We start from the raw sequence: 253,847 nt of genomic DNA on the forward strand, positions 1-253,847 counted from the left end.
GGAGACTGGTGGTGCTCCAGATGTGGAGAGCGTGTGTCCTGCTGGCAGCAGTTCGGGTGCTGCCAGGGCTGGAGGAGCTGCTTGGCAATGAGAGCAAAACTCCCTCAGCAGCCCCAGTCGGCGCGCGTGTCAAGGCAAGTGCCTTGGGTGCAGCAGAATGCTCAGAGTCGGGGCCAAACCTCTGTAGCAGAAGGCTTTGCATTGGCCTTGAACAGCCTCTGGCCGTGGAGAGGGGGAGGGGGATCTGTCGGGGTGGCGGGAGAGGAACAGTCAATGCCTGCTACACCACCAAGCACTGTGGAAACACCCCAAAAGAAGAGGTGTTTCATCTCAAGTGCAACCAGGTCTGCTGCCTTAGACAAAGGGAAGGCCAGCACATAGCAGAGACTGCCAAAGAGCAGCTTTCCCTTGCTGGGTCTGCTTACTTCCCCGGATCATTGAAACTCCATGCCTGAAGGTGATCCTGGAGAACCTCTTCTTTGTCAAGTTCTGCCTGGAGCGCTGAAGGGCGCAGACAGAAACCGTGCTCCTTTTGGAAGGGGCTGCTCTGTCCGCTTTCTGCCAGCAGCTAACCCGCAGAATTGGTGCTTCTGCGCTTGCAAGTGAAAATGCCCTCATACAGGAATCTGCCCCTGTCCCTGAGCACTGGTAACAGCAGGACTCCCTCTTTTTCAGCAAAGAGACCACCCGGAAGAGGAGCAGGCTCTTTACGACGCTGTGCCTCGTCTTTCTAGCCATGTTCGGTGAGTGTATTGAGAGTCCGTGCTGGGGACAGGCCCAGCTCCTGCGCTGCTGTGCAACAGCTGCTCTGGTAGCCCCGTGATCAGAGGTGCACTGGAGGAAGCAGAGCCGCTTAGAGCCAGGGAGAGACAGTGTGACTACAGGTGGCATTAGAAACGCTAGTCAAATACCTCTCTCTCGGTGATGTGACTTACAGCTGCTGCCTACTGCGGGACCTCACTGTCCACATGGATGCTGAGGGCAAAAGAGGTGCCACAGGTCAGTGACTGTTGTTGTGGGACAGGAAAGTCCTGCAGAGGAGCACTGTCCTGGCAGCTCTGGGACTCAGACGGAGAGTTTTTCCCTTTCAGGTGCATCTGGAGCAGCCCGTGGGCAAGCTGAATTTCCTGTGGTAAGAGCCCTCTCCTGGCCCTCAGCTCATTTGGTGGAGTATTGGGAGCCGGCCTGGTGCTCTTTGCACTCCTGTGCTTAGCAGCCAGGGCTCGTGCCTTTCCCTCTCTCTTTGCCTTTTGCTAAAGCTGGAGGTGAAGGGGAGCACTCACAAAGCGGGGAAAGAAAAGGCAGCTCGAGCACGTGTGTCTCTGCTTGTCTCTGAGCTTGGAGGCTCTGGGAGAGGCTAAGCAGGTCCCTGACAAGATGTGCTTTCCCGGCATCTGCAGGAACTTGGTCGCTCTCCAGGAAGAACAAGCCCCAGAGGTCCAACAGCTGAGGAAGCTGGTGGCGTACCTGGCTGCAGAGGCGAGCCGTGTGAAGAAGGTAGTGCTGTGCTTTTGGGAAAAAGGGCTGGGATAAGCAGGGCCCCGCAGAGGGTGTTTTCCTGGGCCTGCTACTGGGGCCTTTCTGCTCACTCCACCCACTCATCCCTTACCAGACAGAGGTTGCTGGCTTCTCTACTCTAAAGCCCCTTCCTCTGGCCAAGTTTAACTGGGCCATGTCTGGCGGTGGAGGACTGCTGAAGTGCTTGCCCCGGTGCCCTGGGGAGGCTGGTAGATCTGGCCTGGCCCCAGAGAGCAGCGAGACACAAGCGGCCTCCCAGGAGCATCTGGCCCTGGCAGGGCTGAGCCTGTCTCTGGGCTGAGCTGGGGGTGGGGGTGTAGATGAGGCTGTGGGCCGCAGAGCCACACCTGTGGCACTATGGCTGTGGACACAAATGCCCTTGCCAAGCCCTTGCTCTTCTCATCAAAAGGCATTTAGCCTGGCAGCTGTCTGGACAAGGTTTGTCTTGCACTCCCGTGTCCATTTCTGTCTTTCCCAGGAACTCGAGGACCTGCGAATGGCAGCGTCTGCAATGCCTTTGGACGAGGATGTCCGGATGTCTGCCTGGGTTTTGAAAAGCTCAGGTATGGATGCGGGCAGGCAGGTCTCATTGTGCTGGGCTCCTGCTTAGCACTCCCAAAAGGAGCCCACACTGCAAACTCGTCTCTCCGAGGCTGGGGAAGGTCAGATGAAATCACGGGTCCCAACAGTGTGCCTGCGGCAGAGCAGCTCCCTTGGGCTCACGCCTGTCCTGCCCTCAGGCCACTCTCAGGTGCCCCTGGCATACCCCTGCCAGCATTTCTACGCTCTTCCTCTCTGCTGAGCTTTCCTGGGGAGGGAAAAGCGAGTGGTCATGTCGTCCTTCGCTCTCCGTGCAGCGGGGCCTCAGCTTGGGCCCCCTGCCCTTCCCACGGGGGCTTACAGCCTCCCAGTGCCCAGAGACCTCTCTTTGTGCGGCTGTGAGAGAGACGCCGTCTGGGAACAGGGATCCCCTCCTTGCCTGCGTCGCCTCTGAGGGCACGGGGCTTGGCGCGGGACTGGCAGGCAGCCACAGAAAAGCCCTACGGCCACCAGGCCTTCCGAGCCTGGGGCCTCTGACAGTCAGCTATTCTCTTCTCCTATCAGGGGTCGCCATTGACCTGGAGATGTCACCCAGGAGCTATGCATGGCCCTGCAGCGTGTTCTGGTTCCTTTGTGATCTGAACCGTCTGGATACCTTTGTGCAGGTATGGTAGCAGAAATCACCAGTGCTGGTTTTGTTCCCCCTTGTAAGGTTGAGGGCAAGCCCTGGGGCGTCTACCCTCAGGCCAGTGGTATTGCTGAAGCCCATGGCACTGGGCGGGTGCCAGATACCTTAGGTCTCCCATGGGGCCTGGCTCGCTAGAAACTAGTGGCTTCCCCCAGGAAGCAGTTGAGCTGAGCTGAGCTGAGCTGCTGCATCCTGCCCACTATCCCTGGTGACTGCTGGATGAAGGAGCTTCTCTGATCTGGGTGTTCTGGATGAGGGGACCAAGTGCACCCTCAGTAAGTTTGCTGATGACACCAAGATGCACAGGAGTGTTGATCTGCTGGAGGGTCAGTAGGCTCTCCAGAGGCATCTGGACAGGCTGGATGGACGGGCCGAGGCCGATTGTATGAGATTCAACAAGGCAAAATGCCGTGTCGTGCCCTTGGGTCCAACAGCATCCTGGCTTGTATGAGAAAGAGTGCTGCCAGCGGGACTAGGGAAGCGATCGTTCCTTTGTACTCGGCACTGGTGAGACCCCACCTTGAATAGTGTGTGCAGTTTTGGACCCCTCACTCTGAGACAGAAAAGGAGGTGCTGGAGGGCACGCAAAGAAGAGCAGTGAAGCTGGTGCAGGGTCAAAAGAACAAGTCCTGTGAGGAGCAGCTGAGAGAACTGGGGTTGTTTAGCCTGGAGAAAAGAGGCTGAGGGGAGACCTTACTGCTCTCTGTAACTGCCTGAAAGGAGGTTGTGGCGAGGTGGGGGGTAGGACGAGAGGAAACCGTCCTGTCAAGCTGCACCAGGGGAGGTTTCGATTGGATATTAGGAAAACTTTCTTCACCGGAAGGGTTGTCAAGCGTTGGAACAGGCGGTCGAGGGAAGTGGTTGAGTGAGAATGCCCGGAGGTATTTAAAAGATGTGTAGATGTGGCACTTAGGGGCACGGTTTGGTGGTGGACTTGGCAGTGTTAGATTTGCGGTTGGAGTCGATGATCTGAAGGGTCTTCTCCAACCTAAATGATTCTCTGATTCTGTCGTTCTCCTTAGCAAGCCCAGTGGCCTCCCCCAGCTGTGATCATGCCTTTTGAGATGGGGCAAGGCAGGGGTAGGGGAAGATGCCGAGCTGCTGGGCAAAGGGAGAGCTTTCTTCATAGGCCTGACTGAGTTGCGGGGTATCAGATCTTTCATGATGGATATTTTCCTCCCCTGGGGAATTCTGCGAGCCCTCTTTCCCTGGCTGGCGAGACATCTGGACACTTCTGTCCGTTTCCCAGCAAACCACTCATTGCGAGCACAAATCCAGCCCACAGGCACTGTGCCGCCAGTGCTTCTGGCTGCACTGGCAGCAGCACGGGCCATGTTGCAGCCTCACCAACCATGGCATTGCCCTCTGCTTTCAGATGGACATTTCCCCAGGATACTGCTGGCCTTTCCAAGCATCTTGCAGCCAGGTAGACATTCGGTTGCCTGCACAAGTCCGACCAACAGCGATCACTGTGCAGCACCCCTTGAAGAAGTCCTCTGCGCTCGGGGACATCAGCAGCGCCCCCCGAAATTTCACTGTCTGTGTAAGTCTCTGGCGGGCACTTGGGGCTGGGAGCTGGTGCCGGGGAAAAGCCGTAACGGGGACTTGCTAGTCTCTGCACATCTACTGAGATTCATGTGCTGGTCTGCCCCGAGCACTGCTCTGCCCTGAGGGGACATTCCCCCCCTGAGGGGAATGCGTAAGGTGGTATCATCCCACCTGAAGACTTGCTCAGTGCCTTTTGGCCCAACGGCTCAGCTCCACTGCATCCTGCGCCAGAATGCACTGGAGCTGTGGGAGAGGGGGCAGATCGCGGGCACGGATCTGTATCCGGCATGCGTGTTTTCTCGTGGCTGAGTCGAGCCTGAGCTGCTCCTCTGTGCTTTATCTCCAAGGGAGTGGATGAGGAAGGAAAAGAAACTCTGCTTGGGACGTTCACCTTTGACATTGAGAAAGAGCCGACGCAGACCTTCCCTCTGCAGGTACGAGACGCGTATGTGGGCAAGAGGCCAGGGTAGAAACGCAGGTTTGCCAGCAAGTCAGTGGCAGAAGGAGTGTGGACGGTCCTTCCCGAGGTCGGGGCCCACCCCTGGTCGAGTGAGATGTGGCAGGAATTGGAAGGCTGAGCAGCTCCCTGCAAGGGCAGCAGCAGGAGAGCGAGTCAAAATAAAAAATGAAAAAACAAAAAACACTCCCGAGAGCCCGCCACAGCCTTGTCACCTCACGTGTGCTGCGCGCTGCCCTAAAACACACGTGTTGGGTGGCAACAGCCAAGAGGCAGCACCACAGGGGTACCCCACACCCAGTTGCATTGTGGCCGCCTCCCCGGGCCCGGGCTCTGCTGGGGAGGCAGGTGGAGGAGCTGCTGGGTGCTGCCACAGCCCATGCGCAGGAGCGCTCCCCTGCCACTCTGCCAGCACAGAGGCCACAGCAAAGGGAAGGGGTGGCGGAACAGGGACCGAGCCCCAGAGGGGGAGGGGGTGGCAAGGAGGACACTCAACATATTTCCCCAGCAGCGGGACTTTCCCTGGGCTCCGTTTCCTCACTGGGCCAGCCAGCCTCAGGTTTCCACAGTGGCCCAGATGCTCTCTGAGGCTGGGTGTTGGCTCTGCAGAGGGACAGGGGTCCTGGGTGGGAGAAGGCAAGGAGACAGAAGCTGTCCCCTCGGCTGGGGCAGGAGCTGCACCTCCCGGAGCCAGGGCCAGGCTGGCAGAGGAGGATGTGCGGGGCCTCCTGCCGCTCCTTACGCTCAGGGGTGATGTGTCTTTTTGCACGTTTTCTTTGCAGAACAAGCTTCCCAGAGCCTTTCAGTTTCTCCGCATTGTCATAGAGAGCAACTGGGGGAACTCTGGCTACAGCTGCATTTATCGAGTGCAGGTTCATGGGAGGATAACAGGAAGAATGCCATCGGCCAGGCACAAGGAGAGCTTCATCTCTCTTACGCGGAAAGGCTGAGAGACCTGGGTCTCTTTAGGCTGGAGAAGAGAAGGCTGAGAGGGGATGTCATCAATGCTTATAAACGTCTGAAGGGTGATTGTCAAGAGGATGGGCCCAGACTCTTCTCAGTGGTGCTCAGCAACAGGACAAGAAGCACTGGGCACAAACTGGAACCAAGGAAGTTTTGTCTGAGCATGAGGAAAAACTTCTTTACTTTGAGGGTGGCAGAGCACTGCAACAGGCTGCCGGAGAGGTTGTCGGGTCTCCTTCTCTGGAGAGAGTCAAAACCCGCCTGGACCATTCCTGTCCAACCTGCTCTAGGTGAACCTGCAGGAGGGTTGGACTAGATGATCTCCAAAGGTCCCTTCCAGCCCCTACCATTCTGTGAGTGTGTTATTCTACCGTCTAAATAAAAAATGAAAAAAAAAAAAAAAAACAAACAGAAAAAACCCCGAGCAAAAGAATATGGCTGTTAGTGTGGAGCAGAGCGCTGTCGTTTCACAGGCCCTCGCCAAGGCCACATGACGTCCAGGCATAGCAGGGAACCTGTGTGGGCCTGAGAGGTGTGTGGAGTCCTGGGTGGGGGGGCATGTCCAACCTAGATCCAAGCCCGTGCTGCACTCCTGGATTATGGTTTCCCAGGTGCAAGACCTTACACTTGTCCTCGTTGAACTTCACAACGTTCTTTTTAGCCCACTCTTCCAGCCTATGCAGGTCTTCCTGTGGGGTGGCTGTCCCTTCCAAAGTGTGCACTTCCGCAATCAGCAAACTTATCGGGGTACAACACTTGATGCCCTCATCCAGTTCCCTTATGAAGTTATTAAACAGCCTGGGGCCCAGTATCGGTCCCTGGTGGACCCCACTTGTGATAGGTTGCCTGTGTTTGAAAAGGAGCTTTTTACCACCCCGCTCTGGGTGGTACTGTCAGCCAGTTCCCAACCCACAGGACAGACCACTTGTCTGGACCGTAACGCATCAGTTTGCCTAGGAGGAGGCTGTGGGGAACTGTGTGAAAAGCCTTTCAGAAATCCAGGTAGGCGGTGTCCACCCCTCACCCCTCATCAACCGAGCAGGTTCCTTTGTTGTAGAAGGCAACCAGGTTTGAGGTCAAACAGGATTTGCCCTTGGTGAGTCTGTGCTGGCTTTTCCCAATCATGTGCTTCATTTGACTTGTGAGAGCCCCCAGGAGGATTTGTTCCGTAACTTTCCCAGGGACCGAAGTAAGACTTATGGGCCTATAATTTCCTAGATCCTCCTTTAAGCCCTTCTTGTAGATAGGGGTGACATTAGCCTTCTTCCGGTCTTCTGGGACCTCCCCCGATCTCCACGACTTCTCAAAAACTATGGGGAGCAGCCTCGCCACAACATCAGCAGCTCTTTCGACTCCACAACGTTTCAATCACTGCAGCCAAGGCTATCACTAAGCGAGACACTACAAAGCAGGTTTTCTTGGTTTGTGATGTGTAGCAAGTGCAGCGGTGCCTCGTTCCTGGTTGGTACCTCTCCCGTTTGTATGAGGGAGCAGTCGTCTACTCATTCCAGGAGCTTGCGGGATGACCTGTGAGTATCTGTATTGCTCTTCCAACGAACGTCTGGGTAGTTGGAGTCATCCATAAGAAGCAGGTTCTGTTGACCCAAAGCTTGCTTAAGTGACCCGCGTAGTACTTTGTTGGCCTTATCGTCGTGGTTTGGAGGTTGGTAGCAGACGCCTGCTCTAAGATCCGCCTCGGAGAAGACCCCTCTGATCTTGACCCAGAGGCATTTGACGGGGCTTCCACAACCACCGTAGCTGACTTCTATACATTCAAGGTTCTCCTTAACACAGGGTGCGACTCCTCCTCCTCTTCTTCCCTGCCTGTCTTTACAAAACAGCCTAGAGCCATCCATCACGATCCTCCAGTCACGTGAGCTGTCCCACCGTCTTTCAGTTATTCCTATCATATCCTAACCTTTCCTCCAGTTTGTTGCCCAGTCTGTGTGCATTGGTATAGATACGCTTGAGGTGTCCGGTCTTCTGGTTCTCATCCTGAGAGGCAGCTAAGGGACATTTGTTGCTGCTCTGGTTGACCTGGCTTATTCCCCAGTTGGTTGCAGTGGTGGGAGCATTGCCACTTTGGACCCTGCCGCTCAAGTCGTTCAGTTTGAGGCCTGACTCACCAAGTTGGCCAGCCTGCTGCCTCTTTGAGGCACGTGGATCCCATCCCTCCCTAGCAGGCTACAGTCATCGAAGGATGGCCCATTGTCATAAAAGCCAAACCCCTCAGGACAGCCCCAGCCACAAAGCCAGAAGTTGATTTGCATTATACCTCGATTTCTGGCTGCACCCTTTCCTCTGACCGATAAAATGGAAGAAAAGATCACTTGGGCACCAGTACTTTTTGCTCGCGCCCTCAGAGCTTTGTAGTCTTCCTTGATTCTGCCCAGGTTCCGGCTTGCGGTGTCCTTCATGCCCCTGTGAAAGAGAAGCAATGGATAGTACTCTGTGCTCTTGACAAGTTGTGGCACCCTCTCGGCAATGCCTCAGGCCTTAGCTCCCGGAAGACAGCATAACTCTCATGACTCCCTGTCAGGCCTGCAGATGGGCACCTCAGTGCCCCATAACAGAGTCACCCACTATGAGCGCTCGTTGTTTCTTTTTGCGATACCCACTGTGAGCTACCGGTACAGTTTCTCCCTGCAGACCTTGCTCGTGGGTGTCTACAGCTCTTAAGGCTTTATATCTGGTTTTGATTGTCAAACTGGAGGGTGGGGACTGAGGCAGAGATCTGCTCTTGTGGTTCACCAGTGTCCAAGGTGCCTCATTCTCTGTGACGTCCGCCACAGCAGCATCTACCACGCAGCCTTTTTAACTGTTTCCTGCAGCTCAGCCACCTGACGCAACAAATCATCAACACGTGCACAGTGTTTGCAGGCGCTTTCCTTTCTCCCAGAGAAGGGTCTGGGCACTCGTTGCAGCCTACCATCTGTACCGAAGTCTCCTTCCTTACCAGTTTCGTCTGGGTAGAAGTGTCAGGCATCTCAGGGGCTTTTGCTGTAGATACGCTGATTTTAGCTCTGAGACAAGTACCTACCATGCTGGCAGAGGACCCTGGCCAGTCGGGTCAGTCCCAGAGAAGCTCTCCTTGGTGACTGAGAGCTCGTTTTTGTTACCCTGTGTTTAAGTCCCGTCCCATGTGTGTCCCCCTCCCCGTTGCTCTGGCAATGCCCAGGCCTCCTAAGTGTTTCCTGCAAGAGCTGCCAGCTCCTTGCGGCTCTCACCGCTGCCCTGGTGAAATGCTCCCTACCTCAGGAAAACCCCCTGTCTGCTGAGATCTGCTGCTCTGTTGCGGGTCGGGCCAGCTCTGTGGCACAGCCACACCAGGTGGCCTGTGGACCCAGACATGTAGGTATGCCGGGCAGCCGGCACCAGACCTGTCCATCACTTGGGAAGTAGAGCCGAGCTGAAGCGGAGCATCCCAGGGGCAACGTGCAGGGGGGCGTGTGGAGGGATCTTCCCCCAGCCCGGGGAGCCTGGTGCTGGTGTTTGCCACAGCAGGGAGGGGAAACGGGGAGTAGCTGTGGGGCTTTGCAGAACAAGCTTCCCAGAGCCTTTCAGTTTGTCCGCATTGTCATAGAGAGCAACTGGGGGAACTCTGGCTACAGCTGCATTTATCGAGTGCGGGTTCATGGGAGGATAACAGGAAGAATGGCATTGGCCAGGCACGAGGACACATTCTGACTTCAAAATAAAAAATGAAAACCAAAAGAGTCCCCCTCGAGCAGAGGACTGTGGCTGTTAGTGTGGAGCAGAGCGCTGTTTTTTCACAGGCCCTTACAAAGGCCATGTGGCATTCAGGCATAACGGAGAACCTGGGCGGGCCTGAGAGGAGTCTCCTCTCTGGCCAGCTCCACCAGAAGCTCTCTGGACCTGTTAGGGGGTGTCTAACCCATGTCCCAGGAGGAATTCCTTGCACAACCGGGGAGAAGGTGCTCTGATGGGTTCAGAGGCGCAAGATGCTGCCGGGATTGGCTGTGTCTGGTGTGGTGGGCCAGCTCCATAACAGAGTCACCCACTATGAGCGCTCGTTGTTTCTTTTTGCGATACCCACTGTGAGCTACTGGTACAGTTTCTCCCTGCAGACCTTGCTCGTGGGTGTCTACATGGAGGTATGCCGGGCAGCCGGCACCAGACCTGTCCATCACTTGGGAAGTAGAGCCGAGCTGAAGCGGAGCATCCCAGGGGCAACGTGTAGGGGGGCGTGTGGAGGGATCTTCCCCCAGCCCGGGGAGCCTGGTGCTGGTGTTTGCCACAGCGGGGAGGGGAAACGGGGAGTAGCTGTGGGGCCCTGAGCACCAGGGCAGGAAATGTCACTTGGACTTCCCTGGTCAGGCTGGTAGATCTGGCCTGGCCCCAGAGAGCAGTGAGACACAAGTGGCCTCCCAGGAGCACCTGGCCCTGGCAGGGCTCAAAACAGCCCGGGGGCTGGGATGCACGGGATCCCGGAGGAGCTGCCAGGGGAGCCAGTGCTGCCCCTCAGCTGCACCTCAGCACTCCCCGGTGCATGGCCCGGGTGTCTGCGGGAGGGCTGCACCAGGAAACTGCAGGGGTACTCCCCACCTGCCGCCCACTCGTGGCCCCACCTGCGATGTCACAGGGATCACCTCACACCATGCGCGACCAGGCTTTGTGAGGTCAGTGTGTTGCTCAGCCACACAGCACTCTGCGCCACGACTGCCTGGCTGGCAGCGGCTCGTGCTGTCCTCGTAGCTGCGTGCGTGTGGCAGAAGCGCTTCTACCAGAGATTGGTTTGGGGTTTTCTCCGATCATCCGTGCCCCGGGCAGGCAAAACCCCTGCACCTGAAGAAGGGGCCGTAAGATAGAGGGAGAGCTTGCTGTCTCCACAACATGAGGCAGAGAAGGGCTCCCCAAAAATCACAGCGGGCACCAAGATCCCCCTCACGGCGGAGAGCGGCCAGGACCAGGGAGAATGGGTATGTACATGCGGGTTTTCTCCTTCTGGAGGACTCAGCCAGGGGGCAGCACAGGCAGAGCCTAACGCGGGGCTGGCAAGGGCTGTATGCAGAGCAGCAGCCGTGGGGCTTGGGAAACTCGCTGAAAGGCCCTGTGGCCCCCTGGGGCCAACCCCTGCACTGCTGCTGCTGGCACTGGATCAAGGTCCTGGCCAGGAGACTTGGGGAGGGCTGTGGCCCTCATGCTGCAGGGGCCTCGGGAAGAGATGGGGGGCTTTGGAGGAGGGCAGCCTGTGCCCTGTCTCCGAAGGACACGTGGCCGCTGGGATTCCCGCCCCAGGGCAGGCTGGTGCAGCAGGGCCTGCTGGGCAGCGGAGGATAGGGTGGAAGCGGCTGAGCCGCCTTGCTGCTGCTTCCCCGTCTCCTGGGAGCCTTCCCAAGGCCTGTCTTCTGGCCAAAGCCTCTGTGCTGGCAGCTCCCGCCCGCCTCGCGTGACATGGCGTGGAGACGGTGCACAAGCGGGCTCTGTCTTTTTCCTCCCACAGGCTCACCCCTGCTCAGGCGGCCCAGGGTGCCACCCAGCAAGGGCCTGCATGCAACAGGGACAGCTCTCCAGAAAATGAGAGTAAGTTCAACGCTGCTTTGCTCTGCAAAAGCCTCTGGGATGCCCCCACAGAGCTCCTCTGCACCAGAGCTGGAGGAGATGGTGCTGGCGGGCCTGTGCTGGAGAGGGCTGCATGCTGCCCAGCTCTGGGCACGGCTCTGCCCGACCAGTGCCCACCTCCCTGCAGGGCCTGACGTGCATCCCAACAGGTGTCCTCAAGAAGGGTCCTCAGGCTTTTCTCTGCTTTCTTTGCCAGGCTTGCTCTTGATTGTTTCCAGCAGTCAGGAGCTGGCTGTGGTGCCCCTTCAGGGACACGTCTACACCTGTTTCTCCACCATGTGAGTACAGCAAGTGTCCAGTGTGGACAAGGCGGGGGTTGCTGTTGGGTCATGGGGAGACTGGTGGTGCTCCAGATGTGGAGAGCGTGTGTCCTGCTGGCAGCAGTTCGGGTGCTGCCAGGACTGGAGGAGCTGCTTGGCAATGAGAGCAAAACTCCCTCAGCAGCCCCAGTCGGCGCGCGTGTCAAGGCAAGTGCCTTGGGTGCAGCAGAATGCTCAGAGTCGGGGCCAAACCTCTGTAGCAGAAGGCTTTGCATTGGCCTTGAACAGCCTCTGGCCGTGGAGAGGGGGAGGGGGATCTGTCGGGGTGGCGGGAGAGGAACAGTCAATGCCTGCTACACCACCAAGCACTGTGGAAACACCCCAAAAGAAGAGGTGTTTCATCTCAAGTGCAACCAGGTCTGCTGCCTTAGACAAAGGGAAGGCCAGCACATAGCAGAGACTGCCAAAGAGCAGCTTTCCCTTGCTGGGTCTGCTTACTTCCCCGGATCATTGAAACTCCATGCCTGAAGGTGATCCTGGAGAACCTCTTCTTTGTCAAGTTCTGCCTGGAGCGCTGAAGGGCGCAGACAGAAACCGTGCTCCTTTTGGAAGGGGCTGCTCTGTCCGCTTTCTGCCAGCAGCTAACCCGCAGAATTGGTGCTTCTCCGCTTGCAAGTGAAAATGCCCTCGTACAGGAATCTGCCCCTGTCCCTGAGCACTGGTAACAGCAGGACTCCCTCTTTTTCAGCAAAGAGACCACCCGGAAGAGGAGCAGGCTCTTTACGACGCTGTGCCTCGTCTTTCTAGCCATGTTCGGTGAGTGTATTGAGAGTCCGTGCTGGGGACAGGCCCAGCTCCTGCGCTGCTGTGCAACAGCTGCTCTGGTAGCCCCGTGATCAGAGGTGCACTGGAGGAAGCAGAGCCGCTTAGAGCCAGGGAGAGACAGTGTGACTACAGGTGGCATTAGAAACGCTAGTCAAATACCTCTCTCTCGGTGATGTGACTTACAGCTGCTGCCTACTGCGGGACCTCACTGTCCACATGGATGCTGAGGGCAAAAGAGGTGCCACAGGTCAGTGACTGTTGTTGTGGGACAGGAAAGTCCTGCAGAGGAGCACTGTCCTGGCAGCTCTGGGACTCAGACGGAGAGTTTTTCCCTTTCAGGTGCATCTGGAGCAGCCCGTGGGCAAGCTGAATTTCCTGTGGTAAGAGCCCTCTCCTGGCCCTCAGCTCATTTGGTGGAGTATTGGGAGCCGGCCCGGTGCTCTTTGCACTCCTGTGCTTAGCAGCCAGGGCTCGTGCCTTTCCCTCTCTCTTTGCCTTTTGCTAAAGCTGGAGGTGAAGGGGAGCACTCACAAAGCGGGGAAAGAAAAGGCAGCTCGAGCACGTGTGTCTCTGCTTGTCTCTGAGCTTGGAGGCTCTGGGAGAGGCTAAGCAGGTCCCTGACAAGATGTGCTTTCCCGGCATCTGCAGGAACTTGGTCGCTCTCCAGGAAGAACAAGCCCCAGAGGTCCAACAGCTGAGGAAGCTGGTGGCGTACCTGGCTGCAGAGGCGAGCCGTGTGAAGAAGGTAGTGCTGTGCTTTTGGGAAAAAGGGCTGGGATAAGCAGGGCCCCGCAGAGGGTGTTTTCCTGGGCCTGCTACTGGGGCCTTTCTGCTCACTCCACCCACTCATCCCTTACCAGACAGAGGTTGCTGGCTTCTCTACTCTAAAGCCCCTTCCTCTGGCCAAGTTTAACTGGGCCATGTCTGGCGGTGGAGGACTGCTGAAGTGCTTGCCCCGGTGCCCTGGGGAGGCTGGTAGATCTGGCCTGGCCCCAGAGAGCAGCGAGACACAAGCGGCCTCCCAGGAGCATCTGGCCCTGGCAGGGCTGAGCCTGTCTCTGGGCTGAGCTGGGGGTGGGGGTGTAGATGAGGCTGTGGGCCGCAGAGCCACACCTGTGGCACTATGGCTGTGGACACAAATGCCCTTGCCAAGCCCTTGCTCTTCTCATCAAAAGGCATTTAGCCTGGCAGCTGTCTGGACAAGGTTTGTCTTGCACTCCCGTGTCCATTTCTGTCTTTCCCAGGAACTCGAGGACCTGCGAATGGCAGCGTCTGCAATGCCTTTGGACGAGGATGTCCGGATGTCTGCCTGGGTTTTGAAAAGCTCAGGTATGGATGCGGGCAGGCAGGTCTCATTGTGCTGGGCTCCTGCTTAGCACTCCCAAAAGGAGCCCACACTGCAAACTCGTCTCTCCGAGGCTGGGGAAGGTCAGATGAAATCACGGGTCCCAACAGTGTGCCTGCGGCAGAGCAGCTCCCTTGGGCTCACGCCTGTCCTGCCCTCAGGCCACTCTCAGGTGCCCCTGGCATACCCCTGCCAGCATTTCTACGCTCTTCCTCTCTGCTGAGCTTTCCTGGGGAGGGAAAAGCGAGTGGTCATGTCGTCCTTCGCTCTCCGTGCAGCGGGGCCTCAGCTTGGGCCCCCTGCCCTTCCCACGGGGGCTTACAGCCTCCCAGTGCCCAGAGACCTCTCTTTGTGCGGCTGTGAGAGAGACGCCGTCTGGGAACAGGGATCCCCTCCTTGCCTGCGTCGCCTCTGAGGGCACGGGGCTTGGCGCGGGACTGGCAGGCAGCCACAGAAAAGCCCTACGGCCACCAGGCCTTCCGAGCCTGGGGCCTCTGACAGTCAGCTATTCTCTTCTCCTATCAGGGGTCGCCATTGACCTGGAGATGTCACCCAGGAGCTATGCATGGCCCTGCAGCGTGTTCTGGTTCCTTTGTGATCTGAACCGTCTGGATACCTTTGTGCAGGTATGGTAGCAGAAATCACCAGTGCTGGTTTTGTTCCCCCTTGTAAGGTTGAGGGCAAGCCCTGGGGCGTCTACCCTCAGGCCAGTGGTATTGCTGAAGCCCATGGCACTGGGCGGGTGCCAGATACCTTAGGTCTCCCATGGGGCCTGGCTCGCTAGAAACTAGTGGCTTCCCCCAGGAAGCAGTTGAGCTGAGCTGAGCTGAGCTGCTGCATCCTGCCCACTATCCCTGGTGACTGCTGGATGAAGGAGCTTCTCTGATCTGGGTGTTCTGGATGAGGGGACCAAGTGCACCCTCAGTAAGTTTGCTGATGACACCAAGATGCACAGGAGTGTTGATCTGCTGGAGGGTCAGTAGGCTCTCCAGAGGCATCTGGACAGGCTGGATGGACGGGCCGAGGCCGATTGTATGAGATTCAACAAGGCAAAATGCCGTGTCGTGCCCTTGGGTCCAACAGCATCCTGGCTTGTATGAGAAAGAGTGCTGCCAGCGGGACTAGGGAAGCGATCGTTCCTTTGTACTCGGCACTGGTGAGACCCCACCTTGAATAGTGTGTGCAGTTTTGGACCCCTCACTCTGAGACAGAAAAGGAGGTGCTGGAGGGCACGCAAAGAAGAGCAGTGAAGCTGGTGCAGGGTCAAAAGAACAAGTCCTGTGAGGAGCAGCTGAGAGAACTGGGGTTGTTTAGCCTGGAGAAAAGAGGCTGAGGGGAGACCTTACTGCTCTCTGTAACTGCCTGAAAGGAGGTTGTGGCGAGGTGGGGGGTAGGACGAGAGGAAACCGTCCTGTCAAGCTGCACCAGGGGAGGTTTCGATTGGATATTAGGAAAACTTTCTTCACCGGAAGGGTTGTCAAGCGTTGGAACAGGCGGTCGAGGGAAGTGGTTGAGTGAGAATGCCCGGAGGTATTTAAAAGATGTGTAGATGTGGCACTTAGGGGCACGGTTTGGTGGTGGACTTGGCAGTGTTAGATTTGCGGTTGGAGTCGATGATCTGAAGGGTCTTCTCCAACCTAAATGATTCTCTGATTCTGTCGTTCTCCTTAGCAAGCCCCGTGGCCTCCCCCAGCTGTGATCATGCCTTTTGAGATGGGGCAAGGCAGGGGTAGGGGAAGATGCCGAGCTGCTGGGCAAAGGGAGAGCTTTCTTCATAGGCCTGACTGAGTTGCGGGGTATCAGATCTTTCATGATGGATATTTTCCTCCCCTGGGGAATTCTGCGAGCCCTCTTTCCCTGGCTGGCGAGACATCTGGACACTTCTGTCCGTTTCCCAGCAAACCACTCATTGCGAGCACAAATCCAGCCCACAGGCACTGTGCCGCCAGTGCTTCTGGCTGCACTGGCAGCAGCACGGGCCATGTTGCAGCCTCACCAACCATGGCATTGCCCTCTGCTTTCAGATGGACATTTCCCCAGGATACTGCTGGCCTTTCCAAGCATCTTGCAGCCAGGTAGACATTCGGTTGCCTGCACAAGTCCGACCAACAGCGATCACTGTGCAGCACCCCTTGAAGAAGTCCTCTGCGCTCGGGGACATCAGCAGCGCCCCCCGAAATTTCACTGTCTGTGTAAGTCTCTGGCGGGCACTTGGGGCTGGGAGCTGGTGCCGGGGAAAAGCCGTAACGGGGACTTGCTAGTCTCTGCACATCTACTGAGATTCATGTGCTGGTCTGCCCCGAGCACTGCTCTGCCCTGAGGGGACATTCCCCCCCTGAGGGGAATGCGTAAGGTGGTATCATCCCACCTGAAGACTTGCTCAGTGCCTTTTGGCCCAACGGCTCAGCTCCACTGCATCCTGCGCCAGAATGCACTGGAGCTGTGGGAGAGGGGGCAGATCGCGGGCACGGATCTGTATCCGGCATGCGTGTTTTCTCGTGGCTGAGTCGAGCCTGAGCTGCTCCTCTGTGCTTTATCTCCAAGGGAGTGGATGAGGAAGGAAAAGAAACTCTGCTTGGGACGTTCACCTTTGACATTGAGAAAGAGCCGACGCAGACCTTCCCTCTGCAGGTACGAGACGCGTATGTGGGCAAGAGGCCAGGGTAGAAACGCAGGTTTGCCAGCAAGTCAGTGGCAGAAGGAGTGTGGACGGTCCTTCCCGAGGTCGGGGCCCACCCCTGGTCGAGTGAGATGTGGCAGGAATTGGAAGGCTGAGCAGCTCCCTGCAAGGGCAGCAGCAGGAGAGCGAGTCAAAATAAAAAATGAAAAAACAAAAAACACTCCCGAGAGCCCGCCACAGCCTTGTCACCTCACGTGTGCTGCGCGCTGCCCTAAAACACACGTGTTGGGTGGCAACAGCCAAGAGGCAGCACCACAGGGGTACCCCACACCCAGTTGCATTGTGGCCGCCTCCCCGGGCCCGGGCTCTGCTGGGGAGGCAGGTGGAGGAGCTGCTGGGTGCTGCCACAGCCCATGCGCAGGAGCGCTCCCCTGCCACTCTGCCAGCACAGAGGCCACAGCAAAGGGAAGGGGTGGCGGAACAGGGACCGAGCCCCAGAGGGGGAGGGGGTGGCAAGGAGGACACTCAACATATTTCCCCAGCAGCGGGACTTTCCCTGGGCTCCGTTTCCTCACTGGGCCAGCCAGCCTCAGGTTTCCACAGTGGCCCAGATGCTCTCTGAGGCTGGGTGTTGGCTCTGCAGAGGGACAGGGGTCCTGGGTGGGAGAAGGCAAGGAGACAGAAGCTGTCCCCTCGGCTGGGGCAGGAGCTGCACCTCCCGGAGCCAGGGCCAGGCTGGCAGAGGAGGATGTGCGGGGCCTCCTGCCGCTCCTTACGCTCAGGGGTGATGTGTCTTTTTGCACGTTTTCTTTGCAGAACAAGCTTCCCAGAGCCTTTCAGTTTCTCCGCATTGTCATAGAGAGCAACTGGGGGAACTCTGGCTACAGCTGCATTTATCGAGTGCAGGTTCATGGGAGGATAACAGGAAGAATGCCATCGGCCAGGCACAAGGAGAGCTTCATCTCTCTTACGCGGAAAGGCTGAGAGACCTGGGTCTCTTTAGGCTGGAGAAGAGAAGGCTGAGAGGGGATGTCATCAATGCTTATAAACGTCTGAAGGGTGATTGTCAAGAGGATGGGCCCAGACTCTTCTCAGTGGTGCTCAGCAACAGGACAAGAAGCACTGGGCACAAACTGGAACCAAGGAAGTTTTGTCTGAGCATGAGGAAAAACTTCTTTACTTTGAGGGTGGCAGAGCACTGCAACAGGCTGCCGGAGAGGTTGTCGGGTCTCCTTCTCTGGAGAGAGTCAAAACCCGCCTGGACCATTCCTGTCCAACCTGCTCTAGGTGAACCTGCAGGAGGGTTGGACTAGATGATCTCCAAAGGTCCCTTCCAGCCCCTACCATTCTGTGAGTGTGTTATTCTACCGTCTAAATAAAAAATGAAAAAAAAAAAAAAAAACAAACAGAAAAAACCCCGAGCAAAAGAATATGGCTGTTAGTGTGGAGCAGAGCGCTGTCGTTTCACAGGCCCTCGCCAAGGCCACATGACGTCCAGGCATAGCAGGGAACCTGTGTGGGCCTGAGAGGTGTGTGGAGTCCTGGGTGGGGGGGCATGTCCAACCTAGATCCAAGCCCGTGCTGCACTCCTGGATTATGGTTTCCCAGGTGCAAGACCTTACACTTGTCCTCGTTGAACTTCACAACGTTCTTTTTAGCCCACTCTTCCAGCCTATGCAGGTCTTCCTGTGGGGTGGCTGTCCCTTCCAAAGTGTGCACTTCCGCAATCAGCAAACTTATCGGGGTACAACACTTGATGCCCTCATCCAGTTCCCTTATGAAGTTATTAAACAGCCTGGGGCCCAGTATCGGTCCCTGGTGGACCCCACTTGTGATAGGTTGCCTGTGTTTGAAAAGGAGCTTTTTACCACCCCGCTCTGGGTGGTACTGTCAGCCAGTTCCCAACCCACAGGACAGACCACTTGTCTGGACCGTAACGCATCAGTTTGCCTAGGAGGAGGCTGTGGGGAACTGTGTGAAAAGCCTTTCAGAAATCCAGGTAGGCGGTGTCCACCCCTCACCCCTCATCAACCGAGCAGGTTCCTTTGTTGTAGAAGGCAACCAGGTTTGAGGTCAAACAGGATTTGCCCTTGGTGAGTCTGTGCTGGCTTTTCCCAATCATGTGCTTCATTTGACTTGTGAGAGCCCCCAGGAGGATTTGTTCCGTAACTTTCCCAGGGACCGAAGTAAGACTTATGGGCCTATAATTTCCTAGATCCTCCTTTAAGCCCTTCTTGTAGATAGGGGTGACATTAGCCTTCTTCCGGTCTTCTGGGACCTCCCCCGATCTCCACGACTTCTCAAAAACTATGGGGAGCAGCCTCGCCACAACATCAGCAGCTCTTTCGACTCCACAACGTTTCAATCACTGCAGCCAAGGCTATCACTAAGCGAGACACTACAAAGCAGGTTTTCTTGGTTTGTGATGTGTAGCAAGTGCAGCGGTGCCTCGTTCCTGGTTGGTACCTCTCCCGTTTGTATGAGGGAGCAGTCGTCTACTCATTCCAGGAGCTTGCGGGATGACCTGTGAGTATCTGTATTGCTCTTCCAACGAACGTCTGGGTAGTTGGAGTCATCCATAAGAAGCAGGTTCTGTTGACCCAAAGCTTGCTTAAGTGACCCGCGTAGTACTTTGTTGGCCTTATCGTCGTGGTTTGGAGGTTGGTAGCAGACGCCTGCTCTAAGATCCGCCTCGGAGAAGACCCCTCTGATCTTGACCCAGAGGCATTTGACGGGGCTTCCACAACCACCGTAGCTGACTTCTATACATTCAAGGTTCTCCTTAACACAGGGTGCGACTCCTCCTCCTCTTCTTCCCTGCCTGTCTTTACAAAACAGCCTAGAGCCATCCATCACGATCCTCCAGTCACGTGAGCTGTCCCACCGTCTTTCAGTTATTCCTATCATATCCTAACCTTTCCTCCAGTTTGTTGCCCAGTCTGTGTGCATTGGTATAGATACGCTTGAGGTGTCCGGTCTTCTGGTTCTCATCCTGAGAGGCAGCTAAGGGACATTTGTTGCTGCTCTGGTTGACCTGGCTTATTCCCCAGTTGGTTGCAGTGGTGGGAGCATTGCCACTTTGGACCCTGCCGCTCAAGTCGTTCAGTTTGAGGCCTGACTCACCAAGTTGGCCAGCCTGCTGCCTCTTTGAGGCACGTGGATCCCATCCCTCCCTAGCAGGCTACAGTCATCGAAGGATGGCCCATTGTCATAAAAGCCAAACCCCTCAGGACAGCCCCAGCCACAAAGCCAGAAGTTGATTTGCATTATACCTCGATTTCTGGCTGCACCCTTTCCTCTGACCGATAAAATGGAAGAAAAGATCACTTGGGCACCAGTACTTTTTGCTCGCGCCCTCAGAGCTTTGTAGTCTTCCTTGATTCTGCCCAGGTTCCGGCTTGCGGTGTCCTTCATGCCCCTGTGAAAGAGAAGCAATGGATAGTACTCTGTGCTCTTGACAAGTTGTGGCACCCTCTCGGCAATGCCTCAGGCCTTAGCTCCCGGAAGACAGCATAACTCTCATGACTCCCTGTCAGGCCTGCAGATGGGCACCTCAGTGCCCCATAACAGAGTCACCCACTATGAGCGCTCGTTGTTTCTTTTTGCGATACCCACTGTGAGCTACTGGTACAGTTTCTCCCTGCAGACCTTGCTCGTGGGTGTCTACAGCTCTTAAGGCTTTATATCTGGTTTTGATTGTCAAACTGGAGGGTGGGGACTGAGGCAGAGATCTGCTCTTGTGGTTCACCAGTGTCCAAGGTGCCTCATTCTCTGTGACGTCCGCCACAGCAGCATCTACCACGCAGCCTTTTTAACTGTTTCCTGCAGCTCAGCCACCTGACGCAACAAATCATCAACACGTGCACAGTGTTTGCAGGCGCTTTCCTTTCTCCCAGAGAAGGGTCTGGGCACTCGTTGCAGCCTACCATCTGTACCGAAGTCTCCTTCCTTACCAGTTTCGTCTGGGTAGAAGTGTCAGGCATCTCAGGGGCTTTTGCTGTAGATACGCTGATTTTAGCTCTGAGACAAGTACCTACCATGCTGGCAGAGGACCCTGGCCAGTCGGGTCAGTCCCAGAGAAGCTCTCCTTGGTGACTGAGAGCTCGTTTTTGTTACCCTGTGTTTAAGTCCCGTCCCATGTGTGTCCCCCTCCCCGTTGCTCTGGCAATGCCCAGGCCTCCTAAGTGTTTCCTGCAAGAGCTGCCAGCTCCTTGCGGCTCTCACCGCTGCCCTGGTGAAATGCTCCCTACCTCAGGAAAACCCCCTGTCTGCTGAGATCTGCTGCTCTGTTGCGGGTCGGGCCAGCTCTGTGGCACAGCCACACCAGGTGGCCTGTGGACCCAGACATGTAGGTATGCCGGGCAGCCGGCACCAGACCTGTCCATCACTTGGGAAGTAGAGCCGAGCTGAAGCGGAGCATCCCAGGGGCAACGTGCAGGGGGGCGTGTGGAGGGATCTTCCCCCAGCCCGGGGAGCCTGGTGCTGGTGTTTGCCACAGCAGGGAGGGGAAACGGGGAGTAGCTGTGGGGCTTTGCAGAACAAGCTTCCCAGAGCCTTTCAGTTTGTCCGCATTGTCATAGAGAGCAACTGGGGGAACTCTGGCTACAGCTGCATTTATCGAGTGCGGGTTCATGGGAGGATAACAGGAAGAATGGCATTGGCCAGGCACGAGGACACATTCTGACTTCAAAATAAAAAATGAAAACCAAAAGAGTCCCCCTCGAGCAGAGGACTGTGGCTGTTAGTGTGGAGCAGAGCGCTGTTTTTTCACAGGCCCTTACAAAGGCCATGTGGCATTCAGGCATAACGGAGAACCTGGGCGGGCCTGAGAGGAGTCTCCTCTCTGGCCAGCTCCACCAGAAGCTCTCTGGACCTGTTAGGGGGTGTCTAACCCATGTCCCAGGAGGAATTCCTTGCACAACCGGGGAGAAGGTGCTCTGATGGGTTCAGAGGCGCAAGATGCTGCCGGGATTGGCTGTGTCTGGTGTGGTGGGCCAGCTCCATAACAGAGTCACCCACTATGAGCGCTCGTTGTTTCTTTTTGCGATACCCACTGTGAGCTACTGGTACAGTTTCTCCCTGCAGACCTTGCTCGTGGGTGTCTACATGGAGGTATGCCGGGCAGCCGGCACCAGACCTGTCCATCACTTGGGAAGTAGAGCCGAGCTGAAGCGGAGCATCCCAGGGGCAATGTGTAGGGGGGCGTGTGGAGGGATCTTCCCCCAGCCCGGGGAGCCTGGTGCTGGTGTTTGCCACAGCGGGGAGGGGAAACGGGGAGTAGCTGTGGGGCCCTGAGCACCAGGGCAGGAAATGTCACTTGGACTTCCCTGGTCAGGCTGGTAGATCTGGCCTGGCCCCAGAGAGCAGTGAGACACAAGTGGCCTCCCAGGAGCACCTGGCCCTGGCAGGGCTCAAAACAGCCCGGGGGCTGGGATGCACGGGATCCCGGAGGAGCTGCCAGGGGAGCCAGTGCTGCCCCTCAGCTGCACCTCAGCACTCCCCGGTGCATGGCCCGGGTGTCTGCGGGAGGGCTGCACCAGGAAACTGCAGGGGTACTCCCCACCTGCCGCCCACTCGTGGCCCCACCTGCGATGTCACAGGGATCACCTCACACCATGCGCGACCAGGCTTTGTGAGGTCAGTGTGTTGCTCAGCCACACAGCACTCTGCGCCACGACTGCCTGGCTGGCAGCGGCTCGTGCTGTCCTCGTAGCTGCGTGCGTGTGGCAGAAGCGCTTCTACCAGAGATTGGTTTGGGGTTTTCTCCGATCATCCGTGCCCCGGGCAGGCAAAACCCCTGCACCTGAAGAAGGGGCCGTAAGATAGAGGGAGAGCTTGCTGTCTCCACAACATGAGGCAGAGAAGGGCTCCCCAAAAATCACAGCGGGCACCAAGATCCCCCTCACGGCGGAGAGCGGCCAGGACCAGGGAGAATGGGTATGTACATGCGGGTTTTCTCCTTCTGGAGGACTCAGCCAGGGGGCAGCACAGGCAGAGCCTAACGCGGGGCTGGCAAGGGCTGTATGCAGAGCAGCAGCCGTGGGGCTTGGGAAACTCGCTGAAAGGCCCTGTGGCCCCCTGGGGCCAACCCCTGCACTGCTGCTGCTGGCACTGGATCAAGGTCCTGGCCAGGAGACTTGGGGAGGGCTGTGGCCCTCATGCTGCAGGGGCCTCGGGAAGAGATGGGGGGCTTTGGAGGAGGGCAGCCTGTGCCCTGTCTCCGAAGGACACGTGGCCGCTGGGATTCCCGCCCCAGGGCAGGCTGGTGCAGCAGGGCCTGCTGGGCAGCGGAGGATAGGGTGGAAGCGGCTGAGCCGCCTTGCTGCTGCTTCCCCGTCTCCTGGGAGCCTTCCCAAGGCCTGTCTTCTGGCCAAAGCCTCTGTGCTGGCAGCTCCCGCCCGCCTCGCGTGACATGGCGTGGAGACGGTGCACAAGCGGGCTCTGTCTTTTTCCTCCCACAGGCTCACCCCTGCTCAGGCGGCCCAGGGTGCCACCCAGCAAGGGCCTGCATGCAACAGGGACAGCTCTCCAGAAAATGAGAGTAAGTTCAACGCTGCTTTGCTCTGCAAAAGCCTCTGGGATGCCCCCACAGAGCTCCTCTGCACCAGAGCTGGAGGAGATGGTGCTGGCGGGCCTGTGCTGGAGAGGGCTGCATGCTGCCCAGCTCTGGGCACGGCTCTGCCCGACCAGTGCCCACCTCCCTGCAGGGCCTGACGTGCATCCCAACAGGTGTCCTCAAGAAGGGTCCTCAGGCTTTTCTCTGCTTTCTTTGCCAGGCTTGCTCTTGATTGTTTCCAGCAGTCAGGAGCTGGCTGTGGTGCCCCTTCAGGGACACGTCTACACCTGTTTCTCCACCATGTGAGTACAGCAAGTGTCCAGTGTGGACAAGGCGGGGGTTGCTGTTGGGTCATGGGGAGACTGGTGGTGCTCCAGATGTGGAGAGCGTGTGTCCTGCTGGCAGCAGTTCGGGTGCTGCCAGGGCTGGAGGAGCTGCTTGGCAATGAGAGCAAAACTCCCTCAGCAGCCCCAGTCGGCGCGCGTGTCAAGGCACGTGCCTTGGGTGCAGCAGAATGCTCAGAGTCGGGGCCAAACCTCTGTAGCAGAAGGCTTTGCATTGGCCTTGAACAGCCTCTGGCCGTGGAGAGGGGGAGGGGGATCTGTCGGGGTGGCGGGAGAGGAACAGTCAATGCCTGCTACACCACCAAGCACTGTGGAAACACCCCAAAAGAAGAGGTGTTTCATCTCAAGTGCAACCAGGTCTGCTGCCTTAGACAAAGGGAAGGCCAGCACATAGCAGAGACTGCCAAAGAGCAGCTTTCCCTTGCTGGGTCTGCTTACTTCCCCGGATCATTGAAACTCCATGCCTGAAGGTGAACCTGGAGAACCTCTTCTTTGTCAAGTTCTGCCTGGAGCGCTGAAGGGCGCAGACAGAAACCGTGCTCCTTTTGGAAGGGGCTGCTCTGTCCGCTTTCTGCCAGCAGCTAACCCGCAGAATTGGTGCTTCTCCGCTTGCAAGTGAAAATGCCCTCGTACAGGAATCTGCCCCTGTCCCTGAGCACTGGTAACAGCAGGACTCCCTCTTTTTCAGCAAAGAGACCACCCGGAAGAGGAGCAGGCTCTTTACGACGCTGTGCCTCGTCTTTCTAGCCATGTTCGGTGAGTGTATTGAGAGTCCGTGCTGGGGACAGGCCCAGCTCCTGCGCTGCTGTGCAACAGCTGCTCTGGTAGCCCCGTGATCAGAGGTGCACTGGAGGAAGCAGAGCCGCTTAGAGCCAGGGAGAGACAGTGTGACTACAGGTGGCATTAGAAACGCTAGTCAAATACCTCTCTCTCGGTGATGTGACTTACAGCTGCTGCCTACTGCGGGACCTCACTGTCCACATGGATGCTGAGGGCAAAAGAGGTGCCACAGGTCAGTGACTGTTGTTGTGGGACAGGAAAGTCCTGCAGAGGAGCACTGTCCTGGCAGCTCTGGGACTCAGACGGAGAGTTTTTCCCTTTCAGGTGCATCTGGAGCAGCCCGTGGGCAAGCTGAATTTCCTGTGGTAAGAGCCCTCTCCTGGCCCTCAGCTCATTTGGTGGAGTATTGGGAGCCGGCCCGGTGCTCTTTGCACTCCTGTGCTTAGCAGCCAGGGCTCGTGCCTTTCCCTCTCTCTTTGCCTTTTGCTAAAGCTGGAGGTGAAGGGGAGCACTCACAAAGCGGGGAAAGAAAAGGCAGCTCGAGCACGTGTGTCTCTGCTTGTCTCTGAGCTTGGAGGCTCTGGGAGAGGCTAAGCAGGTCCCTGACAAGATGTGCTTTCCCGGCATCTGCAGGAACTTGGTCGCTCTCCAGGAAGAACAAGCCCCAGAGGTCCAACAGCTGAGGAAGCTGGTGGCGTACCTGGCTGCAGAGGCGAGCCGTGTGAAGAAGGTAGTGCTGTGCTTTTGGGAAAAAGGGCTGGGATAAGCAGGGCCCCGCAGAGGGTGTTTTCCTGGGCCTGCTACTGGGGCCTTTCTGCTCACTCCACCCACTCATCCCTTACCAGACAGAGGTTGCTGGCTTCTCTACTCTAAAGCCCCTTCCTCTGGCCAAGTTTAACTGGGCCATGTCTGGCGGTGGAGGACTGCTGAAGTGCTTGCCCCGGTGCCCTGGGGAGGCTGGTAGATCTGGCCTGGCCCCAGAGAGCAGCGAGACACAAGCGGCCTCCCAGGAGCATCTGGCCCTGGCAGGGCTGAGCCTGTCTCTGGGCTGAGCTGGGGGTGGGGGTGTAGATGAGGCTGTGGGCTGCAGAGCCACACCTGTGGCACTATGGCTGTGGACACAAATGCCCTTGCCAAGCCCTTGCTCTTCTCATCAAAAGGCATTTAGCCTGGCAGCTGTCTGGACAAGGTTTGTCTTGCACTCCCGTGTCCATTTCTGTCTTTCCCAGGAACTCGAGGACCTGCGAATGGCAGCGTCTGCAATGCCTTTGGACGAGGATGTCCGGATGTCTGCCTGGGTTTTGAAAAGCTCAGGTATGGATGCGGGCAGGCAGGTCTCATTGTGCTGGGCTCCTGCTTAGCACTCCCAAAAGGAGCCCACACTGCAAACTCGTCTCTCCGAGGCTGGGGAAGGTCAGATGAAATCACGGGTCCCAACAGTGTGCCTGCGGCAGAGCAGCTCCCTTGGGCTCACGCCTGTCCTGCCCTCAGGCCACTCTCAGGTGCCCCTGGCATACCCCTGCCAGCATTTCTACGCTCTTCCTCTCTGCTGAGCTTTCCTGGGGAGGGAAAAGCGAGTGGTCATGTCGTCCTTCGCTCTCCGTGCAGCGGGGCCTCAGCTTGGGCCCCCTGCCCTTCCCACGGGGGCTTACAGCCTCCCAGTGCCCAGAGACCTCTCTTTGTGCGGCTGTGAGAGAGACGCCGTCTGGGAACAGGGATCCCCTCCTTGCCTGCGTCGCCTCTGAGGGCACGGGGCTTGGCGCGGGACTGGCAGGCAGCCACAGAAAAGCCCTACGGCCACCAGGCCTTCCGAGCCTGGGGCCTCTGACAGTCAGCTATTCTCTTCTCCTATCAGGGGTCGCCATTGACCTGGAGATGTCACCCAGGAGCTATGCATGGCCCTGCAGCGTGTTCTGGTTCCTTTGTGATCTGAACCGTCTGGATACCTTTGTGCAGGTATGGTAGCAGAAATCACCAGTGCTGGTTTTGTTCCCCCTTGTAAGGTTGAGGGCAAGCCCTGGGGCGTCTACCCTCAGGCCAGTGGTATTGCTGAAGCCCATGGCACTGGGCGGGTGCCAGATACCTTAGGTCTCCCATGGGGCCTGGCTCGCTAGAAACTAGTGGCTTCCCCCAGGAAGCAGTTGAGCTGAGCTGAGCTGAGCTGCTGCATCCTGCCCACTATCCCTGGTGACTGCTGGATGAAGGAGCTTCTCTGATCTGGGTGTTCTGGATGAGGGGACCAAGTGCACCCTCAGTAAGTTTGCTGATGACACCAAGATGCACAGGAGTGTTGATCTGCTGGAGGGTCAGTAGGCTCTCCAGAGGCATCTGGACAGGCTGGATGGACGGGCCGAGGCCGATTGTATGAGATTCAACAAGGCAAAATGCCGTGTCGTGCCCTTGGGTCCAACAGCATCCTGGCTTGTATGAGAAAGAGTGCTGCCAGCGGGAACTAGGGAAGCGATCGTTCCTTTGTACTCGGCACTGGTGAGACCCCACCTTGAATAGTGTGTGCAGTTTTGGACCCCTCACTCTGAGACAGAAAAGGAGGTGCTGGAGGGCACGCAAAGAAGAGCAGTGAAGCTGGTGCAGGGTCAAAAGAACAAGTCCTGTGAGGAGCAGCTGAGAGAACTGGGGTTGTTTAGCCTGGAGAAAAGAGGCTGAGGGGAGACCTTACTGCTCTCTGTAACTGCCTGAAAGGAGGTTGTGGCGAGGTGGGGGGTAGGACGAGAGGAAACCGTCCTGTCAAGCTGCACCAGGGGAGGTTTCGATTGGATATTAGGAAAACTTTCTTCACCGGAAGGGTTGTCAAGCGTTGGAACAGGCGGTCGAGGGAAGTGGTTGAGTGAGAATGCCCGGAGGTATTTAAAAGATGTGTAGATGTGGCACTTAGGGGCACGGTTTGGTGGTGGACTTGGCAGTGTTAGATTTGCGGTTGGAGTCGATGATCTGAAGGGTCTTCTCCAACCTAAATGATTCTCTGATTCTGTCGTTCTCCTTAGCAAGCCCCGTGGCCTCCCCCAGCTGTGATCATGCCTTTTGAGATGGGGCAAGGCAGGGGTAGGGGAAGATGCCGAGCTGCTGGGCAAAGGGAGAGCTTTCTTCATAGGCCTGACTGAGTTGCGGGGTATCAGATCTTTCATGATGGATATTTTCCTCCCCTGGGGAATTCTGCGAGCCCTCTTTCCCTGGCTGGCGAGACATCTGGACACTTCTGTCCGTTTCCCAGCAAACCACTCATTGCGAGCACAAATCCAGCCCACAGGCACTGTGCCGCCAGTGCTTCTGGCTGCACTGGCAGCAGCACGGGCCATGTTGCAGCCTCACCAACCATGGCATTGCCCTCTGCTTTCAGATGGACATTTCCCCAGGATACTGCTGGCCTTTCCAAGCATCTTGCAGCCAGGTAGACATTCGGTTGCCTGCACAAGTCCGACCAACAGCGATCACTGTGCAGCACCCCTTGAAGAAGTCCTCTGCGCTCGGGGACATCAGCAGCGCCCCCCGAAATTTCACTGTCTGTGTAAGTCTCTGGCGGGCACTTGGGGCTGGGAGCTGGTGCCGGGGAAAAGCCGTAACGGGGACTTGCTAGTCTCTGCACATCTACTGAGATTCATGTGCTGGTCTGCCCCGAGCACTGCTCTGCCCTGAGGGGACATTCCCCCCCTGAGGGGAATGCGTAAGGTGGTATCATCCCACCTGAAGACTTGCTCAGTGCCTTTTGGCCCAACGGCTCAGCTCCACTGCATCCTGCGCCAGAATGCACTGGAGCTGTGGGAGAGGGGGCAGATCGCGGGCACGGATCTGTATCCGGCATGCGTGTTTTCTCGTGGCTGAGTCGAGCCTGAGCTGCTCCTCTGTGCTTTATCTCCAAGGGAGTGGATGAGGAAGGAAAAGAAACTCTGCTTGGGACGTTCACCTTTGACATTGAGAAAGAGCCGACGCAGACCTTCCCTCTGCAGGTACGAGACGCGTATGTGGGCAAGAGGCCAGGGTAGAAACGCAGGTTTGCCAGCAAGTCAGTGGCAGAAGGAGTGTGGACGGTCCTTCCCGAGGTCGGGGCCCACCCCTGGTCGAGTGAGATGTGGCAGGAATTGGAAGGCTGAGCAGCTCCCTGCAAGGGCAGCAGCAGGAGAGCGAGTCAAAATAAAAAATGAAAAAACAAAAAACACTCCCGAGAGCCCGCCACAGCCTTGTCACCTCACGTGTGCTGCGCGCTGCCCTAAAACACACGTGTTGGGTGGCAACAGCCAAGAGGCAGCACCACAGGGGTACCCCACACCCAGTTGCATTGTGGCCGCCTCCCCGGGCCCGGGCTCTGCTGGGGAGGCAGGTGGAGGAGCTGCTGGGTGCTGCCACAGCCCATGCGCAGGAGCGCTCCCCTGCCACTCTGCCAGCACAGAGGCCACAGCAAAGGGAAGGGGTGGCGGAACAGGGACCGAGCCCCAGAGGGGGAGGGGGTGGCAAGGAGGACACTCAACATATTTCCCCAGCAGCGGGACTTTCCCTGGGCTCCGTTTCCTCACTGGGCCAGCCAGCCTCAGGTTTCCACAGTGGCCCAGATGCTCTCTGAGGCTGGGTGTTGGCTCTGCAGAGGGACAGGGGTCCTGGGTGGGAGAAGGCAAGGAGACAGAAGCTGTCCCCTCGGCTGGGGCAGGAGCTGCACCTCCCGGAGCCAGGGCCAGGCTGGCAGAGGAGGATGTGCGGGGCCTCCTGCCGCTCCTTACGCTCAGGGGTGATGTGTCTTTTTGCACGTTTTCTTTGCAGAACAAGCTTCCCAGAGCCTTTCAGTTTCTCCGCATTGTCATAGAGAGCAACTGGGGGAACTCTGGCTACAGCTGCATTTATCGAGTGCAGGTTCATGGGAGGATAACAGGAAGAATGCCATCGGCCAGGCACAAGGAGAGCTTCATCTCTCTTACGCGGAAAGGCTGAGAGACCTGGGTCTCTTTAGGCTGGAGAAGAGAAGGCTGAGAGGGGATGTCATCAATGCTTATAAACGTCTGAAGGGTGATTGTCAAGAGGATGGGCCCAGACTCTTCTCAGTGGTGCTCGGCAACAGGACAAGAAGCACTGGGCACAAACTGGAACCCAGGAAGTTTTGTCTGAGCATGAGGAAAAACTTCTTTACTTTGAGGGTGGCAGAGCACTGCAACAGGCTGCCGGAGAGGTTGTCGGGTCTCCTTCTCTGGAGAGAGTCAAAACCCGCCTGGACCATTCCTGTCCAACCTGCTCTAGGTGAACCTGCAGGAGGGTTGGACTAGATGATCTCCAAAGGTCCCTTCCAGCCCCTACCATTCTGTGAGTGTGTTATTCTACCGTCTAAATAAAAAATGAAAAAAAAAAAAAAAAAACAAACAGAAAAAACCCCGAGCAAAAGAATATGGCTGTTAGTGTGGAGCAGAGCGCTGTCGTTTCACAGGCCCTCGCCAAGGCCACATGACGTCCAGGCATAGCAGGGAACCTGTGTGGGCCTGAGAGGTGTGTGGAGTCCTGGGTGGGGGGGCATGTCCAACCTAGATCCAAGCCCGTGCTGCACTCCTGGATTATGGTTTCCCAGGTGCAAGACCTTACACTTGTCCTCGTTGAACCTCACAACGTTCTTTTTAGCCCACTCTTCCAGCCTATGCAGGTCTTCCTGTGGGGTGGCTATCCCTTCCAAAGTGTGCACTTCCGCAATCAGCAAACTTATCGGGGTACAACACTTGATGCCCTCATCCAGTTCCCTTATGAAGTTATTAAACAGCCTGGGGCCCAGTATCGGTCCCTGGTGGACCCCACTTGTGATAGGTTGCCTGTGTTTGAAAAGGAGCTTTTTACCACCCCGCTCTGGGTGGTACTGTCAGCCAGTTCCCAACCCACAGGACAGACCACTTGTCTGGACCGTAACGCATCAGTTTGCCTAGGAGGAGGCTGTGGGGAACTGTGTGAAAAGCCTTTCAGAAATCCAGGTAGGCGGTGTCCACCCCTCACCCCTCATCAACCGAGCAGGTTCCTTTGTTGTAGAAGGCAACCAGGTTTGAGGTCAAACAGGATTTGCCCTTGGTGAGTCTGTGCTGGCTTTTCCCAATCATGTGCTTCATTTGACTTGTGAGAGCCCCCAGGAGGATTTGTTCCGTAACTTTCCCAGGGACCGAAGTAAGACTTATGGGCCTATAATTTCCTAGATCCTCCTTTAAGCCCTTCTTGTAGATAGGGGTGACATTAGCCTTCTTCCAGTCTTCTGGGACCTCCCCCGATCTCCACGACTTCTCAAAAACTATGGGGAGCAGCCTTGCCACAACATCAGCAGCTCTTTCGACTCCACAACGTTTCAATCACTGCAGCCAAGGCTATCACTAAGCGAGACACTACAAAGCAGGTTTTCTTGGTTTGTGATGTGTAGCAAGTGCAGCGGTGCCTCGTTCCTGGTTGGTACCTCTCCCGTTTGTATGAGGGAGCAGTCGTCTACTCATTCCAGGAGCTTGCGGGATGACCTGTGAGTATCTGTATTGCTCTTCCAACGAACGTCTGGGTAGTTGGAGTCATCCATAAGAAGCAGGTTCTGTTGACCCAAAGCTTGCTTAAGTGACCCGCGTAGTACTTTGTTGGCCTTATCGTCGTGGTTTGGAGGTTGGTAGCAGACGCCTGCTCTAAGATCCGCCTCGGAGAAGACCCCTCTGATCTTGACCCAGAGGCATTTGACGGGGCTTCCACAACCACCGTAGCTGACTTCTATACATTCAAGGTTCTCCTTAACACAGGGTGCGACTCCTCCTCCTCTTCTTCCCTGCCTGTCTTTACAAAACAGCCTAGAGCCATCCATCACGATCCTCCAGTCACGTGAGCTGTCCCACCGTCTTTCAGTTATTCCTATCATATCCTAACCTTTCCTCCAGTTTGTTGCCCAGTCTGTGTGCATTGGTATAGATACGCTTGAGGTGTCCGGTCTTCTGGTTCTCATCCTGAGAGGCAGCTAAGGGACATTTGTTGCTGCTCTGGTTGACCTGGCTTATTCCCCAGTTGGTTGCAGTGGTGGGAGCATTGCCACTTTGGACCCTGCCGCTCAAGTCGTTCAGTTTGAGGCCTGACTCACCAAGTTGGCCAGCCTGCTGCCTCTTTGAGGCACGTGGATCCCATCCCTCCCTAGCAGGCTACAGTCATCGAAGGATGGCCCATTGTCATAAAAGCCAAACCCCTCAGGACAGCCCCAGCCACAAAGCCAGAAGTTGATTTGCATTATACCTCGATTTCTGGCTGCACCCTTTCCTCTGACCGATAAAATGGAAGAAAAGATCACTTGGGCACCAGTACTTTTTGCTCGCGCCCTCAGAGCTTTGTAGTCTTCCTTGATTCTGCCCAGGTTCCGGCTTGCGGTGTCCTTCATGCCCCTGTGAAAGAGAAGCAATGGATAGTACTCTGTGCTCTTGACAAGTTGTGGCACCCTCTCGGCAATGCCTCAGGCCTTAGCTCCCGGAAGACAGCATAACTCTCATGACTCCCTGTCAGGCCTGCAGATGGGCACCTCAGTGCCCCATAACAGAGTCACCCACTATGAGCGCTCGTTGTTTCTTTTTGCGATACCCACTGTGAGCTACTGGTACAGTTTCTCCCTGCAGACCTTGCTCGTGGGTGTCTACAGCTCTTAAGGCTTTATATCTGGTTTTGATTGTCAAACTGGAGGGTGGGGACTGAGGCAGAGATCTGCTCTTGTGGTTCACCAGTGTCCAAGGTGCCTCATTCTCTGTGACGTCCGCCACAGCAGCATCTACCACGCAGCCTTTTTAACTGTTTCCTGCAGCTCAGCCACCTGACGCAACAAATCATCAACACGTGCACAGTGTTTGCAGGTGCTTTCCTTTCTCCCAGAGAAGGGTCTGGGCACTCGTTGCAGCCTACCATCTGTACCGAAGTCTCCTTCCTTACCAGTTTCGTTTGGGTAGAAGTGTCAGGCATCTCAGGGGCTTTTGCTGTAGATACGCTGATTTTAGCTCTGAGACAAGTACCTACCATGCTGGCAGAGGACCCTGGCCGGTCGGGTCAGTCCCAGAGAAGCTCTCCTTGGTGACTGAGAGCTCGTTTTTGTTACCCTGTGTTTAAGTCCCGTCCCATGTGTGTCCCCCTCCCCGTTGCTCTGGCAATGCCCAGGCCTCCTAAGTGTTTCCTGCAAGAGCTGCCAGCTCCTTGCGGCTCTCACCGCTGCCCTGGTGAAATGCTCCCTACCTCAGGAAAACCCCCTGTCTGCTGAGATCTGCTGCTCTGTTGCGGGTCGGGCCAGCTCTGTGGCACAGCCACACCAGGTGGCCTGTGGACCCAGACATGTAGGTATGCCGGGCAGCCGGCACCAGACCTGTCCATCACTTGGGAAGTAGAGCCGAGCTGAAGCGGAGCATCCCAGGGGCAACGTGCAGGGGGGCGTGTGGAGGGATCTTCCCCCAGCCCGGGGAGCCTGGTGCTGGTGTTTGCCACAGCAGGGAGGGGAAACGGGGAGTAGCTGTGGGGCTTTGCAGAACAAGCTTCCCAGAGCCTTTCAGTTTGTCCGCATTGTCATAGAGAGCAACTGGGGGAACTCTGGCTACAGCTGCATTTATCGAGTGCGGGTTCATGGGAGGATAACAGGAAGAATGGCATTGGCCAGGCACGAGGACACATTCTGACTTCAAAATAAAAAATGAAAACCAAAAGAGTCCCCCTCGAGCAGAGGACTGTGGCTGTTAGTGTGGAGCAGAGCGCTGTTTTTTCACAGGCCCTTACAAAGGCCATGTGGCATTCAGGCATAACGGAGAACCTGGGCGGGCCTGAGAGGAGTCTCCTCTCTGGCCAGCTCCACCAGAAGCTCTCTGGACCTGTTAGGGGGTGTCTAACCCATGTCCCAGGAGGAATTCCTTGCACAACCGGGGAGAAGGTGCTCTGATGGGTTCAGAGGCGCAAGATGCTGCCGGGATTGGCTGTGTCTGGTGTGGTGGGCCAGCTCCATAACAGAGTCACCCACTATGAGCGCTCGTTGTTTCTTTTTGCGATACCCACTGTGAGCTACTGGTACAGTTTCTCCCTGCAGACCTTGCTCGTGGGTGTCTACATGGAGGTATGCTGGGCAGCCGGCACCAGACCTGTCCATCACTTGGGAAGTAGAGCCGAGCTGAAGCGGAGCATCCCAGGGGCAACGTGCAGGGGGGCGTGTGGAGGGATCTTCCCCCAGCCCGGGGAGCCTGGTGCTGGTGTTTGCCACAGCGGGGAGGGGAAACGGGGAGTAGCTGTGGGGCCCTGAGCACCAGGGCAGGAAATGTCACTTGGACTTCCCTGGTCAGGCTGGTAGATCTGGCCTGGCCCCAGAGAGCAGTGAGACACAAGTGGCCTCCCAGGAGCACCTGGCCCTGGCAGGGCTCAAAACAGCCCGGGGGCTGGGATGCACGGGATCCCGGAGGAGCTGCCAGGGGAGCCAGTGCTGCCCCTCAGCTGCACCTCAGCACTCCCCGGTGCATGGCCCGGGTGTCTGCGGGAGGGCTGCACCAGGAAACTGCAGGGGTACTCCCCACCTGCCGCCCACTCGTGGCCCCACCTGCGATGTCACAGGGATCACCTCACACCATGCGCGACCAGGCTTTGTGAGGTCAGTGTGTTGCTCAGCCACACAGCACTCTGCGCCACGACTGCCTGGCTGGCAGCGGCTCGTGCTGTCCTCGTAGCTGCGTGCGTGTGGCAGAAGCGCTTCTACCAGAGATTGGTTTGGGGTTTTCTCCGATCATCCGTGCCCCGGGCAGGCAAAACCCCTGCACCTGAAGAAGGGGCCGTAAGATAGAGGGAGAGCTTGCTGTCTCCACAACATGAGGCAGAGAAGGGCTCCCCAAAAATCACAGCGGGCACCAAGATCCCCCTCACGGCGGAGAGCGGCCAGGACCAGGGAGAATGGGTATGTACATGCGGGTTTTCTCCTTCTGGAGGACTCAGCCAGGGGGCAGCACAGGCAGAGCCTAACGCGGGGCTGGCAAGGGCTGTATGCAGAGCAGCAGCCGTGGGGCTTGGGAAACTCGCTGAAAGGCCCTGTGGCCCCCTGGGGCCAACCCCTGCACTGCTGCTGCTGGCACTGGATCAAGGTCCTGGCCAGGAGACTTGGGGAGGGCTGTGGCCCTCATGCTGCAGGGGCCTCGGGAAGAGATGGGGGGCTTTGGAGGAGGGCAGCCTGTGCCCTGTCTCCGAAGGACACGTGGCCGCTGGGATTCCCGCCCCAGGGCAGGCTGGTGCAGCAGGGCCTGCTGGGCAGCGGAGGATAGGGTGGAAGCGGCTGAGCCGCCTTGCTGCTGCTTCCCCGTCTCCTGGGAGCCTTCCCAAGGCCTGTCTTCTGGCCAAAGCCTCTGTGCTGGCAGCTCCCGCCCGCCTCGCGTGACATGGCGTGGAGACGGTGCACAAGCGGGCTCTGTCTTTTTCCTCCCACAGGCTCACCCCTGCTCAGGCGGCCCAGGGTGCCACCCAGCAAGGGCCTGCATGCAACAGGGACAGCTCTCCAGAAAATGAGAGTAAGTTCAACGCTGCTTTGCTCTGCAAAAGCCTCTGGGATGCCCCCACAGAGCTCCTCTGCACCAGAGCTGGAGGAGATGGTGCTGGCGGGCCTGTGCTGGAGAGGGCTGCATGCTGCCCAGCTCTGGGCACGGCTCTGCCCGACCAGTGCCCACCTCCCTGCAGGGCCTGACGTGCATCCCAACAGATGTCCTCAAGAAGGGTCCTCAGGCTTTTCTCTGCTTTCTTTGCCAGGCTTGCTCTTGATTGTTTCCAGCAGTCAGGAGCTGGCTGTGGTGCCCCTTCAGGGACACGTCTACACCTGTTTCTCCACCATGTGAGTACAGCAAGTGTCCAGTGTGGACAAGGCGGGGGTTGCTGTTGGGTCATGGGGAGACTGGTGGTGCTCCAGATGTGGAGAGCGTGTGTCCTGCTGGCAGCAGTTCGGGTGCTGCCAGGGCTGGAGGAGCTGCTTGGCAATGAGAGCAAAACTCCCTCAGCAGCCCCAGTCGGCGCGCGTGTCAAGGCACGTGCCTTGGGTGCAGCAGAATGCTCAGAGTCGGGGCCAAACCTCTGTAGCAGAAGGCTTTGCATTGGCCTTGAACAGCCTCTGGCCGTGGAGAGGGGGAGGGGGATCTGTCGGGGTGGCGGGAGAGGAACAGTCAATGCCTGCTACACCACCAAGCACTGTGGAAACACCCCAAAAGAAGAGGTGTTTCATCTCAAGTGCAACCAGGTCTGCTGCCTTAGACAAAGGGAAGGCCAGCACATAGCAGAGACTGCCAAAGAGCAGCTTTCCCTTGCTGGGTCTGCTTACTTCCCCGGATCATTGAAACTCCATGCCTGAAGGTGATCCTGGAGAACCTCTTCTTTGTCAAGTTCTGCCTGGAGCGCTGAAGGGCGCAGACAGAAACCGTGCTCCTTTTGGAAGGGGCTGCTCTGTCCGCTTTCTGCCAGCAGCTAACCCGCAGAATTGGTGCTTCTCCGCTTGCAAGTGAAAATGCCCTCGTACAGGAATCTGCCCCTGTCCCTGAGCACTGGTAACAGCAGGACTCCCTCTTTTTCAGCAAAGAGACCACCCGGAAGAGGAGCAGGCTCTTTACGACGCTGTGCCTCGTCTTTCTAGCCATGTTCGGTGAGTGTATTGAGAGTCCGTGCTGGGGACAGGCCCAGCTCCTGCGCTGCTGTGCAACAGCTGCTCTGGTAGCCCCGTGATCAGAGGTGCACTGGAGGAAGCAGAGCCGCTTAGAGCCAGGGAGAGACAGTGTGACTACAGGTGGCATTAGAAACGCTAGTCAAATACCTCTCTCTCGGTGATGTGACTTACAGCTGCTGCCTACTGCGGGACCTCACTGTCCACATGGATGCTGAGGGCAAAAGAGGTGCCACAGGTCAGTGACTGTTGTTGTGGGACAGGAAAGTCCTGCAGAGGAGCACTGTCCTGGCAGCTCTGGGACTCAGACGGAGAGTTTTTCCCTTTCAGGTGCATCTGGAGCAGCCCGTGGGCAAGCTGAATTTCCTGTGGTAAGAGCCCTCTCCTGGCCCTCAGCTCATTTGGTGGAGTATTGGGAGCCGGCCCGGTGCTCTTTGCACTCCTGTGCTTAGCAGCCAGGGCTCGTGCCTTTCCCTCTCTCTTTGCCTTTTGCTAAAGCTGGAGGTGAAGGGGAGCACTCACAAAGCGGGGAAAGAAAAGGCAGCTCGAGCACGTGTGTCTCTGCTTGTCTCTGAGCTTGGAGGCTCTGGGAGAGGCTAAGCAGGTCCCTGACAAGATGTGCTTTTCCGGCATCTGCAGGAACTTGGTCGCTCTCCAGGAAGAACAAGCCCCAGAGGTCCAACAGCTGAGGAAGCTGGTGGCGTACCTGGCTGCAGAGGCGAGCCGTGTGAAGAAGGTAGTGCTGTGCTTTTGGGAAAAAGGGCTGGGATAAGCAGGGCCCCGCAGAGGGTGTTTTCCTGGGCCTGCTACTGGGGCCTTTCTGCTCACTCCACCCACTCATCCCTTACCAGACAGAGGTTGCTGGCTTCTCTACTCTAAAGCCCCTTCCTCTGGCCAAGTTTAACTGGGCCATGTCTGGCGGTGGAGGACTGCTGAAGTGCTTGCCCCGGTGCCCTGGGGAGGCTGGTAGATCTGGCCTGGCCCCAGAGAGCAGCGAGACACAAGCGGCCTCCCAGGAGCATCTGGCCCTGGCAGGGCTAAGCCTGTCTCTGGGCTGAGCTGGGGGTGGGGGTGTAGATGAGGCTGTGGGCCGCAGAGCCACACCTGTGGCACTATGGCTGTGGACACAAATGCCCTTGCCAAGCCCTTGCTCTTCTCATCAAAAGGCATTTAGCCTGGCAGCTGTCTGGACAAGGTTTGTCTTGCACTCCCGTGTCCATTTCTGTCTTTCCCAGGAACTCGAGGACCTGCGAATGGCAGCGTCTGCAATGCCTTTGGACGAGGATGTCCGGATGTCTGCCTGGGTTTTGAAAAGCTCAGGTATGGATGCGGGCAGGCAGGTCTCATTGTGCTGGGCTCCTGCTTAGCACTCCCAAAAGGAGCCCACACTGCAAACTCGTCTCTCCGAGGCTGGGGAAGGTCAGATGAAATCACGGGTCCCAACAGTGTGCCTGCGGCAGAGCAGCTCCCTTGGGCTCACGCCTGTCCTGCCCTCAGGCCACTCTCAGGTGCCCCTGGCATACCCCTGCCAGCATTTCTACGCTCTTCCTCTCTGCTGAGCTTTCCTGGGGAGGGAAAAGCGAGTGGTCATGTCGTCCTTCGCTCTCCGTGCAGCGGGGCCTCAGCTTGGGCCCCCTGCCCTTCCCACGGGGGCTTACAGCCTCCCAGTGCCCAGAGACCTCTCTTTGTGCGGCTGTGAGAGAGACGCCGTCTGGGAACAGGGATCCCCTCCTTGCCTGCGTCGCCTCTGAGGGCACGGGGCTTGGCGCGGGACTGGCAGGCAGCCACAGAAAAGCCCTACGGCCACCAGGCCTTCCGAGCCTGGGGCCTCTGACAGTCAGCTATTCTCTTCTCCTATCAGGGGTCGCCATTGACCTGGAGATGTCACCCAGGAGCTATGCATGGCCCTGCAGCGTGTTCTGGTTCCTTTGTGATCTGAACCGTCTGGATACCTTTGTGCAGGTATGGTAGCAGAAATCACCAGTGCTGGTTTTGTTCCCCCTTGTAAGGTTGAGGGCAAGCCCTGGGGCGTCTACCCTCAGGCCAGTGGTATTGCTGAAGCCCATGGCACTGGGCGGGTGCCAGATACCTTAGGTCTCCCATGGGGCCTGGCTCGCTAGAAACTAGTGGCTTCCCCCAGGAAGCAGTTGAGCTGAGCTGAGCTGAGCTGCTGCATCCTGCCCACTATCCCTGGTGACTGCTGGATGAAGGAGCTTCTCTGATCTGGGTGTTCTGGATGAGGGGACCAAGTGCACCCTCAGTAAGTTTGCTGATGACACCAAGATGCACAGGAGTGTTGATCTGCTGGAGGGTCAGTAGGCTCTCCAGAGGCATCTGGACAGGCTGGATGGACGGGCCGAGGCCGATTGTATGAGATTCAACAAGGCAAAATGCCGTGTCGTGCCCTTGGGTCCAACAGCATCCTGGCTTGTATGAGAAAGAGTGCTGCCAGCGGGACTAGGGAAGCGATCGTTCCTTTGTACTCGGCACTGGTGAGACCCCACCTTGAATAGTGTGTGCAGTTTTGGACCCCTCACTCTGAGACAGAAAAGGAGGTGCTGGAGGGCACGCAAAGAAGAGCAGTGAAGCTGGTGCAGGGTCAAAAGAACAAGTCCTGTGAGGAGCAGCTGAGAGAACTGGGGTTGTTTAGCCTGGAGAAAAGAGGCTGAGGGGAGACCTTACTGCTCTCTGTAACTGCCTGAAAGGAGGTTGTGGCGAGGTGGGGGGTAGGACGAGAGGAAACCGTCCTGTCAAGCTGCACCAGGGGAGGTTTCGATTGGATATTAGGAAAACTTTCTTCACCGGAAGGGTTGTCAAGCGTTGGAACAGGCGGTCGAGGGAAGTGGTTGAGTGAGAATGCCCGGAGGTATTTAAAAGATGTGTAGATGTGGCACTTAGGGGCACGGTTTGGTGGTGGACTTGGCAGTGTTAGATTTGCGGTTGGAGTCGATGATCTGAAGGGTCTTCTCCAACCTAAATGATTCTCTGATTCTGTCGTTCTCCTTAGCAAGCCCCGTGGCCTCCCCCAGCTGTGATCATGCCTTTTGAGATGGGGCAAGGCAGGGGTAGGGGAAGATGCCGAGCTGCTGGGCAAAGGGAGAGCTTTCTTCATAGGCCTGACTGAGTTGCGGGGTATCAGATCTTTCATGATGGATATTTTCCTCCCCTGGGGAATCCTGCGAGCCCTCTTTCCCTGGCTGGCGAGACATCTGGACACTTCTGTCCGTTTCCCAGCAAACCACTCATTGCGAGCACAAATCCAGCCCACAGGCACTGTGCCGCCAGTGCTTCTGGCTGCACTGGCAGCAGCACGGGCCATGTTGCAGCCTCACCAACCATGGCATTGCCCTCTGCTTTCAGATGGACATTTCCCCAGGATACTGCTGGCCTTTCCAAGCATCTTGCAGCCAGGTAGACATTCGGTTGCCTGCACAAGTCCGACCAACAGCGATCACTGTGCAGCACCCCTTGAAGAAGTCCTCTGCGCTCGGGGACATCAGCAGCGCCCCCCGAAATTTCACTGTCTGTGTAAGTCTCTGGCGGGCACTTGGGGCTGGGAGCTGGTGCCGGGGAAAAGCCGTAACGGGGACTTGCTAGTCTCTGCACATCTACTGAGATTCATGTGCTGGTCTGCCCCGAGCACTGCTCTGCCCTGAGGGGACATTCCCCCCCTGAGGGGAATGCGTAAGGTGGTATCATCCCACCTGAAGACTTGCTCAGTGCCTTTTGGCCCAACGGCTCAGCTCCACTGCATCCTGCGCCAGAATGCACTGGAGCTGTGGGAGAGGGGGCAGATCGCGGGCACGGATCTGTATCCGGCATGCGTGTTTTCTCGTGGCTGAGTCGAGCCTGAGCTGCTCCTCTGTGCTTTATCTCCAAGGGAGTGGATGAGGAAGGAAAAGAAACTCTGCTTGGGACGTTCACCTTTGACATTGAGAAAGAGCCGACGCAGACCTTCCCTCTGCAGGTACGAGACGCGTATGTGGGCAAGAGGCCAGGGTAGAAACGCAGGTTTGCCAGCAAGTCAGTGGCAGAAGGAGTGTGGACGGTCCTTCCCGAGGTCGGGGCCCACCCCTGGTCGAGTGAGATGTGGCAGGAATTGGAAGGCTGAGCAGCTCCCTGCAAGGGCAGCAGCAGGAGAGCGAGTCAAAATAAAAAATGAAAAAACAAAAAACACTCCCGAGAGCCCGCCACAGCCTTGTCACCTCACGTGTGCTGCGCGCTGCCCTAAAACACACGTGTTGGGTGGCAACAGCCAAGAGGCAGCACCACAGGGGTACCCCACACCCAGTTGCATTGTGGCCGCCTCCCCGGGCCCGGGCTCTGCTGGGGAGGCAGGTGGAGGAGCTGCTGGGTGCTGCCACAGCCCATGCGCAGGAGCGCTCCCCTGCCACTCTGCCAGCACAGAGGCCACAGCAAAGGGAAGGGGTGGCGGAACAGGGACCGAGCCCCAGAGGGGGAGGGGGTGGCAAGGAGGACACTCAACATATTTCCCCAGCAGCGGGACTTTCCCTGGGCTCCGTTTCCTCACTGGGCCAGCCAGCCTCAGGTTTCCACAGTGGCCCAGATGCTCTCTGAGGCTGGGTGTTGGCTCTGCAGAGGGACAGGGGTCCTGGGTGGGAGAAGGCAAGGAGACAGAAGCTGTCCCCTCGGCTGGGGCAGGAGCTGCACCTCCCGGAGCCAGGGCCAGGCTGGCAGAGGAGGATGTGCGGGGCCTCCTGCCGCTCCTTACGCTCAGGGGTGATGTGTCTTTTTGCACGTTTTCTTTGCAGAACAAGCTTCCCAGAGCCTTTCAGTTTCTCCGCATTGTCATAGAGAGCAACTGGGGGAACTCTGGCTACAGCTGCATTTATCGAGTGCAGGTTCATGGGAGGATAACAGGAAGAATGCCATCGGCCAGGCACAAGGAGAGCTTCATCTCTCTTACGCGGAAAGGCTGAGAGACCTGGGTCTCTTTAGGCTGGAGAAGAGAAGGCTGAGAGGGGATGTCATCAATGCTTATAAACGTCTGAAGGGTGATTGTCAAGAGGATGGGCCCAGACTCTTCTCAGTGGTGCTCGGCAACAGGACAAGAAGCACTGGGCACAAACTGGAACCCAGGAAGTTTTGTCTGAGCATGAGGAAAAACTTCTTTACTTTGAGGGTGGCAGAGCACTGCAACAGGCTGCCGGAGAGGTTGTCGGGTCTCCTTCTCTGGAGAGAGTCAAAACCCGCCTGGACCATTCCTGTCCAACCTGCTCTAGGTGAACCTGCAGGAGGGTTGGACTAGATGATCTCCAAAGGTCCCTTCCAGCCCCTACCATTCTGTGAGTGTGTTATTCTACCGTCTAAATAAAAAATGAAAAAAAAAAAAAAAAAACAAACAGAAAAAACCCCGAGCAAAAGAATATGGCTGTTAGTGTGGAGCAGAGCGCTGTCGTTTCACAGGCCCTCGCCAAGGCCACATGACGTCCAGGCATAGCAGGGAACCTGTGTGGGCCTGAGAGGTGTGTGGAGTCCTGGGTGGGGGGGCATGTCCAACCTAGATCCAAGCCCGTGCTGCACTCCTGGATTATGGTTTCCCAGGTGCAAGACCTTACACTTGTCCTCGTTGAACCTCACAACGTTCTTTTTAGCCCACTCTTCCAGCCTATGCAGGTCTTCCTGTGGGGTGGCTATCCCTTCCAAAGTGTGCACTTCCGCAATCAGCAAACTTATCGGGGTACAACACTTGATGCCCTCATCCAGTTCCCTTATGAAGTTATTAAACAGCCTGGGGCCCAGTATCGGTCCCTGGTGGACCCCACTTGTGATAGGTTGCCTGTGTTTGAAAAGGAGCTTTTTACCACCCCGCTCTGGGTGGTACTGTCAGCCAGTTCCCAACCCACAGGACAGACCACTTGTCTGGACCGTAACGCATCAGTTTGCCTAGGAGGAGGCTGTGGGGAACTGTGTGAAAAGCCTTTCAGAAATCCAGGTAGGCGGTGTCCACCCCTCACCCCTCATCAACCGAGCAGGTTCCTTTGTTGTAGAAGGCAACCAGGTTTGAGGTCAAACAGGATTTGCCCTTGGTGAGTCTGTGCTGGCTTTTCCCAATCATGTGCTTCATTTGACTTGTGAGAGCCCCCAGGAGGATTTGTTCCGTAACTTTCCCAGGGACCGAAGTAAGACTTATGGGCCTATAATTTCCTAGATCCTCCTTTAAGCCCTTCTTGTAGATAGGGGTGACATTAGCCTTCTTCCAGTCTTCTGGGACCTCCCCCGATCTCCACGACTTCTCAAAAACTATGGGGAGCAGCCTTGCCACAACATCAGCAGCTCTTTCGACTCCACAACGTTTCAATCACTGCAGCCAAGGCTATCACTAAGCGAGACACTACAAAGCAGGTTTTCTTGGTTTGTGATGTGTAGCAAGTGCAGCGGTGCCTCGTTCCTGGTTGGTACCTCTCCCGTTTGTATGAGGGAGCAGTCGTCTACTCATTCCAGGAGCTTGCGGGATGACCTGTGAGTATCTGTATTGCTCTTCCAACGAACGTCTGGGTAGTTGGAGTCATCCATAAGAAGCAGGTTCTGTTGACCCAAAGCTTGCTTAAGTGACCCGCGTAGTACTTTGTTGGCCTTATCGTCGTGGTTTGGAGGTTGGTAGCAGACGCCTGCTCTAAGATCCGCCTCGGAGAAGACCCCTCTGATCTTGACCCAGAGGCATTTGACGGGGCTTCCACAACCACCGTAGCTGACTTCTATACATTCAAGGTTCTCCTTAACACAGGGTGCGACTCCTCCTCCTCTTCTTCCCTGCCTGTCTTTACAAAACAGCCTAGAGCCATCCATCACGATCCTCCAGTCACGTGAGCTGTCCCACCGTCTTTCAGTTATTCCTATCATATCCTAACCTTTCCTCCAGTTTGTTGCCCAGTCTGTGTGCATTGGTATAGATACGCTTGAGGTGTCCGGTCTTCTGGTTCTCATCCTGAGAGGCAGCTAAGGGACATTTGTTGCTGCTCTGGTTGACCTGGCTTATTCCCCAGTTGGTTGCAGTGGTGGGAGCATTGCCACTTTGGACCCTGCCGCTCAAGTCGTTCAGTTTGAGGCCTGACTCACCAAGTTGGCCAGCCTGCTGCCTCTTTGAGGCACGTGGATCCCATCCCTCCCTAGCAGGCTACAGTCATCGAAGGATGGCCCATTGTCATAAAAGCCAAACCCCTCAGGACAGCCCCAGCCACAAAGCCAGAAGTTGATTTGCATTATACCTCGATTTCTGGCTGCACCCTTTCCTCTGACCGATAAAATGGAAGAAAAGATCACTTGGGCACCAGTACTTTTTGCTCGCGCCCTCAGAGCTTTGTAGTCTTCCTTGATTCTGCCCAGGTTCCGGCTTGCGGTGTCCTTCATGCCCCTGTGAAAGAGAAGCAATGGATAGTACTCTGTGCTCTTGACAAGTTGTGGCACCCTCTCGGCAATGCCTCAGGCCTTAGCTCCCGGAAGACAGCATAACTCTCATGACTCCCTGTCAGGCCTGCAGATGGGCACCTCAGTGCCCCATAACAGAGTCACCCACTATGAGCGCTCGTTGTTTCTTTTTGCGATACCCACTGTGAGCTACTGGTACAGTTTCTCCCTGCAGACCTTGCTCGTGGGTGTCTACAGCTCTTAAGGCTTTATATCTGGTTTTGATTGTCAAACTGGAGGGTGGGGACTGAGGCAGAGATCTGCTCTTGTGGTTCACCAGTGTCCAAGGTGCCTCATTCTCTGTGACGTCCGCCACAGCAGCATCTACCACGCAGCCTTTTTAACTGTTTCCTGCAGCTCAGCCACCTGACGCAACAAATCATCAACACGTGCACAGTGTTTGCAGGTGCTTTCCTTTCTCCCAGAGAAGGGTCTGGGCACTCGTTGCAGCCTACCATCTGTACCGAAGTCTCCTTCCTTACCAGTTTCGTTTGGGTAGAAGTGTCAGGCATCTCAGGGGCTTTTGCTGTAGATACGCTGATTTTAGCTCTGAGACAAGTACCTACCATGCTGGCAGAGGACCCTGGCCGGTCGGGTCAGTCCCAGAGAAGCTCTCCTTGGTGACTGAGAGCTCGTTTTTGTTACCCTGTGTTTAAGTCCCGTCCCATGTGTGTCCCCCTCCCCGTTGCTCTGGCAATGCCCAGGCCTCCTAAGTGTTTCCTGCAAGAGCTGCCAGCTCCTTGCGGCTCTCACCGCTGCCCTGGTGAAATGCTCCCTACCTCAGGAAAACCCCCTGTCTGCTGAGATCTGCTGCTCTGTTGCGGGTCGGGCCAGCTCTGTGGCACAGCCACACCAGGTGGCCTGTGGACCCAGACATGTAGGTATGCCGGGCAGCCGGCACCAGACCTGTCCATCACTTGGGAAGTAGAGCCGAGCTGAAGCGGAGCATCCCAGGGGCAACGTGCAGGGGGGCGTGTGGAGGGATCTTCCCCCAGCCCGGGGAGCCTGGTGCTGGTGTTTGCCACAGCAGGGAGGGGAAACGGGGAGTAGCTGTGGGGCTTTGCAGAACAAGCTTCCCAGAGCCTTTCAGTTTGTCCGCATTGTCATAGAGAGCAACTGGGGGAACTCTGGCTACAGCTGCATTTATCGAGTGCGGGTTCATGGGAGGATAACAGGAAGAATGGCATTGGCCAGGCACGAGGACACATTCTGACTTCAAAATAAAAAATGAAAACCAAAAGAGTCCCCCTCGAGCAGAGGACTGTGGCTGTTAGTGTGGAGCAGAGCGCTGTTTTTTCACAGGCCCTTACAAAGGCCATGTGGCATTCAGGCATAACGGAGAACCTGGGCGGGCCTGAGAGGAGTCTCCTCTCTGGCCAGCTCCACCAGAAGCTCTCTGGACCTGTTAGGGGGTGTCTAACCCATGTCCCAGGAGGAATTCCTTGCACAACCGGGGAGAAGGTGCTCTGATGGGTTCAGAGGCGCAAGATGCTGCCGGGATTGGCTGTGTCTGGTGTGGTGGGCCAGCTCCATAACAGAGTCACCCACTATGAGCGCTCGTTGTTTCTTTTTGCGATACCCACTGTGAGCTACTGGTACAGTTTCTCCCTGCAGACCTTGCTCGTGGGTGTCTACATGGAGGTATGCTGGGCAGCCGGCACCAGACCTGTCCATCACTTGGGAAGTAGAGCCGAGCTGAAGCGGAGCATCCCAGGGGCAACGTGCAGGGGGGCGTGTGGAGGGATCTTCCCCCAGCCCAGGGAGCCTGGTGCTGGTGTTTGCCACAGCGGGGAGGGGAAACGGGGAGTAGCTGTGGGGCCCTGAGCACCAGGGCAGGAAATGTCACTTGGACTTCCCTGGTCAGGCTGGTAGATCTGGCCTGGCCCCAGAGAGCAGTGAGACACAAGTGGCCTCCCAGGAGCACCTGGCCCTGGCAGGGCTCAAAACAGCCCGGGGGCTGGGATGCACGGGATCCCGGAGGAGCTGCCAGGGGAGCCAGTGCTGCCCCTCAGCTGCACCTCAGCACTCCCCGGTGCATGGCCCGGGTGTCTGCGGGAGGGCTGCACCAGGAAACTGCAGGGGTACTCCCCACCTGCCGCCCACTCGTGGCCCCACCTGCGATGTCACAGGGATCACCTCACACCATGCGCGACCAGGCTTTGTGAGGTCAGTGTGTTGCTCAGCCACACAGCACTCTGCGCCACGACTGCCTGGCTGGCAGCGGCTCGTGCTGTCCTCGTAGCTGCGTGCATGTGGCAGAAGCGCTTCTACCAGAGATTGGTTTGGGGTTTTCTCCGATCATCCGTGCCCCGGGCAGGCAAAACCCCTGCACCTGAAGAAGGGGCCGTAAGATAGAGGGAGAGCTTGCTGTCTCCACAACATGAGGCAGAGAAGGGCTCCCCAAAAATCACAGCGGGCACCAAGATCCCCCTCACGGCGGAGAGCGGCCAGGACCAGGGAGAATGGGTATGTACATGCGGGTTTTCTCCTTCTGGAGGACTCAGCCAGGGGGCAGCACAGGCAGAGCCTAACGCGGGGCTGGCAAGGGCTGTATGCAGAGCAGCAGCCGTGGGGCTTGGGAAACTCGCTGAAAGGCCCTGTGGCCCCCTGGGGCCAACCCCTGCACTGCTGCTGCTGGCACTGGATCAAGGTCCTGGCCAGGAGACTTGGGGAGGGCTGTGGCCCTCATGCTGCAGGGGCCTCGGGAAGAGATGGGGGGCTTTGGAGGAGGGCAGCCTGTGCCCTGTCTCCGAAGGACACGTGGCCGCTGGGATTCCCGCCCCAGGGCAGGCTGGTGCAGCAGGGCCTGCTGGGCAGCGGAGGATAGGGTGGAAGCGGCTGAGCCGCCTTGCTGCTGCTTCCCCGTCTCCTGGGAGCCTTCCCAAGGCCTGTCTTCTGGCCAAAGCCTCTGTGCTGGCAGCTCCCGCCCGCCTCGCGTGACATGGCGTGGAGACGGTGCACAAGCGGGCTCTGTCTTTTTCCTCCCACAGGCTCACCCCTGCTCAGGCGGCCCAGGGTGCCACCCAGCAAGGGCCTGCATGCAACAGGGACAGCTCTCCAGAAAATGAGAGTAAGTTCAACGCTGCTTTGCTCTGCAAAAGCCTCTGGGATGCCCCCACAGAGCTCCTCTGCACCAGAGCTGGAGGAGATGGTGCTGGCGGGCCTGTGCTGGAGAGGGCTGCATGCTGCCCAGCTCTGGGCACGGCTCTGCCCGACCAGTGCCCACCTCCCTGCAGGGCCTGACGTGCATCCCAACAGATGTCCTCAAGAAGGGTCCTCAGGCTTTTCTCTGCTTTCTTTGCCAGGCTTGCTCTTGATTGTTTCCAGCAGTCAGGAGCTGGCTGTGGTGCCCCTTCAGGGACACGTCTACACCTGTTTCTCCACCATGTGAGTACAGCAAGTGTCCAGTGTGGACAAGGCGGGGGTTGCTGTTGGGTCATGGGGAGACTGGTGGTGCTCCAGATGTGGAGAGCGTGTGTCCTGCTGGCAGCAGTTCGGGTGCTGCCAGGGCTGGAGGAGCTGCTTGGCAATGAGAGCAAAACTCCCTCAGCAGCCCCAGTCGGCGCGCGTGTCAAGGCACGTGCCTTGGGTGCAGCAGAATGCTCAGAGTCGGGGCCAAACCTCTGTAGCAGAAGGCTTTGCATTGGCCTTGAACAGCCTCTGGCCGTGGAGAGGGGGAGGGGGATCTGTCGGGGTGGCGGGAGAGGAACAGTCAATGCCTGCTACACCACCAAGCACTGTGGAAACACCCCAAAAGAAGAGGTGTTTCATCTCAAGTGCAACCAGGTCTGCTGCCTTAGACAAAGGGAAGGCCAGCACATAGCAGAGACTGCCAAAGAGCAGCTTTCCCTTGCTGGGTCTGCTTACTTCCCCGGATCATTGAAACTCCATGCCTGAAGGTGATCCTGGAGAACCTCTTCTTTGTCAAGTTCTGCCTGGAGCGCTGAAGGGCGCAGACAGAAACCGTGCTCCTTTTGGAAGGGGCTGCTCTGTCCGCTTTCTGCCAGCAGCTAACCCGCAGAATTGGTGCTTCTCCGCTTGCAAGTGAAAATGCCCTCGTACAGGAATCTGCCCCTGTCCCTGAGCACTGGTAACAGCAGGACTCCCTCTTTTTCAGCAAAGAGACCACCCGGAAGAGGAGCAGGCTCTTTACGACGCTGTGCCTCGTCTTTCTAGCCATGTTCGGTGAGTGTATTGAGAGTCCGTGCTGGGGACAGGCCCAGCTCCTGCGCTGCTGTGCAACAGCTGCTCTGGTAGCCCCGTGATCAGAGGTGCACTGGAGGAAGCAGAGCCGCTTAGAGCCAGGGAGAGACAGTGTGACTACAGGTGGCATTAGAAACGCTAGTCAAATACCTCTCTCTCGGTGATGTGACTTACAGCTGCTGCCTACTGCGGGACCTCACTGTCCACATGGATGCTGAGGGCAAAAGAGGTGCCACAGGTCAGTGACTGTTGTTGTGGGACAGGAAAGTCCTGCAGAGGAGCACTGTCCTGGCAGCTCTGGGACTCAGACGGAGAGTTTTTCCCTTTCAGGTGCATCTGGAGCAGCCCGTGGGCAAGCTGAATTTCCTGTGGTAAGAGCCCTCTCCTGGCCCTCAGCTCATTTGGTGGAGTATTGGGAGCCGGCCCGGTGCTCTTTGCACTCCTGTGCTTAGCAGCCAGGGCTCGTGCCTTTCCCTCTCTCTTTGCCTTTTGCTAAAGCTGGAGGTGAAGGGGAGCACTCACAAAGCGGGGAAAGAAAAGGCAGCTCGAGCACGTGTGTCTCTGCTTGTCTCTGAGCTTGGAGGCTCTGGGAGAGGCTAAGCAGGTCCCTGACAAGATGTGCTTTTCCGGCATCTGCAGGAACTTGGTCGCTCTCCAGGAAGAACAAGCCCCAGAGGTCCAACAGCTGAGGAAGCTGGTGGCGTACCTGGCTGCAGAGGCGAGCCGTGTGAAGAAGGTAGTGCTGTGCTTTTGGGAAAAAGGGCTGGGATAAGCAGGGCCCCGCAGAGGGTGTTTTCCTGGGCCTGCTACTGGGGCCTTTCTGCTCACTCCACCCACTCATCCCTTACCAGACAGAGGTTGCTGGCTTCTCTACTCTAAAGCCCCTTCCTCTGGCCAAGTTTAACTGGGCCATGTCTGGCGGTGGAGGACTGCTGAAGTGCTTGCCCCGGTGCCCTGGGGAGGCTGGTAGATCTGGCCTGGCCCCAGAGAGCAGCGAGACACAAGCGGCCTCCCAGGAGCATCTGGCCCTGGCAGGGCTAAGCCTGTCTCTGGGCTGAGCTGGGGGTGGGGGTGTAGATGAGGCTGTGGGCCGCAGAGCCACACCTGTGGCACTATGGCTGTGGACACAAATGCCCTTGCCAAGCCCTTGCTCTTCTCATCAAAAGGCATTTAGCCTGGCAGCTGTCTGGACAAGGTTTGTCTTGCACTCCCGTGTCCATTTCTGTCTTTCCCAGGAACTCGAGGACCTGCGAATGGCAGCGTCTGCAATGCCTTTGGACGAGGATGTCCGGATGTCTGCCTGGGTTTTGAAAAGCTCAGGTATGGATGCGGGCAGGCAGGTCTCATTGTGCTGGGCTCCTGCTTAGCACTCCCAAAAGGAGCCCACACTGCAAACTCGTCTCTCCGAGGCTGGGGAAGGTCAGATGAAATCACGGGTCCCAACAGTGTGCCTGCGGCAGAGCAGCTCCCTTGGGCTCACGCCTGTCCTGCCCTCAGGCCACTCTCAGGTGCCCCTGGCATACCCCTGCCAGCATTTCTACGCTCTTCCTCTCTGCTGAGCTTTCCTGGGGAGGGAAAAGCGAGTGGTCATGTCGTCCTTCGCTCTCCGTGCAGCGGGGCCTCAGCTTGGGCCCCCTGCCCTTCCCACGGGGGCTTACAGCCTCCCAGTGCCCAGAGACCTCTCTTTGTGCGGCTGTGAGAGAGACGCCGTCTGGGAACAGGGATCCCCTCCTTGCCTGCGTCGCCTCTGAGGGCACGGGGCTTGGCGCGGGACTGGCAGGCAGCCACAGAAAAGCCCTACGGCCACCAGGCCTTCCGAGCCTGGGGCCTCTGACAGTCAGCTATTCTCTTCTCCTATCAGGGGTCGCCATTGACCTGGAGATGTCACCCAGGAGCTATGCATGGCCCTGCAGCGTGTTCTGGTTCCTTTGTGATCTGAACCGTCTGGATACCTTTGTGCAGGTATGGTAGCAGAAATCACCAGTGCTGGTTTTGTTCCCCCTTGTAAGGTTGAGGGCAAGCCCTGGGGCGTCTACCCTCAGGCCAGTGGTATTGCTGAAGCCCATGGCACTGGGCGGGTGCCAGATACCTTAGGTCTCCCATGGGGCCTGGCTCGCTAGAAACTAGTGGCTTCCCCCAGGAAGCAGTTGAGCTGAGCTGAGCTGAGCTGCTGCATCCTGCCCACTATCCCTGGTGACTGCTGGATGAAGGAGCTTCTCTGATCTGGGTGTTCTGGATGAGGGGACCAAGTGCACCCTCAGTAAGTTTGCTGATGACACCAAGATGCACAGGAGTGTTGATCTGCTGGAGGGTCAGTAGGCTCTCCAGAGGCATCTGGACAGGCTGGATGGACGGGCCGAGGCCGATTGTATGAGATTCAACAAGGCAAAATGCCGTGTCGTGCCCTTGGGTCCAACAGCATCCTGGCTTGTATGAGAAAGAGTGCTGCCAGCGGGACTAGGGAAGCGATCGTTCCTTTGTACTCGGCACTGGTGAGACCCCACCTTGAATAGTGTGTGCAGTTTTGGACCCCTCACTCTGAGACAGAAAAGGAGGTGCTGGAGGGCACGCAAAGAAGAGCAGTGAAGCTGGTGCAGGGTCAAAAGAACAAGTCCTGTGAGGAGCAGCTGAGAGAACTGGGGTTGTTTAGCCTGGAGAAAAGAGGCTGAGGGGAGACCTTACTGCTCTCTGTAACTGCCTGAAAGGAGGTTGTGGCGAGGTGGGGGGTAGGACGAGAGGAAACCGTCCTGTCAAGCTGCACCAGGGGAGGTTTCGATTGGATATTAGGAAAACTTTCTTCACCGGAAGGGTTGTCAAGCGTTGGAACAGGCGGTCGAGGGAAGTGGTTGAGTGAGAATGCCCGGAGGTATTTAAAAGATGTGTAGATGTGGCACTTAGGGGCACGGTTTGGTGGTGGACTTGGCAGTGTTAGATTTGCGGTTGGAGTCGATGATCTGAAGGGTCTTCTCCAACCTAAATGATTCTCTGATTCTGTCGTTCTCCTTAGCAAGCCCCGTGGCCTCCCCCAGCTGTGATCATGCCTTTTGAGATGGGGCAAGGCAGGGGTAGGGGAAGATGCCGAGCTGCTGGGCAAAGGGAGAGCTTTCTTCATAGGCCTGACTGAGTTGCGGGGTATCAGATCTTTCATGATGGATATTTTCCTCCCCTGGGGAATCCTGCGAGCCCTCTTTCCCTGGCTGGCGAGACATCTGGACACTTCTGTCCGTTTCCCAGCAAACCACTCATTGCGAGCACAAATCCAGCCCACAGGCACTGTGCCGCCAGTGCTTCTGGCTGCACTGGCAGCAGCACGGGCCATGTTGCAGCCTCACCAACCATGGCATTGCCCTCTGCTTTCAGATGGACATTTCCCCAGGATACTGCTGGCCTTTCCAAGCATCTTGCAGCCAGGTAGACATTCGGTTGCCTGCACAAGTCCGACCAACAGCGATCACTGTGCAGCACCCCTTGAAGAAGTCCTCTGCGCTCGGGGACATCAGCAGCGCCCCCCGAAATTTCACTGTCTGTGTAAGTCTCTGGCGGGCACTTGGGGCTGGGAGCTGGTGCCGGGGAAAAGCCGTAACGGGGACTTGCTAGTCTCTGCACATCTACTGAGATTCATGTGCTGGTCTGCCCCGAGCACTGCTCTGCCCTGAGGGGACATTCCCCCCCTGAGGGGAATGCGTAAGGTGGTATCATCCCACCTGAAGACTTGCTCAGTGCCTTTTGGCCCAACGGCTCAGCTCCACTGCATCCTGCGCCAGAATGCACTGGAGCTGTGGGAGAGGGGGCAGATCGCGGGCACGGATCTGTATCCGGCATGCGTGTTTTCTCGTGGCTGAGTCGAGCCTGAGCTGCTCCTCTGTGCTTTATCTCCAAGGGAGTGGATGAGGAAGGAAAAGAAACTCTGCTTGGGACGTTCACCTTTGACATTGAGAAAGAGCCGACGCAGACCTTCCCTCTGCAGGTACGAGACGCGTATGTGGGCAAGAGGCCAGGGTAGAAACGCAGGTTTGCCAGCAAGTCAGTGGCAGAAGGAGTGTGGACGGTCCTTCCCGAGGTCGGGGCCCACCCCTGGTCGAGTGAGATGTGGCAGGAATTGGAAGGCTGAGCAGCTCCCTGCAAGGGCAGCAGCAGGAGAGCGAGTCAAAATAAAAAATGAAAAAACAAAAAACACTCCCGAGAGCCCGCCACAGCCTTGTCACCTCACGTGTGCTGCGCGCTGCCCTAAAACACACGTGTTGGGTGGCAACAGCCAAGAGGCAGCACCACAGGGGTACCCCACACCCAGTTGCATTGTGGCCGCCTCCCCGGGCCCGGGCTCTGCTGGGGAGGCAGGTGGAGGAGCTGCTGGGTGCTGCCACAGCCCATGCGCAGGAGCGCTCCCCTGCCACTCTGCCAGCACAGAGGCCACAGCAAAGGGAAGGGGTGGCGGAACAGGGACCGAGCCCCAGAGGGGGAGGGGGTGGCAAGGAGGACACTCAACATATTTCCCCAGCAGCGGGACTTTCCCTGGGCTCCGTTTCCTCACTGGGCCAGCCAGCCTCAGGTTTCCACAGTGGCCCAGATGCTCTCTGAGGCTGGGTGTTGGCTCTGCAGAGGGACAGGGGTCCTGGGTGGGAGAAGGCAAGGAGACAGAAGCTGTCCCCTCGGCTGGGGCAGGAGCTGCACCTCCCGGAGCCAGGGCCAGGCTGGCAGAGGAGGATGTGCGGGGCCTCCTGCCGCTCCTTACGCTCAGGGGTGATGTGTCTTTTTGCACGTTTTCTTTGCAGAACAAGCTTCCCAGAGCCTTTCAGTTTCTCCGCATTGTCATAGAGAGCAACTGGGGGAACTCTGGCTACAGCTGCATTTATCGAGTGCAGGTTCATGGGAGGATAACAGGAAGAATGCCATCGGCCAGGCACAAGGAGAGCTTCATCTCTCTTACGCGGAAAGGCTGAGAGACCTGGGTCTCTTTAGGCTGGAGAAGAGAAGGCTGAGAGGGGATGTCATCAATGCTTATAAACGTCTGAAGGGTGATTGTCAAGAGGATGGGCCCAGACTCTTCTCAGTGGTGCTCGGCAACAGGACAAGAAGCACTGGGCACAAACTGGAACCCAGGAAGTTTTGTCTGAGCATGAGGAAAAACTTCTTTACTTTGAGGGTGGCAGAGCACTGCAACAGGCTGCCGGAGAGGTTGTCGGGTCTCCTTCTCTGGAGAGAGTCAAAACCCGCCTGGACCATTCCTGTCCAACCTGCTCTAGGTGAACCTGCAGGAGGGTTGGACTAGATGATCTCCAAAGGTCCCTTCCAGCCCCTACCATTCTGTGAGTGTGTTATTCTACCGTCTAAATAAAAAATGAAAAAAAAAAAAAAAACAAACAGAAAAAACCCCGAGCAAAAGAATATGGCTGTTAGTGTGGAGCAGAGCGCTGTCGTTTCACAGGCCCTCGCCAAGGCCACATGACGTCCAGGCATAGCAGGGAACCTGTGTGGGCCTGAGAGGTGTGTGGAGTCCTGGGTGGGGGGGCATGTCCAACGTAGATCTAAGCCCATGCTGCACTCCTGGATTATGGTTTCCCAGGTGCAAGACCTTACACTTGTCCTCGTTGAACCTCACAACGTTCTTTTTAGCCCACTCTTCCAGCCTATGCAGGTCTTCCTGTGGGGTGGCTGTCCCTTCCAAAGTGTGCACTTCCGCAATCAGCAAACTTATCGGGGTACAACACTTGATGCCCTCATCCAGTTCCCTTATGAAGTTATTAAACAGCCTGGGGCCCAGTATCGGTCCCTGGCGGACCCCACTTGTGATAGGTTGCCTGTGTTTGAAAAGGAGCTTTTTACCACCCCGCTCTGGGTGGTACTGTCAGCCAGTTCCCAACCCACAGGACAGACCACTTGTCTGGACCGTAACGCATCAGTTTGCCTAGGAGGAGGCTGTGGGGAACTGTGTGAAAAGCCTTTCAGAAATCCAGGTAGGCGGTGTCCACCCCTCACCCCTCATCAACCGAGCAGGTTCCTTTGTTGTAGAAGGCAACCAGGTTTGAGGTCAAACAGGATTTGCCCTTGGTGAGTCTGTGCTGGCTTTTCCAATCATGTGCTTCATTTGACTTGTGAGAGCCCCCAGGAGGATTTGTTCCGTAACTTTCCCAGGGACCGAAGTAAGACTTATGGGCCTATAATTTCCTAGATCCTCCTTTAAGCCCTTCTTGTAGATAGGGGTGACATTAGCCTTCTTCCAGTCTTCTGGGACCTCCCCCGATCTCCACGACTTCTCAAAAACTATGGGGAGCAGCCTCGCCACAACATCAGCAGCTCTCTCGACTCCACAACGTTTCAATCACTGCAGCCAAGGTTATCACTAAGCGAGACACTACAAAGCAGGTTTTCTTGGTTTGTGATGTGTAGCAAGTGCAGCAGTGCCTCGTTCCTGGTTGGTACCTCTCCCGTTTGTATGAGGGAGCAGTCGTCTACTCATTCCAGGAGCTTGCGGGATGACCTGTGAGTATCTGTATTGCTCTTCCAACGAACGTCTGGGTAGTTGGAGTCATCCATAAGAAGCAGGTTCTGCTGACCCAAAGCTTGCTTAAGTGACCCGCGTAGTACTTTGTTGGCCTTATCGTCGTGGTTTGGAGGTTGGTAGCAGACGCCTGCTCTAAGATCCGCCTCGGAGAAGACCCCTCTGATCTTGACCCAGAGGCATTTGACGGGGCTTCCACAACCACCGTAGCTGATTTCTATACATTCAAGGTTCTCCTTAACACAGGGTGCGACTCCTCCTCCTCTTCTTCCCTGCCTGTCTTTACAAAACAGCCTAGAGCCATCCATCACGATCCTCCAGTCACGTGAGCTGTCCCACCGTCTTTCAGTTATTCCTATCATATCCTAACCTTTCCTCCAGTTTGTTGCCCAGTCTGTGTGCATTGGTATAGATACGCTTGAGGTGTCCGGTCTTCTGGTTCTCATCCTGAGAGGCAGCTAAGGGACATTTGTTGCTGCTCTGGTTGACCTGGCTTATTCCCCAGTTGGTTGCAGTGGTGGGAGCATTGCCACTTTGGACCCTGCCGCTCAAGTCGTTCAGTTTGAGGCCTGACTCACCAAGTTGGCCAGCCTGCTGCCTCTTTGAGGCACGTGGATCCCATCCCTCCCTAGCAGGCTACAGTCATCGAAGGATGGCCCATTGTCATAAAAGCCAAACCCCTCAGGACAGCCCCAGCCACAAAGCCAGAAGTTGATTTGCATTATACCTCGATTTCTGGCTGCACCCTTTCCTCTGACCGATAAAATGGAAGAAAAGATAACTTGGGCACCAGCACTTTTTGCTCGCGCCCTCAGAGCTTTGTAGTCTTCCTTGATTCTGCCCAGGTTCCGGCTTGCGGTGTCCTTCATGCCCCTGTGAAAGAGAAGCAATGGATAGTACTCTGTGCTCTTGACAAGTTGTGGCACCCTCTCGGCAATGCCTCAGGCCTTAGCTCCTGGAAGACAGCATAACTCTCATGACTCCCTGTCAGGCCTGCAGATGGGCACCTCAGTGCCCCATAACAGAGTCACCCACTATGAGCGCTCGTTGTTTCTTTTTGCGATACCCACTGTGAGCTACTGGTACAGTTTCTCCCTGCAGTCCTTGCTCGTGGGTGTCTACAGCTCTTAAAGCTTTGTATCTGGTTTTGATTGTCAAACTGGAGGGTGGAGCAGAGCGCTGCTTTTTCACAGGCCCTTACAAAGGCCATGTGGCATTCAGGCAAAACGGAGAACCTGGGCGGGCCTGAGAGGAGTCTCCTCTTTGGCCAGCTCCACCAGAAGCTCTCTGGACCTGTTAGGGGGTATGTAACCCATGTCCCAGGAGGAATTCCTTGCACAACCGGGGAGAAGGTGCTCTGATGGGTTCAGAGGCGCAAGATGCTGCCAGGATTGGCTGTGTCTGGTGTGGTGGGCCAGCTCTTCCTTCTGCTGAGGCAGCTGGATGAGGCTGTGACTGGCTCGGGGCAGTGTCTGCCAGGCAGCCAGTGGATGCGCACTGGTGTGGTACTCCCACATGGGATGCTCCCCCAAGGAGCAGCCAGAGCCCTGGGGAGGTCCTGGCTCAGCTCTCACCCCCCCAGATCCCCATGGCCATGGTGCCTCTGCCGGCACAGCCCTCTGGCCTGCCAGGAAGATGGCAACTGTGAGGCTCAGGGCCAGTCATTGGTTGCCTGTGGAAGGGCACAGGCGTGTGAAGGCCTGTGCAATGTGTGATGGGCTGGGAGGAGCCATCAGGACAGTGCACATGCCTGGGAACCGCAGCAGTGGTATCTCATGGCAGCTGGAAGCAGCCAGGGAAGCCAGGACAGGAGGGCCCTGGAGGTTTCAGGGGTCCCCAGGGCTCCCCAGGGGCAGGGGGGGCTGGTGCGGTGGGAGTCCCAGGTACAGGGAGCTGGGAAGCTTGTGGCAGCTCCTGGGAACCTGTGGGATGAAGAGAAGGAAGCGGGGCCAAGACAGCCATATCACAGAATCACAGAATTATCAGAGTTGGAAGGGACCTCTAGAGATCATCTAGTCCAACTCCCCTGCTAAAGCAGGATTGCCTAGAGCACATTACTCAGGACTGCATCCAGGCGGGTCTTGAAAATCTCCAGAGAAGGGGACTCCACAACCTCCCTGGGCAGCCTGTGCCAGTGCTCTGTCACCCTCACCGTAAAGAAGTGTTTCCGTGTATTTGAACGGTACTTCCTGTGTTCTAACTTGTGCCCATTGCCCCTCGTCCTGTTACTTGGAACCATTGAAAAGAGCCTGGCTCCATCCTCCTTCAACCCACCCTTTAGATACTTGTAAGCATTAATAAGGTTTCCCCTCAGCCTTCTCTTGTCCAGGCTAAAGAGTCCCAGCTCTCTCAGCCTTTCCTCATAAGGCAGATGCTCCAGCCCCTTAATCATCTTAGTTGCCCTAATCCATGTTGACCACTTCCAATAACTTCCTGTTCCTCAATGTATTTGGAGATGACATCCAGAATGAGTTGCTCCATTACCTTCCCAGGGACAGAGGTGAGACTAACTGGCCTGTAGTTCCCTGGGTCCTCCTTCTTGCCTTTTTTGAAGATCAGAGTGATGTCAGCCTTCCTCCAGTCCTCAGGCACCTCTCCTGTTCTCCATGACCGTTCAAAGATGATGGAGAGTGGTCTAGCAATGACATCCGCCAGCTCTCTCAGCACTCGCGGATGCATGCCATCAGGGCCCATGGACTTATGAATGTCCAGCTTGGCCAAGTGGTCTCTGACACGGTCCTCCTCAACTCAGGGAAAATCTTCCTCTCTCCAGACCTTCCCCTTTGCCTTCAGAGTGTGGGATTCATGAGGGACAGCTTTAGCAGTGAAGACCGAAGAAAAGAAGGCATTCAGTAACTCTGCCTTCTCTGCGTCCTCCACCACTAGGGCACCTGTCTCATTCATCAGTGGGCCCACGTTTTCCCTAGTCTTCCTTTTTCTATTGATATACTCAAAGAATCTCTTCTTATTGCCTTTAACTGCAGTGGCCAAGCTGAGTTCTGATTGAGCTTTGGCCCTTCTCATTTTCCCCCTACATAGCTTTGTTATATCTTGATAGTCCTCATAAGTTGCCAACCCCCTTTTCCAGAGAATGTAAACTTTCCTTTTTTTCCTGAGGTCCATCCAAAGTTCTCCATTTAGCCAGGCTGGTCGTCTTCCCTGTCTGCTCGTTTTTTGAGACAAGGGGATGGCCTTCTCCTGCGCTTTTAAGAGCACCTGCTTGAAGTATGCCCAGCCTTCCTGGGCACCTTTGCTCTTCAAAACTGCCTCCCAAAGGACACTCTCGACCATGCTCCTAAACAGGCTAAAGTCTGCCCTTCGGAAATCCAAGGTGGCAGTTCTGCTGGCTCCCCGTCTTACGTGATCAAGAATTGAAAATTCTATCATTTCGTGATCACTCTGCCCAAGGCGACCTCCAACCTTTACATCCCCCACAAGACCTTCTCTGTTAACAAACAGTAGGTCCAGTAGTGCACTTCCCCTAGTTGGTTCCTTCACCAGCTGTGTTGGGAAGTTGTCTTCCACACACTCCAGGAACCTCCATGACTGTTCCCTCTCTGCTGTGTAGTATTTCCAGCAGACGTCTGGGAAGTTGAAGTCCCCCACAAGAATAAGGGCAGATGATCGTGAGACCTCTGCCAGCTGCCTATAGAATACTTCATCGGCTTCTACATCCTGATTAGGAGGTCTATAACAAACTCCCATCACGATGTCTGCCTTATTGGCCTTCCTCTTAATTCTTATCCATACACACTCAGTGTTGTCATCCACACTGTTAAGTTCCAGACATTCAAAACTGCCCCTAACATAGAGGGCCACCCCACCACCTCTCCTTCCTTGCCCATCCTTTTTGAAGAGTTGGTAGCCATCAATTACAGCACTCCACCTGTGTAAGTCCTCCCACTACGTTTCTGTGATGGCAACTATATCATAGTTTCCTTGCTGTACAATGGCCTCCAGCTCCTCCTGTTTATTTCCCATGCTGCGTGCATTAGTATAGATGCACTTCAGCTGGGCTAATTGTCCTGCCACTTTCTTGGGGGACACGCCCTAATTCGCACCTGATCATACTCAGACACTACTGTAGCTACCAAATTATCACTACCCCTCATGTCTTTGCTGTCACACAATTCACCATCCCCCCACCATCACTGGGACAGGCTGCAAGACCTTGCTAACACTTTTACCCAGAAGCACTGGTACGCTTCTCCCACTTTTGTAATCCTGGTTTCATCCCCATCCCCCTTCAAATATAGTTTAAAGCCCTATAGATGAGCCCTGCTAGCTCTTGTCCCAGGATCTTTCTTCCCCTTCGGGTTAGGCTTCCCCCACCTGTTGCCAGCATGCCTGGTTTCCTGTAGATGAGCCCATGATCAAAAAAACCATAGTTCTGCCGGATACACCAGTCTCAGGGCCAGGAGTTAATTTCCTGACTCCTCCTATTTATCCCCTTGTCAACCCCTGCAAATGGTGGGATAGAGGAGAACACTATTTGTGCTCCCGATCCCTTAACCAGCCATCCCAGGGCCCTAAAGTCATTCTTCATTGCCCTTAGACTTCTGGTACCTACCTCATCACCACCTACCTGAAATATCAGTAGTGGGTAGTAATCTGATGTCTTAACCAGGGAAGGGAGTTTTCTCCTTATGTCCTTAATTCTGGCCCCAGGGAGGCAGCTGACTTCCCTGTGGGATGGGTCCGGTCTACAGATAGGGCCCTCTGTTCCCCTGTTCTGAACCTACCACAATTACCTTCCTTTCTTTCTTGGTTGAGGAAGTCCTGAGGCGGCAGGGTGAGTGCCCAGCACTGAGCGCCTCACTGGATGGATCATCCTTTCCATCCTCAATCGCCTGGTCTTCGAATTCCAAAGCCCCATACCTATTCTGCAAGGGCAATTGGGATGGTGAGGGGGGCTGTGAGAGGTTCCGCTTGCCTCTCCAGGGAGGGATCTGACTCCACTCCTCCTTATCCCTTAAGTTCTCTCCTTCCGCCTGGTGACAGGAGGGAAGGGGATCATCCACTTCCAATGGAGCCTCTTCCTGCTGCCTTGGCCTCAGGGTATGGCTCCACCAGTCTATTTCGTTTTCACAGTCTCTGATAGTTCTTAACCTTTCTACCTCTTCCTTCAGTTCGACCACCTGCCTGAGCAGATAATTTACTTGATCACACCGTACGCAGGCGGTGTCACTGGCTCCCTGTGAGAGCAGTGCCAGGCTCCGGCATTCGTTGCAGCCCGAAACCTGCACAGCCACATGCTTTTGTGGGAGCTCGGTCTGAGTTCCCACATTCTTTCTCGCAGCAGCTCTTGACCGTTTGGGGGGCATGTTCTTCTCTTGCGGCGGGAGGTGCTGAATCTCTGCCGTCAGCTTCCCGCAAGCCCTGAGCCCGTGCCCCTGCACACCGATGTTCCTCTGCTTGCGCTTGCCCAGCTTGTGCTCAGCTCAGACGCAGGGCTCTCAGTGACCTACCTGCGAAAAGTTGCGCCCTGTTCGCCCCCTGCCACTGCGGTACCGCAGTGAGGGCCTGGGTGACGCCCACTGGCTGCCCGCGTGCTGGGTGCGCAGCAGCCGGCCGTTGCGCTCCGGGGCAGCCCGTTTAGAACTGCCGCGCCTGACGTTGTCTCCGCCCCTGCCGCGTCAGCAGCCCGCCCCCGAGCTGCCGGTTCCGACACGAGCTAGCCGCTTTTCCCGGCTACGAGAGCCCTCACAAGAGCCCTTTACCGGCCTTGTCCGCCGCGATCCCTTTCCCCAGTGAGGCCTTACCTTCACTGAAGCTGGTCTCCTCGGCGACTCGGCCATGGGGGGCTGGTGGCAATACAGGGGCACCTGGCGGGCACAAGGGGTGTTGGGTGGTGCTGGTGGAATCAACCAAGGGACAAAGTACCTTGGCATAGATGGCACAGCCCCCTACATGGCCTGCGCACCCAGATATATAGGTATGGGGGGCAGCCAGCACCAGACCTGTCCATCACTCAGGAAGCAGAGCTGAGCTGCAGTGGGGGTTCTCAGGGGCACCATGCAGGGGGGCATGTGGAGGGGTCTTCCCCACCCCGGGGGAGCCTGGTGCTGGTGCTTGCCACAGCAGGGAGGGGAAACGGGGAGTAGCTGTGGGGCCCTGAGCACCAGGGCATGATCACCTGGTGATGTGAATTACAGCTGGTGCTCACCAGCTGACTACTCAGACTTCTCCTCTCTGGCCAGCTCCACCAGAAGTTCTCTGCAGGGCCACATCAGCACTACCAGCTGCGCGCCTCTGGTGAGGGGCCTCCCTTTTGTGCTGAGCACTGGCTGATATCCCTCTTGGCAGCCCAGCGCACCACCAGAAAACGTCACTTGGACTTCCCAGGCTGTCCGGGTCTCCAGGGGCTCTGCTGGCAGCCCATAGCAAGAAGAGAAGAGGAGAAAACTTGTGTGTCAGTACAGAGAGACTTCAAAAATTGAAGGCAATAGGAGAAAAAAAACTAAAGTCTGCAGCAGCAGTCACTCACCCCCTTCTGCAGACAGTCTGACACCAAACCCAGCAGGCCCAAGTAGGGCTGAGAAGTGGGGTCCTGGTGCAGGTGCAGTGCTCTTCAGCCAGACCATGCCTCTCCTCAACAGCTCTCTGTGCCAGCAGAGTTCCATCCCTGCTGACACTGAGTCCATGGCCAGCGCAGGGTCCCACAGTGGCATGCTGTGGCACTGAGGGAGGGGGTGGACACTGGGGAGCTGTGGGAGAAAAGGAGAAGCCTCCCTGGCACTCAGCTTCCCCCAGTGCTGCCAGAAGTCTGTTTTTGCTCTCTGTAAGAAGCAGGGGCTCTCTGTGCACTGCTGCTCTTTGCTCTATGTGCCCAGCACCTTTTTCTGCAATTTAAATGTTTGAAGAAGCTAATTAGAGCTGAGGCATCTGCCATTTAATTTCTGGCCAGTGGCTAATTCTGTTTGAACACTTTCTGAGAAAAGAGGGGAGAAGCAATCAGTGTGGGAGGGTGTAACACATTCAGTTGTTGGGGCCGGTTTCAATAACGCCCCGCCCAGCCTTCCCAAAGATTCACATTATCCCAGCAACCTCTGTTCACTAAATTGTAATATAAACACTGGCTTTGGAACATGAAAACAAAAGTAACTTACCGGCCAGGGAGAACACCTTGACACTGTGGCAAATGGTGTGGATGTCCATGACTGCAGCTGTATTGCAGCATGCTGTGAGCACACTTTGGCATGCTTGGTGCTCACTGGGGTTTTAGGCCAGGCAGAAATGGTGACTGTCCCAGGCTGTTACTGAGATCCCAAGCTGCTGGGCTATGGGCACCTGAGACAATCACCTCAGTGGAAGCAAGACGCCATGGGTTTGCGTTGACCCTTGCTCAGTTCACAAGAACGCCTTCACCCTGTGTCGGGGCCAGGGCTCTCCTGTTGCCTCTTGGTCAGGAAGCTTCTTGGGTTTATTGAGGCCCTTTTCAGCCCCCGATAGCAGGATGTTATCTGTGTGTGAATGCTGGGGAAATACTTCCTGGTCTCTGACAGGCTGGGTGGTAATGGCCCCAAATAGTAGAGGTACTGTGTTTTCTTTTGGTCTGAGCTTCGTGGATCTCCTCTTCTCCCAAAGACTTCTGTCCTGAGCTTGCAGAAAGACAAAGCAGCTGCTGGTCCCCTACTGGAAAAAGTGCTCTCTCCTTCCTCTCCAGAGTTACCTGGAGCTGGGATGATCTCCTACTAGCACAGGCTGTCCTGCCCTGAGCTCACAGGGAGATGTGGAGTTTGCTGGACCTGCCTGGGGTCAGTGTGTCTTGTCCTGGGCTTGCAGAAGCCCAGCTGATGAGGGTGATGGCAAACACAAGCCTTCCCGAATCACCTGGGGGAGGAAGCAGTCCACATCCTGAAGTGTGGATGTCCTTGGAAGAGTAACCTCCCTGAAAAGTGCTGGAAGGCACGGCAAAGCATCAAGATGCCTCAAGTGGAGGGGTCAGGGCTGACATCTTAGCACTGGTGCTGCTTAGGCAACTCAGAGGTTGTGCAGGGCTAGACCTGCTGCTTCCCCTGAGGCAGAAGTGACTGGGGAGGTGATAGTCAAAGGCCACCCAAGCTGTAGTAACCAGGCTTTCTTCTGGAGTTCATGATATTTCAGGGGGTGAGGAAGGGAAGTAGCAGGTACCCAACACCCTCTATGTCTCCAAATATGCCCTGCATCCCCCTGCCAATCACAGTTACCCTCCACTGGACTCACTCCCATGTGTCAGTGTGTGTCCTGTGCTGGGAGCCCAAACTAGGATATGGCGTTCCTGGAGTGCCAAACCACAGGGCAGGATCCCTTCCCTGAGCTTCTGACTGCACCCTTGCTCGTGCAGTCCAGCGTGTGGGGACCTTCTTTGCTGCCCAGGCACACTGCTGCCTCATGACCATGTTGTTCACAGGACTCAGGATCTTTTCTCCAGAACTTCTCCCAGCTGTTCAGCCAGAGCCTGTCCTGCTGCACAGGTTTATATGTCCCAGGGGCAGGACTTTGCATTGGCTTTTGTCACATCAGTGCCCTGAGGTTCCTGTCAGCTCATTTCTCCAGCCTGTTGAGGGAAGAAAATTGGACCCCACACAGTGTTCACCTCTGTTTAAGCAGAAAAGGTGTAGTGGGACGCTGCCTACAAAGGTGAGGACATTAAAGAGTATTTGTTCCTGTACTAATCCCCAAGGGATGCCATTACTTTCTCTCTGCGAGCTGGACTTTGCAGCGCTCCTTGCAGCTCTCTGAGCTGACTCGAACCCCAAAATTTTCCACTCACCTTCTCGCCCTCTTGTCCCGCATGTGGAAGAATGCAATGGCACTGTGAAGGAGCAATGTCCTGCAAAACATAACCCGTAGAATTTGGTTGTTATTAGGTCAATACCGACAAGACGAGGATTTCCCTGTTGGATAACATAATTATGTTATTATAACAACATTATACGGGACCCGCTATCTTTCTCCCCATGCAGAGTAGGAGTGGGGCTGCTTCCTCAGGGACAGGGAGCCAGGAGACACGAGTAGCCACAGCACAGGCTAAGCAATTCCTACACGAAAAGGTGCAACTTCACAAAACTAGGAGCAGGAAAAACAGGTTTCCTGGTGAAGCTGGAGCATCCTTGCTGTGAAAGTCCCATGGAGAAGCATCCCTGGAGATCTCCCCTCCTTCACCCAGGTTCTCAACAACAAACAGTTCTCTGAGCAGCCTAAATGACTCCACAAGACTGCTCTCAGCTCATGGAAACTACGCCGGACACTCTCCAGATGACTTTCCCCACCTTAGCTGCAAGGAAAATGACAAGAAACACCACAAAAAGGAAAGAGATCACCCACAGAACTGCATGAAGACTTTAAAAAGGCCCTTTGTTCCTGCACCTCTTGCATTCATTCCATCTCAAGGCGAGACTTCACTAAGAAAGGAAGAGGAACCCTCACGGTCCCCCTTTCATCTTTCCTCACGCATCTGTACCCGTTGCTACTAGCAGGCAAAATCCTGCTACCTCCTGGTTGGAAGAAAACTCTCCTCCTCCTCCTCCCTCACCACTTTTCCTATGATTATTCTGCCAAAAGGAGGACACTGGCAAAAGCCAGGGCCAGTTTGCAAAACTGCATCCCTTCTGCTCACAGCTGACAGATCTGCACAACATCCTGCATGGCATCGGACAGGAGGGCATAGAAATCAGAAAAGGAAGATGCCCCCATACCAAACTGCTGGAGTGGGCAGGAGGAGCACCCTCAGTGCCATAGGTCCCCCCTGGTGCCCTCACCCTCCCTGCTCAACCCTGCAACTGCTGGAGGCAGCAGCATGGCCCCTTGCTCCAGCCCTGCCCTTTTCCACAGCCGCCTTGTGGCACTGTTCTGCCTTTGCTCCAGCAGAGCAAAGTCAACAAGGACAGCCTGAAGCTTCCCGCCCACCTGGGCAAGACCTCCCTGCCCATGTCAGGTGCTGAGGGCCAGCTAGAGAAGGGGCAGTGGGGCAGCCAGGAGAGAATGGGACAAGAGTGCCCAAAGAGAGCTCACATCCTCTTCTCCTGAACATGGCCCCTTTAAAATGGCTGTGAGGCTGCAGGTCCTTCCCTTTCCTCTCCCAGCTGTTTCTGTTCAGCAGCCTGTCTCTGCACTGAGATATTCTTACTCCTCCAGCCCAGGCCTCCACCTTCAGGAGCAGGCTACCCTGCTTGGCTGCCTCGGACCTTTTTCCTCAGGGGTCACTGTCCTGTGTTGGTCACCCTTGTGATGCCAGAGAAGGGGGAAATCCAACTCAGCCTTTTAGTGCATGCTACAACCCCTGCGTGTTGGTAGCACGCACCGGCTCTTGCTGCTTGTCTCTGTAAAATTACAAATTTCTCACATATTTGCCCATTTCCTCATGTATTTGCTTCATATTCTATGTTTATTTTCGGGGTTATATTTATATGCATTTAATATTTCCCATTTCTATATTATATGCTCAAGTATTTTTTACGACCTTTGTCACGGTATTCTTCAAGGCTGCCCTTACGGTGTTTAGATTTCATAAAAATCACTATTCCCACGCAAACCTACCTCTGAAAACGTCTGGCTTTTTGAGATAAACAGAAGTGTTTGAAAAGCATTTTTAGCTTGGGCACCTGTGTTTTTTCTCACTGAAAATGAATGTGAGAGATCCTCCATTTTAAGAAGTCAGCTGTCTCTCAGAATAGCTTGGTAATTCTTTAGGAATTCGCTTACTAAAAAAATGAATGCCATGTACATTCAAGAGTTTAAAGTCTCATCACTCTTCCAGAGTAAATGCCCATTCAATATGATAAATCACGTGACATTACCAGCGAAGCATCCAAAGAACCTGTCTATGCCCAGGGGTTTTGACAGTTCACACGATCAGATGTAACAGCCTTGGTGAGGCCAAGAAGACAGCCGCGGTGTGTGTTGATCTCCAAATTGTCAATACAAGAAGGTAAATATACTCCCAGATAAGTTAGTTGCCTATAAAAAGAGCTGCAGTTCCTGCTTCTTTTTAAGCAGAAAAAAAGTCCTGACAATGTTTTTAAATGTTTTTATAATTAAGGTAATAAACCTTTAGTAACATAAATAGCAATAGTATTTTTTTTTACTTCTGTGTATCTAATAAGTAGGTTATGATAATACCCCTTTGCTGCTACTTCATTGAGGACTGCTCTGTTAAAGTTCTTTTCCAGTAAACCGAATTTGTAGCACCAAGGGAGTTTTTAATTATTAGTTAATACCCTTATCTGTAAAATTGTACTTCCTGAAATAATACTTTGCAAAAGTATTGTTTTGCAAGCACATACTGCACAAATGGTTACAGTGAATTACTCAGCACAAGATAAAACAGTTACTTGGATTGGGACAGGTCAACAAGAGGCCAAGAAATGGTGTGCTGAGATGGGAAGGTCACATGGCTAAGTTAGATCTTAACTTCTTAATGCAGACCATAATATTGGTTGTGAATGAAATTTTAGTATATAAGCTAAATTATCTGGGTTTTAATTATTTAAAACTGAATAAGGTATTAATCTTTATGGAAGATTTTGTAGTCAAAGAACTATATAAATTTCTTAGCTTTATCCACCTGTGTGGATTGGTTCCATCGGTAGTATTAAACCTGTACTATCCTGTTTTTGACCTGCACATAGGCACTTTTGGCTGCTTCTGCCTTTGTCCGTCACAGCATTAGGCTTGCACCTGACCAGGCACGTGGTCTTAGGATAAGAGTAAAGAATCCAATCTTGCCTGTGTTTGAAGTTTTTGCTTAAAAGAAGTAGTAACACAGAAAGAATTTAGATGTATAAGGGAGAAGACTGGCAAGTTATAGCTGGTGTGGAAAGCATAATGGAGAAAAACTATTTTCTTTTAACATGGGCAGTGTCAAGCTATCTGGGGAGGAAGTTGTCTTATGCAGTGACAAGCTGAACCTATTTGGACTCCTTTGTGGCATGTTGACTTGTTAAAATCTGTTAGCTTTGAACGAGTTAAGGGAGAAAAGAAACTGATAGCTAGAGCAAATGAAATATTGAGAGGAACTGGTTATTTTGATTTGAGAAAGCTGGTGTATGAAGTGATTTAACATGGGGTAGTTATCAGAGGCCAAAATCACACTATTTTGCAGGAATGTTTCCTCACACTACTCCATTTGCCAGCATATATGTAGTCTGAACTGAGACTTACCACTTGCTTTGGTGCCTGAGGTAAAGAACCCGTGTCATAAGGGACAGTGAACATTCATTTAATTCCTCTATTGCATTATAAAATAAAATTAAAAACTTCCATTAGGGAAGCAATTTGTGGTATTTTAAGGGTGTTAGAAAGACATAAAATCGTGCATATGTTTAACTCGAGTCTTGCACTCCTGTAGTGAATACGTATATAGCTAGATGACCTTTTAAGGGCAGGTCTTTCTTGCATGGAATCAAAGGTAGATCTTTCTAGAATAATGATCTGTTAGGTCTACTTGGAAATACAGCTGTGCTTTGTAAACTTATTTCCTCTTTTCATTCTAGGTTAGAGTGGTCTGTGATTCAACCACAGGCAGAGAAATAAAGAGCAATCTGTGCTGCAGCTTTGTGTCACTCAGTTACCTCTTCCAGTCGTTACTTTAATGAACTGTTTGTTTCTGAATTTAGCAATAAAGATAGATGATTAGGGGAGACTCTGTCCTGAATCATGCAATGTTACTGTTATGCTTTGCTCAGTGGAATAATCAAGAAACTGGCTGAGTGGGGAAGAAAAATTTATTAAAACCAACCAAGCAACAACAACAACAACAACAACAAAACCCATAACCCAAAACCAACAACAACAAAAAACCCCAAACCCAGTGGACTAAGTCAAGTATAACTGTTCTGTGAGGAAAAGTGGACAAGTGACTGTTAACATAAGTAAGAGGATAAAACACCTGGACCAGTTCTGTCTTTGTAAGAATCTGGAAGAGACCATCCTCCGTAATGTTTGTGACACCCAGGATGGCATCTCCAGCTCTTCATGGAGAGGGAAACATGTAAAAAAAGTATTTTGCGAGAGGAAAGAAAAACTTGAGAGTGTCGGGGGGATACAATGAATGTGAAGAAGTTTACCTGTTTAAATCAGTGGAAGGATTAAGTTCATATAATGATTACAATTTGTAAAATGCTTGTGTATAATTTATGGAAATAGCTGTAGTAGTATTTAATATTTTTCTTGAACTAAATACATTTTTTATTTATTTCATGATGATTGTAATACATTATGTGTTTACCTTCTACAGCTGTATTTTTGCAGAAGTGATGCATCTCCATGGCCATTTTGTATCTAAAACAATAATGCACTTCAGGCCAGTTTTTCCAAAGTAATAGACATTCCCACTAAGTGAAAAGATTTTGCTCTGATTGTTCTTACTCTTTTTATTTAATACTGTCATAGGTGATTAGGGATTCTTTTTTTCCTCACACTGGCAGTACATCCAATCCAAGGTTGCTTAAGCAACATCAGGGCATCCAAGGAGTTTGCTCATGTGAATAATTGTGCTCAGCTTAATTTATGACTTTTTAAAGCCTCCCAAATACCTGTGTGCTGAGCACAAAGGAAGCCCTAAGATAGTACCATAAATCTGCTCAGAGTGACTAAGAGACTGGGAATGAACCCAACCACACAGCAATGGGTTCAACAACAGAACAACAATACAGAGCCCCAGGCCTCAGACTAAAAAAGCAGTTTATCTGACCTCTTCATCAAAACGTAATCATCTGCAGAGAACTGCCTTTGCAGTGACATATGTTTGCACAGGAGGCTGGGAAGACAGCAAAATGGTAGTTTAAGACTATCTGTCATCAAAACAAAGTCAAAAGCAGGAGCCAGATTTCCCAGTGTGCTATGGTAGTCCTAACCTCCTCTGTTATATGGCTAGGGAAAGGAAAATGGCTGAATTTTAGAGTATTTTTTGTCTTCTCTATTCATACTCTTCCCATTTTACATCAGAATTCAGACCTGTGCTCTACTGGCATTAATATTAATTATTGCTCAGTTACTCAAGGGATGGGGGGGGAGAGGTGAGTATTTTGCCCAAGTATCCAACCTGTTCCCATGTAAGCATTTGTATTCGCATGGCACTTACAGTCTCTAAGTGAGATGAAGGCCTCATTTAACTAACAGTGTGTATGTATTAAAATACACATAAGTATTAATGCATATACACATTTATATATATATACACACTCATATTTTAATGATAGGATATCTGTCCTTTGAGTATAAATGGTCAAGAGAAATACAGGTGAGGAGAAAGAAAATATTTTCCCTGAATGAAAACAGGTAGAGAAAGCTTAACAGAATTTTGGAAGTATAAATCATGCAGTGGAGACAGGATGGCAGGAGTATTCAGCAGGTCCCTGGCCCATCGCTGAAAGTGTTATTTTATTTCAATGTGTTCTTCCACTGCTAAAATATTAAGAAACTAAGGATATCTCTGTAACTTTTTCTTTTAAATTCTCATCATATCATACTTCCTGTAGAATTTTTGGGGGAGAGGGAATAGATAATCTAAGAGATATATAACATTCTAATATTCAGCTGAAATAAAAAGAAAGTTGCCAAAAAAAAAAAAAAAAAGACAATGAAGTCATAAAGCAGAAAATGAAAGTGGTAAGTGTCAAAAGCATACACAAGGGGGAAAACCTTAAAAACCAAAAAATGATGAAAGAAAACTTCTCCTACAGAATAATTATATTTCAAGATTTTGAAGAAACAGGAGCCTACAAATGATCTTCAAGCATCCCAGCCAGTCTCTCAGAATTTATACACAGGAAAAGAAGAACGTGAGAACTTCTCTTTATCATGAATGCTTTTGGCTTGATGCAAGTTGGCCTCATACTGTTGTGCACCACCACCACCTCCAGTCTTCGATGTAATCACCTTCCTTTACAGCAAAGAAAAGTTATTGAGAACAGCCTGCAACTTTTGGACAGAATGGGCAAAAAGTTTCCTCAACAATGTCTAAGAGAGAAAAAGTCCTTCAGATTTCCTGAGCAGGTGCTAAAGCCCAGACAGAAAGAGACTGTCAAAATGGCCATTGAAGAGATCTTCCAACACATCTTCTATATCTTTAACAAAAATTTAACTCTAGCTGCTTGGGATGGGACAGCTTTAGAACAATTCCAAAATGGACTTTATCAGCAAATTGAGCAATTGGAAGCATGTGTAATCAAGAAGCAAACCCACTATTTTCAGAGTAAAGAAGTCAACAGGCTGAAACTGAAAAAGTACTTCCAAAAAATAGACTGTTTTCTTAAAGACAAACAACACAACTTGTGCTCCTGGGAGATCAGCCGTGCAGAAATGAGGAGATGTCTTCAATTGATTGATAAAGTCATAAGGAAGCTTAATAACTAAGGTACAAAGATTTTGACCTGACATAACTTAGCTTTAAAAATATTTATATTTATTATTTGTTCTATAATCTATTTTGTGGCTGTGCTTCTAGTTCATTTTGATCATATTTAAATAATGATGTTGCTGAAATTTATTTTTGCAAATGTAATGCATTATTCAATATAAGTACACTTTTTCCCTTGCAAAGTGCCTACACTAGCTATAAATTAATCTAGATGACTTTTCAGTGAGGGTTACTCCATTGGAAGGGATTGTAATCTTATGATAAATAGTGTCAACCTGTGGTGTTTTCTGCTGAGAAAATGTGCTGTTACTTTCCATCTCTATTTCACCTGCATACAGAGAATCATATATTTGTGAATGGACTATACATCTCTCACCTTACAGGAATTGCTAGATTTGTACTGATTGAGTCTGCATCAAAAATGTAGTACTATATTGTTTATTTAAGTGGTCCTGGCTTAGGTTGAAACCATTCATTATTCTTTCAAAGCTTGTATGCTCTTTTCCAATAATGTATTTTTTATATATACATTTGAGCCCTTCTAACATTTGCTTTGTTCAAAGAGGTAATTCTAGAAGTATTTTTCTACATAGGATATTGTTTGCATTAGCTATGGCTTCTGCAGTAACTTCTCAGTTGGACATTATTATTTTCAATTGAAGGGTCTTTGCCTCCTCTAACTATCTGTGGTAAAGGCTTTATTTCCTTCCTGCTGTGTTTAACTACTTTCACAAGCTAAAGCTAATAATATAGTTTACTATATATTTCAATATATTGAAATAACTTCTCTATATAAGAGTACCCTAAAGCCACATCTGCCTGTGGCACATCCTAATTGCTTATGGACATATTCATCCAGGCTACTGCCATCTCAAACATTACCATTCGGTGCTGTGTTTTATTATTGCATGGAATTTTCTGCCTCTTTCCCTTTGCTCACAAATTGACCCCCAGAAACATATAGCCCTTGGTATTCCAATGAATTTCCCCTCCAAACCACATAGCCTTGAGTAATAATGCCAATATAATAAAATTCTTTAAAACAACTTGTAACAAACTGGGCAAAAATCCACTAATTTGAGATTTTACCCTTGGGAAATTGCCCCTGTGCAACCCTATTTCAAATGGCTGTGTTTTCCCTAGTCACTTGCTGTATGTTAGTAAGGGGGAAGAGTTATACTCAGGCTCTGTTACCTAATGAATATTGATAAAAAACCCAACAACTTCAAAAAAACCCTATTTCCTGTGGCCAAGGCTGATGTACATTCAGCCCAGGCTTCTGGGTCTGGCATAAAGAAGCAGAGGAGAGAGCGAGCATGGCTGTGGCTCCCACGAGAGGGTGATGTTAGTGCCAGAGGTCTGAAATTGCTAGAGGTTTGTTTAAGCATCAGATGAGGAACCGCGTTCAGGCTTTCCCTGATCTCCAGCCATTTGGAAGAGTATCATTCAAATGAGTGACAATACAAAAGGTACATTAAAAAAAAAATTGACTGGTAAGAACAATAGAAATGACACACCAGATCTCAGGTACTATATCTGTGACACTGGTCTCTTTTGCAGGGTGTACATATTCTGTTCTCTACCACTCGTGGATGCAAGCTAAAGAAGTGATGAGAGACATGGGTATCAGGTCTGAAGCTGAAATACCAAAAATAAAACCAGCTAACAACTTCACCATGGTCCAGAACAACAGAAAAGACCAAAGAAACAGAGCAAAGTATCAGAGCCATTTTTCTGCCTGGTGACACCCTGCCACAAATGTTACAGCAAAATGTGCATTTTTTGGTCTTTGTAAGTAATAGCACTTGAAATGGCGTGCTAGAGTGTTTCAAATCTTATTTCTGCTCATCGTTTTTTTTTGTGCACTTCTTCAAGCCTGTACAATAAAAGGACATTCAGCCTACTTACCTTTCTGGTTCTGATATCCTAGGTGGCTTCTGCAATGCAATCAACTGTTATTGCAATGGCCACATTTTTACTGAAACTTGGAAATATTCTCAGCTGCTGTGTCATGAAGGATCCCGGTTATTATTGCCTCACTTGCCTCCAGTAGGAATATGTTAATTTACGGCCCACTGATTTTTCAGAAACTCTCATACCATTAGGCTTTCTTTTTAGTTCATAATTATCCTTAAAAATCTCACTGCTGAATACAAATATGTTTTGACATTTCAGTCAACAGTTTACTTTGCTGTGCAGGAAAAAAAAACAGAATGGGCACTAGAGGGCAAAATGAGATTATAGACAAGTGTAAGTATTGTAGGTGAACCTATGTGTATTTTGGCAAGATGGTGTTTCAGCTGTTTATGAGCATGCCGCTTATCAATAAACTGCTATTGGGTTCACTGAAGGGAATTGAAAGAATAACGAGTTATTCTTGAAAGAAAGAAGAAGATCTCAGAGATGATGAACAGCAGCTCATAAACCAGCATTTGATTTCAATTACTTCTTGGTCAACTGTGAGGTAACAGAAATTATTTGTACTGAGACAATGTCTAGAAGACCTATTTAAAGATGGGGACCCTGGTACAGACATAGCTGCTGAACAAATAAAAAGGAAAAATAAAATAACAAACCAATATTTCTGTGTTTTATTCTTACTTTTTAAAGAAAGGTAAAGTGTGTTTAAGGTAAAGGAAGAAAGCTGAAGAGCCAGAAGATCCTCTTCTCCTTGCCATTGTAACATTTTGGAGCAATCTGTATTTTACTACCATTGTGTTACCAGGTCAGCTGTATCATAGAAGATGTATATTATGCCCCTGGTTAACTGAAACCTCTGGTATTTCTTCCAGTTAGTATTTTTCTAGCAGTTAAACAAATATAGCAAAATAAAGTTTTTAACATACATTACATTCAAATGGAAATCAATAAAATAATGAATGTGAAATCTCAAATGCCCGCAGAAAATTTAACATAGATGAAACAAAATCCTTCCAAGATGGGACTGCTTGTATGCCAAAAAGTTTCATAAATTTTCTCATAGGACTCAGGCACCAGTGCTGTGCAGCACAGGCCCCAGTCACCGTTATGGCTGTGCTCAGGGCTAGTCTCACAGCACCTTGTTTGCATGTGCTGTGCTGCGCTTTTTGGGAAACCGCACTAAAAGTGATAGGGTTTCATCTATGCATAGGCTGTTTTCTGGAGTGGGTTTACGGGACTAGAGTCAAACGCCTTGTATCCCACATGAACCTTCAGAGTAGCTACAGCAGAACTGAAGAATGCTTATTCTGGATTCTACTCTGGAAAAAAGTTATTCACAAGTCACAGTCAACTACAGCTGTCCAAAGTAATTCTTACATGAGTTTGGCCTGTTCTGTCAGCTCTGGCTTCACTTCATTTTTAAGTTGGAAAAAAAACAGAACAAGAACTCATTCTGAATGTCATCTCCAAACAGGTTAAGGAACAGGAAGTTATTGGAAGTGATCAACAGTATTTACCAAGGGTAAATCAAGCTTGATCAATCTGATAGCTTTCTATGACATTATAACTGTTTGGCTGGTTGAGGGGAGAGTTGTAGATGTCATCTACCTTGACTTTAGCAAGGCTTTTGACACTGTCTCCTGTAACATCCTCATTAGGAAGCTGAGGCAGCGTGGGCTAGATGAGGTGACAGTGAGGTGGATTGAGAACTGGCTGTGTGACAGAACTCAGAGGGTTGTGATTAATGGAGCGGTGTCAAGTTGGAGGCCTGTAACCATCGGTGACCCCCAGGGGTCAATACTCGGTCCAATCTTGTTCAGTATATTCATCAGTGACCTGGATGAGGGGACAGAGTGTATCCTCAGCAAGTTCTCTGATGATACCAAACTGGGACGTGTGGCTGACACCCCAGAGGGCCGTGCTGCCATCCAGCGTGACCTGGACAGGCTGGAGAGCTGGGCAGAGAAGAACCTAATGAGGTTCAACAAGAGCAAGTGTAAGGTCCTGCACCTGGGGAGGAAGAACGCAAAGCACCAGTATAGGTTAGGGGTAGACCTGCTGGGAAGTAGTTCTGAGGAGAATGCTCGAGGGGTCCTGGTAGGCAGTAAGTTATCCATGAGCCAGCAATGTGCCCTTGTTGCCAAAAAGGCCAATGCCATCCTGGGCTGCACAGGGAAGAGTGTTGCCAGTAGGTCAAAGGAGGTCATTCTCCCCCTCTACTCTGCACTGGTGAGGCCACAGCTGGAATACTGTGTCCAGTTTTGGGCTCCCCAGTTCAAGAGGGACAGGGAACTGCTGGAGCGAGTCCAGCGAAGGGCAACTAAGACAATTGAGGGCTTGGAGCATCTGCCTTATGAGGAAAGGCTGAGAGAGCTGGGACTCTTTAGCCTGGAGAAGAGAAGGCTGAGGGGAAACCTTATTAATGCTTACAAGTATCTAAAGGGTGGGTTGAAGGAGGGTGGAGCCAGGCTCTTTTCGATGGTTCCCAGTGACAGGATGAGGGGTAATGGGCACAAGTTAGAACATAGGAATTTCCGTTCAAATACATGGAAAAACTTCTTTACGGTGAGGGTGACAGAGCACTGGCACAGGCTGCCCAGGGAGGTTGTGGAGTCCCCTTCCCTGGAGATTTTCAAGACCCGCCTGGATGCAGTCCTGAGTAATGTGCTCTAGGCAATCCTGCTTTAGCAGGGGAGTTGGACTAGATGATCTCTAGAGGTCCCTTCCAACTCTGAAAATTCTGTGATTCCATGAAAATAAAACCCTGAACCCAAAGCAGAGAAAAAAAAAAAACAAAGCAAAACAGGACAAAAGCCTGTGGAAATAACTCTCCAATAATCATTCAGGATTAGCCCTTGTTGCTAGGAAGGACATCTGTGAAGTCCTTCAGAGCAGCTGTAGGTGGCTGAAGACAGGGTCAGGAACTGCTCCTTGAGGAGACAATGCCCGTGGACTGCTGCATCCTGCCAGTCCTCACCCCTTCCAACTCAGCCTGACCGTTGTCAGGGATAGCCCTAATGTGTTTCCCCCGTCACGGTTGTGGAAGAGCACTGGATCCTTCGAGGGAGTGACCAGAGGGGAGACTGTGAAATGAGGGTGACAAAGACAGAATAAATCCTAAAAGAAAGTGTCAGTCCTCACTTTTGACTGGCAGAATGAATCTACTTTGCTTCAGAAATTTCATGCAAAGCAAAAAAAGGTGAACAAAGAAAGTAAGATTCTATTTGATACTTTCCGATAAGGTGGCTGTGATTTTTTATGTCCAAAAATCTTCCTAGTAATCCTCATACAGGCAAGGATAAGTCATTTATATCAGTGTTTCCCACACTTCTACTGACATCAAGAAATCTTAGTAAAGTGCAAGGGTTTTCTTCAGTGCTGAGTGTTCCTAGAGGAGCAAACTCTTTTGACAGAGAAAGTGAGGACAATCTTTCTTCTCAGCTTGCAGATGTGCCAGTGCCACAGCCCATTCCGCAAATTGGAGGGCAGCAATGCACTTCCAAGCCCACCTTACTTCCAAACACAATTGAGGCTCTTCATTAGTTGTGTCCTGGACGAATTTCTTTTCTCTCTGTACAACATTAAAATTCAAATCCATGGCTCCTGTGAACAGGGAACCCTCTGTTTTAATTTCAGGGGGGCTGAGGGTGAAGCAGTGGTACATGGTAATCATAGAACAGAATCATAGAATCATCTAGGTTGGAAGGGACCTTTAAGATCATCAAGTCCAACCATCAACCTAACCCTGCCAAAACTACCACTAAACATGTCTCTAAGCACCACATCTTCCTAAATTTTAAATACCTCCAGGGATGGTGATTCCACCACTTCCCTGGGCAGCCTGTTCCAATGCTTGACAACCCTTTCGGTTGAAATTTTTCCTAATATCGAATCTAAACCTCCCCTGGTGCAACTTGATAGTATGGTTTCCTCTCATCCAATCACTTGTAACTTGGGAGGAGAGATCTACCCCCACCTTGTTACAACCTCCTTTCAGGCAGTTGTAGAGAGTGATAAGGTCTACCTTCAGCCTCCTTTTCTCCAGGCTAAACAACCCCAGTTCCCTCAGCCGCTCCTCACAAGACTTGTGCTCCAGACCCCTCACCATCTTCATTGCCCTTCTCTGGACACACTCCAGAATCTCAGTGTCTTTCCTGTAGTGAGGGACCCAAAACTGAACACAGTATTTGAGGTGGGGCCTCACCAGTGCTGATGAGTAGATGAGCACAGAGACATGCATGTCCTGCCTCAGTTCTCTCCACAAGAGGCTGCAAGGTTGATTCATTTCTAAGACAAACCTTCTTGAACCCAAGTGTTTGCAATTAGCATCCTAAAACCATGTTACCTTTGACAATGAAGAATCCAATCTTCTAAGTGAATAATATAATCTGCTTTTGAAAGTGTGGAAGTAAACACAGTTAACAGTTAAAACATTGTAATGCATTTTCAAAGTAAAAATCCACACTAAGGAGCTTAAATATTGAGATTTCAAATAGTGATTCTGCCCCTTGCACACCAGTTACCACTATGTCTACTCACTGTAACTCTTATTGTCAGCTGTACTCCTGAAGTTTCTTATCTTGGTAGGCCAGAACCTACACAACTTCCTCTGGACTTAGCTGGAGTACTGTGTGTTTCTGTTCATTTTCACAGAAAGGAAATGTCTTGACAGACATATTTATATAAACCAGAAAGCTTTTCCTCTACCAGAAAAAAAAAAAAAAGCTTGTTTGACTTCAAACATTTTTAAAAAGATTGCTCTCTCTAAGCAATTAATATAATTTCTCTTCAAGTCTCTTTGGCTTTAAGGTGGACTCAGTTCTGGCCTCCACCTTTTGGGAAAAGCTCACATTGGCTGTAACAGATCTTTTCTTGCAATTACAATTTTTTAATAGTTAAAAATAAGCTCCTGCTGCTCATGCTGTTGTCCTTGGGACCAGTGTTAAATCATGTCACAGCTACTCACATGTATTTCAAAAGGATTTGTGCTGAATGTGATTACTAGTCACTACAATTATTTCCAGATAATAAACCCTTCATAGGGCATGTCTCCCTCTCCTTCCTGGTCTGTGATAGCAGGGTAATGGTCATTATTTGTACAAACCATTAAACTCCTAGAAAATGTTAGAAGCTATTATCACAACTTCCATTATGAGTGAGTTGGTAATGGCCGACACTTAAAAAAGGGGAATCTCCCACCCTATCAAGCAGTAATTACTCCTTATTATTGTAGCGGCATATTTGATGGGCCTGTGGGTCTCGTCCAGCAATGAAACTGAGTGCAGGGAACTGGGAAGCACAGAGACTGTAGAACCATGACTCATTTCAGAACTGGGTATGTCTTTGATATTTATTTAATCCTTTCACAGCCTCCCTAGCAAAATCAGTGAATTTCCCACTCTGCTGAAAAAAGGCTGGTTGGGAATGAGAAGGGAGGTCAGGAACTTCTACTTAACGATAAAGGATATTTTTTAAAAAATATAAAATGAGTGATGCTATTTACAACACTCCATGTATGAAAATTAAATTGTAAAAAAAATTGTAACCCTAAAAAAATAAATTATATTGTCCCTGAATATGCAGATTCAGATTCTTTAAAAACAGTAGAATCAGGTTCTAGTAATTGGACCAAAAAGAAGTCATCCTTTGCATCATAAAGATAAGTTGCTTCCATGTAGAAATAGTTTTATGAAAAACAGGATTAAGGTATATTACAGAAGCACAACGCTTTGCGTTTTTATCCTATGCTGAGAGCACAGCCAGCAGTTTTCTATTGATTACCTCCACCTGTAACGACTCCCCAGAATCAACATATTCCTGCAGAGTTGTAGGGCTGGTTGCGAGTACAAAGGTCAATCTAGAGACCAGATGACCTGCTCCCTCAGAGACTCCAAGCAAGTGACAAGTAAGGAGGGTAAGGCTGTCACATCTCCTCCGAGTGACATTTTGGGAGGTCTAGACAGCCACTGGCAGGAGGCTCTTGTCTGGCTTCCCTTCCCTCATCGTTCCTCCTGCTCTGCTCCAGCTGCAGATCAATGGCCAGGAAACGCCACCAGTCTGCTTTTTCTGAAATACCCATGCATGCACTGGAGCCGAACTGCCCTGAAACACAGTAAATGCAAAAGATCACTCAGAGGTGGCCAAAGCCATGCTGACTGTGTGGTTTTTTTTTTGTTTTGTTTTGGGTTGTTTCTTTTTTGTTTTATTGGTTTTGGTTTTGTTTGTTTGGTTTTTGTGTTTGTTTTTTGTTTTTTTTTTTTTTTTTCTCCAAAAGCATGTCCAAACTTCATCTGTTTTTCACCTGATGAAATTGTAAAGCTAAAACTCCTGCCAGCTCCGTATCTGTTTGGTGGACCCTTGTGGGTGCAATGCTTGCTCACCCAGTACATATTTGCTCACCCTAAAGCAGGCAAGAACTTTGTCTGGTGTGACTTATTCTGTGAGATGACACCAGCCAGTCAGCCCCGGTGAGGCAGGACCTCTTTTCAAGCTGGGGTCTCCGCTGGATTTACAAAATCGCCAGAGTGTGAGAGACGTGAAGCTGGCACGGCTGCTGCCTCCTCTTTTGCCCAGTTTGAGAGTACAGACAAAAACATTGACACTTTTCCCCGTTACTTGCTTGTGGTCCAGAGATGACTTTGCTTCCTCTGCTGCCTCTGCACAGCCTTCCTTTTCTCACTGGCGGTCTTGGTCACATGACATAAACACCAAACAGCACTGGGCAAATACTCTGCCTGCTAGTGAGAGTGTCCAGTACTGCACTGCATCAGCCCCATGGCCCCCAGGCAGCCCAGGATTTACTCTTTAACTGAAGTCAACAATGCCGTAGCATGTGCTTCCAGTTACACATGTGTTTAAGAGCTGTGATTTACCAGTAGTTAAACTAGTCTAATCCACTGGCCAAAACATGGGCTTGAATTCAGGTAGCCAAAAAATCTAGTCATGGAGAAAACGAGACATAAATTTAACAGCTAGGAACATTGAAAATTGATGTTAAGACACATCTGCATATTGCTTTTAGAGCAGATTTGGAAACAAAATCTATGCATAAAAAGAGCAGATGTTTTATCCTAGTGATGTTTCCTACTTGAAGAGAATGACGTTCTTTCCGTATCACATGAAACATTTCAGGGCTGCTAACTTTACACAGAAAGCACCCCGTGACACAAGCAACATGCCTAGACAGAATGTGTTTTTCCCACCTTATGATGCAGAGAAACCAAACACAGTTACAATCCATTTAGATTTTGAGAAATCCAGGAGTCTCAGACTTAACACATGCTCAACAGTCATGAAGTTTGTTTTAAGAGATGCCAGCAGTTACATAAAAGGTTTGGGGTTTATTTTGGCTAGTTACGTAGTTTATAGACAGAAGTTTGTCTGCAAGAGAAGTAGCTGGAGTGGAGAATAAAATTTATTTTCCAAAAATAAAAGCTAGATCTTTTTCCAGGTCTTATTCTAGTCTTCCCGTACCCAGCTAACGTGTTCCAATAGTGTCATTTAACATATGCTGTTACCTGAGTGCCTTTGCAGCTTACAAAATTGTCAAATGTTTTAAGCATAAAAGCCTTTCTCCAAGCCCTCTGTGCCTGGAAGTGTTTCCTCTTCCATCTAGTCTAGCAAAAGCTGTTAGCTCTTGTTACTGATCTTTCTTTCTCATGCCCTTAGGCCACCACACTACAAAAACACCACTGCACATCGCACAACTAAAAAGACCTTAAATATGTTTTCAACTGCAACTTGTACACAGAAAAAACCCTTGTATTTCAGAGAAGGAGTTTTCTCGTGAAAAACAGATCCTAAGGGCTAGCATCAGGTCTGATTGGCCAAATCTACTTCAACCCACTGGCTGAATTGTATTCTGCATGTCCCAAAGAAGAATCTGAATATCTATGTAACAGTGGATTTATGATCCCTGATTTATGATTTATGATTGTAATAGTGGATTTATGATCCATGTAATAGTGGATTTATGATCCATGTAATAGTGGATTATGATCTACTACAACCCACTGGCTGAATTGTATTCTGCATGTCCCAAAGAAGAATCTGAATATCCATGTAATAGTGGATTTATGATGCCTGTACCTAGGTTCCACCACTGCGGTGCATTGCCATATAATAGCACTATAGCTCAGCTCGGAAGTACACCTCTGAAGGAAATTTTCTAGCTGTTTCCCTTTGCGATGCCTCGTTCCTCATCACAGGGGAGGCTTGGAGTGCACCAACATCGTTCCTTTTAGACGACAACATCACTCCTCTCACATGCCATCACACCAGGAGATTTTTTTTCCCAGCAAGCAATGAGCATCCAGTCCACAGGGCCAAGCTGCCATCACAGGGAAGCCCTCAAGATGCTCCAGAGGTGGGCACCACCTCCTCAGCACCGGTTGTTTTGCCCTAAAACCCTGCCCGGGGCAGGGTAGCATCAGCTGGTGCAGGTGTCCCGGCATCTACCCCACTGTGCAGGGGGCTGTGGGCTGCCAGGGAAGCCCTAGCTGCCCCCCTGCCTCCTGCCAGGATGTGCCACGGGGGTGGCCAGCAACACGCAAGGGCATCGGTATCCAGCTTGCCAGGTCTTGCAGGTGCCCTTGTCATCTGCGGGAGCTTTAACTTGGCAGCTGCCCACAAGAGGGGTTTTCCACATCACAAAGCTAGGTGGGATTTTGTTGCTTTTATGTATTTGCCCGATGTTTGAAAAGAGCTGTTCTTCCTATGGCTGGATCTTGTTACCATCCTGAGCTTAACTCCTGGCAGTGTTAGTCACACCAGTTGTCCTCCCAGAGGCAAGTGGTGTGGGAGCTGTTTTGCAAGAGCTGTGGGCCGAGCCATTTGTTTGATTGTTTAACCCTTTATTTAACACTGATTTTTTATTTCCTCCTGAGAAAGAAATACATTCTTTAGCCTGGAAAAAGGTGATGATTCTTGAGCAGTGAAAGTGGGCTGCCACACCAGCAGGAAAGCCAGGCATAACTGCAACACCTTTCTGCTGAGGTCCCAGATGGGAGATGTGACCGGGAAAAACACAGTGTCCCGCTGTGTTTGCCAGGAAATCACCTGCTTGCCACAGAGGCATTTCTCACCTCTCCATGACACCACAGGGAGTGGAGATGGTCTTGCCAGGAGCTCAATGCCACTCACAGTAGGGATGAGACCCGGTAAGGCACATTTTTTTCCCCAGAATTTTTGTACTTAGACATAACATCCTATGCTTATTATGTCCTTGGTGACTTCTTCAGTCATAACATCAAATTTCAAATTTCACTGTAGGATGGGATGTGTTTTCACCGTGAGTGTCAGTGGGAAAAATAATTTATTGGCAGAAGGGAGTTTATAAACATGTTATGACGTTTCTCTTCACCTGATTTAGGCTGAGATATCCCAGACGCTTAAGGGCAGAAGTAAACTAGGATGCACACATACATTTTCTCTGCCAGCAGTGCCCATATTTCGCAGGGGCATAAATAAATAGACATTTCTAAATAAGAAGTGGAAAATCCTTTCCTCTATCTGAAGCAATTTAAAATGCTCTTTTTATGCTATGTTCCCAGCCTTCCTTATCATTTGATGGTGTTGTTATCATTGTTTTAGTGCATGGTTGAAACAGAAGAGAAAACCAAATTTTTAATTTTTCATTTCTTCCCTCCAGTTAAAAGACAAAGTTAGTGGGATTTATAGGCTAACTTGCTGGTACAACAGCAAGAAACCAATTTAGGCTAGGCTAGGTTAGGTTAAGGCTAAGGTAGGTTAGGTTGGGCAAGGCCAGGCTGGGTGAGGAGCTGGGCAAATGGAGACGAGATATTTGGGGTCAGAAACTCCTTTCTCAGGAAGTGCAGTGTTGTTCCTGCTTAGTGCTACAAGCAGTGACGTGGTGGGGTGGAGGAAGAGGAAAGAGGAGGGGTGATCTCCTAACAAACAGCTATTGCAGCTGTGGAGAGGAAAAAGGAGAAAGATCAGGCACAGCGGCAGCAGCAGCAACCCGACCTCTGCAACAGGTAAAGTCTCTTGAGTGCAGGTGACCTAGACTGTTCAAATGCAAAAAGGAAGGGGGGGGGGAAAAGTGGGGTGGGATGTGCACGTGAGAGAAGAGTACATCTTTTGTGCTGGTCCTCAGCAGCTTTCTTCTTCCCCAGCTATAGCGCTTGCAGCTTGTCTCAGGAGTGGGAGGGGGAAGGGGTAGAAGTTCAGACCAACATGACTTAAAAGGAAACTGTCATCAGAGGGGCTTTTCTAGCAGACCTTTCCTTCAGGGAAAAAAAAAAAAGGAACCTCGCTGTCTGGTTTCAGCGTGAGGGCTGCTTCCTCATGTGCGTGGGGGATCGCAGTGGCATGTAATAGCTCTGAAGGCAGGGAAGTGCTCAGTTCACACAGGCCTGGGTGGGATGGGGACAGCCCCCCTCCGTCTGCAACAGACCGGAGTGTGGTCTTCACCCTGGCACCTTGCAAAGGACACACAGCTGGGCCAAGTGCTGCCCTGAGCTGTGTGCCCCTGCTGCCCTACTTGTCGTCTTAGCTCAAGGGGGACGTGGTCCTGACCGCCCTTCAGTCACTGAGGGCACCTACCTCCATACTCACCTCAGATGACAGCTACCGCAGAGACACACTGAAGACCTTAATGCTAACAATAATCAAATGCAACAATTAAAACATGATTTTTCTGCCTGTGGAAATATGTCAGGCTGTGCAAGCTAAAACTGTATCACTGGTAAAATCTCTGCTGGTGAATGAAAGGGAAAAGAGGATGTTTGGGACCATGCTGCTGTGTCTGCTAGTTCAGAGTGGTCTTATGTTTCATCTAGTTTCCTTGGTTTTGAGCCCAGAGAGAAAGTAAATCAAGTTTTCCACTAAACAAGGTTGATTGTAAATGCGATAAATGCATCCCGAGCATTTCAATGTATTTGGTATAAAATCAGCCACAGTAAGTAAAGTGGACCGGAGAACTAAGACAACAGACAGCAAGTCCAGCCTTCTGGGTCTCTCTACAGCGAGACCTATGTCTATTTCTTTCTCCTGCCATCAATGCAGGCAGAGTACTGAAATGTGCAGCGATCCCCCAATGCCTTCGAATGAAAGCAACTCGAAAGTGTTAAAGCACATCACACTACAAGGAATAAATGCAGCAGCACATCCTTTTTCCAAAGCAGGCAGCAGAGAGGCTACATGAGGTTTGTAAGGTCAGCCTGCAGGTCTGGGGCAGGATCAGGAATGGAACACCTCTGACCTGGTGGATTGCTAGTCAGTGTTTTGTCTGCAAGGGTGCTGCAGAAGCAAGCTCTGTGAGGTAAAAGTGGGACAATGCCTACTGTGAACTGAGGGGAGCAGGACATCTAAGTAAAGCCCATCTCTTCTGCCAGTGACCTTCCAAATAGAAGCAGACCGCTGAGTTTTGTGTTGTGACACAAAACTCTTAGGACAGTGAAACAGATTATCCTTATTCTGCTTCTGGCTCTCTAGGTAAAGAGATCAGCCTTTGGATGAGAAAGACCTTAAAGAACAGTGACATTTCAGTTTCCTTTGATTACACTGAAATCACCTTTTATTCTCTGCAGATTTCTTCACTTCTGCCAAAGGCTTCTCTCTGGTTTTAGGCACCTTTTGTGCTGGGATTAACACAGTAGGATGAAACCTCATTTTGAGATCAGGGCTGTTCTTTCACACAGAGAGAGCATCACCAAGTGAGGCAGCTGTGCTGCTGACAGCTCTGTGGCCAGGATTGGTCCTCCGGGTAACACCGGCATGCTGCGTGCTGGCACATCTCTACGCTCCACTGGCACTATGGGGCCCTCCATAAATGCCAACAGTGTGTATACATTTCAGTAGCTGCCAGTACATTTTAAAGATGATGAGTTCTAACATGCAATGGCTGCCATATTGCCAAAACACTAGCGTGAAGCTGCCTTTACAAATGTCCTCGTGGTTACGCCCTGGTTTAACCAAGATTAAGCGGCTTAAGAATTGTAAAGACAACAATTTTCTGGTCAGCCAATGGATTAAGAGTTCAGAAAATAGGCCCAAATCACTGAAAAACAAGTTCTGAGGATGAGAAACAGATGTAGCAAACTAAACTTCAGAGGAAGAGAGAAACTATACACTCAGCTTGCATCCCATGCAAAGCCCATGTGGCAATATCAGACCAAAGGGACCGGTGGAGCTGCTGACTGGAGAGCCACAAGAATTTTATAACTGTTCCTGTAATGTTCCTACCCATTACAGTAAATCTTATCCATCCAGTAATAAGGCTGTTTCTTAAATCACAACAATGTTTTTAATTTTTTGCCTTTTTGTAATGTACAGTGTCCCATCTTTTTTTTTCTTATCACAAGAGAGAATAAAGTGTCATTCAGTAATAAGGCAGATGGGATTTGGGGTCAGTATTTATGGAGCTTGCTAGACTTTAGTCCAACACAGTTGTATCATACTTTTCCCAAAAGGAGTGTTTGTGGAATACATTCTTTGTCTGGGTCCTCATATGCCTTATTTCCATAGTATCATAGACTGGTGTCTCTTAGGAGGTAAATTATACCAACAAATCTTTCTGTGCTTACAGAAGTGCTGATATGAATAGCAGCCATCCTGCATAACAGGGAGAGAGGAAAAAAGGCATTTTATATGACCACTCTGGGATATACTTAGCTTAAAAATTTACAAGATCAGTTTATCTAGATCAATTTAAAGAAGTGTGTATTGTTATTTATGGTCTTGGTCCAATGCTGGGAATGTCATATGTGCATTTATCATAATGTAAAGATATAAACGAAATGAAGTTTGATGGCAGAAACATACTACATGAACACACTGGATCAAGGGGCAGCTTAAAGTGATCTTATTACTTATTGGGGCAGGAAATTAAGTGGTCAAACATAGGAGATAAATTCTAGTAGAAAATTAACAAATTCATTTTCCAGAAGGGTAGACAGTCCTTTTCATAGCTGGAGGACAGACAAGTCTCTCTCTCTGGAATAAGTCAGAAGAAAATACATTCATGGGAAAGGGAAATTAAGCATCTCCAGAGCCTATAAAGTTCTGCAAAAAGTCAGACTACCTATGAAAATTAGTTCAGAATAGCTACAAAAGTTAGTCTGCTCCAATAGGAGAAGATTCACTTTATTAAATGCAACTTGAAACACAGGCTGTGTAGAAAGACGAAGACCCTAATTTAATGTTTGTCTGAAAAACATGTAGAGCGAGTTGGTTAAAAAGGAGAAAGACGGATATCCTTCAGATTGCATCAAATAAAAGCAGATTGAAATGTGCCTTTCTTTTCCATTTCTTCACCTATAATTTTATAAATACTTACAAATATGTTGTCTGCTGGAGACACTGCAAGTTATCTGCATTGTACTTCAGGCTGTCTTGAGCGCGTGCTAGAGGCATGTCTCCTGGGAAGAACAGGATAAACCTCACCCAGATGTGGAAATTCCAAGGCCAGAGTCTGCGGGAGTCCCAGTCCCTCAGCAGGGTTGCAGAAGGTGGGACCCCAGCAGTCCCTGGCATCTGGCCACACCATCAGGGCAGCGCCAAGCCAAGGGGCTCAGGCGTGAATCCTGCACTTGGTGCAGTGTCTTTGTTTAGTTGCTTTTTCCTGTGGAGGCACAAGTTTCACTGGATGGCCACAGATCACCCTAATTGCTAGTGGAAACTCAGAAATTTTTTCTGGGCATATCCTAGGTCCACCAACAAAGAGAGCCTTTGGTCCCTTAGGGAGAGAACAGTTCTGTGGCCACTGACAGACACGGACAGTTTTCACTGATCTGTTTACATTTCAGCAGTTTTCCTTTGATTTACTGACAAGTCCAAAGAGGATGCAATTCCTAGAGGTCAAAAAGTTTGAATGTTGTAGTAAGTCATACAGTTCGCTTTATCATTTTCACCTCCACAGCTTTACGATGAACACCTACCTCTTTGTGTATGACTTAATGCAATTCTGTGGACATTCCTGGATATTTACAAATATGATCATCAGGTTCATGTCATTTGGAAAAGGTAGGATTCTTTCTGTATTTTTCTTAAACATTTTAAAAGACAGTGATGCACAGAGATGTCAAATTAGAGGTGAAGTTAGGCTTCTGAATAGGTGTACATCCAATACCAGGGGCTGTAATTTCAATTAGAAAAACATTGTTTCTTCTGTTAAAAAGGATGAACAAACTACCGGTACCAGTTCTGCATGTATCACATCAAGAATGAAGCTTTTGTTTTGCTAATGTGCTTTAATATTCAGCAGCATGCTAGTAGCATTTGAGTTAGAGACAGACCTAAATGTGACCAGGTACAATCATTATAGTGAATATTAATCTCATTGAAGTGACTAGGAGGGAATATATTTGTGGTTATTACACATGACTTTCTACGTCCAAAAACGTTACAATGTATTTCTCTTTCCATTGTGCCTGGGGTTAAGGCACAAAAATAGAAAACTCATGACTGGGAATTTAAAGTGATTTGTAATGGTGGGCAGTTGTAGGCACATAATGCAACTACTTTATGGTCTACTTGTTTTAGGAAGTGCCATGGGTACAGATATAGGCAGGAACTCAGCATCTCCTCATGTTTAGACATTCCTCATACATTTCCTAAACATTTCCTCACATTTAGAAATATCAAAAAATGATATCTCTAAACCAACACATCCTGCAAAGTGTTTGCCAGAACATGAAGTACAGGAGATTCCCATTCTTTCCTCAGCTTCCTGCCTCTGTGTCAGAGCCACCTACGCAGTCTGCCTCCTCTCCTCCCTAAGCTTTGCTTCTGCTACCCAGAAGTTTGGTACTGTGTGAACTTTATTTCTTGTCCTTGCCAGTGGTGATAGGGCAAGAGCAAACCCAGTAGTTGGTCCAGACTTTTACTATACAACCACCCTCTAATTTTGCTCTTCACTTTGTAGATTCGTTGGCCGACACATTTTACTCCATAGGACTTGTAATGCGCCTTTGCCAGTTGTTATCTGTATTGGAGATCCTACACATCCTCATTGGCATTGATAAAAGCCGTCTCTTCCCCAGGTTTTTGCAGGTAAGTCCATTTCTCAAGAGCCTCCTTCCACAACCTACACACTTCAGCCATGGCTGCCCCTGGGCACAAGCCCAAGCTGAACTCTCTTTAGGGAGCTTGGTCTGCCAATGGTTTGCTAATGGCAGGGATGGAGCCCTCAGAAATGGGTTGGCAAAGAGCTGCTCTCTCAAATTATTCTTTTGGAGTGAAACTGGACAGTGAGTGCCCCACACCCAGCCCACAACACCAGTGACATGGACGATACCCAGAGGAGCAGCCACCTGCAGGAATGTGGCAGCCACCATTTCTAGGGTGCCATAGGTGGCTGAGGATACTACCTCCCCAGCCAACGTGTTTACAGCCAGAAGACAACACTTCAGAGCCTAAGTTTCAGTAGGTAATTCTTTCCCATGACATTTGGTAAATAAGCACAAGACAAGATTTTGTGGGCTCGCAATGGGATGGCAGTGAGACAACGACCAGCACATCAAGGCTCCTGAAACGGGGTTTGCTGGCAGCCATGGAATGTGGAAGGAAAAGAATTGATTGAGAAAGAGAAATTAAGGGACTGAAGAAGAATTAACAGTGGGAGTGGAAAGAAAGGAGAATTGTCATATTCTTGCTGTAAGGGTCTCTGCCCTCTCAAACCCAGACATGGGCAAATTGTGGTGGCATCCAGAGGTTCTGACACTCTTAAGGGGTTTACAGAGCATACGTTCAGCTTTAGGCAGAAAACCAGCCAAAAGATCACAAGCTATAGCAGAAAACAAGACGATTCTCTGTCATTTTCCTTACCACGCTCTTGTTTTCTGTTGGGAGTTATTCTCAGGTTTTGGTAGTTTTCTTAATGCATTGGAAAAAGTAAAAAATGTTAATGTGAGTTTACCTTCAAATTTTTCCAATCTTTAGTATTTGAATAATGGTGAAACTGGTATTGCTCTCAGCAGTCAGAAGGTAGAAGACTAAGAGTAGTTAGTTATGTTTTTAGTTTTCTGGATAGCCCATTTTTGTCAAATGACATATTGCATGGGTAAAGATGTTCCTCTTTTTAAATCTCCATTGGAAATTGATTGACTAATACAGATGCCTCTTATTTATGCTGCTCGCTAAGTATGGTAGCAATTTGTCAAAATGCAATTAACTTTTTCCCTGCGTAAATCTACATGCTTTTACACTAATTGGGGGTAGGTGGGAATATCCTATGTAATGTGTTCTGTAACAAATCTCACGTCATCTCTTGGAGAGAAGAGCAGTCTGCTAATGCCAGTAGTCATTAAAGCAAGGCTTATCCTGGCAAGAGTTTACACATTCCCCAGCCCTGACGTAGTTCGTTCCTTTCCTACCCAGCCCTACAGAAGCAGGGATCAGGGAGGGCTGCCCAAATACTGCTGTGCACCGCCACAGAAGACACTAGATATGAAATGGATATTCTGATCAAGAAAACTTTGACCTTTCTTGGGCAGTGCAGTTACTGCAGTGCTCTCCAGGGCAGCATGGAGAAGGTGGGTCATGGAACGATACAGCACTGTGACTCCAAACATTTGCCTCACAACAACGGATCACAGCTTTGGATCCTTACTTGGTTCTTTCCCCAGGTGTTGTCTCACCACAAACAGAATTGTCTTGCTTTGAAGTTAGCAGTAGTCTCATGCCGTCCAAGCAAGGTGTACAAGCTCTTTGGTGTAGGCTCTGCTTTCACTTGGATGGCCCTGTTTTTGCTGTGAGAGTGCAGGTTAAGCATTTCTGTGCCAATGGTACTGCCATGTCTCTTGCCACACTTTCCTCTCTGCCTCTTAGGGGAAAATAAAAAATCCATTTTCCACAAAGAACTGGGGAAGGACAGCTAGAGCTCACCTCACTGTATCCTATTGGACTATGGCACATAGTCAGGGCTGCAAGAATTGGATAGTGGTTGCCCTGTTCTGCGTTCCCACCACCTGTTCTGACTCTAAGCTTAAAACACATCCCTAGATGCATCCTTCAGGCCATGCACACACATGAACATCCACAGTGAAGTTCATCTCATAGGTGATCTCTAGGATGAGAGAACAGGAGACACTGGTAATGTCAGGGAAGTGCACATTACAGATAGTGCAAAAGCAAATTCAGAGATGTTTTCTGGGAAAACTAATTCAGGATGGCCTCATTGAGGGACAAAGTCTCAGGCCTCCAGGCACCCGAGAAGGGTTAGGTAGGCCAAGGCCAAGTTACACCACGAAAGACAGATGAGTCCTGTGTGATGGATGCTCTGGAGGAAGGGAAGACAAGGGAGGGTCACAAAGTTGGTGCAAAGGAATGTATCTCAGGGCACTTGCAGCTTGAATGACTGAGAGGAGGACAGGAGAACGTGTCAGGTGTCATTGCTGTTTTCAAAACAGGATAATGAAATTTAGTAGTCTGGCCAAGGAGTAAAGGCTGATGGGACTGGTACTTTAGCAAGGGAAAGAGTAGGAAAGATATAAGAAAAGACTGGTGTTTTTTTGTGAACAAAACACCAGTTCTTCATTCTGTGCAAACAGGATGGAATTTACCTCACCAAAAGCAATGTAATATTTTGTGATAAAATCATTAATTTTAAATGTAATCTAAACATTTAGTAGCACTTTTCTCCCTTTTCTTACCTTTTAAAAACATTCACTAAATCAAAGAGCTACATAAGGGTTTCAGGTACCAAGTATGATACTGCACAGTCATGGTTATTAAAAAATGGAAGTGAATGTGCTGCCTGCTCCTGCCCTAACCTTAGCTAGTGTAATTTGCTCTGTTTCACTTACTCACTTCAAATGCCCAGGCTGCCTTTTGGAAATTTATGCCATTCTACAGAACTTGCTATGAGAGACCAGTGCTGGGAGGGGAAGGAAATTCCAGTTTGATCTTAACACAAAGAAGAAGAAGGAATGAAAAATGAAACCATTGTATTTATGCTTTGTGAGGTGTCAGCACATACTTCCTTTTTATGAGCATGAAAACATAGGACTTCTAGTTTTGCTTTTTTTTTTGAGTAAGAGAGTAGCAACAGAGAATCCCATATTTTCATTTGTGTGAGGACAGATAATCCATAGAAGAAATGAGCTGTGGCTGATCTGCAGCCCATACTTTATATATATATGTGTATATATGTATGTGTGTATACACACATGTATACATACGCATACCTGTATGTGTGTATATTGATATATGCACATGATTCCATGTATATATGTGTACAGATGTGTGTGTATAGGGCCACAGTATCAACAGACATTTACTGGAATCTCCTCTTCAAGAATCACCCTGCCTTGTCAGTTGCTGAAAAGGTCCCCAGCCTCTGACTAACCCCTGCACATACCTTCCATTTGTGTGGGTTACCTAAAGGTATGAGTGCTATGAAAGAAGAGAGCACAATGTCTTGAAGACGCAGGCAGGCAGGCATCCTCCGCATTGACACAGAAGAAAGGTAGGTAGGATGCCACTGTCTGTCCTCGTGAGGACATCACAATTGTCCTCAGCAGCCAGGCCCGTGTGCTGCCCTGCAGATGTACTCCAGAGCAAGGCCACAGGTGGTTCTTCACTTTCAGCCTCTGATGGCTGCTTTGCACATCCATTGTTTGGTGGCTGAGGCTGCAGTCTAACAGGAACAGAAGACCTACAGGGGACCTGCTTTGTGTCAGGTCCAGTTCCTTGCTCTTGCAGGTGCTTAACCTACTTTATACCATCTCATCACTGACTTCCGTCATCTGCAAATACACAGTGTCTCCTTACTGACTTCCATCATCTGCAACTGGTGAGGCTGAGTGCCTCCACTGCTCCCCTTCCCAAACTTGAATACTGATGGAGGAAACCTCTTGAGCCCCAGCTAGGTGATACTCACTGCCTCTTGGGCATCTGCTTGTGCCCTGGAGAGAGAAGGAAATCCACAGCCTATTTCACTCCCAAACCATAAGGCTGAATTTTGGATCTCCATGGCCTCTCTGTCTCACTGGCCAGTGCTTATACGTTTGAAACTGGGAGTGGTAGCTACCTGTCTACTGCTTATCCATAAAGAGCCAACTGAGAGCCTATGGGTCAGGATTACAGGGAAATCGGGAACAGGGGACATTACAGTGGGGGTCTGCTACAGGCCACCTGACCAAGACCAAGTGGATGAAGCTCTCTATAGACAGATAGGGGCAGCATCACGTTCACAGACCGTGGTTCTCATGGGTGACTTCAACCACCCTGACATCTGTTGGAAGGGGAACACAGCCAGGCATAGGCAACCCAGGAGGTTCTTGGATTGCATTGAGGACTACTTCCTTCTCCAAGTGGTTGAGGAGCCAACGAAGAGAGGAGCTATGCTGGACCTTGTTCTTACCAACAAGGAGGGGCTGGTAGACAGTGTCAAACTCAAGGGCAGCCTGGGTTGTAGTGACCATGAAATAGTCGAGTTTGAGATCCTCAAGGCAGCGAGGAAGGCGCTCAGCAGGCTGACCACCCTGGACTTTGGGACAGCTGATTTTGGCCTCTTGAAGAATCTGCTTGGTATGATGACATGGGATGAAGTGCAGGAGGGAAGAGGGATCCAAGAAAGTTGCCCACGATGCAGAATGCAAAGATGAGGATTGGGAAAATGAAGAACCGCCCAATGTAGGTGAAGATCAAATGCGAGACCACCTGAGGAATCTGAAGGTGCACAAGTCCATGGGACCTGATGAGATATATCCGCAGGTCCTGAGGGAGCCAGCAGATGAGGTCGCTTAGCTGTTATCCATCATATTTAAGAAGTCGTGGCGGTCTGGCAAGGTTCCTGCCGACTGGAAAAGGAGAAACATAACCCCTATTTTCAAAAAGGGAAACAAGGAAGACCCAGGGAACTACAGGCCAGTCAGTCTCACCTCTGTGCCTGGCAAGATCATGGAGCAGATCCTCCTGGAAACTCTGCTGAGGCACGTAGAAAACAAGGAGGTGATTGGTGACAGCCAGCATAGCTTCACCAAGTGCAAGTCATGCCTGACAAATTTGGTGGCCTTCTACAAAGGGGTTACAGCGGCAGCGGAGAAAGGATGACCAACTGATGTCATCTACTTGAATTTGTGCAAACCGTTTGACACTGTCCCACGTGATATCCTGGTCTCTAAATTGAAGAGACGTGGATTCGACAAATGGACCACTTGGTGGATAAAGAACTGGCTGGACGGTCGCACTCAAAGAGTTGCGGTCAACGGCTCAATGTCCAAATGGAGAGCAGTGACGAGTGGTGTTTGTTGGGGGTCAGTACTGGGGCCTGTACTGTCCAACATCTTTGTCGGCAACATGGACAGTGGGGTTGAGTGGACCCTCAGCAAGTTTGCCGATAATACCAAGCTGTTTGGCGAGGTAGACACGCTGGAAGGGAGGGATGCCATCCAGAGGGACCTGGACAGGCTGGAGAGGTGGGCCCAAACCAATCTCATGCAGTTCAGCAAGGCCAAGTGCAAGGTCCTACATCTGGGTTGGGGCAATCCCAAGTACAAATATAGGCTTGGCGGGGAATGGCTGAAGAGCAGCCCTGAGGAGAAGGACCTGGGGGTGCTGTTTGACAAGAAGCTCAACACGAGCCAGCAGTGTGCTATCGCAGCCCAGAAGGCCAACCGTATCCTGGGCTGCATCAGAAGTTTGGCCAGCAGGACAAGGGAGGTGATTCAGCCCCTCTGCTCCACTCTTGTGAGACCCCACCTGGAATATTGCATCCAGCTCTGGAGTCCCCAACATAAGAAGGACATGGACCTGCTGGAGCCACGAGGATGATCCAACGGCTGCAGCATGTCTCCTATGAGGAGAGGCTGAAAGAGTTGGGGCTGTTCAGCCTGGAGAAGAGAAAGCTCCAAGGAGATCTTATTGCGGCCTTCCAGTACCTAAAGGGGGCCTACAGGAGAGCTGGGGAAGGACTTTTTACTGGGGCATGTAGTGATAGGACGAGGAGGAATGGCTTTGAACTAGAAGAGGGCAGGTTCAGATTAAACATTAGGAAGAAGTTTTTCACTTTGAAGGTGGTAAGGCACTGGAACAGGTTGCCCAGAGAGGTTGTTGAGGTCCCATCCTTGGAGGTGTTTAAGGCCAGGCTGGATGTGGCCTTGGGCAACCTGGTCTAGTGAGAGGTGTCCTTGCCTATGGCAGGGGGGTTGGAACTCGATGATCTTCAAGGTCCTTTCCAACTTAAACCATTCTATGATTCTATGATCTGACTGAAATGGGATCAGCTCCTGATCACTGGACCCATGTTGTTTTCTAGTAATTTTCCACCCAGCCACCTCTTGAGCAGCAAGTGATGGTTTGGAAAATCTGCCATCTCTGGCATCTAAAAACATGTCCACCTTTTCATTATCATGATAAAGCTTTAGTTTCTAGGTGAGAAAACTCCCTGAAATATCTCTCATATTAACAGTGTTGCAGAACTCTCTTTCCCCATCCCAGTCTGTTTCTAGGGTCGGTAACAAAATGCCCACACCACCAAAGCTGCACTCCTTTACCACCCTTCACCAAAATGATTTTAACTCAGGTTCTATTTTATTTATTCTCTCCAGCACAGCATCCCATTCAATACTTACACAGCTTTTACCTTTGTTTTGATTTCCCTGTTGTGATGATTGTCCCTCTATGCTTTTTCTATCATCTGTGTTGTATCTGGTTTCAGATCCCACATCAATACTCCCAGTTCCCCCATTTTCTTGCCAGGTTCCTCAGCATTGCATACAAACCCAGGACTTACTACCTCTCACTCTCTGTTTTCTGGCCCGTCTCCACAAAAGTCTGTCAACATCTGACCTTCTTAGAAATCAGTTCCTCAGTTAGGGACCAATGGGATAAGCGGCACAAGGTGACAGTCAGGGCAGGGTGACAGGCAGAAAAAACATTTTTATCTGTGGCTTCTCAGTGCTTTTCAAGATGAGGAACCAGATCCCTAGGGGATGGACATGCTCTCTTTCTGTATGAAAAATTGCTCTCACGTAATTTTGCTGAATAGTGAAGTGATGGCTGCATTATCTGACAGATGCGGTTTTCAAAAAAAGTCTGTAGCCAAAACATTCCATGCAGGAACCCATAAACATTATGTACCAAAACTACTATGCAAACTTGCTGAGAGGCCAATTTCTTACTTCGTTTAAGGTGGGAGTAAGGGGAAGGGGGAAACCAGTGAAGAAGAATGACGGTGCTTATAAAAACCACCTTTTAAATCCATTTTCATTTCATGACTTTTCAAAGACTTAACATCTTAACCCACAAAATCATTAAACCTACAGTACCTTATGGAAGGGATCACAGTGGGTATAAAAACACCCCAATGAAGCTATAGTGATTCATACCAACTGAATGATGCATGTTTTCTCCTTCAACATTTTTCAACAGAGAGTAATTCAGAGTGAACTGGTACCGTTCTGGCAGAGTTTCACAAGCAACTGTGGGCAGAGCTGAATACTACAGATATATATATATATGAAGTGCAGGAGGGAAGAGGGATCCAAGAAAGTTGGTTAATATTCAAGGACCGCCTCCTGCAAGCTCAGGAGTGATGCATCCCTACAAAGAGGAAGGCAGGCAGAAAAGCCAGGAGGCCTGCATGGATGAACAAGGAGCTCCTGGACATGATCAAAAGGAAAAAGGAGGCCTATAGGGAGTGGAAACAGGGGCAGGTACCCTGGGAGGAATACAGAGGAATAGTTCGAGCAGCCAGGGATTGGGTTAGACAAGCTAGAGCCCAGAGAGAATTAAATTTGGCCAGGAACATCAGGACAAACAAAAAATCCTTCTTTAAGTATGTCCACGAGAGAAGAAAGACTAGGGAAACTGTGGACCATCTCCAGAAGGAGACGCAAGAACTGCTTACCCAGGACAGAGACAGAGCTGAGGTACTCAATGACTTTTTTGCCTCAGTCTTCACTGGCAAGGACTGCAGCCGCACTGCCCACAATGCAGAATGCAAAGATGAGGATTGGGAAAATGGAGAACCACCCAATGTAGGTGAAGATCAAATGCGAGACCACCTGAGGAATCTGAAGGTGCACAAGTCCATGGGACCTGATGAGATATATCCGCAGGTCCTGAGGGAGCCAGCAGATGAGGTCGCTTAGCCATTATCCATCATATTTAAGAAGTCGTGGCGGTCTGGCAAGGTTCCTGCCGACTGGAAAAGGAGAAACATAACCCCTATTTTCAAAAAGGGAAACAAGGAAGACCCAGGGAACTACAGGCCAGTCAGTCTCACCTCTGTGCCTGGCAAGATCATGGAGCAGATCCTCCTGGAAACTCTGCTGAGGCACGTAGAAAACAAGGAGGTGATTGGTGACAGCCAGCATAGCTTCACCAAGTGCAAGTCATGCCTGACAAATTTGGTGGCCTTCTACAAAGGGGTTACAGCGGCAGCGGAGAAAGGATGACCAACTGATGTCATCTACTTGAATTTGTGCAAACCGTTTGATACTGTCCCACGTGATATCCTGGTCTCTAAATTGAAGAGACGTGGATTCGACAAATGGACCACTTGGTGGATAAAGAACTGGCTGGACAGTCGCACTCAAAGAGTTGCGGTCAACGGCTCAATGTCCAAATGGAGAGCAGTGATGAGTGGTGTTTGTTGGGGGTCAGTACTGGGGCCTGTACTGTCCAACATCTTTGTCAGCAACATGGACAGTGGGGTTGAGTGGACCCTCAGCAAGTTTGCCGATAATACCAAGCTGTTTGGCGAGGTAGACACGCTGGAAGGGAGGGATGCCATCCAGAGGGACCTGGACAGGCTGGAGAGGTGGGCCCAAACCAATCTCATGCAGTTCAGCAAGGCCAAGTGCAAGGTCCTACATCTGGGTTGGGGCAATCCCAAGTACAAATATAGGCTTGGCGGGGAATGGCTGAAGAGCAGCCCTGAGGAGAAGGACCTGGGGGTGCTGTTTGACAAGAAGCTCAACACGAGCCAGCAGTGTGCTATCGCAGCCCAGAAGGCCAACCGTATCCTGGGCTGCATCAGAAGTTTGGCCAGCAGGACAAGGGAGGTGATTCAGCCCCTCTGCTCCACTCTTGTGAGACCCCACCTGGAATATTGCATCCAGCTCTGGAGTCCCCAACATAAGAAGGACATGGACCTGCTGGAGCCACGAGGATGACCCAATGGCTGGAGCACGTCTCCTATGAGGAGAGGCTGAAAGAGTTGGGGCTGTTCAGCCTGGAGAAGAGAAAGCTCCAAGGTGATCTTATTGCGGCCTTCCAGTACCTAAAGGGGGCCTACAGGAGAGCTGGGGAAGGACTTTTTACTGGAGCATGTAGTGATACGACGAGGGGGAATGGCTTTGAACTAGAAGAGGGCAGGTTCAGATTAAACATTAGGAAGAAGTTTTTCACTTTGAGGGTGGTAAGGCACTGGAACAGGCTGCCCAGAAAGGTTGTTGAGGTCCCATCCCTGGAGGTGTTCAAGGCCAGGCTGGATGTGGCCTTGGGCAACCTGGTCTAGTGAGAGGTGTCCTTGCCTATGGCAGGGGGGTTGGAACTCGATGATCTTCAAGGTCCTTTCCAACCCAAACCATTGTATAATTCTATGATATGTATTTTACAGGGTAAAACATAGATACAAATCCAAGTCACCCCAAGTCATCACACAAACATCCACCCTTACCACAGCAGATCTGTGATGCTGCAGCCAACAGTTTCCAGTTCCCTGATCTGGGCAAAAGCAGGCCAAGAAGTTAAACATTCAATGGAGCATTTGTGTAAAGCAAATCAGATTCACCTGTGGCCTCCTATTTTGCCAAAATGGCACAGAAATGAGAGCTACAGAAGGTGTTACCTGAACTCACAATTCTCTTTTCTTTTCAGATCACTGAAAGAATAATTGTTTTATTTGTCGTGATCAACAGTCAGGAAGAAGTTCAAGGGAAATACGTCGTGTGTGTTTTATTTTTCCTTTGGAATTTATTAGACATGGTCAGGTAAGGACTTACCCATGAAATTGCAAGGGGAAAATGGGTCATTCTTGCAAGCAGAACCCCACCCACACTGTGCTGCAGGTTCATTTTATTATTTCAAAATTGGTAGAAAAGCATATTACCCATTTTAAATAAAATCTTGAAGCTTATAAGCTACTTAGTGATTTTTACAAAAATCCGCATAGTTGAGAGGCCGAGTGACTTCCAAAAGTAAACTGTTATATTAACATTTGTATTTCAAAGGATTTGACATTTTTAACGAAATTTTAGAAGGAAATCACAACTGCGTCCCAGGGAACAGCAATTTCTGAAACTGATTCACAATTCTAGTGCTTTCACGGAATCACAGAGTTTCAGAGTTGGAAGGGACCTCTAGAGATCATCTAGTCCAACTCCCCTGCTAAAGCAGCATTGCCTAGAGCACATTACTCAGGACTGCATCCAGGCGGGTCTTGGAAATCTCCAGGGAAGGGGACTCCACAACCTCCCTGGGCAGCCTGTGCCAGTGCTCTGTCACCCTCACCGTAAAGAAGTTTTTCCATGTATTTGAACGGAAATTCCTATGTTCTAACTTGTGCCCATTACCCCTCATCCTGTCACTGGGAACCATCGAAAAGAGCCTGGCTCCACCCTCCTTCAACCCACCCTTTAGATACTTGTAAGCATTAATAAGGTTTCCCCTCAGCCTTCTCTTCTCCAGGCTAAAGAGTCCCAGCTCTCTCAGCCTTTCCTCATAAGGCAGATGCTCCAAGCCCTCAATTGTCTTAGTTGCCCTTCGCTGGACTCACTCCTGCAGTTCCCTGTCCCTCTTGAACTGGGGAGCCCAAAACTGGACACAGTATTCCAGTTGTGGCCTCACCAGTGCAGAGTAGAGGGGGAGAATGACCTCCTTTGACCTACTGGCAACACTCTTCCCTGTGCAGCCCAAGATTCCATTGGCCTTTTTGGCAACAAGGGCACATTGCTGGCTCATGGATAATTTACTGTCTACCACGACCCCCAGATCCTTCTCCTCAGAGCTACTTCCCAGCAGGTCTACCCCTAACCTATACTGGTGCTTTGCGTTCTTCCTCCCCAGGTGCAGGACCTTGCACTTGCTCTTGTTGAACCTCATTAGGTTCTTCTCTGCCCAGCTCTCCAGCCTGTCCAGGTCACGCTGGATGGCAGCACGGCCCTCTGGGGTGTCAGCCACACGTCCCAGTTTGGTATCATCAGAGAACTTGCTGAGGATACACTCTGTCCCCTCATCCAGGTCACTGATGAATATACTGAACAAGATTGGACCGAGTATTGACCCCTGGGGGTCACCAATGGTTACAGGCCTCCAACTAGACTCTGTGCTGCTGATCACAACCCTCTGAGTTCTGTCCCGCAGCCAGCTCTCAATCCACCTCTCTGTCACCTCATCTAGCCCATACTTCCTCAGCTTCCTAATGAGGATGTTATGGGAGACAGTGTCAAAAGCCTTGCTAAAGTCAAGGTAGATGACATCCACGACTTTCCCCTCATCCAGCCAACCAGTTATAACATCATAGAAAGCTATCAGATTGGTCAAGCATGATTTACCCTTGGTAAATCCATGTTGACCGCTTCCAATAACTTCCTCTTCTTCAACGTGTTTGGAGATTACATCTAGAATGAGTCGCTCCATTACCTTCCCAGGGACAAAGGTGAGACTAACTGGTCTGTAGTTCCCTGGGTCCTCCTTCTTGCCTTTTTTGAAGATCAGAGTGATGTCAGCCTTCCTCCAGTCCTCAGGCACCTCTCCTGTTCTCCATGACCTTTCAAAGACAATGGAGAATGGTCTAGCAATAACATCTGCCATCTCTCTCAGCACTCGCGGGTGCATCCCGTCAGGGCCCATGGACTTATGAATGTCCAGCTTATCCAAGTGGTCTCTGACATGGTCCTCCTCAACTCAGGGAAAATCTTCCTCTCTCCAGACCTTCGCCCTTGCCTCCAGGGTATGGGATTTGTGAAGGTCAGCTTTAGCAGTGAAGACTGAAGAAAAGAAGGCATTCGGTAACTCTGCCTTCTCTGTGTCTTCCACCACAAGGGCACCTGTCTCATTCATCAGTGGGCCCACATTTTCCCTAGCCTTCCTTTTTCTATTGATATACTGAAAGAATCTCTTCTTATTGTCTTTAACTGCATTGGCCAAGCTGAGTTCTAATTGAGCTTTGGCCCTTCTCATTTTCCCCCTACATAGCTCTGTTATATCTTGATAGTCCTCAAAAGTTGCCAACCCCCTTTTCCAAACAATGTAAGCTTTCCTTTTTTTCCTGAGGTCCAGCCAAAGCTCTCTATTTAGCCAGGCTGGTCTTCTTCCCCATCTGCTTGTTTTTCGAGACACGGGGATGGCCTTCTCCTGTGCTTCTAAGAGCACCTGCTTGAAGTTTGCCCAGGCTTCCTGGGCACCTTTGCTCTTCAAAACTGCCTCCCAAAGGACACTCTCGACCATGCTCCTAAACAGGCTAAAGTCTGCCCTTCGGAAATCCAAGGTGGCAGTTCTGCTGGCTCCCCGTCTTACGTGATCAAGAATTGAAAATTCTATCATTTCGTGATTACTCTGCCCAAGGCGACCTCCAACCTTTACATCCCCCACAAGACCTTCTCTGTTAACAAACAGTAGGTCCAGTAGTGCACTTCCCCTAGTTGGTTCCTTCACCAGCTGTGTTAGGAAGTTGTCTTCCACACACTCCAGGAACCTCCGGGACTGTTCCCTCTCTGCTGTGTAGTATTTCCAGCAGACATCTGGGAAGTTGACGTCCCCCACAAGAACAAGGGCAGATGATGAGGGCTTTAATTTATTACTATTTTTGTTAAGATCTCACTTCGATCCAAGATTGACAGCACAGTAAGGCAGCACCGGCCACACTTCTTACTAAGTCAGAAAGACTATTCTGGGTTAATTGCACTGTGCTTTCCAAACAACCAAGAGCTTCCCTGCAGAGACTGAGAATTTTGGTGTACTAGGACATATATCACATGACAGGGACAACATGCACGAGGCAAAATGGATAGGAATACAATTCAGGATTTTTATCTCAAAAATTTTTTATGGTGGGAGGTTATCAGTACCTCCCTGTGGTAGAAGTATAATGGTGAAAATTCCATATTACTGACTTTTGTTTTGATATCTGAAGTCACTAACATTTCTCAAGTGTAACTTAAGCCTCTATGAACCTCAGTTTGTAGACTTACGGCAGGGAAGACATGGAATTAAGAAGCATTTTAACAAGACACAGCAACCTCTTCATGGGAGCAAGATTTTTTACTTTAACTTTTTTCTTCATGCTAAAATAGCTTTCTGCTATTTTAAATATATTGCTTTGAGGACTGACTGGGGAAATATGGACTTAGGCAGCAAAGGAAATATACGTTATAAAAGAGATCTGAAAAAGGAAAGTGTCAGGTAGGATTGAGAAGAAAGATTTTAAGTCAGCTTCAGAGTATTTGTACCACGTGTTAATAAACTACTACTTCTATTAATTATTTGGATTATTGCTCCATCCCATTTCTTTTTGAAGTTTGTAAAGCTAAAATAGTAGAACCTAATCTCAAATGAAAGGGTTCTGTGCAGCTGGAGAGAGCCCGAAAGTGTGAACACAATATTGGCTGTAAAGTCCTGTCAGTGCATAATAGTCCTATCAATGCATCATTATTTTCTATGAATGCTCAAGAACACAGTCCAACATCATAGCAATAACAGCGGCCATTTAATAGACAAGATACTGTGGTTTATAGCAGCAAATGACCAATTCAAATAATAATGTGTAGTGCAACACATACAGATTTTGAATTCTTAACCTGATTTATTTTGCAGCATCTGTGTCATGTCCTAGCATCTCAAAGAAGTGGCCACGTCTAAAAGTGTACAGAAATCTATCCTATGCCTTCGTCAACTAGTCTGGAAGTATTACAAGTTCTTCCCCATAGTTCTTCAGGGACATAAATATCCTGTGCATTATGGCTAATGATATACTGAGAGCAAATTCTGCAAGTTTTTCTATATCTGATCTTTCCTGTTTATGCCATAAAAAGCCCAAGAAAGTGTACAGAGAGGGAGTAGCTGTTTCCTTTTTGTATTGGGTTGTGATTATGGCTTATTACTAATAATTATTATGGCTCCATAATAAAATATGGAGACAATCTGGAAGTTGAGAGGGCAAACTTCAGACAAGATAGTACATTTATAGCCTAACAAACTCTTCTACAGTCCAGGAATGATTACTCAAATCAATTATTAAGAAGAGAATACAGAAACTTTGTTTAATGCTGGTTCCATCAGCCAGAAACACTCCTGGCTAACAGTGGCTTAAAAATCCTTATTTTCATATCTCTAGCTAGACCACAGAGCAAAAAGCCTTTCAGCTGACCAAAAACGCAATCAGACCTGTTTCTCCAGTGTTTGGAAAGCTGATGTACTTTTAGATCAAACTAGACAGGATTACCTCACCTTTGGAGACTGAAGTCCTAGGCATTCTGGTCTCCCAGTAACAGCCACAGTAAGAATAAACTGCTGCAATACATGGGAGCACAACTGGTACTTTTGCACCAACTACCCCTTCTGAGGTCCATGGGAGGGGCAGCCATACTACAGAAGATTAAGTACCTGCGATTACCTTGCTGTTTAGCCTCCTCCAGCAGTGGTTTAACTGGCTCAGCAGTCATAAATTGGCATTTTCTCAGTGCAAAGCAATAGTCATATTCTGCCTGCCCCTCTCAGTTGCAACATCCCTATCTGAAATCCATTTTCTGGTGGACCAATATGAAACCATGCTGGTTTCTGATAGAGGCTTTGGGCTGGAGGGCTGTATTGCTGTCTGTCTGCTCTAGGGTAGCACCACAGAAAACCCTTCCGAAACAATGAACCATCTACTTTCAGACATCAGTTAGAGCCTAAACAAGACTGTTGCAGTATTGCTCTGACATTTTCTCAGATAGGCAGCTCCAGGTTCTTCTGCAATTCACTCGGATTTTTCAATAATATACCTTTATTTTAAAGACTTGATCATTCCCTCTGAGCTCATCTGCTGTTCCTCTTGCTGCAGGTACACTTATAACATGTTAGCAAGGACAGGAATATACTACCCACCACTGACATGGCTCAACTTCTCACTGTGCATCCCACTCTATCCCCTTTCAGTTCTGGCTAAAGGTAAGGAGATAGGATATGTAACAACGACTTGCTTCCTTAATCCTCTTCAGTAAAATTTGATCGGTTCAATTGTCATTTGTGTTTAAGATATTTCTTTTTGTGTTGCTAAGGTAGTCATAAATGTTTATGTACTCTCACATTAACATGTACATCACCTATCTTTCTTCTTTTCTGTGTCTTTTTTCCTTAACAGTTCTCTGGGGTTTGTGTGTCTGGGGTCTTTTTGTTGTTTGTTTGTTTGTTTTCTTCTCCCTGTTGTTGCTTTGTTTTTTTTAACAGTATGGGAAAATGTTCCTTTTTGTGGATAAAGCAGGAAAATACCCCCCCAAAAGACACATGGATTCCCCCATTCCAGACTGACCACATTAGACAGCAAGTCCCAAAGCTGCCTTTCCCCCCCACCCAGTGAGGCTGACCTTAGTGGCTTAGGCCATACTTAGCAGCTTACCATACTTACATCAGGAAATGTGCCCACTACCTGTGCACTAAATGTGCAACTACAGGAGGGACAGAAGTTGTTATTGAGTAGGAAATACTTGATAATTCTAGTATTGAGAGCAATTTGCACCTCAGACCTACAAAACTGAACTCAAGAAGAAAACAACATGTGCAGGTGCATACGAATGACATGGTAAATTCAGCATATAATACAGCTGTCTGTGCCTTAAAGGTAATTGACTTTTACATGAAGCTTTTTGATGATCTTCCACCTACTTCTGACTAAAGATTTACCATGTTATTTTACAGCATTTGCAATTTGTGTATCACTGCCTTATTTTGAATCCTTTGGCACATACTCCATCAAGCTACCACTTCCATTTGCCTTCTCAATCTACTTCCCCTATGTTCTGAAAATGTACCTGCTAGTGCTGTTTATAGGTAAGTATCTCATCTTCCAGAAAGCTGGGTCTCAGTGCAACTGGGATGCCTATGGCAACAAAAAAATCAAATCAGTATAGCTCCTTTCGCAAACTCTCTCTGCCACATCTCCTGCAGACCACTGCAGGGAAGTTCATCACCAGCTGTTTTGATTTCTGATGTTTTTCAAATAAAAATAATTGAATTTTGAAGAGACACTGTGTATGTGAGGCATAAAAATACAAAACAAAAACATAAAAATTGCTTCAATGATCCTGGCCTTACAGCTACTTACTAAAGTTTGTTTTTGGTTTTTTTTTTTTTTTTTGGTTTTTAAATCAACTCCCATTTGATTATACTATTATTCTGTGCAACCCCACCTCACTCATTCCTCCCAGCTGGTATGAGAAGTTATATCTAAATTAAGATGTTTACAGTTTGATTTTCCAAAGGTATATAAAAAAAGACCCCACTCCAAAACCTGCATGTAAAAAAACCCTGCTTCTCCCTTTCAACAAAATACTTTTGAAAAATTTGAACTGAAGTTGGCTGCATTACAGCCAAGTCTTCGTTCTGCCATTGGCTTTAACACTAATTTGAAGGATCTCATCTTCGTGATACAGTTTTCTGTTCCTAAGTTCATGGAAGGAACTGTGCTGGTTGTCAGATGAAGGCTCATACTATTCATGTTAAATGAACTGAAGACACTGTGGACACTACTCCCTTGTTCTTATACCATTTTGTGTTTTGATTCAGGTATGTGCTTTATCCTCCAGAACCTCCTCTCTGAAAGGAAGGCACACCTAGGGACAGGCAACATCAAAAAGAAAAGAAGCTAAGTTGATATTTTGTTTGGAAATAAGAAATATATTCCCAGTGGCCTGCCGCATATCCTAGGTTAAAAAGAAATCAGAAAAAGATTTTCAGTGCAAAACTGAAATGTACATGTTTGCATGTACATGATCTGGCTGTAGAATTTTCAGAAAAGGCATGTCTCCTTAATGCACTTCAAAAAATGAAGCAGTAACTAGTTACTTTTGAACATTTTGACTTCAAATAGCAGGAGTTTTAAAAATGAATACATTTTTTCTAACATATGTTAGAGAACCCTGAAAAGAGTGCCTCCACTCACAATCACACTAACAACCCTTATTCTGGTGTTAATTCTTGCCTCATCAGCAACATTCTGTAATGACAATACCATTTAATCTACAAGATTATTTTATATTAGGCCAACATGTATGTCCCTCATATATATAAATGCTAAATTGGCTAGAACTGGAATCTCTCAAGGAGCAGAAGCTGGAAACTTTGCAACCTGTGAGATTCACATGGTGATAAGCCCCAGGCATTCACAAAGGATCCCTCACATTCTGGTCCAACCTTCACTTCTCCAAACAAAATTCCAGAAAATGCAGCTAAACCACAAAGGCAAGTGATCAGGTACTCATCTACTACATATTCAAGGGGATATTTAAGGAGCAGAAATAAAAACTCATAATCATGTGTCTGGCAGACATTAAGAATCTCTTTCACCACAATGATTTTCCTCCATGCTGAACAGCAGACAGATAAACAAAAAGTGTGTGATGTAGTCAGGCCACATATACGTTGTTCTTTAAAGGGAAGTGAATGACTACCAAAAGCCATGTGCAAAATTCCTCTCAAGTGTGTTGCTCCTCATACTTCTGTAGCACTATCTGTGAAAATGCAACTAGAATATAGTCTCTTCAAAGGTGGGAATGAAGAATACGGACAGCAACCCAGTGACCTGTACAAGCAAAAATGGACAAATAACTGCTTAGAGGCTGGAAGAGGCTTTTCTGATGTTTCATTCATATTGATTATCACCTACATTTGAATACAAACTGGTGGAGGAGAAAAGTGAGGCTATTTTTTTTGAGCTTGACTGAAAACTGGGGGAAGGGAGAACAGAGAATAGTTGGAGGAAGGAAAGATAGTAATTGGAAGATAATATTTCAACAAACATTATCACCACATGAAGAGGCTTTTGCCTGTATGACTTTCTAACCCATGCAGCCTAATAGAGTATATAAGGAAAGAGTGAAGCTGGCCTCGAACTTATTTGTTAAGAAAGGTGACCTACAATCATTTTTAATTATTTAATATATGTGGCAGACAATACCTGAAAACTATTGTGACTGCCGGAGTATTTGCAAACCATAAGCAACAAGGTCATGCATGCAATAGTATAGGGTCAACCCTGGTATATTGTTTTTGAAAGCACTGCAAACAGAGGTAGGAATTTGGAACTTATTAGAGAAACAGAAGTACTCCTACTTTGGACTTCTGTCTGACCCAAACTGATTAAAGTGTGGACAACGTGAAGAAATTTATAGAGCAGCTGAATAGGGTGACAGCTTTGAAGAAGAGAATAAGAACACTTCACATCAAACCACTATATAACACACTAAAGGTGAAACATGGACATTTTTCCCCTTGAACATTCAATCTAAAGTGTTTGTCATCAAACTGCCTGGAATTAACATAACCTGTAGGAAGAAACATGATGTATGACATTGTATTGAGTCTATGTGACAAGGCTTTGGCAGTGGGTAAGCTACAGGAATGGCCTCCGTGAGAAGAAGCTAGAGGCTTCCCCCATGCCAGACTCAGTTGGTTCCAGTCAGCTCCAAAACAGAGTCACCACAGGACACTGCTGAGCCAAACAGCAAACCTGATGGCACCTCTGTGAAAACATACTTAAGAAAAGGTAAAAAACACTATGTTGCAGCTGTGAGAGAGAAGACTAAGAAAAATGTGAAACAGCTCTGCAGACACCAAGGTCCGTGGGGAAGGAGAGGAGGAGAAGCTCCAGACACTGCAGCGATGCCCCTGCAGCCCATGGAGAAAACCATGGTGGAGCAGGTTGTCCCTCTGCAGCCCATGGAGGACCACACCAGACAAGATATCCGTGCTGCAGCAGGTGGATGTGCCCTGAAGGAAGCTGCAGCCCACACAGGATCAGCCTTTTCCAGACGGACTGTACCCCATGGAAAGGACCCATGGTAGACCAGTTCTTGAAGAGCTGCAGTCTGTGAGAAGGAATCATGTCAGTTCATGAAGGACTACATCCCATGGGAGTGACCCCATCGCGGAGCAGGGGAACAGTGTGAAGAACAACACGCAGCAGAGATGAAGGGTTATGAAGTGGCTGCAAGCCCCATTCCCTACCTACCCTGCACCACTTGGGGAGGGAGGAGGTAGAAGATTCAGGAATGAAGGAATGAAGTTGAGCCTAGGAAGAAGGGAGAGGTGGAGGGAAGGTGGACTTGTTTTGTTTTGTTTTGTTTCTTACCATCCTACTCTATTTTTTAATTGGCAATAAATTACTCTTCCCCAAATCGAGTCTGTTTTTGTGACAGTAAATGGTAAATGACCTCCGTGTCTTTTATCTTCATCCACGAGCTTCCTCACTGTACTTTCTCCCTGTCCTGTTGTGGAGGTAGAGTGAGAGGAGCAGCTGAATGGGCATCTGGCAGCCAGCCAAGGTCAAATCTACCACAGTACCACAGATATTCATATTAAGCCATATTGTTTCATGTTAAAAAAAAAAAGGGTGTGTGTGTGTGTGTGTGATGCTTTCCCTTTGCATTGATTCTTACATCTGGCTAAAAGGCTGGAATAGGAGAAGGATTCTTTAAAATTCACTATGGGGAGGAGCCCCAAACCTAAACTGCAGGAAAAAGGCACAAAGTTAATGACAGAAGGTGCAGAGGTAACTTGGGGCAGGCAATTCTGAGATTCAGGGAATCAGCTTTCCATGTGTGACCACAGCAGGCTGCTGTAACTTCAGCTTCAACTCCTTACCTTAGCTTCCAGAAAAGCTCAGGATTAGGCAGGCAAAAACATGCTTAAAAAGCTGCCCAAGTCTTTCCACCTCTGGGAACTTACATCTTTGTTCAAAACTTGTGTCAGTCTTGAGATCCCAGCTCATCTGTATGTCCACTTAGGTCATCTGATATTGAAATCTGAATAAGCGTTGTTCTTAAATGTCTACATAAACACGGGCAAAATAACATACTGTATAGACAAGGGTGAAGAAATACCACTAGGGAAGCGATATATAATTAAAAGTGGTTAAAAAAAATCTCTTTAGGAAAAGAAGGGTATTTGACTACTACATTTGTCCGACATTTGAAAAAACAGTAGTTTTAATAACAGCTTATGTACTGAGATTGAATTCATAAATATGCATATGACACACATAAAGCGTGGAAAAGAAATTATACTTAAGTGCTAAAGTTAGAAAAAAAATATCCCTTCTGATTGTCCATGGAACAGCTACACTGGAGTCACAAGAACTTGTCCCACCAATAACTCCACCACCAGCTTCCTTTGCTGCCTTCCTACACATCTAAAATGCAGTAGCAACTAACTTGCCAACCTCAGTCCTTGTAAGTCATTGTCTCCAGAGCAACACACTATTTTGAAGGAGATCACCTAGAAATAAAAGTCATATCAATTTCTCCAGGACTAGCACAAAACAGGAGGAATGGTCTCTCCATCATAGGCTATGCGTATACTTGCAGGTACAGCAGCCCAATAGGAATGGAACTGTAGAGTGAAAGGATTCGCAATAAGAACCCAACAGCTGACTTATCTGCCTTTCCAAGGGTTTTACTGGAAACTAGCTCTAGTTTAGTCCTGTGCACTGAACACAGAGTTGTACAGTACACGGGAGTATTTAGAATAGAATAGTTCCAGTTGGAAGGGACCTACAACGATCATCTAGTCCAACTGCCCGGACAATTCAGGGCTGACCAAGTTAAAGCATATTATAAAGGGCATTGTCCAACCGTCCCTTAAACAGTGACAGGCATGGGTTATCAACCACCTCTCTAGGAAGCCTGTTCCAGTGTTTGACCACCGTCTTGGAGAAGAAATGGTTCCTAACGTCCAGTCTAAACCTCCCCTGGCACCGCTTTGAGCCATTCCCACGCATTCTGGCGCTGGATCCCAGGGAGAAGAGATCAGCATCTCCCTCTCCACCTCCCCTCCTCAGGAAGCTGTAGAGAGCACAGGGGTCACCCCTCAGACTCCTTTTCTACAAACTAGGCAAGCCCAAAATCTTCAGCCGCTCCTCATAGGAACCCTGTCATCAGCTTTGTTGCTCTCCTCTGGATGCATTCAGGGACCTTCACACCCTTCTTAAACTGTGGGGCCCAGAACTGCACACAATATTCGCGGTGAGGCTGCACCAATGCTGAATAAAGCTGGATAATCCCCTCTTTTGACCGGCTGGTGATGCTGTGTTTGAGGCACCCCAGGATGCGGGTTGCCCTCTTGGCTGCCAGGGCACACTGCTGACTCCTGTTGAGCTTAGTGTCAATTGGCACCCCCAGATCCCTTTCTGCAGGGCTGCTCTCCAGCCACTCCTCTCCTAATTTAGACTTGTGTCCAGAGTTACTCCGTCCCAGGCGCAGAATCCAGAATTCGCTCATTAATTTCATTCCATTAACCATGGTCGAATGCTCCAATCTATATAGATCCCCCTAGAAGGGCTCCTGTCCCTTGAGAGAGTCAGCAGCACCTTCCAGTTTAGTATAATCAGCAAACTTACTAATGGCACATCCAACTCCTGCCTCCAGGTCATTGATAAATATATTGAACAGAACTGGGCCTAGAACAGAGCCCTGAGGAACACTGCTGGTGACTGGCCACCAGCCAGATGTAGCCCCATTCACCACAACTTCTTGAGCCCTGCCCTTCAGCCAGTTCTTCACCCAGCACACCATGAACCTGCTCATCTCACAGCTGGACAACTTGTCCAGAAGGATGCTCTGAGGGACAGTATCCAAAGCCTTATTAAAATCCAGAAAATCTACATTCACCACCTTCCCTTCCTCCACTAGGTGGGTGATCTTGTCATAGAATCAGATTAGACAGGATTTTCCCTTTGTGAACCCATTTTGACTGTGCCTGATGATTGCATTGTTCTTTAAATGCCTTTCAATAGCACCCAGTGTAATCTTCCCCATAATTTTTCACAGGTACTGAGGTTAGACTAACAGGTCTGTAGTTCCCTGGGTCTTCCATAATGCCCTTCTGGTAAATTAGAATAATGCTGGCTAGCTTCCAGTCTGCAAGGACCTACCCAGAGTCCCAAGACCTTCGGTAGATGATCAAGACAGGTCCTGCTGTGACATCTGCTAGCTCCTCCAGTACTCTGGGATTAATCCCATCAGGCCTTATTGACTTACAAAGATTCAGCTAATGCAACTGGTCATTTGCAATTTCAGTGTCCTCAAATGGAAAAATCACTGCTCCTACATGTCTTCCAATTCAGAGGACTGGGCACCCCAAGATCTATCAGTATTATTAAAGACTGAGGCAAGAAAAAGCAGTAAATGCCTTTGCCTTTTCTTCATCCTTATTTGCAGGTGAGTATCTTCAAGTGTTGGTGCAATATTTTCCTTAGATCTCCCCTTGCTCTTAACATACTAAAAAAGGAATTTTTTGTTATCTGACCGAACAGTTTCAACTCTAGTTGACCTTTGGCCTTTTGTGTTTTCTCCCTACACATGCAAACCATAGCTCTGTAATCTTCTTGAGAAGCCTGACCTCACTTCTAGAGACCATACAATTTCTTTTCTGCCTGATTCCCAGAAGGAACTTCCCTGCTTGCTTGACTTTTGGCACAATGAGATTGGCTGCTCCTGCGCTTCTAAAAGGTCATTCTTACAAACTGACCAGCTCTCAGGGATTCTTAAGCCCTCATAAGCAGATTTCCAGGGACACTGCTAACTAGCTCCCCAAGTAGCTTAAGGTTTGCTCTCTTGAAACCCAGGGTAGCAACTCTGCTGACCTTTTTTCTCATTACACCAAAAGATTTAAACTTAACCACTTCACCAGCACTGTGGCCAAGACAGCCACCTACCATCACATCTCCCATGAGTCCTTCTCTATTCACAAACAAGTCTAGGACAGCATCTTTCATAGTTGGGTCACTGAGCACTTGTGACAAGAAATAATCTTCCACATACTTCTGGAATTTCCCAGACTTACCTGACACAGTGGTCTGGTATTCCCAGCTAATGTCTGGGAAGTCCCATAAGGACAAGGGCTACCAATCCAGAGATTTCTCCTAGTTGCCTATAGAATAAATCATCAGTGCTATCATCTTGGCTGCATGAACAATAGGAGACACACACAACGACATCTGCTTTGTTTTCCATCCCCCTAATCCTCACCCAGAGGCTCTCAACCACATCATCATTAACTATAAGGGCTGTACAGTGAAACCTCTTCCTTACATGCAGTGCAACTCCACCTCGCCTGCCCTGCCTATTCTCCTGAACAGCCTATAGCCCTACATCCCAGCACTCCAGTTGTGGGACTCATTCCATCAAGTCTCACCAATACAGATGATAGAGTAGCTCTGGGAACTGACCAATGCTTCCAGTTTATCTTGTCTGTTTCTCATACTGTGTGCGTTGGTGTACAAGCATTTCAGATATGCTCCTAAATGCTCAGTGCTCCCTGGAGCTGCATGAGCATTGCCACTCTCAGGTGGTGCTATGCCATCCCTTGGCTTATCCGTTCTACTGTATATCACTATAGTTTAATCGAGATGTTTATATACTGCTCCACTATGCAAACTAAAACACAGCTTGTAGGCATTACCCACAGATTCCCTTTAAAAAAAAGGCAAACTTTTAATCTGAATTGAAATGCTAATACACATGCAAACTCAGATAAGTAAAGGTGTAAGTTAGTTTGAAACTATGCTAGAGATGGCACCATTAAAATGTGACATATTTGGCTTCGTCAGAGGTTACTTAGAAGTGCACACAAATGGAAGTGTCATGCACTGAGATACTGACTTGTTGACATCTGCTTTCAGTGAGTCCTTCTGTACATTCATCTTTAGACTGTCTTCTCAGTATACAGCTGCCTACAGAGCAGGAAATTACCATTATTATTCACTATTTCAGAAATACAAATGAGTATTGTGTTAATCCTCCACACACCTAATAGCTGAAGAAACGTCTAATCGCTGTGGGAAGCTCACTGCCTTCCTACAGTAACCTTGTTAAGTGAGAAAAGCCCATAAAGAAGTCAGAGGAGAGTTTCTTTGCCAGAGGAATTGTTCAGTCCTGAAATGAAGAGAATTCTTGCAATGTGGTGTGGCTTCTAGATGTAAGGCAGTAACATTTGATGTAAGCTGGTCAAAGTCAACAATGCTCTCACTAGTACTGCTTTGGAAGCCTTTAGGTACCAGTGCTCAACCAACTACATTCAGTTAATTTTTGTCTGCTCTAGTGAGGAGGATGGCTAAATATAAAATCTCTTTTAAAGTCTGTCTTAGCAAGGCTGCAAGTGGAAAAGTTTTCTATTCCTTCAGAAAGAAAAGAGTATTAAATAAGGAAAATGGCAGGGGCTAATTTATTTAAGATGGCAAAGGTGGAAAAGAGTTGCTGTATTGTCCCTTTTGCCTGGAGGCAGAGAAAATCTCTCCTTCTGTGCAAAGGAGGGTAAAGGAGACAAGAACAGTTGTAAGTAGAAAAAAAACAGCAACCATCCTGGAGCTGGGGACATAGCAGCCATTAGGATCATTGACTTATTTCAATGATCTTGATAAAGCTGTTGCAAAATTGACAAATATACCACCCCTTTCAGAAACTCTGCTCACCTTATATACCTTCAATGTGTTGTCACTACTGCACCAGATCATTGTGTTATTACTATAAAAGGGTTATCAATTCAAAAATAATACTTATTCAGAAGTCTGTTACACTAAAACATACTTTAGTAAATAGGCTACATCCAAACAAATTTTACAATTTTTTTTTTCCACCCATTCCTACAAAACTTCCATGAGTTAAAGTAATATTCCACTCCAGGTTTTGAGGCTCCCAAGTGTCACTTGAAACAACTCAACTGAAACAATTGGATGTGTATTTCTCATTTAGATTCAGCACAGCTCAAACCATGCTAGGTAGTTTGTAAAAGAACATCATATTGAAAAATAAAATATTGTTTTTATCTTATGAGTCTTTGGGAGGGGGTAAAAGGATTAAAAAAAATCCAACACCTTCTGATAAGAAACCTCTTTGAAATTGGTGGTCTTGATGCTGAATAGTAATAGTATGCTTTCAAGTATGAACAGTTTTATTGATTGGATAAGATACAACATTCAGCTACCACCCATAAGCTTTAGTCCACACTGCTTTCTTCTTGAACTCTGCAAGAGATCTCAAGGCCAGAAGAGTAACTGTGAAGACAAAGACAAATAACATTAATTTGTGCAGTCCAGACTGGAAAGAATGTGAGACTATTCTCCCTAGTCATTTTACTAACATAGGTATAGATTCAATTCTCCTTTTGTTGACTTTTCATGGCTTTTTCCTCTTCCTAGACTGACAGGTTTTGATGCTACTTGTGCTGTTCACAAGATACACTCATCTCTGAAATGTGACGTTGTTTTAGGCCTTTCATCTGCTTTACGGCATGTGTCCTACTGAAACCACGTTACATCATCTGCTAATTAGACTATCACTTTGAAGCGACATGGAGATCAACCAACACTGCAGAAGGTTTGAATTTAATGAGCAATGATGCAAGACGGCAGATAGGAGACACTGGCAAGGACAGAAGCACAAAGTACAGCGCGTAAGTCCTCTGTGCAATTCATTGATTGGAAATGCAATTCACTGATTCCTCAATTCAGTTTGAAAGCATCATGTATATAGGCAAAATCCAGCAACCAAATCAGACACATTCTAGTCATCCACAAGGAAGTTTCATGTTCTTGTACTTAAAAGCAAAAAAAAAAAAAAGAGTGAAAAGCTCAATGGAAACAATAACTCATCTCAATCAGGGCTACTGAGAATATACTGTGTATATCAGAATCCTCTGATTGTACAGAGGAGATTCTCCAATGACCCTTAGCATTGTCTCTGGTGGAGATTAGCAGAAACAACAGGGGAATTTTGGAATTTATCAGAGAGTGATTAAAGATTGCAGACACTCAAAACAAGGCTAACTATCCTGGTAACGCAAAGAACTTATAACCGGATTTCAAGAAGCCAGTTTAGGTCCAACGAATTAGGTGATTCAAAGGAGGTGCGTTGTGTTAATGAAAAGAAGCACAATGAACTTACTTCACTTAAAAGTTTTTGTGGTGTCTTCTTAAAATGACTTGTACAGATTATATTCACAATCCTAGATCTCTAGGTGGGCAATGGGGTGCCTGCTAGGGCCAGAGGTCATTTCTGTAATTCAAAATACCATGTACTTCCCACCTTTCTTTTCATACATCTTTTCAGCAACCCTCATTCCTCTATCCTTTCTTGTCAGACTATTCTACTAGGCTGTCATTGCCTGTCTCCTATCCCTTCCTCACACTTCAGTCCTCAGTTGCACCTGAATAAAAAGTTATGTGATTTCTACTCTAGTACTGGGGGGTTTCCAAATAGTATGTTGCATTTTATTTTTAAGGGTAACTTCAAAAACCATTGACAGATCTATCACTGAAATATGCTTGTAGGACCAGATGTACCTTTAGATCCTTTCAATCTTTAGTGGTACATCGTAAGCGTCAGCAGATAAGAGAGCAAGTATAAGAAGGTGTTACAGACAGGAACGTTATCTTACCTGTGAAGGTTTCCTTAAAGACAAAATATAGCCGTCCTACATCTGCTAATAGTATAGATTCATCTCACTCCTTTTAACAACTGGATTTTGATCTGTACTGATAGTTATGGAAAAATAAGTACCCGATTAAAAATATCCTACCTTTCAGCAGGTCTGTCGAAGATTTTGATAATGATTCCTTAGGACTTTCCATCATATTGATCAGCCAGTCAATGAACTAAAGATTGAAACAAAAGGAAAACCTGAATTAAAAGAGCCTCTGTATCAGAACACCATAAATTCTTTTCAGTTTGATAGGCAACATCTGATTGCTGCTAAATTCATAGTTATTTAATCAGAGGCAGTGGCTTATTAAGCTTCTGCCCAAACTATCCATATGCCCTAAAGTACATCTCATTGTCAGTGGAATTTCTCCCACAGCTAGATCTGAAACTCTCTTTGTTCCTTCTCATTACCTCAGCAATAATTATTTGTAATGAAGAAGGTACAGTAAATAGTTTCCCCCCTTCTTGCCTGTTCATGTCTTTAACCTACTAATACAATCCTTTCTTACCAGTCTCTTGTCCAAACGTTTGACTGCAAATCCTGCAGAACTCTTACTGCCTTTGTCCCTCTTTTGACCTCTCTCATTTTCCATTGTTTTTCTGGCAGTCCAGGGTGCTTGGAGGACAATGTGATATTTCAAACTTATCAGAACGATTTTCAGGGCATAGTCTCAAATTCTCCCCTAGAGCCTAATTAGGCAGTTGCATATTAACAGCCCACACCTGCTTTCCTCACAAATGCTGAATTCCAACTTCAGTGGTAACTCTGAGCACAGGAGTGTACAGGAGCCAGTCCTTAATGGATTCGGGTTTGCACAGAACAGCTAACTATTAATCTATAGCTTTATAACAATATTTTCACATCTCAACCACAAGCAACCTACAAGCTTGCCAAATTAGGCAAAATTTTCCACGCTTATTTTCAACTTATACTTGTAAATAAATGACACACACTACAAACCACACAGAAGATCTTTGATTGCCCTAGATTGCCACTGTGGTGATGTCCAACTGCAGAGGATCTGTCTTTCAGTGTTTAAATGACTGACTTGCTACCAGCACATGCCAACTCTCCTCTCCTAGCTGTACTCTCAAGAGCTTGACTCCCAACATTGAAATGTTTTTTGTTCTTTGCAGCTCTCACATTTTACTTGAGAAACTACATTCAGTCTTCTGAAATGAGTCATATCTGATTGCAAATAAAGAAAAACAAGATCACAAGTCAGATGCAATGGATATAGAAGAAATAACTGCTCCACCTAAGACTTCAGCTGACTGCTAAAAACAAGGTGCTGTGCTGGCTAATTATTGGAAAATGCTTACCATAACACGCAATTTTACCTTCTGTGTTTGTTCTTTCCAAGGCTCTTTAGCCAGCAAAAGGGAAATGCTGTTTGGAAGGAGAGTGAGAGTTTCTTGCACAGCAAGCTTGTCAGTGGGGTGCTTGCCAATGTGATCCTCAGACAATTCTGGTAGTATCATTTGGTGCTTCCACGGTGACCAGTTAGCACTGAGGCCAAGCAGTAATGGTGCACCATGGTCAGCCCAGGCCACCACAGAAGCTGCAAACAGCCACAGGAGGAAATCTATGCACTAAATAGGAAAAAGGCAAAAATACACTGTATTAAATGAATAATACAGAAGGAAAAAAAAAAAACAATTGAAAAAAAACCCAACCAAAATTCCTGGTGGTAGCTTGCTCTTCAAAACAATCATCTGAAAATTCAGCTAAAATTCAAAATGCAAGAACTAAAACGTTCTTAATATTCTCTCATGCTTTGAAGAAGCAGAAGTCTTTTTCTAAACACCAGCTCAAATTAAAATGTCTACAGGGAAAAAAGGCAAAACAGTACTCTTCTAAAATCATCCTCTAGTTTAAGGCTGATCTGCATTTCATTTAAAATGTGGAAATAACTTCTTTACAGCAATCGGACTGTTAAGGGAAATTAGAGGTGGTCACCACCGTGATGTTACAAATGGTTGGGAAATATTGCAGCAATGTAATGAATGCCCTTCTGATCTAAGCAGCATCTTATTTTATGTCCTCAAACAGAAGACTTAAACAGCTGAAAAGATTGAACAATGTTAGTTTCCTAAAACTGTCAAAAGCCCTCTTAGAAACAGTAGCTGAACAGTTTTGACCTGTTTAGACAGTTCTATTGGTGAATTCAACTTTTTCCTTTAAGTGCTGTAAATACAGTAAATTTGAAGACATTATTTCCTTTAGTTGCCTTTAGCTTCTATCATAATTTAAATGTCATCATTATTTTAAAGTAAGAATTTTAAATACACATACATTCACAAAAATTGAGAAGAACTTCTCTATGGAGGTAAGATGACAATCTTCTAAAATATAAAAGCATGGGGAATAATACTTATTACTGAGGAATAATGTGGAATATATCAAAACCTCCTTCTTCATGAAAGCTGCAAATTATTTTCACAGCATTTACCTCTTTAAGATCAACATTTTGTAAAGGTGTTGACTTGTATGCTAAATTTCTGATGTAGCCCATCAGGTCTAGCAGCCAGTTCATTCTTTTCAACACTCCTAGAAGAAGAACAAGAACATTGACTCACATAAAACACTAGAATTCACCATTTTTCATTAAAAAGCAAGCATAGGGAATCACTATAGCAATAAAGCACTGACTGTGGAAGGTAAAGATCACCAATACCATTGTCACATTTGATTCATGGTTGCCACTGACAGAAGGCATACAGGCACTTAAACAGTACAAAAACTTTGCTTATAACACAGGCAATACACTGAACACACAGAAAAAGGAATTCTGAGTGAGAGTTATTTCACATAATGGCAGCCTGCAGGTCCCAGTAACCTAGTCTGCATATATGACTGCTACAGAATCCTAAAGCCTCCCGGAAGTTTTTGCCCCAGTACTCTATTTAAGTCTAGCACTGGTGTCACTGTACACTGGGCAAGAATGTGGGGAGTGCTGTGTAAATCCTCTTGATGTGCAGAGGATCAGTACAATACACTCAAGGCATGCAAATAAAATCAGCCCTCAACTCAAGGATGGAACATATTTCACCGATTCAGATTCTGCTACCCAAAATCCATTCTACCTCCTACAAACTAAAAACCACCTTCATCTTCGAGACCATGTCACTTCATACACTAACTTTTCCTTGTACTCTTCATGTGTCCTTTTTTATCTTGCCTCACTCATTCAAAACTCACCACTGTTTGCAGTTCTTCAAACACAGCTGGCAGCAAAGGCATCTAGCAGTATAACGCTTTGAAGTTATTCTGTGAACACAGGTAGCCAAAGATCCTTCTGCCATGAAAATGGGGAGACCTCATTCTTGCCTCCCTCTGTTCTTGTTTCTTCCTCCTTTATCTTCCTGTGTGATTCGGCTACTTCTCCTGCATCAGCTGCAGCACTTTATCAGACTCTTAGCTGAGACAGCCCAACTCATTAACCCACCAGATAACTATCCGGTATGGTTTTGAAGAGGCGGAAGGGCAACTTGTTTTCTGTGTTAACTCAGTACGGGGAGTTCAGAGAAGCCAGCTATCCCCTCGGTTCAACCAGTTTCATGGGAAGACAGCCCCACCTACTGTGTCGCACAACGGGAAGTCAGGTATTAGATCTGAAAGTTAGCAGAGTTGCACTACTACTGGTCTCTGATGTGCTATTAGATTTCTCACACTATGTTACTCTGAAAGTCTAAAAAGACTAAGAGACATGGATCTAGTGAAAACTCTGGTCGCAAACCATCTGGTTGAGATAAATGACTTGTAGCTGATCCACAAAAACAAAGAATTGGAGAAAAACATAAAAGCAATGTTTGATATAAATATGAATTCTGAAGATTGAGTAGTTTCTAATACAGAGAAATATGGAAACACTTGGGTTAATCCTTCTTAAAATTACTTAAAAAGAATCACTGTAGATCCACCAGTACCTGTTGATTTTGTCATTGATCCTTCGTTAAGCCTGACCTTACCTGTGTTTTCATGGCTCACAATACGAGTATGATAGAAACTATTCAAGAGCATCCATAAAATATTCTCTTTCTGGTGATATTCTGCCACAGTATCAATCACGGCACTCAAGTTCATCAGAGGCAGTCTGCCTTGAGAAATTAAATACACTTTCACGAATGTGGCCTTCTCTATATTGTTCTGCAAATGCAATTAGAAACACGTTAAATTAAAACACACCTTTCTCATGGGAACAGCAGGTGCTGCATTCCTCCTTATAAAAAAAAAAGGGAGAAATTCTTTGATTGCCTATCAGGCTCATTTTTCTTCAAGACAAATTATGGCACAGAAGACCGTACATATTAATTTAATCTTACATGCTTCTAAACAGTCCAGCAAATCAGTACAGTTTCATTGTTTTCATACTGCTTTAAATTTTACATTCCCCTTTAAATTGAAATGAGCCAGCCTGACAGTTCTGGAGACTCAAGTCTTCTTGCAAGACAGATTCACTGAAGTGACAAAAAAGGTTTTTTTAAATGGCATTTTTCAGTGTGGAAATAAGAACTCAAAGACATAAGGAAATGACAGTTCAGCCTCCCTAACCTATTTAAATGCATGATTCTCTAGTGAATCTGCCAGTAAACAGAACAACATGATTTTATGTCACAGATGCTAGTTTATCTGATCTGAAACCATCAAGTCCTTCCACACAGGTCATTTCCTTAGCTGCTAAGAACTCCGCTGCTAATTGATTCCACTGGTGAGCTGGAAGCTGAAAGCTTTTCTATTCCACTGTCATCCTTACCCAACTTGTCCACCAGGAAATGCTCTTGAGTGTGAATGCAAATACAGCACATTAAGTCAAGAATGAAAGTTTGTTCTGTCAAAGTATTTCACATTTTTAACAGAAGCAAGGATCCGCCAGTTCTAGCACAGCTAATCACCAGGATGCATTTACAGTCCATTTCAAGCAGTTAGTTATGTTAACCAAAGAGGACTATGGTCTGCTGTTTGCATCATTGGTCTGGGATTCAGAAGATCTAACACCATTCCTGTTCTGCTTAGAGAGTCCTGCCTGAACTTGACGAAGTTACTTAGACTCTCCAGTTCAAAGCTCCCAGGAAAAGAATTAGTAGTATTTCAGTTGCCTTGAGAAAGTTTTGGATATGGGTTCTTATTACTTTTGCTTCTCTGCAGCCTGCAAATTAGAGCCAGAACACTCTTACTTGCATGGCAGATAAAACAATCAATGCTCCCAATGAGCTAAAAACACTCTGGTGCCAAGACAAATGGTAAGGCATGCTTGTTTCACATGGTTTGGTGATAGAAGACCAGGAGCAAAACATCATTACCTTAGAGATCTGGACAATGCGATCAATCTCTGAATCTGCCATTTCTGACATACATTTTGCTACATCGACATACGTGTCCAGTTCACCTCTCTAGAAACAGAAAAGTAAATGCATGTTTAGATGTAGCCTTCTAGGTTTCTTCATCACTAAAATTGGCAAGTCCAGGAACTTTGTTAATGATCTTGATGAATATTTAGATCATAATGAATATTTAATCTAGTGTCTACCCTTGTTTTATTTATTCTATTTTAGAAATTCTGTATTTGCTGGAATATTCTGTAATGTACGTAATTATTAAGGAAAAATGCTATCTGAAAACTTTCAGAGAGTTTGTTTGTTTGTGTGTTTTAATGGAAAAACGCCCTTCTTGGAGATATTTTCTGTAGGTAGATAGTTTCTTTAAACCACTGTGAGAAGTTGAATCTTCAGTAGGGAAAAAAAGCCCCTTCTGATTGTTCTCTGCTTCTGTTTCAGTAACATTTATTTCAGTATTAATGCTGTATTTTTCCATTACCGAATCATTTGTGAGGGAAAAGTGTACATTAAATTAGTTTCATAACTTACTCATATTCTAAAGAATATCCAAAAATACCTTAAATCAAAATTATGCAGGCATCTTAACTATTATCGCTAAGAATTTTTCATCTACTTCATGTTTCAAACCTGATGGATCAGTGTAAAAAGATGGGACTTATCATCATTAAAAACATACAGTCCAGAAAAACGTTAATACACCTCACACTTATTCCTTACCTGAACTTCATCTGGTAGAAGCTCAAATATTTTCTCCACAGCCTGGCACAGAACACTCCAGCAGTATTGAGCAGGGCTTGGAAGTTTCATTGCCTGTGTGAGCCCCTGTAAAACGCACTGGCAGACTTCTGGGTTTTTTTTGCGGTTCTTCACTTCAAACTGTTGTATCAGAAACACTTCTGTAAAAGACTGTAGTTTGTCTTCTGCAACATGTTTCATCCACAGAGGTAGGGACACGAAAAGGTATTTCTGGGTTTTCATCTGAAAAGCAAAAGCTTTTGCTTAGTTTCAGGTTCCAGCTCTTTGCTGACCTTCAACTGTTGCTATAAAGGATGAAAAAAAAGTGGCTCAACAACCACTTAAAAAAGCGCTTGAGGTCATAAATCTCCATTCTTCTTCCCTCTTTTGATGAACTGCTTGAATTAAAGAGTTCAAACATGCCAATATTCTATTTTCCTTAAGAACTGAGCAACTTTCTTTCAACAAACCCTAGATATCGTGTCTCTGTACTGGCAGGACAATTATGATTTCCCTATATGGTGCCCACTGCATTCCTACATAAAGCATACAGACTAACTAGACAGCCAAGGACAGAAGTATAATACACCTACCACCATTAATATTGCTAGCTACTGAGTAAGAATGAATAAATACCCTGAAGAAACTCAAAGCATACACACTCTGTGGCTGAACTCATTTTGTGACCTCAAATATCCACTGCCATGAAAAACTGGTGCTCAGAAATAAAACCTTTTTTTTTTTTTTGGTACCTTACCAATTACGTATCCTAAAATTGCCAAGTGTTTATATATCACAGAATGGTCAGGGGTTGGAAGGGACCTCTGGAGATCATCTAACCCATGTCCGAGAAGGGTTACCTACAGCAGGATGCACAGGACAATGTCCTGGCGGGTTTTGAATGTTTCCAGAGTGGGAGACTCCACAACCTCTCTGGGCAGCCTGTGCCAGTGCTCTGCCACCCTCAAAGTAAAGAAGTTCCTCCTCATGTTAAGATGGAATCTCCTATATTCAAGTTTGTGCCCGTTACATCTTGTCCCATCACTGGGCACCACTGAAAAAAGACTGTTCTCATCCCCCTGGCACCCTCCCTTTAAGTATTTATAAACATTGATAAGATCCCCCCTCAGTCTTCGCTTCTCTAAACTAAAAAGACCCAATTCCCTCAGTCTTTCCTCATAAGAGAGATGTTCTAATCCCCTAATCGTCTTTGTAGCCCTTTGCTGGAACCTTTCCAGCAGTTCCCCGTCCTTCTTGAACCGGGGAACCCAGAACTGGACACAATACTCCAGATGTGGCCTCACCAGGGCAGAGTAGAGGGGGAGGATGACCTCCCTCAACCTGCTGGCCACACTCCTCTTGATGCACCCCAGAATGCCATTGGTCTTCTTGACTACCAGGGCACATTGCTGGCTCATGGTCATCCTGCTGCCCACCAGGACTCCCAGGTCCCTTTCCACAGAGCTGCTCTCCAGGAGGTCAGCCCCTAACCTGTACTGATGCATGGGGTTATTCCTCCCCAGATGCAGTATCCTACACTTGCCCTTGTTGAATTTCATAAGGTTTCTCTCTGCCCGATTCTCCAGCCTGTCCAGGTCACGCTGAATGCGGCACAGCCTTCTGGTGTGTTAGGCACCCCTCCCAGTTTTCTGTCATCAGCAAACTTGCTGATAGTATGCTCTATCCCTTCATCCAGGTGACTGATGAATATATTGAACAGGACTGGACCCAGTATTGACCCCTGAGGGACACCACTCATTACTGATCTCCAACTAGACTCTGCACCACTAACCACAACCCTCTGAGCTCTATCGGTCAGCCACTGTTCAATCCACCGCACTGTCCGTTAATCTAACCCACGTTTCCTAAGCTATATCTCTGAAGACTAATGAATTAAAAATTACAAGAAAAAATAACCCTTGAAGAACCGGAAAAGATCACAGAAATCCTTAATGCATTTTCTGTCAATTGTCATGAACCTGCTCCCCAACTTGTACAAACTGACAGAACCGCACATTCAAGTGCGCTGTGGGATTCAGGGAGTTTTACATATTGTGTCATGGAATCCACGTTGAACCTCTGCAAGAAGAGCTACACTGTAGTAGAGTATAAGTCTGAATTTGATTACACTGTAGGTTAGTCTGTTGACTACCTACACAATTAAGGTAAGGTTTTCAAGAAGCAACATGTTTTACTAGATCAAGAGACATTGCTGGAAGAAGAAGGATGGATAGGTGTGACTTTTTTCTAAGACTATTGGCTGGTCTACTAAGATACACTTTTTCTCCCTGCTTGCCATGCCTTCTTACATCTCTAGGTCATGCTATAACATTAAATAAGAGAGAGGAAAAAGGTCTTAAGCAATTTAAGTAAAACCAATGTAGCAGTTCTTAAGTTTGCCTTCAATTTTAAGGCCCCAGAATAGCCTTTCTCTCACTATAGATATTTGCTAAACAGTATTTCTGCAGAATTCTGAACCTAGTAATCCTTTTCTGGTGAGATATCCTAAACGCCATCACTGAGGAATCTTATAGGAAAGAGATGCTGAGGTCCCACAGATTTTCTGACATACATACACTGAGACTGTAGACAAGGGGAGGTGCCACCCACATCCCCAAAAGCATTGCTGCATTTTGAGATGACTGGGCCTGTGTCACAGCCAGTTGAAGGCAGAGATGTTTTACCTCATCACCTAAAGCAGAAGAAAACAAACAGAAGTTATGCAGAAATTATTTTTACTTTAAATTTGTTTGCAATTCATAAAATAAAGGAGGGTTATTGTTCTACTGAAGCATGACATTAAAATTTGCTTTTCTAGACATGCTGCTTAAAGCTTTTAACACATATCTGTTGGAAGTCTCCTCTTTCCATTCACTCACTTTCAGCAAGAAATCTCAGGATTTGTCTAAGTTCATTTCAATCCACTCAACAATAAAAATGTGGGAATGGTAAAAAAAGTAAGAATTAAAAAACTCCTTGCCAAATAAAGAGAAGATTTAATCTAGAGAAGGAGAAATGAATCAATAGTCTTTCCTGCTAAACATAGGAGTAATTAGCATTTGTTCATGTTTCTACTCTTCCACATACCCCATGTTCATATAATATGTCACAGACAAGAGGTTAGTTACTGTTACTGCTGTGGGTGCTTGGGTGCAGCATTCTCCAGGTTAGCACGTGGGAAGACCTTACTGTGGATAGAGGTTATATTGGTTATGGAATCCTTATTGGTTTCTCTTCAAAGTCCCTTAAATGACTGGTGCAGCCTGTTTCTTAATGGAATAACTAGTCATAAATATGTCAGAGGTACTCTGAGCAATGGCATGACTTCCATCCTGTTCGTGATTGCTACAGCAACATAAGGACAAACAAGTATTATACTGGCATTTGACCCATTAGATAGAAGATACCTTAAACGTCAGCATAAAACTTAAATAGGTGCTTTGCAAGTTAAAATGTTCTTTCAGTATCAAAAATGGCACTCTATATAGCATGACTTTAAAGTTCACTAACAGCGCACAAACAAAGCAAAGATTTAAAGATCCAGTATCAGGCTCTTCAAAATAAAATATCTTGTATGAGAAGTTAAGTCATTTGCAGAACTCAGAAAGGGTGAAATTGTAACAAAATGCTTTGGTAACCAATTAAAAAATTCTCTCTCACTAGCTTGGACTGCTAAGATACACATTATGATTTGCCTATGACTGTTCACTTCAGAGCACTACTGAATAACAAACAGGTACTACTTCAATCATGTTGTATGGTTTCTGCTTAGCAACAACTGCAATAAACCTTGTAAGATGGGAAAGCAATCTGCTGTCTTCAATATATTTAAAGATTAACAAATCTTCACAGTAGAATTTGTGAAATGTGTAAGGTTCATAAAGACAGTCATGAATTCTCAGACATGAGTAACAGTGACCTAGAGAATCTGAGAGAACTGAGCATATAGTCCAACTTTCATAAAAATATTAATGATATAGCTGTTCCAGAAAAACTGAGTTAGTGCCACATTTCTAGGTGGATTGTTAGATCACAATACAACTGTTCTGCGGGTTCTAGAACAACATGAATATTGCTGATTAACACACAGCAAGACCTATTTCTCCATGTATATATAATCTGGAGAAGGGTGTGCAACTTCCACAACACTACAGAGGGACAGTCAAGAGAAAATATGTATAAAAATGTAGACTATGATTCTGTGTGAAGTCAATAAAAACACAGCCACAAAACCAATGTACTGTTTCCTCTGGAATTCCCCTGATTTACAAAAGTAAGACTCCTAAGTGAAAAACAGGAATAAAAAATTCCCCCATACATTTAACAAGTTTCAGCTATTCATAAGGTCGCACACAAATTTGCATCAGCATGGACTGCAGAGGTCAGTATAGGAAGTTCTTTCACTTATTTTTACAAAAGACTTTACAATCAATTGCAAGAATACCAAGTAAAACAGAAGCTGCAGCTCAAGCATAAGCAAAAAATTTTTATTATGTAGCCAAATCTTTCTGTATCAAGCAAGCAGTTGTTTCTCATACGACAGTTCAATGGTTTCTACTGCTTACACAAGCACTTTGTGTAAGTAAAATAAACACCAGAAAGAAATGAAAACAGCCTTCCATATTCTGGGCTCTACAGCACATGAATTTATACACAACAGCACTTGCCCAACCCAGTTGTAAAAAAATCTGCAAGGCAACTAATAACAGTTACATAAATCAGAAGAAACAAAACTCAGTGGAATCAAACAGGGAATAAGGAACTTTGCACAGTAGTTTGTTATTGTTTTTTGGTTGGTTTTTTTTTTTTTTTTTTTTTAAGGTAATTAGTTTTAAACTCAGATGCTTATATCAACCAAAACAGGCACCAAAAGATATTCTGAGTAGAAAAATATGATACAAGCTGTCCAACACAATGCTTCAGGATCAAAGATACTCTCGATCATGAAGAAAAAAATGCTATTAGAAGCACTGAAAAATCAGAATCATGATGGAAAAAGGGATATGCTTTCCTCTGTCCCCCAGTGTAATTTAGTAGTAAGTGTATTTCAGACTAGTGATAGCTAAATGAACTACAGAGCAGCTCAAACTTGTGATAAAGCTGCCTTCAGCCTCTGACACAGGCACTGGACCAGCATTTAGTGGGTACTGAAAATAAGACACAATTAGTTGAGTTTCATGATGGCCTCTTCTTACTGTAAATAGTTCAAATGAAAAATTTAGTCCAATTTCACCAGCGTTTTAGGGAACTTCCAAACTTCTCAGCTCTGATCTTCTCTAGTCTTTTCTTGAGTTAAAAAAAACCTGTGTCCACAAGGTGATCGCAAATATATGCTTGCAAACATTGAAAAGTTGGTCTTGAAAGCATACTAACCCCTTCATTCCCTGCTTCAAGCCCTGAAGTGGGCTCTAAAATTTTTGAAAGCTGTATTAGTAAAGAAGCCTTGTGACAAGTACAAAAAACTTAAAAGAAAACTATTAATCTTACCAAAGTTTAGCCTCATCAGAGGAGAAAGAATGGATGCCCAGTTTACAGGTGGATACTGATGGCTTTCTCCAACTAATGCAATGGGTGCCAGTGCTGCTTTCACCAGCTCAGTTGGGACAGATTCAGGGCCTACAACAGAAGATTCAATCACAATTTGAATTTTATACACACAAGCTTGGCTAAACAGTTCAGGAAAAAAATGTGAACACTGCACTAAAGACCAATCTGTAGTGAAATGATAAAAGCATTGTAAAATTACTGTTACTTCTTTTTGTATCTGAGAATTAGCTATCTCTTGTTTGTAATCAACAGTTGCGTTTTTAACATTAATGTCCTATCAAAAAAGGCTTTTTGTTACTGATAAATAGAAAATTTCTGGTTCCTCCCCCTTGAACCGATTTATGGGTTAACTACAGATATTCCTCATCTAGTAGGGTAGTATTTTTGCATTTGTTAGTAAGAGAACAGCTAAGTTTTCTGACACTGCTTTCGTTCCACATCCTGTAGGTGCAAGCTACGAAAATTGTCAGAGAGGTGATAACCTTTGCTACAGACTACATTACTTAAACACAGGGAGTTAACTCAGTGAAAGTCCTCCTGGAGGCAGGCATTGGCAATTTTTACCTCCATTTGAAAGCAAAGCCCACTTCATAGGACAGCAGTGAGCTCACTGAGCTCCACACAGGAATAATCTCCTCTGCTTTATCTCCCTTAAGAGTGCACACTAAGTTATCTCTCTTTCACTAGCACTCCTCATGTAAGAGCATACTTTCTTCAGGTCCTTTGCATTTATCACACATAGCAGTAACCCATTTGAATAACATTCTGTTACAGAGAACCTTAACCTAGGATCTCTGAAATAAGGGACAGCATGAAGTTTGCCCGGTGATGTAGTATTCCTGAGGATACTTGCTAACACTTTAAGTGATTTGACTTTCATTCCCCCAGGGAAGATACATCATCTCACAGACACAGAGCGAAGGGGAAAGGGAAGGGTTTAAAAAGTCATAAAAATTCACTGGAGAAAACTAAAGCACTAACTACACGATCCTACTTTATCTTTTCGAGTGTCATTCAATTTTTTGTTTAGAGATTAAATATCCCACATTAGTGAATTTCAGATTAGTATTTAGAAAAGTTTTCTAAGCAAATAAAAGTGGATTATTAGGATCACCTTTTATAGTCATAACAAATTTCCCAGAGGGATACTGTAGTTTGATCCCTTCTTACCTTTCTTTCCACTTTCAATGGCAAAGTCAATGGCTGCCCTGATAAAGCTGTTTTCAGGCAGGTAGCTAAAATCTGGAGGAACTGTAAAGACAAAAAGACTGTTTAGGTACCAAAACATGTTGCTAGAAACATCTTTCAGCTCCCACGTAAATTCAAAGGCCAAACTGAGCTATGTTTGAACTAAATAATTCTGTAGGTTACTAAAAATATTTAGACCACAAGATTATTGATAAATGCATTGGCCTTTTCACCCTTAAGGCAAGCTATACGATTGTGTTGGTGAGAGGTGCCAGGTCTGAAAAAAAACAAATTAATTGACCAAGTGAAAAGCTAGCGATAAGAACTTCCTTAAAATGTATCAGCCACTGCAAGTCAGGCTTTAAAAGGGAGAGCTTCAAAAGCTTAGTAAGTTTAATACAACAGAGACATTTCTAAGTTTAATACAACAGAGACATTTCATATCTATTTAACCTCAGGCACATGTGCCAAGATTACACAAAATTAGGAAGTCCACGAATCTTTTTTCTGTGATGAGGAAGTTTATCTATACTTCATATTATTGGTTCCCAAATTGGTTCACACTGAAGTGAACAGCTTCCACTTCATTAGTTCCCTCCTATTACTGGTATATCATCCATGGTGTAATCCTGCCTTTATTTTACCAAGAGATATTGAAACAACAGCAGAAGGTAATGATCTATCAACAGAATATGAATTTCTGTGCTAATTGCTAGAATACTAGTTTTTTACTTCAGCTAATCAGAGAAGATCTCTTCCAGAAAAATGCTTTTGAAAAGTCATCTTCCTCTTGTTATGGACCAGTTTTTAAGTGTTGTTTTTTTTTATACAGCAGGAACTGCTAAAACAAAGAGTAGACTAATCAATTCTCAGGGCACAGAGTGGATAACGTACATGTCAAATGTATGCCACATGCAGTGTCAAACTTGTTTACAATTTATTCTATACAAGAATAAAGACAGAAGCAATATGTAAGTTTGACCAGAACAACTCAAAACCTTACTTTGATACTGCAAGTCAAAGCAGATGGGGGGGAGCCTATTCAGCACATGGATTCCTGCTTCATATTCCAGCCTTTATGTCTGGCACACAGGACCATGGGGTCTCCATTTCAAAGGCTGTCATGTCATTTAACAGGGCTGCAACGTCTAGCCTGTGTTGTCTAATGTGTCCCTTGGTGCCTTTTTAGCTTGGTGCTACTTTTATATGTTCTTTAAGCAGCAATAATAAAGCATCTTACCGGATGCCCTATTCTGGGTAGAAGACAAACAGGACATATGAAGGTGTCCTAAAAGCCCTGCTGCATTTGTCTGAAGGCCAATCTGCCCCGAAAAACTGATTATCTGTTAAGACAATAAAACACTAGGTTAGACAAATTTTTCTACGTTGCTTCATTCAAGAAACACAGACATTAGCAGTTTCTTTAAACAGATTTGGCCTGTTTGTGCAGGTGTCCCAGAGGCTACCTTCTTACCTGTGTAAGGGTTCTGATGACTTCATTCAGCTTACTTTGAAACTGGGAGGACTGAATGCTCTCAGATTTCAGCTGCCAGAGAAAAAGGAAAAAAATTGTTGTGAATTTTATAGGCGAAAAAAGAAACAACAAAACAGAGAACAGGTACTGAAGAAACATTACAGTTGCACACATGCCTTTTTGTGGAGGAGTGGAGGAGAAAAGGAGAATGTCTACATGGCTGTGAACTTTTCCCCAGTGGCACTGCACATGGGCCATATGATGGAAAAATACAACAGACCCTATTTTAGACATGTAATTCTATCCTGCTTGGTTCATACCCAACAGGCAGAAATGGGATGCCCTGGTATATAACCACTGCTATAAGGACACAGAGGATATCATTCCATCTTGCCTTCTAGCCAAATTTCTAAAAGAGGTTAAAGTACCATTTGCTTGCATGTTCTCACCTGTATCATGCCTCCTTCAGAGCCCACCAGTGCAACCAGCCCATTGACAGCAGCCAGACGGTGCATTGTTGGAGAACCCTGGAAGCATAATTCAGGATCAGTGAGTCAATGGGGCCACACAATGCTACTGTAGGACAAAATACTTGTTTCTTCCAACTTAAAAACCATGACTACTATCACTTGTACACTTGTTATCCCAAAAACCTTGTTAGGTCAGACTTCAGCACACTGCATATTTACTCATCCCTCTCTTGCTGAATGAAAGACTTTATATGGAGCTTCCCCCCTGCGCCCATCTGAAACCATCCTACGTTTCTCCCTGACAAATTACCTTCTTCTAGCACAGTCTGTATTCCACAAAATATGCCATTACAATTCAACACTGAAACACTGTTTCTTTACTGACGCTTACCTTCAACTGCAATCTTAATATGTAAGTTTAGAGTTTGATTTCAAACACAATTTATGTTACAATGGGATATATCAAAATTATTATAACAACTGAGGCACTATAATCACCATTCTGTTAGTGTAATTTTGATATGTAGCACCTAATTTCACAAGGCATCTTCATTTAATAACCCAGATTTTATCTTTGGATATTGTTCCAAATTAGTAAAGATGTCCAAATTAAGATCTCATTGAGACAAGCCTTTCCCATAAATCACCCAAGCAGAAGAGCAAGTTTCTTTTTCCTTTAGCAAACAACCCAAAGATATATTTTTGCTTCCAAATATCAATCAAACAGCATGTTTAGATAATCCTAACTTTTCCTAGCATCACTCCTGCAGAAGCAAGGAAGATTATGTTGCTACTGTTCATTTAAAATCACACTCCCCCACCTGCAAAAAGAAAACCAAACAAACAACCCAAGATATGAATTCAAACTCCTTTACCTCTGCAAGCACAATTTTTACCCAGGCTTGCATTAGTCTGTTAGTCAGGTCTTCGGCTTTTCCATGACCACAAGCTGACAAGCCATGTACTATGGCACCTAAAGCTAAAGCAAAACTGTGGGTCTGTAAGGTGAAAAATACATATTAAAAACCAGATCTTCCAAAGGATTCTGTATTCTTTTTAATATTTGTTATTAAAATATTACATAAATATTTATTATTTCCCAATAATTAGAAGAAATGTCTTTGTCTAAAATACTGGATCCTTTCTTATTTCAAGTATCTTCTCATGTCAAGCGACACAGGATTTTCTGATATTAAATACTGATCTTTGGCACACAGATTGCTAACCCTAGAGCACTAGGGATGAAACAGACACTTGGAGGAAGCAGTGGCTGTGGTTATAATGTCTGGTGGCTAAGGGAAAGCAAAAATTCAGAAGAGCACAGTAGAACTATTTTCCTACCAAGAAAAATAATCTAAAGAAACATGTTATAAAAGAGACAAAAATCGGCAGGATGCAGGGAATAAAGACATGAAGAACTCAAAAGTACCAATTTCCCTTCTAAGTGCAGTCAAACTTATAAAATGTGTTTTTATTTCACTGCCTGGTAATTGCTGTACACCTGCAGACAATGAATCAATGGATCAAGTGGTAGTCTTGGTAATTGCATGGTATGCACAACACGCTCAATTTTGGTTAATACTGAAAGCAGATCAATCTAATTTTCTTGAAGTTACAGTCTGGGTAAAGCAGTATCCAATATTAAATAGATAAAAGAAAAACAGAACTGAAGGAAAGCCCAAACAGTGCATTATGACCTGCTGATTGTTTTCCACTAAGTTCCGTAGCTTGTTCATGGCCTCCTCAGCCTCAGCTGCTTCTATGATTCCAACACTGAAAGCAGAGACACAGGAACAGGCCACGGAATAGGCAAGTACCTGAAAAAAAAAAATTATTTAATTCTGTTAACCAGTGACTGATCAAATTCACTGTAGCAATGTGCACATGGACCAATGTGCCAGCATCACAAAAAAGCCATGACATTTTCTATTTGTACTTTCAGATGTTTATTCCCTCTCTGAAAGATTCTTCATTGATACTAACATTACTTCTGGTTTTATGTAGGTCAAAGTCCTGATCCTTCACACACATATAGTTACTCTTCTCAACACAAGTATCTGATAATTATTAATGTGAGCATAGACAGCATGCTGTGATCCCATCAGGGTTACAAGCAGGTCAGAAGAGAGGCATGTAGAACAGTCTCCCACAGACAGTGCATGACACTACCCTCATGTCCTTGCAGAAGGATTCACAAGTGACACTCCTTTTCTGTTCTTCAGCCTCAGACGTAGAGAATAAGGAAATGAAGTCTGAACTTTCAACAAGGCAACTGTGCCAACTGTTTAACCTCCACTGTACCAAACCTAAGCAACAGAACAATGCATGACTAAAAGGGAAGTAGAGAGCACCCACCTACTGTGCAGGACCGGCAACAGTTTGACCTGGAGCAAGTAATGCTCATATCGTACCTCTTGCTGCAGCAGGCCAAAGTTACCTCTCAAGTACAGGATTATATCCCAGCCATTTATACCTCCAAAAGAGCCTCTTGTGCATCCTATAAATATGGTAGTATTCATCCTAGGGTGCCAGCCAAATTTTACCCATGTAATAATCTGTACAATTCCTTACAGAGATTTTAATTCAAAATGGTAAGTTTGGGATGAGAAGCAAAACCATCCCATAATGTTAAGCAGCTGCTGCCTTTCATCTCAGTAGTTGCTGTATTGAACCTAGTTTAAGCTCAGTAAAGCACTTTGAGATCTCTGGGGAGAGATAAATGTAAATCATTCTAATGCATGAACCATAAACTGCAAAAGGCTAATCCCCAACACATACGTACTGCCAAAAAAATTAAACTCCATAAACAAAGACCTTTATTAAAGACCTCTCAGAGCAGCACCAATAGGGGGAAGAGAATACTACTACCAAGCTCTCTGTACATCAGGTACAGCATTGCTGGTTCTGTGCAAAACACCTGCTTATTCTGATTCTTGTTTTCTGTTGTAAACTCCTCCAATCTGATCAGTTTTCCTTCTCAGCTTTCATCTCAACAAGGTTACAGAATTAGGGCATGGACCACGTCAAAACTTACTGGGCATATCTTGGCAAAATAAATTGAAATCAGCAGAGCTCAGTTTAAGTGTTCAAAACACAGTCATAAAGAGAATATCAAATGGAGCTATATCAGCATTCACAAGTGCAAGATTCACATTAGCTAGTGACAGCAGCTTTCAAAGAAGGAAACAGAAGGCATATTGAAGGAGGAAGTATTAGCCTTAAGGTTCTCTGAGAGCAACTTGCTATCTGCTTTCTAGTAGATCAGATGAGCAGTCAACAACTCTATACAAGACACCCATATCCACAGTTACTGAAGACTTTCAACAATTTAATTTGAGGTTAAGGAATTAAAGAAGCACTTTAAAGAATTATGTGTTATCTAAACCATTCTATGATTCTGGAAACTTTTCAGGCAGTTTCTTAATATTTGTACAGCATTACAGGTTATTTTATTCTTATTGTTGTTGTTGTTTTCTTCAGCATGTATAAAACGATGTATTGTGAAAGAAATAATAGAATCCAAGCATTCCAGTACTACAGATGTAAAGCTACAGTAAAAAGTCTACTGTTATTAAAGAGAGGCAACAAAGTAAAAGGAAGATTTAAAATTTGCAATAGAATAGGTCATACCTCCTGGATGCATCTGCTTTGGTCCTCAGTGCTGTCCAGGTATTTGCAGAGTTTTCGCAATGAAGCAGCAACATGCACTCGTGATTCTGTTTGGCTACTGTGACTCATAAGTGAAAGAACAAGTCCTACTCCCAAAATGCATCCAGTGCTAGAGAGAAGACAAAAGAAAAAGGATTAAGTATGCGTTGGCTGCTCTGAACTCTCTTTTCACCCCAACATGTAAATTGCTAAGCAATTGCTTAGGGCAACTAAGATGATTATGGGCTTGGAGCATCTGCCTTATGAGGAAAGGCTGAGAGAGCTGGGACTCCTTAGCCTGGACAAGAGAAGGCTGAGGGGAAACCTTATTATGGTGTACAAGTATCTAAAGGGTGGGTTGAAGGAGGATGGAGCCAGGCTCTTTTCAATGGTTCCAAGTAACAGGACGAGGGGTGATGGGCACAAGTTAGAACACAGGAAGTTCCGTTCAAATACACGGAAACACTTCTTTACGGTGAGGGTGACAGAGCACTGGCACAGGCTGCCCAGGGAGGTTGTGGAGTCCCCTTCCCTGGAGATTTTCAAGACCCGCCTGGATGCAGTCCTGAGTAATGTGCTCTAGGCAATCCTGCTTTGGCAGAGGAGTTGGACTAGATGATCTCTAGAGGTCCCTTCCAACTCTGAAAATTCTGTGATTCTGTGAAAAAGACCTCTCGGCCTTGCCTGATAACTAGTCCTGTAGATAATTACTTACCACAGCCAATTTTACAAGTGGTTTTTATTTCACACATAGTTGATGCTTTTCTGGAGACTCAGGATGAAAGAAGAGCATAAGAAGAGAATGTGTGTTTGAAATAATAAATCCTACACATACAGCCTTATTATTCCTTCTGCCCCTAAAGAACCAATAGCCCCATCAACAAGCACATCAACTAGTATGAGGGAAGTATGGATCCAAACTTCTATATCTTATTTACACTGATATCCCAAACTCTGATATCCCAGTTAAATACACTAATTGCAGCTCTGCTGGCTGTATTAGGGCCTGTTGTTCTCAGACTCCTGCATGACATGTTTCAGTTCACAATAATAGTGAAATTAGTGATTGAGCCAGAGGGTGGCTAAGATGGCTATACAGATTAAGATATTCACCTGCATTTCAGAACATGAGTGTCAGGTATACATTCTAACCCATATGTATTAAAATATGCATACGCAACAGTGGACCAGCTTCAACAGGGCAGGCATATCCAGCACAACTAACAGTTTGATGCTGGGAATACTTAAAATGGCAACAAGGAGAACTCAAAGTACATAATTTAATAGGGCAGCTGGCACGAACAGCCTTCATGATCTCTGCCTTTTTCAGATTTCACTAGAAATCTCATTCTGAACCAGAGAACTCTTACTAAATATGCAGCATCTGTGCTCCCACAAGTTTCAGTTTCCACAGGTCATCAGTCGTAATACTGAAAAGTTTTGTCAGAAAATTCCCAAACGCTTCTGGCTGCCATCATGAGATACTAAAAGCATAGCAGATACTCACTGCTCTGAAGGTGATGTCTCACTGGCACACACACGCAATAGCTTAAAGAAGCAGCTCTTATCTGAAGATGAAGATGTTTTTCCCCTTGTGCATCTCCCTGAGCGCGCCAATGACAGACACTGCATGTATCAAGCACCCAAATGAATGTGGCTAGGATCTTGGGCATTCTTCTAAGCTTCTGCTATCCAATTTCAAAATGGGAAGAGCTACTGCTTTTACTCAGAGAAGTAAAAAAGAAACTTCTGAGAATAACTTCAGTCATATTTATAAGCTAATGTTTTTCATGGAAAAACAGGAATGAAGATGATGAGCGTGGCTAGAAGACTTGGAGTGGTGTCTTGGCAGTGGTGTCTTCTTTTTCCCACAAATTAGATGAAACAACCCTTTGTAATCAACTTTTTTAAGTAACTGGCATATCTGAATTCATAAACAACCAACAAAGGACATAGCTTATACACAGGAGTTCTACACAGAATTTTACCCTATTGCTTGTTAACAAATATATACAGAGAAAACAAAGATCCTAATTAGAGCTACAATTTTTTATGTTGTTGACTCTTTGTAAAGACCCAAACAAAACATATGTGCAGAATGAGGTAAGAGTAAAACTTCACCCCCTTTGCCCCCCTTTTTGTTACTGGCAATTGTTTCACTTGGGCATATTGTATGTGACTGACATAAAATTAATATTTCAGTGCACTTCATCCACATGATATCTCAGATTTCCTAGCATGTTTTAAGTGTTTTACTGCCAGTGCTTCAGACATACTGCACTATTGTTGTAACTCACCTTTGAATCTACTGCCATTTATCTCAATAATGTAGTGTCCAGGGCAGTACAGTCCATCATACCACAGAATGATGCACTTGATGAACAACTCATGAAACAAAATAAGAGGTTTGCATTTTAGGATTAAGGAAAACTGATTTTTTTTAAGGGCCCAATTCCAATAATACTGAGGTCAGTGGAGTTTCACAGGGGTCTGTAAGAACAATATAAAAGTTTGATGACAGTTTTGATTGAAAATGCCTTAAAGACAAATCAAACAGCTGCTAACCTTGCGAAAAACTCCACAAATAGCAAGTCAGTTTAATGTTCCACACAGCATTTTAAAGGAAGGCTACTGTGTATTTCACGTTTCATAACAATTTGCTCTTTACCACATCTTTATTCAACATTATCATTTGCCCAATATTTATTCTTACAGATGCAAGCTAGTTCTGCCGTGCAACTTTATACAAAAAGCCACAGCTGTAAGGGTCTTGTAGAATTCATCCTCAATATGGGAAATGTAACAATGCAAGCCAGAAAACTCTACTGCCCCTTGGTATTCTCAAAAACTTTTTACATGCTAACCTTTCAAAAGGTCAGAGTTAACGCAATCCTCAACACATGTTTTTTGCCGTTTGCAGGAAAGAGGGGTGGGGGGTGGGCAGAAGGGAGGAGGGAAGCAATACCTTCCAATACATAGACCATACGTACTGCTATGTTTGTTACCCATATGCTGTACTGTTACAACTGAAACCCTGCCTTGGATTTTATTATTTATTATTTTTTCCCAGTACACTGAGGTTGATCTTGCAAAAATCTATTGAATATAATCTGCATGAATAACTGGAAAAGTTAACAGCCATTAATGTACATGCTTGCTGAACCTATACTCTATGTAAGCTAGGCTTGGGGAAAAAAAAATTACCTGTTACACAGCTTATCTAATCAATAAGCCTGACAAAAATCGGTAGCATAAAGAACCGTCTAAATCATCTGTCATGCATATTTTCCATACATGTGTATACTGAAAAGTGGTATATCAGTCTATTTTAAATGTATACTTCTTTCATTTTCTGTCTAACATAAAGGTAGATTTAAGGTCCATTCACAGATCTCTTTATAACGTCTGAGTGCATTCCACTTAAAATCAGGAGCAACTGCAAAGCTTTTAAGGCTCTGCAATCTAGGAAACTGTTTCAGTTAAAAACTGAAGAAGCATCACATTAACATGCTTAACTATCTGAAATGTTTTTCCTCCCATTAAAAGACTGAGTTTTACTTTTGTCTTCTTCCTGTGTGGTTATGATTTACGAGCATTATTATCACTGTGACCTTTTCTGAGAGGAAATGTTAAGTTTAAAGTATTTTATGCAACTTATGTTCCATAAGAATCTCTATGTCTGTGTAAGTGGACTCCCACCAAACTAAAGCACTGGTTCAGGGAAAGATTCTTGTTGCCTATTGAAAACAACTCCGTCTTCTTCATTCCTCTTACTTCTTCTGCCCCTCCGCTAATTTCAAAAATTCTCCTAATCAAATGAAGAAAATTCTATATAAAACCACCATTCCTATCAAGGCTGACATGATCAGCGAAGCATGGTTGTGTGAGCTCCAGTCTGCACAGCACAAGCGTTGATAAACCACTTTCTTATCTAGACACTCATGGCAGAAACACAAAACACCACACAAAAATTCAGCAAAACAACTCTTTCTCGATAACGTCCTTCAGTATGTGAGATGTCTCACAACACTGTGCAGAAGCATGTTACTGAGCAGAGGCACATTTTCTGTAAGAATCAGGAGGCATGCCACAACACATGAACTCTGTCCCTTCCACATCTATATCGCGTGATATACCTGCTCTCAAATAACTCACAACCCGTTTTAATAGAAAAAGAGAATCGCTAGTTTAGCAGGGGTGAAACACTGATGAAAAGGTCAGTGAAACACTTACATCCCACAGTTAGCTGTGCCTATCATACTGTATGGAAAGGCTTGAAAGGCCCTTGCTTTGGAAGTGCAGTTTAAAAGTGGACAAATGCCAAACTTGTCCAACTTCACAACATTTACAGCTCTACATTACTTCTCTGCTCACAAAAAGTGCTTACATTAGACACCAACTTACCATTAAGCTTTAAAAAATGTAGTCATTATGCCCAGCATAAAAAAACACCCACCCTTCATTCTTCCCTCTCGTGCTTGCCATAGTCTTGTATTCTTTAGGCAACCTCTCACTGCCAGAGAAGTCTAGTTTGGCTTTTCTCTTCTCCAGCTAATAGGTTTCACAAACAAACAGCAATAGGTATAACAAAGCTGTAGCTGTAGCTTTTAGATGTAGCTGATACAGCCCCCTGTCCCAGCAGCTGCTCCCAGGGCTCACACTGTATTGTATGCACATGCACATTCCAGTAACAGGCTACAGTGCAGCAGCAGCTAGACTTGATTGAACACCTTGGTAACCACCCAAGAACACCAAGCAAGGACTTCCAAAAACATCTTTCACTAACAAACATGTGCAGGTAAGATGAGCAACCCTGCTCATAGAATTGCTGGAGTCTTCCCACTGCCTGTAAGCAAGACTGTGGGGTTCACTATACAACTTGCAGGCTGGCAGGGATTAGCAGTGGTGGACATTGCTTCTTTTCACCTTGCAGTAGTTACTGTATGGAAAGAAATGTGTGTGTTGTGTTAGATGTACAGAATCATAGAGTCGTATAGGTTGGAAAAGACCCTTAAGATCATAGAGTCCAACCATAAACCAAACACTGCCAAGTCCACCATTAAACCATGTCCCTAAGTGCCACGTCTACATGTCTTTTAAATAACTCCAGGGACAGTGACTCAACCACTTCCCTGGGCAGCCCATTCCAACGCTCAATAACCCTTTCGGTGAAGGAATTTTTTCTACTATCCAATCTAAACCTCCCGTGGTGCAACTTGTAGCTGTTTCCTCTCGTCCTACCACCCACCTCACTACAATTTCCTTTCAGGTAGTTGTAGAGAGCAATAAGGTCTCCCTGCAGCCTCCTTTTCTCCAAGTTGAACAACCCCAGTTCCCTCAGCCACTCCTCACAAGACTTGTGCTCTAGACCCTTCTACGCTCACATGGATATACTTATGTATGTTAATATATAATATATTTTATATATATATATTTTTTATGGATGCACTCATTTAGAAGAGATGGTACACAGAAGAATAAACCAGCAGGAACATCTTGAAATTCAACAAGCACTATCTCACAGTCCTGCACATGGCAACAGACAGGCTGGGACCAGAGGCTGGGCATCAACTCTTGCACCGGTGGGCAGCAAGCTGAGCTGGAGCCAGACATGCACCCAGGCAGCGATGACAGCCAGCAGTGCATAGGCAGCATGAGCAAGACACAGCCATGAGAGCCAGGAGAAAGCCCACCCCTCTACTCTGTGCTCACCAACACAACTGGAAAACTGCTCTGAATGCAGGAAAGACACCAGCAAAACTGGAACAAGCCCACGGGAGGCTACTGAGGCAGCGACTCTGTCCTAAGAGGAAAACCTGTGGGATCACAGCTGGTTCACCTGGGAGAAGGGATGGCTTTGGGGATATCCAATAGAATCTCTGACACTGACAGAAAAGGACTGAAGAGATGTAGCTGGGCTTTTGCATGGTGGGAGGCTGAGAGGCAGCGGGCAGAAGCTGAAACATCACATTCACATGGAGGTAAGAACAGCCCAAAAGTGGAGCCAGGGCCCAGAGATGTTGTGCTGTCTCCAGTCTTGGGGGTTTCAAACCCTGACCATAAAGTCCTTGGCAATGTAGTCCGAGTCCATGGCTGAGTCTGTTTTGGGGAGGGATGTGGACCTCTGAAGAAGGTCTTGCCCGCCTGCACAGGTTAGTGATTCTATGGAAGTACTCAGAACAGGCTATGTCCTTATCCTATCCTTATACTCTTCTGTGTAGAATTAAGGAATAAAAGCATGAATTAAAAAGGTAGAGCTCAAAATAAAACAGAGTATCATAAGTAATGAAGGAAACTCACTTGTACTCCAGACTGGTGTCAAAGCAGCAGTCTTCCAGTGCATCCAGGGACTTCATTAGAACTAAGTTCATCTGTTGACCAGGTACATCACTACAAAACCAACACAAAACAGAAACCAAAAAAATCCCTAACACAGCTCTGCTCTTTAGATCATATAGGATATTAAACCTCCTTGCTAAGACCAAATGTGCCAGTAATTACAGCTTTTTTTCTTGCTGCAACAGTTTCTTATACTAGTTTGTAAGCAATAACTATATGACTGGTCATTTGTGTCACATTCATATAAACATACTCATATACAAATAATAAAAACATATTCAGACCTTAACTGGCAATCATTATTTCTATAACACCGAGAAAGAAACCCAGCACCCTGGATTTGTAAAACATGCCTGACAGTAGGAGGAAGACACTGATAGAACATGATCTCAGCTAGACCTGTAACTATTAATAAGCTGAAAATTCATGACAATTTAAGATACTACCTCAGTAAACCTCTTTCTCCATCTTTTTGCCTAATTTACTGATAAAAAAAAAACATTTTCATCTCAATCCAAAGATGTCATAGTGAATCCCCTCTTACAAAACACATACACAGTTTTCCTAGTGAACAGGACAACTTTAATGCAAACTAACTCTATGATTTGATATTAGCTATAGCTACATCCCTACTAGTTTTGCTGTTGTTGCAAGTCAATGCTTAGAAGAATGTGTGAGATTAACTTTGAAATTATGCAGGGAAGTGGAAGAATAAAAACTTATTTAGTCCATAAGAAATTTTTAGATACATGTATTCATTTCAACACTCTTCATCAACCAACAAAAAACCCTCAAACCCGAAATAAAAGATCACATACTCCAAAATACCAAGCTGATCTAACATCATTTTCTTTAAGAGCCTTTCAATGCTTGTGTGTAGCTCAGTTGTCACCACTGACTGTCCAGAGTCTATTCCCAAATTATGTGGCCAAGTCAGAGGAAGTAAGGCATCAAGACACCCAAGCACGAAGATTAGAACAGAGCATTGCTGCACAGTATTTTAAACAAAGGCAGGTGCATCAGAAATATCAGCTTCACTGAGCAAACTAACAACTGACAGCCTGCGCACCAATTAAGCATTTATTATAGGTATATAGGCAGACAGATTCCCTAGTAGTCAAGAAGGTGGAGAAGTACAAAGCCAAACCTACTTAATTTTTCTGGAATCGTCGGAAATTTGCAACTGAGGCCAGCTCTTATGTAAAGGAGGCATTTTCTACCAACTTCAGAATATCTCTTTTCTGTCAACATAGCTGTAACACCATGCCTTAAAGACAGCCCATTACACTAATTCTGTTGTAGCTCTATCTCCATATGTGTAACTCACACAATTTAAGTGGCTACTATCCGGTGTCTGGAGCACCACTTAGAAAGGAACCAATGAGAACTGTGAATTATTTTACCATTAAGTCTTCTAGGGTAGCTAGTCCTCTTTAAAAGCATACGTGTGGCTCTTCTAGCTGACTGCTTTGCACATGTACCTTAGGATATTAAGAAAATTAATCATTCCCCCTGAAAGAATGGCAAAATATCCAGGATAGCTACTGGGGTTCTGGGTGGGTGAAGACTGATAATAAAAGACACCTTTTAAGAAACTACTCAAGAATCATTTGCCTATGACTTGTAAATACTTTAATTCCTCAGAATTTAAGGCCACATGCAGGAAAAAGGAGGAAGTTATTTGTATACCTACATTACATATGGTAATCCTTACCTGACTTTTTCTTCATACAAACGTGAGATAAACATCCCCAAACCAAGGCCCATGTGGATTTGAACAGCTTGAGACTCATCAGCATTTGGTTTCCCAGGTAATCTGTCAGTCAGCATATTCAGGACCTCCTCAACCTTCTCCTTGCATGATACAATGAAAACTGGCACCAGGAGAGACAAAGCAGTGGCTGCACAGGAGCGAGCTATAATACTAGCAGTATTTTCACCCGAATAAGATTTCTAGAAAAACATAAAAGAGGTGTTTGGGTTTTTTTATTTTCCTCTTCGGGGAGGGAAATAAAATTTCTTTCCAGGTAGTAACACTCAGCACATAAGGAATTTAAAATAAATACCTATACAGCAAACAGCAGCACTGATGTATTGCAATCTGGCAATAAAGAATATTTCATGGAATTGTCTATGGTAACATTTCCATTTGCGTTACCTTGTGAGCAACTTAAAACTAGGGTAATTCAGAATATAATTTCTAAGTGTAAATAAGGTTGTTAAGTATGAAACTGTAAACAAAGGATAACACAGGATGCAAGTAGAATTTAACAACTAGTCTCCACATAAATACATTGATTTATTTCAGTTTTTAATTTCTTTCCATTTTGAAAGGTACAGCTACCTCTGCTTATAAAGCAATGGATCCATTGTAAGTAATAGCCTAATGTATATTTATCCACACTCAACTCTGAAAAGAAAAAGCAAAATATTCCACCAGGATGCAAGGTATTCTGCAAGACAGTGATTTCTGTTCTGTGCCTTAGAATTTTACAAGCATAAGATTTTTAATTTTTTTGTTTGTTTGTTTGTTTGTTTTTTTAACAGAGTGGATTTTGGATATGTAACGTCATCACATTGTTCTATCTCAAAACCCCCCTTTTTTAACAGCCTAATTTTCAAGGCCAGGATTCACAGAGCAATTCAGCAAGAACTGCTCGTGCCAACCAAGTAGCTGAATTTCCTTCTATCCAACCAGTCTAGCATTTATTTAACACTACATTTGATTTGATGATCTATGTTCCCTATCAGTGATGACAGGGGTCACACACCAGACCTGACTCAGGTCCATCAGTAAGTTTCAGATTTGTCATGCTAACATCTCATCTACTAGAAGAAACGCAGTTCATGAACGCAGTTAATGAAGTTCCAAGTTAGAAAACATTGCCATACATTATCAGCCTGGTATTTAGCCTTGTAGGACCCAAGTTCCCTTCTGCATCCATGACACAAAGAATCTCCAACCTGGTTGTTATGACCACAGACAGTCAAGAGTTAGAAATACACGTTCCTTAAGGCCTACACTGAGCTTTCAGTCCTTCTCCAGATCCTCCTTAAGAACTGCCTGATACTCATACAGCTTGAGAATTTCAGGCTGGTTATCACACTGCAAGCACATATGATAAAACTTGTACTGGCCCTCAGGGATTCAAGAAGTACTGTAAAATAAGAATCACTGGCTCCGTAACTATTAGATTTTGAAAAAGTATGCATTTCAGAGTCCTAAGGAATTGTGTCAGAATCAAGAGTTTGATAGTGTGGTCTGAAGAGAATCTGTTCATGTTAGAAGGTTTTGTTTTGTACATACATGCCAAATATTCTAGGTTTTGAAGGTTTTTTTTGTTTTTAAAATCTCCTTCATTCATGTATCCTCACATGTGTTTTTTACTATTTTGGCAATAAAGACAAAAACTCAAGGCAAACCCAAATATAAGCAGAAAACACAATGAAACAAAAAGAACAAAAGCAAGAAAAGTTTTGATTCTCCTGTGTTACAACTACTACAGGGCAAAGAGAATCAGGAAACTACACACTAAGAACTCCAGGTATGAAATACAGATATATTCTCTTGCCTTTAACACCACAACACGTACCTGGTAGAACCATGGGAAGACTTGACCTTTAGGGTGATAGCGGCTATTCACAATACTAAAGAGGGTCTCTGTGACCATAGAAATCCAGTGTTTTGTGGGAAGAAAATCAGGTTCAGTCTGCAAAAAATCAAACCCAAATATTCATCATTGTTTTTTGTAAACCAGGTCCTATCTGAACAGCAGCTGATGTTCCAGCAATGATCCATCAGCAATCAGACTATTTTGTCACTCTTACGTATAGTAAGTAGCATGATTTACTTGCCAATGCTGACCCTCCAAACACTACTTTTGATCGGGTACTATTCAGTGAAAGCAAAAATGATAGCTGTAAGGCAGCCTCTCAACAACAGCAGTGAAAAAGCCAAAACAAATTCACAACTCTGAACTCTTGCAGCTCAGTGTAAGTTACAGCCTTCATGAATCCTTTCAGCCTGAGGCATAAATTAAATGCAGCCACAAAAAATAAGCATGACTATTTGAGTAGTTATACTATTTTGGCTTGGTTATAAAGCACAAAACCCTCCAAGGATACCTAGGCTAAGCATTTTAGTCTCTTGAATTATGTCAGGAACACCTAAATTCAACTGAGGTAGCTACCACATACGGGCAGACCAAAGGCATTTAAAAATCAAGATCCTGCCTCCCCACACGTTCGTTTAAAGGTTTGCCCAAAAATAAAAGCTATTAGGAAAATGTATCATACACAGCTCCTCACACACATGAAACCAACCAGCAATCTCAACTTGCTCTCTGACAAAAAGTATCCATGTTATAAATAATCCATGTCATAAATAATATATAGTTCAACTGCTGCTACTTAGAATTGGTACCTTGAACTGTGACCCACTCTGTTGCTAAAAAGTTGTGGGTTCCCTATTACATATGTGGCTAAACAGCCTTTTCACTCTAGGTAGAATTCAAATAAATGTGGGGGCAAGGATGGCAAGACAATGCATTTCCTTCTGCGAGCAGCTGTTCTCATAGTTGCTCATATCTCAACATATCTCATGTGTTTTTTCACACTCTGATGCTCTTCTACCATTAATCAGGTCAAAGAAGTTTCATTCAAAATGCTCTTTAAAGACTGTAGATAAAAAAAACTGAGCAAGCTAGTACAGTCCTACCCCCCCCCCCCCCAAAAAAAAAAAAAAAAAAGATTTTCAGGCCACTAGAAAACACCACAATGAAACAAATAAAAGGGCTCTCAGAGCATTATTTTCCTTTCCTTGCAAGACTTATGTACCCTAAGCCTTCTGGGTCCATTAGCAAAAGTTGTGCATATCAGTGTACGCGTTTAATCCAGCCTACAATAGATACCCATTGATCTCAGCTTTTCTTTGGTTGATTGGTCAGTTTTAAGGTTTTTCTTATCCCTGCATATAAAACTTGGACCATCAGAGTTGGTGAACGATTATGAGATGCTGTGCTGATGCCAAAATAAGAACTGTGTCAAGTATGCCACTTTAAAACACTTTGTTGTAACTGATTAAGAGATGAGAAAAGAGATTGGCTGGGTTTCAGTGTCCACTAGACCTCTATCTCATCTGTGAAAACCAAGAAATAAATGTTAGCCATTATCTTTCTTGTGAGAAGGCGCCTGCACATTCTGACTGCTTTTGTATAGGTCACACAGCAGCTACTAGATGGCATTCACTGAGCAGGGTGAAATTTGAACTTCAAAATACTAAGTACTTTGCATCCACTTAACAGCCCCTCAAACACCTGGTCATACCGCTTCATATATTCCACTAAGAGTAGAGAATCTCTTTCCCAGATTGACTCACCTCAGGCATCCCTTCAGTATCTGAGGAAAGGCTGCTTTCGTATTTGGCTACAGCAACTGCAAGACCAGTTAAAGCAAAAATAGAGTTTCCTTTCACCACTGAGCTGTCTCTGGACAAAAAAAGTTAAGAGAAATATTATCTTACATCTTCTGCCACAAAAGAGAACTCATTCTCATCTGTAATAAATTAGCAGTTCTTACTTGGAAGCACCTTTGATGACATCAGTCAGCATATCTCTGACCCTGCAACAGAAACAGAAAGAATTTACACCACATTCATTATACTACAGCACAAACTCAGCTAATTTGCCCTTATGCCTTACATGTGTCCATTCTAGGTTAACACTTATGTCATCTATCAGAAGACTTAGCACAAATTAATCTGTAAAAAACTGTAAAAGTGCTTATGTACCACCCAACATTTCTTCATGCTCATGTGCACTACCAGTATTTCATAAAAGACTCTCATTTGACTCCATACCACTTTTTGTAAAACACAAGTTCATGCAATAGCCATAAATCTGTTCTTTGAGCTGTTACACATGAGTTTTCATATCACTGTGCTATGTCTCAGTATAATAAAATGAAGATGTTTTACAATGGACAACCGTAACAATTTATCTAACACTTACCATACTCCTGGTAACCACTATGGGCAGTTATGTTATTAGGAAGTACAGTAACCTGAATGCACTTAAATGAAAGCCATAAGAGTAGTTACAATTCCTTATACCTTACTGTAGTTGATTAATAATAGGCTACTTGTCTGCATTTGTTTAGTTTTGCATTCCTCTCAAGACAGAAGCAGAGATGCCGTGAATCTTCTATATTGCCAGGTTTGGGTGAAGAAAGATATCCTCTATACTACAACATACAATACCATCCTGGCCATGACTGTTGTCCTACAGAAAAAGATATACTCCAATCACAGTTTCACAACATGCGATTAGAAGACTAAAAATGCATGACTCACAAAATAGGGCCATACGTTTTAAGACTGAATTATACTCAGGGTTTAAGAGAAACCTGTTCAGGATTTCATTCACAACCACACTGTTTTTGCATATAGTTTCAAACTCACCTGTGCTAGAAACACACCAACTTGGCAAATACCAATGCAAAATTGAACAGTACTTCAATAAAGCATTAACACTAAAGTTTATATCAAACTGTCCCCAATCAGGTTAAACACTGTGGCCAACACAAATGCTTAATGGGTACTGAAGTCAGAGCCTTGAAGAACCAAGCAATTAAGAGGGAACAGGAAAAGACATGAAGGCTAATACTGGGCTCTCAGTTCACTTACTGCTTTGCTTTCTCTATTATTAAAGGGAATTCTGTTAATTTTTGACATAGCTTACATTAACACTGTTTAGGAAATACAGAGCAGAAATCAGTTCAGGAAAATCTACACAAGCAGAATTGCCATAGGCATTCCTCTCACCTGGGAAATGTTTTCTCTTTATACCTTATCAAGAAAAGGATTGGGTAGAACAACAACAGAAAATTGTGCCACTACTACATAAAGCATCTCTTCCACAATACCATATCATTCTGGATCTTACTATGAAACCCTCAAATCTAGACTTAGCTGGAATACAACAAAAGACACAGACTTTGTATTCCTGTTCAGTGGGACTTAGTAACACTCTTTTGACTGAATGGGCAAAGGGCGTTTTGGTTTTGTGTGTACGTACTTTGTTCCCAGTGCACTTATTCATAAGTACAGAAACAGTATTGATACTGTCCATGGATTCATAGTTCTTTTTCTCCATGAAGCCTCCCACTTCCCACCATGTTCCCCTGGCCATGCAAATACGTGGCTAAATCCTGACAGACTGAGAGACTCCTCACCTGACTGAGAGAAGGAGTTGAGGACATGGATCAGGGTGTGCATCATATCCTTGGTTTTAAACAACATCCTCAGTGTTAACACTGCCAAGCTAGCATATGAACTGAGGTGTGTCTCAGTTCACTATGACATACATTATACCATGGCTTACACTTCTTTTATTAAGACATTTTCAGTGAGACAGCTCACTTAGTCTCTACAAGTTTTGCTCTTTGCATAATCCTTCTATTTTAACGTGACACAACCCAAATATAGTTTTCCATTCCTCCCAGTTGCTTACCCTAAAAAGTTCCAGATACTGTAGAGGGGGAGGTACATGTGAACCCACACATACTGGAATCCTTGCAGGTGCTTACCTAGTAGTCTCTTTCTTCCTGCCTCCCCCCTGCCCTTGGTCATTGTATCATCTTTTTTTTTTTTTTCATTACTGCTCATACAGTCTTTCAGCTTGCAAAACTAAAGGCTCTGAAGTCTTGCCCTCCTCTGCCCGCTTATTTCCCATTACAAGTGATCAGGAGCAGAGAGGCACTTCCTTACCAGAGCCAGGCTGTAAATTGTTTGTACTGCACCTCTTCAGGATCCTCTTTTCCATGTTTTAACTGCATCTCCAGCTCTGCCTGCCTCCCCTGCAGAATTACAGAATAAGTCAGAAGTGCATCTTACATGACCAATCATCATAAGAGTTCTTCAGAGAGCATTTAGATGATGGATGTAGCCTTCCACTCAAGGCCTACTTCATAAGTGAACTTAACTGGTTTTGATATAGGATCCCATTGTAATACACAATATATTAAGAATTTATAATTTTTTATTCTGAGTGAGGAAAACAAGCTGCAGTTGGCCAAACAGCCACAGATACCGAGACATCTCTTTGAGTCCATGCAAACAGACAAGTTCCCTTGGGAAGGAGTACAAGCAAGGAGTAAGATTTAGAAGCCTGCTTGCTAAAACGGATTCTAACAGCAAACATCACTTTCTTGATTCATTACTTAAAGCAGAATTCCTTGTCCTTTTCCTTTCTATGACCCCAACCTCCATGTCATCTCCTGCAAGAGTTCTTTCTGTACCTTAAAGAACATGATATGGATTCTTGTCTCTAACAATCGTTATCTAAACATATTAAGCATCTTTGCTTTATGTTCAGTCTCCAACCACGAGACAACTACATCTCAACTTGTTTAGGTTGTCAGTTACTTCTCCTTAGTAGGTTATTAAGCTTTAAGTGAAAAATCTAGGCACACAAGATGTGTTTTTCAGGTATTGAAGACTTGCAGATTGGGTGTGCATAAAAGCCTGAAAATACAAGAGTCAACCTGTAAATCCAGATGTCACTCAAAAAGTGATTCTCAACAGAGATTAAAGGAGCAGATAGATACAACATCCTGAGTAAAGAGAAGGTTGCATAAAAACTATGCATAAACTATTGCAATTTCCCCAAACACAAAAACATTGGCTTAAGTTCTGTACTAAATCAAGACCTATAGGATCATCATGACAATGCTGATTTCAGTCTCAAAAAGATGCTGAATGCAAAAATTGGCAGAAGTGCTTAATCATACGAGTAGATATAATAAAAGACAAGAGGACTTTCAGGTGTCCAAAGGGAAAAAAAATCCTCACGCAAATATTTTGGCAATCTGGACTCCTGATGTCTTGAGAAGATATAGGAAGGAGTATGTCACCTGTCATATGTGTTGGTCACCAGACACAATCCTACAGAAGGACACCAGATTATATTTCTTGCAGTGTGAGACCTATCAGCCTCCAAACTGTAGAAATTATTACTATCTGTCCAGACATACTGAATTATGGACTATATAGACTACTCATATTACACTGCAGACTCTTTTGGTCATCTCAGATGAAATATAGTATCAGAAGCACAAGGAGTAAGTAAAGATACTAGGAAGCAGTTTAAAAAAAAAAAAAAAAAAGTGTCCAGTGAGGGACTCCAGAAGAAACAAAAATAGGCTCTATTGCCCTGTAAAATGGCACAAAATCCTAGAGAGGTTTTCAGAAACAAGTCTGTTAAATGCCAAGCTTCTTGTGAAATCTTGCCTCAGAGGGGAAGCAAAATAGGAAAGTAATTAAATACAAGCAACAATGTCCCCCTCTGTAGTTGCGACCTAAAATTACAATTTCAATAGCAGCTGCCTGCTTTGTAATGGGGCCGGCTCTGCTTAGAATCTGATATTTTGCTGATGACCAAGATAAAATTTGTTTCGAAAATGTTAGAGGAGCATACGTTTGGCTGCACAGCAAAACAAGGAGCAGTCAAAGCTTCCAGAATCCACTCAGCAACCTGATCTGCTCACACTGAAAACAGCTGATGTGGCTTGGAAATACAAACAAATAAACCCTTCTAGTAGCACAAACAGAGCTTTCTAGAAGGCAGCTATTTGTTAAAAGGTTTTTAGATCACTTCCCTGTTGAAAAAACAAATGACACTACATTGCTTTAGATGTCAGGTCAGCTAACCTAATAAAAGACAGGTTTTAAGATATTTCCTAATCATTAGATAGGGTAGAAAAATCAAAAGACAAGTCCCTCACAGTGTGACACAATTACATGCTGGTTAAGAGAAGCTGTATTTAATTAATCATTCCTCGATAGCTTCCGTCTCCTTTGTGATACTATTATTACAAAATTCCTACCCAAAAGAACAGGTTAGAGCTCTAGCTAAAATTTCACATTCTAAAATTCCTAACAATTGACAAATTCTGCAACTTCACAAAGGAACACGACTGCAAGAGCTTACAGAGCAGAAGTTAAACTTCTAGAAAGTATCCCAGACTGTGCTCCCATTAAATGAAGAGTCATTTTTATTTCCTTTTAATAAATTTTATTATGAAACACCTCAAGCTTTATTTTTAAATTATTCTAACTTTCATGGATGCTCTTGCTGGTAGAAACAAAACTCATACCACTTGAATAAGCATTAATGTGCACAATATTATATACCTCGAAATTACCTGCAGGACTGCATTGTACGTTCGACTCATAAATCCTAACCAAGACTGTGGCAGCAGTATGGAGCGGTGCCATTCAGAAGGCTGAATGTTAACCTGTGCAACACATCAGAAAATGTAGAAGTGGTTACATTAATTCTAACATATGCAGAATGTATGTTCTCCAACCTGTTATTTACAGGCAATCATTTGCTTGCACCCATAGGACATTACACATGGTTGTAGGAAAGTAAAATTATAATGTACTTTGTTCTGCTTTCTGATTTTACCCACACCAAGTTACTCTCAACTTTGTTACCCAGGCCAGACAAAACCAGTTGCTTCAGGTAGTTCAACAGATAATTGATCCCAGAGAGAGCAGTGGAATTATATGTGGCAATAAGCACAACACTTAGTAGGACTGGTAGACAAAAATACATACAAAGATGTCAGTGCAGTTTATGTTTGTCATAGTTTTAGTAAATCTTAGGTGTTTCTAAAAGCTTTAAAAGCTTTAAACAGAGGCTTAAAATAAATATAAGTAGACTACCTAAATACAGGGAAGATTATTCAAAAGGAGTTAGTATCCATGACTGGGGTATAAGTAACTATGTTCAAGTACACAGTTCAAACTTCCTTTAAGGAAAGGAATTTTTTAAAAAAAGAAAGGAATTACAAAGTTTCTTTCTAGAAAGTGCCAGTATAGAACTAACAGGAGGAAAACAACACTGCCTCAAAGATAGTTTCAAGAAATACGCAACAGCTCTCCTTGCTTGCCTCCAAATCTCACATAGGTATGACAGCCTCAACTTCACAACAAAAGAATAACGCAAATGGTCAACTACACAATCTGATGTATGTGCACAGACCTTCCTCAGGAACCCAAGGATACTTCAGCAAGTAACATTGCAAACTGACTCAAAGGCTTTTTCAGAGCATGTTGAAAGACAAAAAAGAAGTCAAGGGATCTCAGTAGCAAGCCATTTTCTAGCCCTTGGTAGATTAATGAAGTAATTACAGGGGTAGGTTAAACAGAATGGATCACAAATTCAAGGCTAACAAAAAAGGTTTTCCAGACATTGAAGTCCAGCATAGTCTATGTACCTTAATTGCAGCAACATTTTATTAAAGTCAAGTTGGAGTTCAGGTGTCCTCTCCTTTTAAACTGCTGTGTTTTCAGACCCAAAACCAACATAAGCTCCATAATTAAAATGGTGGGTGTGCATTACAATATCTCATCATATTCCATCGTGGGCATACAGAATGGATTTTCTTGCTACCATCCATTTATTTCTACTGTCTGACTTTACCAAAATGATGAAAAAATGTCACCACAGCCATTTGGACTCCCTTGGAAATAAGTTATTTAATCTCAGCAGTTTCCAGGGTAATCAGTTTTTAACAAAGAAAAGGCAAACATGTCAGGTTGAGGTGAGCTGGGATATATCTCAGTATCAGCTGTTTAAGGCCTACAGTTTCTATTTCTAAATTAAAAGAACACGCCAGACTCCCTGAGTTATGGGAAAACCCGGTGAGCTGGGATCAAAAATTGTGCAAAGCCCACCTAGAGTAACTAATCTTGCCGGGCTTAATCTGAGAAGGTTATTATTCTTCCTTTTTATTCCTCCTGTTTTATTTTATTACAGGACTAGTCACTGTTAACATGTAAAACAAAACATGTTTTGCATGCCTCAAGGTATGCAAAACCCTCCTTTCTCCGTCATGTGCTCCACTGGCTTCCTCTGTACAGAATGGTTAACCAAGATAAACAACTGAACTCCCCTTGTCTGTTAATTATCTCCCGAAGTCTTTCTGCTTCATCTCCACTATTTTACGTCCCACATGATCTACAAAAAGCAGCCAATATTCTTTCTGTACATGGATCTTATAACAAAAAACAAAGGACTGTGCTAAAGCTTTATGCTCACTGTCAGTGGTAAACTTACAACACTTTTAAGCACTAGTACATCTACACAAATACAACCCCAAAAGATAGGACCTACTCCACCCCACAGCCAATACAAATACACCCTGCAGAAAAAACAAATCTCATCTTTAAATGACACAATAACACTAGTCCTTCCTTTTTAGCCAAAACTTTATTCACATACAGTCTCATCTCTGCTCATCAATTCCTCCAACAAGTTAGTGAGCAGCCACGGCTCCAGTCAGAACTGTTTGCCTTAGGCTCCCAAGGCATCTGCAGTAACTCCAGTCTTCCCCTTTGCCTCTACTCTGAAACTACTTTAGACTTGTGCATTTAGATTTGTCTGGTCTCATGGTAATCCACACATGAAGTTCACTGTGTAATCCACACTTGTGCACCAGAGCAAAAGCGGGCCTTCAAAACACTCCAGGTGTTCATGTGGGAAATATAAAGCTTTAGGTGTATTGTTGCATTTAAAGCAACTAGACAACATGGTCTAATCGGGAACGTATTATTAGCACCTTGCACATCTTATCTAAAATTCGGAGATGTGCTTGACGACCAGCAAAACTGCTGAGCAGCTTTTGATTAACTTTCTGCATGGCAGTAAACATTTTGCAGACATGTGGAATAAGAGGAAGAAAAGAGGGAACAGAACATCTTCACGTAACACTCAAATAAAAACACATCTACAACTAAAAATGGTTGGACATAGCGCTGAAGTTTATCACATAAACTGTGCTGATACCTACTGTTTCAGCACAGGAAATCAGCAGTCTTGTCCTCTATCACTGGATACACATTGATAACAAGGACGACATTAAGCATTAGCTAACTAATACTGGCAAGCATAGACAAAGCTGACAACAAGCAAAGTTCATTCCCCTCTGCAGTGCACTCCCAATAAAAATCAAACACCATGGCAAGATCTGGATGAGTTTTCTTTCAGCGCTGGTGCCTCCAAACTGCAACAGATTTTTGTATATTGCTCACTCATTTTGCACTGATTCATAGCCAGCAGAGGGCACACAAAACAAATTTAGGGACCAGTGAAATTAAGCATGTTTCTATAACTTCCCTGAGTGTCTGAGATAATACCTTTTTAAGAACCTACAAACAGCGATACTATTAACATTTATGGCTCATCTCAAAAAATGCTGTCGAGCAGGGAGATTGGGAATCCCAATAAGTTCTTTTACCAAGTGCAACAGTTTCCATCTCGATAGCCCTTGCCAACTCACACAGCTCCTAAATTCAGCTCATCTCTAAAAAATATGTGGCTCTGAAAACGTATTTTATACAATACCCTTATGTCAGTAAAATGTTTAGGCATGTATTTAAATGCCCTTCTCACATATGGGACATATAAACTGCAGCCTCAGTGATATTATAAATAAGGCTAGCATTACATATCCATATCAATGAAATAGTGAAGTAGCATCTCTTCATCTCAAATTTTGCTTAGAGGCTCTTTTTAAAAAAACGTGCATGCAGACACTTCCAAATCCTTCCCCAAGCATTCCTTTGTGAGAAAAAAAAATTCTGCCTTTCTTCAAGGCACATTAGGCTATGGAGGAAAAAAGCAAAAATCTGTCAACAAACTTACTTCCTGAATACATTTCATCCGTGGAGGAGGGAGATTCAGTAAACTCCATAGTGGAAACCAGTACAAAGTAGTTCATAATCTGAACTACCTCCATTGAAATACCTAGGCACAGAAGAATATGCTACAGCAAATTCTGTTCCAGAAAATCCAATTGTCATCTCAAGGTGCTTCAGGTACAAGGTTTGAATAAGCCCTTGACTCTCTTGATTATATCAAAATCAAACCAGGAAAGAAATGTACAGAAGGAGTTTACCATTTTACTGCTCACAGCACATTTAATGAACGCACTTAAAACAGAAGCAGAGAATGCTTCTCCTGTGAGTATAAAGGGTGCCTAACATGATTATTATTTGTAGAGCAGTATTTACTACTATACAACTCACCACTGGCACGCAACTTTGCAATTCTGCCTGTAAATTATTAGGGAGAAATAACTGCTATTTCCAATGCAAAGAGAGCACTTGAATATTGAGAAACATGCAAAGGCAAGACCATCCTTTTATTTTAAAAACACTGCACCAGTTCAGATGGTCAATGCCACCATTTGCTACATCTGTGTGCCAAAACCAGGCTGCCTCCATGCTTTCTGCACGTACCATGAACTGTTCTCTTCACCTCCACTAAAGAAAGAAAAGATGGGTAGCTAGCTAGTCTAATAACTTTAACCCAAAACATACATTTACAGAACCATCAAAACATATGGTACATGATGTGAACACATGTGACTGTTCATCCTCATTTATTTTCACAACAAACGTAAGTGAAGCTGGTAAGAGATTATTCCCATAAACCCCTAAGAAGAACTACTTCAAAAACTGAAACAGTCACAGGCAATGTATTAGCTAATCTAGCCCAGGTGACTGTGATAAACATCACAGACTTCTTGCACAGTATGATGCACAGCCATAGAGAAAACAAAGAAAACCCATGGTCTGTGTGACTTCTGACTACTGTAACTACAGTAACTCACACGTCCTCTCAAAGAGAGGTTAACAAGCTTTGTTTAATAATCAATCAAACAGCACATCCCCATTGCTGGGGGAAAGATGATCTTCCTATTTCAAGTTACCAGTGACCAGTAAAGGGCAACATCGCATTTCAAACACACCGTTTTTATTGAATGTATGTTCTGCCTCCCATGAGATACCAGTTCAAATATCATCAAAAAACCCTTCTGCATCTTAATCTGATCCTGCTGACAGGTATTACAGCTGCATCCAATCTCTCAACTGGAATAGCACCTAGGAGACAAAACACGACTGGGCCACTACGGTTTAACAGTAAATTACAATTTTAATGTTATTGTTACTGTTAGATTTGAATGGCAGCTAACCCCGGGTTTTTGTTATTTGTAAGCTTTACAGACTTTCAAACATACAAGACGACATTATTTTTTCTGTATACTGTCCTGGTTCCAGCAGTGATAGGGTTAATTTCCCCCAAGGATCTGGCACAGGGGAACAGGTATTCCATACCATGTGAGCCATCCCCAGTCTATAAGTATATAGAGGGACCTGGCTGGGGGAGGGGGCAGGAACTCAAGGCTCAGAGCAGGCTGGGGCTGCCCAGGTCCGGTGGGTGAGCAGTGGTACTGTAATCGTGTTTGTACATTCCTCTATTGGTGTTACTGTTGTTGTTTTTCTCTTTCCTTTGCTGTTCTGCTAAACTGCCTTTATCTCAACCCACCAGTTTTGCCTTTTTCTGCTGATTTTCCCCCACAGCTGTGTGGTTTGAGCAAGCAGCCGTGTGGTTCTTTGTTGCCAGCTGAGGCCAAACCATGGCAACACAAATCTCATGCAACTCCTTTATTTGATAGTAGGATCTGAGGCATCACACTTATACATAAAGAATCTCACAAAAATGAAATTGGTTGCCTCAAGCCACTCTCCATGCCCCAGTATTCAAAAAGCTAAGCGTAATAATGGCAACTAAGCATACACAGATCCAGACAGATATGCAACCTGTAGGTTCAAATTCTACAGATATGAGGATAGATCAAATCACTGAAGAGATAAAAATGTTATTTTCCCAGTATGGCAATTATATTGATGACTGATAATCCCTAAGGAAATGCCAACTGCTGGAGGTTTTTAGAGGTAAAATAAATAGATGCTTGCTATCTCTCAATTAATCGTAATTAGCATTTACATACACCTCAGTTTTCTTGGAGCTTTACACTGACTGCAATGGTTCAAAGGCAACTTTAAGTCTTCTTTTTAATGAAATGCTTCTTACTTTACTTAAAAAGTCACTATAAGAGTTAAAAAAAACCCACTTAAAATAAAAAGGATTCAAAGCAGTAGCGAAGAAGCATCATTACAGTAATTTAAAACCCCTAAAAACCCTGCTTAATGTGCCGTGTTGAACTCTGAAGCAATGACTTTGCAAAAACATGTTACTTACTATAGCCACTGCTGGGAAAAGATAAGCCTAGGTCCTACTAACTCAATTTTCTTAGACCAATACTGCTATTTGACAGCTTTATACCTTAAGCTCCCTGTTTTTACCATGAAACTCCGCTCCTCAGAACACTAAGGACTAAACAAACACTAAGGTGTGAAATTCAGTTGGATGAGCCCAGGGACTTGCTTTTCTACACAAAGGCCCAAATACCTTTTTCCTGACATCCCTAACTCCAACTGTTTGCATACACAAAGGAAAAAAGGCAAGAAAATACTTTTGTCTTTTAGAGCAGTATAAGCTGAGAACAGAAATACTGATATGTTTTGATCAAAATTTTATAGTTATTGTGAATTTACACTAAAAATGTGCAGTTAGGATTGTCTGAAGACGTTTTGTGCTTAGATTTATATTTCAAACATACTTGGTTTTCTTTTTAGTTTTACTGCACCGTGAACCAATTGACTTTGTAAAATACTGAGACAATATAATATTTGTCTCCAGTCATTGGTATGCATCACAACCTCCTTCAAGCTCACCACATTCAATAAGAAAACCCATTCTTTGTCAAGCATGCTATTTTAAGGCTTTCTATGACTGAGAAGGTAGCTCGTCAGCACGAGAAAGGTCAATTTTTGATGTGCTGCTGGATGTTATAATCACTGCTAATACACACAAACAAATAATTTTTTTTTTTCAGCAGAGATTGTATTTGGTGCTTTAACAGAGCAAAAGGTGAAGGTTTACAACACAGTAGTTTAGAACTGATCTTCATACCACTGTAATTCAGCTTATATAACAGTTTAATACATGCCTTTTCACAAAATCACAGAATTACAGGGGTTGGAAGGGACCTCTGGAGATCATCCAGTCCAACCCCCCTGCCAGAGCAGGGTCACCTATAGGAGGTTGCACAGGACGACGTCCAGGCGGGTTTTGAATGTTTCCAGAGTGGGAGACTCCACAACCTCTCTGGGCAGCCTGTGCCAGTGCTCTGCCACCCTCAAAATAAAGAAGTTCCTCCTCATGTTAAGATGGAACCTCCTATATTCAAGTTTGTGCCTGTTACCTCTTGTCCCATCACTGGGCACCACTGAAAAAAGATTGTTCCCATCCCCCTGGCACCCTCCCTTTAAGTATTTATAAGTATTGATAAGATCCCCCCTCAGTCTTCGCTTCTCCAGACGAAAAAGACCCAAGTGCCTAAGCCTTTCCTCGTAAGAAAGATGCTCCAATCCCCTAATCATCTTCGTAGCCCTTTGCTGGAACCTTTCCAGCAGTTCCCCGTCCTTCTTGAACCGGGGAACCCAGAACTGGACACAATACTCCAGATGTGGCCTCACCAGGGCAGAGTAGAGGGGGAGGATGACCTCCCTCGACCTGCTGGCCACACTCCTCTTGATGCACCCCAGGATGCCATTGGCCTTCTTGGCCACCAGGGCACATTCCTGCCTCATGGTCATCCTGTTGTCCACCAGGACTCCCAGGTCCCTTTCCACAGAGCTGCTCTCCAGGAGGCCAGCCCCCAATTCGTACTGATGCATGGGGTTATTCCTCCCCAGATGCAGTACCCTATACTTGGCCTTGTTGAATGTCATTAGGTTCCTCTCCACCCAACTCTCCAGCCTGTCCAGGTCACGCTGGATGGCGGCACAGCCTTCCACTGTGTCAGCCACACCGCCCAGTTTTCTGTCATCAGCAAACTGGCTCCCTTCATCCAGGTCATTGATGAATATGTTGAACAAGACTGGACCCAGAACTGGCCCCTGGGGAACACCACTTGTTACAAACCTCCAACTAGACTGTGCCACTAATCACAATCCTCTGAACTCTGTCAGTCAGTTTTCAGTCCACCCCACTATCCATTCATCTAACCCACACTTCCTAAACTTGTCTATGAGGATGATGTGGGAGACAGTGTCGAAAGCCTTGTTGAAGTCAAGGTAGACAACATCCCCTGCCCTCCCCTCATCTATCCATCCAGTCATGCCATCATAGAAGGCTATCAGATTAGTCAGACATGACTTCCCCTTGGTGAATCCATGTTAACTACTTCTGATAACCACCTTCTCCTCCAGATGCTTTCAGATGACACCCAGAACAAGCTGTTCCATCATCTTTCCATGGATGCAGGCGAGTCTGGCTGGCCTGTAGTTTCCTGGGTCTTCCTTCTTGCCCTTTTTGAAGACTGGACTGACATCGGCTTTCTTCCAATCCTCAGGCACCTCGCCTGTTCTGCAGGACCTTTCAAAGGCCGTGCCTTTTATTATAATACAATTAAATACGTTTTTTCTGCAGAACCTCTGGCCCTACTGAATGAAGCAACTACACAGAAGGCAGAACTTTACTTTCTGGATGCTATGCAAGCCCACGCTTCATTCACAACTTGATACTCTAAATCTGCTCCTCTGACATATTTTGCCATATCCTTAAGGACTTCCCCTGGTGCTCTCCACTGGAGCATCCAAGCAGTTAGAAAACATTCATTAATTTACTTGCTCAGTCCTGTGATGATGAGGCGCATTATCTCCAGCTTCTGCTTTCATTCTTTAGCAGTAAAGAGGGAAAATACCTATTCAATTTACATACATGACTAGATACCTTGAGATCTGTGTTTAAGGGTGGTTTTTGGTTTTTATTTTTACTAGTTTGGGAGAAGAACTTGCAATCTGAGATACTTCACAACCCTGCTGACAGTACCTTCATTACACAGCACCTGGGGGGGATTTCTATACCCCAGAGGTAGTAAGGCAGGGAAGGAAGCATAATAGTTCTGAGAAAGGAAGAAAAGTCAGCACCTTACCTCATGAATGAGGGCTACCAACATTTGCTGGAAATTGCGTCCCCTGCTGACCAGAAATCGGTTAATAGGCTTCCCATCTTTGCCCATATGAACTGGAAGGTCGTAACACAACAACATGCCAGCTTAAAGAGGGAGGGAAGGGAGAAAAAAAAAAAAAAAAAAAAAAAGTCAATACCAACACTCATGCTAATAGTTCAAAAGTCTTGCATAAGTCAGTGGAAAACCCAAAGCAAAGTAAAGTTAACTAAATAAAGCCAACAATTTAAAAGCATATGTAGGCATATGCAATTGGCATAGGACTTTATTTCTGAAAGTGATTCACTCTTGGATTCATAGAAATCTTTAGGTCAAAACACATATACTTGTCTAACTTCAAGAAAGTGACAGCATACCTGCAAGGCCTGGCGTCATGCCTGGTTGTTTGTTCCTCTCATACATTTTCAGCAAGAAGTTTGGAACACCTGCCATGGTCTTCCCCTGGTCTGAGCGCATGGTCCCTCCTCTCAAGGCAGAATGATACACACCACGGGGCATGTTGGTCATCTCCTGTTTCACAAGTGATGCTGCAAACTCTTCAAAAGCTGGATGAAGTACAAGAAGGAGACAGGAAATGGACCATCAGAGCTTGATGACTGAGAGACCAAACAAACCCTGGAAAACCCAAAATGACATCTGTGCTTCAGGGGAGATACACTCAGATTAACTAGTAGTGACACATTCAGATAAAAGCTCAAGGTCAAAGAATTGAGAACTCTAAGCAAGTCTTTGACACCATACCTACTGCCACTGCAACTTCAAAAGGCTCAGAGTAAGTCATGTCACACACTTAGGTTGGCAAGAAAAATAGCCTTAACTATTCTCTGAGCTATTGGACTGCATTCTTTGACTGCTACACCAGTAACACTGGCACATGTTGACAAATGGACAATGAGAAATAAAACTAATGTTTACCAACCTAGTGAAAAACATTGCCTCCGAAAACAGGTTGTTCTTAAAGAGATTTAAGAGAATCACAATGAAAAGAGGTTAGACGGAGACAGAGCATGTCTATGCAAACAGGGGATCCAGTGAGAGAAGTATTCCCTTGATTTCTGTTACCGCAGCAGTACAAAATATTTATTAAGTTGTGTGCTTTCTCAAGCTATGCATTTTATAGTCTAGCTAGGTTTAAAATTATACAGAATTAATAGAAAGTTATTGTTCATTTGTGAAGCCAATCTGAAAAAGCCTTTACAAGCACACATTAGAGAAAAGGGTTGTGTTTCTGTATGTACCACGTATGTACATCTATCACAGAATCTCCTAGATTGGAAAAGACCTGTAAGATCATCTAGTCCAATCACTAACCTAACACTGACTAGCCCACTACTAAACCATGTCCCTAAGCACTGTATCTACATGACCCTTAAATACCTCCAGGGAAGGGGACTCCACCGTGGACCTTAGTAATTCGTTCCAATGCCTGATGACCCTTTCAGTAAAGAAATTCTTCCTAATGTCCAATCTAAGCTTCCCTTGGCACAACTTGAAGATATTTCCTCATGTTCTAAGACACTTCCTCTTGTTCTAAAGTGACTATTGTGACTGCATAGTGTTTGTTACCACACCCCAATTCAGAGCCAACAATGTACCAGCATGTTGCAAACCTGGTACGTTTAAAAGTCTGTTCGTGCTTTCTATAATTCAGTTTTAAGAGGATTTATAATAACCGTTTCACACTAGGCTTGAAACTGGCATACAAGTTCCCAAATCATATGCAGTCCTGCTTTGACCAGGAACTAGAGGACAAAGGAGACAAAAGGGCACTCCCTTGTTGTTTCTAGGTCCAAGAAATACCTATGGAAGCATAGAATGAAATAGTTTTATCCTGGAATTAGCTCAAATTTCCTATTTTCAGCAAGTTCCTGTGGTTTTCAGCAACGCTCTTTCCCAATTCAACTTAATAGTGGATTAGCAATCTAAATCTGATAGGTTTTTGTAGCATGGCAGGAAGGGCACCTATATTTGTTGAATTATTTTTTTTCCCCTCCACCCGTAATGCCAACACTCTTCAAACAAAACCCTCAGAATTCAGTTAGCAATTTTCACTACAGTGATTCAGACAGAAACTATAAATCTTTGTCCTCGGGAATCATCAACACTATATAATCTTCCAACAAAAATAAATTTATTGACATGAAATCACTAGCCATGTACCTCCTCTAGACTTTTACAAGAGCTTTTTTTATTTAGGGTGGCTACAGCAATAGGGAAGAAATTCTGTGAAAGAGGACAGTTCTTTCTTTGGTGCTAACCATCCACATTGACAGAGGCATCCTAGCACAGGTAATATTCACTGCTGTGTATTACTGCACTTGCTAGTTATGCCAAAGGACTTAATACTTACAAGCCATTCAAAAGCAATTCTTCATACAAGACATACAACCCAAAGATCTAGCCTGCCAGATACAACTCAAACTAGAAAATCTGAATAAATTTAAGGAAACACCTAGATGTGCAGCAAATGTTTTAAAGCTTGCAATCAGCCTGAATGAAAAAAAGAAAAGAGGTAACTAACATCCCAGGAACAAAGTTCTTAGCATTCTTCCTGCAGAGATATATGTCTGAATAATACTAATAAATAAAAAGCTGTTGTTTGAAGTTTATAGTTTGTTATATGGTATTATTTTTAATTCTCTGACTACCAGGTTTCAGACAAGTCTCGGACATGTCCCTAAGCGCCACCACTACCTGTCTTTTAAATAACTCAGGGATGGCAATTCCACCACTTCCCTGGGCAGCCTGTTCCAATTTTGATAACCCTTTCGGTGAAGAAATTTTTCCTAATATCCAATCTAAACCTCCCCTGGTGCAACTTGAGGCTGTTTCCTTTTGTCCTATCACCTATTACTTGGGAGAAGAGACCAACACCCACTTCTCTACAACCTACTTTCAGGTAGTTGTAGAGAGTGATAAGGTCTCCCTTCAGCCTCCTTTTCTCCAGGCTAAACAATCCCAGTTCCCTCAGCCGCTCCTCATAAGACTTGTGCTCCAGACCTTTCACCAGCTTCATTGCTCTTCTTTGGACATGCTCCAGCACCTCGATGTCTTTCTTGGAATGAGGGGCCCAAAACTGAACACAGCATTTGAGGTGCGGACACATTAGTGCCAAGTACAGGGGGATGATCACTTCCCTAGTCCTGCTGGCCATACTGTTTCTAATACAAGCCAGGATGCTATTGGCCTTCTTGGCTGTTGTGATCCAAGTGCAGGACCCAGCACTTGGCTTGGTTGAACCTCATACTGTTGGCCTAGGCCCGTCAATCCGGCCTGTCCAGATCCCTCTGTAGAACCTTCCTACGCTCAAGCAGATCAACATTCCCACACAACTTGGTGTCCTCTGCAAACTTACTGACGGTGCACTCGGTCCCCTCCTCCAAATAATTGATAAAGGTATTAAAGAGAACTGGCCCCAATTCTGAGCCCTGGGGAACACCACTTGTGACTGTCCGCCAACTGGATTTAACTCCAACTCAACTGTTCTGTGTTAACTAGCAGCGTTAAAAGATGAAGACTCCTCTGGGGGAGAATCTATTCAGTGAATATTTGGGCTGGAAAAGATATTTGCATGTGTGCTTTTATACCAGCCTGGGGTTGCTGCATCTTTTTATTCAATCTGTTCTCTCTAAGTCCATTTTGGTTTCCGATCTTCCTGGTAAATTGCTTGTCTCAGCATCCATTACACAGCTTGAGTTTTCTGCCCAGATATATCACTCTCTTCCATTTAAATAGGTTATATCAGTCTTCCACACAAAGGTTCCAGAACTTATTAATTAGGGCATATATACTCTTCTCTAGGTGAGCTTGCACATACTCCAGACTTCAATGCATGGAGTATTTAATGAATGGATCTTTCTAGGAGCCCCCACTGGGGGAAAATATTACAAAATAGTACTACTATCTCATGGTAATGTTTACAGGTTGCAATCACACATTAAGATCGCAGGTGGTGTGTAAACAGTGAAATAACAATGCCTGTGTCCAGGTACTAACCTCATAATCTTGTAACGAGAAGTGAAAGATACCATTAATGACAGTAATCAAGGAAACACTAAAAATCCCAAATACTAAAGGTGATTCAGCCGCATATATGTCAAAAGAAGTGCATCAACCAGAGACTAGTTGTTGAAGTATATGTCAGTATCAATACACCACTAAAATTGAGCATTAAGCCTAGCACTTTATTGATTGATTAGATTTTGTATACAACACTGTTTTAATACTATTAATCCTCTCTTTTATAAAACGCTATGGGTTTGGGTGTGGGGGTTTTTTTTAGTCCCTGGTGGACTAAAATAAAGAACTGCCTTTAAAAATGTCTGCTCAGTCATCCCTGTTGAAGTTGTACTGTGATGAAACAATGAGCACTTGAAGTAAATTATAAGCAATTGGCTTTTTCTGTAGGACAGATAGGGATTTTTAAATTATGTTATAAGCATTTTTTCCACCATCGGGACATCTGACCTGCTGTCTTCCTGAAAATGAGCTGGGGGTTTTGTTTGCCTCTAAACTTTTACTTTACATTTTTTTCCTGTAATTTGGTAAGATATTTTTCCAGGGGGGGAAAAAAAAAAAAAAAAAAAAGGTAGCAGTTTAACACGACACTCCATTATAAGAAAGCCACATGTCTATACAGTCACTGTGATCATAAACCTGCAAAGCAACCTCAAATACTGAATATATTATACCTCCCAAAACAGAAGCTGGTGTTAGAGATAACAGCTTGATATATGAAGAACCTGGAACAAAAAGATCCACCTCCTTCTCCTCTTCTTCATCTTCATTCATATCTGCCTCCTCCAGTGGGTCGACTTCTGGTCGTGCCTGAAAAATTAAAAAAAAAGGAAATATCAGCACAAAAATTCTGAATCCTCATTACCTTTCATGATTCCAAGTTTCAAAAACACCAATTAAATATGAGAAGTTCCCCATTTCATTAATTTCACTCCATTTCATTAATATGAAGCTGAAAGAATAAAAGCTTTCCTTCTACCCGAATGAAAAGCAAGGCTAGTTAATAAAAATTACATGGGTATGTAAATCCATATCTGTAAGAGTCAAATTAATCTTGACACTTATGGACTAAACTAATATTACTAAAACTTCATTTTCACTCTGAGTCTTCTTCAAACATAGAGTAAAACAATGTTTTATATTGGCACTTTAAAATAGACAGTGCATTTGTGCCTCCAGAGAAGAGCAATAAAGTTGGTGAAGGGTCTATGGCACAAGTCTTATGAGGAGTGGCTGAAGGAACTGTGGTTTTTTAGCCTGGAAAAAAGGAGGCTGAGGGGAGACCTTATTGCTCTCTACAACTACCTGAAAGGAAGTTGTAGCTAGGTGGGTGGTAGGACAACAAGAAACAGCCACAATTTGTGCCAGGGAAGGTTTAGATTGGATATTAGGAAAACAATTCTTCACCGAAAGAGTTGTCAAGCATTGGAACAGGCTGCCCAGGGAAGTGATTGAGCAACTATCCCTGGAGTTATTTAAAAGACACAGTTTAGCAGTGGACTCGGCAGTGTTACATTTGTGGTTGGACTTGATGATCTGAAGGGTCTTTTCCAGCCTAAATGATTCCATGATTTCTGCTACGTTATTTTTCTATCCTCATCTTCAGAATTTGAAAAACTACAACATATTTACAATGTTTTCAATGTAACATATTTACTCATTTTCTAATAAGTGTAAAGTAACAGCACCAGCAATACAGAGCTACATACTACCATGCAAGAGATTTAGTTTCGTAGCAGTATTTAGAGATTTCCCCCATTCTATCCCATGCTCCTCTATACAAAACACATTTTTCACTTCTAAGGTTTACACTGAACTCTTATCATTGATTTATATAAAGCAGGTCTGTTTTTTAATTTTAAAGCTGCTTATTCCAACCTTTTCATATGCAAATGGAATCAATCTTGTAATAATGCAGGAAATAAAAACTTACAGAAGTATTTTCTACGTACCAATGGACAACTGATTATTGTCTACTCTCTCTTCCAAGATTAATGTAAAAAAAAAATATAATCACATAGATGACCTTATATGTTCATTTCCTTGCACTGTTTCTTTTTGTAAGATTATTGAGTCAACTGATCAGATGAAAGTTTCAGAGTTTAACAGCCCTCTACATACTTAAAAAGCTTTCCAGTAAGTATCTCTTATTTTTTCTTCTGGCTGCCTTTATCAAGAAAAAAGAGAAATGTTATGCTGTAAAAGTTCAAAACAGGAAAAATGTTCATCTTATTTCCAAAAAAAAGCACGTACTTTTCAAACTGACCATTTCAGGAACAAAAGCACTAAGCATGTGTGTGACTGCAAATGGATGATGAAGAAATCACAAGAGCTGCTTAGTGTCAAGGCTCAACTGCAAGCATTAACAGAAGAGCATAAAACGCAAAATAGGTATCCAAAAAAATAACCTGCTGATTCATCAGAAGTGTGGCCAGCAGGTCAAAGGAGGTGATTCTGCCCCTCTACTCCACTCTCGTGAGACCCTACCTAGGAGTACTGCATCCAGCTCTGGAGTCCCCAACAGAAGGAGGACATGGACCTGTTGGAGTGTGTCCAGAGGAGAGCAATGAGGGCTGGAGCACCTCTCCTATGAGGAGAGGCTGAAAGAGTTGGGGCTGTTCAGCCTGCAGAAGAGAAGGCTCCAAGGAGATCTTATTGCGGCCTTCCAGTACCTAAAGGGGGCCTACAGGAGAGCTGGGGAAGGACTTTTTACTAGGGCATGTAGTGACAGGACGAGGGGGAATGGCTTCAAACTGGAAAAGGGCAGGTTCAGATTAAACATTAGGAAGAAGTTTTTCACTTTGAGGGTTGTAAGGCACTGGAACAGGTTGCCCAGAGAGGTTGTTGAGGCCCCAGGCTGGACGTGGCCTTGGTCAGCCTGGTCTAGTGAGAGGTGTCCCTGCCTATGGCAGGGGGGTTGGAACTCGATGATCTTCAAGGTCCTTTCCAACCTAAACCATTCTATGATTTTATGACTCAGCCTCAATTTGTGCCTTTCCCCTCTCCTAAGTCTTAGTTATGCTAATCATACATAATATCATCCCATTTCACCAGCAGGAGCTCATATTCCTTCTATGAGGTCCTGATGGTTGTCTGGTAGAGAGGGCACAAAGCCTTACTTCCCTTCCATGAGGACACAAGCCATGTCAGATGGAAGTGTCAGATGTCCTTACTGTTAAATGTACAATATTGTTACCTGTTCAGGAAGATGATGAATTGTATGTTCTTCAGAGCCAAATGATGAGAGTGATTTATAGGCTGAAATGGCTACAACGACATCCTAGAAAATTAGCAGGAAGAAAAAGAAAATCACAAGCACACCATACGGTATTGCTGCCAACTGGAAACTCCATATACAAAAAGCCTATCCATTAACCACTGAATGCTGAAAAACACTTTAAAATAACAATGTTTTCCTGAGGTGCACTCTTAATTGCTTACTTAATATATAAAATGCAAACTAGCAAGACCAATTACTAGGCTTGATAGCAAACATTCTGATTGCTACACTCCATTATTGCTGTGAGTGCAGTTTATGCAGAAATATCTGAGCCACATTTAAACTAAAATACTTTGGTTCCACCAGCCTCATGGTAGTGATGGTCTAACATTCCCATTGTGTTACAATACCCCACCAAAGAATTGAATTAGTTGTCACAGCTGCAGCTTTGCCAAGGATGCTTCACCATGTCAAGGCTGAAGCCTATGTGGGGAGTCAACCTAGTTTGTGTTATGATTCTCCTTGCGAGCGGCAGATCTTAGGACCATCTGTTACCATCTTTCATGTGCAGTACATTGCTTCAAAAACAGTGTCAAACAATGACAAGAAGAAAACCCTATTAGAAAATGAGATTGCTGACACTGATAACCTTGTCTTGACAGAAAGGTATAAAACTTAATATCCAATCACTGACACCAGGAATCAGCATCTTCAGTTGTGTCACCTACCTTGTTTTGCGTGTTGTTCCAAAGGAAGCTGATAACTTGAGCTTTGAATTTCTATAAAAGCAAACGAAACACATATTCAGATTTTCTTTAACCAAATAAGCAGCTGAAATAAAGGCAGCTACCTGAAACAAACTGCTGCCACAGCAACATGCACTGAGCTAGGAAAAGGGTGGAAAGGGTGCAGGTCTGAACTGCAGATGCATTCACATGTCCTCACATTCTGGGAGGGGGAAACCTCTGATCAACCTTGCATTGGAATTTCTCACCTATCTCCTAGGATTCACTAATGCAATCTGAAATGGTGAAACTCTACAGAAATGTGCATTATGATTAAGTTGAATTAGGCAGTGGGTGCAATTTAGAGATATTAAAAAACAAGCAGGCATATTTAAAACTCATATATCAAGATACATCAAAAGAAGAGAGTCACCTTAGTCCACAAGTACATACCTCATATTCATTTGTATTCACTGTTAATGAGGGAACCAGGGCAAACAATTCATTCAGAGCTTTTAAAATGAGGGGTCTTGTATCACAACTCAGCTTTGGTGACAGAGCATTCCATGTAGAACGGATGCAAACAACCTGGAGGGAAAGTGAGAAGCACCATTACTAACAGTAATCCCAACTTGACTTAACATTTGTTTCCAGCACTTGCATTCTTTCTTCCTACTTGGGAACAGGAATTAATATAGAGTTCATAAAAAATAAAAAATAAAAATTCACTTGCATTAATAGTCTTAAAGTCTATCAACTGACATTAAGTAATGATACTGGACATCTCTTCACCGATAAAACAGCTACCAGTAGGAATAAATAGGATAGTATAGCAATACACATAAAGCTGTAGACATATCTTCATGTAACACCAATGGTCTACTTCACTTGTTCAAATTAGCTTAAAAGCAAGCCGTCTCCGGGACCCCAACCAGAAGAAAGCAGAGGAAGCTACGGAGGAAGCTAGGTTCCCTGGGAGCCCTCCAGAACAAGATGCCCTAGATCTTGAAACACAACAAAATCCAACCAAATTTGTGCAACAGAAAAGAAGAATGTCAAACTGCAGGAATCTAAAAATCATTGGGAAAATGTCAAACTAAAATAAACACGACTGTGGCTTCATTAGCCCTATACTAAGCAGATCAGTTCCTACAATTTACAGTGAGAGAAATCACTTCAATGAACCAGAAACAATCCCGGCTATTAAGTCCTCAAGAGAATAAATAAAAAAATAATCAACCACAACAAAATATCGGCAATGGCAGGTAAAAACAGGACTACCTGCAGGCTTCCATGCTACAAAGAATCAAGCATAAACTGGAAAGATCATGCTTTTTCTGTGTTTTTCTTTTCGTTGCAGGTTTTGTTTGGTTTTTTTGTTGCGGGGTTGTTTTTTTTTTCCCCTCAATTCAGGAGGCCAATATTTGGTTACACAACAAACATACCCTGAAAAACAAAGTAACTTGTCATTATGGATAATAAAATTAGACACTCGGAGCACCTTGCAGGGTATGCTTCTAAGGTTGGTGTATTTTCACAGATTATATATCACTGGGAAAAACCACCACCAACAAAAAAATTGGAATACTCCAACAAAAAGGTAACACTGCTTAGAAAGTCTAACCTGGTCTTTAATACTACAGAGGGTACAGGAAGCTAATTATTTAGCTTTCAAAATTTAACAGTACTAGATAGACGTACACCGGTGGTTAGGTAGCAAAAAGACTATCAGAAGAGAATTCTCACGCAGATCCAACATACAATGGGAAGCATTACAGCATTCTAGAGAATATTCTTCACTTTCCAGATCTCAATTCAAAAAGTCATTCCACCTTTAGCCTGGCCTTAAATACATGAACAGTCCCACTGAATACAAGATCACTTTTTGTGCTTAAATTTATGACTATCCTTAAGCACTTTACCAAACTATCCTTAATTCAAAGTCATGAGTCTCTAAAATTAAGCAACTTGTCATCAAGGCACTTGAGATAGTACGCCTGAAAATTCAGTGCCACACATAATACAAAATTTTACAGTATATAGAGAAAAAAGTAACCTTCTCGTATTGAAATAAGCACCTTCACGTTCCTCTATGTACTTACTTTTAGATGAGAATTTGCCTGAAAATTTCACTGTTATTTCACTATTAACTTACTGATTCCTCTTTGCCATTAGACGTAAAGTAACAGGCAGCTACTAGATTGATGATGCACAAGACCTGTTCATCATGCAAGTCATTCTTTTTGTATGCTCATGTGTGTGTACTCAGCTTCTAGAGCTCAGACTGAACCCTAAGACCTCCAGTGAAAAGATAAGCTTTTGTTCTGCAGGTAGGGCAGAGTGATTTCAAAAGCTGATTTCACCAGCTGCTGCAGAGATTCTTTGCTGAGCAAAACAAGGATACTCCATGTGCTTGCTCTATATCCACTCCTTCTGGTGTAAGCCATATCAATTTTTTATGTTTTTTTTTTTAAAATCATTCATCTATGCTCTTTATTAGGTGTATCAAAACAATGTCAACATTTAGCTCTATGACTAATCCACATTTGAGATGAAAAAGGAGCAGCCTACATATCAATGAGCCTGTTTCAGATCATCCACACACTCAGGTAGACGTTGCTGTATCAGCTCACATTCAGAACATATGGGGTTACGGGTTCAGAATGTTCCTAAGGGTTAGAAATGTTGCTGCTGCCATCAGGGATGTCTTCTGTATCCATCCTACCTTCTGTAAAGCTGAAAGACTACTGGGCCATAACTACTAACAAGCTATTCACCACAACTTCACCAACCTTGTATAGTGACGAAAATAATGGCAACATATTTACACTATTACTCTACCTACAGTATGGCAGTAAGACATATTTGGTCCTACTTAGCCCTTCCTAGATAAAAACAAGCCTCACCTGGCTTGTTTTCACCTTTAAAGATCTGCGTGACAGCTCAATGAGCAGTCAGCACAACATTTTGCATTTCTAGGCACTGAAAAATGTCTGTAAGACGCTCAATCAGCGGTATACTTCTAGCTGCAGAATTGTACAAAAGTCACAGAAAGGAAGACTTGACTAGACAGTATTACAGGAATGAAAACTTTTCCATTTTTCCTTGTGAGATTTTTCCAGTTGTCCATGCTCTCTCTGTAATGACCAATGTATTCTAGTGAAAACTTAATTTCCCTGCAGCATTTGGTCAAACCTCGCACTGCCCCTGGAGAGAATTTCACTTTTCAGATTTCACCACTATAACTTCCAGACACAATTATTTTAGGCATTTGTTGCTACCATCTGTCTACCAGATTTCAGGTTCTACTGCAGCAAAAGCAGTCCAAAACAGGAAGAGCCACAAAACCAAAACCCAAACAAATGAACCCCAACAAACAAGCCCTCCCCCCCCAAACCACAACAAGAAAACGAAAGAAAATACCAACCCCACAACAATGCATGCTTAGAATCAAAGTCTAGAAGAAAAAGAAAAAATAGTTATGGCAGAGCAAGGTATGAGTATATATACTCAGCCTTTTAAAGGGGAAAACATACCAGAACTAGAAATCAAAACTCTTCTTTAAGCAATCTGGGCAAATGCCGTGGAAATTTCTTCCACATCTTTGAAATTAAAGCAAAGCAGCAGAAGACTCAATGAAAGAGAACTACAAATCCATCTATGTAATGAAATCAAATGAAGATATGTTTATGAACATATTCCATCAAGGCATTAAGAAAAATAATTTTAGTGTTTTCGTGCACTGAAAAAAACAGCATGCTTGGTATCACTGAACTTAGGTAATTGCTGAATTAAGCAGTCACTTCAGTGACTGCAAAACAAATTTTTAGAATGCAGTTTAAAAAACTGAAGATGCCTTTTGAGTTGAATCCATTTCAGTAATAGCAAACCCATGAGTACATTTTTATGGTAACGCCCACTGATGGCTAGAAACAATCTGTTAACATTCCAAGTGAAAATGATGCCTCTCTTTCTCATCTTTCAAAACACACTGTTTGCAAGAATAGGAAAATATCTTCCAGTATTCAGAAAGACAGATGTATCTGTTAGCACTGTAAGTTCTTACTAAACTAAACTATCCAGAAATTTTAACTTTGTAATGAGTTAGTTGTCTGGAAACAGAAAATACATCTTGTATTAATATGCAGAGAAACAAATAAAGTTGTGTATTCATTTGATATCGCCATTTACCAAAAAAAATATTAACTAGCCAAGAATGTTTCATTTCATTCTTTCCCATAGTATCACACACATTCACCAATTTAAGCTAACAGATGAGAAAAGGCCATAGAATATAGGCAGTAATCTAACAGAAGTTTCAGATTTAGCAGATATCCATCCCACGCCTAAGTAATGGCAAACTGCACTCTGTGATAATTGTTTGGAACAACTAAACGTATTAGCATTTTCAGTGGTAAACCCCATGGCAGATGGAGCCAAATGAAATCTGCAGAACAATATATATCCAATGTCTTTTATCAGCTACACTGAAACAACATATTGGTTTTGGACCACACATATTTAGTATGCCAAAAACACTGGCCCTCCATTAAGTTACGCATAAACAAAAATTATATGGTATCTTACACAGTATTCCACTGTTTTCCACACATATTCAAGTACATGTAAGCATCATATGTGCTAAGTGCAGTTTACTGCCATACTGGATCTAGTAACTAGCAGACTATAGTAAATAAATAGCATTTCAGCAGTTTTGTCAACACCAAAATGATTTCACTATAAAATCTAATTTAATGATTTTTTTCCTTTCACAAACAGAAAGGATTTATTTTCTTTACTGTATGTATAAAACATTCACACTAAGGGCAGAGATTATATTAACATACTACTGACTGAAATCTATTGATATATGTCTATCTTGAGTCATGTAAGTCCAGCAGAAATTCAATTTTTCCACTGGCTAAAAGAAACAGCCTGTATTTCCAAAGGAGTTTCCAAATGCTAAACATTTATTGAAGAGTACAGGCATCACTTACTTGCAGAAAGATATGATGAAAGATGAAATACTTCAGTAGAGCAATATATATATGCCAGAGTATGCAACTTTTGACTGTTCTCTTTTTGTAATCAACAACTTGCCAGTCTCTACCATGCTCAACATGCACTGAAATGTCTTACTGGACTGCAACTGCCAACATCCTGTCTCAGTCAGGATCACGGCACACCAAATGTAACACACAGTCCCAAAATATACCAAGTCTAACAAGTTGTATTACTTGAGAGATTAACTCCTTAGGAAAAAAAAGCAGGATCGTTGCCCTGGTTTGAGGTAAAACAGAACCAATTTTGTTCAGTAACTTCGCTTCTTAGCTGGGCCTCTTCTAACTACTGAAATTAACTGCATATTGTGCAGACAGTGTTCACTCTCTCAGAGTGATAAGACCAATGTTTACAGCTGATGCCCGGGCATGGGATGCAGAGAGGCTCCTGCTTACACTTATTGCCATAACAGCCAAGGCCAACCAACTTTGTTATTTGCCACGTTGGAGGGTCGGAAGCGGAAAAGCATAGTGGGGTCCCACCTGCAGGGAGGAGCGGACAGGACAGGTGACCCAAAACTGACCAACAGGGTATTCCATCCCATCTGCCTCGTGCTCAGTATAAAAGCTGAGGGATCAAAGGGTCACAGGCTCTTCCTTCAATGGCCGACATCTGAGGAGGACTCTGTCTGCCTGTGATCCCAATCCTGACTCCAGATCCGGAATCCAGTTCCTGTCCGTCACTGAGTCCAGCCTGGGACTGCCCCAGTGCCAGCCGGTGACGTGACTGTCATCTCGGGAGCTTGATATGGTTTTGTATATATTTTTCATTATTTCTTTTTATTTTATTATTAATATTTCATTAAAGTAGTTTAGTTCCTTCTAAACTCATAAGTCTCTTTTTCCTCCTCTGCCTCTCTCCTTGAAGAGGGGTAGAGGGGAGCATCTGTCGGGCCCGTTTGGGGTCCCTCGGGTCCCCAGTGGTGGATTTGGCCTAAACCACGACAGATTAATTGGCGGCCAACGTGGGGCCCAACCGCACCAACTGAGACTCCCTGATTCCCATCCATAACCTGATTCGCCGGCTAGAGAGCCAAGGACTGATCAGCAAAACTCGCTCACCCTTTAACAGCCCTATATGGCCAGTGCGAAAGTCTGATGGAGACTGGAGACTAACAGTAAACTATCGTGGCCTGAATGAAGTTACACCACCACTGAGTGCTGCTGTGCCAGACATGCTACAACTTCAGTATGAATTGGAGTCAAAGGCAGCCCAATGGTATGCGACAATTGACATTGCTAATGCCTTTTTCTCTATTCCTTTAGCAGCAGAGTGCTAAAGTACCACAGTTTGCTTTCACCTGGAGGGGTGTCCAGTACACCTGGAATCGACTGCCTCAGGGGTGGAAACACCGCCCTACTGTTTGCCATGGACTGATCCAGACTGCACTGGAGAAGGGTGGAGCTCCAGAACACCTACAATACATCGATGACATCATTGTGTGGGGTAATTCAGCAGAAGAAGTTTTCCACAAAGGTAGGAAAATAATTAAGATTCTTCTGAAAGCAGGTTTTGCCATTAAAAGAGGCAAGGTCAAGGGACCTGCACAAGAGATCCAGTTTTTGGGAATTAAGTGGCAAGATGGCCATCGACAGATCCCAATGGATATAATTAACAGAATAACATCTATGTCCCCACCTACTAACAAAAAGGAAACACAAGCCTTTTTAGGTGTTGTGGGTTTCTGGAGAATGCATATTCCAGGTTATAGCCAGATTGTGAAACCTCTCTATGAAATGACTCGAAAGAAAAATGAGTTTCTGTGGGGCCCTGAGCAACGACAAGCCTTTGAGCAAATTAAACAAGAGATTGTGCATGCAGTAGCCCTTGGACCAGTCCGAACTGGATGGAACATTAAAAATGTGCTCTACACCGCAGCTGGGGACAATGGCCCTACCTTGAGCCTTTGGCAGAAAGCACCAGGGGAGACTCGAGGTCGACCCCTGGGATTCTGGAGTCGGGGATATAAAGGCTCTGAGGCCAACTATACTCCAGCTGAGAAAGAAATCTTGGCAGCATACGAAGGAGTTAGAGCTGCTTCAGAAGTAATTGGTACTGAGGCACAGCTCCTCCTGGCGCCCCGATTACCAGTACTGGGCTGGATGTTCAAGGATGTTCAAGGGCTGGGTGTTCAAGGACGTTCAAGAAGTTCCTTCTACTCATCATGCCACCGATACTACCTGGAGTAAGTGGGTTGCCTTAATCACACAGCGAGCTCGAATAGGAAACCCAAATCGCCCAGGAATCGTAGAAGTAATCACAAATTGGTCTGAAGGTAAAGACTTTGGGATGCCACCAGAGGAGGTGGTGACACGTGCTGAGGAAGCTCCACCATATAATGAACTCTCAGATAATGAGAAACAGTATGCCTTGTTTACTGATGGGTCTTGTCGTATTGTAGGAAAACATCGAAGGTGGAAAGCTGCTGTGTGGAGTCCTACATGACGAGTTGCGGAAGCTGCTGAAGTACAAGGTGAATCGAGTCAGTTTGCAGAGGTAAAAGCCATCCAGCTGGCATTAGATGTTGCTGAACGAGAAAAGTGGCCAATACTCTATCTCTATACTGACTCATGGATGGTGGCAAATGCTCTGTGGGGGTGGCTAAAGCAGTGGAAGCAGAGCAACTGGCAGCGCAGAGGTAAACCCATCTGGGCTGCTGAGCTGTGGCAAGATATTGCTGACCGGATAGCGAACCTAGTCGTAAAGGTACATCACGTAGATGCCCATGTACCCATGAGTCGGGCCACTGAGGAACACCAAAACAATCAGCAAGCGGATCAGGCTGCTAAAATTTTTCAGACAGACTTGGACTGGGAACATAAAGGTGAACTATTCTTAGCTCGGTGGGCCCATGACACTTCCAGTCATCAAGGAAGGGATGCAACATATAAATGGGCCCGTGACCGAGGGGTGGATTTAACCATGGACGCTATTGCACAGGTTATCCATGACTGTGAAACATGCGCCGAAATCAAGCAAACTAAACGGTTGAAACCTTTGTGGTATGGGGGACGATGGCTGAAATATAAGTATGGGGAAGCTTGGCAAATTGATTACATCACACTCCCTCAAACTCGCCAGGGTAAGCGCTATGTGCTTACAATGGTGGAAGCAAGCACCGGATGGTTGGAAACCTATGCCGTACCTCATGCCACTGCCCGGAATACCATCCCGGGCCTTGAAAAGCGAGTCTTGTGGTGACATGGCATGCCAGAAAGAATTGAGTCAGACAATGGGACTCATTTTTAAAACAATCTTATAAGTAATTGGGCAAAAGAACATGGTATTGAGTGGATATATCATATCCCCTATCATGCACCAGCTTCTGGGAAGATTGAGCGATACAATGGACTGTTAAAAACCACCCTAAAAGCTATAGGAGGTGGAACCTTTAAAAATTGGGACAAGCATTTACAACAAGCTACCTGGTTAGTTAACACCAGGGGATCCATCAATCGAGCTGGTCCTGCTCAATCAGACCTTTTACACACTGTAGAAGGGGATAAAGTCCCTGTGGTGCATGAAAGGAATTTGTTAGGGAAAACTGTTTGGGTTTTTCCTGCTTCAGGCAAAAGCAAACCCATTCGTGGGACTGTTTTTGCCCAAGGACCTGGATGTACTTGGTGGGTGATGCTGAAGGATGGAGAAGTTCAATATGTACCTCAAGGGAATTTAACCCTTGGTGAGAATACTCAGTCATGAGCTATATGATCCCGTTTGGGGTCCCTCAGGTCCCCAGTGGTGGATTTGGCCTAAACCACGACAATCGTGCTAAACAAAAAATATGTTAAGACCACATTCACAGTTTTTTGTGGGTCTTTTCAGCCTTTCACAATCAAATGTTTCCATTTCCTCACTCACCTCTGCTGCTGTATTGTTCTGGAGGGCAAAAGCTAAAGAACACCATCTTATTCCCTTTCCTAGTATTTGTATTTAGAGGGTTTGTTTTTAAATAAAAGGAGATTCAAACAAAAGAAAGTGCTTTAGCTATCAAAAAATTTTGCCGAAGTTTCAGACTCGACCCTTCATCATAACACTGCTGCCATCCGAAGCTCTGAAGGGGGGGAAATTAAAAGGAATCTTCAATTTGGATGAGATCTTGAGGTACTGGCCAGGCACAGAGACAAAATCCCAGATTTATGATATCAGTTAGTTGTCCAAAGTCCAAAGGTGTGCAGCTCCAGTCTTACATAGATTACAAGATCATTGAACTGAAGGTTTAAGTCCTGCAGAACACTGAGATACTGGGAGGACTGAGCAGCATGAAGGGTCTTAACTGTAGGACAGAACAAGGATGCTCTTGTCTAAGGCATTCTCCTGTCTTCTCAGAATGCAGACCCTCTCCTGACCACAGAATTATCTTCACCACAACCCCATTAAATAGCTATGCATGAAGGTAAACAACACAGTTAAGAATCTCCAAAGCCAGCGTTTTCTCAGATTAGAAAGGCACGTATTATTTTGGCAGCTAGTTAAAAAGCACTGTATTGAGGAACTGCTCACATATTTAGGATCCATGATCGTACTGGGAGCATGGTGTTCTGAATTCAAACCCCACTTCACATTCAATTCAACACAGTGACAAAAATAAGCATCAGTATTTATCAAACTCTCTATTCAATGAAACCACGAAACTTCAAAGACATTATCATAGTTTGAGTAATGGTACTTTCAGTTCAGGGGTGTTCAATTAGATAATCACAATTTAGAGCCACTGAGCAAGGTTCCTTTGGCATTTCTCATAAAATTAAAACTCTCCTTCTGTATGACAGTTCTGATCTGTTAAGACCACCTTGAACTTGATGGAAATGTAGGAATTTACTAACACCACCCACAAAGTTTCTGCTTTTGCAAAGAACACTTGCAACGGAGTTCCCAGTATAAAGCAGACAGTCCTATAAGTTGCCACTCTGATAGCTTCCAGCTTCAACATGAAAACTTAATTCAATAATCCAATATCCAAGTGTCAGATCTAAAAAAAGCCCCAACCAAATTCTGGTTCTTTCAAGTTAAGGTGGGAACATTTGAAAAATTACATTGCTGCACCCAGAAATCATAATATACTAGCCTTTTGGAAACTGTAGCTCTTCACAAATGCAAAAGGGTAAGGTTTTCTAAATATCAAAAAATAACTTTAAAATAGTGCAGGCGTATAATTGTGTGTTTCATTTCTCATTGGATGCCTTTAAAATAAACACACATTCTTCAAATGATTCCATTCTCTTCTGCCACAATATAAGGCACGTTTACTTTGCATGCTTCTCAACCAAAAATAACACATTCCCCTTGCATACTCAGTTAATAGCATAGGAGCTTTTAGGAAGTCACTTTTTTCTCATTTTAAAAACTACTGGTATTAGGAGAGGAAGAATTTTTTTTTTTTTTTTTTTGGTTACTAAAGGACAACAGAACCCATATGAGTTCATTCAGGTTGCTAAACTCTACTTCAATTTTAAATTTGGACAGAAAGAAATTCATTAAAAGCAGCCAAGGACAGGTTTGGAAGGAGAGATTTGTTAAAAGGCACATGTGTGTGTGTTTTTTGTCTTAGCTGAAGAAGTAGTGCAGGTTGGAATACGCCACAACTCAAAAACTTTTGTTGCAATCTGAGAAAAAGGAGAATTTACCTGTCCAGACACCGCTGAAAACTAAATGCTTGGTTTTGAAGTGGATCTCATACAACTTCAGACTGGGTAATAATCCAAATAGACTTGGTGATTTGATCTGAAGAAGGAACATGATTTGACCTGGCTAAACATCATCTGGCACACAAAAAGTACAGAAGCTAAAGCATATTAATATCATGGAGGAATAGGTGACTGTGATAAACATCTTGTGATGAACTTTCTCTGCTAGTCACTAATCCCCAAGGAAAAGCCCTGTGATTCCAGAGTCACTACTTAGCTGCACAAAGCTGTCCTCTGAAAACACAATGCACATGCATAGTATAGGAAACTAGCACGATAAGAGAACTTTACTTCATGACACTGATGTGCCAATTACTATCTGCAGAAAAAGAATCAGTGCTAACCATAAAACGTATGTTCACAGATCTAGACACACTAGTGTCATACTTCTGTAAAAATTCTTTTAAAATCTGCTTTCATATTTATGTTCTCTGGGTTTTTTTTTTTTCATTCTGGGTTTGTTCAAATTGACATATTGTCATCTTGAGATCCTAACAACCATATAACTTACAAGCTCTCAGTGTTTCTGGTACATTGTATTTTGTTATTTTTAAAATTTATTTTAAAATAGCAACCTTACTGCTGGACAGAGCACTGACAGGAAACATATTTGCTAGAGGGGAAAAACTAAAAGCTAAGATTTACTGATGTCAAGGAAAGAAAAAGCATTCTTCCTTCAGGTGACCTACTGCCCTAAGAGGGTGGGAAATAATGGGGAAAAATAGGGAACAACAACATTTAAATCAGCTTTCATTTCTGATCTGAGGGTAAGCAAGTCAGAGAAGCCCATCATTTTAAGCAATGTTTCCTCCAAGACAAACGTCCATTCATACCAAACCTCAGCAAGGCTGGTGCACCAAGTCAATCAAAGAATCTTTGATTCACAGAATAACTTAGGTTGGAAGGGACCTCTGGAGGTCACCTAGCATAACCTATCCCACACAGGAAAGCCAACTGGATTAGGCTATGCAGGGACTATTTTACTTGCTTTGTATGGAGAAATGTTGGCTTTGACAGTTGTAAAATAATAGGTGCAAATATTGCTTGTAACATTTCTTAGGTCTTTATGGTTGTTTGGGTTCATCTTTGATATCTGCAGGTATCACAACCTCTTCCAATGAAAGAAAGTTACAAGATTCCTCTCTTTTTGGGTGGAACATGGACCAGAACACTTGCACAAGAACAGCTCTCAAGCCTTTTGGTTGTGGTTGGCATAGCTGACTGTTCCCTGTGGTCACAGTGCTGCAGCCCATCTTACAGCCTATGTGTTTTCTATTGTAGGGATTTTCTTCTTGACTTTTTTGAAGTCAAGACATACTGCTCAAAACTTCTGACACTCTGAAAAAATACCTTAAGCAGAAATGGGGTCTTCAAATAACCTAGAAAACACAGCTGGGAATGGGTCTTATTTAACAGCTTTCTAAACAACTTCATCACCTCTTAGCAACCTTAACATCTTTTCCTAAAGTATACACAACAGAAAAAAGGGTATCCCAGTACAATCACAATTCTTATTAAAACAATCAGTAGGTTCAGCAGAAATGCAAAACAGATTCCTCCATCTGTCATTGTCACAAAATGATCCTCAGGTAGCTACTCTTGAATTATTTGTCTTCCTTTTTAGCTTTTTGGTAAAACCTTAAAACTGAATCAGTTTTAAGACAGTAAACATGTCAGTAATCGAGTCAATATACGGTATTCATCATTTATCGCAGACCAGCTTTACACCTTTCATGATGATTGCTCGAAATTCAGAATCTCCTCTAAACTCCAATTAGGATAAAACCTATCAGAATCTTTCCAGAACACGTAATTGCAGCAAAACCCACCAGACACATCCTCTACTGCAAAGTGTTACACTTAAGACCCAGCTACAGAAATACCTGCAACTTGCAAAAGTAAAGGACATACCATTGTTTTGCGTAAGTGCTACACCCTGTGATGGACCAATAAACCCCTACAATGGAAGGAGGCTCAGATGGACAAAGATGATGTGCCCATCAGAGAATAATGCAGGGTGGGACTTATAATGGCTGTTGCAAACAAACTGACTCAACACAAAGAGGACCTTTGCTTTAGATATACAACTATAAACAGTTCAATGGATCAACTGATGGTATAAACGTTTCTCCTCGGTTCATTAAAAGAGTGTGAACATGTCCCTGAGTCAGTCAGACCAGCATATAAGAGAGTGCACCAGAATACATGGCCCAGCTCAACATAAAAAAAACATATAAAAACTAGACAACCAGTAAAGAATTTTGAAGAGAGGAACAGGCTTGAGCTAGCTTCAACCCACATATTCCTTCCCGGTAATGGGGGATGCTCAGCATCACGACAGCGAGCGTATTACAGAGACCAGTAATGGGAATCACATTGGTATTGTGATTGAACTGTACATTGCAATTGCTATATTTTGCTAAGAGCAACTTAAATTTGTATTGTGATTTCGGTGTATTTTATATCACTCTGCTGAATCAGAAATCCTGTGTAACAACAGCTATCTTCAAATACGTAAATTTGATATTACACATGACATACTCCATGCACAGCATATCTAAAAAAAAACTGGTTAGAAAGTATTGGACTCTGACACACTGTGATAACAAAAAAAGGACTTGCTGCCCTGTGGCATTTTTAGACAAATATGGTCTAGGAATAAATTAGAGTAAATAAAACCATCTTCTTTTCAAAACACATTTTGGCCAATACTCCACAACCAGCTGACTTGACAACATGATGGTGCCACAGAGGCAGAAGCACTACTATTAATCCTGAGGATTAACAGCCAAATCACTCCTCAATGCCATTTCCACAGTAAAAAGTTTGGCCACGAGTGTTCTGTCTACAGAGTATGTCCACATTTAAATGCAAAATGCTTACATTGAAATTTCAGCTACAAAGGGGGAATTCTTTTTGTGGACTACACAAGCAGTTTTCCAGTTTCTGCTAACAGATTACAAGTACTTGGAGCACAAGTTTCCTTAATTTATTTTGTGTCTGCAATGAATGTAACATGAAGTTGAAGACCAAAGAGAAGTAACATGCAACTTAAAAGCCAGTGTTAATGGTTTAAATTACAAAGTTTAAGATAACATTTATTAAAATTATAAGTCATATTGTGTGTTGTGAAGAAAATAAAATTTTCCTAAGCTTAGAAAAAGTAGTAACTTCTCCACCTAAAATACACTAATGAATTTAGCCCTCCCAAGCTGTTCAGTGTCCCTCAAGCTATCGCTATATAGTATTTCTTACAAAAGTGCAAGAGTACTAGCTATCTTATTAGCAAAAGCAGAAGACAAGGCTAGAATTCTGTTCCAGCCTTGACAAAAAAAAGCAAATGGAAGTGTCAAAAGACATAAAATGGCAAGGCTTGGGAAAGCAAAACTAGAGAGAAGAGAAGAAAACATGGTAACACCAGCTAGACCACACTAGTATGACACACATCCTAATCAGGTGACAGAAAATTAAGTTGCCACTGTAGTGAATGTTTCCAAGACGAAAGAGATCAGGTGCAGAGGCAGATGCAGAAGGAGGAACTGTTTGTGACTAGACAGCATAATGCATTCATAAAATGAAAAGTTCCATTTACATTGCCACAGTATTTTTCACATTTCCAGCTTTCAAAACCAGAAATCGCACCAGTGATGAAGATGCACTGAAATGGACTTTGGTATCAGACTTCAAAGTGGAGCTGGTAACACTATTTTCATTCAGTCAACTTATTTTGCTTATTCATTCAGTACGTGGAAAAACCCTTACCTACAGTGAGTTTGTCCTGGGAGCCCAGCAGCTCCCTTCAACAGCAGATCTGCACAGGTAAGGAACTGCACCTACGTTACTGGCTAAAGAGTTCAAACAGAAATTATGATGTTAACTATGTGTAAAAGGCCAAGGATATAAAGTAAGGAAAAAAGAGAATAAGGATTAAATCAGACCTGAGCAAGTTACACTGGCAGAAACTTGAGCCCAAGAAGAAGGTAATGATCATCTGATAACATCTCAACACAAACCCACCATTTTAAGAGTACAGTTTTTATGTGTACATTGTTTAAACAACATCCAGCTTTGTACTTCCTACTAAATGTTAAACTCAGTCAACATAATTTGTTCTCACGCAATTTATCATTCATTATATCACTCTGCTATGCTGGTTTCTTTCTGATCAATAAAACAAATAAATGTGGACTGAGGGAATAAACAGCAAGAAACCACTTCCACAAAAGGCTTGGGGAGGGGTTTTAAATACAATGCTTAGCATTTTTGTTCTTGAATGTTTCTTGGCTTGCGTACTTGATACATGAAATCAATTAGATGCCAGGATAGATGGCCTCATAGGAAGTACACTGGCTTCTGTTGAAATCACCGGAAAAAACCCAAAACATTTGCCCAGAAATAGGAAATGTGGACTGGCAATAACTGTGTGTATTTTACATTTTTGATGTGCAAGTCACTGGGCACTATTCCTTAAAGGCCTTTTGTTATACCTATCAAAAAAAAAAAGGGGGGTGGGGTTGGAGAAGGTAAGACCTCCTTGTAAGTCCCACAAAAGCTAAGCTAATGCTCTTAATGCTATTTATGTAGTATGTACTTTAGGTAAAGCCGTTACATTTACACAAAACAATTAGTGCAGTCAACAAAATGGAAAATATTTGACTAAAGAATCAATGTCACAGCACGTTTTATTATAGCATTACTTCTACAGGAGTCATTCTGGGACTCTCAGAACTCAACTTTGACAAAGCCACACGGTGTACAAGGTTCCATCATCAACTATGCCAACACTATATACACAGAAAATATAATTTGTTATACTGGTGTAGAAGTTGACTGAAAATTAGGTGGTCACTGAAATCCTGCACCTAAGCAGCTGCACGTGGAAAAGCTTAAAGAGATTAAATCCCTTTTCCATGGTTATCTATGGAGACAGTGGCAGAGAAAGAAAGCACCAAAACAAAACCCTCTGACCAACCTCTGTAATTATTTCCTTTAAGGTTTCTGCACCTCAAGCTGGCATCTGAATACTAAATAAGGGACAGACTGTGTTACTTAACCCAAATGGTTGCTCAGTTTACCAAACCACAAGAGAATTCTCTCTTAAAGTTTCAGTATACCTGGGTGGCAGATCTGGTCTCCTAGAACATCACACTGGCATGAAATTGGGTTAACAAAACAAGCTGAGGAAGGCCCGTAAGAATGAGGACAGGAAAAATTGGTACCTGTCTAAAAAGTGATTTCTTTCTTTCCTTCCTTCCTTCTATCCTGAGTACCTGTAGTTGCCTCAGCCTTCCACTTCTCAACAGCGGTACAGTACATTTGTCCTCAAATGAGGTTTTTATAGTAGGATGCAACATTTGTCATAGGCCTAGCTCCTGCTTCTTTGCGTGAAACAAAGTCTAAATATAATCCAGCCTGGGAAAACCCTCCTTAAATACTGAGGCCGCATTCAACGAATCTACGTGACCTTAAGAAAAAACAAACTCCATACCAAAAGCAAAAACATTAACTACATTACCCTGAATAAGTTGGTTCTTAGTAACCATTGTCTGAAGCTTTTTAACTATATTGAATACTAATGTCTATGGACTGACTGCCAACCGTTTATTATGTTGTTCTTGAACTGCTGACGATTTCAGATGTATAATGTGGCAATGGCTGGAGACTTTTGTTGGATTGGCCCCACTGCAGTAAACACTGCACTAAAAGTGATTAAGTGGATAAACTTAAAATTGCTGTTTGGCAGAGAATGGGAAATCAAATATTCCTGCAGGCTATAATTAGTCTGCTAACTCAGATGGCCTGCATAGTCCACAGTTTGTCCATAGCGTGATTCACAGCATGTCTGTGCCTGCATCACCATGTCTGGGATGTCACTATGGAAACAAAATGCCTTGGCTCCTAATTCCGGGATATCATAGGATCACAGGACAATTTAGGTTGGAAGGGACCTTAGGATATTTCTAGTCCAACCTTCTTCTCAAAGCAGGGTCACTATGAGATCAGACTCAGCTTCTCAGAGTTTTATCCAAAATGAACATGACAACCTCAAAGGGTGGAGACAGCACAACCTCTCTGGGCAGCATGCTCCCATGCTTACTTTTCTTTCTTCAGTAAATATGAATGCATTGGAGTGAAAACAGAAGTCTCCACATTATAAGTGACTTCACTCTATTGGGTACACTACGCGAATGAGATCCAGCAGGGCAGACCAGTAAGAAGGTATCAAAAATGAGAATATTTACATACTTTTCCACCAGTCAGAATCACATGCCAAACAGCTGTTCTTTTCAAACGTCAAGGAAAAAATGCATGAGAGGATGTCCTTGAAACAAACTGCAAAGCTGACCTAAAATTCCAACATGCACTGAAGGGCTAACCTGCTGCAGTAGAAGCTCACAGTACAATTTCCCAGGAACAATTAACCAATGTTGGAAGAGAGCAATTACATTTGTCACAAGAAAAAAAAATTCTGCAACAATCCAATGTACACTAAAAAAAAAGCTCCAACTAGGAAAAAAAGTCCACGATCCACAAGCAAAACACAAAACACAGAGACAAACCAATTTAATCTTACCTCAGCCTCACAAAGTGCCTGAAGACCCTGTAACACTATGGCAGCAGGCGAAGCTTGATCAGGTTTTGTGCATTCATTTAATACCTGGGAAATTGCAGCCAACATGTCTGCTCCGTGCTGGTATGGCCTAAGGGAAAAAACATGAAGATACAAGGCAATATTCATGCATTCAAACAAATTCTATTCTATACACCAAAATTCATTAAGTATTGGTTTTGTTCAAGCAACAACTGAAACAGGCTAAAACTGAGAGGAAAAAAAAAATACAAGGGAGGATATGATAGAGAGCTCTACAGGGTGAGTGACATGGAGAATTAAATCAGCAGGCATCATGTTTCAAATAAAAGATCACCAAGAAGTTAAGCTATGGAAGTTTTTGTCCAAGTATGTTGTGTATGGTAAAAGATTACATCATTCAAGAAGTGACTGAGAAGAAAAATCCATGTGCTATTAAAGACACTATTCTTTGCTTCTTTGACATGGTCTTCTGTACTCACTACTGTGTATTGGTGGAGATTCTGTCAGCAAGACTTCCGGTCTTCTTACATCAGATAGGAAATTTTTTTCCAAATTTTTCACTGCTGCAATGTCATTTGTCTCTCTTTCAGTGACTGCAGGGGCTTCCTGTTTGCTTTCCAGTCTTTTAGTATCCATTCAGTTTCATTGGGTGATGTTGGGGAAAGTGTCAACTGCTGATTCAGCAGTCCCTCATACTGTTTCCGTAAGAACTTGGGGTAAATAGCATCTGGCTAGGTGATTTATATGCACGGAATATTCAGGCTTCCCCTATTTGCGCTCACTTTCTCCCAAATAATTTCTAAATTCACGAAGTAAGTGTACACACCTGAACTCTATACCATTTACCTCACAAGAAGAGTATTACAGCTTAATTGAGATTTATCTCTTGATTTTAACTTTTTTTTTTTTTTTAAATATTTCTTGAAAAATACTGCTTGGCAAAATTAAAGAAGGTTGAAGAAGTAAAGGAAAGGGTATTTTCTTTAAGAACTTTTTTTTCAGTTGATGATTGAAAGACACGTGAATTTTCCCAGCTGTTAGTAACTGACCCTCAAGAAGAAAAGTGAAAAGTGGAACCCAAAAGGTAGCAAAGAAAAAAGATGGCATTGTGCACATCAAAACAGAAAGTAATTCATAATATGTTTAAAAATAATCTTTACAGGAACTGTAAATTATTATCAAGTAATGTGAGAGCTGGAAAGGATCAATGCGTCATCCAGTGAGACTTGTAGAGCTGCATTCTGTGGTCAGTATTATATCTGAATAAAGACCAGTAATTTGCAAAAAAGTGATAAAATACACTTTTCAGAAAAGCACTCAATCTTTCTTTGAATAGATCAAAAGACAGACAGGTCATTAGTTATTTGTTTTAATGTTTGATCACTCTCTTTTTATAATTTGGAGGTGGTATGCTTTAAGTTTGTACTCTGGATCACTATAGAATGCATGTTTTCAGGATGAAGACATTTTAATTTTCACATGATTTTTACATTATTTTTCACATTATTTTTACATTAACATACATAGAAAGCACATACAACTCAAAACTCACTACCTGCTCAGATTAGCAATCCCTGAGTCTGTATCTCATAGAAGCAGAAAAATATTACCCACAATTAATATAATAGAGTAGGTGAAAATAATTATACAGCTTTTCAGAAAAAAAAAAAAAAAAGAGGTGCTTACCTCTGCCTACATATATCTCTTATACAAGCAGCTTTAGCAATCAGCTTTTCCCACTGAGCATCTTTGTCAACATATAAAGAGGGCATATCAGACATTGCCAAGAACTTCTGCAATTCTGGGTAAATTCGATCCTAGAAAAGATTTAATTTTAAAACTACCATCACACCTTCAAAAGTTGGTGACAGGATTTTCAATTGCTAGCACTCTTACATAACTTCTAAATATCACTTTTATTGTATGCCATACTTTTTTTTTATTTATTATTGGAATCTAATGCTGCATTGAGATCTAACTGCCTTTTGCAGACCAAATCTCTATTGCTACTTTATAAACAGAGAAGCAAATTATTGCCATGGAACTAAGGTCTTGTTATTACTGCATATTATGAAAAGCAGAAAGCTGTCCGTCACACGTTTTGTTTTTTTTTTCCTACTTCCAGTCTTAGACTTGATGAAATGAAAACCAGGTTTCATGAAAGGCATACTATTGAAATTTTTCTCTAAACCAGAACCAATAGAGACACCATTTCCACCATTTACTTTATACTGCTGATAATGAGGTACTAATATAAGCAATGTTCCAAAATTAATTTCCTTCTTTGGTTAGAGGCAATGAATTTTTTCAACTACACTTGTCTTAGTCTTAGTGACACTACAAGAATTTTCTTACCTGTCTTTCCCATAAGGATGTCATCAGCCGCAAAGTAATTGCTCTAAGCTTTGGTGTGCTCCCAAGCATGTGTATGGCACGAAGAATCTGAGCTACGCAAACCTGAAAGAAATTTTTTAACCAAATGTCACTGTTGTTTTTTATGTCCAAGAAAAAAGACAAATCTACAGATCATTATTTTACAACCAAGTACAAAAAGGAGGTAACTGTCCAACTGCGATGTCAGAAAGAAACCAGAAGTCATTTTCTGAAAAATTTTAGTGCATAATGAGTCAAAGAACATCTTTTTATGATATATATACAATTACGATACAGCATAGACAATAAAACATAGTGTACATTTCACTCTTTAAAATAAATGTCATACTCTAGCCAAAATATTAGAAAGTTATACTGAGGCTTACGAATCAGATATTTTAGGCAAACTATGCACTGCTCAGCCTAAATAATTTTTTTTATAAACGATCTCTTATTAATACAGTTCTTGTTTTACTAAAAAGATTTCATTCTGACCTTGTGTACACCCAGTGTAGGCAATGTATACAATATATCCCTGTAAAGTGCAGGCTCCAAAGGTCTTCCTAATTTAAATATCAAAACTGGGATCAGATTTGGGACCTAAAATAAAACAAAAGCATGAAATAAACTTGGAACTAGGTCACCAAAACAGTATCTTATATAAGACAGTGAACTTGTCAAAACATATTAGAAAGTCTTATGGTTCTGCATTATTTTTTCTGCTAATATGAAAGAGCAGGAAAACTCTGAAGTCTGTAATTTCATAGGACTTACAACTTACTTCTTTTTAAGTTACCATCTTAAAAGCACCTTGTTATGCATGTTCAGCTGTAACCACTGCAATAATCTGATTTCCACAATAAATTCATTTTTACTTGACATTCCATTACAGGCACACTGAAAGGAACATGTAATTGAAAATGGCACATTAAAATACATACCAAAGCAACAAAAAACAACTATTTCAATTCAGTTCTGTCATTACAGATGAATTCAGATGATGCTACTATCATATTCTACAAACCTCTCATATAATACAGTATAATTTACTGTCCCATCAAGGGGAGTCTATTGTCAAAGCCTTCTTACTCCAACTACAGGAGGCATTGCACTTGCAGACTCTCATCCTGTTGGGTAACTTCAACCACCCCAACATCTGCTGGAAAAGTAGCACGGAGAGCTGTAGGCAATCCAGGAGACTCCTGGAATGCAACAAGGATAACTACTTAAACCAGGTAACAGACAGCCCTACCAGAGGGGATGAGATACTGGACTCGATGGTCACCAATGCAAGTAAGCTCATCAGTGATGTCAAGAGTGGAGGCAGCCTGAGCTGCAGTGAACACATACTGTTGGAGTTTGCAGTCCTGAGGGGTACGGGTCAGGCAAAGACTCAAGGCAAGACCCTGAATTTTAGAAAAGCAAAATTCCAGCTCTTCAGGGCATCAGTCAATATGACCCCCCTGGGAAGCTTCCTTCAGGGACAAGGGAGAAAAAAAGGACTTTTCTTTGAGATCTTTAAGGACGCTTTCCATAGAGTGCAAGAGCTCCCAGTTCCCAGCATAGGAAATCGGGAAAGGAAGGCAAGAGACCTGGACAACAAGGCACGGACTTGGCAGGACAAAGTTTCTCCTACTGTAAAAGAAGTTCAAGTTAGTAACCACCAGAGGAACCTGAACATACAGAAGTCTATGGGTGTCCTGGTTTGAGGTAAAAGAGAACCGATTTTGTTCAGTAACTTTGCTTCTTAGCTGGGCTTCTTCTAACTACTGAAATTAACAGCACATTGTGGAGACACTGCTCGCTCTCAAAGTGATAAGACCTATGTTTATAGCTGATGCGCAGGCATGGGATGCAGAGAGGCTCCTGCTTATACTTATTGCTATAACACCCAAGCCCGGATAACTTGGTTAGTTGCCCTGTTGGAGTCAGAAGTGGAAAAGCGTAGAGGGGTCCCACCTGCGGGGAGGACAGGACAGGACGGGTGACCCAAAACTGATCAATAGGGTATTCCATCCCATCTGCCTCGTGCTCAGTATAAAAGCTGAGGGATCAAAGGCTCAGCCCTCTTTCTTCAATGGCCAATGTCTGAGGAAGACTTTGTCTGTTCATCTGCCTTTGATCCTGATCCTGAATGCAGATCCTGAACCCAGTTCCTGTCTGTCACTGAGTCCAGCCTGGGACTGCCCCAGTGCCAGCTGGTGACACGACTGTCATCCTGGGAGCTTGATGTGGTTTTGTATATATTAATAAAATAAAAAGAAAATAATGAGATATAAGTTCCTTCTAAACTCATAAGCTTCTTTTTTCCTCCTGTCTCTCTCTTTGAAGAGGGATAGAGGGGAGCATTTGTCTGTCCCATCTGGGTTGATCCACATCCCCAGTACCTGATTTGGATTAAACCATGACAATGGGACCTGATGAGATGCACACCAGAGTCCTGGGGGAACTGGCTGATGTAGTTGCCACACCACTCTCCATGATATTTGAAAACTCACGACATTTATGTGAAGTCCCTGGTGACTCAAAAAAGGGAAACATGGCACCGATTTTTAAAAAGAGGAGAAAGAAGGATCCTGGGAACTACCAACCTGTCAGCCTCACCTCTGTGCCTGGGAAGATCATGGAACAAATTCTCCTACAACTTATGCTAAGGCACAGAGAGGACACAGAGGTGATGCAAGACAGCCAGCATGGCCAAGTTCTGCCTGACCAACCTAGTGGCCTCCTATGACTACACAGTGGACAAGGGAAGATCTACAGATGTCATCTATCTGGACTTCTCTAAAGCCTTTGACACAGTCACCCACAACATCCTTCTCTCTAAATTGGAGACATATGGATTTAATGGGTGGACTGTACAGTGCATTAGTAATTGGTCGGATGGTTGCATCCAGAGAGTAGTGGTCAACGGCTCAATGTCCAGATGGAGACTGGTGATAAGTGGTGTCCCTCAGGAGTCTGTACTGGGACTAGTACTGTTTAACACCTTCATCAACACAGGCAGTGGGATTGAGCACACCCTCAGCAAGTTTGCAGACAAATTAAGTGGTGTGGTTGGCAGGCCTGAGGGATGGGATGCCATCCAGAGGGACATGGACAAGGTCAAGAAGTGGGCCCATGTGAACCTCATGAAGTTCAACAAGGCCAAATGCATGGTCCTGCACCTGGGTCAGGGAAACCCCCGGTATCAATACAGGCAGTGGGATGAAGGGAATAAGAGCAGCTCTGAAGAGAAGGACTTGGGGGTACCGGTGAATGAAAAGCTGAGCATGAGCTGGCAATGTGTGCTCGCAGCCTAGAAAGCCAACTGTAAACTGGGCTGCATCAAAAGAAACGTGGCCAGCAGGTCAACAGAGGTGATTCTGCCACTCTACCCTCATGAGATCCCACTTGCTGAGTCCTCAGTACAGGAAGGACATGGACCTGTTGGCACGGGTCCAGAGGAGGGCCATAAAAATGATCAGAAGGATGGAACACCTCTCCTATGAAGAAAGGCTGAGAGAGTTGGGGTTGTTCAGCCTGGAGAAGGGAAGGCTCTAGGGAGACCTTATTGCAGCCTTTTAGTACTTAAAGGAGGCTTATAAGAAAGATGGGGACAAACATTTTAGCGGGGCCTGTTGCAATAGGACAAGGGTGCTAAACTTAAAAAAGTGTAGATTTAGACTAGATATAAGGAAGAAATTTGTTACGTTGAGGGTGGTGAAACACCAGAACAGGTTGCCCAGAGAAATGGTAGATACCCCATCCCTGGAAATATTCAGGTTCAGGCTGGACAGGGCTCTGAGCAACCTGATCTAGCTGAAGATGTCCCTGCTCACTGTATGGGGGTTGGACTAGTTGACCTTTAAAGGTCCCTTCCAACCCAGACCATTCTATGATTCTACTGCACTCTTTAATATGTAGTACAAAACCTCCAGAGAGCTGCCCCTGAAGTGACAATGAAGGACAGAAGACTGGCTTACCTCTATTTCCCTTTTATTTAGATCAGATTTTCAGTATTTTCATATCTTCAGGTCCTTCAGCTTTTTCTTGTTGTATAATTAAATCTATTTAAGATGGGCTTGCTTTTTTTCCCCACTTGATTTTATGGATACTTAAAAGTAATTACATAGCACTGGTTTACATTCTGCCTTTATATAACAGTAATGATTTACACTTAGCCACATGGGTTAGTCTTCCATAGATAAAACTTGTGTTAAAAGATAATGCTATTTCCAAGAACAGAGAAACTAATTAGGATATTTGTTATTTAGCAGTAATATGTGGACACAGTTATTTTTGTGTCTTCTGGCTATTAGAAAATTATTTTCCTTACATGGTAACGGCGTATAGAGTTCTCCGTTTCATTTTTAATGTTTACTTCTAGAGTGAGTCACCCTTGGAAGAATTCTTTTCCCTCTTTAACCTCAAATTACTGTAACTTTAGAAAACTCATTCACTAAGTCCAAGATTGGAGGCTTAAAGCAGGAGAACAAACGTGTATTAAATGACATATGTACTGGGCTGAGGTAAAAGACCGAGCAACTCAAACCCAGTGTTTACAAGACTGGATCTAATCTAAAATTCAGCAATCTTACACCTCTGAAGATTTATCATGGTAAGGCTGACCTTTCATATATGTATATGGGTGGTTTATACATACAGTGGTTCAAAAAACTATTAATGGGAAATTCTGCTACAACATTCTCTCATGCAGGAAAATTTTTCACTGTACAAAGGTCCATGCCAGTCTACAGAAACTACAGAGCAAGAATAATGAACAAGAATCCAAAAGGTCTGAGACCTTACATACTTCTCTCTGTAATTACTGGTTCCAAATTACAGACAAAAAAAAAAAAAATACTGTTTGTTCTACAAGATATCAATATCTTTACAGCTGAGCAATCCAAATTCATGCCCCTACAAACTTAAAATCTTTGTTCTAGAATCTATATTTAATAACTAAGGAATTAACTATAATACATTATTTTTTTCTGGTTTTCCAAGTGTTACCTGGCATTCTCAAATAGAAAAAATCCCTTTATAAACCAAAATTTCCCCACATTTTTGACTAATTGACTGGTCTCCCTCCCACTCTCTATTTCCCAAGGTTGTTGTCTACCATCTGTAGAGGTAGTCATCACCCCATCACCTGCCTAGACAGAGGACTGTCTTTCCTGTAAATATTTGAAAGCAAAATCAATAAAAGTGGCTGACAATTTAAGGTAGTATTCATTTGAGCAGACTTTCAAAGCCAGGAGCACTTTCAATAAAAGTTTAACAGTGCCTTGATATCCCAACTGTTTATTTCAAACCAAGAGCATCTTCTTAGCTAGCACTCTCCCTCCCCTTTCTTTCAGACCTTAGGATTGAAGATAAGTTGAGCAGTTTTCCAGCCTCTGCTGTATCCTGGTTTTGGCAGAGATAAAATTAAGTTTCTTCATAGTACCTGTTATGGGGTTATGTTTTGGATTTGCGACCAAAACTGTGTTGATAACACAGGGATGTTTTAGCCACTGCTGAGCAGCATTCACATAGCTTCAAGGCCTTCTCTGTTTCTCACACCACCCGCCAGAAATATTGGCTGGGGGCGCACGAGAGGCTGGGACAGGACACAGCCAGGACAGCTGACCCCAACTGACCAGAGGGATATCCCACACAATACAACATCATGCTCAGCAATAAAACTAACAGAAGATGGAGGAAGGGAGAAGGGAGGAGGTTCAAAGTTACAGCATTTGCTTTTCCAAGTAACTGTTACACATAGTGGAGGCCTGTTTTCCTGGAGATGTCTACACATCTGCCTGCTGATGGGAAGTAGTGAATGAATTCCTTATTTTGCTTTGCTTGTGTATGTGGCTTTTGCTTTTCCTGTTAAACTGCCTTTATCTCAACCTATGAGTTTTCTCGCTTTCACCCTTCCGATTCTCTCCCCCATCCTCATGGGGGTGAGTGAGCAAGTGGCTGCACAGGGCTCAGGTGCCCTCCAGGGTTAAACCACAACACGTACAAATTAAATTTTTTAAAGTTATCTTTTAAATAAAAACTGAAGATGTAGATGAAGATGTTCAATTGTAGATGAACAAAACAGAAATAAGGTATCAGAGATGCATATGAGGCAGGATCTGTCAAGCTAAGACTTTGTATGAAGCACAAACATTTCAAAAAGAACATTCAATCCTCCAACGTACACACATAACGAGTAGTTTTCTAATTAAAAGCTGTAGGAGCAAGACTTATTCCATTAGATGAATTAAGAATTTTTATACACAGAAAAGTTAATTTGCAAATGGGTTAATTAAATATCCTGCCTTACACATATCACAAGACTGTTAGATTTATGCAAACAGAAGACTAGAAATCTGTATACATGATTTATAGGAAACTAGGCTGCAACTGTAGGTTTCAAAAGCCAATGTGTTATAAAATGTATCAATCAATCTTCAGGATTTCGGAGAAAAGTAAGTGGAGGTTAATTGTTTATCTAACCGTGCATAACTTATAGCACTGATCAGCATACAAGGTGGTGGTGAGAATAGCTCATCTGAATATGCAATGCTCTAAGTGACAAATGTAGCTTTTCATCTCAAGCATTCCTCTGGCTTTGTTTTTTTTTTTTTTTTTTGCACACTTTTTTGGGTTTGCTTCTTCAGTTCCAAAAGCTGAATCTATACTAAACACTACCACTACCTTAAAGCTAAGGGTAAAACAGATGGGCCACAAGGAAGAGTCACCCACCAAGACTGAGTTTTACATTTCTCCAGGGCCTTACCCCAGTGTGAACATTCCCAACCAGCATTCTTAAGCAACACTCTCCCAGGCCAGCCTAACAACCTTGTCTCAGCAGACAAAAGTGGCCCAAGACAGTTGTAGTGAGAGATAATTTTGACCTATTTCTAAATTACCATTAACTGTATGAAGTCACACCAACTTTGCAACAATTCAAGGTAGGTTATGAAACAGATGGATACCACTCCTCCTGTTTAAGTGGCCATAATGTGACTTTCACCAGAACAGCGGTGATTCTTTGCAAGTTGTTCTGAAATTACCAGTCTGCTTTTCTCTTATCAAAAACTTAACTAGAATAAACAGTCCCATAGAAGAAACAGTAAAATATAATGAGAAGTAAGATACCTCTGAGAGTAACATACTCCCTGAGAAGCAACGTACCACACAGTTCTCAGATTTTCTCAAATTTTCTCTTGTATGACAACAAGAACAAACCTTTTAAAGCCCAAACTCCATTCAGATCTATCGCATGGGTCTACCACATGGAAGTCAAAGGAGTGAGTCCACATATAAGCCATCTCACAGCATGACCTTGGAACAGGGCTTTAATGTAACGTGGGAAAAGGAGCTCCCCAGTAATTTTCTGAACTACATTTTCTTCTCTGTTCAAAATATTATTTTTTTTTTTGCTTCTCCCCACCTGGCTTTATTTTCATCACAGTTCAATTGCTATTTCAGACACACGTAGCAATTGGGATCTTTCTCCCCTATCCCACGCTGTGGGAGCTTCCCTGAATTTATCCCATCATGTGCCTTAATCAGCACGTTCCTCGTAGCTTAAGTGTCTTTGAAATGCTCGGTCACACTTTCAAGACCATCAGCACAATATTTTATAATCCCTGCATCATAAGGAATATTCCCTGTTATCACAATATTCTTTAAAGTGCAAAAGCAGGCGAGGGAAGCAAGTCATTCCAAACTCACCAGCATATGGCAGGATTTGATTAAAATCAATTCTGGTCTCAGTAAAAATTCAGTAATAAAATGTCGGCATTAACACTGAAAAAAAAAAACCCACAGAAAAATAAAACCTTCACTCAAAACATGAGATTTAATTTGCTGCTCTACCTTTCTTTCCCATTCCCCAACTGTTTAGACTAACCTATGCACAATGCAGTTGTATTCCCCGCTTTATCCATGCCAAAGGGAAAACAGCACTGCATAAGAGAAAATTATGTTCATTAGTACACAGAAAGTTAAAATTAACTTCCTGATTAAATTAAATAGAACCCAAAAGAAGACTTGAGTACCAAAGGCTCATCATCTTCAAAGCAAGAATCTCTTATGGTTAAATCAAGTTTTAGGGAAAGGGAAGTTTGCACAGAAACCAAGTAATACAGGAATTAAAAAGTCCCCTTGAAGCTAGAAGACTTGAAAGATGGAAGCAGTTTTATTTCTGGGCACCTGTTGTACTTTGAGTGCTAAGAAAAAAATAAACTACTTGATTTATTGTTACCTAAATCATTGAATGATACAAGGTAAATCACAGGGCGATGAGCAAGCAATGGACATTCCATACCTCCAGGGCAGGTAATCATTAACACCAACACAGCAACCTGCATCACCATTTTAAGTTCCAAAATTATCAGGGAGGGCACGTGTGCTCCTCCACTGAGATATGTACATTTTCCATACAACTGTTAACACAATGTGTGAACAGGGAAGAAATGTCTTCTAATAATATTATCCAGAAAGTTTTGTATGCAGCAGCATGGTTGGAAGACTCTCAACTCTGAGGATAAGAGGGTTTTGTTACTTGTTTAAACCATACCCATCCCTGATAAACGCTGTCATTGGTTTACCCTGTGCTGGACAAAAAGGCTACATAAAACACCAGTAGAGATGTCAGATACATCATCACAATGCTCAAACTCCTCACCTAAGTTCCCTCCTTCTGATCTCTCCCCATAGTCCCTCTTCCTTGTGCCAAAGGCAGGGTCTTACGCTGCTCCATTTGGTCTTAAGCTAGTTCTCTATTCCATAGGCTACTTGCTGCATTTTTCTCAGTTGTAGCTACACTGGACTACGCATATGGCAATCAGACTGAATGACATTCAAAATAAATTATAATCAAAATACATTATATTCATAATTCTCACAAAAGCATTCAAACTAAAGACAGTCTACTCAGGCCTAGCCTTCATCAGCTGTAATGAGAAGCGCATTCCAAGTCCTGTGTCTGCATTAATTTTCTAGTTATGTAGTTTATTTTACACTAAACAGGTATTAAATGAAAGTTCTACAGTGACTTTACACTAAGATCTAGTAAACAGATACTAAGTGTGATTTACAAAATTCTCAGGGAAAGAGTAAGCACATGCTACTATTAAGGAAATATTTAACTGGCCTTAAAGTATTGTCCTTTAAAGTGTACTTGTTTTGACCTATATATTCAAATTATAAGATCAGTGAACAAAACAAAGTATTCTAGTACAGCAAAGCTGCTCCTCTCTCCATCTCCCTCCTTAATGGATAAACAATGCTGGGAATTAATTTCAGCATTAAATTTATTCTAAATGTCCATCAAGGCCTTAACAGCTCCAAAAAGCTGATATGATAATTCATTAGCTCCCAGTAGGCAGGAAGCAACTCCGGAGAGGGAGAGGCAGGCTGCCTGGCAACATGCCTTCTGCATCCCCCACACACCAGGGGGACGCAGCAGTTGGGTCAAGTCTGTCATTAGCAACCTGAAAAAGGGTTTTGAGATTATGGGGTTTGTTTTTAAAACTAATTTGCATCTCAAAAACGATGCCAAGATATATCAATAACTGTCCTTTTTAAAGTAAGATTAAACATTTGAGACAAAATGCTTTTATTTAATAAACAATTCTGAGAACCGTTCTCATTCTCTGCAATTTGGTGGTCTGATTTCTTTTTTCTAAGCTACAGGACAGTTATTCTTCTTCAAAAGCACAAGCTAAGGGAGGATAGCAGGAGAGGAAGATAATCCTCCTCTTCTGTTCCTTCACATTTCCTTACATTTTATTGACGAGAAACTGACTTCACGCAGCCCTTGAATCAGAACAAATAATAAGAGACAGCCAGAAAACAGTAATCGAAGTAGTCATGCTCAAAAGGAGAAACCTATTTCAAAAAAAATACAATCCAACTGCATATTAACATATGCAGTCCCCATTTTAAATTCTAAAAGTAGGATACCAATTTACATTATTCTCACTACACTTTCTTTGCTTGCATGCCTATCCTGGAGGGTTCTTTTTTTAATTTGGGTCAATTTTAACACTAAGAGATCATTCCAACCCTGCCCTCAAAAGTCAAACAAAAGGCAGGAAATAAATGTCACTGCAAAGTTCCCGGTTTTATTTCTGGGAAATATTGGGCTGAATTTTGGGAGACAGGTAGCATCAATCTAGTTCTCCAGTAGGCAAGGCAGTGAAATAAGCAGGCTTTCAAAAGCATTTGGTACTCTGGCATTTCCTGCTCCAGTGAGCAAGACAGTACTGAACAATTCACACAAATGAAGGAAACAGTTTTCACGTAAGTGTACAAATAAAGGTAAGTTTCTGTTTATAAAAGCTATGCAATAAACTGCTCTCAAATATCAGAAGCACTTTTTAAAGAACAAAAGCTAGATTTTCAAAAGTTTCATGCACTCTAGCAGGATCCTAATCAGTAAGCTTCAACCATGAAGAACCTGTCCACAAGATCTGTCCAATATGACTGTTCCCCCCCCCAGCACAAGTTCACATAATCAGACACAGAACAGTATCATTAGGCATCACCCAAGCAAGACAAATCCAGTTCAACATATCCTTAAACAAGTTTACTACCCAAAAAATAATAATAAAAACAAGTAAAATACATTTTTAATGCACTCCCAGCCCCCAAAGAACACAAAATAATGCATCTTCAGATAGATTTCCCAGAAGAGTGTCGTTTACCACTGAAATATTTCATTCCAGCAGTTGAAAGACCATAAAAGAACGGATGTCCTCTAGAGCCTCATAAACCTCTAATAATGGTAATAGATCTTGCGCTACTATTCACCAGTGACCTCTCAATCAGACGATTTAATTTCTTCCCCTTGCAGCACAGCTGGTTTCACACAGAGCATAATAACTGTTTTTGCACAACAAGAAAATTCATCCGATTAGAAGGACTGTATTACGTCTTTCATGAACAGCATGTGTCAGTGCAGCCTTTGCAGTGATTTGATTTAAGACAGCCTAAAAGCCACATGTACTACTCTTTCAAAAAGATTTCTGTATTTTCTTCCATAGTGTTTCAGACCATTACTCCAAAATGCAACAGCTAAAAAGAGATCTAATATAATCACTAATCTTTCACCATAAAAAGGCTTTTGCTCAGTAGGGAAGGAGGAGGTAGATACACGGAAGTCACCTGTAGGGTCTCTTCATGGAAAGGGTAAGAAAAAAACAAAAAGAAAGGATAACCAGAACAATCTCTGCAAAATGTATTATGGTAATTATTTTTAAGCCTAGTAAGGTATTTTTAAACGCTCCATTGATTTACCACAGAGACAACAGACTCCTTATAAAAACAACATTCAGTGTGGAAAAGGAAGATCCTGTTTGTGAACTCCCCTTGTGGGGAGTTTTCAAACATGAAAGCAACAAGGATAGCATTGTCGATGCACATTCTCTCTTTCTGACCCTGTTTTGTTTTGAAACACAACTCTTCAACTGAGATTTTGCATGGCAATCAGCCATGGCTTTTCAACTCAATATCCACAGCTACAGCCACTAATCATCTGAACCACAAAATAACAGAATTTCAGCAGCAGCAGAATTACTGATTAACCTGATCCATTAAAAAAAAAAAAAAAGAAAAAAGCACCCCACAATTTTTTTTTAAGCTGTGACCCTCACCATGACATCTCAGCACTTCCATATATTCTGCTGTAGTACAAGTAGTCCACAGTCTGGCTGCAAAGTTGACACTTTCTCATTTTGCCCTACGGTCATTTTATTTACCTTTTGCAAGGCTCTGAGGTCTGCAATTTTACTTTGATTTGAACACAAATTCAGAACGTACCTGGATTTACTTGGTTAGACTTTCTTTCCATTACAAACACGTGGGTTTAAACTGAGTGTTCAAGTAACACCAAAGGAACAGATTTAAGCTAATATAGCTGAATGTTTAAAAATAACCTTGGGATTAACAGCCATTTTTTGTTCTCTTGTTTCCATGCCCAACATCTGACTTTCTTCTTCTCTTATTCAGAAGAGCCTTCTAATTACTATGCAGCACACCACTTTCCACTGTGTCCTTCAGAAAGTGCCCTACGAAACTGAAGACTCAAAACTTTTAACAAGTTTGTTGTGATGAGCTTTGCATTTTCTTAACTTATAGGACATTCTGATCAGTGTTTTACCACTTACTTTCCTTATCTTCTATAAAGCATCATTTGTTTATGTGGAACTGAATAAAACACAGAACCAAATAAAGCAATCTGACATATACCTTTACCATCAATGTGTTATTGGTTGCTGCCATCACACTGCCCACCGAGTTTATTAAAGTAATTGGTTATTTCCCCTACCCATGAGCTTCAATGCTTTCTCTCCAGCACTAACTACTTTAACTGCAAGAGAAAGACCAGGCAAGTCCTAGGTAATTCTTCCTGCCTTAGAGAGAGCATTGCACCTCCAAGAAAGAATGTGATAATCTTTCAATGCAGCGCTGTGCCACACTGTTATAATCTCTGTGGGCCCATTAAGCAGACTCAGAACTAAAATAACTTGTCAGAGTCAAGACAGATGCCAGGTGATCCCAAGTTCAATCGAGCCAGACAGTTAGTCCCAGTTTTAAAGCATTAAGATCTGTTGGAATAAAAATGTAATTGAAAGGACAGCAATGCATTACATATTGCTAACTGGAGAATATTCAGATGTCTTTGGCTGCACTTAACTAAGGATGGAGAATGGAAATATCACCCCCATTACGCACAGTATTCTTCTCACACCAAACTTCCAAATATTACCCAGGAGAATGCCTGCCGTACTACTAATTATACTGATTGCTCTATGTGGTAATACTAAAAAGACACCTGAATACATATTTTGCAGAAAAATATTTTAAAGCCCACAGTCATTTAAAAGACTAAAAGGTCACCATTTGCAGTCCCTGTTAGTGAACAAAATGTGAGCCAATTAGATAATACCAATTGTAAACAACAGTTTCTAATTCACATGGACTTCTGCTGACCACCAGAGAAACAGAAAATATGCTGCAGTTTGAACTTCACCTTGTCATTGCATTTGGACACTAGCCAGTTTGCCCCATGCCAGGAAGGAGTTCTTCACCAGCCTGAAGGGCTTCTTAATTCTGAAGTAGTCAGAACACCATACTTAGCTCAAGAGGCTGTGTCCATCTATCTTATTTACTGTACTGGTAAACAAAAGCTTTGGCTTAGAATAAGCAGAACAAAGTAGGTAAACCCACTCATATCATGCTAAACATCAACAACTTTGGGTTAAATTCCTCTCCTTCTATCAGTCTACAGCTTCTGTGACTCTGCTGACATGCATTCAAATTTGTCTCTAAAACTGTTCACTTAAAGTCAGTGGAGATATTCCAGATTACTCCAATAAAATTCAGAAGAGAATCATTCCCTACAGTAACAGACAGTTCGGGCAATTCTGCTCAGGTGCCATATTACTTCAGTAATTGTTGTTTCACCAAGTTATTGCTTTTTTGAATGACTATCAAAGTGCATTTTGAACAGCTATATCAAATAGTTAATAAACAAAGCATTATGCCTTTCCTCTTTCTATAATATGCCACTGATTCATCATACAACTCAAAGACCTACTTGCAGCAAACCAAATTAGACACAGTCTACAGACAAAACCAGGAAACCCACAACAATATTAGGAAGAAATTTTCCACTCTGAGGCTGGTGAGACACTGGAACAGGTTGCCCAGAGAACCTGTGGATCCTTGGAAGTCTTCAAGGCCAGGCTGGATGGGGCTTTGAGCAACCTGGTCTAGTGGGAGGTCCTCTGGTTCCGAGCCCCCACGGCAGGGGTCTCAGAACTAGAGGAAGGTCCCTTCCCACCTAAACTCTTTTATGATTCTATAACCTGCAACAGGTAAAACTCTCACTTTGTTTAAAAAATTCTCCAGCTTAAGAAGTACAGTTATCTCCAAAAGCACTATATTACAGGCCTGGTTTAGCACAGCATTTCACTGTGTTCAACAGCAAGCACATCATGGACTGCTTCCCTGGATCAGAACTACAGTGCTCAGCACTGTAAGTCATCAAGTGCATATCCCAAAAACTGTATCTTTTTCCAACTCTTGGGCAGCACAGTCTGATAACTCTTTGAGAGAGAAATCAATTAAAAAAAAAACGAAGCAGATCAAGTTTGTCTTTATGGCATATTTGAAATTTGAAGCAACACTTCTCCCTTCCCTACATTTGTTTTATTTTGCAAATACGATACAATTGTCTCTGAATAATGCTTCCTGCATTACCTATTACTGTTTCAAGATAACCCTATTTATTTTTCCAGGTTATGTAGATAAGCATAATCATACTGCACAATTCTGGCTTGAATTCAGTACTGAAGCAAAGACTGCACATATTTTTAAGAAGCCAGAATACAGATATCACAAGGGACTTGGCTGTCTTCCAGTAACCACAAAAGGACACAGAGAATAGTTTATGAGGTCACAAAAAGCCAGAAGTGGTTTAATAGCCTCTTCCTCATGTTGTTTTTTCATACTTATTAGATAATATCAACAAACAAGCCAGTCTTTTTTTCTAAGCCTAAGCAACTGAAAAAATACTCCAAAACAGTGACATAACACATATTTTCCTGTAAGTGACACACAAAAGCTGAATTCCAGCCAACTTGGGGAATATATGTGTGCATACGTATGTGTGTGTCTAAGGGTGAAACCACAGGGGTGCTGCCTACCTGGAGGCCAGGGGAGTCCCAGACAGCTGGGGTGTGTGTGTGCCTGTGTGTCTCTGAAGAATGGGGAGGCAGTCTGCACCAGCAACTGCAGTGGAGCTGCGGCCTCAGGGGCTTGTATGTCCAGATGCTAGCACCTGGTGAGACTGGGATCCAGAGGCCACCTACTGTGCACACTGACCATCTGTGCCTCATTGCTGGAGGGATCCAAACTGTGCTTATGTTCCATATCCATCCACTGTACATATATTCCCACTGGTAGACCTCCCTCCTGTTCAGCCAGAAAGCAGAGCAGGATGGGGCCTCTGGTGCTGTTTTGTGTTCTTGTGAGTGCTCTGTGTGTCTGCATTACATACAGGTAAGCATAGGTACATGATGTACGCATGTGCTGCATATGCATTTACCTACTGGGAATACAGACACAGTCTCACCACTTGTCAGACTTTGGGTCATGAAGCTGTGGCAGCCTTACCTCCCTAGGGCTGCAGAATCCAGCCCAATTCCTGTTAGAAAACCAACTCACAGTAAGTTTTTACCTGAGAACAATCAGCCTTTGCTATTTCTGTAGTAGCCTGGAGTACATCACGAAGACTGGCTCCATTTTCTTGGATCAGAAGATAAGCCAGCAGAAGAAAAACATGGGCAGGGACCTGAGTTGTAACAGGTAGCAGTGATTTCACCGAAGATAACCAGTTAGTAATGGCAGACTTCTCTTTCATGAGCTCTATGATCTTCCAGGTTGTATACAATGAGCTGTAAGAGCTGGTTATGGGGAAAAGGAGTCTGCAGGCCACCTAAGAACACGTGAAATGAACAAAATTCTCAGTCAAACAAATGAGGTACCATGGAAGAACAAAGAAAAAACAGAACTAATCCAGTTCTGTCATTTAAAACAAGTGCAATAAATGTAAAGTATAAATTGCAATACATCTCTTCACAACCCTTTATATTAATTCTTGCATCAAGGATGTTTGAATGGGTTGCTAATTCCCTATTGAGGAGTTCCCCCTTTATTTGGGATCCCTCATTCCTGTTCCTGCTGGTACTTGCAGTGCTACTTCGTCACTAAAATGGACACAATAAAACTGGAGTACGTTAAAAGCTTCCATTACTGACAATGACAGGTGCATCACAAAAGTGTAAGTACCATCTACGTTATTTTAAAGAAATTCTCTTAACTTTCGATAGTACTTAATAGTACACCACATTCTAAATTAATCCAACTTTACATGTTTTCTTTAACTGTTTCACTTCTCAGAACAAAATGTTCTATAGATGTGGTCATGGAAAATAATATTTAGAAGCAGGAAAGTAATAAAATGCAAATGAGGTATCCTCCTAACTTAGGTTTTTATATATGTTAAAGTATATATACTTAAAGCACCTGCAAATTACTGCTCAAGTTCAAAGTTTTCCATTAAAAACAAAAGCTTAATGCAAGACAAACCACCTCTTTCCTACCAATTCTTTGTTTCCTTAGAAAATGCAATGTTTTCAGAAATGTCTTTCCATTATCAAGACAGTTGTTGGCAGGAAGTAATTAGATGAAGAACATTTATATAAAAATCAGGTCAAGAAAGTACTTGAAAAGAGGTCTCAAAATGAACATTAGAAATGGAATTCAGACTCCAACAGGGCAGGGCCCACTCCCCTTTAAATTACCAGGGGAAAAAGACTTTGAGTGGCAAAAGCTGTTCTCTGTAAAACTGCAGAATTTAATTTTAATCATACTCTTCAATGCAATGTAAATCTGTTTTGGCTAATGGAAGGTAGAATAGCCCTGGACTTTAGGTGACCTTTTATAAATAACATTAAAATTAGTTTATTCCATTACTTTTGCATTAAAATTACTGTATGTGAAAAATTCAGCAATCTATAATGCCGTCTCTCTGGCTGGCAAGATCTCTTGGAGCCAAAAATGTCTTCTGGATACAGTTCTGAAACTGCCATTTATTGATAAAAATATTTAAACTTTATCCAAGGATACACAGTGGGATAAGAAGAGCTTCAGGATCTGTAAGTTGTACTGTGCAGTTGCCTGCCCACACAAGATCATAGGACTTGAAATCAAGATGAGACTATTACAGTCTTTTTTTTTTTTTTTAATGCCTGGAAAAAACTGCTAAAATTGGTGGAGCCCAAAGTATTACATTGATATTTCCCATTTCACATTACTTGCCCAAAGGTTTTCCTACACAATTGTACTCACTCCCTTCTCCCTTTATTTTAGCTGCTTAAAAACAAGCTATCACCATATTTTTACTTTAATGCTGCACCCCATTCAAGCAGGCTAGGTAGGAAATTTCAGCCAGCGCTGGAAGATATACATAAAATCTCTCAATGGCAAATTAGTAGTGCAGGTTAGCTATGTCCTAACATTTTTCAAAATCTTGGGACTACAAGTAGAACAATTCCCCATTACCATCTCCTGCCAAAAAAAAAAAAAAAAAAAGGAAGAAAATATAGCTTTTGGGTGTGGCTAAAAGCAAAAAAAGAAGCATACCTGCCATGGAAAGGCAGCCACATACCCATTGATGACTACAAGAACTTTGCCAGGGCCTGCCAAGGCGCAGACAGGAAGGTTAAGGCTCTGCTAGAACTGAAATTAGCCAGAGATGTCAAGAAGAAGAAAGGCTTCTTCAGATACATGAGCAGTTAAGTACAAGCACAGGGAAGTTATAGGCCCATTACTATACAGGGCAGTTACTAATAATGCTGACAAGGCAGAGGTTCTCAATACCTCCTTTCCTGTCTTTACCAGCACAACTGGACCCCAGATCAATGCATGTGTTGACCCACCAGTAGTGGCCCTCTGCTAGGGCTCAACCCACATAAATCAATGGGTCCTGGGTGTTAAGAGAAGTGGCTGACATTGTTGTGAGGCCACTGCCTATTATCTTTAAAAAGGCATGGAGATCAGGGGGCATCCCTGATGACTGGAAGAGGGCAAATCTCATATCCATCTACAAGAATGGCCTAAAAGAGGACCCAGGAAACTACAGGCCCATTAGCCTTACTTTAATCCCTAGCAAAGTGGTGGAATGAGTCCTCCTAGAAACTATTACAAACCAAACGAAGCAGGTGACTGGGAAAATCCAGCACAGATGTACCAAAGGCCAATCATGCCAGGGTAACCCAAACAAGTTCTAAAACAAAGTAACATCTTCTGTCAACGTGGAGAGAGCAGTGAATGTTGCTCACTTGAACTTCAACAAAGAATTTGATGTCATCTCCCCTGGCCTTCTCCTGGACAAACTGGCAAGATACAGGATGGGTGATCTGCAAGATGAGCAGGAAATTTTCTCACAGGACACACTCAGAAGGTGGTGATCAATTGCTTTTACTCAGGCTGGCAGCCAGGGATCGATACTGTGCCCCACAACATTCAATAGCTTCATAAATGATCTAGACAATGCGACTGAAAGCACCCTCACCAAGTTTGCTAATGTCACTAAACTAGGTGGTGAGGTGGACACATCAGAAGGCAGAGCCATCTCACAGAGAAACCTGGGCAGGCTGGAAGAGTGGGCTAGTGAGAACTGTATGAAGGTTCAACAAAGACAAGCGCGAAGTCCTGCATCTGGGACAACATTACCAAAGAGCCCAGCACAGGCTACGATCTGTGTGGCTGGGGAGCAGCCCTGCTGAGAGGGACCAAGGGGTCCTGGTGGACAACAAACTGAACACCAGTCAGCACTGTGCTTCTGCAAGAGCCAAGGCAGATTGGATCCTGAGCTGCATCTGCAGACACATTACTAGCAGAGATAGAGATGTGATCATCCCACTCTACCTGGTGATTGTCAAGCCATACTTGGAGTAGTGGGTCCAGTTCTGGTCCCCGTAATTCAAGAAAAGATGCAGACAGACTGGAGAGGGACCAGAGGAGTGCCACAAAGATAATCAAAGAGCTGGACAACCTGCCTAGAAAGTTTGGTCTTTTCACCCTGGAGAAGAGAAGCCTCAAGGGGGATGTCACCACAGTTTTCCAGTACTTCAAGGGCAGCTACTAAGGGAACAGAAGCTCTCTCTTCACAAGAAGCCACGAGGAAAGGACAAGGGGCAACGCATACAAGTTGCACTTCATCTTGATATAGGAAATTTTTTTACAGTGAAAACAATCATTCACTGGAACAACCTCTCCAAGGACATGGTGGAGTCCTCATCGCTGGGGGATTTCAAGATGTAATTGGACAGGGTGCTCAATAATCTCATCCAGGCTCCCTTTCCCATTCAAGGCCAGACCAGATGATGTTTCGAGGTCCCTTCCAACCTGAACTGTTCTGTCATTCTGTGAAAATATACCATAACTTAATTATGTTTGCTCTTAAATACTCTTATTCAGAGCTTGCTCACTGGGGACATAATGCTTTCTTTTTCCTACCTCTTTTCTTGTCCATTTCCAGTGCAAGGAAAGTCTGAATAAGGAGAACTCATTAAAGACTGTATTCTCTTACCACTGATGCGACACCTGCGACACAAATGGACTGAATACATGAGAAGATTAAATAGAAATTATCTTTTTTAATCTTTCAGTTAAGCACCAAAGGTTATTGGCATACTTGTTACAAACAATACTCAGGCAAAATGAGTTTCTGTCCCCTCACTCTCATTGCTAAACATGTATTACCAAAGATCTGCCATGCTACTTGCTAAGAACTACACAAGGATGTCTATCACTGAGGCAGAAGTGAAGAGACACTTTAAGAGAACTTCCACCAAAAAGAAGTGTCTTTTCAGTTTAACACAGCTAACAGAAAAAGTTAAAGTCATCACAAATTATTTAAGCCCTTAACAGAAAAGCTTTCACATGCTTTTTGAAGCGAGTAGAATACCAGAATTAGTACAACAAAGTTCTGCTACAGAAAGCCAGTGTTATACAATGTACTGTAATCTGTGTCCTACAGTAACACAGTAGTCTTATAAAAGATTAAACTAGTTTCTAAAACGCCACAGAAAACAAAAAAGATGTTTCAGTGACACAGATCATAGAGGGCTGAAGTACTTGGAACACTTCTCACTGAAACAAACCTCCAGTGATACCTGTACAGGCTGCCATCTACCTATAAAGTCCCATTAAAAGGAAGCAAGCAGCTTTCTATACTTAAAGCCATCCCGCAGACTATTCTTTCAGAGCAGAATAAGGAGTGTAGGCTTTAGTGAACTTCAAAACATTTATCTTTTATTAGGAGTACAAATGGGCTTAACTTTTCAGATTTGTGGAAACGGAAGATGAAGTTGAAGAAGGATTCTAGGACAAGGAGACATGGCAGAACTCAGAATTGGCATCTTTTTCAGTCTTCAATTTGTCACATCACCACACTCCCTACACCACATAACAGGGGTGTAAAGTAGAAAGGGAGCTTAGCTTCCACACTGCTAAGCCCATCTTGATCAAAGAGACTTGCTGTCACCTGTTCTCAGAACAGGTAGGACAAACGGGTGGAGGGCAGCTAAGTAGGCCACAAGTAAATAAATAAAAACAAAAACACAATGGCACAGATAAGAAAATCCAGGATAATTAGCTGAAATTTGGTAAGTGACACTTATGTGCTCCATAAACTTTTCAGCTAAAGAAGAAAGAATAGTAGCTTGAAGTCACATACGATGGTAAGGAGAAGGATGTAGATGAGTAGAATAAGCAAGTCAGAAAGAGCCAAAGTAAGTATACATAACCTTGTGTTCTACTAAGTCTTGTTACTTGATTAATAATGCAGGTGAATTCTTTAATCTGTAGGGTATCTAAAGATTAAAAAAAATCCCACCTCCTAAATAAAACAATATCTAGCATACACATTTCCACTTTACCATTAGTCTATTTTTATGGAATACATAGATTTTTGAGTGTTTCCATACTATGTATTGCACAAAGAACATCACACATGTATAGTCTTTCCCAAGCAGCTAGGCATAAAGCAGCATCCCCTACCTGCTCCAAAAGAAGCAAAAAACTTTATAAACTTTACCAATTCCTTTTTATCCTTCACACTTTCCTCCTGCAATATTCTCAAAAGATTTGTTGCCAGCTGCTGCCTGGTAGTTCCAGAATCATCCTCTGATAGGCAGTCCCCAACTGTTGTAGAAGATAAGATCTGTAGCACAGGCATCACCAAAGTAAGGGCTGTAGTTGAGATATTCTGGGTTTCTGAACAGGAAAGGAGCTTGTAGGCTATTTAAGACAAGGTGGGGAAAAACAAAAATCAGGTAGGGAAAAAAAAATTAACATAATTTGTACTTTTAAGCATGACACAAACTTTTCTAGGAAATGCTCTGGTCAAGCAAATTAACAGTCCCAAAAACTACAGGATGTGCACACTTCGAGAGCACAAGAAATTTTTGGTAAAATTCCATTCATTTTTGTTGTTTATAGCAAAGTACCTGACAGCAGCAAGAAATATAATAATGGAATGTAGCACAGTCCCTCACTTTTACTGGAGTAACGCCACTAATCAAAATTGCTAAGTTGAAAGCTCAGCCAAACATTGCCATGACTCCTAGGCCTGCTCTCTTAAGATCTGTCAAAAGAAACCATTCAGTATGCATGAATCTCAGCTAAGAATATCCTGTTATTGTCTCAAAAACAAAACAGATAAGCTCTAAGATATCAGGGAGATATTGGAGTACAGCAACTTTCATGTAAAAAGTCAGCATAGCAAGAAAAGTTATCTTTATTGCCATTAGATCAAACACTACTTCTTCAATTCAGGAACAATCCTGCTTATAAAAACACATTTCACCACCCAATTCAACTTCAGCGCAATGCAGTGCTTATTTTCCTAAACATGAAGAAACAAAGTCACAGCCCGAAGAGTGTGGATTCCTCTTTCACAAGAAAAACTTTACCTAGACTCAAGATAGGCTTTTGCTGACTTTCTGGTGTTTGCAGCAGTAGAAGTGCTAGCCCAATTATACATTGTTCCACTGGAAATACCTACAAGGAAATAAAAGAGATTCAAGTCTTTTCTTGGGTTTTTTTTGGTTGTTTTTTTTTTTTTTTTTTTTTTTTCTGTGGGGTTAAACAGTGTGAATGGGCAACAACTAAAACTCTGTAAGGAGTTTCTTCATGAATCACAGTCAGTGCACACACAGCAACACAGCACATGCAATGAAGATTACAAATAGTGTAAAAACAGTGTTTTAACTAAATAACTACAACATTTAAATTTGTTACTTTGTTCAAACCAGTTTAGCTCAGTTTAAACCAACTCCCATACTAAAAGGTTAACTGATATATACAGAACCAGTTAAGTATTTTTGCCTTCTGAAGGTATTCAAGCAAGACAAAAAAGTTTTTGAAATAACACTGGTCATCTGCAAACAAATGGCATGTATTAATGTCTCTAAATAATGTCTTAAACATGACATTATTTAAATTTAATACATCTATTTTATTTTCTTCCCCATAAACTCTTACCTCTTTTAAGAGCTCAAAGTTGTCCTCTATTAAGGAGATCAAAGATGAGCATTCTCCCGTTACTTTTAAACACACTTCACAGAAGCAAACCAGTTGCAGACAAAACTGGGATAACTGAACTTTCCAAAACACAGGATAGCGCAGTAAGCTGAGGAATAGCTCTTGCAGAAAAAACAAAGCTTCTGTAACTTGCAGTAAGTCTTTAAGCTGCAGAGAGGTAGTCAAAAAAACAACAATAAAAACCCACATTCTGGTTTAGTTCCCCTTCCCTTTCTATGCAGAATTCCCCAAGTTTAGAATTAGTTCTATTAGGTCTGCAATGTTTGCCTTACAAATATTACTAAGACTTTGAAGAAACACATTTATAAACTAAACCCAAGAATGTCTTATCCAACTTCCTGGAAAAAAATAACAGGTGAACTGTTATTTAATGTTCTGAAGTAAAATGAGAAACATGTGAAAGAATAAGAAGATTTCCTGGTAGCTGATGAGAAAAATTCCTTTTTCCTCAAAAGCAATAGCAAAAGAATTCAGCTCTCGAGGTTCTCTCACCCACATAAAACAAATTGTGTGGGGATATCATATAACAAATATATCAAACATTCTTGTAACATAAACATCCTGCTGTAGGATATTTCTTCTGTAACGTAACCAAGATTTCAACATATATCTCAAAAGAGAAAGGCAGTGGTGTTATCTTCTTCTACAGCACCATGTGATCTACCTATTACAAAAATGAAATGCTGAAGTGTGATACCCAAAGGCAGTATCTCAATACTTGGAAGCCAAGTAAAGAGGTTTCAAGAAGCAGGTTGCCTCAAAATCCTAATGAGTTACATGAGACCATTTTTGCTCTTGAAAATTCGAGTTCCAGAAAAATCCAGCTGTTCCAATCCAAATTCTGGAGCCAGCATTAAGGATAACATCCTGATTTTTAGTCCCTTGGAACAAATCCTGTGAATAATCTACTTTAATCAGAAGCCTCACGTCCACTGAATTTTTCAGCAGAAAAGTCTGCAGGTGATGAGCTGTACTTTTGACAGCTTCGTTGATATTGTAAGACAAAATGACTAAGAAGCATTTTGGCGTTTATACAGTACAGAGGATTAAATAAGGCTAAGCTTAAAGGAAGGATAAGAACCACCTGATGTTCAGAGAAAGAAGGAGAAGCCATGACAGTTATGAAACAGTCCATCAAACAGGCTTCCTGGAGGAAGTATTTCCCTTTCCACTGTGAAAGTTGTTTCTCAGACATGATAAAAACATTCAAGTATTAATCTGAGTTTAAAAAAATTCAACAGATTTCTAGTATTAAAAAAAAAAAGGGCCAAGCAGCATGGAGGAAATAAACGTTCGTAACTAAATTTATAGTCTTCTTCAGTGCTGTTTTTATGGCTAAATGTTACCAAGTCAGAAGCTTGGTCATATATTCAAGGCACAATGTTATACTGAAGTTCAGGTAGAATCAAGACAAAATCAGAAACTTCCCTGTGGCTAGAAAAAGACAGCAAGTACCTGTCATCTTCAAGAGTAGACCTGAACCAAGATAAGTGTGTATAATACAAGTTATTTGTCCAAAAGATTATGAAAAGCAGCTAACAGCAGAAAGTAGGTTTTACTAGTAAAATTCCTCAGGAGGAGGATGTTACGAAATATCCTCATATCAAGGCTATCTAGCTTTACATTATTGATACTATTAAACCCTTCCTCTATAACAATAATATCACAGCACCTCATGTTTGACTGAATATATTTGAAACTGAAAATGTTGCTCTAATATTAAAGAGGAAAGAAAAGGCATATAGGTACAAAAACTTAACCAATGTCACAGTAAAGCATGAGGCAAAGCAGAGCTATTAACCTTAACCAACACTCCACACCCCTAACTAAAGGGGACAGAAAGACTAAATCCCTAGGTCCTAGCATGTATCACTGTGCAACTTAAAAATACATTCAAAAACTTCAGCATATTCCAGAGGGATTAAGTTTTGTCTTCAGATCCACTAAGCCCTCTGTTACAAAAAGAAAGAAATATCTAGGAGTACTTAAATCATGCTTCTCAGATAGTTTGTTTCATTTTAATATTATCTATTAAGTTAAAAATTGCATGTTTTTGACAAATATCTTGCCATTTAATGACATTCTCTCTCTCATGGGTATTTCTACGAGTTTACTGTATGTTTACTGAAGCAAATAATTACGGCAGACACGGGTTTCAATTTACACTTTACCAGGTGTACCAGATTTGAACAATTAAAAACTTTTACCTCCTACCAGAAAAAGCCAGCTTATTAGTGTTCTGTACTACCAACAAACAGGTCTATGGGAAATGGAAAACAATGCTATATTTGCACACTTGAAAGACAGTAACAACACTACTATCATTGCTTTGACAGCATTTATTTGTAAAAGGTGGGGTCAGGCAACAACTGTACCTGAAGGTGTGGAATCAAATCACACAGAAGTTGAAGAATCTGGCATTCCAGCACGGAGGGTGCTTCTTTGTGCTTTGGACCGTGAGGCTGAAGTAAGATCTTAAGTAAACCTATTCGCAGTTCAGCATATTCCCGTAACTGAGATGGTTCGCAATACAGGTATCTTAGAAATGGAGCCATTATGCCAACACATGAACTCTGTGCCCTGCAGTTCAAGAAATAAGTTTGCCAAGACTACTTTCTACTGAAAATTTAACAAACAACAAGGAAAACCCAGGCAATGTTACATTACCTGCAAAAATTTATGTTTATGGGAGGCAATTAACAGAATGATCTTATGAAAGGCATTACTAAATCCCACAAAAAACTCTTTGACTTACTAATGTGAAGTACTGTCATAAGACCTTATACAGCAACCATACAATGAAGTGCAATTGTGAAAAGACTCAGTAATTAAGCACGAATGCTACTCAATTTGTACTTGCAGATTATGACACCCTTCCTTTTACTCTTTTTTTTTCCTCATTAATTCAAGAAAGTGACTTTCCTTGTTGAATGTCATGAGAGACTAGTGTGCCATTTAGAAGTAGCATTTCGACAAGACTGTTCAGAAATATCTTTTTAAAACACATAAAACCTCATTTCAATTAAAAAGAGCCATCCATTCCTTGCCAGGTTTTGCCCAACAGTCTTAAACAATTACATGAAACAGGAACTGCTTTTACCAAGACGGCTTCCCAGTAAAAAGATTGTCAGAGAACAACTCTTTTGGCTTGACCATGTTAGGAATACCAGCTGCTCTTGACAATACTAAAACAATCAAATAAAGTTAATGATCAATATGTTAACAAATATACAGGGAATCAAAATTAAAAGTCTGTTTTAAACAAGACTCAGCTCTAATGCAGAGCTTTACAATGAACTCTAATAGATCTGTATCAATATAGGTGGCACATGTTGACATCACGCTTAGGGACATGGTTTAGTGGTAGACCTGGTAGTGTTAGTTAATGGCTGCACTCGAGGTTCTTAAGGCTCTTTGCCAACCTAAATGATTCTATATTCTCAGTCTAGAACTTTATTCCACAGAAATCTTTGCACAAAAAGCAGCCAAGGAAGTTTAAGATTAATTTTCCTTTCCAGCAAGAACAACTCCTGCTTTAGCTCAAACAAGCCAACAGCAAAAAATCCACAGTTTATTCCATCGTTCGGACATCTGACAGGACTCTTCCCAAGTCCCAGATTTAGCATCTGAGTGGAAGAACAAGTCTGCAAACAGTATTTTAAAAATACTCTGATCAATTAAATTGAACAAAACACACTTCTGCTTGAAAGTCTTACTGTCAATCATGTAGGCCAGGACCACTAGAAATTTAAGATATTAATGAACTTATTTGATTACTCAGAGCAACAGAATACAGAAGTCAATTTCACTCTACTACTATGTTGGATTTGTAGGAGTCTTCATGGAAACAGGAGCAAAGAATGTCCATTGAACATTTTCCAAAGATGCTATCAACTTTGCACTGATTTTTCCACATCCATAAAAATTCTATCAACATAAATGAGTTTCAAAAAACTATAAAAATTGATTTTTGATTGATTATTCTAGTATTTTTTTCCTATTTTACTTTTAACCTTTAAACAAACAGTGTCATTAAATTTTATAATTATCTCTTTCATAAGACAGAATTCTTACTGTTCATTGCAGCTGCTTTCAAAACAAAGAAAGTGACACTGATCAATTCCGTCACCTATATTTGCTATTTTTTTTAATTATTCATTTATTTACCTCTCTGGACACTGATGGAAAAATACTGTTATCTGCTGCAGCAGAACTGGCCAGCAGTCAGGTCTGTTTTCAAGGACAGTGATTAATGGATGAGGAGTGTTCCTGAAACAAAGAAATCACATTTGGATCTATAATGCAAAAGCAACTGTGCAAAATAACTATCTTCAAAATAAAAGCAGCTGTAGAATAGAGACACCACCCCCCCAGGTATTACCAAATCCCTTTACCAGCTTTGCCAAGACCGTTACACTGTCAAAAAACACACATTTTATAGGAATTTCAGGAAACAAGATTAAACCAAAATATGTATTTGAAGAGTCTTGGTCTGATTTTTCTTTTTTTTTCTTTGTTTTTTTTTTACATAAACATCTAAGTATCACTGTTCAAATGCGTGGCCTGATTTGAGTCATTGTTAGCAGCACTAGGCTCCTGTAGTAGGCTCCAAGTAATACCCACAGAAAAACTTGAAGCACATGTCACACAAGTCCAGTCTTTCAAACATAGGTACAAATCTTCAGCACCTGTGACCAAAGTGACCCTCATCCCACCTACTACTTTAAAGTTGCTCCCAACGTATTTATTTTTCCTCCTTTTTTTTAGGCATTGAAAGAAGCAGGAAAGGAAAAAGGCTGGACATACCACCAGCCCAGAAACCTCCACTTTACTGCCAGCCCTCTGAAAATGGTTCCATTTGGAAAGGTGACCGAGGTATAGTAGTCATCTGTTCTCAGATGAATCTATCACTGACACCTTCTCCACCTCCCAAGTCAATGACTGAAGGCCATTTACACCACCCAGGAGCGCAACACTCGTATCTAACAGTGACTACCCTTGTACAGCAGCAGGTGGAGGAAAAGCTGGGCAGGAAGGAAGCCTGAACTGTCCAATTTCTTCTGTTGGAAGCAAAACCAAAATCATTTGACTACAGTTAAGTTAGCTTAAGAAAGGGAAACAGAATGTGAGAGTCCATGCATGAAATTTCCTGGAGAGGTGGGAAATTAGAAAAAAGTAGTGATGTGAAGGCAGGTTCATCACTAGGTCCATCACCTCCTTCTGGAGTATACCCACTGTCCTTGCTGTGATTGCCCCTTTATTCACACCTCCCTGCTAAGTGTCCTTATTCCCCCCCCCCCCCCCCCCCCCCCCCGCCCCTTCCTTTCCTGCTTCAGCCAACTACAAGCAGAGTAATGTAGATTCCTCTCTGGGATACTAACAGCTTAACAGCAGATAAACAGACACTTCCCTGCTCTAGAGCAGAAACAACTCTCCTAATAGCAAGAGAAAAAAGTTGGAAGAGAAGTGTCTTGCTGATTCCCACAGATCTGCTAGACACACGTGAGAGAGCAGGGCTATACGAATAAATGGAAAGGCCACAAATGCACACATACCACACAAAACCGACAGCCACAGAGAGGGCCAGAATAAATCTAGAGACTGCAGATGCTGCAAACCACCACCTTCAGTTTGCTTAACCGTCCTCTTCACATGTTCAACAAGTCTGTGCTACACAACAGACAGACTTTCAGTCAGTTTTACCTATACAGCACTAGATGACCTGAGACCCACCAACTGAAGTGATACATCTCAAGAGAGGCTGCTCAGTTGCAGACACTTACCATGCCTTTTAAATAAAACTGTGAGAAAGAATGAAGAATAAAAAAAAAAGGACAGCACACACACACACCTCCAACATAACATTCAGGCTCTTTGCACGTGTTAACAGACCAACTGACTTTCATGCACTTGATCTGTCTCACTTAAAGGATAACAGATATGGAACACTACAGCAGAGAAACTGTTAGTTTTCTTGACATACTATTAATTTTACTACAGTGAGTGATATAGTCAAATAAGCCTGTTAGAAAGGATTTATAATGGTATTAGGTTTCTTCGTAGAATCATAGAATGGTTCTTGAAGATCATCGAGTTCCAACCCCCCTGACATAGGCGGGGACACCTCCCACTACACCAGGTTGCCCAAGGCCACGTCCGGCCTGGCCTTGAACACCTCCAGGGATGGGGCCTCAACAGCCTCTCTGGGCAACCTGTTCCAGTGCCTTACCACCTTCAAAGTGAAAAACTTCTTCCTAATGTTTAATCTGAACCTGCCCTCTTCCAGTTTAAAGCCATTCCCCCTCATCCTATCACTACATGCCACAGTAAAAAGTCCTTCCCCAGCTCTCCTGTAGGCCCCCTTTAGGTACTGGAAGGCCGCAATAAGATCTCCTTGGAGCCTTCTCTTCTCCAGGCTGAACAGCCCGAACTCTTTCAGCCTCTCCTCATAGGAAACGTGCTCCAGCCCTCGGATCATCCTTGCATGCTCTCTGGACACACTCCAGCAGGTCCATGTCCTTATGTTGAGGACTCCAGAGCTGGATGCAATACTCCAGGTGGGGTGTCACGAGAGTGGAGCAGAGGGGCTGAATCACCTCCCTTGTCCTGCTGGCCACACTTCTTTTGATGCAGCCCAGGATACGGTTGGCCTTCTGGGCTGCGATAGCACATTGCTGGCTCATGTTGAGCTTCTCATCAAACAGCACCCCCAGGTCCTTCTCCTCAGTGCTGCTCTTCAGCCATTCCCCGCCAAGCCCGTATTTGTACTTGGGATTGCCCCAACCCAGATGTAAGACCTTGCACTTGGCCTTGCTGAGCTACATGAGGTTGGCTTGGGCCCAGCCTGTCCAGGTCCCTCTGGATGGCATCCCTCCCCTCCAGCGTGTCCACTTCGCCAAACAGCTTGGTGTCATCAGCAAACTTGCTGAGGGTCCACTCAACCCCTCTGTCCATGTCGCCAACAAAGATGGTGGACAGTACAGGCACCAGTACTGACCCCCGATGAAAGCCACTCGCCACTGCTCTCCGTTTGGACATCGAGCCACTGACCGCAACCGTCCAGCCAGTTCTTTATCCACCAAGTGGTCCATTTGTCGAATCCATGTCTCTTCAATTTAGAGACCAGGATATCACATGGGACAGTGCCAAACGCTTTGCAGAAATCCAAGTAGATGACATCAGTTGGTCTTCCTTTGTCCACTGCCGCTGTAACCCCTTCGTAGAAGGCCACCAAATTTGTCAGGCATGACTTGCACTTGGTGAAGCTATGCTGGCTGTCACCAATCACCTCCTTGTTTTCTACGTGCCTCAGCAGAGTTTCCAGGAGGATCTGCTCCATGATCTTGCCAGGCACAGAGGTGAGACTGACTGGCCTGTAGTTCCCTCAGTCTTCCTTCTTTCCCTTTTTGAGAATAGGGGTTATATTTCCCCTTTTCCAGTTGGCAGGAACCTCACCAGACCGCCACGATTTCTCAAATATGATGGATAGTGGCTTAGCGACTTCATCTGCCAGTTCCCTCAGGACCTGCGGATATATCTCATCAGGTCCCATGGACTTGTGCACCTTCAGATTCCTCAGGTGGTCTCGCACTTGATCTTCACCTACATTGGGCAGTTCTTCATTTTCCCAATCCTCGCCTCTGCATTCTGCGTCATGGGCAGTGCGGCTGCAGTCCTTGCCAGTGAAGACTGAGGCAAAAAAGTCATTGAGTACCTCAGCTCTGTCTCTGTCCCGGGTAACCAGTTCTTGCGTTTCCTTCCAGAGAGGGCCCACCATTTCCCTAGTATTTCTTTTCTCACTGACATACTTAAAGAAGGATTTTTTTGTTTGTCTTAATGTCCCTGGCCAGATTTAGTTCTCTCTGGGCTCTAGCTTGTCTAACCCGATCCCTGGCTGCTCGAACTATTCCTCTGCATTCCTCCCAGTCTACCCGCCCCTGTTTCCACTCCCTATAGGCTTCCTTTTTACTTTTGGTCATGTCCAGGAGCAGCTTGTTCATCCATGCAGGCCTCCTGCCTGCCTTCCTCTTTGTAGGGATGCATCACTCCTGAGCTTGGAGGGGGCGGTCCTTGAATATTAACCAACTTTCTTGGGCCCCTCTTCCCTCCAGCGCTTCATCCCATGGCACCATACCAAGCAGGTTCTTCAAGAGTCCAAAGTCAGCTCTCCCAAAGTCAAGGGTGGATCAGCCTGCTGCGCACCTTCTTCACTGCCTCGAGGATATCAAACTCCAGCATTTCATGGTCACTACAGCCCAGACTACCCTTGAGTTTGACACTGTCTACCAGCCCTCCTTGTTGGTAAGAACAAGGTCCAGCATTGCTCCTCTCCTCGTTGGCTCCTCAACCACTTGGGAAAAGGAAGTTGTCCTCAATGCAATCCAAGAACTTCCTGGATTGTCTATGCCTGGCTGTGTTACCCTTCCAACAGATGTCAGGGTGGTTGAAGTCACCCATGAGAACCAGGGTCTGTGAACGTGATGCCGCCCCTATCTGTCTACAGAGGGCTTCATCCACTTGGTCTACTTGGTCAGGTGGCCTGTAGCAGACCCCCACTGTAAAATCCCCTGCTCCCAATTTCCCTTTAATCCTGACCCATAGGCTCTCAAGTTGGCTCTTTATTTGTCCCTAGGCTGAGCTCCATGCATTCCAGCTGCTCCTTGACATATAAGACAACACCGCCTCCTCGTTTCCCTTGCCTGTCTCTCCTGAAGAACCTGTAGCCTTCCATGCCAACACTCCAGTCATAGGAGTCATCCCACCAATTTCTGCGATGCCAATGAGATTGTAGCCTTGGAGGCGTGCACACATCTCTAGCTCCTCCTGATTGTTCCCCATGCTCTGTGCATTTGCATAGATGCACTTCAGCTGTGTCTTCGTTGAGGCTGACTTGGCTGGAGCAGCTGTAATTACTTTGCACTGCTCTCCAGGTGGCATTCCTTTGCCATGTATTAACGGTGCCTCCCCATTGGCTCCTGTTGGTCCAGGAGCTCCTAGCTTGTCTATGTAAGACTTTGAGCATGCTGCAGCATAACCAGCACATTTTGGAGCGAATGGCTGCAGGCCCTCACCAGCACCCTGTTTCTCTTTCCTTGGTACAACATCCCTTGTTTGGTCATGGGCAGACCCGATAATACCCCCTTCCCCCGTCGAATCTAGTTTAAAGCCCTGTTCATGAGCCCTGTTAATTTTTGGGCAAAACCCCTTCTCCCCAAAGCCTACGATCTGAAGCAACCTTATTACAGAAGACAATATTCATTGAGACACATTTGTAGTCAATAGCATTGTGCTACAACACAGGCCTCATATTGAGCAGAACCAAAAAAACCCAGCTCCAGGTGAACTCAATGAGATCTGCAAGAATCCCATAAAAGAATAAAAATATGTATCTATTTTTTTCCATTACATAGCAAATTCGAATTGCATAATGTGATGGTGTATTAAGGCTTCCCTTAAGTGAGCTAAAGAGGTGATACTTACCTGGTATAAATAGGAATGTTTAGAGTTATGCTATGCCTAGTAAGATACTAATTCTGAAAAAACATCACCTACCAGACATATCCTTAAACTGAAAGATGTGCTCATTACATTATTTTTACATGCTCAATATTAAGATTGTTTGAATTCTGAGCAACTGACTAATTTTGAGGATAATCAGGGAGTAATAAATATCACCATTAGCTGAATGAAAGGCCTGCCAAGTCATGAGAGCCAGTTACAGAATATTTTACATACCTAATGCCTCTTGTTTTCTTTGCAACATGGTCAGAATAGAGCTAACAACCAAGGAAAATGTAAATATCTACTTCAAAATAAGACCACAATCAAATATAACAACATGACCCACTGAACTCCACAGCTTGGGTAACAGCACATAACTGCAGTATCCTTACATGCTACAAAACAATCTTAGTAAGAATTCTGAGATACCTGAAGAGAAAATCATAGAATCACTGAATCATAGAAAGATTTGGGTTGGAAGGGACCTTAAGGATCATCTAGTTCCAACGCCACTGCCATGGGCAGGGACACCTCCCAAGAGACCAGGTTGCTCAAAGCCCCATCCAGCCAACCCTAAATACCTCCAGGGATGGGACATCAACAGCTTCTCTGGGTAACTGTTCCAGTGTCTTACCACCAGTGTCTCACCACCAGTGTCTCAACACCCTCAGAAAGAAAAAATTTTCCTAATTATCTATTCTAAATCTTCCCTCTTCCAGTTTGAAGCCATTACCCCTCGACCCATCACTACATGCCTCTGTAAAAAGTCCCTCTCCAACTTTCTTGTAGGCACCCTTAAGATACTGGAAAGCTGCTATAAGGTCTCCCCAGAGCCTTCCCTTCTCCAGGCTGAACAACCCCAATTCTCTCAGCCTGTCTCAATAGGAGATGTGCTCTACCTCTCTGATCCTCTTCATGGCCTTCATCTGGACCCACTCCAACAGGTCCATGTTCTTCTTATATTGGGGGCTCCATAATAAGTTTTGGGCAAATGGTTCTCTTCAAAAACTTCAGACTACATTGGATCTTAAGGTGGGAGTATGCAGGAAATTTACTCTGACTGACAAAGCACTTCTTGCCATGGAAGGATATTCACAAAGCAAACAGCATTGCTAATATCCTTTTAGGCATGAAGAAAAAGCTTTTATTTATTGAGAGGGACCTAACTGCAGTGCCCAGGACATAGCCTAGAAGCAGCTAGTCTAAATCAAGAGAATGTTTAGAACGTACTGTTGTCAGCAAGAAAGTTACACCAGATTCAGGTAATTTCTATTCAGACACGAAAACAACTGTGTCTTTAAGAAAACAGCAAAAATTCACAGGAATACAGTGAAGTCAGATAAAGAAAAATGTTGCTAAGTCATTTCCATATACAGACACATTAGAGTCCGTACACTAACAGGACTCAGAAGTATAACCACAAATCTATCTTCAAAATCTATTTCATAAAATCATAGAATGGTTTAGGTTGGAAAGGACCTTGAAGATCATCGAGTTCCAACCCCCCTGCCATAGGCAGGGACACCTCTCACTAGACCAGGCTGACCAAGGCCACATCCAGCCTGGCCTTGAACGCCTCCAGGGATGGGGCCTCAACAACCTCTCTGGGCAACCTGTTCCAGTGCCTTACCACCCTCAAAGTGAAAAACTTCTTCCTAATGTTTAATTTGAACCTGCCCTCTTCCAGTTTAAAGCCATTCCCCCTCATCCTGTCACTACATGCCCTAGTAAAAAGTCCTTCCCCAGTCCTTCATTTGCCATGAACATGGCATTATCATAATACATAAATATGAGGAAGTAAACATTCTTAGTAAGAGGACCTAAATATTGGAAATAATTACAAAATCAATAATAAAGCTGGAAAACTACATATAGTGTCTGAGCAATAAAATCAAAACCCATACAGGCAAACAGAACTGAGGGCACCCACAAGGCTACTGTACCCAAAGACAGAGGAAATTTAGCAACGGAACCTGACATCTTATGTCTAGCAGCTCTTTAATGAAGCTTAAAAGAGAGGAAATTTAATATATTGTATTTAAATCTTCATAGAATAATAATTAGTAGCTTTCAGCTTACTCTGTTAAAAAAGCAAGTTAAATTTGGAGGTGATCTCATGCTAAGATAATGAGACCATGTACATACCAACGAAGAAGAATTAAAAATAAAGCAGCTGGACAAGTTCTTCAGGAGCAAATTATTTAGCTTTCTGTCTGGATTAACTGAACAGCTTTTAAGCTAGTGCTGGCTTAGCATTTAGGAAAGTCACATGAACAATAAGGGAAGAGAAAAGCAAAAATATGACGAAGTCTGCTTCCAAACCACTCAGCAGTATTAAAGCATATAGTTTTGCACTCTTAGTGATCCGTCTTCTAACAAATAGAACATTAGAAGAGATTCTATTTGCAATAGCGAAAAATCACTCTGGAAAGCAGGAAAGTACCATTGTCTAATAGGTATAGGGGGAAAAAAAAGGCAGGGGGAGGTCACAGTAGGTTTCAGTCTCAGTGCTGAAGTCTTTTGCAGCCTATGACTGGGATAGTTCCCAGAGCTGCAGATGCCACCTTACTTCAGCATAACATTTTTCCTTATATTCACCCAGTCAGAAACTCCTGGTCATAAACTTATGCACACCACCCACTGTCCTACCACCAAGAACCAGGCTCTGCATTCTTGGTAACCATTCCTCTCAATCATCTACCAAATGTCTTGGGATGCTGGGGAGGTCCCTGCTGACTGGAAGCTAGCCAGCATTATTCTAATTTACCAGAAGGGCATTATGGAAGACCCAGGGAACTACAGACCTGTTAGCCTAACCTCAGTACCTGGAAAAATTATGGAGACTATTACACTGGGTGCTACTGAAAGGCATTTAAAGGACAATGCAATCATCAAGCACAGTCAACATGGGTTCACAAAGGGAAGATCCTGTCTAATCTGATTCTATGACGAGACCACCCACCTAGTGGAGGAAGGCAAGGTGGTGGATGTAGATTTTCTGGATTTTAGTAAGGCTTTGGATACTGTCCCTCAGCTTCCTTCTGGACAAGTTGTCCAGCTGTGAGATGAGCAGATTCACAGTGCACTGGGTGAAGAACTGGCTGAAGGGCAGGGCTCAAGAGGATGTAGTGAATGAGGCTACATCTGGCTGGTGGCCAGTCACCAGTGGTGTTCCTCAGGGCCAGTTCTGTTCAACATACTTAGCAACAGTCTGGATGCAGGAGTTGGATGCCCCGATGATACCAAACTGGAAGGTACTGCTGACTCTCTCAAGGGACAATAGGCCTTGCAGAAGGATCTAGATAGATTGGAGCATTGGGCTATGATTAATAGGATGAAATTTAACAAGTCAAAATGCTGGATTCTACACCTAGGACAGAGTAATGCTGGGCACAAGTCTAAATTAGGAGAGGAGTGGCTGGAGAGCAGCCCTGCAGAAAAGGATCTGGGGGTGCTGGTTGGCATTATGTTCAACAGGAGTCAGCAGTGTGCCCTGGCAGCCAAGAGGGCAACCCACATCCCAGCGTGCATCAAACACGGCATCACCAGCCGGTCGAAAGAGGGAATTATCCCACTGTATTCAGCATTGGTGTGGCCTCACTGCGAGTACTGTGTGCAGTTCTGGGCCCCACAGTTTAAGAAAGATGTGAAGGTCCTTGAATGCATCCAGAGGAGGGCAACAAAGCTCATGAATGGGGTGGAAGATGTCCTATGAGGAGCAGATAATGACTTTGGGGTTGTCTAGTTGGGAGAAAAAGAGGCTGAGGGGCGACACCATTGCTCTCGACAGCTTCTTGAGGAGGGGAGGTGAAGACGGAGGTGCTGATCTCTTCTCCCTGGGATTCAGCACCAGAATGCGTGGGAATGGCTCAAAGCTGCACCAAGGAAGGCTTAGACTGGACATTAGGAACCATTTCTTCAGCAGGAGTGTGGTCGAACACTGGAACAGGCTTCCTAGACAGGTGGTTGATAACCCATGCCTGTCAGTTGGGTTGAACAAGGCCAAGTGCTGGGTCCTGCAATTAGGTCATGACAACCCCATGCAGCACTACAGGTTTGGGGAAGAGTGGCTGGAAAGCTGCCCAGTGGAAAAGGACCTGGGGGTGTTGGTTGACAGCTGGCTGAATATGAGCCCGCGGTGTGCCCAGGTGGCCATGAAGGCCAACAGCATCCTGACTTGTATCAGAAACAGCGTGGCCAGCAGGACTAGGGGTGTGATCGTCCCCCTGTACTCGGCACTGGTGAGGCCACACCTCAAATACTGTGTTCAGTTTGGGACCTCTCACTCCAAGAAAGACACTGAGGTGATAGAGTACGTCCAAAGAAGAGCAATGAAGTTGGTGAAGGGTATAGAGAACAAGTCTTATGAGGAGCAGCTGAGGGAACTGGAATTGTTTAGTCTGGAGAAAAGGAGGCTAAAGGGAGACCTTATTTTTCTCTGCAACAACCTGAAAGTAGGTTGTAGAGAAGTGGGTGTTGGTCTCTTCTCTCAAGTAACAGGTGACAGGACAACAAGAAACAGCCTCAAGTTGTACCAGGAAAAATTAGGAAAAATTTCTTCACCAAAAGTGTTATCAAATTGGAACAGGCTGCCCAGGGAAGTGGTGGAGTCACCATCCCTGGAGGTATTTCAAAGATGTGTAGATGTGGTGCTTAGGGGCATGGTTTAGGGGTGGACTTGGCAGCATTATGTTGATGGTTAGACTCGATCTTAAAAGGTCCCTTCCAAGCTAGATGATTCTATGATAGTCAACATGTGACACACCAAGTCTAAAACTAAAATGGCTTACTATCCAGAAAAAAATCAAGCCTCTTATGACAGATTGTGTGTTCTGAAACTAATATAACTGCATTGAAGTGGATGATGAAAGAAATTGGCTAAGCTCCATAGTGAACAGTGATTAATAATGAAACACCACAATGTGCAGCCCAAAAAAGTTCCACTTGATAATGCTATTAGTCATAGGAAAAATTAGGTGTGTAGATGCAATTCATCATCAACACTAACTTAAGAATTGCTAGCACAGCACTGTAAAATGCATATTTTTAAATGACATTACAGTGCTACTACCATAAATTATTGTCAGTGGGTTCAGGATAAAGTAAAATGCACAACAGCAGCTATCCACCTGCAAATACTTAAGTGTCTAGGGAAACAAAGATAAATTTTACATAAGGGGCAACAATAACCTAAAAATCAAAAAATACTTTTGTTTTATCTCAACCTTTTTGTTACATCTCTGAACAAAAGAGAGCTCCAATCTGATTTAGAGCACAAATCCAGTGACAGATTGCTTTTTCTGTATGAGGAAACAGTGTCTGCAATCAACATACTTTTCTGCATATGCAGTTGTGACCCTGGCCCTTTCAGAAAGACAGAACAGCAGTATACTCCATTGAATATGCATTTTTAAAGCATTTTTCTACCTGCTCTGAATTTGGACTTCAGGAAGTTGGCAGCTCTCCAGAATTTTAATACAATAAAACCCATGCGTGGTGAATCATTAAAAATAATGTAAAATAATAGTTCACTAAAAAAAAAGTTAATGGCTTCCAGCAAAAATGTACAGCCAAAGTTCTGTAAATGCCTGTCATAATCCACCTCCACTGAGAATGCTGTCAAGTGCTCCTCAAAAACCGCTCTTCTCTGCCCTCCCACTCAATTCAGCTTGAGTCTATGTTACTGGAGATCTATATTAATATGCATAGGAATCATACAACTTTATGTCAAACAAGAGATAATAAATCCTCTGTGAATGATCAGTTCCAGTCCACAGTGAGACCAACTTGCAGACTACTGCTGTCTTTGCTACAGCTGGTTATAATTTTATAACAAAAAATGCAGATCACCCCACATGTGAATTTAAAAATCACATAACTTTTTTCACACATCCTTAAAAAACACAGCCTATTTGTTTTGGTAATTATCCACTATTAGAATACTAGTTATTAAAAAAAAATGAAACAAAAAAACCCAGCAGTACTTACACAACTTATGGAAACAATTAGGAACCCCAAAATTCAGTGATATATGAGGCCGTTTTCTACCTTACTAGGGTAAAAGGGACACTTCCCACTTTCTGTAGGAACAGAGGTAATCTCTTCTCTATTTTCCAAGGTTAATTTGCTTACAGAAAGTGGAGAATCCCAGCATTAAAACTACAGAGGCTTCCCCAGATGAAATCAGAAAACCTATGTGGAAGGTTGACCTTGGCTGGCTGCCAGGTGCTCACCAAGCTGCTCTCCTACTCCCCCTCCTGAGGAGGATGGGGAGAAATGAGATGAAAAACTTATGGGTCAAGATAAAGGCAGTTTAATAAAGAAAAGCAAAGGCTGTATGTGAAAGCAAAGGAAAACAAAAGATTTATTCTCTACTTCCTATCATCAGGTGATGTCCAGCCACTTCCTGGGAAATAGGGCTTCAGTATGGGTAGCAGTTGCTTCAGAAAACAAATACCTTAATAATGAATACCCAGCTCCTTTCTCTAAGCTTTTATTGCTGAGCACGATGTCATAAGGTATGAAATATCCCTTTGGTCCATTTAGGTCAGCTGTCCTGGCTATGTTGCCTCCCAGAGTCTTTCCTGCCCCCAGTTTACTGGCTTTTGAAGGGGTGGGAGTGGGCTAGGTAGACAGCACTGCTCAGTAGTAGCCAAAACAGAGGTGTGTCACAACTGTTCTAGCTGCAAACACAAAGCACAGAGCTATAATGGCTGCTATGGGGAAAGCTAACTCCATCTCAAACAGACCAAGTACAATATAACCAGATAAAACCCCCAAAACTGCAAGACGTTATTTTCTCCAATTTCTTTTCAGGAACTGTTCGTGGTATTACATCATCACAAGAAGCAGTTTTATAGAAGTAATTCTGTTGTCCAGAATTAACATTGGTCTAAACCAAATTTATGTACTACTCTGTAATACTGGTTTTAAAATGTCCCAGGAGAGATGGCAACAGCAAACTATTTGAGAACATACTGGTACTTTTTGATTCTTCATTGAGGACTTCCATATGGAACACTTTTGCACAGTTGACAGCATAATATATGAACACTGTATCGGAGGTTACTGTTGGTGAGTTACTGTATGTATTCTTTTATTTTTTTCAGAAATCAAGTTTAAATGGCACTTGATAGAATGCAACTAAAAAAACTGTTATGTAACAAGTCACCAAATAAAGACAGGACTTTCTGTACACTAGAAACCAAGTGTCAGATCTCAAAATCATAGGGCCTTGACCTATTAGATATTCAAAACTAAGTCAAACAATGGGACATCTCTCTTCATTAAAGTTAACTGGAAGCAAAAGGAAAAACAAGAAAAAGTATTGGCTAAGTACAAGTCTGCTGCTTATTTTCAGTATTCTATTACTTTAAATTATTTTAAACCATTCTAAATGATCAAATTTCACCTTCCTTGTATGTTACCAGCAATTTTTTCTCTTGGTAGGTGGGGAGGCAAAAAAACCCCAAAGTAATAATCTTTCTTTACCCTACTGGTGAGAAGCTATTTTTTTTATTCCAGCCACATCCTACTATATTCTTTTTCACACGGAGCCTGGATTAAGTTGCTTTAACTTAGTCTCTTCTACGAGGAGACGTTAAATAAGTTTACTTACTACTAAAGAGAAAGTTTCCTTAAGAGTTCCATCCCACTACGCTTCATTACCTGCCTTTTCAATTAAAACTGTTCTATAATATTGTGGACTTAGTGCGGACTTAGTAGAAAGAACTGAAATAGCTAGAAAAACCAAGGCACACAGGTTTCAGGAATGCAAGCACATCCAGCACGCCAAAATCTGTTTCATTTTTCTTCACTATTCCATTTTGCTGAAGTAAAGACATGACTCCTGTCTTCCAAGTAGTGCCTTTTATATCCTTAAAGCATTATAGCTACAACCTGCTACAATGACACCTCTTAACTGCACAAAAAGCAACTTGAAAAATGTTCATGATATCTACCAAGCTGGCACCTTCTCCAGAAAAGACACAATAGAGGCTGTTAATGTCAGCACTGACTAATGGTTTCTCAAGACGTGGATGAAGTCAGTAAGATGTCCCCTTAGGAAGGCTGCTATTGCACGATAAGCAGCTGTATATGAGTAGCTCTGGATGCATCTTTAAATCATTTCTTTTTCCATGGCAAAAACTATAACAGTAAAAACAGTCAGGAACCTTACTTTGATAACAGGAATAAAGGAGAAAAAAGCAAGTGAGAGGGAAGTAGGCCACAGTCTTAAAATAAAAGACTCATTAAAAGGACTATTAGCAGTCACCCATTGTATTTGAACAAGTCCCAGTATTTATTCATTCTTTCTCACACATAGCCTTCATGTTGCCATTGCCCCTTTTGAACATATGGTGGCAATCTTATCCCTGTATGAAAAAATTCCTTAAAACTTTCAACTGAAAAAAAAAATCACAGAATCAGAGAGTCATTTAGGTTGGAAGAGATGTCCTCAGATCACCTAGTCCAACCTATGTGCTCAAGCAGAGTCAGCTAGTGAAGGCTGCCCAGGATGACATGCAGTCAAGTTTTGGTATCTCCAAGGATGAAGATTCCACAGCCTCTCTGGGCAAACTGTGTCAGCAGTTGATTATCTGCACAGTTAAAAACAAAAAACCAAAACAACAAAAACAAAAACCCACACACCATAAAAAGAAACCACGCACACAGACAGAAAAAAAGAGACAGACTGAAGCCAGTATCAACACTTAATCTAGGGTTTTTCTGCAAATCAGACAAAAAGTTATTATGGTATCTTAATAAAACTGATGTGAAACTAACCTGATTCCATACAGGTTCCAAACCACGTCACCTCCATCTTTTTCCAGTTGAATAGCTTGAATTTGTAGTAATTTCCAAATAGTTTTTACTAAACCATGTACATTCCTGGTGACAAAAAGAAATATTACTATCACATATGTAGTCAGTTCTTCCATAACAGGAGGAATCCAGGAACAAAATTGACACTCAAGAAGCCTCCTCATGCCTGCCTACACAATTTTGGGCAAGTTGCACATCCACGTGTCTTTGTTTTCCTTTTCACATAATGAGAAGCAGAGAGAATAATTAATGTATCAATTAAAACTGTTGATGGCTTGCTTCTACTGTATCTTATATTTGCTGCATCCAGCTTACTTGAAAGCAGTGCTTTTAGTATATTAAAAAACAAAAATTACCTCTTCTCTGAATGCAAGTATTTAGGTAAACATCCAACATGGTACACAATTTCAACCATGCCACTGAAGGGAGCAAGAGAAATCACATTGTCAGAAAATGTACTCGATACATCTGGTTTGTGATGACTTTTGATCTCAAGAGCCAAGGACTACATAAAATAGATACATACAGCTATTTTATCTCCCTCCTCCCATGTCATTTAATCTACCATTCAGGAAAATTCAAGAAAAAAAACAAACAGTATTTCTGTAATTTTAATAGGATTTCCCATATTATCCTGGAGAGATGAAATTAACAAAGTTCACCACAAGATGGGGGGGGCACGATCACTCTATCACCATTCAGCAAATAGCCCAAGAAGTCTAGAGCTTATAATTCCTTGACTGATCTTACAAGGACAACCTTCAAAATTTTGCTCTCCTCTTCATAATTAAGTGCTTTCCACAACTCTCCAATCTTTCCACACCTTCCCAACCAGACTATGCTACATCCAAATCAATCCATTCTCAAGAAAATATCCTGTAACACTCTCACAAGGTGAAAAAAATAGCATCAGAGGAACAAGTCACAGTTGATTCATTCATTTAGAACATGCCATACAATTGCATCATCATCCCCTAAAAATCTATTAGACAGTTTAATACTCATGTTAATAAATCATAATTACTTCTCACTTTATTCACATAATGAACAGGAAGAGCTAACACAATATACAATAATAAGAGAATGTCACCTGAAAAAGTTACTTCTATCACACAGATCAAGATAAGGGAGAAAAAAGACAATTGGCTACTAAGGTTTTTTTATGTTTTTCTTTTTTACTCTTCCCCCTTCTTTCCTTCCCAGCAGGAAAAAAAAAAAAAAAATCTGAGAAATCTATTTTATCTGTAATTCCACTTCTCCATAAGTGAATGGAAAACTGCAGGAACTCCTCAGATAGCAAGCTGGAAACAAGGAATTATGCAGAATTTATGGAACCCTCTCACGGGACGAACCAACCATCATCCTCATTTAAGACATGAGCAAACTGAGATACAGTAATATTAACTGTTTGGCATAGAGTACAGTATGCTCCACAAACATCTTCCTAAATTATGAATCACAGAATCACAGAATCATCAGAGTTGGAAGGGACCTCTAGAGATCATCTAGTCCAACTCCCCTGCTAAAGCAGGATTGCCCAGAGCACATTACTCAGGACTGCATCCAGGCGGGTCTTGAAAATCTCCAGAGAAGGGGACTCCACAACCTCCCTGGGCAGCCTGTGCCAGTGCTCTGTCACCCTCACCGTAAAGAACTGTTTCCGTGTATTTGAACGGAACTTCCTGTGTTCTAACTTGTGCCCATTGCCCCTTGTCCTGTCACTTGGAACCATTGAAAAGAGCCTGGCTCCATCCTCCTTCAACCCACCCTTTAGATACTTGTACGCCATAATAAGGTCTCCCCTCAGCCTTCTCTTCTCCAGGCTAAAGAGTCCCAGCTCTCTCAGCCTTTCCTCATAAGGCAGAAGCTCCAAGCCCTTAATCATCTTAGTTGCTCTTCGCTGGACTCGCTCCAGCAGTTCCCTGTCCCTCTTGAACTGGGGAGCCCAAAACTGGACACAGTATTCCAGTTGTGGCCTCACCAGTGCAGAGTAGAGGGGGAGAATGACCTCCCTCGACCTACTGGCCACACTCTTACCTATGCAGCCCAGGATTCCATTGGCCTGTTTGGCAACAAGGGCACATTGCTGGGCCATGGATAATTTACTGTCTACCACGACCCCCAGATCCTTCTTCTCCAAGCTGCTTCCCAGCAGGTCAGCCCCTAACCTGTACTGGTGCCTAGCATTCTTCCTCCCCAGGTGCAGGACCTTGCACTTGCTCTTGTTGAACCTCATTAGGTTCTTCTCTGCCCAGCTCTCCAGTCTGTCCAGGTCACGCTGGATGGCAGCACGGCCCTCTGGGGTGTCAGCCACACGTCCCAGTTTGGTATCATCAGCAAACTTGCTGAGGATACACTCTGCCCCCTCATCCAGGTCATTAATGAATATATTGAACAAAATTGGACCAAGTATTGACCCCTGGGGGACACCACTGGTTACAGGCCTCCAACTAGACTCTGTGCCGCTGATCACAACCCTCTGAGTTCTGTCCCGCAGCCAACTCTCAATCCACCTCTCTGTCGCCTCATCTAGCCCATACTTCCTCAGCTTCCTAATGAGGATGTCATGGGAGACAGTGTCAAAAGCCTTGCTAAAGTCAAGGTAGATGACATCCACAACTTTCCCCTCATCCAGCCAACCAGTTATAACATCATAGAAAGCTATCAGATTGGTCAAGCATGATTTACCCTTGGTAAATCCATGTTGACCACTTCCAATAACTTCCTGTTCCTCGACGTGTTTGGAGATGACATCCAGAATGAGTCGCTCATTCTGGATGGAATGGATATACATACATTTAGACTTTTAAGCTATACCAAAGAAGTCTGAACAAATTTAAGCAATTTCTACCAAAGAACAGGGAGACTTTACTTGAACACTGTTAAAAGACAGTTTACATACACAGGCTGGACTAACATCAACACAATGTGTGGTAACACCATGTAATCACAAAAAAAATATCATGATTCAAAAATGGCAAAGAATCATATTGATTATAGAACCATAACCTAAAAAAACCTTAAAATCATTCATAAAAGAAAATGGGAACATATAAATACCACTTTTAACTGCCAGACCTTTACTATACCTATCACCATCTGCAGACAGACTCTTTTGCATAAGCTGGTATGGCGCACCAGGAAACACAGAGATTCCCGCAGTGAATCTCGCCACCAATAAATGCTTAGTTTCATATTCTAGATACAGGCAAAGTAGCATATTCTCCCTTCTATGCCTTTCATATTTTTGCCAACAGTGCTGTAAACACTGACCCAGATCAAAATTGACAGAACACGCCTCTGGGGTTTTTTTTATTTATTTATTTATTTCAAAAAAGGACCAATTATAGGATGTGCCTGTAATCTTTAAAATTACTGGCTGTCATGATATCTGGCTCTCAAAACACTGAAATCTGTCCATACAAGAAAACACGAGGTTCAGCAGAATTCTGCTGCAAAGCAGCCAACAGGAAGACATGCAGCAGGCTTCCAAATCCCAATATAGCCAACATAACACACAGAGGAGAAAGGAGAGTCTTTTGGAGGGGTATAGGGGAGACAGAGAGAACAACAACCTTTCAGATACTTAATGGCTAGAAAGAGTCAGTTAAATGGGAATTTGCTAGAACATTCCCCAGCTTCAAATGGATAACCATGAAGTGAGGGGAAAAACAAACTATAAAACACTCAATAAGAAAACAGGCTTCCCTGTTCTGAAATTCCTGTGTTGCTGGTCCTAATTCCCAGGCAGGAGGTAGGGGGAGAATGGCTGCGTTAGGCTTTGCTCTCAGCTCCTGAACACATACAGCACAATCATGTGACATATTGCAAGGATTTCCCCATCTCCTACAGGCATGCACGCTCAGGTGATAAAAACACTCTGAAAACACACATACACAGAGAAATCCTACTAAGAATTTCTTAAAGATTACACAATTCAATTTTTTCCCAGTTTTTTAATAGATTGAATTGATTATTTATGCTTATTCATTACTGAATACAGGCCACAGTTTTCCTGTCATCTTCTACAGAAAGCTGGAGAGCAATGTTAAAAATACGTAAAAATGTATATGTATATATATACACACACATATCCATATTTTGTATATATGTATATACACACATAAATATGATGTTCCTTGAAGTTTAAACTCTTGGGGCATCAAAGGAAACTAAACACTGGGTGTAAAGAAACAGTGATGGTACAATGATGCACCAGACAGATATGAACAGATGAGCAGATATCTTGAACCATATAACAAATAAACTCAGATAGGTACTGGATGTTCACCTTTGTCAAAGCAAAATGTCTTCCACAGTGTGCAGAATTTGATACATCTGACAAAATAAAACACACCAGGTGCACTAAGCCCCTGCTAAATTCATCATAACAGAAGCAACAGAAGCAAGAACACAAGATGAGTAGTCTTTGCCAATAAAAAGTTCACCTAACTCCATTCAGCACTGAAAGGTGCTCAGCAGCTGCAAGTGCCTTTCTGCTGGCTGCCACTGGCTGCTAGTTTCATATTTACTTTATTTTAGAGACCCTGTGCACACAGCAGTGCAAAGCCACGGAGCAAACCTGGATGAAAATTTGGCAGGGAACAGGATGAGGAACAGCAGGCTGCAATTCTAAAATAGCAGTCAAGAAAAAAAGGAAGTATCAGTGCTGAAATGAACTAGTCTGAAACTGTCAAGTTTAATCAGCTCCTGAGGCTACAGATATTTTAAACTCACAGACTTCTCTGGTTAGGCTATATAAACCCTGCTTTGCAATCCATAGTGGATGTAGTTTGAATCGTGGCAGCTCGGGGCAGGGGGAAGGAGCCAAAAATACATAAAAGGTTCCTGGGTAATTTGCCAGCACTTACTATAGCAATGAGTCATATGTGTTGGTTTCCCACAGGGAAAAATCTAAGAACAGTGTAGAAATGGGGCAGATCCAAGCCTTTCAATACATATATCTCTTATTATGTTTTTAAGGTTAACACAATCTTAAATATCCCATTTTACACTTTTTATTTTCTGAAGTAAAAAAATGTATTAACATTTCATTTACTTTTAAACCACTGATACCATAACAAACCCTTAGTTGAACAGGAATCTCACATTTCTTAGTCTGCAAGCCACAGCTAATGAAACTCCCCGTCCACCTTACCCCACAGGACTCAGATCCTTATAGTCCAAGCACAGGTGCTTTTACATCTTTGTTAATAATGAAGATTCTTCCCTTAACCCCACACTGAACTAGTAAAATGTTGTTGTTTGTGGTTTACCTAAATTATTGATACTATATAAAAAAATACACTTACAAAACCTTTCCTAGGGATTCAGAACCCCCTATTGTAAACTCAGCATAGAACCAGCACAGTAAGATCCTAGCGGTAATAAAGCAAGTCACAAAGAGAGAAACAGTCTTTTTTAAAATATCTGATATCTTAAGTATTTCACTAGTTTACTCAAACCTAAACTCACCTTTGGCTCAGACTGACCATGAGAAACCTCAGCCTAAAAACGATTATGTGAAGGTTAGAAGGGGTGAAAAACGTATCTTGAATAGCATGGTTCTTGCAACCTCTATGCTGAGCATAATACCAGCATAATACATCACAGGTGTAGCACCAATTAGCTGGCTTGGATGAAAACAACTCTAGCATTCTCTAGGAAGAGAATGAGAAAGCTTAGTGCAGAAATCCAGTTAGCTGCCAAAAATCAGAAGAGAGACAGATAACCCAAGGAACTTTATAAGGTTAGTAGATTTGAAAGGAAACATTGCCTCAGTGATCACTTGACTTCCCATTTATAAGTTTTATGCACACTGTCTTCTTCCCCCATAACTGCATTCTGTCAGTATGCTGCACAGGCAGTCTAGCTCAAAACAACATTGTGAGATGTAAGCATTATATTTGCAAAACTTTGTAACAGGAAGTAGCTGCAGAGTCAGGTAAAGTGATTGTTTCCTTAGCAGACATGGAAACAAAACCGAGCATTCCTAATCCCAACCTACAGCCTTATGGTGACTCTATGTGAGCAACTAGTTATTTGAACAGACTGATTAGGAAGTTATTTCTCTTCTCCATAATGGAAGTTTCTGCCATTTTCTTCCCCCTTCCCCATGACAGAGGCAACAAAACTAGTCAGTGCATTGATTTCTGAGGTTCCACAGTTCAAAGTTCAGAGCATTAGTCTAAACTGTTAATAATTTCAGCTTACATGCATAAGATACTCTATGAGTTCTTAAAGTCAGACCCAGACTGTCACACTGCCAAGATGAAAGCAACAGTCTTCAGCAGAGTAATGTGGCAATGTCAGTCCCTAACGCCACAGCTAATTTGAAGATACTGTCATTTACAGAACCTCTCCTCTTTTCCTGTATTTACAAGGAAAAAGCAGTGCCTGATAACCAGCTGACAAAAGGCACAAAATCAGGCAACCAAACACTACCTTGCTGAGGGAATTAGGTTGAGAGCTCCATGAAGAACATAGTCAAATTCAGCATGTTTCTCTGCAACAAGTGCCACCAACCCCTCAGAGCAGGCTGTTCGCAAGGCAACATTCTCACTGCAGCACTTCTCCCAAAGCAAGTTCAGAGCAGGAGTCTGAAATCAAAAGCATGAGACACAATAGTGATGTAAAAGACTTTCCTACTCAAGTGACAAAGTCTCACCATATAGCACTTCACTTGCAGTAACGTAAATAAACTCAAATAAAACTCTCTTAAACTGAGCATATCTAGATGTTGGTATTCAGCAGAATTAAGACTTCTGCCATTAAGATTTCTGATGGAAGTAAAACTGCTCTTCTGATCCCAGAGATTTACCATTTCTAACTGTATGCCCAGACACACATTGCTAACTACCTTACTTAACTTCCAGGATTTATTAAAATTACATGGGAATGATGGGGAATCACAGAAAACCATAAGCATGTATGGATGGGAGAGGAGACAGAAGTGAAAGAATGACACAGACCTGGTCAGACGCCTGTCTGATCTTCTCGGAAGAAATATTTTCTTTCAGTACTGCAGCAATCAGATGTCCTACTGCCTAAAAGAGAAAAAGAAATAAAAAACGCATGCAGATCAAGTGTTATTTTTCACTTCTCCATTAGGAAGAATTTACATTGCTGTTGCATATGATCATTTTATCATGATTTGAAACACCAGAATTACTAGTATGGAAGCTGAAATATATTTTAGTGCCAAAAATCTCCATAATGCTGGCATACTATTTTTACTTTTATCCTGAGACAGACAAGAAACAAACTTCCATAGCGCTCCTCCCCATAGATCCAAGGGTCTCTTTGTACAGAACCTCTTAAAGATTAGAATCAGGTACATACTCAGGAATTGCAGACATTTTAATGTATCAACTGTAATAGACATTTACAGCTCCACAGCTGTACAGATCTCAGTGTACTTAACAGCACTGGTAATTAATTCCTTTACTATACAAGGCAGTGGAAGCAAGAAAAGCAGTGGAACACAGCAAATCTAAGCAACTTGCCCAAATTTTTGCATCACAAGTTTTACTAAACACATTGATGGCAAAGATACTAGCACAGCTTAAACCCTTTACATATCACCCAGCATAGCTAATGCCAGAAACGTTTCATTTACTTTAAACAAGGCATTTGAAGTTAACAGTATTCCTCATAAAGCTATTCTGTGGTAGAGATCATGAACAAGATTTAAATTTTCGAGGTCCTACAAAAAAATGCTTAATTTCTAAAGAATCAGGGCTTCAGTTCTAAAGAACAGCATATGTTTACTCATTTGAGGTTTAAGATTAAGCATCTCATTCTATTTTAATAGAAGGAATGTCCAATTTCCTCAAATGGCCTTTAAAAATCTAAACGTGGACTGAAATACTGAAACCCCCAATGCACTTACCAAGTGAATATTCTATTATTTTTAGTTTTCCTTTTCTTTATAAGGAACTTCAGAAATTAATTCACACCCGTATCCTTAAAACACTTTCATTAGACTGGAAAAGGAGTTTATCAATAGAAAGTGGCTTTTGCAGTGAGCTATACAAGAATGTAAAAAACGTGGATTAGCCCACTGCATTCCAAGAACTTTATTCACCAGTAAAACTTTTTGACCTACAAAACAATGCTCAAGTTCCTCACTTGGCTGATACTTGACCATGTAGCTTACGTGCTCTGCAAAGCAGATGTCTTGGTTCGTCCAGAAAGAGGAGACATCCATCACGAGGTTGAATGCTGGCCTGATGATGGTTTGAAGACTACAGCATGCTTTTCAGGGGTCACAGAATGTAAGTGGAAACCAGCAAAACAACCAAAGCACAGCACAAAAATCAACCAAAGCACCCCAGTAGCCACTAACAATATGCAGCTGTAGCGATGAGCCAAGACACTTCAGCAAAAGTTGTACCATGGGGACATTCTTCTGCACTGAAGAAAGACCAACTGGTTCAAAGATGCTGAGTCCAACTCTGCAGTACAAGACACTGCTAGACCTTAGATAAACTCTAGCTTTCAGGGACATGATTTCCTCTCCTAAATACCAAGTTGATCACAAGGACACTTCCATGTCTCTCTTTCAAACTTAATTATTGTAAACCAGTGTAGACTGAGCTGAGCTGAAGAGACAACAGAAACACCAGGTTGCACAGACTGCATTCACATCAATTTATTCCATCAAACAAATGGCTACATTTTTAATCCTGAATTCAGAACAGAAGAGGAAGAAAGCAGAGAAGTTAGCAATGATCTTACAGCTGAAGAGATACGTTTTTAATACTGAAATGAGAGATGGTCAAAGCAAGGTAGGTGTATTTTTTTTTTTTTAAACAGCCTATTACTTTCTTCCTTCCTGTCCATTAAAAATACTATGATAAACACTTTATGCACATGAGAAAGTTTCAGGTGAACATGATCAGGTGTCAATGTATGGATCTGAAAATAAAGGGGTTTGGTCTGCTGATCACAGCAGAGCAGTTTTCTTTGATGACAGACAAGACTGCAGTAGTTACTCAGTTCTAATCACATAGGAAGAAAACAGATCAGTCCTAAAGACAGATCTATAAAGTACTGTCAAGTATTTTGAGCCCAAACATGACATCTGGTAACTCCTGGCTTCGCTGGAGATCTGGGTCACTAAAAACCATTTGGCACTACTTAAAACTTTCCAGTCCTGGGAAGTTTCTGATTTTCATGCAGAGAATTTACAGTGATAAGCAGTTATGTCCAATGTTTGGGTTACACAGAAAGGGCAATTAGCATTTGTTTGCAACTTAAGAATACCCTACTTGGAAGGTTTTCTGTGTTTGGAGAGGGAAAAAAAAAAGTTTTCCTTATCACCTTTTTACAGTCATGAAGCAGGCCTTGAAACAAAGGTTTCCACAGACAATTCAATTTGTTTAAGGCTTTTAAAAAAAGTTACCTGTGACTGAATAACTGCATTAGGAAATTCAAGCCGCTTCTTAATGTCATCCAACATTTTGGCTCTGTCATATGACACTGCAAGAGAGATTAGAAACATATACTTACGACTAGGAAAGAAACCATGCTATTTGCAATTAAAAAAAAAAAAAACACAACAAAAAACGCACAAGATTTATGTTGTATTTAACAGCAGATGTAAGCATTAAAGTATTTTCTTCCCCCTCAGTCTACCATATCACCTTGCTTTATGGGCTTAAACCCAAGAACTGCTGAATACTCATTGGTCTTGCAGAAAGAATGGGTGATCAACATTTCTCAGAGCTGGAGCTAATATATTGTTCTATATGGCACAGCTTATGTGTACTCTGAAAGCATTTTAAGTATATCTCATTGACGTGAAAATGGGACAGCTCAAGAGGACCATTCACAGTTTCTAAAACTTTATTTAAAATGCAAAATTCTCCAAAATTTTTTCAATTATTTCATGCAAAAACAGAAGTAAAACAAACAAAAGACCCACCTGTGAGACTGTAAGTGGTAATGGTAGTTAGGGGATGGAATACTTGACAAAAAAACCCTTCTCTGTAAGTTGGAATACGAAGGTACCCACCTAAATTGGAAAGAAATCAGAACTCAGCTTACCTTGTTGCACACCAATGAAACTGATGGCCAACAGCAAATATTCAAATGTTTCAGTTTACTGTAAACACCCCTCCAGTCACTTGGGATGGCTTCCTTATAAAAATAGAAAAACCTAGCACCTGCTGAAAACCTAAGTGTAATCCTTTGCAATAAGCACTGAGAAAACATATACATGCCCAGTACTACAACTTCGAGACGTGTTATCAGTGTGATGCCTTCAGAATCTTGCCACTTACTTTCAAAAAGATAGAATTAAACTCGGCAAAAATGCAAATGCAGCACGTGCCACAATACATTCCATTCACAGCAGGAAAACTTAAAATTAATAGTTACCACCTCAATGAATATAAATTCCTGGCAGTTAAACAGCAAAATATTCCCATATAGTTATGAATTACATTTCTGAAAGTTTAGGATAAAAAAAGACCAACACTGTTAACTGCACTCAGAATGATGCCAGTATGGGCTTGCATTGTTTTAGAAAAGATTTAATTGCATTTTGAGACAATAGGTGTCCATATAATAAATGAACACACATTAAACTAGTTTACCTCTTGCTTTTTTAAAAAAAGAAATATGATCGCTACAAAAAAAAAATTTCAGACATACCTAGATCTGTTGAGTACATCTAGTAACTCAAGTGGATCTAGAAGCATGCAGCCTATTTGTATATACCAAGTAACAAAAAACAAACCCCTCCAGTTCCACCTAACAAGCAGCAAAGTGGCATAAGTTTCCTTCCTGTGTAATTTTGACACAAACACACTGGAATTATATGCTATCTACCATCAAGTAATTTTTATTATTCATATTAAAAGGAGAAACTACAGTAGAGAACCATTAGTATAGTACATACTTTCAACGAAAGCACAGATCAGCTATTCTAGGCAGACTAGAAGTCTACTGCTCCCCATCATCAGAAACAATTCCTCAATTTCAATCAATCTACACTAAACTTCTACAAGATATTGACAATGCAACAACTATATCAATGCAATTTAATGAATTTAAATGCCATCTAAACAGTCTTCAGGATTCACCCTCAGCAGAGGCACTTGTGTGTGCATAAGGAATATCTGGAAATTTAACAGGATCACTGGATAATTAAGGTTGGCAGAGACCTAAGGATGCCCCTAGTTCAACCTCCTGTTCCAAGGAAGTTCAGCCATGGTGTCAGACCAGGTTGCTCAATGCTTCGTCCAATCAGGGCTTGAAAGTGTCCTAGAACAGAGAATGCACCACCTTACTGAGCTGTCCTGATTGAGAAAAGATTTCTCTTCATCACTAGCCCAAAGTTTTTTGCCACAGACTGCTCTGAAGAGACAGGCTGTGTCTTCATCTCCGCCCCCACCATGGGTACCAAGGCTGCTGTTGGGTATCCATGAAGTTGTCTCTCCTCCCAGGTGAACCAGCCCCAGTCCCACAGCCTCTCCTCACAGGGCAAGGGCTCCAGCCCCACTGTCTCAATGGTCTCTCCTGAATCCATTGCCGCTGGTCAGTGTCTCTCCCATTCTAGGGGATCCAAAACTGGACATGTCGATATGAGGTCTAAGAGTGCTGAACAGAAGGGGATATAACCCACCCTAACTTGGTAAATCCATACCCCTGTTTACTCTTTCCAATAAGAATCACCGAATCAAGAGTTTAGGGTGGAACAAATATCTCCAAAGGTCATCTAGTCCAATTCCCTCATCAAAACTGGTCTGATTAGATCCATTCACTTTATGCCAAGTCCAGTCAAGTCCTGAAAACCTCCAAGGACGGAGTGTCCCTGGATAAGGTATTCCAATATTCAATAACACTCACGGTAAAAAAACCCAACTTTTTCCTAATAGGAATTTTTATTTGTATATAATATACTTTTTATTTAAACATAGCCAGTTTGTACCTATCGCCTCTCATCCTATTGCTATGCTCTTCTGAAAATAGTCTGGTTCCATCTTCTCTGCATCCTTCCCCCAGGTAGTTGCAATTGGCAATAATGTTTCTTCTTTGCTTTCCTCTCTCCAAGCTGAACAGACACAGCTCTCTCAGCCTCCCTTCCTACGTTTTGTGCTCCAGACCCCTCACCAACTTCGTGGCCCCTACTGGACTTGCATCAGTGTCCTTCTTGTACTGGGGAGCCTAAACTCCGGGTGTAGCACTCCAGACGCTGTCTCACAAGTACCACACCAGGGGAAACAATCATGGTCACAGATGTCACATTCTTACTAATACAGCCCAAAATGCAGCTGACCTTCCTTGCTGCCACACTGCACTGCTGGCTCACGTTCATCTTGGTGTCTACTAGGACACCCCTATAAGGGCCTTTTCTGTAGAGCTGCTTCTGAGATAGTGAGCCCCTGCCTGTACTGGTGCACGGGATTGTTTCATTCCAGACGCAAGACCTCGTATGGCTCCATACTGAATTGCACAAGGTTCTCATCAGTCCATTTCTCCAGACTGTCCAGGTCTACCCAAAAAGCACCCTATTTACCAGTGCTTTGAACGCTCTCTGCAATTTGGCGTCAGCGTATAATGTGGAGTACACTCCATCTCATAATCCAAGTCATTAATGAAGACACTATGCAGTGTTGGGTCCACTACTGACGCCTGTGGGACACCATGACTTGACAGTCTGATAGACTTTACACTACTGAACACCACCCTTTGAGCCCAACCATCCAGCCAGTTTTCCACCGATTACACTGTCCACTTACCCAGGCCATATTTCGCCAATTTGGTGACAGGGAGACAATAGAAGATTGTATCAAAGGTCTTGGTAAAGTATACAACATCCACTGCCCTCCTCTTGCTCACAGCACAAGTAACCTCATTACAGAAAGCAATGAGGTTGATAAAGCAGACATGATTTGCCCTCGGTAATTCTACGCCAACTGCTCTTAGTCACACCCTGTTCTTCTTGCATTTGAAAATGTCTTTTACACAGCTTGTTCTCCTACCTTCCCAGGGACTGAAGTAATACTGACTGAGTTGTAGTCGACTGAATCCTCCTTCTCATGCCCCGAAATGTGCTCCAAGAGGATGCACTCCATGATCTTCCCACAGACTAAAGTGAGGTTGACATGCTTGTTGTACCCCACGCTGACCTTTTTGCATTTTTCAAAAATGGGTCAACATTTGCCTTTCTGCAGTCATTGCAGATCTCCATTACTTCTTGAAGTTTAAGAGAGAGCAGCCTCACAAGGGCAACAGCCAGTTCTCTTAGCATCACAAAACCATCCCATTTTTCTTTGTTCAACATTTTACTATTAATGTAACAGTAGAAGCTCCTTTTGTTGCTTCTGATATCCCTTGCAAGTTTCAATTCACGCTGAGCTTTGGCTTTTTTAACACCATCTCTGTATGCTCAAGCAATGTTTCTAAACCGCGCCTCTGCACACTGCTTCTGCCTCCTGTATGCTGCCAATTTTGCACTGGAGCACACAGTTTAGTCTCCCAATACATCAAGTTGGCTTCCTGAGTATTGAGATGGTAATTTCTTGCACCTTGTGCTGTATTTATACCTCTGCCAGCTTTCCTGAGCTTCTTCACCCTTCAAAGCTACCTCTCACAGGGCCCTACCAAAGCATCCCCTGAATAAGTCAAAGCCTGCTCTCCTGAAGTTCAGGGGCTGTACTCTGCTACTGGCCTTCCTCATCCCACTCCTTCTGGGCTCTAGCCATTTACAACCAAAGGTACCATAGCGAAATAAAAACTCACTGTAGAAAGCAGGAGAAAGGTGCACCCTCAGCTGAACAGATCCTTGCATAGTTTCTGATCTGAACTTTAGAACTGGGAACCACCCTGTATATAGCTGCAAAGCTTAGATGGCAATGCAATTGCAAAACATTGCAAAAAATGCAGGAATCCACAGCATCCATCTCTAATGGCATTTTTTGAAAAGCACATTAAAAACACATTGTATTAGAAACCTGACAAGCTAGAAATGCCATCACCCTTACCTACTGTTGTGGTTTAGGCCAAATCCACTACTGGGGACCTGGGGAACCACAGATGGGACTGACATGCTCCCCTCTACCCCTCTTCAAAGAGAGAGGCAGAGGAGGAAAAAGAGACTTATGAGTTTAGAAGGAACTAAACTACTTTACTGAAATATTGATAATAAAATAAAAAGAAGAAATAATGAAAAATATATACAAAACCATATCAAGCTCCCGAGATGACAATCGCGACATTGGCTGGCACCGGGGCAGTCCCAGGCTGGACTCAGTGACGGAAGGGAACTGGATTCCAGATCTGTATTCAGGATCGGGATCACAGGCAGACGAGCAGAGTCATCCTCAGACGTCGGCAATTTAAACAAGAGAGCTGACCCTTTGATCCCTCAGCTTTTATACTGAGCACGAGGCAGATAGGATGGAATACCCTGTTGGTCAGTTTTGGGTCACCTGTCCTGTCTGCTCCTCCCTGCAGGTGGGACCCCACTATGCTTTTCTGCTTCTGACCCTCCAACATGGCAAATAACAAAGTTGGTTGGCCTTGGGTGTTATAGCAATAAGTATAAGCAGGAGCCTCTCTGCATCCCACGCCTGGGCATCAGCTATAAACATAGGTCTTATCACTCTGAGAGAGTGAAGACTGTCTGCACAATATGCAGTTAATTTCAGTTGTTAGAGAGACCTAGCTAAGAAGCTGTTACTGAACAAAATTGGTTCTGTTTTACCCCAAACCAGGACACCTACAAAAAGAATTCAAGCATCACATTGACATCATCATTCAAAAAAGCACTTCTGTCTTTGGACGGGAGTCTGCTGAGCGGGCATGAATTTGCCTACAAGCTTAATACTAAGAAAGGTTATCTTTCTTTAGAAATTACATAAAAGAATTAGAAGCTATAAAATATACATAGACTAAAACATTTAATGCTCAAGTATTGTGAAGAGAAAAAAAAGAGAATAAAGCTTACTTTTAATAAATTGTTTTGTTATCTATTTCCCATATGGATTTTGCACAGGTACAAAGAGCAGAAAGTTTTTTATCTCAAACACATACTTAACAGGATATCTCTTTGTAACTGTGCTATTCTTTCATATTATTAAAATACAAACATTAAATACTATTTTTTAGTTTCCCTAACCTATGTATATGATTTCATAGTTATTAATGTGTGCAAAAATAAGTCTTTCTCCTCACTATGGTTTATTTGGAATACTAACTTTCTCTCTGCTGACTTTGCAACCCCAGAGAAACAGATCATGGAAGTATGATTACTGGCAGTGTTGTCAGAGTAACATTAACATTTTATCCTGCTGAGAAAAGGTAAAAAGTTCACAGACAACATTCAGCAAATTTAAAAATCACCAAAACGAAAACTTTAAGGAAATAATACCCAGTCAAAGGGTAGTGGCTACTGTTCTTTGAAAGCTTTGAAGAGATACTTTCACATAACATTCATGTTGGCATCTGGAGGTCAACTGAACTTAGCAGTTCAAGACTTCAGTCAGGAAACGGTTAGGAACCGCTAAACACATTCTTGAGCTGGGCACGCCTCCCTATGATGCTATTTATTCATTTATATCCCACATCTCAAAGCATCATTTCCAGTCTTCCCAATAGCAAATAACTTCCATGGAAACATCATACCATCATTTGTTCACTCAGAGTAATGGATACGATGAGACAAAGACAGTAAGAAGAACATGTTTAAGAGGAGAAGCACAGCTGCTGTTGGTAGTAACTGCAGAGTCAAAAGATGGAATTTTCTGCAGTGATGTTGGCTAAGTACGACTTGTAAAACAGAACCTCAGCACTACCTGAATCTGGAGTTAGTAAAAAGCAAACAAACAAACAAAAAAAACCCAAGAAAAACCACAACAACAAACCAAAACAAACCCAGCCCTTTTCTTAAACCAGCATCTTGCTTTTTGGCACTGAAGACATGAAAGCTATCAAGATCAGGTCAAGACTTAGACACTATGAAAACAAAGAAATAAAACAAAAAGGTGAGGAGTTTTTATTCCCCTTCTTCAATTTTGGTAGCTACTTTAATTTGGAGACCACTTTCTATTCTAAACAACTGCTTTGTCACCTTCAGAAACCCTGGTTACTGCCCAATGTCGTCAGTACTCCAAGCCTCTTCTATAAATTAAGTATAAGCATCAGTATTTCTTGCAGTCCCTTTCCCTCCTTCCCAGGAATGGCACAATTTCAACAGAACAACCCCAAGAATTGGAAAAGCAACAGCAGAAGAGTGTTTCCTATTTTTTACTGTCTTTTACCACAAAAACAGGGAGGGCCAGGCTCATGAGAGCTGGCAAGGGTCTCTACAGCTTATCAACAACAGCCTTGAAAACTACTGACAAGCTTTACCCCAGCTTATAACATTTGGGACAGCATTCTGCCTCAAAAAACCACTCAGCAGAATCTTCTTTAACATTAACAACTTAGAGCATTGTATAGTTTATTCCTATGTTGTAGCTGACAGAGATGATTAGTGTGAAACAAAACACATCCCTTGCAAATGAAGGAACATCACCCTGAAACAAATCCATCCATACACAAAACAAGCTCCATGTGAGCAGTTCTTTCTCATTTCCCTGCCTCCAGAAATGAAAAACAATACAGGAATACTTTGAAAGGGAATAATTATCTTGCAGATTCTTACAGAAGTCCTGTCCTAACACACTGCAAAGGTCCCTGCCAAAACAGCTGGTCTCAGCAGGCATACACTGGGTACTAAACATCCCCAAACTTATCCCATGTACCTTAGCAACCTACCTTGTTAAGCGATAACTAATTGTATCTCACTTCTCCTCACATCTTTTTTTTTGTTTGTTTGTCCTTAGCTGTATTTTTCTGATTCTCATTGCTGAAGAGGCATTCTACACCACCAACCACACAGATAAAAAATACCCACCCCAAACAAACCCCCAACACACACACACGCGCACTCAGAAGATAAATTTAAAAGAGACAAGGTATAGGAAAGGGACCCTGGCTTGTTTTCCCAACATAATCAACATGAATAGCAAGCATCTGTGGTGGGTTGAGCTTGGCCAGCTGCCAGGTGCCCACCAAAGCTGCTGCTCTATCACTCCTCTCCTCAACTAGATGGGAGAAAATATAATGAAACGCTCGTGGGTCAAGATAAGGACAGGGAGATCACTCAGCAAGTACCATCATGGGCAAAACAGACGTGACTGGGGGAAATTAATTTAATTTATTGCCAATCAAATCAGAGTAGGATAATAAGAAATCTAAAACCACCATTGCCCCACCCCTCCCTTCCTCCTGGCACCAACTTCACTCACTCCAAACTTCTCTAACTCTTCCCCACAAGCAGAGCTGGGGGACAGGGAATGAGGGTTGCATTCTCCTGCTCCAACATGGTGTCCTTTTCATGAGAGACAGTCCTTCACTAACTTCTCCAATATGGGTCCTTTCCACAGGCTGCAGTTCTTCATGAACTGCGCCAGAGTGGGTACTTTCCACAGGGCACAGTCCTTCAGGAACAGATTGCGCTAGCATGAGTCCTCCACAGGGTCACAAGTCCTGCCAGAAAACCTGCTCCAGCATGAGCTCCTCTCTATGAGTCCACAGGTCCTGCCAGGAGCCTGCTCCAATATGGGCTCTCCACAGGGTCACAGGCTTCTTCATGTGCATCCGCCTGCTCCAGTGTGGGGTCCTCCACAGGCTGCAGGTGGGTATCTGCTCCACTGTTAGCCTCCGTGGGCTGCAGGGGGACAGCCTGCTTCCCTATGATCTTCACAGGAATCTCTATTCTGGCCCTTGAAGCATGCCCTTCCCCTTCTTCTCCACTGACCTTGGTGGCTGCAGAGTTGTTTCTATCACATACTCTCGCTCTTCTCCCCCAGCTGATGTTGCACAGCAGTTTTACCCTTTCCTAAACATAGAATCATAGAACTGTCTAGGTTGGAAGAGACCCTTGGGATCATCGAGTCCAACCATCTGCCCTACTCTACAAAGTTCTCCCCTACACCATATCCCCCAACACCACATCTAAACGTCTCTTAAACACATCCAGGGATGGTGACTCAACCACCTCCCTGGGCAGTCTATTCCAATACCCAACCACTCTTTTTGTGAAAAATTCTTCCCTAATGTTCAGTCTAAATCTACCCTGTTGGAGCTTGAAGCCATTCCTTCTTGTTCTGTCATTAATTACCTGTGAGAAGAGACCAGCACCAACCTCTCTACAGTGTCTTTTCAAATAGTTGTAGAGAGTGATGAGGTTTCCCCTCAGCCTCCTCCTCCTCCAACTAAACAGTCCCAGCTCCTTCAACCGCTCTTCATATGATGTGTTTGCTAGGCCCTTACCCCACAGGATAAGGTGTTATCCCACAGGCGCTACCACCGTCGCTGATGGGCTTGGCCTTGCCCAGCGGCGGGTCCATCTCAGAGCTGACTGGCATTGGCTCTATTGGATATAAGGAAAGCTTCCGGCATCTTCCCACAGAAGCCAACCCTGTAGCCCCTACACTACCAAAACCTTGACACGCAAACCCAACATAGCATCCTAATGCTAAGAAGGACAACATTGCTAATGGAACAGAACCAGAGAGGGAGTGTCATGGCATCACACCTTCAGATCTGGTCCATACCAGTTTACCAAAAGTAATTACAACAAGCTAAATTAAGCTAAATAATAGAAATTGGTCGCTTGAAGCACTGAGATCACATTTCCTATATTTATTGCCTTTTGATCACTGTTAAGGACTCTCGATTCAAACCGGTGCTCCTACCACACCAGCGCAGTGGGATTACCCGCACACGTTCCCACCACTTCTGTGTCACAACTCCCCAAAATAACCAGGTTTAAATAAAACAAATAAATTTTAAAAACACCCGCAATGGCGGCAGTCGCGGTTATTTCGCTGCTGTGCTGACGCCGCGCCGCTGCCGCGGTGACAAATCCCCGCAGGCCGCGCCGGGAGCCGCCCGCCCCGCTGCGTCCACAGCGCGTGCCCGCACAGCACGGACAGACGCCGGCGGCCTCCTGTGGAGGGGCGGCCCGCGGTGGAGCGTCCCTCCAACCCCACCGCCGCTCGATCCCTGACGACCGCCCGCGGCGCGGCGGCGTGAGCCTGACACTCGCCCCGTGGCCCTGCGCCTGGGGCGGGGCCGGGCCGGGCCCGCCCGCGCGGCCAGCACAGCCGCCTCCAGCCGCCCCGCGCCCCTCACCTTGCCTCGCCTCGCCTCGCCTCGCCTCACCGAGTGACCCGGCCGGCTCCACCGGCGCCCCTAACCCGGTCCCTGGCGGAAAACGGACGCGGCCACCGGCGTGAGGCTGGACCACCCCCAGCGGCGAAGGCGCCTGCGCGGCGGACGGTGCATGCGCACCGGCGGGCGGGAGAGGGGGCGGTGCGCCGCCCCTGGGACCGAGGGGTTCCCGGGCGGCCGGTGGCTGAACCTGTCCACGGTCATGTAAATCCGGCGTTTTTTTTTAAACGGTGCCATCGAAGCAAGACGGGTCTGAGCCGCCAGGGCGCTTGCCCGTGCTGGTGTAGCTGTGTGAGGGCAGCATGGCTCCCCGCTGCCCAGGCCCACCGCGCCTGGACGGGACTGCCGACCCTTCCTCGGTGTCAGGGTTCGGCCGGGTTTCGTGTGCTTTTTCCCCTGGGCGCTTTGGGCCTGGGTTTTTCTGCGGGATGCGGGGCATGAATTATCATAGAATAGTTTAGGTTGGAAGAGACCTTGAAGATCATCCAGTTCCAAGCCCCCTGCCATAGGCAGGGACACCTCCCATTAGACCAGGTTGCTCAAAGCCCCATCCAACCTGGCCTTAAACACTTCCGGGGGTGGAGCTTCCACAGCTTCTCTGGGCAACCTGTTCCAGTGTCTCACCATCCTCAAAGTGAAAAATTTCTTCCTAATATCTAATCGAAATCTCCCCTCTTCCAGTTTAAAGCCGTTCCCCCTCATCCTATCACTACATGCCCCAGTAAAAAGTCCTTCCCCAGCTCTCCTGTAGCTCTCCTGTACCTTTAGGTACTGGAAGGCCGCAATAAGATCTCCAAGGAGCCTTCTCTTCTCCAGGCTGAACAGCCCCAACTTTCTCAGCCTGTCCTCATAGGAGAGGTGCTCCAGCCGTCGAATCATCCTCGTGGCCCTCCTCTGGACCTGCTCCAACAGGTCTACGTCCTTCTTCTGTTGGGGATTCCAGAGCTGGATGCAGTACTCCAGGTGGGGTCTCACGAGAGTGGAGTAGAGGGGCAGAATCACCTCCTTTGACCTGCTGGCCACACCTCTTTTGATGCAGCTCAGGATATGGTTGGCCTTCTGGGCTGCAATCGCACCTTGCTGGTTCATGTTGAGCTTCTCATCAATCACTAACCCCAAGTCCTCCTCTGAGCTGCTCTTGATCCACTCTCCACCCATCCTGTATTTATGCTTGGGTTTGCCCCGACCCAGATGTAGGACCTTGCACTTGGCCTTGTTGAACTTCATGAGGTTGGCATGGGCCCACTTCTCCAGCCTGTCCAGGTCCCTCTGGATGGCATCCCTACCCTCCAGTGTGTCTACCTCGCCAAACAGCTTGGTGTCATTGGCAAACTTGCTGAGAGTGTACTCGATCGATTAGTCTTCTAGTGGTGGGCCAGGCTTGGACTCTTCCTCACAACCAAACTGAAATGCAGGCTTAAATCCAAAGGCTTAAACAGAAGCAAGATAACTTGTGTTGAAACAGAAAAGATAACTCATTCAAGGAACTGGTTTGGAAAGGGCTAGATTATTCTATAATGTAACTCAAGGGTGTGTACTGTGAGTTGATTTGAGCTGAAAGTAACTGAAACACTGACAAATGGGAAACGAAGATAAATGAAGGCAAGTCCATCTATTTTTTTTTAAAACATTTGCTTAGTTTTAAAAGACTAGGGAATTGCTTAGTATCTCTCCTATGAGGAGAGGCTGAAAGAGTTGGGGCTGTTCAGCCTGCAGAAGAGAAGGCTCCTTGGAGATCTTATTGCGGCCTTCCAATACCTAAAGGGGGCCTACAGGAGAGCTGGGGAAGGACTTTTTACTGTGGCATGTAGTGATAGGATGAGGGGGAATGGCTTTAAACTGGAAGAGGGCAGGTTCAGATTAAACATTAGGAAGAAGTTTTTCACTTTGAGGGTTGTAAGGCACTGGAACAGGTTGCCCAGAGAGGTTGCTGAGCCCCTATCCCCAGAGGTGTTCAAGGCCAGGCTGGACGTGGCCTTGGGCAACCTGGTCTAGTGAGAGGTGTCCCTGCCTATGGCAGAGGGGTTGGAACTCGATGATCTTCAAGGTCCTTTCCAACCTAAACCATTCTATGATTCTATGATTTTATGATCTTATGTATTCATTCCAGGTTCACCAGCTAAAGTCATAGGCAGTTTATGGCATCTAAAGGCTCCTGCCGCTGCTTCCATTGAATTGGTGAGAAAGCACGCATTGACACTTCAAGAGCCAGAAAAAGCACAAAAGTGACTCAGAGAACAAAACTGTGTTCTGTTGAGCTGCCTACATTTACGCATACAAAGTGAAGGTCAGTCAGATCTCTGCTTGTTTTCTCCACATGACTTCTCCACAGTAACTTTTTGCAAACAGCACATACAAGTAGTTGTGATGTGGCTTTTGGCACAGTACGCTGAGCCCAAGATGGGCTCACAAGTCCGCTTGCTGCTGGAGCCGCAGTATCCCAAGATCAGCTAACAGGACTTGGAGGACCTTTCACAGTGATGTATTTCATTCTGTTTCTAGGTGACTGTAGGCAATGGCATGAATTGAAATGATGCGTTCAGTCTCCTCTTCCCATTCTATCCTTTCTGCTTTGTCTAAGAGCATCTCACTATTGACAGGTTGGTTTGTTATTGACATGCTGTGTGATACTTTGGGTCTCATATTCTCCATTTAGTTCTTGAGACATGGTAGGACATGCGCTGCTGTCTGAAGTGTCTTGGGGCCTGATTTATGCTGCTTGGTACCCTGTTGTGTCAGTAACCTAAGTGACAGCTACACCCAAACCCTGTTGAATTCATCTGTGAAATCACTGAACCTTAAATAGGTTTAAAAATCTTTGATGGTGTTTTATAAGTAAGTATAGATAAGAAGTCTAGTTAGGAATAGTTAGGAAGTCTTTATAATTATTATTGAGTCAGGTTAGAGGAATAAAGACTGAATGGAGAGGGGCGAGCCTGTGCCGTAAACCAGGTAATAATTTTGGCCATTGCTAGTTTTACTTGGAAACAGACAAAAAAAGACTTTTAGTGGACTTGACTGCCTTTAGGGTTTTGAGGTGTTCACATGGTGACCAGATTAAGGGAAGACAGGGCATTTGTTGTGGGAATTTTAGTGTGGGTTTCCCCCATCACAGTAAGTTTGGCTGGGTGGAAGAGTTGCACAGCCAAGCATTTTCCGGGCAGTGGAGGGTGTAAGTGGGGTCCCCGCCTTCTGTACCAGGGAGTGGGGTGTGAGGTGGGAGAGGGAGGTGGTGTGGGGCTCCTTCTGGATGTCAGTTAAGAAGTGCTCAGCAACAAATGTCTTAATAAAATAGCTGATAGAACTGAAAGAGGAATGTAGATAGCAAATAAATCTTGTGTCCCTTCAGATAGTGGGAATCCCGCGTTCATGGAATATTGGACGGACCCTCGATGGACTTTCCCATGGCATGCTGGACAGATCCCATATGTGGAGAGAGTTTCCTCCTTTTTGGTTGTTCGAGCTACTATACAACTTTCTTACAAGAAAACAATTATATTCATAAAGGATGTTTGCACGAGAACTTCATGCAGCATGTAATCGCTGGTAGCGAGTGGGAGCTGTCTGCAGGCTCTGCAGTTACAACGTGCTGGCTGAATCTGTCCTGTGGCAAGGGCACAGTGTAGTGTAACGCAGGACTGAAGGCTGGACATGCAGCGCAGCACAGAGCAGCACAGTCCTGCTCCTGCTCAGGTTAGCTGTGTGGGTCTCTGACTGCTCGATGTTCAATGGTCTCCTGGTCAGGATCAATACATTGCACCCCTTGATCCATGTACACATTACCTTTCCCAAAGATATTATAAATTACAGATTACAGTAATAACATACAGTCTTCTCTGGCCAAAAGTGTAAGGCTCAATAGAGGAGACATGGCCTGTTCAAGGTCTCTGACTCCTGGGATACAATGTCTTTTGCAAGACTCCAAGTACAGCTTGTCGGGTCCCTGCCTTGCATGCTGCTGGGGCAGAGAGTGATTCAGTCCCAGCTGCCACCACATCCACTCTTGCAGTAGGTAGACATGGGGAGTGTGGATGCATTTGGTCTGCTTCTTCATTGTTCTGTTTGCCTTTTTTCCCTCATCTTGGTAGAGACTTTTTTTGTTTGTTGCCACATAGACTTTTAGCCAACCAGCTTTTCTTTTTGAAGCTGCCATGTTGCAGAGCTTGCCTAAACAGGTCAAGTGTGTCTCAGTAGCGCATTAACCAAGGAAACTTGTCTAGCTATGCATCAGCTCCATATTACACCCAAGAGAGGCTTACATAACCCAAACACTCTCACAAGCAGCTTTTGGTAGCTTCAGAGACCCGGTCCTGGCTTGAGAGGACAGGAATCCATCTCATCCATATGGAACCATTTACTATCCTATGGTCTTGATCTGTTTTAATACCATTTTTTCCCATGCCCAGATGCCAGAAGCAGGAAAAAAAAACAGAAGATATCTGTTAATGGACATGCTGAAATTCACAGACAGTGCTTTTGATTGCCTTTCAACTTACAGGTCTTCTAGAGCCTGGCTGTGAAACTGAGATGTATTTCTGTAGTTCCCTGAAGTGATGTCCCCAGCTTCCAAGGTCTTCCATTAAAGAAATACTTGAAAGTTATGAAGGCAGCATCAGTGCCAAAGTCATAATTGGTTTTGATTCAAAGCACGTCATACAAGCTGCAGGTTATGCTGCAAAATCTGCTTTCACTAGTCAAATTTGAAAGCAATTTGACACTTGTTGAAGCTGTCTCCAACATAATTTCCTGCTGGTCTTAATGTGGCCTATCTGTTATACAGAAAACAATAAAAGCAGGATCCAGTTAACTTGGATTGGGCTGCCAAATAGGCTTACCACCCTCCAGTTCCTGCCACAAGGGTTTTTGCAAAGGTCAGTAAATCCATGAAAACTGCCATGTTCAATGGCCTGTGAATTTTCTTCCAGGAGAGAAACTCGACAGGAGTCCTTGGCTTCAGTTCTACTTTTTCTAGGACATTCTGGGTTGTATTATGAGGGGACACTCATCCCATGAGGGGTGATGCGTTAGTAATGCTCTCCAAGAACTGCCAGAAGGTTCTCTTGGCAGGTTTTATAATGTGCTGTCAGGTCTCCCAGTGGAGGTTATTATCCAAATGAAAATCATACAGTAACAGCACTGATAATGGCCTAATCTGCATATCTCCTTTCTCATACGGAGTTTTATCCAAGCCAGAAAGTAATTCTAGCTTTAAAAATTAAGGAAAGGAATAAAGAAAGTCACAGTTTAGAATTTATTGTAGAAATCAATAGCATCAAAGCCTGCTACTATTAAAATTTATTTATTTTAAATCTCTTAAGCCTGATAATAAAATATAGTTTTAGCAAATGGGCCTAGTGAGCTATGTCTTTAGCCTTTATTATTCAGATTACGGCTTATTTAAAACGCATTAAAGTTTTAGATGCAGCATCTTTTACTACATCTTTTACTTTTTTTCTTAGTTTCCAATTCCCTTTTCATGGTCACCAGGGTTTTTTCTTCATCCGTCCTGTCATTATTTGACCTTACTTGGGAGCCTACTGAAAATGACCACCTGACCTGAACTACTAATACAGAGATTGTGGGAAATTAAAGGAAGATTGGCGAGGAGGATTGTGAACACACCTGAGTGACTTGCACCTGGGGTGCTGGACAACACATATATCACACTAATTGTTGTTCAGCCTTGTGTGCTCGCAAGTAGAACACCTGCACTTGGATAACGTAAGCCTGAAATTGGCTCGGGAACACCCTATCTACCATACATGAGATCACTGCCTTGCTGAAACAGATCAAAGCACAGTGGAAAACTGTGCCTGCTTGAACCCTTGAAAAGCAGACAAGAACAGCAAGTCAGAGCTCACACGCTCCTGCTAACAAGGACGTTCTCCCGCTTTGCAGTGCCTGCATGCCCTGCTTGCTTTCTTCTGCTTGGATGTTGCTTCGGAGATTCCCTGATTTGCGAGGTATTGAAACTAGATTTGTTCTTTTGTCTTTTATCCATGGTTTTGTGGTTGTTCCTGCGTCCTGCCTGAGTCAGCTCATACAGAGATTTTCCAGGATTTACTATTATAAGGATCTATTTGTTGTAACTGAAATTAAATAACTGGTTGTACTGCAAGTGAAGGCTGCTTAGGACTGTTAGTACATTTTATGTCGAGCTGGCTCCATTTCCAGACACATGATGTCTCCTACATTCCTGGATGAGATGCTGGTTTACTTCTGTTTTTGTTAAGCATCACTGTAGGGTGCTGCTGCATTGACAAAGCTACCTGCCTTGACTGGCCAGGTAGAGCTAGAGTCAGTAGAGTACTTCTTGCTGGTGGGAGAAGTACTCTACTGACTTTTTAGACTGAGTACATTTCTTTGTAGATTTCAGTAGAAGTAATGAATTAGCTGTGTTGTATGGTAATATAATGATTATTTCACACAGAGGAAAATAGTGCTAAATGTTTGGCTGAGGGTTCCTGGGTTGTATATTCAGATTGAATGACAAGACAGGGAAACTGGCCTTCAAATGCATGCAAGGTAAAATGGCTTTGGATTTGTAAGCATTGTATGTAACACTTTGGCTCATGGACACAAGTGGCCAGATGGGAAGTGGTGGGAGGCAACAGCTTGTTTACCTTGAGTTTTCCAGCCCTCTGCAGTTGTAGAATGTCTAGTGGCTGGGTCATGCACTCACCCATCTTATCCTGCCACAACACCCTATCTCCAATTACTAGATGCTGAGCTGTTCTGTACAACACAGTTCTGCATTACTTACAGTGTGTAGACCCTCACCTTTCTTGTTTTGGTTAGGGTCTTCCCACACCTGCAGCTCCTTTAGTTAACAACAGGAGAAAGAAGCTTCTATTCTGCATAGACTGATTTAAATACAAAAAAACCCCAACAGGTGAAGTCCAAACCTTTTTGAAATGAATATATGTAAATTGAAAAGAATATTCAGATATGGAATGTTATATAGTTCCTGTTTGCTAGACCAGCAGTGTGTCTGTAGCTAGGTTTACAGTAAGAAAAAATGTTTTAAAACCCCCTAGAATCTGACCCTGAGGTGCTGAGCACTGTTACCTAGACAGAGCTGAAGGTATTTCCCAGTTCAGAGGGAACAGCTAAATCCGTTGAAAGGAGGCCTTACGTACAGCCAGGGAGCAGCCAGAGTGGAGTCTGACAGCACCTGGATGAGAAGAGCTGAAGAGGCTGCCGAGGTGGACAGGGTCAGCCACCACCCAGGGCAGCAGTCACTGCTGATGAGGAGCATCTGGGGACCCAGCTAGAAAGTCAAGCTCATGGCTCAGGGTCTGGACCAGCAAGGTCTGCAGCCTGGTTGCGTTGTAGCTCAAGGAAGGCCCTGGGCAAGGGTTGTGCTTAAACACTGCTTCTGAGCAAAGCAGTGAGGCTCCCATGGAGGCTCTTTCTCACACAGCTTGTTCCCAGCAGTTGGACCCCATGGTGGGGCTTGGGCACAGGCAGTCTAACCCCTGGGGAGGGGAAAGGACACGCCTCATTCTACATGGATGTCTGCTCCTGTATTCCTGTGATTTGCCCTTAGAGTGTGCCTGGGCATTGTTAAGTCATTTATCTGTCTCTGCAATCTCCATACATTTGCTGATTTGTTAATCTGATTTTGGTTTTAAGCACATAAAAATGAAAATTTCAAGCAGATTTAGATTGTTGAGGCATGATTGGAGCTAAAATAGAAGGATCCCAGGAAGCTTTTAATATTGTGCAAGTTCACTGTAAGTATTTCCTTTCTGCATTTTGAGAGCCATTATTCTCGAAAAACTCTCATTTGCTTCCAACTTTCCTGTCTGTAAAGCTCTCATTGGCTTTGGAACCCCACGGTGGCATCTGTGAAGAGTTTGTCCCAAAGCAATGTACTTATCATCTTGGAGGCCACATTTTAAATATCCTAATACTGAATTGCTTTTTGAACCAAACGTGCACACGTCATACCACTATTAATTTCAATAAATGTGTTCAACTAGTTGCTCAAGCTTGGTGATTAATAATTACATAAAGCTGTCAAATTGATCTTCAGCTGTTGCAAATAAATATACTCCTGAAGTCTATAGAAAATCTGTGTCTTTCTCTGTAATCTTAGAAATACATGTGTTTATCATGTTATGGGAACAGTTATCTACAATCTGACAGAAAAGAGCTGGAACTCTTCCCATGTATTATTTTTTGGTTATATTGGGTCCCTCCAATATGTGGGATCAAAAGCACAGTTATGGTTCATAACTAAGATAGAGAAGTAATATTTAATGCTAAATTTCAGAGCCCTGTTCAGATAGTAATTCCAATATTTTTATCCCATTTCACAACTCAAAGAAAGGAGAGAAAGATTTGCCCATAGCTTCACAAAGAAACTACAGCAAGATAAACTGAAGGTCAGAGATGTTGGTTAGTTCCACATATGTTTGATCCTGCTTGTGTGCATAAGGCTTATACTAGATGAGGCTTTTTCTATCCCCTAATTTCTGTAATTCTATGATTAACAGCATTTTCCTTTTGGGATATTTGGCTATGGAGAGGATGCAGAAATGTGTGTATTTTTCACCAGGACATAATGTATATGCTCAACATAATTTTCTCTGAAATTCATATTCAAAATTTTAAAAAGTTTGCTTTGCTCCAATGAAGAGTTTTGTACTTACTGTGTGGCTAAAATGGAATAGGTAGACTTGCAACTATACTAAGAGTTCCTAGTACATTTTCAGAAAAAGAGAGCACTGACTGGGTGGTTCCTACTGACAACAAGAATTTTTAAGGTTGAATGGATATTCTTTCATATTTTTCCAAAATATAGAAATAATTTCCAAATCTGCTTACTGTTATCTAGACTGTATTCCATTAGCGTGGTTTTAGTTGATAGGTGTGAACACCATGCATATATTAATGTGTCAGAAACTGATATCCATTGCATTGCACTGCCAGGCCCAAAGGTTTGTCATCTGCAGCACGATGCCTAGTTGGATACCAGTCACTAGTGTACTGGTGTACACTAGGGGCTGACACTGCGGTCAGTACTGCCTAACATCTTCAAGAGTAATTCAGATGACCTCATTACAGTCTCAAAGAAGATTTTTAGAAACAACATTTAATACCTTTCTAGAGAGCAAGAGTTCTACTTGGAAATAAGAATAAATGTTTCATATGCGTACTTACTCAAACATAAATTTAGAATGTCATTGGTGTTTTCATATCATGGTGTTATCAATGTATCAATGTAGGCCAAATCCACCACTGGGGACCCGAGGGACCCCAGACGGGACCGACAGATGCTCCCCTCTACCCCTCTACAAAGAGAGAGGCAGAGGAGGAAAAAGAGACTTAAGAGTTTAGAAGAAACTAAACTACTTTAATGAAATATTAATAATAAAATAAAAAGAAATAATGAAAAATATATACAAAACCGTATCAAGCTCCCGAGATGACAATCACGTCACCGGCTGGCACTGGGGCAGTCCCAGGCTGGACTCAGTGGCGAACGGGAACTGGATTCCGGATCTGGAGTCAGGATTGGGATCACAGGCAGAGAGAGAGTCCTCCTCAGACGTCGGCCATTGAAGGAAGAGCCCGTGACCCTTTGATCCCTCAGCTTTTATACTGAACATGAGGCAGATGGGATGGAATACCCTGTTGGTCAGTTTTGGGTCACCTGTCCTGTTGTCCTGGTTCCGGCAAGGATGGGGTTAATTTCCAAGGAGCCGGCAGGGGAGGCACGTATTCCATACCACGTGACCCTTGCCCCGCTATAAAAGGAGCTAGCCGGGGCGGGGGAGTCAGTCGCCACTCGGGGGCGGGTCGCGGCGGTGCGGGTCCGGTCGGTGCGCTTCGCGGCGGTACTGTAATCGCGTTCTTGTATTCCTTTACCGGTGTTATTGTTTTTCTTTCTTTCTTTTCTTTCTTTTTCCCTTTGTCTGTTCTGCTAAATTATAATATTTCAACCCACGAGTTTTGCCCTTTTCTGCTGATTTTTCCCACGGCTGTGGGAGTCGTGCGAGCGGCTGCGTGGTTCTCTGTTGCTGGCTGAGGCCAAACCACGACAGTCCTTTTTTGGCGCCCAACGTGGGGCTCGAAGGGTTGTAATAACAACAGATCTGACCAGAGCTTGTTAAAACGGATTTCTTATATGTATTTCTCCTA

General features: G+C 44.8%; 3 protein-coding genes across 3 annotated transcripts; 2 read left to right on the top strand and 1 right to left on the bottom strand.

Moving 5' to 3' along the window:
- Positions 1-68,567: 68,567 nt before the first annotated feature.
- LOC309683344 (interferon epsilon-like) lies at positions 68,568-69,122 on the top strand (the record flags this gene model as incomplete). The annotated part of the gene is made up of 1 exon (XM_082497602.1): positions 68,568-69,122. The coding sequence occupies one exon, from the start codon at positions 68,568-68,570 to the stop codon at positions 69,120-69,122; it is 555 nt and encodes a 184-aa protein (XP_082353728.1).
- Positions 69,123-80,946: 11,824 nt separating this feature from the next.
- On the top strand, positions 80,947-102,871 carry HACD4 (3-hydroxyacyl-CoA dehydratase 4). Its single transcript, XM_082497212.1, has 7 exons — positions 80,947-81,041; positions 84,926-85,029; positions 85,931-86,058; positions 95,836-95,948; positions 101,000-101,106; positions 101,854-101,985; positions 102,721-102,871. Exons 2-7 carry the CDS (start codon positions 84,933-84,935, stop codon positions 102,801-102,803), a joined length of 660 nt encoding a protein of 219 aa, XP_082353338.1. The 5' UTR covers positions 80,947-81,041; positions 84,926-84,932; the 3' UTR covers positions 102,804-102,871.
- Positions 102,872-111,029: 8,158 nt separating this feature from the next.
- Positions 111,030-234,450, bottom strand: FOCAD (focadhesin). Its single transcript, XM_082497005.1, has 44 exons — positions 234,394-234,450; positions 233,872-233,948; positions 231,437-231,511; positions 230,910-231,064; positions 224,427-224,531; positions 210,306-210,407; positions 208,514-208,718; positions 206,079-206,285; positions 205,508-205,595; positions 204,631-204,833; positions 199,204-199,461; positions 184,488-184,592; positions 183,975-184,076; positions 183,306-183,436; positions 181,602-181,728; positions 164,733-164,867; positions 164,283-164,333; positions 163,531-163,614; positions 161,009-161,144; positions 156,674-156,862; positions 156,282-156,403; positions 147,570-147,662; positions 145,135-145,223; positions 142,947-142,988; positions 142,747-142,855; positions 140,963-141,079; positions 139,084-139,322; positions 137,331-137,420; positions 131,013-131,160; positions 129,080-129,199; positions 128,258-128,380; positions 127,362-127,439; positions 126,913-126,984; positions 126,679-126,781; positions 125,421-125,501; positions 124,191-124,319; positions 121,280-121,395; positions 118,686-118,946; positions 117,933-118,022; positions 116,601-116,778; positions 115,082-115,179; positions 113,970-114,221; positions 112,726-112,801; positions 111,030-111,202 (listed from the first exon to the last, which is right to left on the bottom strand). The coding sequence occupies exons 2-44, from the start codon at positions 233,926-233,928 to the stop codon at positions 111,129-111,131; spliced, it is 5,415 nt and encodes a 1,804-aa protein (XP_082353131.1). The 5' UTR covers positions 233,929-233,948; positions 234,394-234,450; the 3' UTR covers positions 111,030-111,128.
- Between the last annotated feature and the right edge of the window lie 19,397 nt (positions 234,451-253,847).

Source organism: Vanellus vanellus (genome assembly GCF_965231255.1).
Source record: "Vanellus vanellus genome assembly, chromosome: Z".
In the NCBI taxonomy this organism is placed as follows: domain Eukaryota; kingdom Metazoa; phylum Chordata; class Aves; order Charadriiformes; family Charadriidae; genus Vanellus; species Vanellus vanellus.

What these genes read in the sequence shown, in the direction of transcription:
- HACD4 (XM_082497212.1), top strand. Translation starts at nt 84,933, where the DNA reads ATGAACACCTACCTCTTTGTGTATGACTTAATGCAATTCTGTGGACAT. An exon ending in AATTTATTAGACATGGTCAG is followed by an intron (nt 95,949 to 100,999) that starts GTAAGGACTTAC and finishes CTCTTGCTGCAG; the next exon opens with GTACACTTATAACATGTTAG. An exon ending in CCTGCTAGTGCTGTTTATAG is followed by an intron (nt 101,986 to 102,720) that starts GTAAGTATCTCA and finishes GTTTTGATTCAG; the next exon opens with GTATGTGCTTTATCCTCCAG.
- FOCAD (XM_082497005.1), bottom strand. Translation starts at nt 233,928, where the DNA reads ATGTTGGATGACATTAAGAAGCGGCTTGAATTTCCTAATGCAGTTATT. An exon ending in CATCCTTATGGGAAAGACAG is followed by an intron (nt 183,437 to 183,974) that starts GTAAGAAAATTC and finishes AATCTTTTCTAG; the next exon opens with GATCGAATTTACCCAGAATT. An exon ending in TGGTAGCCCTCATTCATGAG is followed by an intron (nt 147,663 to 156,281) that starts GTAAGGTGCTGA and finishes TGTGTTGCACAG; the next exon opens with GTTAACATTCAGCCTTCTGA.